Raw genomic sequence first — 276,878 nt, forward strand, 5'->3', positions numbered from 1 at the left:
TGTAGCTTTTACTGTCGTATACTCGTATGTACTAGTATATATATATGTAATAATATCTGAATACCCAGGGTACGTAAGGACAAATTCAAATAAAAATGATACTGTACAATTTAAGAGAGTGTTTACACGCTAAAAAATTAAATCCTCGATTGCGTACAAGGCATACTTTAATTAGGATCTTTATGATGGAACAAACTCTGGCAGCCAAAAGGGGTTCCAAGTTCCAACTTTAGCCAGGGGTATTAAAAGTTAAAATACTCATAGGCAAATTTATTATTTTTTTGAATTATTGTACATAGTAAAATTTCATATGCATAAAAGGAATTTATCTAGCATTAGAGGTGCTTGGCCCCTCAACCCCTCGTCCCATCCGCTCTAGGACCTAGCTAGCTAGCCAACATCTTAATTAGCTCAACAAACTTTAACTATATATAAGCACATCTCCACTCCAACAGGAGTCCTCAAATTAGGACTCTACTTTTGATTAGAGGGCTTTCTTTACTCTTATGGATCTGTTTCTCACTCTTAAGGGTCTATGTTTTTATATCTACTCTAATAGGAGCCCTTAAATTAGAGCCTTGAAATCCATTCTAGTAGACTTCAATAAATAGACACTGGCATATGAGACCCACTCGTAATTCAGCCACACCCATCATCTTTCCAGTTTACTAAGCTATGGGGCACAAGAGAGAAGGGAGAGGAGCATCGGAGATGGTAGGGAAGGTCCAATCAAGGACACATGGAGGGGGAGCTGCAGTGAAATTGAGTGTCTTGCTGGGTGGAGAGGAGCTCCATTAAATAGCCCTTGCAAGGATGGGACGTGACAGGGAAGGGGGAACCCACCGGAGGGGTGGAATAAGGCATTGGCGTCGAAGAGAGTTGTAACAAAAAAAAAATATGCAGGAATGAATTGTTGTGAGAAAATATTTTCTGAGTAAAAGTAGAGACCTCCCTATGCACCCCCTAAGAGATGGGGCCGAGGGGAGAGATTTGAGGGCATCCATACAATAGAGACTTGGATTAGGACCTTTTTATTTTTGTTTGTTTGTTCTGGCTCAAAAAAATAGAGTAGAAACCCTGTTTAGCTCCATGTTTTGGAGATGCTCAAATGTGGATATAGGGGGCTGACATGTTCTTATTAGTATGGGTACTTGCATCTTCCAAAAAGAAAACCCACGTACATGCCCGTGCTTGCATTTCTCAATTTTGAAGAGGTGTGGATCCACTCTCTTTCAAATTAACATTCCGTAGCGTATACACATCTCTACTATATTTTGGGCAAAAAAAAAACCCTTAGTTGGAATGTAGGAATTTATATGACCTTGTTATCAGAGATCTACATAAAACAAATTAATTTATGTAGCAATGGAACAAATTTTCATGAGCAACAAAAGCAAGTGAAAGTTTTAGATCAAAGAAATATCTTAAAAACCAGACAGCAAAACGAAAGACTTCAAAAAGGACTTAAGTTATGACGAGCTAGGCAAGTACTTGAGCAGATTATTGCACCTATAAACATGATGGTTAGAATTTCCAATTAGCTCATTGTTATCATCATGCAAAAAAAGAGCATTAACTAGGGGATAAAGTTCAGAACCTAGTAGTAGTATATTAGTTCGCACTGGAAAAGTTCTTTTTATAAAAAAATCCCAACAACGTAACAAACGCCAAAACATAGTTCATCCCTATATAAGAGAATGAATGCAAGGACAGGTTGAGAAATTAGTCTGAAACGAGGGCTCTCGTGTCATCTTATTTATATGTTGCAAGGTTGGTTTTCCAATTTTTTGTTCAAATTAGATGCAAAATTAAAGTGGCATGCATCTTTTATATATATCGCTAAAAACACTATGCAATTACACAGTCACATGCGTGCTTCCCATTCGGAAAAGAAAAACAATCAGGCTTGTACATATATATCCTTTCAAATGCAGATATAGTGGCAGCAAACTTGCTAAGCTTTTGCATAGTACGTTATATGGAGCATATGACAAATATTACGGATAGCTTTTCATACATTTTTCTTGCATTTCTGAACCTCATTTGGAACATGCATGCAAAAGGCAACAGATACCATGGTCCATACAAATTATTTTTTGATGTTGACAATCTCCAATTGATGCATGGAACAAGTTTGTCCATCTAGCTGGTGACAACTGTAACGTGCGTTCTGCAGATTCTACAATGAAACGCCTGACGAAAAAAAAGAAGTTTGACTTGAAAACTAATTTCAATCATTACCTTCGGTTCTAACGATCTATCTATTTTGCTTACATTTAGGAAATAGTTTTAACCGTAATTAATGATAGCTCAAAGGTGGTTCGAAAGGACCCTATTTGCTTTAAAAAAACTCCCTAGCTATCCACACTTAAAAAATATATAAAGACGCTTGTGTAAGGGTGATCATCTCTATCAGTTCTTGAGCCAGAAGTGACAGAAAAAAAAAGATGCAATAAGTATTTTGACATTATTTTTCCAACAAGTTATATTGTGAATCCATGACTCTTTATTGCTCTACTATATATACTCTGCACCACATATATATAGCTACTAGAAATTGTTTGCAACCCATATATTAAAATGTTAGAAACATGTGGTAACAGTAGCTTTTTTTAAGGGGGTGGTAATAGTAACTTGAAACTATTAACTTGTATGACATGCTCCTTGTTCAAATTATATATAAAGAAAGAAATGAATCTTATGAAAAACCAACTTCCCATGAATATATCTGTACTTTTCTGTGTTAGCATATATATGTAAAATGGAATTAAAACAAATAAGCTATGATTACCAACAACAATCAATACTGTTCACAAATGACCCCCTTAAGTACAAAAACTAGTCGTTCCATAAAAAAAGTACAAAAACTAGCTAGTCATCATTTGAAAAACAAAAGCAAAAATCCCCTTAAGCTTTTATCACGCAACAGCATTTTTGCCCTAATTCTTATGTTGTGCATTGCAATAGGCATATGATATATCATATAGTGATTTCTTTTTCAACAAGAGGTTCTCTTTTGAGTGTTCCCTAACATGAAAAAAGAGAGTTGTGTCTTAGTTTCATCTTTTTTTTCTAGAGTGATCAACAAAATTTAATCTTGTCAGTCCGGTCTCCATCATCAAGTTTTTCACTCCAAAGTTGAATGTTGCATTATTACTTATTTCACTCAGTGCACTTAACCATGTATATTTCACTAGGTGCATATTATGTTCTTGCTTAACTGCAGTGTTATTATTTCACTAATAATAAGGGAAAGGAAATACAATGTGCTTATGTGAACTACTGACATGCATAATGGAAACTTCATATAATTCACACCATGCTAAAATGCTCTCGTAGTTAGTGTTGGATTTGAATACTTGGCCACTATGCAGTGCAACATATAAAAACATAATAATTAACTTGTGTATACACGCATAAGCTGACAGAGCAGAGAGACCAGATGAAATGAGTATATATTTTGCTGCATTGGTATAGAAGCCCTCCAAATTAAGGACTTGGTAAGCAATATTGACCTGCCACCATTATTATAGTGGGCAACATATAGTGTTATGTATATTTATTTTAATAAATGGAAGATGATTATATAGTTATCTATCAAATTATTAGTACAGCTAGCTAAACCTTGTGGGCCGACAAAATTGGCTGGCTAATTGCAAGATGGTTAGGTAGCTATAGATTCAATAGAGTACCATATTTTAGTGTTATTAGTACTGATTTAGGTGTTCGAATTGGACAGCCATATTAACTACCTAATTAATACTCCTAATTAAGTGTAATGCACATAACACATACCTTGTCTACATATATATAGGAACTTGATTAATATCCTTTGTTTTTCACATATATGAACACATGCATGCCTGATTGACAACACAATGAATATACAAAAGAGTAACAAAGGGGGCCAATTAATACATAAACAGACCTTATGTGCAAAGAGAAAATAAAACAAACAAAAAGGAGACTCTTATCTTTAAGGAATAATGTATATGATGAATGAAATGCTTGAACTATATATATGCATGTGTAGTATGATGATATTATAAGATTTGCACGAATATATATGCTGCTTATTAATAACCTACGACCCACCAGTGGCACACATTTTGAACAAAAAATTAGTTCTCGTTGATCAGTCGAAACAAGCAGAAGAAGCCACTATTAAGCCTTTCAGATTCTTACCTCACAAAGAAAGCAACAAAAGCATGTGCCAGAGACAACAACCAAGAATAACACATGAGGAAAGAACCAAAGAGAGAAAATAGATACAGTCAAGTACACAGAATAGTCTTTAGAGACGGTGGCACCTAAAAAGGAGCTGGGAATATAATTAGTTGGCTGATTGAAGGTGAGAGGAGGCAAAAAATATGTATTTTCCAAGGGAAAAAACAAAAGGAAGGTCCTTTATTTAATCAAAAGATGCTAACTGCCTGTAGAGAGAATGTCTTTTGGTTCCTTTGGCTACAAGTCATATGTCTTCTCAAGCTCAAAGTTCAGCAGCCCTATACCTTGTGGATCCCACTTTCCCAAATTTGAGAGGAGAAAGGAAACACTCTACCAAACCAATTGAACGCAACCACCATCCTAGCACTCCAATTACACAATGCAAGGCAACTAACATATAGCTAGAGCATCATCTACCTGGTTGTCAGCTCTCTCCCACCAGTAGTGGGAGAGAGATATAGATAGCTACATGCATACACATGGGCAGTCGCACCTATACCTCGCTCCAGAAACACAAGAATACTAATAGCTAGTATATAGCTAACTCGAACAACCATCTCTAGATCTAGAAGAAAAAAGATAATAGTATGTTAATAGGCATGCATCATGCATTATTCATGCAACCACATGGTAAAGGTCCATGCATGCCATGATATGTGATCAGTAATTACCTGCTTGTTCCCCATTCAGATAGACCTACATGCATAAAAGAGGAAAATTGACAGACAAAAGGTGTGTATACACAGCTACCTACCTACATGTGTGTAGCTAGTAGCTAGGTACAAAAGATACATGACATGGCTCCACAATTTTTCACAAACATATATACGCATACCCAATCATCTGAGCCAACAGCAAGCACTGCACTAATAGCTTATATATGTATGTGACTCGATGCTTCAATTCTCTCTCTATATATGTTACAATTAATTACCTCAATAATCTCCTTTCTCCCTCCAATTGCTGCTTGCTGTGTGTGGTTCCGTCCATCTTCCATGCATGTGTGTTCCCAACCTATACACCTACTAATAATCTTATCTTACCAACTAAACATATGTACCAGCAATAATAATCTCTCCCTCAATAATCTCCTATCTTAATCATGCATCCATCTCATGTGTGACATGAACAAGAGATATGCGATGATCTAGATATACAAACGGCGGCGTATGATCGACGGTGCAAGAACAAGAATTAATTAACCATGCGGTATTAATTAATTACTGGTTCTGTTGTTGGGCGATCGATCATTGTTGGGCGGAGAAGAGGTCCACGAGGCTCTGCATGAGCTGCACCTGCGCGCGGAGGCAGCGCACGTAGTCGGCGGTCTCGTCGAGGAGGCTGCAGTACTCCATCTCGGCGCCGCCGGGGACGAGCTGCCGGAGCGCGTCGGCCCTGGCCGGCTCCCCTGCCTGCCTCGGAGGCGGGCCCCGGGGTGCCACGGCCGCCAGAGCCGGCGGCGGAGGCGTCGGCGCCGACGTCTCCCCAGCGCTAGCGCGGAGCATCAGCGGAGGCGCCGCGGCGGAGACGCGCCTCCGCAGTAGGACGGCGCGCCTGGACGACCTGACGGTCACCCTGCGCGCGCGCGCCTGGCGGAGCAGCGCCTGCGTCCAGGCCCGGCGCGGGCTGGCGGCGCGCGCCATGGACGAGTAGGCCGCGCGGCGGATGGTGCGCGGGCGGCGCGGCGCCGGGGTGGTGCTGTGGATCCGGGCCAGCGCGCGGAGGAAGTGGAAGGCCAGCATGCGCTTCGACGGCCGTTCGTCCGAGGCGGCCGGGTCGGCGACCCGGCGGCGACGGTTAGGGTTAGGGTTTGGCGGCGACGGCGGTGGTTGATGCTGATTACGAGCCGTCCTCGTCCTCTTCCCGGCCATGAACGGGACCGGCGCGGCGGAGGGGATCGGAGGGGAGGGGAGAGACGGGGATGGAGGGATGATCGAGATCAGAGAGAGAGGGAGAGGGAGGGTGCGGTGGGAGGTGGGCGCGTCGCTTAAAAGGCAGGCGGGGGAGGTGAGAGGAAGGTGAGGGAGAAGGTTAAGGACGAGGAAGATAGTAGGAGGGTGGGCCGGTGGGGGAGGGAGATTTGGGGGGCTCTGACACAGAGGATCAGGGGAGGGGCCTGCCTGCCTCTGTCTGTGATCATGCTAGGCTAGTATTCTATTCTTGAGAGAGAAAGGAAGGGAAGAGAGGAACACGGCTCTGACACAAATGTCCTCTGCAAGATCCGGTGTCCTATAATACCCAGTTGACAGCGAGAGACAAAACAAACACGGTCAGGGAAATGTGCGTGCATGGTCCAGAGGAGGGAGAAATTAGAGAGTAGAGATAGAAGTTAATTTGTCTTATAAATCGTATTTCTTTTATTAGTCAGTAGTATTTTTTTAATAAATTAGTGAATAATATTTTTAGTCATGGATTTTCAGACCAGCAAATAGGTTTAGAGAGAGAAATATATACTACTACTATACCTTTGCTGATTCTTTTTTTTATTCTTTCTTATGGTGCATGTAACAAGTGCAATGTGCAATCTGAATTGTTGATGGAAAAACAGCAGGTAGAGAGAGAAAGTAAATAAAGGAGAGGAGAGAGTGTGTGTGAGAGAGGAAGAGGATAAGAAAGAGCTACTAGGTGATCAACAACGACTCCCCACTCCTGCATTGCATTGCATTGCATGTGGGATAAATGGAGTCATGTGATGGAAGAGAGATGGGCGGGGGATACATGTATATAAAATAAGAGTAGTTTGGTCGGACTGCGGTCGGATGACCAATCATCTAGCTACTCCAACCGACCGGCAAGCATCCCCCGCTTTCTACGGCGCCGGCCGGCCGGGGTTATCTGTTGGTAGTACGTTCGTTGTTGCTGTTTGCCTCTCTCTCTCGATCTCTCTGCCAAGTAGTAGTGCCAACCATGCATATGCATGCATGATCGTATATTGTACACCTCTTCTTCTTCTCTTGTAGTAATTGATTCCAAATTAATCATTACAAGTCATTTTGTATTTTCAACGCTAGCTATATATATCAACATACATGCATAGAAAGATCAGAAAAGTGCACTATATATATGATGATGATCAGCATGCAATAAAATTGCAAAATGTCCACGCATGCATGTGCCGTGTATCGATCGATGAAGAATGGCGTGATTAGGAAATTAAACGCTAGCTAGCTCATATTTAGTGTGTTATTGAAATATAAAAGGGGCCGGTCGATCGCTTTTCGGGCGTAGTTATTATGGCTGTACCAATAATTAATCCCCGTTAGCTAGTGATCGGCTAGCAAGCACTGATGCATGCATGATCGATCACGTTGCTGTTGCTGTCTTCATCCCGGCCCGGCCGCTTAATTCATCTCTCATCTCATCTATCCAGAACGTTACGCGATTATTAATGACACGACCAACTGATGATGAAACGGAGGAGAGGAGAGCAGAACAGAACAGAGCACGCAGAGACGATCGAGCGGACACACATGGCCGGCGTCGCGTCGCGTGCACACTTTTATTTGCCAGCGCACCGGGGCGGGGGTGTACCAGCATACCAACGGCCCCGGTAACATGCGCGCACGCCGATTCGCCCCGGCCCGTTCCGTTAGGCCGGCGGCCGGGGCTGGTGCAGGGGCGGCGGCATGCAGCTCTCAGAGGCTGACAACCAGGCAGACGTCATGACGGCCCCATATACGTACATGCATGCAGGAGTAGATGTTAGTAGTAGGGGTAGGAGACTTAGGCCCTGTTTAGTTCCCCACCAAAAATTTTTCGTCCATCCCATCGAATCTTTGGACACATGTATGAAACATTAAATGTACATAAAAAAATAAACTAATTACGCAGTTTGATTGAAAAACGTGAGACGAATCTTTTAAGCCTAGTTACTCCATGATTAGCCTTAAGTGCTACAGTAACTCACATGTGCTAATGACAGATTAATTATGCTTAATAGATTTGTCTTGTAGTTTCCTGATGAGCTATGTAATTTGTTTTTTTATTAGTTTCTAAAAACCCCTCCCGACATCCTTCCGACACATCCGATATGACACCTAAAAAATTTTCATCTCCAATCTAAACAGGGCCTTAGGAGTAGAATCTATTGTCTGTGGGCATCCAATTTGGGTTGGGATGGCGGTGCTGTCTACGTATCGCATCGTCTAGACTAGACGTGTTTGTAGCTAGCGAGCGGTGCATGGTGGTGGGAGAGGAGAGAGAAACAGGCAGAGGCCGGCGGCGGCTGGCTCTAGAGCTAGAGTCTAGAGAGAGGACAGAGGCGAAGTGGTGGGTGGTGGGGCCGGGCGTTGCAAACCACCACATGAGCGCACATGGGGTGCCTGGCCCACCTTCCGCCCGCACCCCCGGCCCGTTCGGTGGATGGATGGATTGCCCGTCGAGCCTTCCAACGCGCAATGCCATGCCGCGCCTTGCCGTGCCGGTGCATTTTCTCGCCGCCGCCCGAAAACGAATTAACACTGTTATGGTACATAGATAGGAGTATTCTGAGAAAAAAAAATGCAACTATCAGTTTCTTTATATAAAATAAGAAAAGGTTTAACATATATATATATATATATATCAAAATTATGTTTTTACAGTAAATAAACTTAGTAAGGTCTTGTTTAGATGTTATTGAATTTATCTCAATCCATATGTGTTGGATGGATTATGATGTAATTTAGTTCAAGTTTCAATCTAATCTACACTCGAAACTTGAACTAAACCCTAAAGATATAAACATCATACTATTTTCATAAACTTACTCAAGAAAAAATAACTTAGTCCAAACATTGTGTTTTTTTTTTGGACGGAAGGTGAAGTCCCCTAACTAAATTCCTACGTACTACCTGGTGTAATTGCACATGATAAATGATCATACTGATAAAAAAATAACAATATGCTAGTAATAATCCCTGGTGGTGATCGAAGGCGCGCGCGGCGCCGCTCGTAATCATGAACCCCCGGCCGCCCGCTCCTTTTCCACTGGCGACGGCGAGCGCCGGCCGGCCGGCGAGCAGAAAAGGATGGATGGATACGATATCGATCTGTGTAGTGCAGTGTCCAGAGTGTCTGTTAGTTGATTTGACGCGGACCCGTGATAAATTGTAGAAATTATAGTCATATATATATATATATATATGCACCTGGCCCGGCTGTCTTTCCCATATATTCCACCGTATCAGTATGTGGACGTACACCATTATTCTCTCTAAGCCGCTACCTATAAGCTTGTTTCTCCATATCTATGTAATATATATCATATCAGATATCACCATCAACAGAGATTAATTTAGGTGTGTATTATTTGGCTAGGGTAGTTCACTCGCTAGCTAGATGGGAGTACGTAATAAGTATAGCAGAGTACGTGCGTACGTACATACTATAGTGATCGATGCTAGTACGTGCTTATATATTAGCTAGCCTAATATATATAAACAATGTGTATGCATTATTATCGATCTCGCGTTTGGTCCAACGTCTAAAGCAGTGCCATCGTCCTCACACGGGAGAGAGCTGAAGGCGATGATGAAGAAGAATCCGATCCCTGCAGGTGTGTGTGACGGTTAGGACATGCTAATCACTGACGTGCACATCACACACGATCGAACAAGGATTAGACGGAGAAAAAGTCGGATGGATGGGTGGTTAACGTATGGAAGGACGGGGTCGGTGGTGCACTGTCGTCCCCGCCGGCGTGCAATTGCATATATTGCATGCATGCATGCATGCCGAGCGATCGATCGCGCCGTGGCCGCTCGCTTGCCCCTAGCTCCTCCCCTCTCGTGTGATTGTTTCGCTTGTTCACATCAATGGGATAAGCTAGCTGCTACAGTCCACAGTTGGTATATTGCATTGCTTTGCTTTGCTAGGCCTGTTGCACCGTACCCATCAGTTGCATGCATGCAAGGAGAGTACTCTTACTGGTGTGTAATAAGCTAGCTAGCAGATACGTAATTAAACTAGCCTACAATTCGTTGCTGTTTATTATTGCATCGATAGATGATCATGTGTATAGCTAGGTGCATGTGTTATCTACTATGTAGGGGGTACTAGTAGTATCTAGATGCTATATAAACCGCGCGCGGCCCGCATCGTATTCGCGATCTCAAGCCAAAAAGCCACACAAATCGTGATAGTACGTACTTTATTGGCTAGCTAGGCCCATTATTTTTCCCTGTCACGGACGACGCTACTATAAACCACCAACAGAAGCTGCATCTGCATAAACTATAACTTCTCTCTCCAATTGCTTTTCCCCCTGAGTTAACACACCTGAATTGAAGGCTGAAGCTTGGAGCAGGAATTACTAGCTTGTTACAATATTCTTTGCCGAGCGCCTATCAGAGCGGCACTCGGCAAAGAATTTTCCAACCAAAAAAAAATTGCCGAGCGCCGGTCACGGTGGCACTCAGTAAAAAATGTCTTTGCCGATTTGAACTTTGCCGAGTGAGCGTTTGACAAAGCTTTTGCCGAGTGCGGGAGGGTTCTTTGCCAAATGCTCAGGCACTCGGCAAAGTCCTAGAATCCTGTAGTGTTCATCGTTCACGAAATAATACAATTCTCATTTTTGGAGGAGTTTAACAATTTGAACTTCTTTTACTAAACTTATATAAACAAATATATACTAATATTTATAATATAAAGTAAGTATAGTAGATTAGTTATAAATATATTTTTATAGTAAATTTTGTTAAAGACACAAATGTTAATACTACTATTTATTAAAAACCTTAATTAAATTTAAATTAGTTTGACCAATATAAACATCATAGTTTATATTCTTTTGTGGAGAGAGAGCGAGTATATAGCATATATAACAACATTTGTACTACTTGTACTAGCTACCTTTGTAGGCCACAAAAAAATAAAATGAAACAAAAATAGGAGTACACCGAACGGAGCAAATAAAATGGCATGGAAAGGCCAGATCCATCAATCATGAGGACCGGACGCTGCCGCGGCGTCCTGCTGCTAGCTTCTGTTTAGATCGAGAATAAAATTTTTTTTGTCACATCAGATGTGTCGTAAGGATATCGGGAGGGGTTTTTAGAAACTAATAAAAAAACAAATTACATAGCTCGTCAGGAAACTGCAAGACAAATTTATTAAGCATAATTAATCTGTCATTAGCATATGTGGGTTACTGTAGCACTTAAGGCTAATCATGAAGTAACTAGGCTTAAAAGATTCGTCTCGCGATTCTCAACTAAACTGTGTAATTAGTTTATTTTTTTATCTACATTTAATGTTCTATGCATGTGTCCAAAGATTCGATGAGATGGATGAAAAAATTTTGGATGGGGAACTAAACAGGGCTGCCCACCACCTCTCCTAAAAGCAAAATTTCGAGTGCATGCGTCCTTCTTCCTCTTAGCTAGCTTGCTAATAAATCCGAGAAGAAGAGTGGTTATGTGATAATGCATTCGCAACCAAATGCTCACACGATTTGTCCGGTACCAATAATGATGCTTAACAGATGACATAAACTAGTGCCCAACCGCTAATGATCCGTGCCGTGCCTCCGGCGTCCATATGGGCCATGCCTGCATGGATCATGTTCTTGGAGCTGTCGAGCATGCAAACCGCAATTATATACATTCTAGTGCTTGTTTCTGTCCAAATTAAACGTTTGTCGAGATCACACAACCACGTACGTACTATATGTATCTATCACAAGTCCCGAACATATATTCATTTTCTCGTGAGGGGTAAGTATATATGTGCTAACATATCTATATCTACATACCTAGCTAATCTATATCTAATTAATACCCCTAACAAATATCTAATAATACTAGAAAGATAAGTGATTCTTCGGTCCGTCCTTTTTTATTACTTCTCAAAATACACTCGCGTCCTTCGTCGCGTCATCTCAGATGAGATTGGGAAACATAACCCATGCTCATACATGTTAAAACAACCCATGTGGCCATGTCTAGCAATAGTACGGAGTTTGATTCCAAAATACATTGAGTTTCGTTGCATATATCGCATAGGCATGTTTGCTAGTAATGCTAAATGTAGAAAGGATTTTTTCCATTCATCTATGTTTGCTATTTCCCACAACACACTCACCTCTCTCTCCCTGTCTCGTGTGTGATTTAGACACACGACTTATGCTCATATGAGTTACAATCACTTGTGTACACATTGTTCTATATGGTTTGGAGGAAAATGTTCATTGTTCATTCTACGCGAACATTTTTGCACAGTTCTAACAAAAAGTTTAATCCTTGTGTTTTTAAATAAGGTGTATTAGTTTTGTCCTTATTTCAGAACTTCTCTTTCACTAGTTTCTAGAAAAATATAGCAACATGTACAAGAAACCAGCCACCAAAAAATTGGTCTAATTAGTGCATTTTATTACTATTGTAGATTTCAATATATTTCTATATTATCTTTGTTAAAATTTAAAAAGTTTGACTTATATAAAAAACTAATAAAGCTAGCGCCTACATTTTTTAGGATGAGTTATTAATGCCAAAAACAATACAAAACTATTCACAAATGTTTTTTGGGCAAAATTTTAGAAAATTAAAAACAATCAGGAAAATGCGAATAGTTTTTGAATTAAAATATATCCAAGAACAGCTCTAGTTTGATAAGATCGATCTGTGGAGAAATGTAATTGTCAGATGCATACCCCTTACCTTCTAATGTCATTCTCATGCTTAATGTCCAGTCTGTCTTCTTATGTAGTACACGGAAGGGAAAAATTAAATTATGTATGTTATCCCGAAAACTGTGAAACAACGAAAGAATTAAAATCCAGTCGTTTTTAATTAATTAATAAGCGCCTATATATGAAAAAAAACTGAGATTAATGCGTATGCACTTCCCCTGAAAAAATCGTTATGCACTCATCAGGTACCTTACAAAATCATAGTTGCAAACACTAGCTTTAGAACTGTGTGTAAAGAACAAATCTGTCAGGGTAGCTTTTCAACATCCACAGTAGGCCTAGCTCTAGCCAGTAGGAGTATCTAGCTAGGATAAGAGCACTCACGATGCAGACTCTATCATAGTGTCTAAAGTTATTTATTATCTCGAATAATGTGGACTTAGAGTCTAAATAAGACTTTGAGTCTTATTTTTTCTACCTCTTTCTTCAATAAATATGCTGCCACATCAGCAAAATACCATAAAAAATATGTAATTAATTGTCTTGGACTCTGTGATAGAGTCTTGCATTGTGAGTGCCCTAACATATGCACTCCATAGCTTCTCAAAAATATTTCTAATTTCAGAGAAAATTCTTGCGAGAAAGTAGAATAGTGGTTAGAACAATTAGTGTTAAAAAAATAAAGTGCCCCTAGCAGCCTTCTTGCTGGTTAGGGCAGTCCAATGGACTATTAATGATAGTTTCTATCCCTAATAACTGCATTGCCAACTAAGGCCCTGTTTAGATTGCTGATAAAATTTTTTTGGGTGTCACATCGAATATGTCGGAAGGATGTCGGGAGGGGTTTTTAGAAACTAATAAAAAAACAAATTACATAGCTTGTCAGGAAACTGCAAGATAAATCTATTAAGCATAATTAATCTGTCATTAGCACATGTGGGTTACTGTAGCACTTAAGGCTAATCATGGAGTAACTAGGCTTAAAAGATTCGTCTCGCGATTTTCAACCAAACTGTGTAATTAGTTTATTTTTTTATGTATATTTAATGTTCCATGCGTGTGTCCAAAGATTCGATAGGATGGATGAAAAAATTTTGGGTGGCAAACTAAACAGGCCCTAAGCAAAAATCTGATGTGGCATTCTAATTAATGAAGAAAGAGAACAAAATTTGATGAAACCGTTTCCATAGAGAGAAACAGTGTCGACGCTCGCAACGATGCAGAAGGAAACCGTCGTTTTCGCGTTGGGGAGAAACGAGTAGTTTCTTGTGCTCGGTACTGCGCCCAGGTCAGTGCATCTGCCAGGCTATGCTCGCAGCACCGCGCGTAGACCGCCGAGGGCTCGTGCTGTCCGCCAGGTGCCGGCCGCGCAAGACGCGCCTCCACCCAGGCTGCTCTCGCCGGTCGCCGCGCTTGCACCAGGCTGCACTCGCGGGCCGCTGCGAAGCTCCTCGCGCTTGCTCGTGCCTCCGCCAGGCTATGCTCGTGGGCCACCGCGCGTTCGCCGTTGCCGTCCACCTAGGCTGCGCTCGCCGGCCACCACGCGCAGGCCATGAAGCTCCTCGCGCTTGCTCTTCATGCTGCTGCGCGCCTACGCTCTTTTGTTGACCGCCAGTGCACTCGCTTGTGTGCCGCGTGCGCTCGGCCGTGCAGTCCGCTTAGGCCATGGCCACTTTGTGCGTTCTGTGTACGTGAGTTTGTAAGAGAAGCAGAGAACGAGAGGAGAGAGAAGGAAAGGGATAAGAGAGAAAAAAAGTCAAATATTTATTAGATGAAGACTCTACCATTATATGAGTTAGTTTCTATAGACAATTTTTAATGACGTGGTATTCTTGGATATGGTGCATAGTTTCTACCATAGTGACTGCCCTTACGACATTCTTTGTGGATCCGTAAAAGGGTCGGTGTACTTTTTTTTTGTAACATGGAAGCGTGCACACATGTATAGTCAAATAAGGAAATTTATCGCTAGCTCTGTTTGGGTCTAGCATTATGTCTCTGCTACATATAGCTGTAACTTTTTTTTTGCGAAGGTTTTTTTTTTGTTCCTTTGACATTAGAAAATCCTAGTAATTCTTAAAAAAAAGAGATAAATCCTAGTAATGCGATATGTGGATGCAGATACCAAATTGATGCATGCATGACTTACTTCCTACCGCAATTTATGAAAAAAAAACTTTTAGTAGCAGATATGACCTCCCTTAGGGTATTGCTATTAAGATATATACAAAAACTAATGAAAATCAACAATTCTATGCAAGATAATAATATAGAAACTCATAAAACAAGCATATATATACGAGAACATATATGCTTTTTTACATCATATAGGACATGTTAATGAACTAACTACTCGTGAACTGAGTGAAACATGTTTAGCTAGGTTGAGGTCTACAATTTAACATGGGTGTCCATTTTTTCTAGATTTATTTTAAGATTTAGCAACACTTTTCTTTCAGTAGTAGGAGACGTGACCAGCGACACTGACACTAATACGATCACTTCATCAAGCTTGATTTTTAAAGTAGACAGCGTGCCCATTAACAATGGGTGACTAGTGACTTCATTCATCTTAATTCTAAAATGGCTTCCTTGTCGATGTGAGCTAAGGCGACTATGGTGATTCCGTAAATTTTAAAATTTATCAATCCATCTGATGAACCCGCTCATTGGGCAGTGTGTGTGTGCGTTATATATATATATATATATATATATATATATATATATATATAGAGCTAACTGTACATGCATGTATGTAAACATCTCTGTTAGTTTGGACCGTCTTTCGAAAAAAAGAACCAAACTACTCTGATCCGTCCGTATACATAATTATGAATTGTAGTATATACAGAATCAGTACACCAAACATATGACTAGCTAGGTAGCTCGCCTGTAACTCAATATATATCCAAGTTCAAATAATATGATTGGAATGTGCTAATATATACTCCCTCCATACCCAGATTAATAGACGTTTAGGACAGGATTGTGGTAACCAAGAAGTGATTAATTATGGGGTAGTTTTCCTGCTTTGCCCCTGTTAAATAAAATTCGCGTGATACTAGGACAGATGCATTCTGTAGCTCAGTTGGTTGGCTTCTCGTGGGCCGAGGCAACTGGTCGCGAGTTCGAGTCTTGTTCTCTTGTTTTTTGCATGGCCGTGGAAGTAGTATTTGCATAGCACTGTTCTCGCGCGCGCTGGTTGGACGTTGAAACTGCATGGCTCGCGCGCTGGTTTTTCGCTTGAGCGCCTACCTGGCTGCATGCGCGAGTTGCATGGCGCTCTGCATGGCCCAATTTGTTTACATCGCGCGCGTTACTGACTTGTTTAGCGCGGTTTTTTCGCTGGCGCCGGTGTATTTAACCTGCCTTGCTTCTTCATTCCGTTACTTGCCTCTTCGTCTCCGTAGTCCTCTCCTTAACTTGCTCTCCTCTTTCCATATAATGCAATGGCTTATCAATTTGATTTAAACGTCCAGTTAGAAGATGATGATGATGGAAATCTCCCATTTGATTTGAACGATCCAGTTATGGAGGATCACGGTAATGTTTGTTTCCATTTTTTTTGCATCATCCCTTGCACGTTTTATCACTCACTTTCTTTTTTTTACACAGGGATAGATTTAAACCTGCCACTAGATGAGTTTGGCGCAGTTGATTTTGATTACGTACAAAATCTGCCCGGTAATAGTTTTTCCACTTGCTATAACCTGCCGTCCTATTACTATGCAGTTTTTTTCTATGTCATGCTATGCCAATGCCGTACCTACTCCATTTGCTACTTTTTTTCTCCATTTGCTATGGCAATGCGCGATACTTATCACTATGAATACATTTGTTTGGACAGAACCATATGTTGAGGCTCCATTTGCTCCCGTTCAACCTCACCAGCCGCCACCTGACTACTCTGATCATGTTAGAAAACAAGTTTTCCAAGCATTGTTGATGAGAAGTAAAAATGGCAAACTAGGCAAGCAAGACACAACAATTGTTGGTGCTCAATTTGGAGTAAAGATTCGTTCAGTCCAACGCATATGGAAGCAAGGTAAAACCCAGCTTGCTCAAAATATTCCGGTCGAGGTTACTAGTCTAAAGAAAGGTAGATGTGGCCGTAAAGCAAACCCTTTGGATTTGGAACGGTTGCGCAACATTCCTCTCAAACAAAGAATGACTATAGAAGATGTGTCTAGTAGACTTAGTATTAGCAAATCTATGATACAAAGGTACTTGAAAAAGGGTTTTCTTAGGCGCCACTCTAGTAGCATAAAACCTTACCTCACTGATGCAAACAAGAAGACTAGGTTGAAGTGGTGCATTGACATGATTGATCAAGGTTTGCTAGATGATCCAAAGTTTAAGGATTTTTTTGACTTTGTGTTTATTGATGAGAAGTGGTTCTATCTTTCTCAAAAGTCCGAGAAATACTACTTGCTGCCCGAGGAAGATGAACCACATCGCACATGCAAGAATAAGAATTACATCCCTAGAATCATGTTCTTGTGTGTTTGTGCTCGTCCAAGATTTAGAGATGGAGAATGTGTGTTTGATGGCAAAATTGGTTGTTTCCCACTTGTCACCATTGAACGAGCTATTAGACGTAGTGGCAATCGTCTTCGTGGAGAAGAAGTAGTGAAGCCAATTCAATCTATCACAAGGGATGTTATTAGAGATTTCATGATGAATAAAGTGTTGCCTGCAATTAGAGCAAAGTGGCCAAGAGAAGATTTGCACAAGCCGATTTTCATACAACAAGATAATGCTCCTTCTCATTTAAAAGTGGATGATCCTCAATTTTGTGCGGTTGCTAAGCAAGACGGGTTTGACATTAGGCTTATATGTCAACCACCAAATTCTCCAGATTTTAACATTTTAGATTTGGGGTTTTTTCGAGCTATTCAAGCAATACAATACAAGAAAGATGCAAAGACATTGAAAGAATTAATTCCAACAGTCCGACAGGTACATTATCATCCATTCCAAAGTTTCAATACAACAAAGTTTGCTTCAAAAATCTAATTTCTTGATCACTGTTTTTTTGTAGGCATTTTTGGAGTACTCTCCATGGAAGGCAAACAAGATTTTTGTAACACTACAAACTGTTTTGAAGGAAGCAATGAAGGCTAAAGGTTGCAACAAGTTTAAAATTCCTCACATGAACAAAGAAAGACTAGAAAGGGAAGATATGCTGCCACTGCAAATCCCTTGTGAAGCTTCATTGCTAGCCGAAGCACTTGCTACTCTTCCTGAAACATAATAGAAGATGCAAATTAGAAGATGAATGTATCTTAGGGTATGCAGTGAAAAAACTATGTGATGCATGTACCTTACTGGTTTTAGCTTGCTGTTTTTTGATGTGTTCTTCCAACTTCTTCCTAACTTCATCAGTCACATAGATTCTATCACCATCCATCACTAGTTTATCCACATCAGGGATGTAGAACTCACAATCAAATTTGTCCATTAGATGGAAAAACCTCACCGGCAGATCATAGTCTTCATGAAGAAGTCCACAACGAGCACATCTGCGAGCATTCCGCCGTGCTTGGAAGCATGCTTCGCCGAAAACGCCGCCGGCATGGAACGTGCCGCAGCGAGGGCAGTGGACCACGACGTCGTCGTCTGGCGCGTCCTCAACGGAATCCGGCACAACGTCGACGGACGTGGACACCACGTCTTCGACGGACTCGGTCACCACGTCGTCAACGGACTCGACGGAGTCCAGCAACTCCTCGACAGAGTCCGGCGCCTCCTCGACGGAGTCCGGCACCACCTCGACGGAGTCCGGCGGCTGCATGCTGTCCAGCGCGACGGAGTCCGGCACCTCAAGGACGGAGTCCAGATCAGCCTCGACGGAGTCCAGCGGCTCCATGTTGTGCCGGGCGAGAGTGCGGCGAGCGTGCTGTGCTGTGCCAGGCGAGAGTGCAGCGAGCAAGAGCGTGCGTGTTATGTTGTGCCGACGCTAAACGGACGGGGTGCGAACCGAGGAGACGCGCGTGATAACTGCTGACGGGCAGCGCGGAAGATGGAAAGGCAAGCGACGGCTGCGACAGGCTAGCGCATGCAGGGGCATTCAAGCGACGGCTGCGACGCGCATGCAAACAGGCTAGCGTATGCAGGGGCATTCACGTCCCAAACAACTTCCGTGCGCTGTGGACGTCAAGCTTTGTGAAATCTCAGATCCTGGCTAAAACGTCTATTAATCTGGGTATGGAGGGAGTATGTGGTAAATTAGAGATAAATTTTGATTGGTTGTATTCAGTTTAATTCAAAGACATATATTAAGATAAAATTGTACAAGTTGTACGTTCTGTTATAATAATATGAGAACATATTTATTAGTTTAATAAAAAAGTGAGAGATACATGCATGTGCAACGTATAATATTCAGGAAAGTGGTGTCTTGCTAGCTAGATTACCTATATATGATGCTAGCTGGTCGCGATCCTTTCATGAAAGGGGTGAAGTGTCTTGTAAGGCATGCTACGTACATGCGTGGCAGCATCACGCGGTTTTATATTAATAAATACACGTTGGCAAAGCCGCAAAGCTACTGATGATCAGGTGTAACATCCATGCTATATATATATATATATATATATGGTATATGTAACATGAGCGTTTCATCATGATTGCCCTCAATGAATAATTAACTAGCTACCTTGGCAAAAAGTCCATGCATGTTGTTATGGGCGTTTGATTACCCTTTTACTTTCAAATGGACAAATAATCGAAACATCAAACGTCCATCCATGTGTCTCATGGTATTGAGACTAACTAGCCGAAAAGGACTAAATAAAAACATATATTGCCCTCTTGCCCCCTCTCCTTGGCTTTATTTTTCCAAGTTCTCGTCGATTGATCAAACGTCTACACTGCTTTATTATTTGCACGGTGTGTGCATGCATGTGCACTAAGGCCCCTTTAGGGGACCAAATCAGTGAGAACAGTGCATGAGATGTGAACAAACAAGTGTGACTAGTGTACTCTCGCAAACCATCCTTTTATTCCTGCTTCTTGGAACCTTCTAACTAATAATCTACTGCTAACGGCTTCAGGATCATAAACAAAAGCATGCAATCTGTTCACCAGTCAATTGTGCTACGATATATAAGGCTGGCGGCCGGCATACATATACTCCCTCCATACCCAGATTAATAGACGTTTTAGCCAGGATCTGAGATTTCACAAAGCTTGACGTCCACAGCGCACGGAAGTTGTTTGGGACGTGAATGCCCCTGCATACGCTAGCCTGTTTGCATGCGCGTCGCAGCCGTCGCTTGAATGCCCCTGCATGCGCTAGCCTGTCGCAGCCGTCGCTTGCCTTTCCATCTTCCGCGCTGCCCGTCAGCAGTTATCACGCGCGTCTCCTCGGTTCGCACCCCGTCCGTTTAGCGTCGGCACAACATAACACGCACGCTCTTGCTCGCTGCACTCTCGCCTGGCACAGCACAGCACGCTCGCCGCACTCTCGCCCGGCACAACATGGAGCCGCTGGACTCCGTCGAGGCTGATCTGGACTCCGTCCTTGAGGTGCCGGACTCCGTCGCGCTGGACAGCATGCAGCCGCCGGACTCCGTCGAGGTGGTGCCGGACTCCGTCGAGGAGGCGCCGGACTCTGTCGAGGAGTTGCTGGACTCCGTCGAGTCCGTTGACGACGTGGTGACCGAGTCCGTCGAAGACGTGGTGTCCACGTCCGTCGACGTTGTGCCGGATTCCGTTGAGGACGCGCCAGACGACGACGTCGTGGTCCACTGCCCTCGCTGCGGCACGTTCCATGCCGGCGGCGTTTTCGGCGAAGCATGCTTCCAAGCACGGCGGAATGCTCGCAGATGTGCTCGTTGTGGACTTCTTCATGAAGACTATGATCTGCCGGTGAGGTTTTTCCATCTAATGGACAAATTTGATTGTGAGTTCTACATCCCTGATGTGGATAAACTAGTGATGGATGGTGATAGAATCTATGTGACTGATGAAGTTAGGAAGAAGTTGGAAGAACACATCAAAAAACAGCAAGCTAAAACCAGTAAGGTACATGCATCACATAGTTTTTTCACTGCATACCCTAAGATACATTCATCTTCTAATTTGCATCTTCTATTATGTTTCAGGAAGAGTAGCAAGTGCTTCGGCTAGCAATGAAGCTTCACAAGGGATTTGCAGTGGCAGCATATCTTCCCTTTCTAGTCTTTCTTTGTTCATGTGAGGAATTTTAAACTTGTTGCAACCTTTAGCCTTCATTGCTTCCTTCAAAACAGTTTGTAGTGTTACAAAAATCTTGTTTGCCTTCCATGGAGAGTACTCCAAAAATGCCTACAAAAAAACAGTGATCAAGAAATTAGATTTTTGAAGCAAACTTTGTTGTATTGAAACTTTGGAATGGATGATAATGTACCTGTCGGACTGTTGGAATTAATTCTTTCAATGTCTTTGCATCTTTCTTGTATTGTATTGCTTGAATAGCTCGAAAAAACCCCAAATCTAAAATGTTAAAATCTGGAGAATTTGGTGGTTGACATATAAGCCTAATGTCAAACCCGTCTTGCTTAGCAACCGCACAAAATTGAGGATCATCCACTTTTAAATGAGAAGGAGCATTATCTTGTTGTATGAAAATCGGCTTGTGCAAATCTTCTCTTGGCCACTTTGCTCTAATTGCAGGCAACACTTTATTCATCATGAAATCTCTAATAACATCCCTTGTGATAGATTGAATTGGCTTCACTACTTCTTCTCCACGAAGACGATTGCCACTACGTCTAATAGCTCGTTCAATGGTGACAAGTGGGAAACAACCAATTTTGCCATCAAACACACATTCTCCATCTCTAAATCTTGGACGAGCACAAACACACAAGAACATGATTCTAGGGATGTAATTCTTATTCTTGCATGTGCGATGTGGTTCATCTTCCTCGGGCAGCAAGTAGTATTTCTCGGACTTTTGAGAAAGATAGAACCACTTCTCATCAATAAACACAAAGTCAAAAAAATCCTTAAACTTTGGATCATCTAGCAAACCTTGATCAATCATGTCAATGCACCACTTCAACCTAGTCTTCTTGTTTGCATCAGTGAGGTAAGGTTTTATGCTACTAGAGTGGCGCCTAAGAAAACCCTTTTTCAAGTACCTTTGTATCATAGATTTGCTAATACTAAGTCTACTAGACACATCTTCTATAGTCATTCTTTGTTTGAGAGGAATGTTGCGCAACCGTTCCAAATCCAAAGGGTTTGCTTTACGGCCACATCTACCTTTCTTTAGACTAGTAACCTCGACCGGAATATTTTGAGCAAGCTGGGTTTTACCTTGCTTCCATATGCGTTGGACTGAACGAATCTTTACTCCAAATTGAGCACCAACAATTGTTGTGTCTTGCTTGCCTAGTTTGCCATTTTTACTTCTCATCAACAATGCTTGGAAAACTTGTTTTCTAACATGATCAGAGTAGTCAGGTGGCGGCTGGTGAGGTTGAACGGGAGCAAATGGAGCCTCAACATATGGTTCTGTCCAAACAAATGTATTCATAGTGATAAGTATCGCGCATTGCCATAGCAAATGGAGAAAAAAAGTAGCAAATGGAGTAGGTACGGCATTGGCATAGCATGACATAGAAAAAAACTGCATAGTAATAGGACGGCAGGTTATAGCAAGTGGAAAAACTATTACCGGGCAGATTTTGTACGTAATCAAAATCAACTGCGCCAAACTCATCTAGTGGCAGGTTTAAATCTATCCCTGTGTAAAAAAAAGAAAGTGAGTGATAAAACGTGCAAGGGATGATGCAAAAAAAATGGAAACAAACATTACCGTGATCCTCCATAACTGGATCGTTCAAATCAAATGGGAGATTTCCATCATCATCATCTTCTAACTGGACGTTTAAATCAAATTGATAAGCCATTGCATTATATGGAAAGAGGAGAGCAAGTTAAGGAGAGGACTACGGAGACGAAGAGGCAAGTAACGGAATGAAGAAGCAAGGCAGGTTAAATACACCGGCGCCAGCGAAAAAACCGCGCTAAACAAGTCAGTAACGCGCGCGATGTAAACAAATTGGGCCATGCAGAGCGCCATGCAACTCGCGCATGCAGCCAGGTAGGCGCTCAAGCGAAAAACCAGCGCGCGAGCCATGCAGTTTCAACGTCCAACCAGCGCGCGCGAGAACAGTGCTATGCAAATACTACTTCCACGGCCATGCAAAAAACAAGAGAACAAGACTCGAACTCGCGACCAGTTGCCTCGGCCCACGAGAAGCCAACCAACTGAGCTACAGAATGCATCTGTCCTAGTATCACGCGAATTTTATTTAACAGGGGCAAAGCAGGAAAACTACCCCATAATTAATCACTTCTTGGTTACCACAATCCTGTCCTAAACGTCTATTAATCTGGGTATGGAGGGAGTATACTCCATCTAGCTAGCAAAAAGCTAGGGTCCTCTCTAATTAGGTCAATAGTGCTTGTCATTAATTATGCTTGCTAATAAGTTGGCACAAACATAATGGCACGAATTGATCGGTGTTGCAGCATCCATGAGCTTTTGCTACACATGCCGGTGCACGTCTCTCTGTGCATCATGCAGCGCATTGGTGTGTGTGACGTCGCTCGATCTGCAACCGCCGCGAACGCAAACCATGCATGGTTATAGTGGAGCTGATCGTGCGAGTTTAATTAGGAGTAGCGTTTTAATTATCATGAAAATGGTAAACGATCTGAATGACCGAAAGCACTACTAAAAAATGTAATCGATACTCGATAGCTAACAATAATCCCAACTAGATATATAGTAGGTTGGCTCTGGGCCAGCCCAACTCAAGGGGTGAGGCAGTTGAGAACAAATGTATGTAGGAGTAGGTGGCTTTGTAGTTTTGGCTAATTGGCTAGGTTGCACACGAAGCTGGTTGCACAAGATACGTTCTTATAGTATATACTGTACCATATTATTTATACTAACATTTTATAAAAATAAAATAAAATTGGGTGTAGTTCCGATGCCAAGTGCCAACAGATCGACACGTATTACTGCGGGTCCAATCATCAGTCGAGTGTATTAGATCGATCGCGCAGAGTGTTGCTGGGGCCGGGGACGACGCGGTAATTAAGGTTTCTCAGTTTCATTTCCGCGCGGAGCCGCGAGGGATGAAGCAGTCGAGCTCGAGCAGAGCAAGCAATATAATCTGGGCGGAGAGCGAGGGGCGGGCCTGCGACACTCGGAGCGCACGGCGCTGGCATTGGCAAGGTGCATGCGCGCGATCGTTTTCCCAGACGGCGACGCGGCTAACGGCGCGGCACACAGCACGGCGGGCGGGCGGTCCCAGCAGCGCGGCCGGGCGCGCGTCCCCCGCGGTCCGCGCGCGGCATGCATGTGGCTGACACACCTCCCGCGCGACACGGCACCAACCACCACTGCGGGCACACTCCTGTCGCGCGCGCGAGCGAGGGGGAGCCGGCGCCGCGCACTAGTAGGCCGCTGTCATCATCATCATCGCCATCGCATCGCATCGATGCACATCATCCTCTCCCGACTCCCGGTGCCCTACGACTACAACTACGACCCCATCCCTCCTGTACTCATGCATGCGCCAGTAGGATACTTGTTTTTCCGTATCGGCCGGTGCGGGCGCACGCCGGCACAATAATTGGTACTCCGATCCTAGCTAGGCACCGCACGGTGGTGGGTGCCGTCGTGTACGTACGGCGCACGCACACCCCTACCCTACGACTCCCCGACGACCCCTACCGGCCGTACGTCATGCGCGGCCGTGCAATGCGATGCGCCGGCCTCTCTGGCCTGTCCACAGTGCCGCGCACTTGCTGGACTGCACGGCGCCGGCCGGCCCGGTGATGTCCGATCCGTCGTCTCGTTCGTTCCAGCACGCAGGCCTCTGCGGCGCGCGATGAGACGAGACGCGTGGCTAGGAATAAAAATGGATCGGATATAGACGAATATCATCGATATCATATTTATTTTTATATTTCTGGTCTAATTAAGATTCGAATTCGAATATGCGTAGGTGTGCCATGCAATCCACTGGTTGCACCTGTAGCTGCAGGCTGTAGTAGCCGGCCGGCCGACCGGTCCTTCCGGCGGCCGACGGATCGGACCAGACCGGACGCAGAGGTAGGTGGTCATAGACTCATATATAGTAGTCCCATATTACTGTACGCCGGCACGGCACACAGTGGTACGGTGGTACACACATGCACCGCCGCACCTCGCACCATCCGGTGCCGGGCCGCGATTCCATTTCCATGCGTGGTGGTGGTGGTTGAGACGTTGTGGTTGCACAGAGAGCACCGCCATGCACGACGCCATCTCTCTATCCCTCTCCAACTCCATCATCCGTCAGGTAGGAGTAGGAGAGACCCGGGCGGGTGAGGCGATCGAGGCCATGCGTTTTCCAACAGACTTGGGTGGTGACGTCGTCCGTGCACTCGTGCGTGCGTGCGTGCGTGCTGTGGATGGATCTCGAGCAGCAGCTAGCAGATAGAGCCCTCTTTTCAACCCAACCCAGCCCAAGCTAGGCTGGTCCTTTTCCCTTTTCAAGTACACGGCCGGGGGCGAGGTGACGCGTCCATGATTGATCAGGTCAGGCCGGGGCCGGCCGTCCCCAGCATGTCAATGCAAAGTGCAAACCACTCTCGCTAGACTCCCAACCTAGCTTTACCCATCCAAAACGTGTACGCCTGCACTGCAAAAAAAAAAAAAACTCCGTACGAAGCGTCCACGCAGGCCGGCAGGTGCAACGGCAACGCCAAGACGCCGGCCGGCGCTGGTCCGCGTCGCGCGCGTACACGGTACGTGTATTTCGCTGGAGCTGGACGCGCGGCGGGCGGGCAGGCGGCTGGCGACGCGCGCGGGACTGACCTGCCGACCTAGCAGCACGAGCACGTGGTGGGGGCCGGCAGCCCGCCCCGGGCGACCAACCGACGGATAGCGAGCGAGGGCGGGCGACGGGGCGACGGCTCCCCAGCTACTCTCTCGCCCGTGCACACACGCACACGGGCACGGCGACATGCCACCTGCGCCCGGATCTGTGTCCCCCTCCTCCTCGGCTTTTGACTACACCCACCCTATCCCTGCCCGGATTTGCTGCTGCTCTCTCCTCGTCTGCAGCTAGCTGCAAATTAATCGATCCCCATGCCATGATGATGATGATGATGATGATGCAAACTGGAACGCCTGGTGCTTGCCCAGCGACGGAAACCGGAAAGCTACAGGGAACTTGTGGCATGTTCCGGCTCCTAGGGATCACACACGGATGGTGTGGCCTGCTGGCTGCTGCTGTAGTATTGCCTCGCCATGATTCCGAAGGGGACGGGTGTGGGGTTGACATGCGTGCACTGCGTCTGCGCTGGCCAGCTTTATTTGCCACGGACGTGCGTGCTACAACTTGGTCAAGGCGGCCAGCCAGGGAGGCAGCTGGGAGCGAGCGAGTGGTCGCAGGGCGTTCCGTGCTCGTGTTCGTGTGTCGATCAGGCACAGGCAGGGACGCACGCACCAGCATGATTGCTTGCTTGACGCTGAAGCGGTGCAGGTGGTGTGTCACGGTTCCATCCAGCCCCGACCTGAGGAATCACGAATGTGCTGCATTCTCTATCTGCTCGTTAGTTGACCCAGGCACCGGGTCTAAAAATACGGAGGCTAGTGGGACCATCTAGCTAGAGTTGTTGTCTCTGTCACCTCGTGCAGCCGCTAGCAGTGCAGTGCAGGGGTCACTGTGAATCAGCAACAGATATCCATACTTGAATAGGCACACGCGAAGCAGAAGCGTCACTGTGAAGGGCAGAGCATTGACGAGTGCACGCTTCATGTTACAAGATGTTTCAGTTTATGACCTATAATAATAATAATAGTAAACATAAAAGAGCAACCACAATGTGGTTCCAAGTTTATGATCTATAATAATAAACATAAAACAACAACCACAATGTTGTTCAAAAGCAGCAAGTAATAAGGATTTAAAATGATCCCCACCAGCTAGCTGGAGCACTCCATAGTAAATGATATCCATAAGTTTATTCCGTACCAGCAAGCCAGGCACTTGGTCCTTGGTAACAGGATAAAATGTCAACTCAAATTAGAAAATGACTGTAAACGAAATCCAATATAGTTCCCTACCAGCAAATCAGGCACTTGGTCTATACAACAGGATAGCATGTCAACTCAAATGCAGAGCTGACATGTCAACTCAAATGCAAAGCTGACTGTAAACGAAGTCCCTACCAGCAAACTCATTCAAACTTCAGGCATTCTGCGATGCTAATACATGTAAAACAAGAAAAATTGGGAGCCTCTTTATGGACGTTAATCCTGGGAATTGTCAGTTGAGAAGTAGGTTTCTTCAAGTATCTGTGTGTACATAAGCAACTCTCTTGTTCACTTATACAATCTCTCCAGTTACAAAAAAAGATCATCAGAACAAAACACCTTTTGCTACATCATCTAAGAGCTATTGTCAAAAGTGTTGGGAGGGGGAAAAAGGACCTAATCCTTTGGCCCATCGAGAACATATGAGAAGCAATGCACTCTACAGCATAGTACTCTGGTAGCTTCTGAAAATTTGCTGTTATTATTACTTTATCATCAAGGCTGCTTTAGCAGCACAAGGCCAGGACGAGTACAAAGAACTGTATAATCTAAGAGCAAATAAAGTAGAGAAGAAAAGAAACGTGATGGTGAGAGCAGAGGATCCTCCAGCCGAACACAAACCAGATCAAAACTTTTGAGAGGATTGCAGCACAGACCCTAAGGCGCCATGAGCCCTTGGATCGTGTATTGAAGAGACTTTGCCCAGTCTTCCTTGAAAAGTAAGGTTTGTAGTGTCTTCATAACATTATAATCTGGGTCCAACTTGCGTTGCCAGCCCTGTAATAAAAGTGAAAAGAATTGAAGAAACACAAATGGAAAAGGAATGCCTAGGAGAGGTATTCTTGCAATCAAAGAGACAAAGGTGTAATACACAAATAGACAATTACGTAAAGCAGTTTGCATAGCCACATTGTGGAATCCTATCTGCTTGCAAATGAACACATCATCTTTGCTGGAAATTAGACAAACAAAAGAACTACAGGAGAAGCAAGATGTGTAAGTCAAAATTGCAAAAATAATGCACGGTTTATAACAACACAAACATGGCTAAGTTGGTTTTAAGATCTCTAAATCAAAAAGAATAATCTGAGAGTAAAGTTCAGTGAAGAAAAAGTAAGTCATGTAAGTTACCTCAAGAACTAATGTAGTCACCATGACAGTACAAACATTGCCATCGATATTCACTTTGTGACGTCGAACTTGCTCAAGCAGCTGGTGCATACACTCAGCTGGGTGGACAACATCACCTTCAGCAGTGCCCCAAAAAGAGAATGATCGTTCCACTTCCTGTAGCATAAATTAAGTAAAGAATTCTCAAAAATTGCACTCCTAAAAATAAATTAACACAATTATCATTTGCAATTCCCATTGTCATCAAAAGTGAAGAGTTACTGGTCAGTGATCAGATTGCACAAAAATACAAAGGAGTATCTAACATTGAGTTCTAGCGCATTATAGTGCATCTAGGGTGTCACTTTTTATTGTCCATCCAAATATGATATTTTACTGACAAACTTTACGGGGAGTCGGGGAGAATAAAACTTCTGTGGCGGAAGGCCACATACCAGACCGAATGTGCATGCATCAGAGACTACCACATGTCCACTGTGCTAGAAATCAATGAATCAGCTTCGAGTTTATTATTATTATTATTTTCCTAGAACCTAGGCTTTGTGACACCAGCTCTGATAATACTCCCTCTTTTGCAATGAGATCGTTCCCATTGCAGGAACAGATTACAGATCAAGGAGACAACAAATAGGCAAATATAAAATACAGCTAATGAGATTGGACCAAGTGTTCGTCCATACTCTGACTGCTGAACCTCTTTCATAGCATCAATTAAAAAGTTTGAGTGTGGAAACAATTGGAGTTACATTGAGAACAACAGTACTATCCAAGAAAATAAACATACGTAACAAAACAGAGGAAGCACCAAATTGGCACTCTCCTAACCCTAAAAGGCTAAAACAAGTCGTAGCAACCTATAAATTCAAAGAAAAATTGTCATCTCCAGTTTCTGCTGGTAATCTATATTGTGCAGATACATTTTGTGAAATTGAAGGTAAATGCTACAGGCCACCTATTACAGTAGTATAGCCTGCTTTATCATGGAAAAGGAGAGAGAATCTTCGCCAATAAAATCCAAACTTCTATCACCAACGAAAAGACTAGTTGTAAGGAAGCGATAAATTACCTCAATAAAAGCACTTGGATTTGGGCAATTCTGTTGTTTTGACAACTTTAGAGTACTTTCTGCAGCTGTACGACCATCTCGGCGAGCAACAGCCTTGAAGAACTCGAGTAAATTCACACGGTCATTACTTGAAAGTTCAGCAGTCATTCCTACATCCAGGAAGACTACATGTGGCCTTGACTTTATAAGGGTGTTATTTGAGTTCTTTGGTTGTACAACACGGACTAAAATATTTCCTGGGTGCATATCTGCATGGACGAAATTATCAACCTGTAAAAGGACACAAAATGACCAAAAATGTTAGCTGTGAATACAAGCTCTAAAAAAGTAAAAATATACCTATGAATAACTATGCTGCAAAGCCTGCAATCGATATGTTTGCTTCAGAAATTTTATCGTGGGCTCACAATCTTGAATCCAGAATTAGTAACCTCTTATAGCAATTATTTTCCAGAACAAAGCAGCAAAAAGTGTCATTTTGATGCATAAATAAAATATTGAAGTCTCTTCGATCTTTACAACATATAATCCAGATTTTGCATGGTACTAATTCCTTCAGTTGTTCAAATTAGGTAATCATATATACTGAATGAGGATGCTACGATGTCTAAAAATACATTACCAGTAGCATTTTCAAGAGCGCATGAGTGCCAATATGGGCCAGAGCACTTTTAATTCGATCATGCCCCTCAAGGTCATCAACATAGTGTGAAACACTCTCCCCATGCTCGTAAGTCTCGACCAAAACAGCAGGATGAACAAGTGGATAAAGAGGTCTTGGGAAAGATACATCCTTCCACCTTCGGAAGTTGTAGATAAACCGGCTCAGGTGAGCAGCTTCCCGTGCAAGGTCAACTTGAGACATCATGAAGACAGCAAACTGTTGTACACTCTCATCTAAGCGCAACCAATTCAGCGTGGGGATGTATCTAGAAATTTTTGCTACGGCATTGATGATATTGAAATCCCTTCTTATCGAGTCTCCTACACCAGGATGTCTTACTTTTACTGCAACTGTTACACGCTTTGTCTGCTGATTAGGATACCGGAATCGTAAAACAGCCCGATGCACTTGAGCAACACTTCCAGATGCAACAGGGTTCTCTTCAAAATTCTCAAAAATGTCTGATAGCTTACGACCAAAAGCTTTCTCAACAGTTTTCTTGGTATACTTAAAGCTGTGAGCTGGTGCTTTTGTGTGCAGCTTTGACAATTCAGTACAAAGGTCACTTGGAAACAGATCAGGGCGTGTTGCAGCCCATTGGCCCCATTTGATAAACGCAGGACCTGCAAGCTCCAAAGTACGATGGACAAGCCGAAGCCATGTTTTCCTATACTTACTGCCAAGAGTCTCTGCAAATGGGGCCATCAGTATACTCGGAGTGAACAGCAATGCCAAATATATTGATCTGAAGATTATAATAACCAGCTCTACTGCCGAATATATTAGAGAGGTAACATAAATACGGCCATCCTGAGCTCGCTCACGTATTGGGTAGTATTCGCCATCTGCAGATGTCTTCTGAGCTAGCATTACCTCTCCCGCAATGAAAGCGACGAGGTAAGGAGCTACATTAGACCTACTCACAGCCAAGCCAATGGCACAAGCAACCCTACTCAAAAATGGAGATGCTTTTGGTGCACGAGAACCCATGGCCACAAGTCGCTTCCAAGCAAGTTGACTCTGAAATGCATTCTGGCTACAGGATGAAAGAATTGAGAACTTCCTCACACCAGTGCTCCAGTGTAAGCTCTCATTTGCTCTTCCCAGCATGTAGGAGGTGCTTGGACCATTATAAACCCTCCCATGCAAAAAGGCCCTGCTGGAATAACCCAAACCGAATGCAAAGCTTGAGGTAATGTTTTGGCCAGAAGCAGTGTTGGGTTTTGAGGAGACCAAAAGGGCTTGAGCAATTTTTCTGCTCTTCCCTAAGTGGGCAAACCTGGAAGTCACAGGGGAGAAATTTACACTTCAGCATTGGGCAAACAGCACCAGGGCATCACAATAACTAGCATATAGAAATATATAATGTAACAAACTCATAGAACGTAGTAAACTCTATAGGATAATAACAGCTGAAGATCTGACCTTGACATCATGGCGTTTCTCCTGAGGATGATGCGTCACGGCGGGATCACAGGGGTGGGCTTAGCGAGGGGCATGGAGGTTAAACTCCTGCGAGAAGAAGCTGCACCAGCACCTTAGAATCCCAAGTTCTCTATGGCGTCGACTTGACTGGGCTCGATCGTGCGTAGGAGGAAGGGCCTAATCAAAGCATCGACGGATGGATTAGATAAGCGCTGCACTGCGCAGCAGCAAAATCCCCTACTAACTGATGCTGACAAGGGAATATTTCGATTCGATGGGAAAGAGCATTTGAAACACATCGCTGAATCGAATTCGCGCTCAGAAGAATCCACCCAAGCAAGCTAGGGTTCCTTACCAACCAGAGATCAATCCAAGCCGTGGCGGATCTCCGCTCCACCCTCAATCCAACACCGGAAGGATGAGGGGAGGGAGGCCACGGCGGCTACCACCAAGAAGGAGGGGTTCCTCCGGTGCCGCTGTGTCGGGGTGTGACTGGCTGGCGTGCTCCGGTGTGCCCGGAGGCTGGGGGAGGCGGCGGCGCGCGGCTCGGGCGCTTGCGAAGCAGAGGACGACGCTGTGAGGTTGAAACAGAGCTATGCGCCTGGCTTGTGGTCTACCGCGGGCCGGGCCAGCCCTGGGCCGTTCGCAGCCGCGCGTCGACCGTTCGACTGAGTGGGCACTAATCGTCCGCGTTGCATGCAGCGCCCGAAGTGGACCACAAAATAAGCCCATATCGGCCCATCCCAGTCTTACGCGGAAAATGCTAATCCACGCGACAAAGCAAAAGCGTCAGTCTAACTCGTATCACCACTAAAGATGGGGATGTCCCTCAAAATGCTTTTTAAAATTTAGCCAACTTTAAGGAAATATTAATTCACTAGAGTTTAGCAACTGCTAAACTTTAGACCATGAGATAGAAACAAAAACTACTCTAACCATATAAAACATGTAATTTAAGCAATCATATCACTCGAGAAATACACTCAAATTTCTCACGAAATCGATGTGATTTTAGCCACCAGTCACACAAGTGACCACTCTTCGTATCACGAAGGCAAAGCGTACCGACAAGGGAAAGGCAGAAAACCGCGGAAAAATTCGGGGGCGACGGGGTAAACGCCATGAAAAGTCGCTGATTGGTGCGCGGGTAGCGGTCGTCGCCCCCTCGGCCTCCCTGGCCTTCGGCTTCGGCTCGGCCGGCTCTACTCCTGCCCTGCCCTGCCCTGCCGGCAAACGCAACAACACGAAGCGGGGCGTGGGGAGCGGTGCGGGTGCGGGGGGCGAGGATCGAGGGCAACGTGGCCGTGGCGTGGCACGGCCGCGAGGGGGGAGGGCGCCTTTGCTTGCAGGAGAGAGCTGCTATAAAAAGGCGCGCGAGATCCAGATCTGGGCCGATGCGACCGCCCTCGCTGCTCTCCCTCACCCTCGACTCCGCGCTCCTCCGCATCGCCCACATCGCCGACCTCTCCCACCTCCCTGACCACCTCGTCATCGACCTCTTCCGTGTAGGTACCCCGCCGCGCCCTCCGCCCCTCTCGAATCTGTTCCCACTACCTGTACTGTACTGGTGCCAAGGCTACGCGTCCGCGTGCGTGGTTTCGGTTTGGGCACATTTTGCGATGTGGAATTAGTAGTTTCGGATTGATCATGGTGCACCGGGCTGGGTTTGCCCGCTCCTTCAGCGGTTACATGCTGCCTGATTCGTTCTGGTTATGCTGTGCCGCGTGCACGTTTGATAGAACTTGTGGAATTGTAGGAGGGGGCGAGGGTTCCGATCACTTGTTATGGGATCTCCCGCTTTGCTAAAAGTTGTCAAATGCGGTGATGTATCAGCAGTTTTGATTGTGTTTCCTTGTTTGATACTGCATTGATTTAGTTGATCTTGTTAATGCTACCTAAAAAGAACTGGATTTATGGGTAAGTCGGTCATGATAGAGTTGACAAGGTATGGGGAATCAGTAGGGGATGCCTTAATGATGGTCATGAACTCATGATGAGGCACTCCACAACAAGCCCGCAGCAATATGATGGTCACAATTCGGTTTCTGAACCCACACATTTGGAATTTGGGAATCATTTATCATTTTTCAGTTATGATGATGTAGGTGAAAATGAAATCATATCACAGCCGCACAGGAGTGTGCGGACTGATGTCCTCTTACGTTACGAGCGATCCAATATTTACAGATCAGAATGTGTTTTATAATGTGTCCTTGCATTTTGATTGCAGAGAACCCTCAGTGCTGGTAAGCTGACAGAGAAAGTTCTCAAGTTGTTTCTGGCAACTGGCTGTGAGGAAATCATCTTGGCTGTTCAGTTGCTCAACATTAAGCAGCCACTCGTACCAGTCCTCCCCACAAGTATGTTTACACCATATTACCCTTTGCTCATTGAGTTATTATGCTCACATAGTCACATCAGCTTTTTGTGTTCACATGGCATCTGCTTGTCTGCAGGGTGCTCTGAGAGGTTCTAGACCTGCTGCTGCTTACATCATTTTGATTACCTGAGAAGATGCCTTTGGAAATTCAAGATAGTGAGGTCGACATTGTGATTGCGGCACTCCAGCCCAACCTGACCACTTTCTTTGAGGCATGGCGGCCATTTTTCTCTCGTTTCCACATCATTGTTGTCAAAGATCCAGACATGGCAGAGGATCTTCAAATCCCTACAGGTTTTGATCTCAAGGTTTACACCAAGTCAGATATTAATGGGGTGCTTGGTTCCTCATCCATAAACTTCTCTGGTCACTCATGCCGTTACTTCGGGTATCTTGTCTCACGCAAGAAGTATGTGATTTCAATTGATGACAATTGCCTCCCAGCGAAGGACACTGCTGGGTTGACTGTTGATGCTGTTGCACAGCACATGGCCAATCTGAAAACACCTGCTACACCTTTCTTTTTCAACACACTCTATGATCCATACCGGAAAGGTGCTGACTTTGTCCGTGGTTACCCATTCAGCCTGCGTGAGGGAGTTGAGTGCATGCTCTCATGTGGTTTGTGGATGCATAATGCTGACTACGACCCAATGACTCATGTTGTGAAGAGAAATCAACGAAACACAACCTATGTGGATGCTGTGATGACAGTTCCGCTTGGTGCGATGCTGCCTGTGAGTGGGATAAATGTTGCATTCAACCGCGATGTGCTGGGGCCTGCTATGTTCCCAGGCCTGCGTCTCCGAAAGGAAGGGAAGCACAGATGGGATACTCTTGAAGACATATGGAATGGCTTATGTGCTAAAGTAGTTTGCGACAGCTTGGGATATGGTGTGAAGACTGGACTGCCTTATGTGATGAGAAGTGATGCAGAAGCAGGTAAAGCTCTGGAGAGCTTGAAAGATTGGGAAGGCGTAAAAATCATGGATGATGTTCTTCCATTCTTCCAGTCGCTCAAGCTATCTAGGACTGCAGTTACTGTTGATGATTGTGTTAAGGAGCTAGCTGGAATTGTCCGTGAGAAGCTAGGACCCAAGAATGCAATCTTCACCAAAGCAGCCGATGCTATGGTGGAATGGAACAACCTCTGGAAAGCACATGGAGCTCAGAATGCGTAGATTGGAGTTTGCGTGTCACCTACAGAGCATCTATAATTGTTTGGAATACTTGTTTTTCAGTTTAAAATTTTCCTTGTGGAACTCATGAAGCTGAAATAAACAACAGTCCTGTATGCCGTGAATTTGGCATGAGTCGTTGAGCATCTCATTGTATACGCTTAAGAATTATGTAATGTAATGCATCTTTTGAACCTGTGATGTCTTCTTGCATCTTGTTAAACGCACTCTGCTAAGAGGTTGGACGCCGGCTCAGTTCAACGCAACCTCTGGGCAGCCGCTATCAAAATCTGTGCTTTGCTTTCCTCAATATCAGCCATTTATCTTACTGCAAACATGCGCTGTATATATACCGAATATATTTCTTAAGACCATTGCAGCAGAAGATTGCAGCTACCACACCCAGAAGAAGTATCTTGCAAAATTTACTAACATGCAACAAAATGTCAAGTTGGGTTTTGTATTTTTAATTAGATGTCTAATTTACAATTTTTTCACTAACATACGCTAAATATAAACAACCCTGAAGGATAGAAAGCCCAGTTTATCCTGCACCTAAACGTTGAACCTTTCTCCCGGAAAAAAGAGGGATCAGGTACAACAAGGGAGTCTGGTGCTCATGCGAATTCACCACAGCAGAAAAGTAGGCAAAAAGAAAAAAGACACATTTTCCTCTAGGGCAAACATATACAACTTGAGAGGAAAACACATAACCCACTAAAATCACAATACTGTATTGATGTGCAGCGCTTTCAGCAATGAGGTGGCCATTTGTTTGACCAGCACTTGTTGGCCGCCCCGTTGTCCATCCCTGCGTTCTTCGATGAGGTTCTGTAGCTTCTGAGGGAGGTCATTCTCTACTATGAGCTGCTTTGGTCGAGGATGGTGCTCATAGACAACCTGGAAAAAATACATAAACCACAAAGTTGAAACTCTACAAACTACAAGAATCATTTCACAGTGAGCGTCCTAAAAATCCAGGACTATCCAGCTAAGGCTAGACATCAAACCTTTATGAGTTTCAGCAGAGTCAAGCGGGCAATAGCTTCTCGATGGTCAAGTCTTGCAATGAGCAATGTTGTCAAACCATTAATGGCCATTGCTGTATTTAGCCTAGAAGATTTCCTGCCGAAAACATGTATACAATGTACAGATCAGTAATTTGTAGCATGGCTGCAACTAATCAGGAAATATGCCTTATTATACTCTTACGTGATTATCTTCAAGAAAGCGTCCAATGTATGGACAAAATACTGTTCTGGGCAGTCTTGGAAGAACTTCACTAATTTCTGAATGGCCTCTTTTTTCAACAGTGCCTGTTCTACTTTTCTGTGATCATTATCGTGAGCCAAACAAACAGCAATAGAATCTAATGCTGTGCATGCCCATGCATCATCCTCCAACAGATTTAAGTACACATCTAATCCTCCATGAACCCTCAACTGCTCTCTAGAGTTGCGAGAAGCATGGGCCATATCACACAGCAAAGGCAGGGCATATTGCCTCAGCGGTGAGTCTGACATGACAAAATTCATCAAGTGAGGGATGATTCCATTTTCAGCTGCTTGTTCCTGTCTTCTTTTATTAATCTTGCATAGGTTGAACAAAGCATTGAGGACCTAGAGACAGAAAGGCAGAGGCAGTCAATTATGTGCTCAGAAAAATAGCGCAACGGAAGGCAAATTATCTGCTGAGAAATCAGTTAGCATTTAATAGCATCAGATTTCAAACTAAAAAGGTACCGAAAAAAAAAGAGCACAGCTACAAGAACATGTCATCTTGTATACAATGCTGTTCTGCTGTCTACAGTTCTCACTTTAAGCAATAAGTAAGATGTTTTGCTACTCCAACTATGAGTATGCGATATGTATTGCATATTGCATACTACTATAACAAGGCATCAAATGAAGTATACTATATTGTTACTTCACTTGTTTAGGCATAGTCCCACTCCCACTCCCACAGCACCCCCTGAATAATACTCCCACCATTCCAAATTATAAGATGTTTTGGCTTTTCTAGATACATTGATTTTGCTATGCACTTAGATATACATATACACTATGTCTAGATACATTGCTAGAAAAAGCCAAAACGTCTTATAGTTTGAAATGAAGATAGTATGTAGTAGACCAACTCCGGCTGATATAGAACATGGGCCATAACTTAATTTTCAAAAGTATTGACTCCGAATGTTTCAACATATAAAAAGGAAAATGACGTCCTGAAAAGCTACTTAGTGGGATTTCTTTCCTTGGTAATCATGCTTGGTTGCAAGTCTTTAACAAAAACACTGCACACCTCACTATGTATTTGATAAACCAGAGGTCCATCACGAAGCTCGAGAATCGGTATCAGATGTTTGATTGCATCTGTGCGTTGAAGTGTCTCGAGACAATTAGGATCACCCGACAAATGATTAATGCACCTAAGAATCTGCACAAAAAGGACAAATAGTTCCATAACCAAACAAACACAAACACAAGGAAATTGAGTCACATGAACAAGTACATAACAGAACAAACTAAATGTTTAAGACATTTACCTTAAGAAGAATAGGAGGTTCTATCTTGCTAAACATCTGGAAAAGCCTTGAAAGAAGGCTTTGGCTGGCCATAAGAGATTTTACCACGGTGTCTGCCTGTGCAAACTCCAAAAGAAGATCTGCTACTTTCTCAAGATATTCACGTGCCACATCTGCGCTCATGGAAGAGAACATCTGAGCTAATGGGCCTGATGATGTTGTACTCCCTGGTCTTAAATTGAGCACTCCTGATCCAGATAACACACCAGATGCTGTTTGCGATGCAGCTCCAGAAGTTGATGCCCCTTCATTAGAGGCACTTGCCGAAGGTGCATACTTCATACTATGAACTCTATTTGAAGCTTTTATACTAGAGTCCAGATGGCCATTCTCCCTTCCATGTCTAGAGACCTCTGCATTAAATTCAAAAACCAATCTATTAGCACATAAATAAATACATGCTACACATCTTTTGCAAATAAGGAGTAGATGATTCTTTCTGTACTCCAAATTGTTTCTACAGTTCACAAATGAATGCTAGTGTTACAATAAACACGACATTACTTATCATTTACACAAAAGAAACTTAGTAAATATGCACAAGAGCTGCACATCTTCATATGAACGAGAGGAAGCGCTGGTCCGAAAACAGAACCCCTCCAACAGGAAGTGTGCAAACTCATACACACACTCCTTACCACTAAAAAGAGCATATGCTACACTAGAATATTGGAAAACCAACTTGAGCGACATACTAGCCCGACCACAAGGTCATAAAGACTTACATTTGACAGAGAAGGCAAATAATTGAAGCAAGGCACACAGGTACTTTGGAGATGTGAACAGTCAGCTCTGATCCTGAAATTAACTACTGTAGGTCTATAGTCCAGGAGGGTTCTTTGATGTCTCTTTGGTTTCTCCTTTTTACTTGGTCTGTAACAGGATTACTAAGCATAGGTGCTTTCAAGTTAACTTGTGTATCACATTATGCAAAAATGTGCTGGATAGTCATACCGTAACTCTCTTTAGTTTTATCCAAATACTGGAAACCAGGAACTCCTTCCTTTTTATAGGGGAGTTACCTTAATTTGGGGAAAAAGGACTTAGTGGAACGAGAAGCAAACCAAATAGAGAAATATATAACATAAAGAAATCTCAATGATAAACATTAGACCTATAACCAAATGATGGCATATAAAGTTATAAAGAGTAAAGAAAGGTTAGAATAGAAATATTCTATCTTTAGGTTTCTTTGTCCATGTGTAACAAAAACTGAAAAAGTTAGCATTTGATAAAGAGTATATAAACTCAAGAGAGAAAAGTGGAACATAAAGCAAACTACTTAGGTGAAAAGCATAATGCACACTGGGAGGATGCACCAATATGCTAAAGACTAACATACCAGCAAAATCCATCATTAAGTCAAGTTCACCATTTGTTTTCCTCTCTGTCGATGTATGTAATAGTGGCAAAATGGTTTCATGCCTTTCCAATCCAGATATATGGCGAACGTAATCAAGTTGTCCAGATACATGTCGAGAAGGTGGTTCTTTCTCCAGTAAACTCAGTAGAGGTCGGACCTGGTCATTTTGACCGCTATTATGACCATTTGAAACTAGTTCTACATGCTTTGGTGATCTGTCTGTAGATGTCCTTCCGGCAGAAACACTAAGCCTCGGTGGCCGAATAACCAAGTCGTTCTCATTCCTCTCCAAGTTACTGCCGGTTTTATCGCTGAACCTAGGAGATGATGAGGCGTCCATTAATATATGGTGCTTATCTGCATCTGCTTGTAGAGATTGCAGAGAACCAGATGAATGATGATGGTCCAGTCGTGCCTTGCAACTTTCAAGAACTGAAGGGTCTAATTGGCCAGATCTTCGTCGGGGGGTTGAGCCATTCTGTGTTACTGAAGCACCTGACCCTGAGACTGAGGCAAATCTTGTTGCTTCGTTCAGGCTGTGTAGTGTATTCACCAGCCTAGGAAGCATCCCATTTTTTGCCGCTATACGACAGAAGTCATTTCTTGGAGTTGAATGCTGGAGCTTGAAGACCTGCCAAATGCCGTCAATTGCAAGATGAACCATGTCCCTGCTAATTTAAAATATTTTCCAGTATATTAGTTAGATCCAACCATTTAAAACAAATTAATACAGGAGAAAAATATGGAGGAATAATTAAACCAGCAGACTTGCCTGTATTTTGCATAGTCAGGCTCCATAAAGCTTACCAAAACAGGGATACCTTGGCACGCAACGAACATTTGCAATGTCAAGGTGCTGGAGATGGAAACTGGAAATTAGTACACCAAAGCATTTGTCCCTTCCACTCTTATCAAAAAATGTCAGCAACTATCAACTATGTTGGAGAAAGAAAAATACCTGGCTTGACAAAGCTGCTGAAGAAACAAGGATGCTTGCACCCGAACATCCTTTGGGCGATTTGGCTCTGCAAAATTCATCACCACTGGAATCTGCAGATAACTTTTAAATATCAACTATCTATCCCACAAAGTCAACAGAGCATGAAGGTCATGAATTGCTCTGGAATATTAGTCTTACAAGGCCAACAAGGCAAGCATTTTCCAGGAAGCCTGTACTATCTTTTACAATGTTGTTGATAAGCTGTAGAACTGAGCATAAAATCTGCAAAAATAATAATAGAAAAAATAAAAAAAAACAAACAACTATTCGGTGTAAAGAGTCAGGAAAAAAATGTTTGTAAAAACCACAGTGAAACATCATACACGATTTTTGGGAATTTCAAGGAGTTCCATCAGCGGGAGGAAACCATTCTGTGTCATATAAATCTGTTTTTGCTCAGGCCGGTGACTGAAGATTGATAGAAGCTTTTGGCACGCTAACAGTATTACATCTTCACTTTCTCCTGGTTTCAGTTGTGCTACTATTTTGCTGTATTCCACAGACTACAAAAATAGAGAACAAAAGGTATTTGAAGGTCAAACTCTAGCAATCAGAACTGTACGAAAGCAATGTATGGTTAGCAGGACATATTCTAAATGTCAAACAAAAATGCATTGTACTGAGTAGGAATAATTAATTGTTTTGGGGTGATCTCTTTTAGGACAGTAAACAGTTAAGTTTATCAGAAAATAAGCCATCCAATATACTGTTCATGTAAAATGCAAGTATCGTATATTTCAAATAGAAACTTATCATGTAATCAACCAACAGGGGCATTCTTTTGCACAAAAATTGCAAGAATCATATTACCAGAATTGAACAACTGACAGCCAATATATAGAAGATGTATATTTATAGAATTGTAAAGGTTCGCCAAGAACATTGCCAAAGCATCGTTCTTAGGTTTTGAGGCGAGGCATCGCAAACCAACCCCCCTCGTGTTGCCAAGGCATTTAAGGTGCTAAGGTGACACGACGCCATAAACATATTAGCATTTCAAGAGAAAAGGAAAATAAGACAAGAAAATAGGAGAGACTGCCTTCCTAGACTATCCAGCTCGTCACCCTTTCTAGGTACTCCAGCCCATCCTCCTCTCAAAGAGATAGTCCATGGCTTGTTATACACCTAACACATTGCACCTATCACGATTAAGTGCCAGCAGCAGCTACATAAGGGCACACTACCAGTGGTGTTCTGAACAGAGCGAGGGGAGCAGCAACAAGCATCACTGACCCAAAAGCAAGCTCTTTACATGGTTCCAGCAGCCTGCATGCTGCCCCCACCCCCTCCCATATCGACAAGCACTGGAACCAGTGGTTGCCTTCCCGCTGGTTCCTTCCTTCCCTCTCATTGCTTTTGGCAAGGCGTCAGTGACGCCTTGAGCCCTGAAGGCACCTTACAGCCTAGTGGACATCATTACATATGCCAAAGTATTGACATCAATTTTGCACAAACACAGACCGAAGTTGTAGAATGCATCATGGTAATAGAAGTTAGACATGGCACACCTGCAGAGGGAAAAGACTCTCTCCAGGAATATGTTCACCAAAACCCTATAAAAATTGGCCAATACCATCGAAATCAGAGCTAGAATAAACAGAAATTCATCTATTTTAAATATCAAAGGTACATAGATAGAGCAACAGTAGTGTTGTGCAGTACCGACGCATCGATATTTTCTAGTTGCATGGCAAATTCAATTAGTTTTCCACCATTCATGGACTCGCTATCATTTTCTTTTTGCTTCTCCACCCTGGCATTGAGCCCCTTCGCAAATTCATTGTGTACACCATTATATTGAAGTTCTTGGACAGTAGTTGATGTCGAAGGTTCAGCCCCATTATCTCCCCGTTTATCGATTGGTGGAAATAAATCTTCCAAAGAGGCATCTTCAGGTTTGTCACTAAATCTACTAAGCTGTTTCGGCCCCTCAACAACTGAAGGTTCAACCACCTGTCAAGACAGAATATACTTAAGGGCAATTTAAAGAACTTCCAATAAAAATAAAATAAATTCAAGACCTTCATAATGAGTAACCATTGCGAACTATTCACCTAGTGAAAGTATTATAGACCAATTGACAAGTAACCAACAAGATTGATTCACGAAGATGTGTGTCATGATGGTTTCATAGTTGCATGTAAACAGCTACATTGGAAAATTATTTACCTAAGTGGCAGCCTAGTGGCTGCATCATTCGATCAAAGGGTGTCAATTGTAACCTAACTCAAATTGAATGGACCGTGCATAATCCCATTCTGTTCCTTCACACAAATAAGGCAGTTCAAATATACTCGTACATTTTATTTCAGCTTTTCCAACTTCCACCCATACAACAAGTGGTTGTTTAAGAAAGCATATGTAGAGTGCATATAAAAAAGTAAAATACAAGCATGTGCATCATAGTGACTCCTTACAGTTCTTGATTAAGGAATTAACAGAAGATTTCTTCGAGTCAAAATGCTATGCACAAAGATCTCACCTTTTGGAAGTCAATATTCTGTCTTCCAGCCTGAAAGGAGAACACATCACCATCCTCAACACTTGAACTCTCTTTATTCTCCAGCTCTACCTTACTTGGCGGACCACCTTGCAATAGTTCATGTGCCATCACTTTGCCATTCAAATCAGCACCTCCAGATGAAGATTCCACCGGTAACTTCTCATGTAAAACTAGTGTCGGATCTTTATTAAGGACCACATTATCTTTCATAAGTGCCACATTGTTTGAACTACTGCCCTCAGTAAGTTTTAAATTTCCATCATGAAGTCCTTCAGATTTATTTTGCGCATCAGAGTCCATAATTGGTTCTTTTTTCCCATTCTCCTAGAGCAGCATAAATAAAAATAAATTTTAATTGGCAAGCCTCAGAGGCTAAGAATATAGTGGGTGCACTGCAGAAATTTGGGAGGATCAATCCCTGAGCTAAATATGATGCAATAAAAAACCTGATAGTGTGTTACCTGGTCAACATTAGAAGCAATAGTTGTTTGAGTATCTCCTGGTGTGTCGCAAAAACCAGAGCTATTATCACCTCTTGAGCCTTCATCATCCCCGTCGATGTTCCTGATTGTACCGACAGGAGGAGAATTTAAGTCTTCTCAATGGAAAGAAGATTCAAATAATCAATGAACATTCAATCTAGTGATATATTATGAAGCAAAAGCAAAAGTCAATGATGTCTGTACTTTTCTAGACTGTATATCTGTTCATCAAAGTATTCACTATCACAGGAAACTCTCATTATACCTCAATGGAGTAGGTTGCCGAAGGGAAGCAGGCAAAGCTCGTCTTGAGTTTTGCAACCATGGATGCATCAATAATGCCTTTGCATCAGGCCTTTGCATCGCATCCTAAAGTTATTTTTAAAAAAAAAGGTCAGACCATGTAACTAAAGAAATACAAATTGAAGTCCTCAAATAACATTACGATAGACAACCTTTTGGAAACATTGACGGAGAAAATCGGTAATCTCAGGTGACAGTCCTTCTGGTATTGGTGGATGCACATCCTACAAAATAAATAGTATACTCACATAGCAGAATAAAGAGTAACTTGCAAAGATGAACATAGATCGAAACAGCTGTATGCAACCAACCTGAACAATACGGAACAGTGCAGGCATAGGTTGGAGATCATAATATGGCGGGGCACATGTCAGCAACTCAATTACGGTGCAACCCACACTCCAGATATCAGAAGCAGCACAAACACCGGACATTTCGATGACCTAATGTAGTCATGTGTTGATAAGATGATGAATGAAACTCAAATCCCAGATTGTATTAAAAACCTAATGTAGTCATGTGTTGATAAGACGATGAATGAAATTCAAATCCTATGACTATTAAATGCAATTATATAGTTTTTATTGGTGAAATATGAAAGGCCATAGTAGCCATCATAGCAATTAATATCATCCCATATATCTATCGGAGTAAGAAACACAGTCAGTGATATGAATTTGCAAATTAACTCAGTCCAATTGTCCTAGTTGAATATGTAAGTAAAACTCATGAGCCTAGACTAGACATGTTTAGTCAACCTTGGGCTACACGTCCTTTAGAAATCTATTACTTTTGTGGTGCCAATGGCGTGTATTTGCAAAACCATGATCACCAAATATTGAAAATACATATAGAAATTCCAGAACAATGTAACAAATTGGTGTAAATAAGTTCTACTGGCCTCATGATCATCTTCCCAAGTTCTAATCAATTTGTCCCCCACATAGGCAGACATTGCTATATTTTCTATGAATTGGGTGTCAACTTGATGAACTAATGTTAAATTAATGGTTGCCTTAGTCTTTGTTGATTCTACAGATTTTACATCCACAGAACAATGGAACCAGCAACCTTCAACTCATTTAATAGTAAGACACAAAATTAAGATAATAAACTACTCCAGTATGCTAAGTGGCATAGAGGACAATAATTCAGTAGAAACATTGTATTCAACAAATGGTTAATCAATAGCCAACCTCAGGCGCCATCCAGTATGGAGTGCCGACCACAGAATGAGTGTTGATGTCAGCTTCAGTCAATTTAGTGGCAACTCCAAAATCAGCAAGTTTGACAAGGCCCTAAACAAGCAGGGAACACAAATGAAGATATATAGAGAAAATGTGTTACTGCTATGTTTCTATTGCAAGTTTAGAATTAAGGGCGGATACACACTTCGTATTAACAATTAATGCTCCCAAAATCTCTGCTAGCCCACTATTTGTCCATGATTTTATCTCTAGGATGCCCCTTTATTTCTTTCTTTTTTGCTGCATCAGTCATGTCACTACATGTTTTCATGGTTTTATGCTTCCAATTACGGTATTAGAAGGTTGCTTCCAAGTTCCAAGATAAGTGTCCTTGCACCTTTTTTTTAACAACACTCAGATCTAGGTGTTCCAATATTTTTTTTCCCAATTCAATTATTGAAACATTGAAAGGGGGGGGGGCAAATAATATACAGCCATTAACCTCTTTGGTAGTCAGTATATTTGCACCCTTGATATCTCTATGAATGACACCTTGTTCATGCAGATAAACAAGACCTTCCAACACCTGGTCACATAAAACTAAAATCAGATTTAAATAAGGAGAAAAGGGAAAAGTATTAGTATTGCAGTAACCACCACAAGCACCTGGGCAATGTATACAGCCACCAAAGATTCAGGAAAAGGTCCAAATTTGTTTGGCTTGATAATATTGGCAAGTGAGCCATTCTCTACATACCTGCAGTTATACCTATGGTATTAGAACTTCCATGTCGAAATTCACTAGACCTCTACCGCATATCAACTATGAAGACATTTCAATGCTTACTCTAAAATAATATGGAGGTGGCTCTTTGTCTTCAGTGATCCCAGATACTTGACAATATTTTTGTGATTAAGATTCTGCACACAAAAAAAAACAAAAGATTTGGAGTCCCTCATAAGTGCATAAAACAATCAAGGTCCTGCTTTCAATTTCAGAAACAATAGAAGCTACTAAAACCAACTGCAAGATTAAATAGTTTTAGCTTTCCCACCACACTAGTTACTATTTCCAGATTCTATTACCTCTTACATTATACATGTTTAGGGAGATACTAGGTATGATGTACTAAATGATCAACAAATGGAATATAAGCACCTCAAAGTGTATAACAGTATATATATTATACCAAAGCAAGAATTTAATGTGATCTTTATGAATTTTCATAAGCTACAGCAACTCCTACCTAACACCAGTAAAGCATGCAAAAGATCTAAAAATTCTGATTAAAAGGAATATAACAGAAATCGATTTGCGGAAGTTAACAGGAAAAATAATAGAGATGTGATTATAGCTGTATAACATAAAAACAACAAAACTTACTTTCAAAAGGTCGATCTCTTGCTGCATACACCATACCAGCAAACCATGAAGAGCATTGTGCAGAATTGTTAAACATGCACAAAGACAATTAATTAGAACCCTAGGCATCAGGAATACAATAGCAATTGCAGAAAAGAGTAATATTCACCAAAAAGAGGGGGAAATGTTTTAACAAGAACTATATAAGAAAGTAATAGGGATGGTTATACAAGAAGAATGCAAAAAATGTATTACTTCCTTCCCGGTGTTCTAAAATGCATCATATGGTCCTTGATGACGTATGTGGCCAAGTAAGTCCAACAGTATGTCCGTATGTTAAATAAACAAACAACTAAAGTTGATATTTCACAAGCTCAGGACAGATGCATCAGATATGCTCCAGAGGGCAACATTTAAACAAGCGATACACATAGATTTCAAGATCAACTTCAAGTGTTAGGTGATACATGAAACCAATATCTGATGAAAGAGAACTAACATAGCAAACAATTCACAAAATTAACACCAACACATCAAGCATGATACCTATACAACTATAGATTAGATTTAGATGAACCACGCGTCAGCCTACACATTGCTTTTATTTGCTGCCAATCCACTTATATGTAGTTATGAGCCAAAAGACAAATCCATCAATTGCATGAAGGTTCTAGAGGTTCAAAATGTCATTGTTTGCTTGCAAAGGCAAATAAGGCTGCAGTCACTATTAGTCATGGTGTAGAAAATGCAGAAAAACTTTTTCTCGTGAACAATGTGACAAAACAAAACTTGTCTATAGGTAGTAAATTTGGAAATAATACATTGCTGTAGATAATCAAGCCAATTGTATCAAGAAAATGCACCTAAAGTTGCGATCCTTTATGTCATGAGTCATGTTTTTATGAGATCCCAATAGAATATCATACTACAAATGTTTTTGTGGAACTGGGTGCGTTTGGTAGGGATCCAGATTCTCGTAGAAACGTTTCGGATCAAGATTCTCTCCAGAAACATTTCAGGTGAAGAATCAGAATCACTTTACAAAACTGTTTGGATGGTAGCCTAAAAGAGTTCTTTTTATAAAAAAATCATATAAATGAACTATGCTTCAAAAAAATTCTAAACTTTTTGTGGGTGAAGAACAACTTCGATACAACCCATTTTAATTTGTTGCACTAGAAAAGGATTATTATTAACAAAACTATAATTATTAGTACACAGTAGCGAAAGTAGAATCCATGCAAAACCAGCCTTCCGGTGTTTCGGGTTCCAAAGAAGCAAACATAAAACGTATCTGCGTTTGGCACGGATTCTACCGTTTCTTGCTAGAATCGGAACCGAATCGGTCTTCCAAACGGACCCATGTGTATCATATCTTCCACACATAAAACAATTAACAGGTCAAAAGTTCCATATGATCGCAATCAGCAAACGTATAACCAACTCGCTACATGACCAATTAACATGCCAAAACACAAGTAACGCACGTCCTTGACTTCTGCTATAATTCCCAAGTTTGAACCTACCAAACAGGGAGCTTGCTTACGACTCACATGAGTAAGCTAGCAGAACCTAGCCCTGGGATGTAATCTCACAGCAAAAAATACGCTACAAAAGGGCAAGCTGCATAGCTGAAACTACATGTAATAGCTGCACTGCAGTCGTTGTGTGTTAGCTCCACAGCTCCCTCGAAACCACATTTCACGCAATTTGTCAGTTCCTGTGCATGATAAAGTTAAAAAGAAAAAATCACCATTATTATGTTGAGATCCTCCTGCGGAATGTTCTCCAGCGAGACCTGTTTGATGGCCACAAAATCACCATTCTCCAGGTCAAGCCCCTTGTATACGCGGCCGTACGCCCCCTTCCCTATCTCATCTCCAAGCATCTGCACACACGCGGGCCCAGGCACAGTGAGTGAGAGTAAGATAACCCCAAAATTCGCAGCAACAGAACACGAATTCCCCCCGGATCTGAGTCGGGAGGCGCGAGAATCCTTACGTATTTGTTGTCGAGCGTCTTGGATTTGTGGAACTGCGCATTGTGCTGCCTCGACCCCATATCGTCGCCTCCTCCTTCACAGGGCCCCGGGCGCCGCCTGGCGCGGCGGGGGCGGGCGGATCAGCAGTCACCGGCGGCGGTGCAGAGTCTCTCGCGAGCTCGTGGCGAGGGCCATTCAGCCTTGCTCTAGGGTTTGGGTGGGGAAGGGAATTGGCGACGGGGGCGAGCAGGAAGACGAAGGCCGGAGGAGAGAAACGGAAGAGAGAGACGGACACACTGGAGAGGGGGGCTTTTCCGTAATTCTTACTAATTTTCGTCCTCGTTTCGATATTTTTCTGGGCGTGGGAAACTAACGGAATGGATCCGCTTTTATACCGGGGGGTGGGCCTTTGAAGTCGGCGGAGGCCAACGAGGACGCTGCAGGGATAAGCGGGCTGAAGGACTGTCAATTAGCTGTCATCGACTAGCATATGAGATCTGGTGCTGCCTCATCCGCCCAGTGTCCGTTTCAGTCTCTTTTTCGAGCCATTGAACGAATATGTGACATGGTTTCGTCACACACTGGTGTCATGTTGTATATCTTCAATCGCTTTTGCTGTTTTGCATAGCGACGGAAGAACACCGGCACGGCACACCATTTCTCACACTTTGCCTGCTTGGGGGGTCTCCTTACCAACCTCGTTGTTTTTTTTTTGGCAAATAAGCTAATCTGTACTTCAGTCTCTCAAGTTCTTTCGACCCTTGATCTCGATTTCTCAGGTATCTTGGTATTTTACAATATTTGTATTTTGTATTCTACAATAGTACCACGGCTCCACTCCAGCTGAATAGATGATGGGATACCAGCACTTTTATACAGGCAATACTTGTATAGAATTGGGTCGAAAGTGATTAGAGAAATGAAAATCTTTATGAATGATGGCGTAATGTCTGAGAAGTGGAATGATTCTAATGTCAAAGGGGCACAAAAAAATAAAATATTTACGCCGTATTGGTCTATGCAACGTGATGTACAAAATTGCTTGCAAGGTATCATTTAATACACCGCAAAATATATGAACAAGGCTTACGATGAATTCTAGAGAAAATAATGCCAAATATGGGCTTTTCATGAGAGATGCTTGGAAAAACATGAAGATGAGGTGTATTCCTATAGTTTCCTACCATATAAAAGTTAGTGGTGAGCTCACAGAACAAATATCACACAACTAACTCATATCAATGCTGATTTACGACTTAATAAATAGCCGAAAGCAACAACTACACGAGAGAGAAAAGAGTGGATCCAATTAAGAAAATGCAATGCATGTTCTGTCAGAGCTAATCATGCGCTAGCGTAGTGCCAGCTATCGAAGTGAATGAATTTGAAAGAACGAAGAAATTTGGAAATGGACTACACCAAGGAGATCTGTCTTACCTACCATATAAAAGCTAGTGTTGAGCTAATCTAACAAATTATCCTAGCTAACCCGGATCAATGTTGATTGGCAACTGGATAAATAGCCGGAAGCAACAACTGCATGAGAGAGAAAAGAGCGGATCAAACTAAGGAAATGCAGTACCTGATCTATCCGAGCTAATCATGCAAAGCTAGCGTCGTCGAAGTGAATGAATTCAAAAGAATGAAGAAATGAGGAAATGGACTACACTAAGGAGGATCATGTCTTACACATTTGTTCTTTAATGTGTTGAAGGTTTCTCCTTGGTACTTAGTACAACTCAAATAGTTTGAAGGATGTGAAAGCGTACCAAAATGCACTAAGCTCGAATCATCTATTTACACATATGACACTCTTTGCTTCTCATGGAAGTTGATGGATGGGGTCCAACTTATTTGTGCAATTTTTTTAAGGAGACTATGGAGCTTGCTCCTCGGTGAAATATATTAAAACAAAACAAGGCCAAAGTACATGAAAGTTAGCTAGTTGCTAACAAAGCAGAGAGAAAGAGAACTAACCTAAGACTCTTACCTAGAAGGGATTACACAAGACTCTTACCTAGAAGGGATTACACAAAGGAACATCAGAAGGCAAGCAAACAAATTACAAAGTATTGATCCAATTCATTACTAAGACACGTTTGGCGCTAGGTAGTCTGAAGAGATGAAGGTTAACTTCATTCCTGAAGAGTTGCTTCCAATTTCCAGCGATGGAGCTTTGTGATTAAAGATGAAATTGTTCCTCTCTTTCCAAATACACCAGGCACTTATCATACGTCTTCATATGATGGTTGTTCAGGGCAAATCATAAATAAGGAAAAGTCATCCACAATGTTTAGTAAGAATACAAACGAAAATGCAAAGAACCAAATCATGGCATATGTTGGATATTATGAATGAGGAAGAAGTGAAAAATACATAGGTCTCCTATTGTGTATTGGGCAATCTAACTCCAATACCTTTTTGTACCTGAAGGATATGATGTAGAAGAGAATCCAAGGTCGCAAGGATAATTTTTTGTCACGAACTGGGGAAAGATACTTTAATCAAGGCAATCGCTCAAGCTATACCTACTTATGTGATGTCTTGTTTTGATCTGACATGATCACTTTTTTGAGGAGAGCGATACATTGATTTGCCAAATTTGGTGTGCTCAACAAGGTGATGAGCATAAAATGCTTTGGTTATCATGGTAGACTTTATGTGGTCAAAAAATAAAGAAAGACTAGGGTATAGAGATTTGCACCTTTTTTTAATCTAGCCATGCTAGCAAGACAATTCTAGCATGCCATGCTATTCCCATATGTGTTGTTTGCACAAGTGTTGACAACAAAATACTTTCTAGAACGACTAGTTTTGATGATTGGACTATATATACTCCAGTCTTTCATGCATTTAGAGCCTCTTGGAAGCCATGAACAACTAGCTACATACATTTGGGTCTAAGAGAAAGTCTTAATTGAATATTAAGAACTTCATTAGTGTTCGGGGAGTAGCAAGTTGCATCCACTCTTCTGATCAGACTTTGTTGGGTCAAGTGAGAGTTTGTGCTTGTTACTCTTGTTGATAAGCACCACCTAGAAGGTCTAGTGTTGTTGTCGTTCTTGGTGATCTCTCAGTGGTGATTGTGAGAGGCCTAAGAAGGTGTGCACGGTCATGGTGATCCACAGCAACCATTTCGGAGTGGAGAAGGGTAAACTCATAGAGAACACTTGGTCCATGTATGGATCAAGGGGGATTAGACCTTTGTGTGGGGTGCTCCAACAAGGACTAGTAGGGATTCATGACTCTTTGATACCTTAGAATAGCATCACCATGTTCCTTACCCTCTTTACTTTCCACATTTACTTTTACGCAATTTGCATTCCTATAATTGTCATGTTAGTGTGTAAGGTTGGAATCTAGGATACAAAACTTCTTGTGGTAGGTATATAACACTTGTTGTCAAATGGCTGAATTTGAATAAGCGATAGGTCTATTTTTCACAAAAAAGATTAGCCGAGTTTTCTAAACTCATTGATCCAAGCAGTGGAGGGTGAATGTTCAATTAGTACATGACACCTTATGTGAGGAAGGTGCACAAAAAAAATCTTGCTTGTTCCAGTGAACATAGAATATGAGGACGTGGTGTCTTAGCATTACGACATAAAGGAACTCATTTAGTTAGGTCAGCTTATCGCGTTTTAGAGGGTAAAAGGGAGTGTCAGGCTAGACGTGTGCCAATCCATCTCTGAATCAAGATAGTTTTGGCTAGGGAAAAATTTAGAAGTTATCATACCTACAAAGATAAAGCAATTATTATGGTGCCTTGTTCACAATACCCTAGCCGTACACATGAATATAAAACATCAAGATTTAGAATTTGATACAAGTTGCCCAATATGCAAAAAACTTGATCAGGACGGAGGTCAATGCCTTTTGAAGTGCAAGTTTGTGAGGAAATGTTGGCATGCTGAGTCTTGAACATGTTCGCCTTAATTTATTATTGGACTTTGCTACATTATTCCAAAATAATTGTGGACCGTGATCTAGATAGCATGCGATCATTGTTATGTAATTATTGTTACGTGATGATTTCCCTTTGGTCTACAAAACATGTGGTGCAACATGGTTATCCCTTGATGAAAAAGCATGCCCCAAATCGGTGATTTCACTTCGGAAGTGGTGAGATGTCGTCAGGAACAAGGTTAATGCAAGAGAGCAAAAGTTGCCTTACAATGCAATCATGCATGGTGTCAATTCTTTGATGGCGAGATTAAGACTAGGACAACACAAACAAAGATAAAGGTCTATTAAAGACTCCAGATATAAACCTCCTAGGTGTTCCAAGGATCAATGTGGATGGTGTGTTTGTTTCAGTAGAGAAGAAAGCATGAGTGGGATTCAATATCAGAGATTGGGTCGGAAAGAAAACTTTGATTTTTGCTATTGTACATATATACCTAGTTTGCTAAGAGAAAATTTTGTACTCGCAGAGCTGCTCTATACTCATTACGCACAAGCTGGCCCGTTTAGGCCTTAGTTGGAACCTAGATCAATGTATTGTAAATGTTCAGGTGGCTTAGGATTTAGTGGGGTTAGTAGTTAATTAAAAGGCTAACTGGCCATTACATTTAAAAAACGAACCATATCAATCAAACAATTATAAAAATACTTATGTCTTCAGATATTTTCACAAGGGGGCTCACATAAGAAACATGTGAAAAATATAATTTCTGCGTGTGGATCCTTACATGAACCGCCTATGGAAATTGTTTCTGACAAGGTTTGAAAGTAATGATTATCCTAACAACTCTATACTAGGATGGTAACAAAGGATCACGTGAGGAGAAGGGTTCTGGGTTTGATTTGTAGGAAATGCATAAGCTTCTGTTTCGTGCAAAAACACCGGACTTATGGCTTGTGACTGTGGGCTAAGTGGCTAACTAATGCAGTCGGCCGAGTGCAGAAATTGTATATTGTTTTCCATTACAAAGTTTGGATTATATATGCCTATGGACTACAAGCAATTCTACGAGACGTGTCTATTTATTTGAATTGTGTGAGCGCTTGGTGCTTTTTAAAAACAATGTACTTTTATTTTAGTAATAGAATTCATATTATTTTTTAAAAAAGGAAATACATTGATATCCTAGCTTTTGTATTGATCAATGCATATGGTTGTTCGTTATTACAGGCAGGGGAGCAACGGTCTAAGAAATCTCAAAAAAAGAAGTTTTGAGCCATGGAGAAAACAAAAAAGTGTTTCCAAAAACCACAATTAAAAAGCAAGTCTATTATTAAAACTCCAGTTGTGTCTTTCAAACACCTCCATCGTGGTTGTCTTAATAGTTTTGCATTCCATCTTTATCAAATGGCGATCCTCAATGTTGTCTTTAGGACAAGTACAATGTCACCCGTAGATTCTGCAAAAAAAAAAAGCCACCATATACGTACATTTGGACAGGTGCTTGGCACAAGCGTTGCTGCTCACACAAGCAGCCGGCGCTAGGAGATTTTGTAGTTTGTAAAGTAGTGGTTTTAAGGATTGATATGTAGATCAGCACGTAAGATTAGCTTTTCTCCGTTGTAGGTTAAGACTGTTATGTAATTGTTTGATTATTCCTTCCCTTAAGAGTTAAGACTTAAGAGCCCTTTCAAATGTTCATATGGGTTGTGCCAGCGCAGAACTAAACTAATAGTGAAAGATACATTCTAAGTCATTGTAAAAGTAAGCAATGTATATAACTGTAGTAGTACAAATACACCTATTTTAGTTAGCTTAAATTTCTACGAGCAAACCACGCTAAGGGCTAAGGGCGTGTTTGGTTACGTACGGTAAAGTTTACTGTCCGTCACATCGAATATTTAGACATATGCTTGAAATATTAAATATAAATTATTTACAAAACTAAAAATATGGTTAGAGAGTAATTTACGAGACGAATCTTTTGAGTCTGATTAGTCTATAATTAAACAATAATTGTTAAATAAAACAAGAATGCTACAATAGCTGATAAACTTCCTTAAGACGGCACGGTCTACGCCATACACACGTACTAATACGACGACTATTTATCTATCCTTCCTGCGCGTGCCATACCCTGTGGACAAAAGATGTGCGTAGAGGACCTGATTCCAAACGTCCGGCACGCCGGGGAGGCACCAGTGGCTGCAGTCCTCCGGCGCGTCGGGCGGCGTTCCGGGCTCCCTGTGCCCTGACGGGTGGCTATCTGGTCTGAGCTCCGTCATGTGAGTGATGTTTAGAAATGTTGCCTTCCTTCCCTGGCTCTTGATACCTTCTGTCATCTTCGCAATCATTGTGTTCATCCATGAGTACTCTTCACCGAAGTGGACGTTAGTGGTCAGTGGTTCTCGGTTGCCGGCGCACGAGCCACCAGTGTTCCAGGTGCCATTGCTGCCATTTTCAGGTGCACAAAAACCATGGTTACGACTGGAATGTTTAGCCCTGCAATCACCTCTATCTGAATAACTCAGGAAGAATAAAGTTCAGTAGGTTTATTTTCTAAGTAAGATTGTTGGGTTGAGCATTATAGCCATGGAGATTTCCTTAAATAGTCGCAATTGGTAGATCATATATATATATCGTCATACCATAAGCCACAGTTCTCTTTTATCACAATGCAATTAACACCACTTACTTAGCTTAAATTACCTGTAATGCGAGGGAGAATAGCTCCTGAAGAAGAAATGGCTTTTGGAAAATCGAGCACTACTCAATTCCCAATCTTTCACCGTTTGCAGGGACCGTCGAAAAGCTTCCTTGATGTCCATGGTTTTGTTTAAGCGGTCGCCAACCATGAAATAGTTCCCTCTGCTCATGAGCCACACACGCACAACATCCTCAAATTAGTGTTTTATTAATTACCCAGAGAGTACAAATTAAATAACCATGGCATATACACATACGCCTTGACGGTTTTGTGCTGGTTCCACCAGTGGCCGGTGTTGAGCACGAGCACGTCGGCGCCGGCCCACCGGTCGGCGTGCCGTGGCAGCACGTCCAGGCGGACGGCTCCCCTCACGGCGCCTCTGCCTGTCGCGTTTGCCGCGGGGAACCGGTGGACCATCACGATCATGGGCGCGCGGTAGTACTCGACGGAGAGGTTGTAGTCGGCGAAAACCATGGCGAGGTAGCCCTTGTGCCGGCTGATCGGCTTCCCGGACTGCTCGTACACTCTGGGCGACGACGCGCTGGCCGCGGCCGGCACGGCGGCGGCGAGCATGCACACCATGGACTCCCACTGGTTCCGGCCGATCGAGTCTCCGGCGAAGACGATCCTGCCGTTCCGGCTCTGCTCCAGCATGTCCGTCGCGTTGAACCTAACAAACAACTTAAACCATTGACATGATTCAGGTAGGGAACATCGGGGAATTGAAGAAGATGTGTCGCGTCGTGACATGGCCATGGCTGCCTATACTTAGGGAGGTCACAGCGGCGAGGACGCCACCGCCAGTGCCGGAAGGAGGAATCCCAGCGGCCGTTCCGGGTGCACCGGAAGCCGGGGTCGAGGAACGGGCACTCCTCCGTGTAGGTCGTCACGTCGGCAGCATCGTCCCTCACCCATCGTCCGTCTGAATAGTCGCACGGGTGACCGTCGTCGGCGCTGTCGTGCTCTTTTCTGTTCACCGGAGGCAGCCAAGACGACTGGAAGAACGACGTCGACCTTGGCCACCGAGGCGGGGGTAGGAGGGCGATGGTACAGAGCGCGACGACGAAGAGGAAGACGGAGGGGACGAGTACGTGTCTCGCATGCATGGGTCAAGACGCGAGCGTCACTGTTGGCTAACATTGGTTGCTGGTTATTCGGATTCGGAGGGGAGTGAGGTGATCAGGACAGCAAGAAGTGAGCGATCGAGAGCCACTGGTGGAAAATAACGCAAAGAGTACGAGTGTTGGAGCGATTTGTGGGTCGTGGACTGCATCAAAGACTAGAGAAGCCATCACTACCTAGTACCTAAAACGGTCATGATCAGAGCCAGTTTTAACCAAGACCAAAATGGTTTGTAAGGTTGCTTCAAGGGTTATGATTATGGTTTGTTCCCTTCTCTAAATTGGCTACTTGTTTTGTTTAGGAGTAGGTCCTGTATAATCATGCATACTGCTTATAGTTGTAGCGCATCAATACTAATTAGGTGCCACGACATTGATATTGCACTTCTTCTCTATATCTCAGGTGTCTAAAATTTAAGATAATTTCAGGCAACACTCTTGTACAACCAACTAGTATAAGTAAATTGTTGCTTTTGTGATTTGTGATTTGTCTTTGTATCATAATAACATATAAAAATTTGTCCTTGTCTAACTATAGAAACCGCAATAGAACCATAAAAGAATTGTTCACAAGATAAAAGCTCTTGCAGTCAAGACCATAGGTAGTTCAATTCACTCAAGATTAGGGTATATTAATTTTTTATCATCATGTTGAATCATCGTTGTTGCTGCATCTAGGAAGAATGATATAGAACCAATTTTTAGTTATCAAAATGGAACGTCCCTTTAGCTTACTACTATGTCTTTAGGAGTGCGGCTTCACTCTCACTTATGCTACCACTGTCCGTTGCAGGTTCATGTCCACCAAGAGTGTCAGCGGCTTGCTCGCCCTTGTACTGGTAGAAGTGCGAGCACACGAGGAAGTAGACGAAGTTGGCTCCAGTGAGCACCGCCATGGCATAGTAGAAGTAGTCGATCCTCCCGGCGTTGATGTCGTCGGCGACCCATCCCGCAGACCCACCGTGTTGCCTCGTCCTCGCGTTCACGATGTTGACCACGAGTGTGGCCAGGTAGCTGCTGATGCCCTGCGCGCAGTAGAACGCCGCGTTGGCGAGCGTGCGCATCTGGTCTGGGAACTGCGTGTTGTAGAACTCCGTCTGTCCCACCATGCTGAACGCGCCCGACACGCCCATCACGGCGAGCTGCGGCGCCAGGACGAACACGGACAGCGGGGACATGCCGTCGCCGTGTGCCACCGCGGAGCGCCTCCGCCTGCGCTCCACGGCGGCCGCGACAACGAACGCCAGCGCGCCGACCACCAGCCCGGCGCCCTGCCTCTGGAGCAAGGTGATGCCGCGTCCTGCCTTGGTGACCCGGTGCGCGGCGCGGGCGATGAGCAGGTCGTAGACGGGCACGAATAGCGCGACGGAGAGGTAGAGCACGGCGACGATCGACGCCGGCGGGATGGTGAAGTGCTTCCCCATGTGGAGGTCCATGGTTGACGCCTGGAGGAACGTGTAGTTTATCAGCTCCGTCACCACGGTGAACCACAGGGTGCCGGAGATCCACACGGGGATGATCTTCAGGAGGCACTTGGCCTCCTCCACCTGCTGCACGCTGCAAAGTTTCCACGGCCTCGCCGGGGAGCCGTCGGGCCGTATCTCCTCGTCGGCGTCGGTCACGATGGCCGCCTTGTTTAGAAAGCTGAGCTGCAGAGTAAGGGGGAGCCTGAACACGCGGCGCCCGTTCCCGACGGCGGACGGAGCGTTGTACAGGAGCTCCTCCTGGCGCCGCGCGTCGTCAGGGTGCGGCAGCGGGAGCCTCCACTTGCGGCACGACGCGACGAACACCCGTGCGACGCTCGAGAAAATGCTGCCCTCGGGCGGCACGTAGACGTACATCTTGGTGCCGACGAGGAACACCACGAAGGCGACGGCCATAAGCGCCGTGGGGATGGCGAAGCCGAGGCCCCAGCTCACGTTGACCTGGACGTACAGCACGACGGTGAGCGCCAGGAACGTGGCTATCATGGCGACGGCGTAGTACCAGTTGTAGAAGCGCGTGAGCCCTCCCTTGTGCTGCTCTTTCCTCTCGTCGAACTGGTCCGCGCCGAAGGGCAGGCTAGTCGGGTTCATGCCGCCGGCGGACACCACGAGCAGCCCCATGCCGAGATAGAGCACGGCTCGCTGCAGACCCGACGGGGAGACACACGTCCCGGCTTGCTGTGCCACCGGGCTGCACGGCGGCGGTTTAAGCTGATGGATAGTCGCCGATAGAGTGATAACCGCCATTGCCTGTATGACGCCACAAACAAAACACATCATTTGATCGATCGTTCTCTAGTCCCAAAACAATAGTAATGTCATTTCAGAGAAATGTTTAGAACTGGTGGTTTGCATATGTCGATCAAGAGAGAAAACATGTGACATGATCACAAGGCAAAAAAACTTACAGCAACTCCGACCACGGTTCCAAACAGCAGGGTCCTGAACCTGCCCCAGAACGCGTCGGCGACGAAGGCTCCGACGACGGGCGCAAAGTTGAACGTGCCGGAGAAGATGTTGTTCACGTTCGTGGCGGCGTTCTGCTTCATGTTGTAACGGTCGATGAGGTAGCTGGTGAGGGAGAAGGAGAAGGCGTTGCCCGCGATATAAGCTGCCGCGTAGACCCCTGCATCCCATGCCATTCCAAGCGCGCGCGCGCACACACACACACACATTAATCCCGTTGCCATCGCTGAAGCACTGAAGCTGAAGACATATGCGTGGAGGTGGATGAAAACAGCTAGCGACAGACCGATGATGAAGGCGACGGCTCGCCACCCACTGGGCCTCCTCCGTGTCGCCTCCGCTCCTCCTCCGCCACCGCCCGCAGCCTCCTGCTCCGGCTCCGGTGGTCCACGGCGCGAGGCCATGGATGCTGCTTCCGGCCTTCCGCCCTCCGAAGCTCGATCAGAGAAAGCAGCAGGTATTGTGTTGTGCTTGAAATGCCTTGAATGCATATGCCGTCCTGCAGCTGCGCATCCGAATTTGTACTGGCGCCGGTTGAGAAAGGTATGCAGGTAACTACTGTGTTTTCCTCTTAAAAAGGTGTCACTGTCACCCAGCTGCTTCCTGCTCGTTTCTCGATCACCTACCTAGCTCCGGGCTCATGCCGTGGGTTGTTGGGAGGAAGCACTCTGATTGTTGGAAGCAACTCATCAACGGAATAAAACTAGACCAGGGAGGAAGCCAGGAAGGAGTCGCTTAGGAACAGAAATGGAACGCACTCTGCTGCTTCTTCGTCAGTTCGTATCTACACCGTAGTTTTAAATCTCCTACAGGTACCGCTATATAGTCCGCTATAGCCTTTTGAGTTAGGGTGTCGCTATTTGTATTCATGTACAATTTAACCGTTATATCCCGTTATAGCCTGATTTAGCTCCGTATTAGCTGTTTTAGACATACTCACTCCGTCCAAAAATATTTGCATTTTTATGATTCAAAATTTGTCAAAAAAAACTGCATACAAAGACCAAAAGCTGCCATACCAGGTTGCGGGTCCCACTTGGTTTTGTCATCCGTACAATATGTTAGATGTTTTGGGCCTTGGGCCAAACAATTTCATATAAAGCCCACTCATACATGCATGTATATATAGAAAGGTGGGGGACTTTAGTCCCACCTTGCTACTTCAAGTGGAGTGAGGCCAACTTAAAAAGTTAAGCTATCTCCATATTATTGAAGCAATTGAGGAGAGAAAAAGGAAGAACCACACGCGCGCGCTCGCTTGCCTCGCCGAGCGAGTTGGCCCGCAATTTTCCGCTTCAACCCTTGCGGGTGCGCGGCTTATTCTTGTATTATGGCAAGTGCGTAAATGGCAGGTAAAGTTTCCATATACGGTGATTGATTGCTTGCCTATTTGCTACGTGCGACGCGTGTATAAATATAGGGCGAGACGTCGTCCTTTGTACCTGAGATTCATCTCTTCCTCGCCACACTACTGCGCTGCCGCCGTCTTCTCCATCCCGTCGCCGACGTGCCACGCTCCGAAGCCTACGTCTCCTCGTGTCCCTGCACGGGGTAGGGGGCGTATCAGGTTTTTGGAAAACGTCGTCTCGACTGCTCGCTGGACATCTTCTTCCCACTACGCCCGGTGTTCGCCGATCTCCATCGACGGTCTTCTTCTTCTTCCTTCGCGCCGACAACTCCACTGTAAGGATGTCTATCATCTCTCTGTTATTCGGTTTCATATCCTTTCTGTTCCTAGCACTAGATCCCGTGAACTTGATTCAAATCGTAATGCTAGTTTCGATTCATATATCTGTGATACATATTGTTAGCCTTTTTCTTGTTGTCGGAATTAATTTATGCATCGCTAAATTGCTTTTATTTCCAACACAATATGCATGCGGAAAAAACAAATCCTAACGTACAGACTTGGTGACGTGGTGTCCTCTCCTCCACACGTTTTCACTGTACTCGTGCTAACAAGCAAAAGATTAGTCAGATTTTTACAGAAGTAGGGGCATTTTCGTAATTTTACCATAGTATTGGTATTTGTGCCCAACTCTAGATGTGCAAATATTATTGGACGGAGGGAGTAAAGCGCTAAACACCTTAGCCCGCTATTTAAAACATTCTACACTCGCATAGCCGCTGTTTCAGTTATCTCGTGCAGGCTGCATCGTGTAGTTTAAGGCCTTGTTTAGATCTATTTTTTTTATTTGAACACTGTAGGATTTTTATTTGTACTTTCTCTGTCCCAAATTAAGTATTGTTTTAGGTTTTCATACCACGAGTTTGATGTAATTTGTAGAAAATATGTACAATATTTATATATCTAAATAAATTTATTAAAAACTAGACACAAAGATCTTTCTAATGATACTAATTATGTACCAAAAATATTAATATTATTTAATATATATTTATTTAAAGTTATTTTTCGAGAAGCTCAAACGACACTTATTTTGAGACAGAGAAAGTATTTGATAATTATTGTCCAACTATACATTAATTAGACTTAAAAATTCGTATCTTAATTAGTTTTTGTTTACTGTATGCACGGCGTCGTCGCTCACACACATTGGCGAAGCCACAGCTACGGTTATACTCCACTCAAAAAAAAAAGCTACGGTTATACAGACGGAACGCACCATCCCAACAGCCCATCCAAGGCATTTCTCATGACCGGCAGTTCCGGGTGCCTAGTCCCACACGCATCTGCCTCTCCCCCAACCCAAGCCTTGAAAAGAAGCCCAAGTCCATTCCATCCTCCGCAAACCGGCCAGCCTCACCAGTCACCACAGCCCACGACACCAAACCTCGGACATGTCGCAGGCCGAGCAATTGCACGCGGTCGCCGCGCGCGCGAGCCACCCGGACGCGCCTCTCCACCTCGTCTTCGTGCCATTCCTCGCGCGCAGCCACTTCGCTCCGCTCGCGGCCAAGGCGGCGGCCTCCTCCGCAGCCGCGCGCACAGATCACGAGGTCGCCGCCGCCACCGCCACCGCCACCGCCACCACGGCCTCCATCGTCACCACGGCACACTTCGCGGCCCTCGCGCCGCCGTCCGTGCCGGTCCACGCGGCGCCGCTCCGCTGCCCCGGCGGGCACGAGGACTTCTCCCTCCTCCCGGACGAGGCCACCTCCGCGCCGGCCTTCTTCGCCGCCGCCGAGGCCGCGCTGGCGCCGGCGCTCGCCGCCGCCATCCGCGCCCACGACGGTGGCGGGCCCGTGGCCGTCGTCTCGGACGCCGTGCTCTACTGGGCGCCGCGCGTCGCGCGCGACTGCGGCGTGCCGCACGTCACGTTCCACACTATCGGCGCCTTCGCCGCGGCGGCCATGGTCGCGCTCCATCTCTACCACCCCGAGGTTCTCACCACGGACCAGTTCGGCGTCTCTGGCGGCTTCCCGCACCCCGTGAAGATCAACAGGGCGCAGGTCAACGAGGAAGCGCTGGCGCACCTCTCTCTCTTCCGTGCCGCGGAGACCCAGAGCTGCGCCGTCGCGTTTAACAGCGTCTCCGCGCTCGAGGCCGACTTCGCCGCGTACTACCAGAGCCAGCTCGCCGGGACGCCCAAGAAAGTGTTCCTCGTCGGCCCCACGCGCGCCGCGGTCTCTCCACGCGCCGTCACGGAGCGGGACCCGATTCTGCAGTGGCTCGACGGGCGGGACGCGGGGTCGGTGGTGTACGTGTGCTTCGGGAGCACGTGCGCGCTGGGCGAGAGCCAGCTCCGTGAGCTGGCCGCCGGGCTGCGCGCGTCGGGCCGGCCGTTCGTTTGGGTGATCCCAACGCCGCCCCGCGGGGATGGCGGCGGATGCACGGAGCGGGAGGAGCGCGCGTCCAGCCACGGCATGGTGGTGGCCGGGCGGTGGGTGCCGCAGGCGGAGATCCTGGCGCACCGCGCGGTGGGCGGCTTCGTCACGCACTGCGGCTGGAACTCGGTGCTGGAGGCCGTGGCCGCCGGAGTCCCGCTCGCGACGTGGCCGCTCCGCGCGGAGCAGTTCCTGAACGAGGTGTTCCTCGTGGAGGTGCTCCGCGTGGGCGTGCGGGTGCGGGAGGTGGCGAGCGAGTCGGACCTGGAGGCCGTGGTGCCGGCTGACGCGGTGGCGCGCGCCGTGGGGAGGCTCATGGGCGGTGATGACCTGCAGGACGAGGAGGCGGTTGCGGTGAGGAGAGCCAGATCCAGGGAGCTCGGGGCCGCGGCGCGAGCGGCCGTGGCGGAGGGTGGCTCGTCTTCCGGTGACTGGGCACGGCTGGTATATGAGCTCAAGGCGTTCCACGGCCGCGACGGCGATCCATAGACGTGATCAGTGTACTAATGCTTGAGACGTACAAGCAACAGTGGTAAATAATGCTTAGGGCCCATTCGATTACGGTGGTTCTCAGCAGGAATTATTCACGGTGAACAATATAGCTATATAATTACAGAACGAATTTCGATTGGAATAATTCCAGGCCGAAAAAACTTGGGAACCGAACGGGGTGAGCAAACACACCACACACCACACACCAGCAGAAATATAGGGTAAGAGCATCTCCAACAATTTGCTAAAAATTATTTGTCATATTTTAAGTTTTGGCAACTTGTAAAAAAATTTGGCAAGTAAAAAAAATGACTATCTCCAATAGTTTGCCATTTAAACTTGCCAAATTAAAAAAAACTCACACCCCAACTACCCGTACATCTCCAATAGGCTGCTGCTGCAAGGCATGTCTCGCCGGTCCCGCGTCAACAGCACCATGGAGTTCATCGGCGGCCTCCTGTTCGGCTCGGAGGCGGCCTCCTGTTTGGCTCGGAGGAGGGCCCCAGGGTGCTCGGCGCCGTGCGGCCGGCGGAGTAGCCCCTTGCCGATGACTAGGACTGCCTCAAGTCCATGGTGCGTGCGTACGAGCGCCGTTGCGGGCCGCTCGCGCAGTACGGGATGAAGCACATGCGGTCCTTGGCCAACATCTGCAACGTCGGCGTCGGGGAGGACTCCATGGCCAAGGTGGCGTCCCAGGCCTGCGCCACCGTCGCCCCTTCCGACTGGCCAGCCCACCCACCGTCGCCTGGACGACGAGGAGGAACAGAAGTTGAGCAGGACGTTGGCGCCGAGCATGGAGTAGGCGGTGCGGTCGTACGCCCAGATGCGCATGCCGTGGCGGCTCGAGTCGCGGCGCGGGAGGAGATGCGCGAAGGAGTACGCGCGTGTAGAAATACGCACGCGGCACCTGGTTTTGGCAACTGGAGATTTTTTGGTAAACATGTTTAGCAAACTGTTGGAGAGGGTTTTTTCCATTAATTTGCTAAAATTTGTAGGATGGCAAGTGATTTAGCAAACTGTTGGAGATGCTCACCAATTGCTCATTGTGGACTGCTCAGTGCCGGTAACACTCTTGCTATTGATGTTTACTGGCCTGGAAGGGGACCTCTACAGTCTGCGGTCGTCGATTTCCTATACCATTATGTCAATTTAGTATAACAAACCTGTTATAACAAGTTGTCTGCTTTGCCACGAGCCTATTCGTTTGAACTTTATGTACTGATCTGTCATCTATTTAACAGTATTTTTCTCTCGCAATAAATTAGTGAATAGTACTTTGTCATGACTTTTTAGCCAAGCAAACATGCTCTACATTATGTCAACATGAAATTTTAGGTGCCTGTCCATCACGGTGTTCGTGATGTCTTGTCCAATGCATTTCACTACTGCCTGCCTAGATGTCTTTCATGTTATATTTTTCAGCATAGCTATTTTTAGGAGTGCATAACTGAGGTGTACTTTGCAAATACATAGATCATGGACATTTTGGGTCATCCAAGAAAATGACCAACAACCAAAGTTCCAACCCATATATTCTATTGAACTTGTGGATTCTTAATCTCTTATTTCTAAATAAGGAAAATGCACCTCAACTAGCCATTATGTTAGTAGCACTCGTTGCCTTTTAAAACCTTTTTTTTAATAAAAGGCATCTCATGTAACTTGTTCTTTTGTTAGTGACGCTTTATTTGGCCCAATGTAGCTACCAGCACCATATTGTTTAGACCTGGAATCCCACCCACTATTGAAAATATTCTATGCCCTCCTAATATACTGGTAGGAAAACTTACCTTCTGCACCATCTTGATGATCATTTGTTTGAGCTCCATACAATATTGTTGTTGTATTTGTTATTCTCAATGAAGGAAATCCATTTTTTTCTATAACCATCTAACCAGAGAAAGAAAAGCTACATGTATTATATATATATTTTGCATGTGTTCCACTTGTCATTGATGCCAGATGAAGGAAGCCACGTGCCATATGTAGGTAGATAAAACAAAACATGGGTATCTTAGTAAAATTTAAAAATATTAAATGGAATGGATCTTAAAAGAAATGAAATAAAAATAATGTTAGATGAAATATTTAGGCAAAACAACCACCTACACATATGGTGCTATTTGTTGTCATGGCAGTTGGTATATATAGTTATTAAATTTCCTTCAGTCATCCATGTTTGTTTTAATTTACCTACGTAGACATATTAGTTTCTTTGTCCATCATCAATGACAAATGGCACACATGCAAAAACAAATATGACACATATACATTCTCTTTCTCTATTAGATGGTTATAAATAAAAGAGATTTTATTCATTGAGAATAACAAACACACATCAACCATGTTTGGAGCTCAAACAAACAATCACCATGATGATGTTGGAGGTAAGTTTTCCTATTGGTATATATTAGGAGGACCAGGAATACCATCAATAGCGGTTGAGATTCCAAAACTAAATAATATCTCGTGGGTAGTTAGATTAGGCAAGATAAAGGGGCACAAACAAATGAATGACTATAGTTGAGAAGCACTTGATTAAAAAGAGATTTGAGAAGATCATAAGCGCTACCAACAAAATAATTATTTAGATTGGGGTACCTTTTTCTTTCAATAAAAATGATTTAAGAATGAAGCATAAATATACCCAAGAAATGGCAAGGAAGATTAAGAAAGCATACCAAAAAAGGATGGAGCATCGGCTGTTGGTCATTTTCCTGCTAGACGCGAAGAAGCCTCCATGATTTGTTTATCTGTTCGCATATAAATTAGAGGTTTGAAGTTTGATACAGACACATCAGAATTAGTCATGGAATGGGATGCAACTATCAAGAAAAGAAAATACAATTTACATGTTTTGGCTACGCAAAAATAGAATCTATGGGCAAAGTCAGTTGCCTTGTCTATCGGGGTCTCACTATTATGGCCCCCTTTGGAACATAAGAATTTTATAGGCATTATGTAGGAATTTCGCAGGAATCACTTTATTTTCACAAGAAAAACATAGGAAACTGAAAAAAAAAAATCCTCGATCCAAAGGGACCATTAGGGTTAAAAGAGTTGTGAACAATAGTTTTCTACAAGATTTATAGAAATTCATCAGGGTGTTTGACCCCAATGGCAAAGGCTAGCTTCGTGCCAATCAGGATGATCTTTTCTTCAAGTCAAAGTAAAAAATTGCAATATTTTACATGTCTTCAACACAAAATAAGGGACGCTTTAGCAAAGACCATGATGAAGCACGTAGCTATATTGTTGACAGTGTATTTGTCTCAACATTTTTTTACAATTCTAGTAGAGAGATATTCATACTTAGTAATTATAAGACACCTAAATTTTTAGTAGTACTATTCTGCTAGCAAAGAAGTGCACTATCGAAGAATGCACAATTCCAAAAGGCCACCGTGACGTGCATCATGCGCCAGCCTCTGCCGCAAAACTCCAAGATCACAAGCAACGTGAAGGAGGACATGGACCAGTGCACGTGCATCACGAAGTTCTTTGCGGTCACCATGCGAGACTGATGCTTGACTATTCCAGTCAATGACTTAATGTCCTCAACATTAGCAGACTTGGATTGGCCGACTATGTATAACCTCTGACTGAGTACCTATGCTAGTACCATGAGTCCGAGGGTACATGTCACCTCTACTTCTGGGATCACTAAAGCCAGTGTTGGAAATGACATGTCGTAGCCATGGCATGGTGCAATTGGATTAATGATATTGACCTAAGAACACTACCAGAGCTAATGTAGCTAATAACATTCAAGGTTAAAAATGACGACAACAAGCATATCTTTGTCCTCCTACGTTTCTCCACGACAGACTGAGTGAGGTACCTTTTCATGGGCTTCATGGTTTTCACCAGTGATCTCGTCTTTGAGTTGGGTGGCATGGTGAGCCACATGCCCACATGATGTGCACGAGGATCCTTGGAGGGTTACGCATCTGATGCTTTCGTTCCTGCTGATTTTATATAAAAAAATATATAGTTAATATTAACCAAATATGAAGTAAAGCTCTGAAAAGCTTCAAATAAATTTATTATTAATGGCCTAGCAAGCTAGCAATGTCACCGAGATGTTCCAAAAAATATTTTTTTGTGTGTGAAGGATATATACTATATACATCTACGTACGACTTAAATTTTCTACATAATACAAAAAGGGATGAAGGCTACTCAACAATAAATCAGAGTTAAAATTAGATATGTAAGCACTCTAACACTACTACAATATTGTTTCGTCAAGCAACCAAAATTGCTTTAGGTAGGCGGGCAAATAGTCCGCCTATAATCAAAGGTCTATGTTAATTACTTTTAACAGAGATGGTCAAAAGCCTCTGAAAATATTTTTTTGGAGGTGGATGGATTACAAAGTCTGCTCGTAAAATGGTATTTTCAAAGGAGAATGCATTACAACCCCTGCATGCAGAAATAAAAAAAGAAATAAAAGCTCTAGGTTCTAAAGCCGTCATCACCAGGATCCTCCAAGCATGCCACCTACTGCTCGTATCGGCGTCGCCCAGATCTACCTACTCTAGAGTTTTGCTGCCCGCAATCTGCAAAGGGGATAGGGAAGAGAGAGAGAGAGAGAGAGAGAGAGAGAGAGAGAGAGAGAGAGAGAGAGAGAGAGGAGATTTGTACCTCCCCCACCGTCGCCGCCTTCCACCGAATCTGGTTTGTCGTCCATTGGATCTGACTACCCTCCATTGGATCGAGCTCATAGGACTGGATGCTAGCCATTAGAGAAGCAAGCTTGCAGGACGTAGGGGCCCTACCATGACCACACGTAGCGGAGAAGAGCCCACGCGCCGCCACCAGAGCCCACGCGCCGCCACCCATATGCCAGGAAACAAGCGCGTAGAGAGGCGTGGCCAGAAGAGGATTCAGAGTCAAAGGCACATGTGAGATAGAGTGCATGGAGAGGGAGCGGTTGCTGCTTTGAGCATCGAGTGGGAGTGGCGGCTGCTCTGCTTTGGGAGTCACGAGCGCAAGAGACAACTGAGCATAAGGAGTCTATGCAGTAGCTGAGAGGTAGACAAGTGGAGAGAGAGAGGGTTGCCTTTTATAGCTAGGGTTTAGAGTGAGCTACTGATGGGCCTTGGGCCTTTTGACCAAAATGGATCCATTTTCGAAGGTGAACCTCTTAGGTGGACTGTGCCTGCAAATCGATTTTAGCTAGGAGACGATCGGTCATTTATTACCACCTCTGTGAATCAATTTTACAAGATGGGCAATTTTTACTGCCTCTATAAATTGATTTATGAGACGGGCAACCTTGGTCGCCTCCATAAATATATTTTGTGAGATGATTAATGAGACCACCTCCATAAATGAAAACGCCCATCTCCAAAAATCCTCAAGCATTTTATGAGATGATTGGATTTTGTGACCACCTCCGTTAATGTTTAGGTGCTGTCTCATAAAATCATCTTTAAGTAGTATAACTCACATAATGAACTGTCCATGACTCTCTAATTTTTCTCGGGCGACTCGTCTGATAGACAACCTTGCTCACTACTGTGAAATAAAGGTTGCCTATAATCCATGTATAATCATGAAACGTCTCAATTCCTAAGTTTTTTTGGACTAAAATAAAGAAAAAAAATAGGATACAAGCTTAATAAAATCTTAACTGAACCTACCATCTATGTGCAACCATAATTATGTTCCAACAATAATCTTGTGAAGTTCTCAAATCTAACTCATTATTTTGTTATTTGCGCTATTTCCGTCAACCTTGTTGCTTGCAACAATCAACTTTTTAGATTGAGAACCCTTAACCTCTAGTGTCCATTTTCATCGTAAGATGCATAGATAGGAAAAAAAAACCCTCACCACAGCGAAATTGTTGCCTTAAATTCCATCCATAACTATCATTATTGTTCTCTTCATAAACAGAAGCCATTTATTTATAGCCATTTAGGCCTTGTTTAGTTCCCAAATTTTTTTACAAAATTTAGTCTATGATTGGATAATATTTAGACACATGCATGGAGTATTAAATATATACGAAAATAAAAGCTAATTGCACAGTTTGGTCGGAATTGACGAGATGAATCTTTTGAGGCTATTTTGTCTATGATTGGATAATATTTGTCAAATACAAACGAAAGTGTTACAGCATCGATTTTCCAAAATTTTTTTGAACTAAACAAGGCCTTAGTGGAACGAGAAGTTACACGTATCTTAATGAATCTTTGCATGTGCGCGTACCATTTCATTGTGAATGAAAGAAAGACTGAGAAGGTAGACAACAGGAAAACAGGCCAAATTCGTACGCCATCCCAATTCCTAAATCCCAAAATAAGTAAACTATGCCTATACTAAATATATGTTCGTGCATTGAACAGGGGCCACAAGTTCTTTCTCACGCCTGTAGGACGCATGTGGCTTATAGACGAATGGAAATCTACAAATCTAGTTACATATTATTGACTTAATACAAGTTTTAGCTGATTTGATTATTTTTTGAAAATAATAAAAAATTAATAAATGATTTTGTATTGAAAATCAAATTATTTTCAGATCTATTGACCTATTGTTGCCGTCTCTTTTTTGTTATTTATTTAGTTTTTTTTGAGCGAATGTTATTTTATTTAGTGTTGACCCTAGAGGAGGTGGGGGCGAGCGGGCCGTCGCTCCAAAGCCCCAAAATCGAAGGCCTGCCCTAGCAAGCGTATACTAATTTAATTCTATATTGCTAATATAAAAATTTGGCCCAAAAATGCAATAAAGAAGACGTTCTTATTCTGTCGGTGAGGGCGTCCCAGCGGCATGAGCAAATCGTCAGCTGAGCTAGAGGTTTAATAAAACAATAAATAAAAGAAAAAAACTGAGCGCGCAGGCAAGCTGAGAAAAGGATGCTTTCTTGGGGGTACGTGCGAGACTGGTGTGGTGACTGTAATATACCCACGAACCATACTTGCTACTCTGTCTCATCACGCAGTAATAATGCAATCAGAGTTTATACCCTGATCTTGAGTAAGCTGAATTGTTTCTTCTGAACTCTATACAAGAACAAGATCTTACAAAGTTCCTGTACCTTGTGCCTGTTCCAAGTTCCAAATGAGCAAGCGGAAGCAGTGATGTATACCCACGGTCAGATCCGGTCATCCGGCTCACAGTTAGTTAAGTTACATTACATGATGGAGCAAGGCGGGGGGTCCTGCTCGTACACCACTCTCTCCTGGTACCTGGGACACGAAGGCCACGACGGGACGTGGTGGACGAACACCGTGGCCGGCGTCTCCAGCGCCTTCTTCTCCGCGTCCGCCGCCGTCTTCTTCTTATCCTGCTCGGCGGCGGGCTTCTTCTCCTCGGCCGGCTTGGGCGGCGGGCCGATGGTGAGCACGGACGCGCGCCTCCCGGCCTTCCTCGCCTGCACGATCACGTCCACCGGGTCCACGGTGCCCGTCACCGTCATCGTGCTCTTCTCCGAGTCCACCTCGACCTTGTCAACACCTGCGCGAACCAAAACGATCTTTACATTGCCGGAATCCATGGTGTATGGCAGAATGAAGAAGAAGAAGAAGAAGCGGGCTCGTACGACGTACCGTGGAGGCCGGTGACGGCCTGCAGGACCTTGCGCTTGCATTTGGCGCAGGAGGTGTCCACCTTGAGCACCGTCACCTTCGACATGGACACCGGCCGGCCGGGACCCTTCCCTTTGCTTTCCGCCGCTTTAGTTCCTCTGGCCTTGCCTGACAAAGTGGCAAGTGCGTGCCGGCCGGCAGGTGTCTTGCTCCCCCTGCTGCAGATATTCTGGTTGGTTTTCGGGTGGTTGGAGGGACAAATTGGGTAGCTCAACCCCTGCCTGGAGAAGTCTAATCGCTCGCTCTGTCCTTTGCAATTGCATTGGCCAACATAGTAACAATTGCCAGCATCAACTCGGTCTCTTTCTAACTTGCCGTTGCTCAGCGACTACGGTGCAGATTCTAGAACGCATGCATTTCACTCCTGTTCAATGGTTTATTCAACGACTCAAAATGTGTTCAAGAATTTCGGCCGGCCGGCGGCTGGTGACAGAAAATTACAACTTTGACGTGCGTGATCTTGATACGCTAACGAAATAGGCAGTAGTATGCGATTAGTTAAGCTGCAATTCCTAACTGTTTAAACAAGAAGTCCACGTTTTGTCTCTGCCTAGAAACGGGAAGCTGAACCACCCTGATTGTTCTGCAAACGGCGAACGCCGGACGGCGTTGGCGAATCAAAAGCTACATGCGTTCTTGACCAGAGAAATAACACACATATACTACAGACACTTCAAGCCTTTCGATTAGCTAGCTCATCAGGTCGGCGTAGCAGAATCATGAGACGAGAACAGTGGCTGGACGGCGACAGGCGTTTGTAGCCATCACAACAAAAACATACAGCATCGGAGGTCCGGCAGGCAGGATTTGCTATAATGAAGACAACGGTGGGTACATACAGATTCCCAGCCATTACAACTGATTCAAAGGAGTTAGGTTCGCTTTGCTCAAAGCATGAGAGGATGAAAGTTTCACCAAACATTTCTGCAATAGCAAATTGAGATACATCACACATGACACAGGCACACTTAAGTGGTACACAGGACATATCACATATGGTAGCCTCGAGGGAAACTTCAGCCCTCATTTCAACTTGATGTTACAGTGAGTGGTTGCCACGGTAAGCAGTTCAGTTATCTCAACAATATTGGACATCTTCGGAAATTGCTGTGACAAGCCACGGTGTATGCACAAGTAGAGTTACAACAGCGACGACGAACAACACAGCTCCCTGTACCCTTTCCAAGGGTAAGGACCAAGCCTCCCAACCTTGGGACTGTACTCACGAAGTTACAACAACAGCAGCAGGCAGCAGGAACAACAACCAACACTCCCTGATGCACCCTTCTCCAGACCTATATCGGAAGAGAGGCTCCTCATTGTTGGAGCTGAATCGGCGAAGTTTCTTTACTCTTACTGCCCTTCGGAGATGCCACGACCTCCCCATTTCTTGTGTAGAAATTGACTATCTTCTGATCCAGTTTAAAATAATGTTCCATCTTAACCAGAGGTTTCACATCCAGATCAACGAAATATGCCTGCAAAAGGAATGTGCAGTTTAACATCATTTATGCTGGAAAAAAATAAGCAAAGAAATAAATTCACAAGCAAACTCAGTTGTGAACTATATAGCTAGTTTTGTGGCTGGAGAGCTGGACGACTAGAAGATAAAGGTACAACAACACTAGATTTCACAGTAGCATACCTTGTACTCATAGGTTCGCTTCACTGATTCAAGAAACACTGAATCATACTCAGAATCTGTACTTCCATTCTCTCTTGGCCGAAAGCTGATCATCAGGCTACAGTCCTTTGCAGTAGCAGAAATGAGAAAGTCCCTAACAATCTTCAGGCTCTTGTCCAATGGAAGAGAATGCAAGAGAGTGTACTTCCGCAGTAGCTCTACATCAGTTAGGTTTTTGCAGACCAAACAAGGCTGAGAAATTATGTTGTAGTACAGATGAATTGCCCCTTCAATGTCATGATCGTCCAGCTTTTGAGTGGTCAACAGTTTGCCTAATACCCCAGATTTGAAAATTGTCTCTGACAGGAGCTCAGTGAAGTCAGGGAGGTCTAGGCCACTAACCTTGCTGAGATCTTCAATACACTTCTGGGTGTCAGCAGGATGAACGTTATCTGCACCACCTCCCATGCCACCAAAAGCTAAAGATCCATTCACAAAAATCCTGAAGTTGTTCTGAGGAGTTGAGAAAAATGACTTGATGGCCATGCGTATTCTTTCTTTTGACTCAGCAAATAGATCTAGAGGATTGTATTCACTGGTCTTCGATATCTGAAATGTGTGCAAGAATGTATTGGGAATCAACCTGATGTCAAAAAGCAAGAGACGGTATAGTATTACAAGAGTGCCATAAATAACAAGCCTTAAGGTATTGTGATAAAGTCCGTATCATCGATGGATGTTTTTTTCAAGTGTGCGAAAGAGAGTGGAATTCTATATTGGATCAAGTATTCCAATCTACATACCTCACCCTGATGAAATTTGAGGTGCTGATGCATCTTATATCTCGTTACTTGTTTCTTGATAGAATTATCTTCTGATATATATTCTGATGATGGCAGAAACCCACATTTGGCCTGCAAGGCAAAGCATGCCGAAAAGAAGTCAAATGGTGAAGGAGAAATATATCATAAATGAAAAATTAGAATAGAAGATGAAGCTTGCAAAGTACCTTTATCTCTACAGCTATGCAGCTGCTACCCTTAGGATTACCTGAGATTAAGAAAGACTTAGTAAGCAAACATAAATTCAATCTAATATAGAGTTTTGGAAATATCTAAAGAACTAAGAGGAAACCACAATGATTTCAGGTTATGGTCTCAGGACCAGTTGCATTTGAGGACACCAACCATGTTCTAGCGGTTTAACCAAGAGTTTAAGTTAATAAGTTATGAATCAATGAGAAACCAAGCCAGTTTCTACCCATCTTGATGCTACCGATTGGGCTGTTGTAAGTGACAGTTGCAAATTTAAACCTATAAGAACTGCAAATTCGAAGATCTTTATAGACAAAGAAGGTGACTGTTCGTCTAATGCATCAAAACATCAGTGCATGAGATAAGAATAGAGCTCTGGATCTTACTTAACCAATCATTTTTTTTAACCTTAACAAGATTCAGATTATGGTAAGAAGAGGAATGGAGATTGTATCAATCTATGCAAGTGCGTACCAGAAAATAAAGAGTGGTCTGGTATTAGAAGAGCGGCATCAGCAGTGTTATCAATTGAACTTGCATTTACTCTCCAAGCAGGACGGCTGCTAAGAACATTCTTTTCAACAAGCTCCAGAAAATCTCTAGAAACACGTACACGAACCTGCACCATGGAAAGATAGCATGATTTCTTTGTCTAGTCATGCAGATCCAACGAGTTGTGCCTACTGGAATTAGAAACAAATGACAGAATAAAGCATATTCGTGTCAAAATTCAATAGTATGCACATTGATGCCATGTTATTTCTATTTCAGTAGGGGTGATTATAAGGAAATTATCGCAATTCTCCTATTTCTTCCATAAGTGAACTGAATCTGACCCCAAGTGTCAAGGTTGTCGATATGTTACCAATCAAAATCACAAAAACAGGAAATAAATGAACTGAATCTGAACCATACCCCACCATCGACATGATTGGCACCCAGATGTTGGCTCATAACATGCACTGCATAGGCTTGAGCCAAGCAATCTTGTTTGACAGACTCGATCAATTCTGGGATATGGCCCCACAGGAGTTGCTCATGACTTGAGAAGACCATACAACTTGGTGCCTGCTGCGACTTGTCGTTTAAAATCTTCTTGACCCGCAGTACCTTGCCAAGCTGAAAACAAGTGAAATAACATCCTTATCATCAAGGTGAAACAATGCTTCCTCGCAAACATATCCCATCATGTTCAGGAAAGAAACAAACGCATGGTCACAAATGCACAATCGTGGAAAAGTAACGCATGCTTAATTTTCAAGCAACCACGTGAGCGTCCCTGATCCATGTTTCATCACTTGCTCGACAGGGAACTGGATCTCGGGCTCGAATGGCTGCACCCGCGAATCACACATAGAGACCCCTAAAGCCAAGTGATCCATGCGGGCACACTCAGTAAGAACCTACTCAGCGCATACCATGGAAGGGGACGAGCCGGTGTAGCTGAGGATGAGATTCGCGGCGCCCTCCCCTCTGTATACCCAGTCCTTGGCATCCGCGGCTTGCAGAACCCCATCCATGTCCATCGAGAATCTGCAGCTGTCACACAGAGGCAAACAAACAGAAATGGTGACTCCAAAAGTCAAACTACAGAGAAGCAAGCGATCTGCATCTGCGGTCTCGCTCTGCTGGTTAACTAGCTCTGCAACAAAGCCCTAAACCGCGCGGCGAGACTGGTACGCCAGAATCGAGCGAAATCGAGCGAGAAGCAGCAAGCAAGCATGTTCCTAGGCGGAGCGGCGTTTCGTCGAACAGATGGCGCACAAATCCGGGCGCAGCGGCGAAGTGGTGGCGGGCCCCCGGAGAGGAGCTACGGAAGGAGGAAGGAGCGGGCGGGCGTGACGCTTACCAGCGGAAGGAGGTGGGCTGCGCTCGGCTGGTTCCAACCCCGCCCGTCCGCCGATCACCGGAGGAGGAGGCTGGACGCGGCGGAGATCACCAGTTCGTGCTGCTGCTGCGGGTCTGCGCTTGGTGGAGAGACCTGAAGGGATGCTGGCACTACTAGTAGCAGTGCTCGGGGGAAGTCCAGGGAGCGAAGCGAAGGGGAGGGGCAGTAGTAGCTGGAGGAGATTCCCGGGAAGGCGAAGAGGACGCCGAAACGTGGAGGGGGAGTGGACGCCACGCGGGCGGGCACACGCTCGCATGCGGCTCCACCTCCGCGCCGCGTATTGGCGACGCACCGCCGCCAGCATCGAGACGGGTGTAAATTCTGGCTCTATGGGCATCTATGGAAAGAAAAAAAAGACACACGCATTTGTGGATATATTTGAAACGATAACATTTTTAGATGAATTTTGGAGGTTTTTCCTTCCTCCAAAAAGAAATCACATGAGAGCCTTTGGAACAAAGGACAAAGTGTTCACATTCAATTTTTCGCGCAAATATAAGATCATGTTGGGGCCTTGTTTAGTTTCTAAAAAATTTTGCAAAATTTTTCAGATTCTCCGTCACATCGAATCTTTAAATGCATGCATGGAGTATTAAATATAGACGAAAATAAAAACTAATTTCACAGTTTGGTCGGAAATTGACGAGACAAATATTTTGAGCCTAGTTAGTCCATAATTGAACAATATTTGTCAAATACGAACGAAAATGCTACGATGTCGATTTTTCAAATTTTTTTGGAACTAGACAAGGCCCGGGCATAGCTCAACTTCACCGGTGAAAGTTATTTTAGAAAAGAGTTTTATAAGTAACTTTCTAAATAAAGCTGATCTATTTTGAAAAAAAAGGTTGTTTGACAAAATTACCCGCTCACCAATACTCGAACCCGAACTATCTAAATCCGTACCTGATCTATACCCGATTACAATTTCGCATAGTGATCCCAGATAACCAAAATTAGTTCAGGAAATTCAGCTAAGACCGCTGTACCCAGATTACTTTTTTTTTTTGGCAAACTGTACCCGAATTAACTGTATTTACTCGATATTCAGAGCCCATCAACTGTTACTGATCCCTTGAAGCCCACTATGCGGCCCAGCACAGCCGACTCCACTCCGCCTCAAGTCTCAAGAGCGGGAAGCATTGGGATTTTGTCGGCCCATAGGCCCAGTTGGAGCTGGGACGGGTTTTGCTAGGGTTTACTGCTTGTCTTCCTTCCTCGGCAGTCACGGCGTCGCCTGATCGCCTACGGCGCTTCGTCCTGCTTCTCTGGTGCTCCCGAGAAGAAGAGATTGGCAATGAAGGACCGCCACCTCTCGCTGAACCAGACGCAGCGGGTCCGCCTCGAGGCCGCACTCCATGAGCTCCAGTCCCTTGCGCCCGCCGCCGCGTCCGCCGCCGCTGTCACCGTCGCGGACACCATTCCCGTCAATCAGGAGGACAACATCCTCAAGTACAGAGCCTCAGCCTCCTTCTCTTTGTTTCTTTGTTCCGTCAGTTCGTGTGCGGCTGATGGGTGGGTGGGTGTGGCGCAGGGGGCACGGGACGTCGGACCAGGACGGGGAGGTGGTGGCGACGCTCTGCGGGGTGGTTGAGCGGGTCAACAAACTGGTATACGTCCGTACTCTCCGGGCGAGGTACGCTCGCGCCCCTGCTTTCTTCCTCTCCATCGGCGTATCTATTCTTCTGCAAACATTCCGTCCCCCGATTTTTACCAATCGGACAAATACACTGAATTGTGTTGTGAACTTGCTAGCCTGCAAAATTTAGGTTTGCCCATATGTTTTCCTTAATTTATATGTTTGGTCAATCAGATTACAAAGCCCATATTTGTTGGCGCCGAAGTAGTGTGATTTACTTGATCTTATTCCCCACACTTATTTTTGTTCATGTTTTTGTTTAGAAAAATGAACTCAAATGCAAAAAAAACTTAGTGAACTCAAATGCAAAAAAAACTTAGTCCAATTTGTTCTCTTTGACCCTTTTTTCAGATACAAGCCGGAGGTTGGTGATATCATAGTTGGCCGTGTGATTGAGGTGTGTAAATTCATGCTAATTTTATTACAGTACTAGGATGCTCTGCATTTAGTGGCTTAGAAATTTTGAATATGAAATCGCATAACATTTTTGCATGTTTTGTAACATGCAGATATGAGAATGTGTTCCCCCAGATACTGCATAGATTGAACTTATTTTACCTTCATTTCGACTCTGACTAATTGTAGGTGTTTAATGACCGATGGCTTTTTGATACATATAGCCAAGTCTGAATCTTACAGTAGTCATGTTTGTCACTCAATTAGAACTGAACATTATTTTTATTATTTATGGTGCAAACAACAAACTACATTTCATACCATGTTTTTTTACAACACATTTCATACCACGATTAATTGGTTTGTGTTTGTCAAGATTGCTCCAAAGCGCTGGAGGTTGGAGATAAATTTTAGCCAAGATGCTGTTCTGATGCTTTCGTCTATGAATTTGCCCGATGGTATTCAGGTGCGCTTTTCTGCATATTTGCCCTGTAGCACCCTAAAATTAGACAGGCAATAAACAGTTTGTTTGCTATACCATTCTGGAGGATAAATAACGCTGAACACTAAGCAGTAAGCAGTTAAGCACCAGTGTCAATGCATAAGTAAGTTTTGAGCACAGCATAATCTCTACCATCGATATGTGCAAGTGTAACACATTAGATGCCAAGAGATTATTCTATTTCCATGTTTTCTACTAATTATGTACTGCAAACAGTTTTAATGTTGTGTCAGCTCAAAAGAATTAATGAGTGCTATCCTGAGTACATCACTAATTACACTAGCGATTCTTGTCCAATATCCAATTAACCACTTTTCCCCCTGCCCCCTCTACTAGAGAAGGAGAACTGCTGTTGATGAACTCAATATGCGGAGTATCTTTGAAGAAAATGATGTTATCTGTGTAAGTGTGATACTTGCTCTGTTTATTTCAAGCAGCTATTTCTTTTAGTGCCGGAGGCAACACTCAGTTCATCTCGTGTATAGTGACTTCAAATCTGTTTTCACTTAGGGTGTTGCACGACACTTTTTTGCTTCTATACGACTATCTATGATGTCAGCAGTAGCACCAACAAAGAATGCATGATCAATATGGCAATGCCCACTTTTCGTCACTATTATATGTCAAGGAATCATCTTATTTGCGTGCAGTTCCCTTTGTTTCATATGTCTACTCAGTCCTGGAGCAAGTACTGGTCTACTGCTGTGTTTGTTTGTTGTCTATAGGTTGATGGCATTTTGAGGCATCATTTTTATACTGCTCAAGTGCTCATTTGTTGATTATACATCGTACATTCCATTGTTAATCCATAGGCTTCTGCAAGCTTCAAGGCGCTACTTAACAGCTTTATATGCTGTTGCTTCTGTACCATACAGTTGCAGTTCACCCGGCAGTATGTCAACCTGAATCTGGCATTTGTATTCACTTGATTAGTCTTATAAAGAATGATGCAAGGCACAGTTACCACAGTTATATCTACTCTCTCTATGCACCATTGATCATTTATCTTTGTGAACCATAACCATGTTTGCACACCTACTCTAGATCAATCCACTGAAAAAAAGCTGTCTGATATGTTGAAAAGAAGTTTAGTTTCATTTTTTTTGGTTGATTTTCAGTGAAGTTGAGTCCCAGCATTCGGTGTTTCATTTTTAAATATTGATATTTTCCTTATTTGCATAGCAGCAATGTGTTTTGTAGACGGACTTCTTTTGTGCTTTGCTCACCTTTCTCTCCTCATTTTGGCAAGTTGCAATGGGTTTTCCGCTTATTTCTTAATTCTTGCATTCACCCCCAAGGAACTTCTGTGGCCTCTTATCTTTTTATAGTTTGGTGGGCAATCTGTTTTTTTTCCTATTGTTATATGCTCTTTTAAAATAATATGCTGCTACTTTGTGTGTGATCCATTACCAGGCTGAAGTTCGCGGCTTCCAACATGATGGATCTCTGCACCTACAGGCAAGGAGTGAAAAATATGGAAAGGTACATGCCAATTTAGATGACATTGGCTTTGCTACTGTACCCTTGTACTGTTATCTGTCTGTCCCTTTTAATGCCTCGAATTTAGCTTGGTGTCATCTGTAAAAGATAGAGGCCTTCAACGCGAGTGCAAAAATTGGTCTGTGTAGATCATTTGGTGCAGCGATGCAAGGGAGACTCATGGATGTTTCATAGATGTGCCTTAAGCCTCCATGCCTTTGGTCTTGTTATGTTGACAATACCTTAAGTAGGCCTCAGATTTGTATGTGTCTGGTCTAGCTAAAATCTTGTCTTACAAAAATTTACCATTGCTTCCTGAGGAACATTAGGCTGTTACTGATATGGTTTTGAGGGGTTTTAATTTATTGATGCAGCTCGAGAGGGGTCAATTGCTGATGGTACCTCCATACTTGGTTAAACGAAAGAAGCAGCATTTTCATCATCTTGAGCAGTACAATGTCGACTTGATTCTTGGTTGCAATGGATTCATCTGGGTTGGTGAGCATGTTGTGGTGGGTGAAACAACAAAAACGACAGGAGGTCAGCAGAGGTTCAGCACTGAAGCAGAGAATTTTACCCCATTAGAAACGAGGAAGCATATTTGCCGGCTTGCCAATGCTGTGCGTGTGCTCTCAGCCCTAGGATTCACTTTGATCGTTGAACTGATAATTGAGACCATGGAAGCAAGTGTGTCATCAAATGTAGAGATAAATGCCATGCTCGGTGCTGAATTCTATGTCCAGACAGCAGAGAGAGAGGCTAAGCGTCGAGCTGATCTGTTGAGAAAGAAGAATGGGGCAAGGTAAGTAGGTAGCGCCCTCGGCCCTCGTCCTTGATGATTCCAGTTTCCTGATTTGCAGAGAACAGTGCCTGACATGTTGGGGTGTTCCATCTGCATGGGACCTGTAAACCTGGAACAGTGCCATAATGCTTATGTGATTGTATCTAAGGCAAAATACGCAATCAAGTTCTATGTACACCTTTCCGAGTAGCAAAGATGTAAGGGGTTCGCTCCACTTTGTGCTGTACATGCATTTGATTATGGTGCCTGGTGCCGGCAGTGTTGTGCCTGGCAGATCTTCGATCCTTTGTTGCTAACTCAATGCACACTTCTGATTTGAAATTTGACGTCCGTCGTGGACATGAATTATGTTGCCTGGGAAATCTGCAACTCATTAGCCAGGCATGCCCATCACAGAGTGTGCAAGTTAGGCCTTGTTTAGTTCGCGAAAACTTTTGGGTTCGGATATTGTAGGCCCTTTGTTTGTATTTGACAATTATTGTTCACTTATGGACTAAATAGATTTAAAAGATTTGTTTCGTAAATTATGGATAAACTGTGCAATTAGTTATTTTTTAATCTATTTTTAATGCTCTATATATATACGTTTAAAGATTCGATGTGATAGTTTTAAAAATTTTTGGTTACTAAACAAGGCCTTACAAACACCTTGTGAAATCCTTGTTGAGAGCTTTATGCGAGTGTCTTGGTGTCAATTTAGTAATTTATACGAGTGCCTTGGTGTCAACAAATTTGATGTAGATAATGAAGAGCAAACTTAGATAATGAAGAGCAAACTTATTCTAGTTTCTTGACAAGTCATTTTTCCTATTCGCTTCACTGAAATTTGACTGGGGTTGATATGTTATGAGAGGAAAATATTATTTCTTGCTAAAAAAATTTGTGAGAGAAAAACACTGTTCCTCGCTGAAAAATAAAAAAGTATGGCTGACAAGTTCAAGTGAAAAAGGCTGTTCATCTGTCAATTTTGGTAGAAATCTTAATCCTCAACTGAAACTTGGTAAATCTTTGAGGAGTGAAGACGATCTATGTTCAGTAGAACTACTGGTTGATGGTAAATCATTGACGTAAATTCAGTTTATTGACAAGTGAGGCCCACGTGAAACCCTTGGGCTTGGGCCGGACCTCCCTCCTCGCTCAGCCCGCGCCCCCGCCCCCGCCCCCGTGCTCGCTTAGTCAGCGCCGCCGCAACCACGCCCGGCCGCCCCGGTCCTCGTCCAACGTTCGTGCCGGTGCCGCTTGCTGGGCCGTCGACGCGCCACGCCGCTGGAGCCGCTTGCCTGGGCCCCGCGCCGTGCTCCTCGCTCAGCCTGCGCCGCCCCGCGCTCCCCGCGCTTTTAGCCCGGTCGGAGTTGCTCTTCTTCTACCGCGCTCGCCGGCTGCCGCCGCTCCTCTAATGGTGACGAGGTGGAGCCAGAAGAGCCCGGGCCTCAAGATCCTGTGGATCTGGACCCTGGGCACCGCCGCAAGTAACCGCATCATTTTTTTTTTACCTTTCTTCTTTGCCTTCTATCTAATCGTGCGAACTCACGCCAGTGCCCACTGATCATTTGATGATTGCGCGCAGTTGTGGTCGGCGGTGTCGTCCGGATGCGGGTCAACGATGTGCAGAAGATCCTTCGGGAGGAAGAGAAAGCCGCTGCCGCTGCCGCCGCCGCATCGGCCTCCAGCGAGCGAGTTCTGAAGGACGAAGAGTAGAACAGGTAAGGCACGTTGTAATGTTCAGATTTAGCAATCCCACAATATGAGGTTGAATAGAGAAATGCTCAAGTGTTTACATAGCTGAGGATATATGTAGCATCTGCCATCTGGTGCTGATATGCAATATCTGAGGGAAGTTCTATGTTTAGGTTTACATATTTTGGTTAGTTTTGTCAGACACTTGATAGTTGTGTTTCAACAGTACCACTCTTGTCTGAACACAATATGAACTTATGAACATGTCATCTTACTGAAAATTTGGGTATGCTGCTATTCTTATATAAACATATTTTATTTCTGGGTCATACTTGTAAAATCTCTCTCTGTCCACACATTAGGTTAGGTCAATACGCTGTCAGGGCTGTACTTTAGGTAGTGTAGTGGCTTAGTACCACTTTGGTCAGATTTGTTGAGGCCTGAAGGTACAGGTTGGACAAATCTGTGGATGGTATAAATGTGACCAAGGTTGTTAGGATTGGGATCTGACCTTTTTTTTGCTTGATAGAATTGGATAGTAGGATTGGATAATAGTATTGGTATCTTATCAGATTTACAAACTATATAGTTTATATAAGATTTGTAATATATTGTAAACTTGTAAAGATTTAAGCTTATAATATTTATTTTGATTAATTGACTGTTTTTGTTCAGTTAAGTGTAATTCATCGCATTATTTTCAAAGCTCCTTAACTTTAATTGTATTTCTCACAATTGAATCAGTTAAAAAGTCATTATATCAATTATTGTATAGTATCATAGGATCATGGCATTGGGATACTGTGAACTTTGTGTACGATTGTGTGGAATCTTCACAAAGGATCGGGATACTATAAAATTTGGTACACATGGGCCATGTTTTGTTCGGCTTGTGCCCATGGTACGGTGAAAATCAGGACCTCAATTCAAATCCTGCTGTCCGTGGCCTGGGGTGGCGAAGAAAATTGCAGTGGCCATGGCATGTTTATCGCGATTATCGCGTTCTGCCGAGAATCCGCTTTCAAGCAGTTCGAAACAGGCCCATGGTGTGTCGTTTTGACTTGGTAGGATCATAGTACTGTAAGGTTTCAGGATACTGAATTAGTGTGACTGCTTGCAGTTTTTCTTGCACATGACAGAAGCAACACTGATATGATGAATTTAGAGATCTCATGAGTTTATGGACTGAAACTAGGTTGGACAGTGCCACGATTATTTTCATTTGCTTTATCTGGGGCTTTTCACTTCAAAGCAATATGCCAACAATGCATAAGCAAATAACAGCTAGGAAGGAGTAATTATTTCTTTAAACAGCTTAGGTATTGTCAGTGATAGAATTACAGTTTCTTTTTCCTCTTTTCAGTGGATAGAAGAAATACTCCTGTGTTTCTTCTTATATATATGCTGGAGCATGAGTGCTTAACTGAAATTCGTTTATTACAGGAAGCGGATCCGAGAATCTTGTGCCATTTCGAGCTGGGGATGCATGTGTATCGGGTCCATCCTATAATATTTCCATTTCCAAAAGACCTACGGAAAATTTTGCCTCCTGTAGTGATTCAAAAACCCTTCCCTCTGTCTGCATTACAACTCTTATAGATGATGTGAACTTCTGCTGACAAGAAAGAGATATGGTGGGCAATATTTATCTGCAGTGATTCAAGTGGACTGGATAGTTGGGGACTTGTGAGGTGATCTGCATCCAATCCAACCCAGGACAGGAGGTCACAAGGGCTATGCCTGTGACTAGCTGGCTATTGCATGGTTTGAGGCTGTTAATGCCATCGCATAAGAGGATACTACGCTTATGTTATTTGCATTTCGGTCAGAGTTTGAGCTCGCCTGTACTCCGGTCCTTGTTTAGTTTCCCAAAAAAAAGTTACATCGAATCTTGCGGTATATGCATAAATCATTAAATATAGATAAAAAATAAATAATTGCACAGTTTACTTGTAATTTATGAGATAAATCTTTTGAGTCTAGTAGTTAATGATTGGATAATATTAGTTAAATACAAACAAAAGTGCTATATTGTCCGTTTTGTAAAAAAAATTAAGGCCCTAGCTTTGTTCGTTTGACCAGGCCTGGCACTGGCAGTCACATCAGTAGATTAGCCAAAGCATGAAAGCACGGCACGTGTGTACACTCTCGCATCGCTAGTTGACGACTAACGAAGCAAGAGCGCGCGGTCATGGTGAGAGCAAGTGCACGTGGTCATGGTGAGGCCAAGAGCTCAACTCAATTCTTCGTCTGATCCGATGGCGTCTCGGCGATTCAATGGGCGCCGGGCCGTGGCGCGAGCTCACCTCTTCGTCAGCGGGCGTGGCGCGTCCCTTGTTGCTTGCTTCTCAAAGGCAACGCCACCTACCTGTCTCTGCGCCGTGCGTGCCCTCTGAATCTATGATGGAGACGGCGGCCACGTCAAACGGGGCGGAGCCAGCCAACCAGAAGCAACTCGCGTGGAAAGAGACGCGGGAGACGGCGCAGGCCAACCCATCCCATCCCATTCGTTTGCTGTCGCGGCGCCTCTGCCGATTGGTGTCTGTTGCGGGCTGGCTGGCGCGGAGCCGGGCGGGGCGGCGGCGGCGGCTTTGGTGGTGGGAGCACCAGGAACCTTCGTCATCGTCGGAGGCCGGCCGGGCGGCGCTGACGCCCTGCCCTCCACCATTCTCCCGGCTCCCGGCACCGCAGGGGTCACTGGTCAGACGTCACGCCACACGCGGCAGGCGAGCCCTCAATTGAATTTTAAAAAGAGCAGCGCAAAGCACACCACCGAGTCAGCCAGATAGACACACAGCCCTCGCCCGCCGCCGCCGGGGCTGACGAGCCGTGGGAAATTGAAGCGGAGGAAGAGAGAGAGAGAGAGAGAGAGAGAGAGAGAGAGAGAGAGAGAGAGATGCTGCAGGTGGAGGAGGCGCTGGCGGCGGTGCTGTCCGCGGCGGCAGGCCACGCGGCGCCGCGTGCCGTACCGCTGCACGACGCGCTGGGGCTCGTCCTCGCGGAGGACGTCCGCGCCCCCGACCCGCTCCCTCCCTTCCGCGCCTCCATCAAGGTAAGCTCGCGCGGCCTTCCTTCCCATCCGCCCCCCTCCCTACCTCCTCTCTCCTCCCTCCGTTCCGCCGCCATCGGACTACTGACGAAAACCGTCAACCCCCTTCCCCTTTCAGGACGGGTACGCCGTCGTGGCCTCCGACGGGCCAGGGGAGTACCCGGTGGTCACGGAGTCGAGGGCGGGCGACGACGCCCTCGGCGTGGTCGTCGCTCCTGGTACGGTCGCCTACGTCACCACCGGAGGTGAGGCCGCCTGGCGCCTTCTCTCTAGCTCCGCCCCTTTGCATGTCCTGGCCGGCTGCTGAGCGATAGACTGTGGTTGCTGGCGCAGGGCCGATTCCCGATGGCGCCGACGCCGTCGTGCAGGTGGAGGACACCGAGCAGGTCACCAGCGGAGCGGATGGGGCCAAGAGGGTTAGGATTCTGGCGCGGGCCGCCGAGGGGCAGGACATCCGCAATGTGGTATGCAAAGTCTGCTCACTCCACGGTTACTAGAGTTTCTGACTATAGTGCAGTCATCAGCAGTGTATACAGTTCTTTCTCCAGAGAACTCGACACTGCTCAATTTACTATGGAATTCACTTGCTGATCTAGTAATTTAAATAACTGGCAGGGATGTGACATAGAGAAGGATTCATTAGTACTCAACTCTGGCGAGCATATAGGTCCCGCAGAAATTGGGCTGCTTGCAACAGTGGGTGTAACCACTGTCAAGGTGAATAACACTTCCTGTTAGTGTGGTTGAGTACACAACAATTGCAATGCAGCATTCTGATTTTGCATGTGCAGGTGTACCCTCGACCAACCATCGCTATATTCTCCACAGGGGATGAGCTAGTGCAGCCAGCCACTGCCACCCTCAGTCGTGGTCAGGTTATTTCTGCTCTTCCATGATATTTTCATCCTTTGCTCTTCTCTGTGTTCGGTATTCTCAGAAATGAATGATCCTCCCTTCTTGAAACTAAAATTGCAGATTCGTGATTCCAATCGAGCCATGCTTCTAGCTGCTGCTATTCAGCAGAAATGCAAAGTGGTTGACCTGGGTATTGCAGAAGACACTGAAGAAAGTCTCAAGGAGCATATGGATGCAGCTTTGCGTTCTGATGCTGATATAATCATTACTTCTGGTGGTGTTTCCATGGGCGACAGAGATCTTGTCAAACCTTGCCTGGCAAAGATGGGTAAAATTCACTTTGAGAAGGTACCTTTGAAACCGTTCGGTGCTTTCAAAGATTTATTCTGTACCAGCTAGTTATTAGGCAATACATAACCAACAGCCAGGGATACAGATTAAATATTCATTTTATGATCCGCCGATCCAGTTCTTTTCATGTCTTCTGTTTGATAACCTATTAGACCTGTTATCTTTGGAAATAATCCTTCTGAAGTCAAAATCATGATCCTTGTCCTTTTCTCAAAATGATTTTAATTGTTCGCTGCTTGTGTCACATATAGATCCAGATGAAACCAGGAAAGCCATTAACATTTGCTGAGATCACCACACAAGACACGTCAAAGCCATCTAAAACAGTTCTTGCATTTGGTTTGCCTGGAAATCCAGTGAGCTGTATGGTTTGCTTCAATCTTTTTGTTGTTCCTGCAATTCGTCTCCTCTCTGGCTGGTCAAATCCTAATCTGCAAAGGTAGTAATCCTCATTGTTACGATTGTTGTCAGTTTGTTCTCTCCTTACACTATTCAGCATATTTCTTATAAGTCTATATCCACAGGGTGCATGTACGCCTATCACATCCTTTAAGAGCAGACTCACATCGTACAGAGTTTCACCGTGCAGTAATTAGATGGGTGCTTGATGATGGATCTGGTCGACCTGGGTAAGAGCTATATAATAACTAATGCTATTTGACAACAATATATTTGGTGTTTTGACACCAGGTAATGTTAACATTTATTTGTTATGGGCTTCTGGCAGTTTTGTTGCTGAGAGCACTGGCCATCAGGCTAGTAGCCGCCTCCTTAGTATGAAATCTGCTAATGCTCTGCTAGAAGTACCATCCACTGGACAAATATTGGCAGCTGGGACATCTATCCAAGCCATACTTATTTCAGACATAATAACTTCTCCTTTAGATAAACTGCCTGCTCCCTCAAATCCGCATCCATCACATTTTGGTCCTTCTGCAAAAAGTATTTCCACAGATGTATCTCAGATTGCATCTCCACAGGATGCTGAAGTTAAAGTTGCAATTCTGACTGTAAGTGACACTGTTTCATCAGGTGCTGGCCCTGATAGGAGGTACTTATCTAAGCTGAGCTGGACACCCTTTTTCTTCATAATGTGCAATAGAAATGCATAGGTCATAGGCCCATAGACATATACGCATTTGGTTTATTTTTATAGTATGTTGACAAGAGCAAAATTGTGTATTGAACTCTTGACTTTTAAAGTGCTTGCACCCTGATACACCTATTTGCCTTGAGCTGCAAAGGGGTCACTTCATGGTGCTAAATGAAAGAGTCTGATTACTGGTTTTCTTCACATAAGATAGTGATGGAGTCCAGTAACAACTCCACATTTCACATATTTTTTTATTTGCTCTAGAGATCAAAGCAGTTTAATAATGTATCTTTTGTTCTAGTTCTTATGGTGCATACCACACTTCTTTAGAAGTTAAAAGCAACATATACCAGTTTATCTGTTCTCCCTTTCGTGGTACTTGTAGTGGCCCAAGAGCTGTATCTATTGTGAATTCTTCATCAGAGAAACTGGGTGGTGCAACTGTGGTTGCCACTTCAGTTGTTCCTGATGAAGTGGACAAGATCAAGGGCATTCTGATACAATGGAGTGATATTGACCATGTTAACCTCATTCTGACATTAGGTAACATGATCTTGTTCTTCAGGTTAATAGTGTTGCACATTGCTTGTTTCCTACTCACATGAGTTACTTATTGGTGGATGCACATCATGCAGGTGGGACTGGCTTCACACCCAGGGATGTCACACCAGAAGCAACAAAATCTGTGATACAGAAAGAAGCGCCTGGTCTGACATTTGTTATGCTTCAAGAAAGTTTGAAGGTGATGGTGGCGTCTGTTACATTTTATTTCTTTAGATATTTTGTATGCTGAATGTTTGCATTTTTAGATCACGAGCTGAATGTTTACACAAATGAATGGCTGATAAAAGTTGGCCATACAAATTGAAACAGTTATACTTTACAATTAAATGTTTCAAATTCTTAAGAAACATTATAGTTAATCATTCTCTGGTGAACTGTTCTTTCTGGCACAGATTACACCATTCGCAATGCTATCCCGGGCTACAGCTGGAATCAGAGGATCGACACTAGTATGTACTAATACCCTGACAAGAAAAAGAAAGTATCGGACAATTTCTTGCATTTGGACCTCCTAATTGCTGATCATGAGTGTCTGTAATGTTTTTCAGATCATCAACATGCCTGGCAACCCAAATGCTGTGGCAGAGTGCATGGAAGCACTTCTCCCGGCACTCAAGCACGCCCTGAAGCAGATCAAGGGTGACAAGAGGGAGAAGCACCCTCGCCATACCCCACACGCCGCAGCAGCACCTGTGGACCAGTGGGAGCGGAGCTTCAGAGCCGCATCAGCTGGTAGTGGCAGGGGGTGCTCGTGTGATCCCTGAGGGGCCCTGATCGGCTGTGAGATACCCACCAGAGTGGGGAACCAAGACGAGACAGTAGGAGAGCTATGTTCTTTGCTCCAGTGCACGACTGCGTCCAGCTTGATGTTGAAGTTTTGATCTTGTTCGTTGTGATGTTATATGAAGATGCGGGAGTCTAGCTTGATACCGTGCTGTTACTTGATCGTGAACTTCTTTCACTGCGTTATTACAAATAATGTACAATATGGTTCTAGTCTCATTTACTGGCCGATGATGTTTTGCCTTCACCTGTTGCTGTGTGTGGTTTCTATCTTTTCCTTGTCATCTCTTCTCTCTCTGGTGCTAAAAAAAATTCTCTTCCTATAACTATCTATTTACACCTAAAAAATTACTATTGTCATCATCCTGTGCTGATCTATCCACTCGCTTCCTTCAACACCGTGTCGGACATCCAGGCTTGCTCCTCTCAACACCGTGTCGGCTAATAGGAGTAAGGTTGAAAACGGACGGAAACAAACCGAAAATCGCTCTATCGTTTTCATTTTTATATTTTTAGACGAAAACAGAAGCGGAAGCCAGACAACCGTCCGCGAGTGAAAACGGTAGCGGGATAAACGGTAATACGAAAACAGGTAAATACAATAGAAAAATAGACGAAAACGAGCGGTAAACGAAAATTTAAACCGAAACATGTAAAACCACATATGATAGCGCAAATACAGAGATCAAAATGCAATACCAAATATCAAATATGCACTGACCAGTGACTACATTAATACAATACCACATATCCATAGTCCATAGATCACACAATTCACACAAATATGAATTATACATACATCGCATAAAAACATATCCATAGTCCATAGATCACAATGCACACAAATATGAATTATCCATACATCGCATAAGACAAGAGACATTTTGGGTCATACTGGGTTTAGGTACTATATTGGGCTACTTTCCCGTTTTTATGAAAAACGGGATATCCCGGTAAAAAACGGGATTCCGCAAATACGGATGGACAAATGCTCTACCATTTTCGATCCCCCTCCTATTTTAATCCATTCCGTTTTCGGTTCCGTTTCCATTTATTCTGTAAAAAATAAAAACGAACAGAAAAATACGGTATACGGTTACGGACGGAACGAGATTTATCCCGTCCGTTTTAACTTTAAATAGGAGGACGTCGTTTCTGGACAACAAAATAGGGGACCTGAGTCCCGAGAGTCGGCTAAGGCTCGGTTTCTGGACAACAAAATAGAGGACCTGAGTCCCGAGAGTCGGCTAAGGCTCGGGAGCTGTTTCCGATCCATGTAAAATAAAATGAAATTTAAATAAAACACCCACTTTTAATATTGAGTTTTATTCTATGATTTTATAGATATTTAATTCTAAGATTCATAGAGAGTTGTAATCATGTCAGAAGAGTTTCATCTAGATAAAATTCATTTTTTTTCTTCAAAAATACTTAACCTCATATGAAACTCTTACTGAAACTGACCGAGGACGGTCAGGACATCAGTTTTAGATCGATAGAGAAGAATGCAGTAACGACTAACGACAACTGTTTTTAGGGTTTAGGAATTGAAAACAAAACAAACGCACGCACCACCTCGTCTATACTAGGTCCACCTCGTCTACATTGTAAACACTTATTTACAATGTACTATATACTCATAAATATCATTATTATTTCTGTTATTTTTTTAAAAAAAAATTGTACAGGACATTGACAGTGTCCAACGAATACGATCGATATAAAATAAACAATAACAAAAAATTTTGAAGGGAGAGAAAAGAAAAATAAACTGTCTCTCGCTCCCCTCTCACTCGATCCGCCACCACCACCCTAAACCAGGTGCAGCCTCTTCGCCGGCGACGAGCACCCACCGGGTATTTCACCCCTTCTCTTCCTTGCGAAGCTGAGCACCAAAACCCTAACCTAAAGCTATTTAGCTATTTGACAAGCCTCCTAACTTCGAAGCTTTTTTTTTCAGTTGACGGCTATTGCATATATCTTATGCTAAAATTACAGCTTTAGTTCGTTGTAATTTCTGAATCTGAGAATAAAAAACGTATTAGACAAAATCACAAGTCTACCGATTCTGATTTGTGTTGAGACGCATACAATTAACTTACAATTATTTTTATATAGTCAAACAAGGGAAAAAATTAGTATGTTATGATAAACAAATTAACAGATCACAAATTTTGCAACAGATAATCCATATTCCATGCAGAGGCCGATCGGCGTCTCTGCTACAGATCATACATATCACTCTTTTTCAGGCATCTGAAGTGCAGGAGTGAACCAATATTGGGTCTACATGTATGTGTACACCCATGTCCCTTTATTGGAACCGACCCTGCAGCAGTACTGCAAATATGTCTTCGGTTGTTTCAGAGGAATGCCTAGGCATAAGGTCCATGTCTTCTATCTCCTTTTAACCGGAGTTCTCGATCTCGACCGCCTCTTCCTAGAATAATTAGACACAGTTAAGCAAGTCTAAATCATGTAATTACTGTACAGGTGGGCCAACAAATAGAGGATTCCAGATTTAAAGGAATCAGCTGGTACAGACAATTGAAGATCCCAGATTTGAAGAAATCAGCAGTTTCCGTCCAGAATACCAAAGAGTCCAAGATAAGTACAGATGATTCTAAAACAACTGAACTGACACTTCAATGCAGGCTACAAATTTATGATGTGCAATTTTGAGCTTACCCAGGAGAAATTGTGCAGAAAATGCCTTTCTCAAGATGACTCGAGAGTTTTCTGGGAGAACTATAAAATATCACATTTCATAAACAAGGTTCCTAGTAAGATCGGAAGAATGTTTTCAGAAATGTGCTGTCAAGATACCTAAGACTCAATTTTATTCTTAAATTCCTTATTACTTGTTTTTGTTTGCTGCTAATCTAATTTCCAATAATCAGTGGGCCTGTTTGTTTCGGCGTTTTCCTGCGTTCGCGACAGAGTTCAGCGAGATAAGCGGGATAATCCTGCCGAACGCCCCAGGACGCACAATTCCCAGTCGCCCGCAGCATGGAGTCCGAAAAAATGAACTGCGGCCCGCGGTTTCCAAAACGCGGCCGCGGAGCCACGTTCGCTCAGCCACATCGTGGAAACAAACAGGCCCATAGCAAGATTGATAGCTAATCTAATTTCCATCCTAAATCTGAAAGCAAATATTATTTTCATGATGAACCATCAGCATGAGTAATAGTTTTTTTTCCAGAACAGCCGAAACCAAATTTCATTATCAAATAATGAAATTACAGAGTTCAGCAGTGGAACGAAAGCGAAAACAAAAGCTCAGACAAAACAATGTGTCCATGAGAGTGAGCACCAAGGGATCAGCCTCATGAACGAAAACTACCACCAACTAGAGACGATAACATACCGACTAACAAAAAGATCAGCATGAGTAATAGTATAATAATGGCGAAGGAAAAACCGATTAATCTCTTACCTGTCAGCAGATGAATAAGGCGAATGCCTGCGGTGAGAATGCTTGCTATGTGGAGACCGCGAAATTCGTCTAGAGATGAAACATAATACTAAATGGGTAAGTGTAAGGATAAGAGGTATATGAACCTGATGTTTCTTCACGCAGAAGATACCTGCACGCTCATATCAAATTCACGAAGTGTACAATAAACAATTTCTATGTGATTCGACAACTTGCCATCGCATATCCAATAAAGAATAGTGTGGTTCAAATTAGCATATAGCAGAAAACCGCATTTAGTGTTACCAGTTACCACCTTAACATGAACATGAAACCCCATTCTTTAACAAGTAAAACAACAGAAAACAAGAACATCTAGCATGGATTGCTTTATTCATAATAAAAGCATAAAAAAGCTAGTGACGTGTTCTTTAAATCTAGCTGACTAGAACAACTTATGCTAACCATGAACATATTTATCTGTATGAATACTGGGGCTATCTAAATTCAAAATTCTCTCAATCCAAGAATAATTCCTAGCATCGTAGTATTATAGAGAAAGGACAAGAATAAGGTACCTGTTTCTAGATTTTGGGGGTGAAGGTGACATGCTGGTTCTACGGGAATGATGCTTTCTGCAGCAGAAAATGGTAAGAACTGCTCACCAGAACAGGAGTGAAACTAATACATGTGAAATATCATTATGAGTGATGGTACCTCTTTTTCAGACTATCAGAAGGCTCTTCACTTGAAACACTCCCTCGAACATGTGAGTTCTCCTTGGTAGTACGACTTCTCCCCCTCGGTGATCGTGACCGTGAACTTCTACTGTTATGACTTGTCGTCTGCCTTGATCTGTCGTCCTTTTCCTCTTTTCCTTTCCCCCCTCTTCTATCAGTAGTATCTCTGTTTCTCTCTCTATCATTCGGATAATCCTTCTGATCTCCCTTTGCACCATCATGCTTACCTCTGTAATGCGGCTCCCTTGTATCAGATTCATGCTTTGCAGCCCTACCAGAACCTTTTCCCTCCTTGAAGCTACTCCTTTTGTCAATATTTCCATACATGCTGTGTTTGTCATTGTTATTATATTTTTCTGCTCTAGAATATTCGAGTTCTTTGGTATGATAAGTCTTCACCTCATTAACAAAGTCTTCTTTGCTACTCTTTTCTAAGTGCCTGTGACTGCTTTCCAAATTATTGTGCTTTTCAGCATTATTGCCAGAAGAGGTTTTTCTGTTTTGGATATCTACCTCTGCATACTTATGTGCCTTCTCATCCAATCTGCCAACTGCACCCTTTGGCTCAGTATGAGTTTTGGCCGTGAAACGAAACTCTCCATTCTCTGTATCACGAATATGCTTTTCTTCAGGTTCTGCATTCACACTCCTTTGGAAGTTTCGGTTATTAGATTTAAGATCTTCCCCTGATGGAGCACTTCCAAGTGAAGAATTCTGTTCATTACTATTCCCATTTCTTTTACCAAGAGTGCTTTTATCACCTAAAACTGTATCATGCATCTAAGTTAAGAATTCTGTAAAGTAATACAATGTGAGTATTTGGTTGCAGCTTTTACCTTCAGTATTTACAGCACCAGCATTAGCGTTAGAAGATAAATTTGATATTGGTATCTTATCCTTGCCATCAGCCTCAGCATCGTTGTCATCGTCATCGTCATCGTCATCATCTGAATCATAACTAGCCAGGCCGAGAAGAGCACCTTTAGGGGAGCTTAACCCAGTACTATCTTTATGATCAGTGCTATTGGTTGACTTAGCAGGGAGAACAACTTTAGCCGAGGTCTTGGTTCTTGATCCTCCAAGACCAGGCTCCTTTGAGCCAAAAACACCAGCGGGTTCATTGGCTGCACCAGAGGCAATAGTCAGCAAAGTAAAATGCCTATTTAATTTCATAATTCATTCAAATTCACTCACATTCAGCTGAGTCATCTTCATTCAGAACTTTTGTTGCGATCTCATCAAAAAGATCATCAGTAACCTGCAAGTGATGAAAAAAGGGTAAGAAACTGAACACTCAGAAATACCTTGCACCTCTGGACGGATACAATGATGTAAACAGTAAACATGATGATCAAGTAAAGAATAAAACCTTCAAAAGGACTTCAGTCAACACACGCTTAATTTCCTTGTTGATCGCTGCCATTCGAGCTGCTTCAATTTCATCCTGCAAACGATTTAAGTATGAGCACAACAATCTAAATAAGGACCATGTTAATACTCAAGTTGAAAATGTCTGGGAAAAAATGTCAACGTGCTGTTTAACGATATGTTCTGCTTATTTTCAATGCAAGAAAATAGCAAAGTTGATTCTTGTTTCAATCAGTGCAGTTGCTCATGATAGGCTTTCCAACAACTGGCATATGGCCATATGGGCACAGCATCTCTGTAAGGCATAAATGAGTCACTGTATAACAAGAGTTTACATGCCCTCAATAGTTTTTTAAAAGCTGCTAGCCTCCAGCTCTAGTCCTACCTGCTGATATTATCTAGCAAGCTAGTTCGCTATTATTAATGTATGATATTAAGTTTCCATATCTTCATTTAGAATTTAGAGTCCCTGGCCCCAACACATGCACACACTATTTAGATTAGTAACTTGGGCATGTTAACCTCTCCTCATGTCCTCGAATATAGATTGGAAGGATGCTATTTGGTTGATCTTGTACACAACACACAAAGACAGTATCAATAGTGTGAGAGTTAAGAACTGTAATTAAAATAGTAAATGGCACCTCATCATCTTCATCGTCTTCAGTGGATTTAGCCAAATCATTACTTTTGCTGTCACTTTGGTCAGGTCTTCCTATCGTTTGTTCTGCATCATTAGCTTCCATGGAATTTAAGTTTTCTGAGTATTGCGCCGAAGCACTCAGTGGTGCCGATTTTTTCTTTAAAAGTTCTTCCCGAAGCCAGTTAGGTACTGGACGCTGATACAGAATGCAACAGGAAAAATTCAAAGTTAAACAATTAAAAAAAATCGGAAAAGGAAGCGCATGGCAGGAAAAGGTGGAGGCATACTTTCTTTGATTTTTCTGCAACACTAAAAGGAGTGTTTGGATCTGTAGGGAACACTTCTGTTACACTACCAACACCAAATGCTGCAGGTGGGACATAACTAGAACTAGATGCTGCTCCAAAAAGCGGTGCAGCATGCACAGAAGGATCCATCTGTAGGTTCAAAAGAGTAGAACCACTCATGTTAGGGGACTTAACAGAATAGGTCAGTAATTCAAACAGGTTTACAAACCTGTGCTGTTTGTGCTGGCACGGGAGCTCGAGGCAGGAACCCTACTGTAGCAGACGGCGTCCATGAATGTGTAGAGGTTGCAGCTACATCATGATTAGATGCTAGTGTTGGAGCAGCTGGGATATTGGAATTGACATTTGTATGTACTGCCAAATCAGGAGCTTTCCTACTGTTAAATTCCAAAGGTTGGTCACTTGGATCAACTGGCAGCCTTTCATGCCCAAAAGGAGGCTTTTCTGCCAAGGGAACAACAGGCATACTAGGGGGAGCCTGTGGGAATCCACCTTGAACAGACGAGGTGGTTGGAAACGACTGTGCTTGAGAGTTTGGATATTGAAGCATATTATTCCCATTACCTATTATTACATGGCAAAGTCAAAGTCAGAATTTTCTTTACAAAAAATATTACTCATCATGAGCATTGTAGATTATGTAAGACAAACAAATGAGTTCATCTCTATATAGCAGAAAAGGATGAGTGCACAAATACATCGTAGAAGTGATCATTTAAAGAAATGTACATTTCTGCCCTTTAGTTTACAGTAAAAAAACACCATTAATGAAATATATTGCACCAGTGACTTTTTTCCCTGATTTTCAGCATTAAGGACAGGACATAAAATTGGCATGATATACCACCACCAGTAACTATTGAATCCTAGGTATCCAATTATAGTCAGTAATGAAGAGATTAGTCAACATCTCAATACATTTAACCACTAATATGTGTCTTCCTCCTCTATTTGATAGAAACAAACACAATAGATATAACCAAATAAACCAATGGTGCTTCAAATGGGATGTAATGGGTACTCACAACAGGTGCTGTTAACTAAGTATCACAGAGATAGGTTAAGTGTGTCAGACTTTCTATTCTAAAATAAATGATGCTCCAGATTTAAAGTCTTTCCGCAACTGAATCTGGCAATATACCCAAGAGCAACCAGCCTATTACGATTCAGGCTGCACAAACAAATTAAATTGCCAAGCAAGGCATACCTGGAGCAGAAGAATAATTATAAGATACCTCCTGCTCATAGGTGGACGGAAATGAACCAAAGTTCTTTGCTGGAGACACCATTGGACCTCTATCTGCAATATAATCTTCAGCTCCGTTCTGAAACTTACACATCCACACGTAAAATATATAGATCAAGGGCAATAAGATACTTTACCTAATAAATGGTTCGTTTCTCTCTGTTGACCTGTCATTGGAAACGGCACATGATCATTACTTGATTGAGGTACTGGTGGGTGCAAAGATTCTGTAACTTCTGTTGGCAGACCAGCTGGTTGCTGATACTGATCATGGTAACCATTATGATGACCTTCAGTTCTACTTGTGGATATGGCATGCTGTTGAATCTGGTGGTTTCCCGTAACAGATTTAGCAGCAACCCATGCCTTAGCCTTTGTAGCCCAATCTTCCTCATTGCCATGACCTTCCATTTTTTTTATTTTAAGGAAATAGAGAAACTATCATCATAACTAACAATTGATTTATTGGCGAAAGAGATTTATTCTGCTTCAAAAGTCTCTCTAAAGTTGATTGTATAGTAAATCTTATGCTATGTTTAAAGTTTATTTCATTGAAAGTAGCCTAAATGGATTTAATGACAAGGCCGGCCCCCAATTGAACAACTGGTCCATTTACGAACAAGAGAACGTTTTACTAATTTACTTTAATAAAAACAAAGTATCGCACCAAAACTACTGAGAACGGATTATGTAAGAAAACACTCATAAGTGCTAAGAAAATAACAGCGATGTGAAGAAAATGAAAAACCAATCGCTTAATATTGATTTATCAACAAATAGTTCTCAAGAGAATCTTGTACAGAAAGGGGATTACATGACAGTAAATGTGTTAGGCTTATAATAATTTAAAAGGAAACATCTCATGCACAGTCACTAATACATCACAGATAATGGTAGCACCCCAATTAAGTGGTGCAAAGAAATTTCCAACTAGACTAAACTTTAATAACAACACCAGTATTAACATGGCCATGATGGATATATATTTGCAGCTTCAGTAATGTGTAATACAGTAGCCAAGACCTATTGAGAACTTGTGTTTTCACGAACAAGGTTGAAATGTGTGTATAATATAACCTTTAGCAAAAAAAAAGGCCCACATACATAAGTGTTAGCATAGGATGTTTAGTAGAAATGCCACAACATAGTGTATCGGAAATTTTTTTGAGCAATAGTGTATCAGTAATTCAGTATAGATACAAGCAATGACGTCATAGTTCTAAACTAAATTCAACGTGATCTGCAAAATTATATATGAAGGAAGCAGAGGTTCATATAATATTGACAAACCTTGGTATCCATGATTCTGAGCCCATGAGTGATTAGTCCAAGCCTGCAAAATAAGCAACACCCAGCAATGAACTTCATGTTCCATGAAAGTTTAGAGCTAACAAACAAATGAAGGTCAACTCACTCAAAGAAGAAAAGTAGATATCCAGATCTATACTCAATGGTAACCAGTAAAACCGCGGAAAATTGAAAGGCTGATAGCAGAATCATTCCATCTACCGTTATGTACAATCATATCAATGTCAAACTGCACCCAGCCATTAAGCCATACAATGATCGAATTGAACGGAAGAATAAGCTTACATCCGAATAACCACACGCCCATTGTGCTGGGCACTAGAAGTGAAACCCCCTTCCCATTAACCTAACACCCAAAGCCACACCTACTTACAAACCCTAGTGCAAAACCAGCTACATATTGCCCCCAACAAGGACGCCAATGCATCGCCAGCCATTACGCATACAGGGTAAACCCAACGTACCTGCCCAGGCGGCGGAGGAGGGTAGCTAGGCGGCGGGTGCTGTCCGGCGCCGTGGTGAGAGGGCCAGGGGTTCCCAGGCGGCGGGGGCGGCTGCTGCTGCATCGCCATGGGCGGGGGCGGCGGTTGGTACGCGTAGGGCTGCTGCTGCGGCGGCAGCGGCGGATGGTGCTGGTGCTGCAGGTCGGGGGGCGGGCCCCACTGGTGGTGGTGCTGCGGAGGGTAGGGGTGTCCTGGGTGGGGAGGAGGGTACGGCGGTGGGGGCGCCGGGTACCACTGGGCGCTCGGGTGGGAGGGGTGAGGTGGCGGCGGCGGTGCGTCGCCGGCGCCGGCGAAGCGTCGCTGGTGCTGGTACGCGTCCATGGAGGCGTACTGGCGGAGGCGGAGAGGCTTGGGCTTGGGGCCTGCGTGGGACTGGGAGGGGGCAGGTGGATTTTTCTCCTTCCCCGTCCTCCTGAGCTGGGTCGGTTTAGTTTTGCTCAGGTGGGCCTGTATTGTACACGGTTTGGGCTTGCCTGCTGGCAGCGACCTTAGGAACCGGCCCAGTTGCAAAGGTGGAAGAGGAACGACTTGTTTTACGCATTCCAATTCCCAGATACTCCGTACCGCAAGAGTCGATACTTTATCTATATTGATTGATTTATCGACAAATCCTATCTATAATCTATAACAAAAAAAAGACGACAAATCTTCCTTTGGAAGACAGCATATTATTAGCATATGATAACCACGAGGCATCATCAATCTCACAATCTATACTTCCACAACAAAGTAATCGAACATGCAGCTGAGAAAAGGTACGAACCATTTACGTGGAAATCACAGTTGAACATTAAGTAGCCGGAGTTTGCTAACAGCGACCTTGGAAGTAAGGAATTCAGTTATCAAAGCTGGAAATACCATGAGCCACAACAGATAATACCACAACAATCCAGACATATCTCAACACCATCTCTACGTTGTCTCTACTAACACTCTCTTCACTAATAGACTAATAGAAGAATCGGTCTTGAACCAGCTAACTTGTCGTCAGCTTAATTAGTTTGGCTTCCATCCAAGATATGCAGTGATTCCCCAAGCAGTTTTTGTGCTTCCTCTCTCCTCCTGATGAATTAAGAAAATACTCAGGGGCGTATAGAAGACAAGCATTTATGCAGTCACAATTTACAATGAAACCAGAAGACGTGCAAGCAAGCGACTAGTTACCATGTTTCTAAAGATGAAGGTTATTCGCAAAAATAAAGCAAGCATACAGGATACTATACAAAATTTGTATGCATGGTAACAGAGGTCATCTTCAAAGAATAGCATAGTATTATTCTACAACATTTTTTTATCAAAACTATCAGCTGACCATATCTTGAACTACACTATATGTTTCGAATCAGGGCAGCAAGCAGTAGTTAAACGACCCTTTTGATATCGTAAACTGTGACGGATGACTATAGTCCACGTCATCTATAGTTCTATACTATACCAAACCCATAATGCAGTGGGTAAAAAAAGATTTTTGCAACAGTTGTGAACAATAAGCATGTCCAGACACTACCCATTTTCCCAACTCTAGGTAAGAATATATAAATATTGATGAAACATTGGAACATATATGACAGCTTCAGCATGTACCGGAGTGTTGTGCAGGATTGACTTAATACTGATGAATATCTTTTTGGCTCAGAGGTCTACCCTTATTCTTTTATAAACCACATTAGATGGAAATCCCAAACTTATGCAGCCAAGCTGAATAAAGACTAGTCACTCACTGCTTTATATCTTCAATTGCTTGCTTGCGGTGCTGAATTTGGCTCTCAAGCATGTGAATCAATGTGGCCCTTGCCTAAAATATATTAAGGAATCTAAGTAAATTTTGGAAGAATAGCAGAAAAATACACCACATGGAACGAAATCTGAGGTTCACACCTGATGAGGTCGTAGGGAATTGAGAAGATGATGTAAGTTCTTGAATATGAGTGTAATATCTTCTACCCTACGAGCATATTGAGATGGTCTCTCAACTAAAATATCTGCCAGCTCCAAAATATGCAATTGAAGCTCTCTGTTGAGGGTCCTTAGCTCCTTTTTGAAGTCTAAAATTTAACAAATGTCCAAACATTCAGCTCATTAAATCAAGACAACTTATTAAGACCTCAAAAGTAACAGTATAACAACTTATTTGGTATATAAAAATTTCAACTAGTGTCTACTTACATAAACAGTTTTAACATTAACAATCACAAAGAATTGAGTTATGTATGCATATGCAGCTAAACATATCTATTTCTCAAGAATCAACGCACCAATATTGGGGCCCTTTGGATAAAGCTGACGAACATTATGACTCTCCAAGCTTGGAATCACAACATCTCCCTAGTACCAAAGAGGCAAACCAGAATCAGTTTAATGCCATCGATAGCAGATTAGCAGAGGCAGTATGATAAAACATACTGTGTAATCAACACCCAAGGCTTTGAATGGTCCATCAATTGGTGGTGGTGGTTCTGGTGCGGATGAGGCATCTTGCTCAAAATTCTTGTACAATCGGTAAAATGGAGGAGGTGGAGGATACGATGATGATGTGGCCATTGCCATCCTGCCATACGCAACGCAAAACCATATATTAGCATAGAGATTGAGCTGTCAAGTCAAATGATATAACTTCTTAGAGGCAAAGTTGTACAATTCCTATGTTTGGTTTTAGTTTACTAAAGCTCAGTGAATCAAATGACATTTACGATATATAATTCAAAGCAAAATGACAGTGAAACAAACATTTTGCAATATTGCCGCTATTTTAAGGGCTTATTTTAGCTACTCTTGGGTGACTAATGAGACTACACTATTTTAGCTCCTTTTAGTCAATGTGTTTGGAACTTTAGCTACTAAAGTGACTAAAGTTTAGCTAGCTAAAATTTAGCAAGGGGGAACCAAACATGCCCTAACTTACATGCTGACTAAAAGTAAGTATGGAGAAATCCACATGCATAGAGCATCTCCAACAGTAGGAGAAAACCTAACCCCCAAAACAACTCATTTGGGAGCTCAATTATTTTGAGGGGCCTGTACAGATCTCTACTCCAGCAGAATGAGAAAATCTCATACCCAAAATCTCACATGTCGCGTGGGGCCCATCTGTAAGTGGGCAATCTTCTTCTCTATATTTTTTCACCGGACCCTCCTCCCAACTCTCTTTCTCGTTCCTCTCCATCCTGAGCAACAACGGCGACACTCCCCTGCTCCCCACCTCTCTCTCTCTCTCTATAGCTAACAGTGTACGGCGGCGGCTCGTCCACCTCAGCAGCAGTAGCGGTGGCTCCCAGGCGTGGAGCTCGAATCTGCCATGGGAGACAGGGTCTCTCCCCGAGCTGCAGCGGGATCCTCCCCTACCCACGACGACGGTTGCCTGTGAAACTTCACTCCTGCCAAAATTACATGGTATGCGGGGAAATTTGCAGGGAGGGGCTGTTCCCCTTTTTTTAGGGTTGGAGGGCTGGTTTTGAGGGGGATGAGAATTTTTTTTTCCTCATTGGGGATAGGATTGGAGGACTGCTGGAGCTTGCAAATCCCTCAAACTACATGTTTTTCTCACTGGGAATGTGGATTGGGGTACTGGTGGAGATGCTTGCCACTCAACTTTCTAATTGCAGCCACAGCCTAATACCACATATCACAAGACACTACACTATAGAATACAGACTCAGGAGCCTTTTAATTTGTTTAATCAGACCAGCACAGCATGGTTGAGTACTTACTCCAATTACAATTATTTATCCAAGTAAACCAAAAAAAAAATGCAGGGGCAACTTCCACAATCTAAAACATGACCAATAACTAGTTACCCTAGAAACATATAGAACACAAATTAGACCAAAATTTCTTTCTAAGACATGTAAATCTAAACTAGTCACAATCTCGAAACACAAACATTCCACACAAGAGCTTAAATAAAAGATACATATAGTTCAAACTAAATGTGTTCCATAACAAAGAGAGATTACAAATTATTAGAAGAAATTAAAAATCGATTTTAACTTTCCCATCCCTCATTGCAGCACTGGCCACTGGAATAAAGAGATTACAAAGAATAAAGGGCAAGCGGGGTTTGAATTTTGATTACCTCTAAACGAAGAAACCAAAACAACTCGAGCACTCAGCACTGGGCCACTGGACGGGGAATTGGGGATGGAGCGCGCGGGGCCTCCTCCAGTCTTGCTCCTGGTCCGGTGGCTGGATCCGCCCCGCGTAGCTGCGCCGGTGCCGAGCGATAGTCCGGTGGGGCGGTCAGTGGTGAGCGCCGGGCGACGCCCGAGCGCGGCACGAGCGGGTGGCGGCACTGCCTGGCCCTGGCGGGTCGGGTGGTCGGCCGGCGATGTTCTGGCGGGGCCGGGTGGCAGTCGGCGGCGCCGGTCAATCGGTCTGGAGGCAGGAGTTCGAGGGGCCGAGGGAGAATTGGGGATTTGGGGGTGGGAAGGCCAGATGGGCCATTGGGCCGTTCGGTCGAGCAGGGCCTGTGGCCCAATTCGAATCCGCCCAGATGAGTCTCGGCCGTCCGTTTCTAATCGGGCCGCGGTCACAGCAGAAGGCCGAGTCCTTTTACGCCTTCACCCCTCGCCCCAAGTTGTTATTCAAAAGCGATCCCGACCTTCCGCTCCCGCAAGAAAGAAAAAGAAAAGGAACTGGGGAAGCAAAGCACAAGCGCACACAGAGGCGGCCGCCGCAGCCCGCAGCAGCAGCAGCGACACGCACCCCCTCCCCAATCACGCCACCAGGCTACGAGGAGGAGCGAGACCGCGCACCGCAGATCCGTGGTCGCCGCTAGGGTTCCGGCGAGATGGACGTGGTGAAGGCGGCGCAGCTGTCCGGGCGGACGCTGGAACGGGTGGTGGTGCACCCCCTGGTGCTGCTCAGCATCGTCGACCACTACAACCGCGTCGCCCGCGACACCCGCAAGCGCGTCGTCGGCGTCCTCCTCGGCACCTCCTCCCGCGGCTCCGTCGACGTCACCAACTCCTACGCCGGTAAACCTCCCAACAACCCCCGCCTCCTGTTTCTCTGACCGTCGCTAGGGTTTGCGCCGCTCGGGGTGCACGCTTCCGGTCACGGATGGGGCTGCTGTGCTGCTTAGGGTTTTCGCTGAATTGGCTGCGGGTGTAGATGCAGTTAGATCTATTGACGTGGATTGCCCATGCTGCTCATGCGTGATTCATTAGATCTGTGATGTTGTCCCGGGGGTAACGCTGAATCCGCTACTTGATTTTGTAGTGCCGTTCGAGGAGGATGACAAGGATCCTAGGATCTGGTTCCTTGACCACAATTACCATGAGTCGATGTTCTCCATGTTCAAGAGGATTAATGGTATGCTGTATCGAAATTATCAAAACTTGTTGGTCCTGCTTGGTGCTATTGATTCTGTTGCCTTAATGAGCATGGGCTGTTTGTGGCGCAGCCAAGGAGCATGTTGTTGGCTGGTACAGCACTGGCCCAAAACTAAGGGAGAACGACTTGGATGTCCATGCGTTATTCAACAGGTATGGTGAATCTGCATGTGAAGTTATGTCCTCTTATTATGATTGTTCTTCTTAACTCATATTACAATTTTGTAGGTACTGTCCTAAGTTATAGATGAGTGTGTAGCTTTCCAGTCAACTTAGGATGATTGTTTGAAGTGTTATCATATGTAGATTAGCTTCCACAAGCTATTCGGCTATGTTTCACCTACTGTTAGTGATACATGGTTACAGACATATTTCTGTTTTCCTCTGTGCTCAAAACATTTGCTCCTTGATCCAGAACTGCATAACCAATACATTTTCTCATGAATTTTTCTCTGAAGTTCTACGTTTACTGTCCTAGCACTGGTAATGTAGATTGCTGGGAAAAGAAAACGTATGGAGAGAACAGTCAAGTGTTAGTATTCCCACCAGAGTCAATTTCTTCTCCACATACTTCTGTAAAAGAATAATTTTGTTGCGTCAAACTAAATCATGAGCTTTGGGAGCCATCAGTACTTTCTAATGGTCAACTTCAAATGTTTTCCCCCTCTACATTTCATTTTCTTTGTCCTTCTCTAGGGATGTTGGATATGTTGCTCAAACCTATATAATGTTAGTTCTGCTAGCTTGGTCACTGGGTGCTCATCCTGTATTGCCTGTGGTGCTTTTGTCAGCTGTTTATTCCGATTCTCGCTCTCCAATTTGCAGTTATGTTCCTAATCCTGTCCTGGTGATTATTGATGTTCAACCCAAGGAGCTGGGAATACCCACTAAAGCATACTATGCTGTGGAGGAGGTTAAAGAGGTATGTCTGGGGGCTGAGATGCTGGAGTATTTCACTTGCTTGCTCAGTGTTTAATTTTTTTTTGTCCTTCACAGAATGCTACTCAGAAAAGTCAGAAGGTATTTGTCCATGTTCCTTCAGAAATTGCTGCTCATGAAGTTGAGGAAATTGGTAAGACTTGTTGATCTGATACTGCATGAACAACAACAAAAAGTTATGTGGATTTTACTATCCAGATGGTATTGTCAAATGTTATCATTAGGGGTCCACCAATTGCTGCCTTTATTTTGAGCAAAAAAATAATTATGTATAAATATTAGAGTTCACACTATGATGCTTTACTCATGTTTTGTGCTATCATCAGGATTTGGGCACCTTCTAAATTATAATTATGTTCAATTTATTATTCGGACCCTATTCTCAGTGTCATCACTTAGAGTCCTCCAATAGGCTAGTTTCATTTTGAGGAACAAAAATAGTTACCAAGAAATATTCATAGAAATTGTGCTGTGACGGTTTAACTGATATGCCTTGTGCTATCTTCAGGAGTTGAGCACCTTCTAAGGGATGTAAAGGACACAACAATAAGCACACTTGCTACAGAGGTAATATGTCACGACTGGATTTTCCTATTGCGTAGTGTTTTATTTAAGGCGCACCCTAAATATCACTTTCCTTTGTCAATTAAGGTCACTAGCAAGCTTGCAGCCTTGAAGGGACTCGATGCAAGGCTTAGGGAGATCCGAAGCTATTTGGATCTTGTAATTGACGGGAAGCTCCCACTGAATCATGAAATTTTATACCATTTGCAGGTTAGTCTCTCTCTTGCAATTTGTCATGTACTACTTTCATTGGAATTGAATGAACTAAACAGTAAATGCTGAAATATACCAGCTATCTTAGTCGCAGTAGTATTGCAATCGGAATCGAACACATAAGATGAGTAAAGATTCAGTATATTTTTTGGTTTGATGATCAACTTTTTCTTTGTATTTTAGTACAAATCGATCCCTTGAGAACAGTTATTTTCCACACTGTTTTAAGTTTTTTTTGTAGATTATATTCATTATGAGTTCTTTTTGCAGGATGTCTTTAATCTCCTTCCAAATCTGAACGTAAATGAGCTAATTAAAGCCTTTGCAGGTAATCTTGCATTTTTCTTCTGATTTAACATAACTGACCTGATCTTTTTATATTCTTGGAAACCTTATTGCAGCAGCCTAATTTTCCCTTTCTTTTGTGCAGTGAAAACAAATGACATGATGTTGGTGATATACCTGTCTTCTCTGATCCGGAGCGTCATTGCTCTTCACAATTTGATCAACAATAAGGTTGGTTTTTTCTATCTGCTTCTGATGCTGTTTCAGTCCCTGTATGCATTCCTTGTATTTCCTTGTAGATTGATATCTTTGTGACATTGATCACTTGTAATGGAATTACTCAATTTTGTTGTGGACCTGAAATCTTGTCTGTTAATTGTTGTGATTCCAGATGCTAAACAAGGAGCACGAGAAGGCTGAGGATTCGAAACCGACCGCCATTCCTACTGCTGCCGGGAGCTAAACATGCTTTTGATCACTGATTGGTGGCTAAGAAAAGGGATGAAACTTGTGATGACATGTTATCACGGTCGGTCGTGCTCGAACCAATTGTCTTGACCTTGAATGGACATTTTGATGTTTATTTCATGTATGATAAGGTCAATGGCAAGAGAAACCAATTAAATTGTACGAGCTTTAGATCATACCTCAAGTTTTCTGTAGATCTCGGTGCTATTTCATCTGATGCATCATGTTTCATGATGTAGAATTTCGTTTCTTGTGATTGATTTATAGTGAACCTGTACGTTGTACGTCATGCAATTCATCTCCGTTCATGATTGATTTGTAGCAAGTCTTAAATACTAACCATCTGGACTGATCCTGTTGATTGGTAAACATGGGCAGTTTGGTTCGTGGTCATAATTTGCCATGAAATCTTGAACAATTGTGCCTAGGCAATTTAAATTCATATTTTGTCATGTCTAAGCGGGTATTATTTGCCATGACTAAATACAATGTCACATCAGTATAATTAATCATCATATTATAAAAGAGCGAGTTTTTTTTAGAGAAACTCCTTACGTAATAACCGTTCGTGATCTTACATCTTACATGTATATAAGATGTAAACGTGTATAACTCAATCTCACGTCACATATGTACAATCCCAAACAGACTCTATGATCTTGCAAAATTTCAATATAAATCCTAATGTGACACGGCTCTTTATAACAAATATAAAACAAAACGAGAAGCGGCAACCAATAACACAATAAAAAATCAAGCATGTATTCGTTCAGTGTCTACATGACCGGACCGATTCTTGGACTCCAATATAAAATACATCAACAGAGAAGCATATCTTCCAAGAGGGAACTGCTAAAACAATGGAAGAAAAAGAAACTTCTACGGTGCTAAGTGATTTTTGGAAAGATAAACTCTTCAATTTTTATTGTATTGTAATATGCTATACATAAGTTATCACTCATGAAAAATATGATTCTTATTACAGGAATACATATTTTATTACATGAATACATATTTTCCTTTCATATTTTATTTTGCTTGGAAGTAAAATCTGACTCTTAGACTTCTTATTACGTGCAAACAAATAGAGGAAAGAAAAAAACAAAAAAAAACAGGATGGATACAGTACGACTCAATGAACGAAAAACCAAAGTGAAAAAATAGGATAGATATTTTGTGTTCATATCCCTAGAAAATAAAATTAAATTGTCTGATATAAAATAAAGAAAGATGTTAGGCTCACTCTAAGATGAAAAAAAATTAAAATTATTTAACTAGAAATATACCTTTATTAAATACTGACAATACAACAATTAATATTTTTACTGTATTTGAAATAGATTCTAAAGACACGTGCGTGTCGCACATGTATATTTGCTAGTGTGTATAAAATTCTAATAAAACTTCATTAAGATTGGTCTTAGAAGGACGAATTTCAAACTTCAACTATAATAACTGATATATTGGACTATAGTTCATTACGATATGTGGAGATGCCGAATACGCCTCGCATTGGATTATACGCCAAATTCGGCCTCAATCGGTGAATCGGACGGCGTATATATAATAGAAATAATAATATATTGCGTACGGGTTTACGGGATTAGTTCCTCTCTGCCGAGATATCCAACGGGAATCTATCTCTGCCGCGGAGAGGGAGAGCCGGATCAGCGTGTCAACTGACAACGCCATGGCCTTCTCCGCTTTCTCATGGCCGTTTCGCCGCCGTGGGAGCGGCGGCGGGGCTGGCGGCAGTGGCGCAAGTAAGTCCGCTGCCACGGCCGCGGAGGAGGAGGAGCTGGGCGTGACCCCGCAGCTGCTCGACTTCCTCCGGACGCTCTCGCCCGACGCCTTCAAGGCCGCCGCCCTCCAGCTCCAAGGCAACCAATGATTCCGTTCCCCCCCCTCCCCATGCCCCTCCCCTCCCACCGATTCTGCTGCCCTACTCGATCCGGCTAGATCCTGATACTCTTCTGGTGCGCTGATCGCAGGAGGCTCCACGGAGGCGGCCGCCGGCGACCTCACCAGCTGGCAGGAGCGGCACGCCGTGCTCGTGCTGTCCAAAGCTAAGGTTGGTGGTTTCCCGTGGATCTCGTCTCCCTGCTTAACTCTGCCCGAAAGGTTATGAAGCGTGAGCTGCACCTGTGTGCTTCCCGTGCAGGAACTCGCCAAGATTCGGTACGATCTGTGCCCTCGGCACATGAAGGATAAGCAGTTCTGGAAGATATACTTCCTGCTCGCCAAGAGTTACATCTCACCGTAAGCTCTCGTCTTAATAGTATCCCATGTGTGTGTGATGCTTCTGTTGTGAAGTTCAATTGTTCTCGCAGTTTATCAGTCGTTGATTAATGAACAAAATTAGCAACAGGAGTTAACTTCCAAATTAGCATCTCACTTTGGTTACAATCAGTTGAGTTTTATCTTCTATGGAGTTCACTGTAACCTTATCAATTAATTTAAAATTATCTATGGATTACGGTATCTGCAGTGTGACTATAGTATTCTGCTGTCCTTGTACACAAACACAATTAATCTTGTCTCTAGATGTGAGTAAATCTTGCATATTCAGAAAAATCGAACCTGGGACTGATGATCATATTGAAAATTGAACTTATCCATTAACAGTAACATTCAAATTGTCAGCGTTATGCTTCTTCAAGCTATGACTACTTGCTATGCGTTTGTTAGTCTGCTTTTACCATCATGAAATTCTGGAAGGTGATTGTTCTTTACTATACATACTTCTGCTAGGAAGATGAAACACATTTTCGACTATATAACTTTAAAAGGTAGTGGGCTATCCTATTTAGGGCTTTATTAGGCTAATAAAATGCAAGTTATAAGTTTCCTTATGAATATTCTGTTGAAGCATGTAGGAGTGAAGTTTTGTAGACAAGCTAACAATTCAAAAGTTAGAGGATTGAAAATTTGGTCTTTGGCTATATTGCTATAAACAGAAACATTATATCGAAGGAATTCTGCTTCTTCCTGCTATCTCCACTTACTATAATTCTATTATATACTTACTATCATGGAATACCACAAGGTGATTGTTCTTAGGGTAGAAACTCTTACTGCTAGGAAGATCAGATGGAATATAGATAACCTATTAACCTGGAGAAATAGTGGGCTTTCCTGTTTATGCTAAAAAATGTAATCTGTTATTAGTTCCATGGAGAATAAGCACAAGCAATGAAGCTATATATAGGAAGATGACATGGAAAAAATTTCCACTACATAGATAACCTGAAGAAATAGTAAGCTTTTCTGTTTAGGCTAAAAAATGTAATCTGTATGTTCCCTGGAGAATAAGCAGTGAAGTCATATATAGGAAGATCACATTAAGCTTTTTGCCAAGCAAAAAGTTGAGATGTTTGAGGGTTCAAACTGACATAATTGTCAATCCATTGACCAAAGTTATTACTGCCAGTTTCTCTGTGCAAATATATTAATTGAGGATTGAACCATTGCTATTTGATGAGCAATTACATTACCATATAGATTTTACCTCTTCCATGTATGATATTATATTTGCCTATACCAGCTACCATTTGTTATTGACAACATCAGTATACACACATTCTACTTTTTGTAGGTATGAGCTACGCGCCATACAAAAAGAAAAAATCAGACGGATGGAGACAGAAAACGGCAAGTCAAAAGAAGTGATTACTGTTGAAGTGGAGATGCAAGAATCGAAAGGCAGTAGTCTCTCTCGAACATCAGAAAGAGATTTAGAATCCCAAGTTTAGCTTTGTAGTTATAGCTTCTAACAGGATTTAGCTTAGGTAATGCAAAGGAGTAGTCCTTTTATGATTCCTTCACATATCAAATAGCTCCACAATTCTTCAAATGATGCATGGCTTGGATCGACTCTTGCTAGACTCAGTCTGCTGTGTGCTTTTGTGTACTGAAACCAAGTTGTTCAGCATATGCTTGTTGGCTGTGCTCTGATCCACTAACATGTAATTTTTATCTTGCGTGTAAACAAAAACAGTGTGCGTTTCATATGACTTTTGCTTTTGTAAATTGCGATGTCTGTTCTACATGTGTTGGGCACATTTCTGTTAACCCCACCCCGCCACCTCCGCCTTGCTTTTCTTTTTTATATATATATATATGATTTGTGTAGCTGAAGGAATTGTCGGAACCGAACTATGCGGTTAAATGCTATATTTCGTTCTTGGATGACATCAAGATCACATTCTAAATGCTTTAGAAACCAATTCAAGGAAAATGCATGCGAGCACAACAGCACAGAATTACAGGATCAGCACAGAGCAAGCACTTCAATCACCGAGGCAGACTGAATTTGGTCCTGAAGATAAATGCACCATCATAAGGGCATCTCCAGTGCTGCAGCGAACCGTATAGTTCGGAAGGAGCAGACCAAAAATTCGGTTCGGCAAGCTCCAGTGTGCATTTCAGTTACATGGGCTCTTTACGTATAAAAAATTGCAGCTCAGTCACACAATAGACGCAAAAGTGCCGCTCCATACTCGTCGTTTGCATTTGTTTGGGATTATTTTATTCCCTGTGTTCGGTGCTTGTGCAGCATCCGCTTTTGTTTCTGACATCTACGGTTCGATGGCTGTAGTGTTGATGGTTCGGTTATAGAGGCCCTTGGTTCGATTCTGCTGCAACACTGGAGGTGCCCTAATGTGGTTATCACACCCAGTATCACAATTTCTGTGTGCTGCTATATCATTGTTAGTTAACTATTAGTATATAATCGCATCAACATCTGCAGCCCAAAATAGCCAAATGCACAAGCTAGTACCTCTGTAACAATCATCTCAGATGATAACCTAAAGAATATCACACATCATCAGCGTACATTCCTGGCCACACAGAAATTCTCTGAACAGTACCCTCAACCCATGGCATCATAATCATCCAATGCATCATTGTACTCCATGACTTTTTTCTTGATCTTTGAGGAATCCACCCAGGTGATGAAGTCCTCCATGTTCCTGGTTACAAGAAAGGCTGGATCGGTGACGACCTCAGGGCCAACACGCACATGGCCCTGTTCAATGTATGTCACGGCCTCTTTGAGGTGCTCTGCCATCTTGATCCTCGTCATAACTGTTGCTAGTCTTCGTCTGCAGTAATTACCAAAGCAAAAGGTGAGTGCATGTGATATGTGATGTGATGTGAGTGAGTGGAAAGAGAATGGCCGGCTGGAAGAGAGACCTGCAGAAGGAGCTCGCTGAAAGTTTCTCACATTTTACCAAGCTCTCTTTTATCGAAATTACACCCATATTATACCTGAAGTTAAGGTACTTCGTCAGACAACACAGATCAGTATGCAAAGTAAGAAATCCTGAAGCTGCCAACACGAATTGAACGAAAAATCAGATAATTTTGTCAAAACAAATACGGCTAGATATTTTTCCTAAGATGACACACTATACTGACACTATAGCATCAGAAGTGACAATAGTCATCGCAAGACAGCTTATGAAACAAGAACAAGCTCCACAGATCACAGGACATGCCATGATGGCTTATGACCATTCAGTCCGGTGCAAATGTGACTCCAACCCAACCACATGCTGATCCAAGTATAAGAGCGTATGGCCAGACATAAGCACATGCATTCAAGTATAATTAGGGGCAATTAGCTTAGAGAGATTGAAAATGCACTCGACTTTTGCCACGGTGTACACAGCACAAAATTCTAAAAAAAAATCCAGAACTCACAGATTGTCAGATTGAAAAGGAGCTCACAGATTGAAAAGAAGTTCAGTTTGGTTAAGTTACCTTACACCTGAAATACCATCTGAAATAGTAGTCTAGATTGCCTTGTGATCTAGGCCTTGTTTAGATGCGAAAAGATTTTAGTTTTTCGCTACTGTAGCATTTTCGTTTGTTTGTGGCAAATATTGTCTAATCATAGAATAACTAGAATCAAAAGATTTGTCAAACGATTTACAAGTAAATTGTGGAATTAGTTTTTATTTTTATCTATATTTAATGCTTCATACATGTGCTGAAAGATTTGATGTGACGGAGAATCTTAAAAACTTTTTGGTTTTTGAGCTAAACTAAACAAAGCCCTAGTCTAACTGCATTTTACCACTGATATCCATCACACGATCGAGAAATTTGGAAAACTGACGTGTCGTTGTCAACGTGTCAGATCTTGAAAGACTCACGAACTGTATATCAAATATCAAAATCTGTCCCATCGCACACCATATAGGTGAGATGTGAATGTATCAACAGATCAACAATCCAAACACAGCTACAGAGAGCAAAATTGTTACGCAGTTCGTGTCTGAGGAGCATTGATTCTCCAACTCGAAATTCACATAAGCAATTACTAAATTAACTTATACAGCTTATCGAGCAGCATGTCCGTCATCTGGATCCTGAAAGGGTCCCGCGGGTCCATCTGCCTGATAATGCTCACTTGCTTCTGCACCATCAGGCATATCCCATTGTACCTGCCACCACAAAAAAAAAAAAGAGTTGCCCATGATCGTCGGAAGTGCGTCGACAAGATCGATCGACAGATTTTGCCACCACAACTGACGCACGCATTGCATTACGAGTCGATCGATCCACTAAACTTGCGATCGTGAAGACGGTGAAGCGGGGGGTGGCGAGCAGTTAGTACTTGGTGTAGTCGTCCCTCTCGACGATGTGGTAGCGCTGCGTCACGCGGCCCTCGCGGCGCCCCTTGCCCTTGTCGTAGTCCAGCAAGTTGACCCTCTTGAGCCGCTTCCGCTCGTGGAACGCGAGCTTCCTCATCCTTCGCCTCCTGCAATCGACGACGGAGAAGTTCTGGACTGCGACGGGAGGGGGCTCCGATCAGCCGGCGGGAGGAATTGAGATGATCTGAGGGGCGGCTAAGCTAGGGCTCGACCTGGATGCTAGCTGCGGGGCGCGGTTGCCACTTGCAACTACCACGCACCGGTCCACCGCGGAACGATAGAGGTGGCCCAGGCTCGGTGGGCTCGAACTCTGTGGGCCTGCGACTACAAGGAGGAGGCGCGCTGGGCCCGCGGGGCGCGGTTCCCATCCCCACTGGTGGTGGGCCGGCCGCTTCCACAGTTCCATTCTACTACCTTCGCTTCGCTACTTGTGACTTGTGAGCAGAGCGTCGTGTTGGGTGGGCCCACCCGCAGGGAACACCCACCGTGGTGCACAGCCAGCCTGCAGCGATGCAGGTTGCAGGCGGCACGGAACAAGGACGCGACGGCCGCGGTGAGCCGGCGGCGCCGGAAACACGACGCTGCGGGCACCGAAAAAGCGGCCAACGGGCCAAGGCGCGGTCCCGGCAGGCCGGCACGCAACGCAACGCAACGCAACCGTCGCGCTGCCAGAAGAAAATCTCGACTCGAGCACGCGATTTTTTTTATCGGGTCTGCAGTGCACTACTACAGCAGCTCGACCCTGATCGCGTGAGAGAGACTGAGGTGTGGGCCCTGGCCTGGCCGCCCGACCGGCCCAGTGGAAAGGCGAAACCGCGAAAGGACTACGGATAAAGCGGGAAGGACTACGGCGCACGCGATTGGGCGCCACGCCACGCGCCTGGCCCCCGGCTGCCGGTATCAGCACACATGTGCAGCCGGCACGGGGACCACCGGTCCTCGTCCCCCTGGTGGCCACATGCACGCGCCTCCGCTGCGGCAGATTGGGCAGCGCGCCGCAGCCGGGCCCGCCGAGCAGTGGAACAAGTACGCAACAACCAGAAAGGACGAGAGGACGGGGAGGAGGTTCACGGGCCGGCGTCCGTCCCCTCGCCGTCGCCGGAGCCGGACTGGGGTTTTTACCTTTACCGCGCCGGAAAGGGTGAGTGGCCGGTGTGCAGTGTGCTCTGTGCTCTACTCGGCCGACTTCGTCGTCTTGAGACTCTGGGAGTAGCTGCCTGGGGCTACTAGAGTAAGGGGGTATGGACGACATCTTCTATACAGCCACGGTAGATCCTTGCGACATCTCCCTAAACGCATAGTACCACTGGCGGAGCCACCGCCCGGCCACCCCGGGCGGGCGGCCGGCCGGGCTCCTCGCCAAGGTGCAAAAAGATTTTTCTTTATATTTATATAGAATTTTATAATTTTATAATTAAATATTTTTGTTTAATAAAAATTGTCCGGACTTTTAAAATCTTCTGGCTTCGCCACTGCATAGTACGCATGTTGTTAATTGACGGTAGATCCTCGCAACATCTTCACATGTCATGAGTTCACAATAGACCCTCACGGCATGGACTCTGGGCATCCTCATCTCTTGTGTTCACTTGCCTTGCTCCATCCAAGGCTTGTGTAGCTGTTGCGAATCGAGTCCCATACCGTTATGCTGTGTGCTAGGATCGGAAAAAGATTCGACAAAAAGGCAGTGGTAAGAAAGCATCAAATTACGCAAATCGAGTCCCATACCGTTATGTTGTTTGAATCTTTGCACCTGTACCTGCCTGCGCTGAAAATGGGGAGATTTCTGCAGGCTGCACTCGAGGAAAGGTACTTTAATCACGATCCCGGTAAAATAAAAAAAAATAGGCGTGCCTTTTACGACTTCAATTGCTCAAAGTCACCCTTTCGTGAGGTTGAAAAAAAATACATACAGGCTGACCACAAGTCTCCGCCTAGTCGATCAATCTTGACAAAACAAAGGATTAGTTGAGCCAATATTCATGTTGCGATATCAATTAGTAGCTAGGAGCATCAACCGATTATTCGGTTGGTGGTGGCGGGTAACACCGTAATCATTGCGACCAGCCTAGCGACAGCTTCAAAATCATATTCTAGTAGTGAACTTTCTGTTAAATTCCTACGCCATCCCATTCTTCTCCAAGAAAAAGAAAATGGGAGGATAATAAACTATAGGATGATTCAGTTAGTCCATTGGAGTCACCCTAACTTTTGTCACTGGTAGTGCCGTAGTGGTAGATGTGAGCAGCCCGTTCAGTGAGACGTCCTAACTTTACCACTGGCAAATGGGCCTAATATGCATCGAGTCCACCTGCAGTGACAAACTCAAAATAATTTTGTTCGATCGAGGAGGAATTGATTCCACTGCTTTCTCTTCTAAAGCACCTGGGAACATTTGGATTTGCTGAAAAAAAAATGGGAACATTTGAAAAGAATGTAGAGAAGATTCGTCTGAAAAATATATGCCAAAAATAGACGTTGGCCAAGCAGTCCACGAGATTTTGGTTTCACTCCGTGGTAGCAGAAGAAAACGAATGTTTTTTTTCACTTGCAACAATGCAGGCCGAGCCGCAGTAGCACACATGTATTTACAGTGGAGGATTATTGAGTGAGTGAGAGAGAAAATAAAAAGAAAGAGAAAAGAATAAATCTCGGTAGCCACTAAAATTTCCCGCATTGATTTGACAGGGGAATGAATGGATGACTAGACTTGACAGTCGTCTAAAAATCCTAGGACTTTCTCAGCCATCTCACTTCACCGCCTCCGGCCGGCCGCTCATCTTGCTCGTCGAGGTTGTCTGCCTCCGCCGCGTTCAGCTCCACTCACTCAGGTGGAAACGGAGGGAGCGAGCGCGAAAAAGGGGAAAAAGAAGAAAAATAGAGGAGGACGAAATGGCCGTCGCGCGCGCAGTGGGCACGGTGGTGGCTGGCTCCGGCAAGCAGGGCGGCGCGCTCACCAGACGGCCTTGTCGGCGGAGATGCCGTGGAGGAGCGGGAGCGAGTCGCCGGCGGCGACAACGCAGCAGCAGGATAGGCCGGCGCCGCTCTTCAGGTCCTCGAGGGTGACGAAGCGGGAGGACTTGGACGGGGAGGAGAGGTGGCGGAGGACGTGCTCGAAGAGGCCCTCGTCGCAGGGGAGCGCGATGGGGCCGGCGCAGGCCCCCGACGGGAACCCATACTCCTCCTCCGCCTGCCGGAGCAGCTCCCGGAACACGGGGTGGTTCAGGTGCGCCGCCCGCACCACGAACCGCCGCGACGCGCCGCCCACGCACACCGCCACGTGGCCCGCCGGGACCGGGACCGCCGCCGCCTCCACCGCCGCGCGCGCCGCCGCCCGGGACCGCCACCGCCGCAGCGTCTGCCGGAGCCACACGATGTACCGGATCTTGCTGCTGCATTTCGCCATGTCGACGCACGAGCGAGCGAGCGAGCGCACGCCCTCACGGCCTCCGGTCGAGGAAGCTCTAGCCGCGCGGTTGGGTTGCGTTGGGTTGGGCCAATCTCAATCAATGGCGACGGACGGCGTGGGGGAGGGCGGCGAGAGCGGAGCTGGTGGTGGCGAGGTGAAATCGAGCTGGCTGGCTTTTGGAGGCGGACGGATGGGGAGGGGGAGCTGGGCTTTATAGGGAGGAGGGGCCCCTTGGCGAAATGGAGGGCCCTTTTGCCTTTCGGATCGTCCAGTTGGCCCCGTATAAATTATTCTGAAAGTGATGGGTTGTTATTCTTCTAGTACTCTTCTCCCTATCACAAAATATAAGATGTATATATATTTTAAATTTTGAGTTTTCTTATCTTTGACTAGCAAATAGTTTAATCATACCAAAAGTCTATACAACAAATATGATCACTTTAGGTTTGTAGCTGGAAATGTTAATGATCAAACTTTAATAGTCATAAATAATATATTTCGGAATGTATAGAGTATACTGCCAAATATATTTTAATATGCAATAGTTAGAAATGCCAGTTGTTTCCCACCACTATTCTGCTTGATTTTCAAAGTGCATTTTTTTTTACAATCCAGTGGGAGATAAAAACCTCCCTTTTTTGTGGAAAATATGCATCTGTGATTGTGCAACACTTGTTATTTGACCGTTGTGTTGCTGTCGAATTCTCGAATTTAATATCTCAGAATTTGAGAGCTAAGTTTGGTTCCGTCTTTTTTTTTTACAGCAGAAAGTTTGGCTCCGTATTGAGTCGGTTGCTAGATGGTGGATTATTGATGGAAAAAAGCATGATGTGAGAAACATGTAGTTTCTGTCTAGATTATATTATTTGAATTTTGAGAGGGTTTGCTAGATGGTGGATTATTGATGGAAAAAAAGCATGATGTGAGAAACATGTAGTTTCTGTCTAGATTATATTATTTGAATTTTGAGAGGGTTTGCTAGATGGATGTGAAGAAGTTTCTAAGATAAGGAGAGAAGATGACGAGCACCGTAGAGACATGAGGGTTGTGTAACTTGTGTTGTCTAGATGGAAGAGATCACAAGACTGGAAGTCAATTAAGTTGGATTTAGAACATGTTTGGTTGCCACGTGTGCACCCTAGCAGTTATGTTTCGGTCTCTATTTTTAGAACGAAAATGAAAATAGAAACTTAAGGTATTATTATATAACCTAACAGTCATGTTCCCGTCTCTCTTTACAAAATGGGAAGATGTTCCCGGAACATAGAACATGAGAACAGAAACGTTGGTCATATTCTTGTTCCCAGGCTACTAAGCTATGTACGCTACACCATGGTTATATGTAGCCATGCCAAAAGTACAACACAACAATTATCGGCTGCAACTTTGTCGTGTTTTCACATCTGAAAATGAACTAGAGGTTGGTGGCGAGGCCGTGATATATGTCTCAGCTGCGGTAGCTAAGCAAAACACATGCCCAAGATGTGGTGTGGTGCGACGAAATACGGTAGTCATCCAAACGCGCCCTCTACATCAATCTTGAGGAGGCAAGAGCTCGCAAAATGGCAAGACTCAACAAATGTGAGAGATAGTTTGTATCCTCCTCATTAGTAAGATGTGAGAATAACTTAGTAACAGAGGAAAACATGAGATGTGAATGTTGACTTTACGTTGTATGGTGCTACTAATGTTGACCTTTTGTTTCGTTTGAAGTAAAACCAGAAAACCCTATTATCTAAAATTAAAAATGGAGAAAGTAAAAAAAAACCACTGTAATTCACCTATATATTGCTAATACATTATCAGCACACGCGTACAGGTACGCTCAAATGCACCAGGGTCTTGTTTCATTTTCCATGTCGCTACAAGTAGTTGTAATAGTATAACCAGTTAACCACGTAGCGAAGCTTATTCGGAGTGGAACTGCACATGTATAAACCGAGAAAAGAAAAATCGATCCATCTAGATACACACTCTAGTACAAACAAGTATTTTCTTCCTGAGCCTATTATTGGTAATAAATAAGTGCACATGCTTATAACGTTTTAAAACCGCACCGTCAATTGCGTGCTGGCTGCCTAAACTATATGCAGCTTGCACCCTTGTGCTGCCAAGAAATGGAGCGCACAAACTTCCCTCTTGCGCAGATCAGCTGATGCCATTTTCCCCGCTCCACTTATTCAATTCGTTCCTTTTTTTTTCATTCGCGTGTATGTCATGAGCCATTTCGGAGCAATGGTCATTGCTAGTAGATTTATATATATATAAATGCGTAGCGCTGCAGGCATTGAAACGCTGCCGCGACGTAAACAAGAAGTTGTGCACGGGTGGTAGGTACACACGCCACGCTGCTCGTGTTCTTTCTGAAACAGGAAAACGAGCGCGGGTCGCAGCGCAACGCAAACGTGCACGGCCACCGCGGAACGGAACCGCAGCGTTGTGCTCTTCGTGTCGTGTCGGGGAGCGGGCGAGGGGACAGTGAACAGCAGCCCGGAGACCCACACCCCCCATGCATCGCTGTTGGCTACAGTGCGTCCTTAGCATCGCGTCGTGGTCGTGGCGTGGCCGGGCCTGCGGTCGCGTCACATCATCGGCGGTGTCGAGAGGCCAGGCGAGGTGCCTCTGATCTCTGAATTCTGATCGGCGACGACGAGCGATCTGCGATCAGGTGGCGGTGGCGAGTGGAAGTGGGCTGGTGGTGCATGTGACCGGGCGCTGTCCGCAGCAGGGCGGGCAGTCCACCCGGGCGCGCATGTGCCCGAATTTTGGCCTGTCTGGTCCGGCCGATTTCTGCTCGGATTTTGCGCGCCCGCGCCGCGCAGTCCTTGCCGGTCTCGTAGCTTTCAAGGATCGCCGGGAAGATTTCGCGGCACGCTTGCTGGGTGCTGCTGCTGCTGCTGCTGATGCTGTGCGGGGATCGCCGGGAATATTTCGCCGCACGCCTGCTGTGCTGCTGGGGGCTGCTGATGATTATGATGATGCTGTGCGGGCACACTCCCAGCCCCTTGCAGAAAGCCAGTTTTTGCATCCAGCAAATCTTGCCGGTAACCGCGCACCCGCGTGTCCTCGTTTTATTAGGGCTGAACACTTTGTCAAACTCTCCTACCGCGTAGCAAGTCCGTAACGTCCAAACAGAAACAGCAGATTCACGGACGGCATGCAACTGCCAGGAGGACTGTTACCGGTTCATGCACCAGGCCAGAGAGTCAAATGAGATCCCCTGTCAATGCCATGATATCGGCTAAAACTGTCCTTGAGCACACATGCTTGGTGCTTCCTAGCTAAGCAACTACTCCGAGTGATCGAGTCCACCACTCCAGTTCCAATCTATTACGTATCTCTTTTTCTACTCATCGGGCACTATTGCAAGCACGTGCCGCCCGGCGATCCGTCCAAACCGCGAAGCTGTTCGCTGCTTTGGCGTGCGGGAAAGAATAGAACAGTGCAGGCCAAACAAATCTCGATCAATGTACAAGAGCAGTGGCGCGGAATCGGCGAACAGCTCGCGCCGTGGACGGATCGCTGGCTACGGGCAGCCAGTGGCAGAGCACCGCCGCGCCGGTCAAACGGACGGGGGCGCCTGCGCCTGCACCGACCGCCCGCCCGCCCGCAGACTCCACGATTCGCGCGGCGGGGGATGTGCGTACGTACGTACAAAGCGTCGATACGAATAACGCGCGGCGGGCACGTGCCGCCGCGGCGACGGCAGCGGGAGGCGCGGTTGAGCCGTCGCCGTGCCGCTGGATGTTGTTGGGCCGTCGCTCCGAGCCAAACGCCGCGCGCGGCTGGGAAGATACGATGCGATATTGCGATGCGCCGATGCCCCGCTGCGCCGCGGTCGTCTCGTCACGGCACGGCACGGCCCCGCGCGGGCAGACAGGCGAACGGCCTCCACCGGTCCACCCATGTGCCGCCGCCGCCCCGCCGTGCGAGCAAGCGTGGCCGCAGGCCGCAGCTATTTTAATAAGCGGGCGGGCGGCGCCGGGGCAAGATACGGGCAAATCCGCGCCGGATCGGTCCCGGCCGGCAGGTCGGTTTGCAGTTGCAGCCTGTGCATTCACCGCGCGGCCGGCCCACCCTACTTACGTTGCCGTGCATCGCGTCGCGCCTGTACGTCGCCTGTTCCACGTGCGTGGTTGCGGTGCAGTGGCGCACGGTGTGGGCGGGCGCGCCGTGGCGTACTGGCTTGCGTGCAACTCGGTTCGTGCACCGGCCGCCGGCGGTCCCGCTTATGTTCACATTTCAGTACTTGTGCCGCGCTGGCGTGTCGCCGTTGCGGTACGACTTCCAGTCCAGTCCCATGTATGCTTATCCATCCGCCGGTGCTGGCGCGTGCATTGCATGCGTACGGTCGCGGTGCCCAGCTAGTGCTGAGTTTCTTGTGCGGGCTCGGCAACGGTGGCACGTCTCCTCGGCGAGGCAGGCAGGGAGCAGGGAGTAAATGGAGGTCGACCCCGTTTGTTCTGGTTGCCGAGTCCACGTCTCACATGCATGCTTTACCCACGGAAGGTCATGCATGCAGGTCGACGCTAAGATAGGGTCAGTCAAGAATGTGTTAAAGAGGGGTAGTGCTAGAAAACGAAACGCGGTTGCTCTTGCTCCACGAACTGGCTGCCTGCCTACCGGAGCCCAGCTGCAGGGGTTCTTTCATGTTTTAGGTTGTGAGGTCGGCGTCGTCTCTGGTATCTCTCTCCCGTTTACGACCAGACACTGCTACAAACAAAACTCGCCCGCCCGGTACGTCCCGTTCTTCTCACCAAAAGGGGAAAACAACACACCCGATGGTTACGTTGTTCCGGGCCCGGGAACACTACTCCGAGGCAACGCCAAAGCACGGTTGCTTTCGCACCGTACACACGAATACACGATCGTAGTACGTCCCTCGATCTGACGCACGGATACGCCTCGCTGTAATCAGAGATCAGAAGAGCAAAAGATGCTTAGATTTAGCTTCGTCTTTCTCTCCGCCACGCGCGCTCTGTCGAGCCACCAGAAGGCAGAGCGAATACCGGGAGCAGTGCAGTGCAGTGCAGCACCGCATCGTCCGTTAACTCTGCATCTTGGCCTGTTGCCCTGTGCACGCACGCGTGGATATGATCCAGAAAGCATCGATGATCTCCCGCTCTGATCGATCGGACAGACGGACACCGTGGACGGGCGTGGAAAGCGTGGCCAGAACGAACCCGCGGCCGGCTCCGGCAGGCACCGCCGCACCGGCAGGACTGATTCCAATAACGCGGTGGTGCCTCTTGCCGGTGCGTGGCGTCCTCAGGCAGTGTACGCACAGCACTGTACGCGCGCCGTGACGAAAAGTGCAGGAGCACTGCAATTTGGCCACGGATTCCGGGATCGATTAGATGCTGATAGATAAAACAATGCAAGTTGCAAGTTGGTACGCCTGCTGGCGCTGGTGGTACTCGCTTCAGTCCTTGCATTGCGCAGTGGCGCGGCAGTCGTACTCGTTCGTGTGTGCACGGCTAACGAAAGCCAAGCCAAGGAGCGCAGCGTACGGTATCAGTCACGGACAGCTAGCTAGCGTTGCGAGTTGCGGCGGGTACTGCGTCGGCCACGATCTCCGCTGTCTGATCCGGTGCGGACGGGGGAGCAGGAGTTGCCGGCATGGACATGACGGCCGACGCTCGTCGACTGATCGAGGGTGGATGGAGCACGCGCTGCACGGCACGGGCACGGTTCAGCAGCCGGCCAGCGAGCGAGCAGCTCGTAGCCGTCGGCGCGCGTCGGGCCATGCAGCCAGCCACTGTGAATGCCGCTGGCGGCGGCTGATCAAGCTACGAACGTGCGATCGCCGCAGTGTTTGACTACTGCACTCAACTGACATTGTTTGTTTTACTCGGTGCATGTTGTATTGCCTGCTATATACGAATAAACGTTTTGCCGAGCATCCTCGTTTAAATGGTGCCGATCGGATTCGAAGGGAAAGAAAAAAAAAACAGAGAAACGAATAAACGATCGTGAAGGCTTTAACTTCAGCACCCAGACATGTCGGTAAATGGTGCTCCGAGCCTCTGACTCTGACTCGCACATACTACCTCGATTAATTTCGAGCCTGTTCGTGCACATACTACCTCGATTAACTTTGAGGTTATTCGTTTCAGCTTATTTATCGAATCTATCAGTTATTTAACAGTGTTTTTCTCTTACAACAAATCAATGAATAATATTTATAATCATAATTTTCCAGACAAGCAAGCATACTTTCATTTTCTCCCAGGTCAGTACTCTATGCTCTTCTTTTACATATCAGAGTTTGCTCTAAGTCAATCATTGTTATTTTAACCAACCATATCAAAAAAATCCTTATTGATTTACGAAATATGAATTATATGTTTATATAAATTATTTTTATAAATCTAAAAATATAATTTTTAAATCAATAACCTATATAATAATTTTTTAAAAAACGATGGTCAAAATTATAAGTGTTTGGCATAAGACAAACCTAACATAACATGTAAATAAAAATGGAGGGAGTAATTTTTAAGAGGCATGAGCATTAGAAACCCCAAAATAAATTTAAGGCCCATGGATAATTTTAAGGGTCCGTTTGAATTATTTCTCTTCAATTAGCATATGTAAGTAATATAGATGGAGATTTTGGAAGCAGTATTGTCAAAGAACTAGTCATTACAGCTTGCTAGATAATCTAGAAATGTCGAAATGACATCATCTTTGACGGAAAGAATTGCAATCTCATGAGTTGGAAAGTTGCTTTCAAGGAAGAGCTTGGGTTGATTTGCATCAAAGCTAAGTAGAAGATCAGGGCTGCTCTTACTAGTAGGTGTGAGAATTTCTCTTAATGTGTTTGCTTTTGTATTTTGGCTCTGAGAGCTTTGTAACCCTGTATATTCTGTAACTGTTACACATTTAATGGAAAATACAAAAAAAAAGTTAGGAAACTTCCCTGCCGACCCTTTCCAAAAAAAAAATAATACAGCCATTACTTTATATTCTTTTTTAGAATAGTAGAGGTGACATGCTATTTTGCTTTCTATGATAATTTTTAGAATCTTATCTCTTTTTTTATATTGCACCTCACTAGAAAACATGGAATCTCCAAATAAATCTCCATTGATAATATAATACAAGAGTACTTGAGCATTACTAGCTCATACAGAGTACTCTTGTATTATATTATCAATGGAGTACTCCGTATGAGCTAGTAGAGGTATGTGTCACTCTCTAAAAAAACACTCATCCGTGTCAGACGTTTCAGCCACGTGGCTATGTCCAAACGTGCGGTCACTATATTTTGTCACCGCTCTGACATCTGGGTTGGCATAAGAAATCCGGTTGCTTAGGCCTTGTTTAGTTCCTACATGAAAATTTTTGGGTGCAATGTAGCACTTTCGTTTTTATTTGATAAACATTATCCAATCAAAACCATGGTTTACAGATAAACAGTACAATTAGTTTGGGGTTGTTTGGTTGCTAGCCACAATTTGCCACACTTTACCTTAGACAAGTTTAACTAAGTTGGCAAGTGTTTGGTTGACAACTAAGCTTAGACATGATTCTTTTGGGCTCCACATGTCATAGAGTTTAAAAGTGTGGCAAGATTCCTTTAGGCATGGCAAAGTGTGGCAACCAATTTGTTAGCCACACCTTTTGTGGCTTGCAACACTTACCTAAAATTAGTTGTGGTAGACTATGGCTAGCAACCAAACATTTTTGTTTATATCTATATTTAATGTTTCATGCATGTGCCGCAAGATTTGATGTGACGGGGAATGTTGAAATTTTTTTGGTTTTTGGGTGGAACTAAACAAGACCTTAATCAGTAGTAGAAACGTTTATGCATTATGCTTGCATACTTGTCTAAATGATGCCGATCAAAGCTATTTACACATGCATACGTTGCTTACACGGACATGTCGGTGCATGAGAGGATCACGATTCATGAAAAATAAAAGTGTGTTCCCGTGTGTGCTGAAGAATCTCTCCGTCTTATCCGCTTAATTAGGGGATGTCAAAAGAGTGGGGACATCACACTTTTAGTACGTGAAGTCGTAGGACTAGGACTCCATTAGAGCTGCATTTTCAACTAACAGGGGTTTTTATAATTTCATACTAGGTCAGAGAGCTGGCTTTGTGAAATGTGAACGCCTGGTTAGGCAGTGCAAGAGAGTCTATAGCCTTGAGTTTGGCGTAACTACCGAGGCATGCATGCCTTCAGTTTCAGTTTAAGTACTTGGAAGGACATGAACAGTACTTTGGCCACCCACAGAATTGGTCATTGGTCCTACGTAGAAGCCAGCATAATTTAATTCGCAGGCCATAAAACTAACCACCGGAAAAGTCCAAACGTAATGACGATGGCCCATCCCGGTCGGTGAAAGCTCGAGAAAAAGGCGCTGCGAAGATTAGAAAAGCCATCAGCAGCATTTGCCTTTCAGGCTGGAAGGAACTCCATGGTTTTTTCTTCAGTACCATCAACAAAAAGGGTGAAACGAACTGAATGAACCAACCGAATGTTTCCCTCTCCTTCATTGTTTAGCCGTCGGCTGCTGTCCCTGTCCACACCGGTTGTTGCCGTCGAGAACGATGATGATGACGACGGCTTACTTTCCTATCCTAGCTAGCCTGCTCGCGTTTATACTATCTCCTGAGCAACTGCCTAATGACACCGCTAACTCTTCTTGGTTGCTTTTAATGTTCGCGCTAAGTGTCGTCCACCAAGTAATCATGCACCATCGTGTCGTCTGTATCAGTGTCACAGTGTGTGTGTGCACGCACGGCAGACGAAGCAAGGACCACGGCTTTAGGGGGATTATTAGGAGCTTGAGCTTGTGCTTTCACCATTGACATCGTCTCTTGTTTGCTCTGCTCTGATCTCCCTCTCGGACTTCAATTTTCAGGGACACCCGACGCAAGTAGAGGGGGGCGCCTTTCGACAATAACCATCCTGATAATGATATGTTTAGTCCCCTGACCACTGGGTTTGTTTTCTTCTGAAATGGAAACTATCGTAGAAGGCCAAAAACAGAAAGCATCAAACTTCTTAACGTATGTACAGCGAAGCAGACAGTACCACCTGCACAGGACCCGTCGTGTATGTATACTTGGCCGCCTGTGCTCTGCATGACAGCAGGAGCCTTGTCTGCTGCATTTTTTGTTATCCCCAGTCTGAAAATATACCCAATTTCAGGGGAACAGACAGTGCCATAGTAAAAGGGATTCCTCGTAACGTTAGGCCCGGATACTATGCTGAAATGTTCAGTTGCTACGGAGTATGTTCTAACCTCTCCGTTTCCTCTGAAAATGACACCTACTGTAGAATGCCAAAACATGAAGAATCAAAATTTCGTACGTATGTACAACAACGCAGACAGTACCCCCCTGCATACGGATCGGCGTCCTTGCCTGCTTCAGCTCTGCACGAGCTCTATCGGCTATTCTGCTACATTTCTATCTCTTCTTCCATCTCAACCGTGCCTTCGCCGAAGATTGCTGCTGCTGCAGATCGAACAAACTGATACATAAAAAATTCAGTGAATCAAAAAAATTGATGACTTCATGTACGTGGTTTACGGCATTATTTGGTACATGCTTCCAACATTTTATGTCAACATTATCTAAGGACTTGTCAGACAGCTCCAAAGAAGAAAGAATCAGCAGGGCGTGCAACAAAAGTAGGCCGACGCGACGCGAGGCCTTTTGCATCTTTCCTGCCTTTCCCCCTCTCTGCCAGCGAAGCTGGTAAAGCAGATAGAACAGAAACAAATATGAAATATCATTGCTTGCAATCGTCAGTTTAAGTGCACCGTACACTGATTTTGGTGTACTGGCCGGAATTTACGTCTAATCGGAAAGGACTAAAGGAGCAAGGGATCTTGCTTTATGTGATCAGGACAGAGTGTCATGTTGTGTCGAGATGCATTCGTTCGTGCTGTATCGCATTAGGGATTAGTACTTTTGCTCCCACACAATATCCAAACGACTAACACGTACGTGCAATGCAACACCCAGATATGTCTTCGGTGCTAATGAGCTTATTTGTCCTGTTTCGAAGGTAACCACCACTAGATAGGTTATTTATCCCTCTTTAGAAGAAGTATTCAACCGATCGTGGTTAGTATTGCCTACGTTCCAAATTATAACTTATTTTAGTTTTTTTAGATATATACTAGCTTTTAGTGTATATTTAGAAAAAAAAACTAAAATGACTTATAATCTGAAATGGAGGGAGTACTTACAATTTAGACCTTGCTTGACTAGACAATAATCATCCTAATTAGTGTACGGTGCACTTAAATTAAGTGTTCATCCTAATCAGTATATATTTAGAAAAAAACTAAAATGACTTATATTAAGTTGATAAACTAAGAGCATCTCCAAGGGTTATGCATTTTTAGTTTTGCATTTCATGGAGTTTGCAAAGTTCCAAATAAAAATGGCAAGGATAAAAAGGCATGATCTCCAACGGTTTTGCATTTTCATTTGGCATTGAGAGAATTTTGGGCCCACACTTTTTTTCCCGGAACGTTTTTCTCTAGGCGCGCGATTTTCTTCGTCACCGGTAATTCTTCGCGCGTCATGCGCCTTCTATCGCGGCATTCCTCGCAGCCGTCGGCGCCCCGTCCAGGTCCTCGCGCCGCGTCGTTTGGTCCTCACCCGTCATGAACCTCGTCCCGTCCTGATCCTCTGCGGCAAAGCTTCGCGGTAATACTTGGCGGCGCTCGCGCGTGGAGGAGTCGCGCGGGTAGACGGAACGCAGCCTGAGTCGCGCCGGCGTGGGACGATCACAATTTGCAAAGCCTGGGGGGCTTGGCATATATGCCAAGTCTAGTCCTCTAAATGCCAAGTTATGCAAATTGCATAGTCTAAATGCAAAACCATTGGATAACACATTTTAAGTTTTTTTGCAAATTAGTAAATACAAAGTCTAAATGCATTTTAAGTTTTTTTTTTACAAATTAGTAAATACAAAGTCTAAATACAAAGTCTAAAATTCAAAAACCATTGGAGATGCTCTAAGGCCTTGTTTAGATGCAAAAAGTTTTTGAATTTTGACACTGTAGCACTTTCGTTTTTATTTGACAAACATTGTCCAATCATAGAGTAACTTGGCTTAAAAGATTCGTTTCGCGATTTACAGGTAAACTATGCAATTAGTTATTATTTTTATTGCTCCATGTATGTGCCGCAAGATTCGATGTGATGGAGAATCTTGTAAAGTTTTGGGTTTTGGGGTGCATCTAAACAAGGCCTAATTAGTTTTCCAAGTAAAACATGGGGATGGGGGTAGATTGAAGTGTAGCCAAACAAGCCTTTTACAGTCGTGTTCTAAAAAAAAGCCAAACAAGCCTTGTAAAAGAGTAAAGATGTTTTGGAGTTCCTTACTTTGACTACAAATAGTTTTACCATTTGAACCTTTCGAGCTGATTCAAGTATATTTGTCTTCAAAGATACTAATCATCCCTTTTTTATACATAATCCACTCTCGTTCCAAAAAATGATATCAGGACATTTGCATGAGAAATGGTTTCTAAGTGATTACATTGGATATATCTAAAAAACGAATGGTCCAATAGATGTACTATAGGTTGGCAAGTAAACAGAATAAAGGGTTTAGAATGGAGTGGGTTCCCTTGGGAAAAGAAAATTAGTTGAAGAAGCGGCATCAAATTCAACTCTTTGGTGTAAACAAGCTAGTAGCTCCTCAGGATCAGTCTTCTTTATTATCTTATTCTATGGAAACTTACCGAGAGGTGCACATTTAAAATGATTTGTGTGTCTTTAACTAGCACCTTGTGTTGACGATAAATGATTGCTCATCAAAATGATTAACCAAACCTAACGTAACGAAATGATAAAATATCCCCACTTTAATCTTGGCCCATCCTGAAATCCTTCACCGAACAGATATTCTCTCCTCCGATCTTCCACTAGGAGAGAGGTAGCTAGGAAGCGAACATCAGGAGGAGATTTCTATGTAGGTTTATCGGACAAATAGTGCCTAATTCGCCAATCATACAGCACCAAACCACACCTCTTGTCCTAGATGCTCTGCCTCTACGTGTCATCTGCCCATGCCCAGGGCACGCTTGAGAGGTCACATTGCCATTTGTATATATGGTGGTGCAGATGCCCTGCAGCTAGCAATGATGACTCAGATGGTAACACATGTAGTGTTGTGGGAGGGGAGCATGTGGCTGCTGACTCTGCAGAGCCATATACTAGACTAGATCCTTATGACCTCTACCCAATTTCAAACCATTTACATATATACAACATATAAAACATGCTTCCTAGCTTCAAACATTTCCCCCATCTCCTCCCTCTCAACCTGCGGTTTTGTTAGGTTGGAATAGATATATACTCAGTTCACACCGGAAAGAATCAATGGTGTGGCGACCCAGCAGAAATAAACTTAGGGTTCCTCTATTCTAAAAAAAAAATGGACAAGAGACTGGCCAGCAAGCAAGCTAAGGTAGTGGAGCAATACTGGGCAGTCACAACGAGTACAACGAAGCACCAGAAGGACAGGGCAGGTGCATGCATCCTTCTACAGATGCACGCTTATACAAGTCTAATAAGCTTGATCAGAAAATAAAACTCACTAAAAATAAGACCCCTGCAAAATACAATACTAATCCAGCAGCTGGATGATGATGTGATCCGGCAACGGCAACCAAAAGGGCACGCGAATTCGGTTGCATCATCATTGCTCCTCCTGTCCTCCACAAAGATTCTGGCCGCCCAGGCCCGGGGCTCGCACGTTCCGCGCCCCGCCGCGCGGACACGTACGCGCCGGCGTCGAGCGCGAGCTGAACGCCTCGCACGAGCGGAGATGCCCGCGGGAATTTTTAGCCAGACGAGACGACGACGACCGGGTCAGGTGTATGTGTATGTAACCGCCGCGGCAGCCGAAACGAACGGGCGGGACGAACCCGTGGCCGGCCGTGGGTGCAGTGCAGGGCAACTGGCCGGAATCCGTCGGTCCGGCGCCGGATCGGACTCGGAGCGCGCACGCCCCTGGCTCTGGCTGTACGGGCTACGTGGCGACGGGGCGGATCGGCGCCAGCGCGTGCGGCGAATCGGCGAGAGGATACGCTGCGTTTGGACGACGTGGCCCGGACCGGGAGACTGATCGATGACTGGCCGCCGGGGACGGACGCCACGCCAAGTGTTGCTTTGGGAGGATGCGGAGAGTTCCGGACTTGGCGCACATGACATGCTGCGCGTGTGTGCTCGTGCCTGACGACGTGAAGTCGTGGAGACAGTGCACGACAGCCCCGTTTGGATTTTACAGTACTCCTGTTTGATTCGAGGATAGGATATGGGATAGTGCTCTACTGCTCTGTGGTTTCACTAAAGCTAGTGCATTTGTCGAGAAATTGTCGGGCACATGCATGCTCTGCCTTGCAGGATGTATGTATACGAATACGATCGAGCAGTCATATCATATCAGGATGGATCGAATTCCTAGCCACGTGGCGACAACTCAAAATGTTCAAAACTAGCCACTGAATCCAGAACCACAGCGATGTGCTATAGCTGTTCTGAACTCACAATATTTTGACACATTTTGGACCAAAGTTTCTTCAAATCCGGTACCCCAAGACCTGAAGCAGGTCGAGCTTGTTTGGTCCCGGCTCGTTCACAAAACCAGATACATGTCTATCTGATGCCCTCAACAATCTGCTTTCTACTAATCCCTAATTCCCTATTACTTTAGCCACTGTCAGTGCAGGATTTGTAACCTATATTTAAGCACTACTAGTGGACTGGTGTAGTATATACAGGTCTCAGTCTTTTTTACACTAGGTAATGGGCATGTAACCATGAGAAATACCAGTTGCCAGCGTATACAATTCACGGTAATAGTCTAGTGGTCGTCGAGGACATGTTTGACGCATCAGTTGCCAGCTTATACAACTCCCTATCACGAACACATGCACGACAGATGACGACAAAATTGATTTTATACAAGGAACAAATTTCTTTGTTTATTCTCTTTGCACGATCGATCATCGAGTTATTACAGAGAAAAAAAAACACCACCAAAATCAAATAATCGCCACATACTATCTTGATCCTTGGAGCAATTTCTTCCAAGTACCATCTACTAGCTACCTCCTAGCTAAACAACCACTACAGCAATCAGCAACAGTTGCTGCTGGCACGCTGCTGCTAACAATGCCCGTGCCTTCCCCAGTTGCCCTCGCGGCCGTCGCCGTTGGGGCGCCGCCTACACGTAGGACACGGGAGGAGGACGTCCTTTACTCCGATGCCCCGACACGAACTGCATGCCTGCGCGCGCGCGCACGGTCTTCCCGGCGCGCCAGCCGGCGAGTCGCTTTTGCTTTTTTTTTCCCCCCCGCGTGCTGGCTGCCGAACTTGCTCGCCTGCATGTGTCACGGTCACCAGACGAGCTTCTCGACGGCCATGCCTTGGAGCAGCGGCCGCGCGTCGCCGCGCCCGCGCCGGGCGGCCACCGGGCCACAGCAGCAGGAGGAAGAGGAGGACACGCGGTGGAGGACGTCGAGGAAGTGGTCCTCGTCGCAGGGGAGCGCGATGGGGCCCGGTGCGGCCGGGAAGCCGTACTCCTCCTCCGCCTGCCGCAGCAGCTCCAGGAACGCCGGGTGGCTGAGGTGCGCCACCCGCACCACGAACCGCCTCGGCCCAGAAGACGGTGCCGTCCCTTGCACGGACACGGCGACGTGCCCCGCCGGCACCGACGCCAAGGAGGAGGAGGAGGATGAAGCGGCCTCCGCGGCGCGGGACCGCCACCGCCGCAGCGTGCGGCGCAGCCTGACGAGCGACGGGATCGTGATCACCACCTTGCACATTCTTGAGACTTGGAGCTCGAGCAGGCGGTGCCTTGCTTCTTTGCTGCGTGGAGGCTCAGGCTTTTGCTTTGCTGCTTTCAGTTGCAGTCGAGGCTGTGGAATTGGGAGGGATGGGGTGGCCATATATATAGGAGGAGGAGGAGGAGGAGGAAGAGATGGCAATGGCGTCGTGGCGAGTGTTTTTTTGGCGTGACCGTGCGTGCACAGGACGTCCGCAACAGGACAGTGGACAGGGACGATACTGCTGTTTCTGTAAAGAGCAGTTTCTGTCGTTTACTCGTTTTCATGGGTGCTGCTGGAGAGTGGATTTTCCACGCGTGAGAGCACCGGGGCCGGCGATCGGGCGTGACGGAGGCCGGTGATGCGGTGTTGGATCTGCAGCTGCCGGGGTCGTCGGCTATATTTATAATTGCCTTAGATATAATTGTCTGTCATTTTAATTTTTATATAATCCTGAATTTTTGATAGGAATCAAAATTTCTGATCTTTGAAACCGTAGGAAATATATTTAAAGCTAAATATAAAATTTTTAAATCATTCTTACAAACGGTCAATTTAAAGTACCGCCGGTCCTAAGACAGCTTGTCCAACAAATAGTCACTGTAGAAACGGATTTCACATGTGGCTAGCGTGCAAATCTACCAGTGGTAAATTATTTCCACATGCGCCTAACCCCAGGCAAATACTCCTTTATAGAACCGACAAAGTTATCAGAATTACAGTGACATCTAACCACCTGTGAAAACGTTATTGTCACTCGCGGCTCACTTTAATGTACCGCCAGAGAAACTTGATTACTACTAGCGGTTCTTAGGTACTAGTTAGTTTCCACTGGACTTTGCCACTGCCGGTTTCAGCAGCCGCCACAGAAATGTCTCCTGAACCACAGGTGCAAAGCTCGGCTGTACCAGCGTACAAGTCTCAAGTCTCAACCACGAGAAATACCAGCTGCTATCGTACACAATTCGCGGTGACAGTCTGGAACAATTACATCCATGGCCGTGAAGGACAGGTTTGACGCATCAGTATCACAAAAATGATTTTATACAAGGAACAATTTCTTTGTTTAGATTAAAAAACAGCACCAAAATCGAAGAATGGTCACATACACATAACAACCACCTACAGCAACAGCAGCAGCTGCTAACAGTGCCCGTGCCTTCCCCAGTTGCCCTCGCGGCCTTCACGTAGCGCACGGGATCGGAGGAGTGGAGGGCGCCCTTTACTCCGATGCCCCGGCACGAAGCCTGCCTGCGCGCGCGTGGAATTAGGAGCAGTCGCGGCGTGGAATGCGTGGGGGTTTTTTTTGGCGTGCCCGGGCGTGCGTGCACCGGCCGGACAGGGACGACACTGTCCACTGCAGTCCGCAAAGCAATCGTGGCGCATCTCCACTCTCCAGCCGAACCCCGGATGGCCGGATCTGCAGTTGCCCTTCTTCCCAAACTGGCGATCGCATGAACGAAACGCCGCACCCGCACACCGCACCCAACTGGCGATAGATTCGCCAGTTCGCTGCACGCCTTAGAGCATCTCCAACAGTTATGCAGTTGGAATTTGCCATTTGTTGGAGTTTGCCAAGTCCTTAAACGTTTTGCCAAAGGAAAAATAAGTTCATCTCCAAGTGTTTGGCATTTTTGACTTGACATATCTTAAAATAGTGGACCCAACTATTTTTTGTCCGAGAATCTTTCATCTTCGAGGGAAATTTTCTCGTGCGTCGCGCGGGCGCCCATCGCGCGCAATTCCTTCGCCTGTCGCCGCCAATTCTCTCGCGCGTCGCCGCTTGGTCCAGGTCGTCGAGATCTGATCGAGGCAATAGTCCCATGGTGCACCGCGGCATCCAGGTCGCAAGGAAAAAAGGAGGCGGCACGCGGGGGAAAGAAAATAGTCACGCGTGGGGAGGAGTCGTTTCGCGGGAAACTACCGCGACGTGTGGAGTACAGGCACGACAAGGAGTACAAGATTCTCGGAATATCAAAATTGCCAAGCCATTGTGCTTATGCAAAAATGCCAAGTTTGGTCCATCAAATGCCAAGTTTGCCAAAATGCATAAGTCAAATGCAAAACTGTTGGAGAGCAATTTTTAAGATTTTTGACAAATTTCAAGAATGCAAAGTGCAATTGCATAACTGTTGGAGATGCTCTTACCATGCACCGAACGCCACCAAAAGCACTCCAAAACCCACCTGGGCAGAGCAGCGTGCGTTTGGTACGCACGTAATGCACGCCAGTTGCCTGATCGATCGATCGGTCGGTCGGTATCTCCGTGACACAAACCTGCAAGGCTGCAAGCATGGCAGGTCTCCAGGCACGCTGCACGAGTTTCGTATACAAATACTGTCGCCGTGCATGGTAACCGGCCGGCAGATACACGTTTCCATCCATCGGTCTTGTCGTATAAAACCCCACATTTTTCTTCAAAGTTCGCGCATGTACACGTAACAGTTGCCTTCAGAGAGTGCACATTGTACAGGTACTACCGTTGCCTTCGGAGAATGCACATTGTACAGGTACTACCGTTGCCTTTTAGGGTGCATGTGATCCTAATTACAGTTGCAGCTATTATGCCGTTGAGGCCTTTGATAACGTTTGCAATTTTTTAGGTGTAAATAGATGTTTGCACACTACTCCAGTCCTTGTCCAGTTTTATACTAAAAATTATAGTCTTTTTAAGATGAGGGAGCAATTCATAACAAACTTGCTAACAAACTCCAGTTGTGGCCGCCAGGTATTGGCAAGCTCGCAACAAATGCTTTGTTTCAAACCAGCTGCTAATATATAGTTAGCTTGCTAATAGCTCATAGTTAATGTTTGACGTTTAACTGTTAGTTGGTTTAGCCTAACTAGTGAGATATAGTTGTTAGTTGGGTATTCATCTTACACAATTAACTAAATAGACTATTAGCTAAGCTTGTGTAGTTGTTTGGATTTAGAAGAGCTAATCATTAGCAACTACTCCTTCGATTCAAAATTATAAAACATTTTGGGTTTTCTAGACACATAGCATTTGTTATGCATTTAGATATACAACACTCCCTCCGTTTCTAAATTACAAGACGTTGTGGCTTTTCTAGGTACATAACGTTTGTTATGCACTTATATATATATATATATAATGTCTAGATATATAGTTAAAATAATATATCTACAAAAGCCTAAATGTTTTATAATTTAGATCGAAAGGAAATTATGTAGATATATAGTAAAAGAATGTATTTAGAAAAGCCACAACGTCTTAGCTCTAGGGATCCAAATAGCACCTAATAAATAAAAAAAAAATGAGAAGTCTAAGGATCCAAACAACACCTAAATAAGAAAAAGGAAAGTAACTATTCTATAGTGTCGGCTTAAAAGTTGCCCCCTTTTGCACCTTGTAAGGCCACACAACTCTACTAAGATCTTTACTTGTACTACATTGGTCCTAAAAATATACAATTTTATATGCATTCTCGAATATATAAGTAAAAATATTAATATTTATGACACATAATAAGTATAATATAAAACATGTGCGTCTATGTTTGTTTGGTAACGGATATAGTGTAAACTCTTCTCCCGTGCAAACTGTGCAAATTCTAATATGGACCGCAGAATATTGATCCAAGAGGGCGCATGAGGGAGGTGGAAGGAGGAATTTATAAAAGTGTGATTAAGAGGGTGCGGTTAAGTGCAAAATTATCCAATCTCTCCGTGCCCCTTGAATCAACATCCTGTGGTCTAGATTAGAGTTTGTATAATTTGCATGGGAGATGAGTTTGCACTAGATCCGTTGTCTATTTGTGTTGTGTATATAGATTTAGTTAAACTTAATATATTTTAATATAGTATTATTCTATAATTACATTATTTTTAGACGAAGGGAGCATATGCAGCTAACGCATGCAAGGACGACGGAAAAGAGCTTTGGATTCACCGTGGATTTGTTCAGAGCTCTTGCAAGTAACGACGGGTCTTTTAGTCACATTCTTAGCGGTTACAGCTCAAAATGTACAAACTTAGCTAGTGAATCCATAACAACAGTGACACAATAGTGATACGCTATAGCTATTATCAACTCATATTTTGGACCAAATCACGAACCCTCCTCGGCTCTGACCGCGCCAAAACCTCTGGTCAAGCTTGTAGGTCCTTGCTTTATTCAGAAAATCTGATGGCCTAGCTAGACAACCTGCTTTCTACTAATCCCTATTCTGTTACCCACTGTCAGTGCAAGATTTGTAACCTAAGACAACAACACTAATTTGCAAACGCTCATCCGATTAGAATGCGGTGAACAATATTTCGACACATCCCACAATTTCGTTTTTCGAAAAAATAAATATCCACCTCTTTGACTAGTTAGAAAGTGCCACACCGTTCATTCTCTTTTCGCGTGCTATGTTGTGTGAGCTTGACGCAGCGAATCAGCAATCCCACCAGCCCAACAACTTTCCTTTTTCGCTCTCAAAAAAAACTTTCCTTTTTTAGGAAAACATATTTCCGTAACTCTTTTTTTAAGTTACAAAGTAATACTAATAACTTTTACGTATAACTTTTTGTTCACAATTTATTACCATATTTTTTTAGAAAATTGCAAAGTTATGCATATAATTTTTTTTATATATATATTTTGCAAAATATAAATTATCAACAAAATTTTATTTTCTGAAAAAATTTCTGTATTTTCCTTTTCCAAAAAATTATAAAATTATACTTATAACTTATTAGAAATGCTTTTTAACGTGTGCGCTCATGTTAGGTTGGTGTCTGTATGTCTTCCACCTCCCGTACGTCTTCAACCACTCGCGCCCATGCTCTCTCTCTCTTACACACACGATGACTTGCAGCTGGCGACTAGCGACCGACGTGCTCATCTCCCTCACCCTCACCCTCGCCCATGCCCCACCGCCTTCTCTACGCCGCACCCGCGCCGGCCCTAGGGGATCCACTTGGCAATGGCGATCGTGGATCCGTGCCAGGTAGGTCTCCTCCTCTCTCTCTCTCTCTCTCTCGTCTCTCGTTCAATTCTGACGAGCTAGGGTTCTCACAAGCTCTCCCTTTTCTCTCCGACTCTGATGGAGTATAGAATGACCGGCCAGGGGAGGCAGATAGATTATGCAGTGGGTATGATCGATGGACGGCTTAGGGAAGCTGGCAACTAGCTCAAACCAGGTCGAGGCAGGGAGGCTCGTCGAAGTAGAGGAGATGGCGGCAAGCAAGCTCGCTAGAACCAAAGATGACAACAGTGGGAGTGGAGGGGTGATGAGGGCATCGAAGTCCATGAACACTAGGGCCTTGTTTAGTTCACCATAAAAACCAAAAAGTTTTCAAAATTCTCTGTCACATTGAATCTTACGGCACATGCATGAAACATTAAATATATACAAAAACAAAAACTAATTACACAGTTTGCCTGTAAATTGCGAGACGAATCTTTTGATCCTAGTTAGTCTATGATTAGACAATATTTGCCACAAACAAACGAAAGTACTACAGTAGTGAAATCCAAAATATTTTCACATCTAAACAAGGCCTAGATCTAGTCTTTTTCCGCTTTTTTTAGCAACCAAAATAATTTGTTCTTAAAATTGGTTTGCAGCCAAAAATTAGATCACCTCAACGCGCAAGCTCTAGTAAAGTCCATAACCTATATGGATAGCTTTTTTTACGTAACAACTTATCATAATTTTTTATTATAACTTTTAAATTTTTTTTGGAAAAAATATTTCCATAACTTGTCATTGTTGAAAAGGTACAAACTTATATAAATAAATTATGTGCATAAAATAATTGCTGGAGCGGCTGCTGCTGCTGCAGTGCTGCAACACAAACACATTGCTTCAACAGTTTCTCCTACACAAATCTTGCAGCCTAAAGTCCTATGTCTTGTCCTCCAAGAACACAAACCACTGCCAGAACAAGAACACAAAGTGCTCCACAGAACTGACAGCTTCCAGTATCCTTTGCAGCAGACAAACCAATAAATGTGAATTATTGATTTATTTCTATACGATGGCAGGCAAGACAGGTGGAAATCTATAGTCGCACTCTTAGTAACTCAATACATGGTGCGCCGAAAATACAGGGATAAGCTATTTCCATCATTACTATCTGGAGTCAAAAGGTTACCCGTTTTACCCTGCTGATATGTCAACATGTCAGTGATGCAGGAGACCTGATTAGCAGAAACAACAGTTCAACTACACTTCCATTCTTCAGGGTATGGACTATGGATGCCGAGACTTGATCGACTGACCATGGTAGAGTCACAGGGCATCAGGGGACGATGTTCATTCAGTATTTGCAACTTCTCAGAGTTCCCTTTGGGGCTGTGCTAATAGCACTCACTGAAGCAGAAAAAGAAGCCCCTTGGCTTGTCTTCCATCTTGCCCTTCGGTGTCTCACCGAGGTCACCCCGAGAAGCCATTAGTGAGCTCGTCCCAGGAGATTCTGGAGGAAGGATTGTGTTCTCCGAACTGAATGTGCGGTGAGGGGCCAAGGTTTCTTGTGGCGAAAGGGTGGATAGGTAATGTAGGAGCATTTGGACTATCTGTGTGAAGTTTGGTCTGTTGTTTGGGTCTTCCTTCCAGCAGGATGTTAGGATTTCTGACAACTCCTCGGGCAAGTTATCAGCACTTGGTCTGATATTCTGCAGAAAATAAGGCTTTCATCTGGTCATATACAAAACACATGTAGTGGTGCAAGAATAAACTAGAGTTCATGTGGTGGAACATATTTGAAACACCATGCAAGATATGTGCATATATAAACATACCAAAGCAAACATAACCCAAGGATGCCCTCAACAATTCTTCAGGATAATTGGCTCATGACTAGAGTATGAGGTGTTACCTTGAAAGCAGCAGCGTACGCAGCTTGAAGATTAGACATTCCCTCAAAGGGCAGCTTATTGTGAAGGAGTTCCCACAACACAATTGCAAAGCTATAGACATCTACTTTGTGGTTGTAATGCTTCTTTTCTCCTTGCCTCAATGTTACTGTGCTATACAACTGTTGAGATATTCCAGGTTACATTAATAATAATAACACAGAAAATTAAGGATTCAGAAACTGACAAAAATGAATGCAGTAGAAACCTCTGGAGCCATCCAGCGGTATGTTCCTGTCTCAGCAGTCATCATCTCTGTTAATGTTTCTTCCCTAGCCAAACCAAGATCAACAAGTTTTACTGTTCTCTGGTCTGCAGTCAGCAACAAATTCTCTGCACGAAGTGAAGGGAAAAAAACAGACTCAAGATCACAGTCTGAATAAATATCTGTCAGGCAAATTCTTAAAAGATGACACGGGACAAAAAAAAAGGAAACCCATTATAAACTAACAAGATGTCGCCGGTGCTTCAATAAACCAAATAAAAAATAAAATGCATTGTTGGATTGAACATATATGGTCTAAAACTCAGATAATAGTAATCTCTACTGATGAACAAGACAAGACTACATTGCACTGAAATTAACATCTTCAAACTATGCTTACATCACGACTAATCATTCAGGCTACTTTATATTTCTTGATGCATTTGGAACAGAAATGACAGTAGGTTGGGCAAGTTATGCACTAGAAAAATCTCAGCTAAATGTTATGTTGCTTGATAAATTATACAGTAGAATCACAACAAACACTGCAGCTTCACACTGTCACATACATGCAACCCTGCCTATATGTTATACAACTGTAACAATCAGTCTGTCCAACAGATGACAGAACCATGATAATCTTAATCTCTTCTTGTTATGGTTGGGAATAGCTATATGTTATACAACTGTAATAATCAGTCTGTCCAACAGATGACAGAACCATGATAATCTTATTCTCTTCTTGTTATGGTTGGGAATAGCTACAGGCGTAGGAATAGAGGCTAGTTAGGCAAGGAGAGGCCAAGGAGATCATACAACTCAGGAATTAGGCGCACAAACATGCATGAGATCATGCAGGCGCCTGATTTAGCAATAGGGAAGAAGTCAGCTAGGCAAATGAGAGGCTAGGAGAGTTTGTAATCTCTTTTTAATCAGTCGTGACCAAGGGAATGAATCAAGCAATTACAGCCAATCCAATTCTCCTCTCCTTTCTCTGTTTCTCATCTCCCTGCTGCTACACTCAACCAGCCACCATGGGCAGGAAGCCGGTGGTCGAGCGGCCAGTGCCGGCAACCCCTCACACCTACCCCATCAGATCACTACCCCACGGTTGACACTTCTACAACAGTTATTTCTTTTCTTTGAACTTGTGATGCATGATTCAACTTTAGTTTGTCATGAGTTCTGAATTTTTCATGCCATGGCAAACAAACTTATGGTAAGGGTGGCATCAATACTTGGATTCTTACTCAGATTCCTTGGATAAAGCATACGAAGTGGTGATGTCCTTGGTTGCTACAGTTTGTACATCGATGAAGCAAAGCCGAGACCTAATAACAACAGAGATGGTGGCTTTTTCGATGACATGCTTGGTATTTTCAGTAACAGAGGGACAAGCAGCAGGGACCATTGAGGCAGCCATGGACATACATGGTAGAGGCCGTGGGTGCAGATTTGGAATATGAGGTGGAAGGGCCGAAGGAGTTACAAATGCCACGAAAACCAGCGCATGCCTCTCAAACAAATTAGTCAGGTAAACTACTGTTATATGACAACTTCAAATTGTCCATTTTCACATTTTTTGGCATAAGGTTCAAAAAATTGCAGGAACGAGCAACTTTTGGTGATGACTGACGACAATTGAAGATTGATGGAGGGATTATTGGGAAATGCAAACATCTTCTATACTATCTGAGACTCTGTTATCTGTACTCCTAATAGAGGTGACACGTAAACTACTGTTATATGACAACTTCAAATTGTCCAGTTTCACATTTTTTGGCATAAGGTTCAAAAAATTGCAGGAACGAGCAACTTTTGGTGACGACTGACGACAATTGATGATTGATGGAGGGATTATTGGGAAATGCAAACATCTTCTATACTATCTGAGACTCTGTTATCTGTACTCCTAATAGAGGTGACACTGCTTTATTTGCACGATAATTTTGACCGTTTAGACCTCTTTATTTTACATCTGATAATGCTTGTGCAGCATGGCTGTCACCCCACCGCCAAAATAGGAACCTACAAAGATGTGCAGCTGACGCGAGGAAAGAATGCTCATTTGTTGTAGTTGTGCAAACTGCAAACAAACTCTGTGCACAATGCAGAGATTGTATGGAAGTCGGTTGAGTACAAATGATACTCGACAAGCTTATAGGTCTCATGGTGCTGGTTCAATTATAGACTGATCAATTTCAATAATTGGCACCTTAGCAACCTGAAGAAGTGTATTCCAACTCCTCTTATTTCCGTGGTAGAACCCTAACTAGGAAATAATGGTTAGCATAGTGATCAATTAATGCTTTTAGATTGCAGATTGGTAGTATACTTTTTATCTTCACAGAAGGAAACAATGATTGGCAGTATATGTTCTTACAATAGCTTGTTGAAATTATATACAGTTTATATACTTAAGTAAGCCATGTTTTCAGAGAAATACATCTTCATGCACACATCTGCAAACTCCAGAGTGGAAAGCGGTCAAATGCACGGTATTTTCAACTTGCTATGTATGATTAGTCATTTATTTATTTATTTTTATGAAAAAGTAGTATAAGCAAACATTTATGTGTCCATGTAGATCCAGCACTCTATCCTCCTGTTCATTTTTTAAGCATACATGTATTAATTCCTGATGCAATAAAATGTAATGGTCATTTTCAGAATGATTGCATCGTGGTTGATCTTGAGGCTGCAAGCTGCATTGACAAAACAAATGATGTGTTTTGCTTTGCTGTGTTGTAGAGTATTGTGTACATGCATTACATTTAGAAATTATAACCTGATTTCACGCTATATAAGATTTCACAAGCCCTCCAGGTTTGTATTCAGATACTTTTGGAGAGGCACTTTGCTAATGTGGCCATCTAGAGAATAGTTTTTCAGAAATCAGGTAGGAGAATTTCAATGTCTCCTGATGAATCTTCTGAGATAGATGCCAGGCCTGAGTTCCAGAATCTCGCTAAAGATGCATCTCAAGGCAGTGTTTAGTAGGTTCTAACAGAAGGGTTGGAAATTTCATAGCTGCAAGAAGAGCTAAATGATGAGCGCCTTGTACAATCTATCCAAACAATATTTATTCTACGATATTGGTTTGTTCTTTCCTCAAAACAAAATTTAAAATTCTATTCAGAAAAAGTTGCATATTGTATTATTTTCACGATAAGTTGTAAAGCGTGGAATGATTCCTAGAAGAGGTGTCCGTTTAAGTGGAATGTTAGGGGATTTTATGTATGCTCCTAGCAACGCACGGGCATTCAACTAGTGAATTATTAATTATCCATCATAGAACTACAGCATGCTAAAAGAAAGAATAGGCAAGGGGAAAAAAAGGTTCTTAGATAACCATGGTATGTCATAGATTGCCAGAAGTGAGTACAATGCCAACAGTTGGCACTTAACATCTGAACTTCATCTTTGAAGAGAACAGTGGTTTCAGAAAAGAAATGAAGAATAATCACAATGTATAAAATAAGACAGCGCACACAACAGGAAACAAAACTTCATGTGAATCAATATATTAGAATATGCCACAAAATTATAGGAGGCACTAATTTATTAATCACCAAAACTGGGGGAAAACAGTTTTTTTAGAAGATTTATGATAACATAACATAACATTCTACAATCTCAATAACATGTAGTGGCAAAATTTACCATAAAATTCTGTATATATATAGGATGTAATAGTGCAAGGAGAAGAGACTTCTCATCTGCAAGTTACTATAAGGCACATTTCCATCCTGAGCTAATCCACATGAATGCCATTACAAGATTGATATTCAACTACAGAATTTACTGATCAACTGTTAAAAGGAAGTAAATATTGCAGGTTAATTATTTTTCTGAAGAAAGTAATAAAGATATGTACCCACATGGTAAACATGGAGAGAGAAAAAAGGTATATCCACAGTTTGAAGAAATCTACCTACTAAGCAGTGAATAATATAGAGAGCACGCAACGATCAGATCACAAAATGACAAGTCTTACCAGGCTTAAGATCACGATGAATGATCCCATGTGCATGCAAGCATTCCATAGCTCGGGCAATGTCCAATGCAAACCCCACTGCTACATGAGTCTCAAGGCTCCTAGGTCGGAGACTGACCAAATACTTGCGCAACGAGCCCCCCACTAGTAGCTCTGTCACCACCACCATGACAGGTTCTAGGCAAGCCCCTATAAACTGTGAAACAAGCAGTCGTAGTTTTCAATAAACAAATGCATTAAAACCTCCTCTTCCTGTTGGTCATCTCCTTGAGGAGGAAAGGATCAACATGACTGTAAAAGTAGACCTTGACGAGGTTCTTGTGCTGCACGCTCGACAGCATGGTCACCTCTCTCAAGAATCTCCCCTCCCTCTTGGTCATCTCCTCAGGGGTGTCCCCTTTGTGCACAATCTTGATAGCAACACTTTGGTTCTTATACCTGCCAATCCCAGCATCAAATAAGTGCTCGATTAGGAGAAAATTGCAGATGATAGATCAAAAAGATGAGCCTTACTTTCCCTCGTAGACCTTTGCATGAGCGCCCTCGCCGATGCGTGGCCCAACAAAGAGAAGCTTCGGGTCAATAAGCCACTTGGGATCGATGGAGAGACCTTCCATCCTTGATGGCAGCTACCTGTTTTGGGTCCTGTGGGGTCACACAACCCCACTAGAAACTTACATAAAAGACCAACTTTTAGAAAGTACTTGATGTTTGTTAGAAAGGTATTTCCAAAAGAACAGATAGAAAACCTTACGGAACATATATAGGTAAAAAGGCTGCGATTTTGTGAATCCGACAAATTTATTTATTTTTATTTAGAAAGTACTCCAAAGTTGGTTAGCACGAGTAGACCACCTTACAACAAATGAGTACTGTGCCGTGCATTCTACGGATTCCTGGCAGTAGAAGTAACCAGTTGGTAGAAATGGTGGAATACCTCATCAGGTATACATATTTTTAACAAGTTTATACCTATATTGTAGAAGTTATTTTTTTAGATAATGGAAAGATTTATTCTGGCTTCAATCATTCCCTGACCGGACCACAAAAGTTACTAAAAAACCCCACCACTACAAAGATAGGCATATGGGCTAAAGGCTTATAGCCTCCAAAAGATAAAACCTATAAGAATAATAATAATAACCTTCAACATGCTCATCACATAGTCAAACTTTCACGGTTTTTTCATGATGTCTCGTCCGCAAGAACCAATCTCACAATAAAATGGGTGAAAGCGGAACCTAAGCAAGAGCCAAGTCCAACAAAGGTGATGAACAACTCCAAATGCTGACTGAGCTCTGACCACCAAGCCGGGAAATCAACATCACACCGCCCCCACAAAGGGCACTACCGCGATTGGAGACACCATATACTGGTACCTGGAAACAGCAAGCCCCCAAGCTGCAAGACAACCACTGTTGAACAGCAGCAAACATCACACCTCCATCACCTTATGAGGACCCTCCTAATGCGAGGTCTCCAAGAAGAGAAATACATCTAAAGACGCCGTCACTGCACGACTAGATAAACGAGAAATAGGATTTCACCCAGATGGATCCACACAACAAGAAGTGAGTAAAGGCCTCAACCGCGCCTCCAGCGAGGCACCGACAGGTGGGGGTTCAGCATCATCCATGGAATCAACATTGCTATGATGTTTGACTGTCATTGAAGCAACAAAGGTAGGTGCCCGCCGCCGGAACTGGCCTGTATGGCCGCCATACCACAGATCCGGTCACAACCAGCCCACCCCCAAACGTTGACACCCAAGCAGAGGATCAAGGTCACCTTCACCTGAGATCGTCACCAGTCGTGCAAAACAGGAAGGAGATAAGAGGCAAGTGGATACAGTGAAGATTGAAGTGTGTGGCCAACTGGCCATCTTTTTAGATGCCACTGAGGGCCGCCACCGCCTCCGCCATACGGCAACTATCAACCAGGGAAAGGCGCTGATCTAGATTTGTTTGTGGCAGCGCGGAAGTCCCTCCTGTTGTCACTGTGTGTTTCTGCTTGTAGAAGTTATTTGGGGGTTTTCATAATACATTGGTACATTTGGATACTTCCAAAAGGTTGAATTCATCAAATATATGGGGCTTTTCTAGTTTGAACCTTATTACCTATGTACAAGTGATGGTATGTGCATGAGGCCCATATACCTTTATAGCAACGATTGAATACCATCCAAAAGTAGAATTTGTCAGAATACACAATACCTTTGTACACGTTAAGAAAACCTCACAGGAAATCGCTGTGTGCTAGAAGGTCCTGTCATCCTGTGTATTTGACAACATCTACTATGAAAGCGTTCACAAGTTTAGTAGAAAAGACACAAACATAGAGCACATCAACAGAAATGAATGCAACAGAATGATCATGCACATTTGACTAAATTCCGAATCAGGCTCACACACCATGATAGTACCTCTGACCTCATAGAGAAGAACTAGAACGTTAACCAGAGCAGAAGCAAAAAAAATAATGAAGTACTAGAAGCCTAATAAATTCCATAAACACTGAAAATGGAAGGGTACCTAAACTGAACCAGTGGGTGGCCTGAATGCGGTCCGCCGCAAAACTACAGCAATTTAAAACTAAGCCGCTGTTTTTTTTTTTGTGATGTGAACCAACTATCACGAAAAAAGATTGCACGCGCCATTGCATCACGAGGAGATCACCCGCCAGAGGCAGATCCAGTAAAGGGAAGCTAGAAGGCTTGTCAAATCAAATAGCTAACTAGCTTTAGGTTAGGGTTTCGGTGCTCAGCTTCACACAGCATGAAGGGAAGGAAAGAGAAGGGGTGGAAGTACCTGGGGGGTTGCTCGTCGCCGGCGAAAAGACCAACGAAAGCCTCAGCGCCTGGCTCTGGGCGGCGGCGGCGACGGCCCACCAGTCGTCTGAGTCTCTCCTCTGAGAGCGAGAGGGGGGGCGAGAGAGACAGTCAGAACGCACGTGGACTCGTGGAGGGAATAGGGATGCAGCGGACGGAAGGGGGAATGCGGGATCGACGGCGAAAAAAAAAGACACCCGCACAGGCCTTCTGGCCGTTTTTCACAATTTCTTTGGAAATTTCTGTTTTTTTTTTTCACTTTTCTTTCTCTCCCTTTCAATTTTTTTCATTTTTTATTGATTTATATTTGTTCTCTTTATTTATTTATGGGACACTATCAATGACTAGTACAATAATAGCACAAATAATAATAATATTCATGAGTATATAGTACAATTGCAAATAAGTAAATGGAACTTTTTAGATTTTATTAAGGTTGAATAAGTTTCTATTGAAGCTAGAAGCCATTTTCCCAAGAATAAAAGCATTTTTCTAAAATAAAAACAAAATTCGAAAGTGGTGACAGGCCAAATTGGATGACAACAACTCAACAATTTAGTATTATATTATTGAGAGGGCCCCAAGGATCTCAGGGTCCAACACGGGTCACCCCTTACGCTGCTAGGACCGGTCCTATGTCCAAATGATCTTAGAGATATCTTTGGAGGTTCATCAAACATCAAGTGACTTCATATTCAATTTGTAAATGCGCATCAAGGGCATGTTTGGTTCTTCTCGACACCTCATCTGGCCTTGCTTTTGTCGTCCTGGTGTGAGCAACGAGATGCTTGTCTAGCCAGGCGAGTCATTTTGATTCTCTCAAGTTAGCAAGTTAAATCTTGCTTGCACGGACTCCGAAACACTTAGACAAGGACACTAAACATATAGCTTCCTTTGGGATCCTCGCTCGTCAAGATAGCACAATAACGAGTGAGAAAACCAAATGTCCCCCAATAAGTTATTGACCCCCTATTTCCATGTGCATCTCTAGCATTGAATATTTTATAGTTCCGTGCCATAGTTTTTCCACCACAAAACCCTGCAAAAATTATTGATATATAATTGTTTGGTCCTATGTTTTTCAGGAAGCCAAGAAATTATCGAAACCATATATTCATTGAATTGCTGCAGCTACTAAACCACATGTCAAGAAAAATTAGAACCACTCTCAGGCTCTATACTAAAAGAGCACTATATGGCCACTTTCTAGGCACAAGTACTACACTACACGGAGGCGATTTTTTTTTACCCTTAAGGGCATATGCTCCCATTCTCTCCATTGCATGTCATATGATCTGTCACCACCAATGGCGAAGCTAAAGCAAATTGAAAGGGGTGTTTCTCTTTTATATGTGTGAAAATTTAATCTACAACTATAGAAAATTTAATCTACAACTATAGTGGTATATAGCTTCCCCCGACTCATCACCGAACCTTGCTGTGTATCTACAAACTACAGTACACACAACTGTGTTTATGCGCCCATTGTGTGGATTTGTCATTGCGGTGTTTTTCATCATATTAGCCTATTAGGGGCCATGAGCTCTGTAGGTGTTCATTTTATAGGTATAGCATTCTGCATGTGTTTGAGGTCGTGTAATTCATGATTCTTTTTTTTTATCACGTCAGCAGTAGGCTGTACCTTTCGCTCGCTGCAAAAGTAACACAGTTCTAGATTTGTATGTTCTTTATCACTACACATCATTTTCATTGTAAAATCTACAACTACTATATCTTCCACATAAAACATATACTCCCTCCATTTCAAGTTGTAAATCATTCCAAAAATCTTAGAGAGTCAAACTATCCTAAATTTATCCAAATTTATATAATAAAATAAACAATTATTATAATACCAACTAAATATCATTAGATTCTTCCTTAATTATATTTTTATAGTATACTCACTTTATGTTATAAATCTTAATATTTCTCTCTACAATTTTGGTCAAACTTGAAAATGCTTTGACGCTCACATTTTTGGAATGACTTATAATTTGGAATGGAGTATCTTCTATGTATATCACACACATACATTTGCAGTTCTTTTGGTATTCCAACAGCGTCGCACTGCATTATGAACAAAGACAAAAGTAACAGTTGTGTGTGTAAGCAATAGCTAATCACACAATGTTCAAAAAAGCATACAAACTTAAGCTATACATTTTCATAATAATATTATTGATGGCAGGAGTCCTCCACATGCTACGGCAATGACTAGAGCAGAGGCTTTGATTCGTCGCATAAATGATTACATCCCAAATAAATTAAACTTGTACAGATTGGGAATTGGATGCCAGCAGGATGAATGGTTGCACTCGAAAATAACAGTTTATAAGATGCGCCAAAAAAAAGGCATGGGTGCCTCGTCTAGTGACCTCAGTGCCAACTATATACTACAGCTAATCCATTTGTCTCAATACTGTCACCATTTGCCTCAAGTCCTGATTTGATAATCCGCTGGGGGTAAGCAAGAACTGGCAAGATTCTCAGCTCACAAGTAGATTTGAATCAGTCGCTAGTTCTGCAAGAAAAAAAAAGAGAGGTAAATTCTTTGTCCAACAATATAAGTTGGCATAACTTGTGGCGTTCTAAAGAACTAAAGCAGACAGGATTCTAAAGATCTGAATGCAGCCCGGGCAACGTGCAGTGAAACATTTTATCCAATTATTAGGTCTTAAGGTAACTTTCGATCAATATTGATAAGTACACAATTTGAAAACCGCATTCGTATTTTCTATTAGACTACTAAAAACCATAGAGGCTCACCATTTCAACCCATATAAATCATTACGTTCAAGATCAAACAAGTATATCCAAGAAAAGCATCTGCAGTGGATTTAAAATGACAAGTCAGTGTCACACCTTTGCCTTTTAGAATTAGGCTCATCAATTTGGTCGCGGTTATGTTGACGAGAACTCGAATCATCTGGGACATCCCTAGCTCTGTCTGAGCTCCCAGATGCAGCCTGAATCCAGTATCAATGTTACAGGTCAACTAAATGATTAAAAAAATTACTAAATAAACATAATAAGCACGAGCAGAAGCGGCAATTGCCTGTGCAGGTGTGCTGCTGCTGTCTGGTGGGGCATTTAGATTCTGTGTTTCAACTTGGGAGATAAATGGCATAATTTGTCTGACCATGCTAGCAAAGCGTAGGGCCTCCTCACTGGCTCCTGACACTTGTGGTGTTGCAAGATTTCTACCCTCTCCCTGCTCGGTGGAAGCCAATGGTGATTGCTGGCTTGAGGTATTTCCTCGAACATTTTCGCCAGGGAGCATTGATCCAAGAAAGTCCATTATCTGAGAGAGTGTGACCAGACCATTCCCAGGTGAGGTCTCAGAGCCATCTCCAACATTGACATCAACTGGAGATCCCAGATTACCTGTAAACAACAGAATGAAGAATAGTTCAATAATGTCACAACTTTTATTGAGAAAATCATCTAGAAAACAAAGGTCAAAAAAAGGCAGCACAAATTATGTAGAAGCATGTGTACAACTACAATCTGAGTACTTGGATGTTAGTTTCCAATAAACTAGCCATTAAATTATAAGATTAAGAGCTGGAAGAAACCACAACCAGATATGTGGACTTTGATAATATATGTGGAGCTTTTAAGTACTAATGGCCACATTCAATATACAACTTATTCGAATTAAATTAACAAAAAAGGAATGTCATAAATACTATGGCACTGCCTCAGTACATATAATTCGATAATATTAAATCAGATGGGTAGCTTTCCAGAATTCAAAATGGGGGCTAATTGTATCTAATTTCTTCACTGCTCAGCTGCACCTCACATTTGTAGTTCTTTACTGCTCAGCTGCACCTCACATTTCCAGAATTCAAAATGGGGGCTAATTGTATCGAATTCCTATCAGCAGACTCCTTAGATGAGTATGACTTAGGAGGAAGCTTGTTTAAGTCGCATGATCCCATACTATGGCAGGATCAGATTGCCTATATAATGGGTGCCAGCAATTCGAATCAAGTAATCAGTTAACAGAAGTTTCTTTCAAAAGAAAATCTAGAACATATCTTATTCTGATCAGTCCGATAACTAAGTCACTGTCAGATGAGCTATCAGCCCAACCAGGAGCAGTCCAACCCTATTGAGCCCCTCATAGGAACTCTTTGGTTTATTGAATATGCGACACATTGAAACAAGGTAGAAAAAGATGGCAATGAAGAAAATTGACCTGCTTCATGAGTTTGAGATGTCTGAGGAATTGATTGCTGATTAGGATGGGTGCTACTACGAGCAGGTTCATTTTGAGATTGACCATTTCGTTCATCATTACCATTAGTGTTTGCCCTTTGTCGAACTCTAGTGAGAAATGGATAGATAATACCAACACCTCCACTAGATGACCCTGATGGAGCACGACTGATGCCAGCAGGCATGGCAACCACTGTTCTAAGTGGCAATAGTCTAACTCCAGACTCAACTGAAAAAGGAGTGACACCTGCAACCCCTGAAAATGCTTCACCAATATTTGCATGTGAAGCATCTCCTGGCCTATTCACATTTTGATGTGCTTGTGCACCAGCCGACTCACTTGGGTTGGCTCCAGGCACGGACCCACCTAACAACAACAAAAAAAAGATGCATTTAACAACTGTCATAACCAAAGTAACAACAAGATAAATGAGAACTCAAGAAAAGTAGCTACAAAGATACATCACATTTAGTACAACTATCCCCAAAAAAGGTCCAACCATGTTAGCTATTAATTGTAAAATCTACTGACTAATTTTCAGTTGACAAACACAACTTATAACTTTTTAGGGAGAAAGTAGACCTGATCATGGGCCAACCAACCCGTCACTGCATCGGGTCAGGTTCTGGCCATGGATTTCAACCCATGACCTGACCCAACCCGAAAAATCATGACCCAAAGTAGGAAAGCCCAAAAAACCCAAGAAATAGCCTGACAGACCCGACACTTTTTTTGGCCTAACCCGTCCCAGTGTTTGATCAGGTCTAGGACAAACACACCATATTGTTCTGGTTTATAAAGTATGCCAGAGATCTCCTGGCATCTCCACAGATTTCAACCACCTGCTAGACATTATAACATTCAAACTTCCTATAGCACCAGGCTTTGGTCCTACACACCATTGACACAGCCTGGTGGCATAGATGAAAAGTTCAGTTGAAATGCTATAGATGAAACACTATTTGTTTAGAATTACAGACTAGTTTAGACACTGAATCCAAAATTCACAACTATAATTGAAACTAATCTTTAAAAAAACAGTCAGTTCAGCCATATGCAATTGTTCGGCATACTTAGACATGATGTGAGCAACTATTCAGTCAAAGAAATGTGATGCTTGCTTGAAGATGATAGCATCCCAAGAGGAAAACTTTAAGGAATAGACAATAACAGTATTACTCACTTGTGCGGACATGGATATCAACATCTCTCGGATGTAGAACAGATCCTTGCGAACCAAGACTAGAAAATAATGTACCCATTTGGACAGACCTTCCTGGAAATGGAACAGGCTGAACAAAATAAAATTAGCAAGCTTGCTATCAGTGAATGCTAAAATTTAAAATTCTAAAATCTCACTTGAACCATAAGAGGATTTGGCCCTGATGGAGATATATAAAGAGCTGGTCCAGAGTTTACAACCGCTTCTGACTGAAAAGAAGGTACAATAGATCAATACAATAGTGCATAATAATATCTAAGCGCAAATGAGGTCAAAATAGTTGTCAGGAAAACCTACAGATGACGGATTTATCCGCAGTAGCATTGTGGTGCGGCCAAGTTCCAGAAGCAAAGAACCAAGGTTCTGAAGTAGAGAACCCACGCGAACTGCACTATTTTGAATGTCCCTTCGTGTTGCTGGATCAGTTACATTCTCTAGATCTCCCAGCTGAGCTGAGAGTTGCTGGATTGTTTTACAAGGGTATTAACTTCAAGGTGTAAGAGATGTTCAATTGAAAATAACAAGAACTTATAAGCAGAGAATTTAAAAGATGCAAACAAACTTCAAAAGAAAATACATGAGTCGTGCATGGGAATCACTTATTTATTTTTTATTCGTACTGCAGTGCTAAAAAAAAAACTCGACCAGAGGGAGAGACGTCCCCCTGATTTTGTCTTAAGAAGATGGTGCCATGACTCGAACCCGGGCTGGCTCAGCCAACCGCTTCTTCGGCGTGTTGTGCTGACCAGTTACACCGTGAGAGTGTTGGCGTACTGCAGTGCTACAGTAAACATGTTAAAGGAGCACATGGATGCTACAATTCCCTGCCTGAACACTAACAGATTACCCTTTACTACCAAAATTAAAGCATTCACATAATTCAGTCATGATCAACATTGCCCTCTTTCCTTCATATGAAATGTTGACCAAATAGGCAATGAAAAACATTTAAAAAAAATAACCGGGGACATCATGTGTACATGTTCCGTTTTTAATTGACAAGAATGTTGTATATTATTTCAATATAAAATACATCATGGTACACGAAATTGCATATAAACCAGTGGATTTTTGGTAGATTGGATGCCACTGTAGAGCATTCGATTTCATCCTACTATTGGTGATTGGATTTTAAAAAGTGCTAACTGAGGGTCCATGGATCTACAAAACACAAATCTTGCAGTACCATAGTAATGATACAGATAAAAGAGAAGATTTGCCATCATTCAAATAGCAAAAAAAATACAAATTTACATGTTTATTATCAGAAATAAATGAGGTTAAATATCAACAAAGATCAAGTAATGCACAACATCATCAAGTCGATAGCAATGTGCAGAAGACATAAACAAAGCAGTAAGAAGAAAAAATAAGATTAGCTAACTGGTGCCGGTAAGATTTTGAAAGATGTGACTTACAGACAGCAATGCACCAGCCTGTTCAACAACAATTTGCCTAGTAGAGTGCATATTTTCAGCTAGCAATGATGCATTATGAAGCCCAAGCGCAGCTGATTCAGGCTGGCTTTCCTGATTTTGAGTGCCACCAACACTAGTAGTACTTCCTGCAGTTCTGTTTTCCACATTATCCTCTGTTTGTCCTGTAGAAGAAGAGAAATGGAGGTAAATCTTAAGTGGATTACATGATGGATGTAGCTCACAGAAGAATAAAATCAGACCATTAAGATTAAAGCCCTCCCTCCTAAATGAGTCTCTCATAAAATCAATGTACTGAGACATAGTTGTCAAAGCATCAGGGATGACCTACAACAAAGGAATACATAAATTAAACACATCCTTTTTGGAATCAGGATGAGCATGTGACAACAATCAGATGAATATTTACATTTGGTTGTGATGACTCATGTGCTGGTTCAGACTGGAAAAGCAGAGGAGCTTGTTGCTGGTCGAGTTCAACTCTTACAGTATTTGGGATGGAAGATTGTGCAGGATCTGAAGGTCTGGTGTCAGAAGATGCTGGTGTACCCTGGCATCAGAGAAATTATTTTAAAGCAAGTTTCTATCTAAATAAATAATCTAAAATTACTTTAAGGTCACTGGATTACCGAAGATTGTGCATTGATTGTTCCAAGCACACTTTGGAGAATCTATCAACAGAATAAGACAGATTTGAACATAATCAAGCTATATGTCAAACTTATAGGTTCTTCAGCAAAAGAACGGTGGGACAGAACGCCTCAATGCATGTAGGGAATTACTCTCACCTGCGCAACAAAAGCTGGGAGTTCACTGCTCCCAGGATCCACATTAACAGCCTCAAGTACTACACTTCTTGCCACTGTAGGTCCACGACGACGGCCAGAATTTGATGTGTTCGCTGTAAAATTGTACCAATTTACAGTGCATATAAGTTAGTATCCAGAAGTGAACATGGAATATTTGGAAATTGGAAGATGCACCATGAAAATGTAACGGTTAATATGGTATTATGTTACAAATGCTCAGTCCAGACATGTTACAGGCTATAGTGTTATTTGGAAGGAGTCCAACAAAGATTGGACCATCAGAGATAAGCCCTGTGAATAACAGATAGTTTAACTTAGCTCCGAAGTGAAGCTGTGGCAGAGAGTGCATTAGTTGCCATATAGTGAGGGTGCTTGACCAGATATGGAAATATCTAAATCACAAAAGGTGAAAAAAACTTTCAATGTTAATACTACTATATTGACTTAATCGCCTGTACCAGTGTTTAAAAGGCAACTAGGCATCCAGGCGAGTGCTGGGTCTGCCTGGACGCCTAGGCAACAAGACACCACTGTTTCCGCCAAGGCAACGCCTTTGGAACACTAGCCTGTACTGCGTAAACTTAGACGTAAATAAAACAAGCATGACTTGAACAGCAAACCTATTAACACTAAACCTTAAGGCAGTACCTGTTAGTATGACATATTTGTTAAATTGTGTGTTCCTACAAGAAAACAGACACGCTAATAATACTTTGCATATCTGGGAGCACTGGGAGTATCAGACTATTAGTTGAATACAAAAACTAAAATGTGTTGCCGTAGAAGCTGCCTCCACATGCTAAATTGTTCAAACACAAGGGGATTCTCCCCTAGTTCTTGTTGGACACCAGAACCCTAGAACTTGATGGTCATGCCATGAAGACCAAAATGTTTCTCAAAGGACTTAAGCCACCAAAACACTTCTACAGCATGTGAACAAAACAAGTGATAAGGAGACAGGAAAAGCCTGATGATGCTAGCAAACATGTTAACAACTTAATTCAACAGGTTTGCCAGACAGCAGGAACAATAGTATTTCTTTGAAAGCAATATTCAATTAACTCAACATAAAAAAGATGCTTTCTTGATTCTAGATCTAGATAGCTTTTAACTGGTTAACAAAACTCCATAAATTTACAATTCTTAAGTTTACAAACCTTCAGTTGCTGCATTTCCAGATGTAGCTGACTGGCCTGGATGTCTAACAACAAGATGTAATGTATGACCATCTTCGACATCTAAAAATGTTGTTAAGGAAAGGCAATATATTCGATAAATGACATGAGTAATTTCCTCATCTAAAAATAATGGATGTCCCTATTCAAGTGAAACAGAATAAATGAGATTAAGCGTACTATTCACAGAATAGACTGTCATCTGTATCTTTCCATTACACAAGTTACCGAGATTCTGCTTTCAGCTGAATTATGAATTTTTTTTATTCATAATATTGATATTTGCTTAAGTCATATTTCAGGACATTCGTATTCTGATTTATATCATTACAAAATTCAAATACGAAATGTTGTTGAGGCACTGTTCATTTGTATCCAATCCATTTACACTCATAACACGATGACTCTATCAATTTGGTAAATTTAATCTCACATACTCCCTCCGTTCTTTTTCACATGTCATCTTAGCTTTGTCATAAGTCAAACATTACTATCTTTGACCATCTATTTTAAAAAATCCTTATAGTTTCACCACATATGAATTATATATTATGAAAGGATTTCTCATAGTGAATCTAAAAACATAAATCTTATGTCATGAATCTATATATTTTAAAAAAAAAATCGGTCCAACATACAAATGTTTGACTTAGAACAAAGCTAATACGACATCTAATAAAAAATGGAGGGAGTATTAGGGAAAGAAATTTCTTAAAAAAAATTGCACTCACTTAAAACGTTAACAACATCACCAATAACATCATTCATTCCCAACAATCTCATCAGCATGAACCATAGGTTCCCTCTGACCAGATAGGACATGACACTTTAAAAATATGATATATCAAACAGAATTATCGATCTTATGCTGTCAATCTACCTTCACAATTGATGTTAGAACTAAAAATATTTAACTAGCAAAATTTCAAAATCTATAAATTTTCGATTGGAGGTAATACTTGAAACTAAAATGACCAAATGAAAAAACTTAGCCATGGAAAAAACAAAGCAGGTTGTCTTGCAAAGTAGTAACAGATTAAACCCCAACACTGAATAATTAGGCAATTTTCAGAGATATGGCATTATTTAGTATTTACTGTGGTAAGAATGAAACACTAAGTAGATAAGGATACGATAAGCAGATAAGAGTTCATCATCCTTCAAGACTCTCCCACGACAAATCAAGCGTTGCTGTTCAGACAATATTCCAGTTACAGTAGCAATTTTCTCTTTCAACAGAGGAACTGGTACCTGTAAATGGGACAATGGAGTAACATGTGGCTTGCCTTGACAAACAAAAAAAAGACATGAAAAATATTTCATGCACCCTCTAGTTTCAAAGCTGCAGATACAAACATATGTAATATCACCAGTAAAATAGTAAATGCATGGAGGAACAGCGCATAGGTTAGCATGTAATCACCAAAAAACTATTTTGGTTTTTAATTTCATTTCTTGTTGTGATCTTAGCCGAGGTTAAGGGTTAGCTACTGCAAAGTTATCCTAGTGTGCAGTCTCACATAAGGCCATGTGCACAAACATATCCAGGTCCCCAGACGAAACTATCAGAGCTATTTGCTTCCAAGTTCCAACGACCACAAGCTAGCTACTTACCCAGAAAACAATTAGCTACAAGGTACAATTGAATTTTCAAACAGTCTGATTTATAAGAAGTTGTGTACTTGTGTTGATTAGAAGTTAATCGCTATGGTTTTGTGCTAATTCAACATAATTTGAGGAACAACCAACCATATCACAATGAGTAAAGAATATTTAATCAAGAATCTTACATGCACAATTAAATATTTCTGAAATTTACAGACTGGAATTAAGTGCTGCTCCAAATGCCTCAGATCAACATGTTACATCACAAAAATGATTAAACATTGGATATGATGGATATTATAAAAGTGACTTGGGAAAATTGAGCAAACTAGCCATTTATGTATACTCCCTCCATCCCATATTATTTGCATGCTTGTGATTTGAATTTTTTCCCATAATGAATGAACAAAGAGGCTGAGTTCCTAGGTATGGGCGTATGGCACTAGCTAGAAGTAGCCAGAACCTTGTGGAATGAGTCAAAGAAATAAAAAATCAACTTAGGAAAGGTAAAGAAAACCGACAGAAGCTTATCCCTTGCAGTGTGAAGTGGAGCATGTCAGCCTTTTTCACAGAATTTGTAGGGGGCAGCAGCAGCATCTGCCATCTGTAATAAGTTTCCCCTCAAAACCTAGGCGAACGATTATTTTGGGATGGAGGGACTAATTCATAAAACACTGTATTTCTGAACAAATTTTGCATGCAAAATCCCTGAGCTTCTCACCCAAAGTACGCAACCACAAATAATAGCGCAAATAACACGCATGTACTTATGTAGAGAAAACATACAAACAGCCAGCTTATGAGATACATGTGCATTATCAACTTACACATTTATTCACACGCAAATTGTATGTCTGAGAATCCAAGGTCTTGATTTTGATCTCGATTGTAGTCTCGGAATCTTCAGCACAATGTTGCATTTGTACATCTGAAGTAGCCATGTTCTCCTGTTCTAAAGAATTTAGAGTTGCAAACAGCAATTGTCAGTTCATAAAATTTGTTTTTTTTTACCGAATAAATAAGTTCAGAATCCAAAACCAAAACCAATATGAGATCGCAAATATGCCATGACAGACATCAAGAATCAAGACATTCATTACTCTAGGTGTTGGTTGATGCACAGCTAAACTATAATAATCACTAAAGCAGCACAACATAGGACACTTGAATCTCTCCCTGATCTAGTAGTCTGGGACTCACGAGTCACATATGGAGTGAGTCACTGTAGTGTATTCTGAAACTCACTGAGTTATCTACAGGGGCGGAATGGGTGTACACATGTACACCCACTATTTTTTGCAAAGCAATCGAAGTTAGTAGGCATAATACATGCATATACGATTCAGATCCGATTACGAGTAGTATGTTAGGGTTTGGGCGCACGGTTTTACCTATGGACTACGTTAAGGTTTGGGCGCACGGCATCGCACAGCAGGAAGGGAGGACCAAGGGGAGGGAATACCTAGTGTCCTGGTGGTGCTCGTCGCCGGCCAAAGTGGCGAGTGGCGAAGTAGGACAGCAGCGACGGTCGCAGGGACACCGAGGCTGCAGAGGGCGGACGCCGTGCCGGAGATGGTCGCGAGGACGCTGGGCCCCAGGTGGTGCTCGACCGAACGCAGTCTCCTCTCCGGGTTGCGGCGCGGCGAGCGGATGGAGAAGATCGGCCCCGGGCGAGACGAGTCCAGGCAGCGGGCCAAGGGTCGAGCAATGTTAGAAAATAAGAAATGGATTTTTACCTGCGTGCCAAAGTTTGTAATTTTCTACAGCTATAAAAAAAGTTTATAATTTCCTATAAAAAATGAGCGGTTATATGTGTAAGTGGTTGAATTTTTTTTCCTCTACGACATTCCGTCCACTTTTATCAGTAATGAAATCAAATAAGTGGATGCAATGACCATTTTGCCTCCGAGAAAGTTAGAACTCTAATTTTCCTTCCCCTTCCTTTGGTGCCACTATGTCCGATCAACGCCGATTTAATTACTTGTCAAAAAAAAACGCCGATTTAATTGTATTCAAATTATTTGCAACACTAATTTAAATAAATAGTTTTTCATTTTTTCATGAACCGGTCCAAAATTACTGTTTTTAAGAAAATGTTATTACTAATCTCTTTTCTTTTTGTCCAGTGATTCAATCTGAAATACTGGATCATATATAACAATGTTTAGACTATGCAACATTCATTCTTGCACAAAGTGTTAATCTAAGCGCAAATCCATAGCCTAGAGCCTAGACACGCATTTCAAAGCGTTTTTCTAGACGATGACTATATATAATTAAATATACTTAAAAGAAAATAAAAAAGTAAAAGATTAGTATAATGAGGCGGAAGAGGAAAAGGCTCAAACACTCATTTAATGATCCAACTCTCCTCCGCAGCCTCCACCAAAGTCTTATCCCCTCCCCTAATATGTTTCATTTTCTCTTCCTCTCGACTCTCACACCTGCCACTCGACTACGCCGCTCGCCCGCGCAGCCACCAGTGCTCAATGTTGCCTCCTTCACCACCGGCAATCGCCTCCCCCGTCGACGTTACCTCCTCCCCCACTGTCGCCCGATGTGTGCGCCCACAAACCGCCTTCCAGCCGCACCCTCACAAGTCGCACGTCTCTTATAGCCGCGAGCCGCCTGCCTCTTTCTTCCTACCACCACAGATCCCCCACCGCCGGCCTCCTCCCTGCTGCCTCCTCCTCCGCCGCCGCCGCCGCCGCACGATGTCCCTGGCTTCTCCTCTACCACCGGCGTTCTGTTGCGCCTCATCCCCGGATCCACCGAATCTACATGTGGGGACTTCAGGGCACCACAGTACCCCTCCACCTCCCCACCGGCACTGCCACTGCTTAGGGCATGTCTATCCCTATAGGTCAAGCGAACACGCTTCGTCTATCGCCTAGTCACACCTAAGCGCATATAAGGAGTCGCCTTTTTGAGCTTGTCCTTGCATTATCAATAAAGACATTTAATCTTGGTGATTGTGCACTATTCACCTTCCATTTTACACACCCACATTCCTATTCATCCACTGTGTTCTGCTCCTCACCGTTTGTTCCCCCTACACACGTTGGATGCTCGCCACGCCACCTCTCCCCCATTCCCCACCGAAGCCACCAAAATATCCTTGATGCGTCCACCTCTCTGCAACCTCCCATTTCCATGCTCCCTCTCCGCCCCTACCGGCAACGCCGCTGCTCTACACGCCCCATCGTGCCATCGCGCCTTCCCTCCCCATCAACTATATCTGTTTCCGCATCTGCACCGCATCCTTCTGTTGGCCACTCTGCCATGGACGCATGCCTTAGGGGCTGCCCCGCGCCTAAGGGAACACCCCCAATGCAAGCTCTCCCCTCCTCGCGTGGTGGTTTTGTTGACTCAGCCTCACCTCGACCGTCAACCTACATGGCGCACGGCAGCGCCGGCGTTGACCAAGATCAGGATCCACACACGCCCACTCTATTGCTCATTTATGCTCTCTTTCATTGTTGAGTCCATTCAGGTCGAGAGTGCAGAGTTCTTTATTACCCAGATAAGGATCAACACACACGCCCGCTTTATTAATATTGTTCATGTTTGATCCTTTTCATTGTTGTGCTCCATTGAGGTTGGGTGTATGGCCAGCAACACCTAAGGTTGTTAGTTAGTTCATGTCGATTAGTGCTATGGCAACACCATCACATGTTTATATAATTTCCTATTTTTTTTAATTCTTTTAGTTGCGAGTAACACCAATGCTTGGTAATATTGCAAACTAGGAGGATTCTCCATGCGTTGCCGCAAATATGAAGAATGAGTATAAGTATATCTCTTTTATTAGCATAATTGTGGATATTGTATCCATAGTGGATGATGTGTCCTGTTGATGTAGATATCATAATTCTTGTGCTAGTGTACTTAATGCAAATGATAGAAGTTGTTGAGGTGGACACCTTGTATGTCAAGAGAAATTGATAGTGGACTGCTGAGGTGGATGCTTTGCATTTTAAGAGAAATAGATAGTGAGGTTGATAGTGGATTGCTGAGGTGGACTCCTTGCATGTCAAAAGAATTAGATAGTGGGGTTTTGCTTTATAAGAGTTATAGATAGATTTGATGTCTTGGATTGTACTTGTATATCCAAAAAAATTTAATTTTAGGTACAGTAATGGCTGCACACTTTATAATAGATATAGGTAAAAAAGGGTTACATCTGAGATGTATGTTTCCAAATCCATATTTAGGTGTGTGACCAACCTCCAACCAGCAGACAAAGCAGATCCTGTGCTCCAAGTTAGGGCTCGTTCGTTTAGCCATTGTTCTAGATGGATTTATTCTCGATGATCAAAAACAGCATAAATTTGTACAACATTTCTGATGGGAATCATTCCAGACCTCCATTCCGTAAGAAACAAATAGGGCCTTAGACTGCTCATAGTAACGGTGCAACTGTATTCCTTGCCTCCAGCCAACAAACATGGTACGATGGCTCCACTTATGCTCTTTCTACTTACTGCTGCGGTATTGATTTAGGGATTCCACTATGATGCAGAGTATACATAAAGAGAGGTAGATCAAACTCACAGAGGCACTCAAATAGAGGTTCCACCGTTATGTTCAACGAAACAAAGACGAAATCATCCAGTATGTTAAAGCTGAGTATGAACAACAATCATTCCTTCACTTCCCCAAAATATTGAGGATAGCCTTTTAATCACTTAGGGTCCGTTCGTTTACTTGGGAATGGGTGGCTGGAATAGTTTCAGCTGGAATAACAAGTCTATAGTAGCAGTTCTCACCTAAATTCATTCCTGCTCTCAATTCACTCCAAACAAACGAGGCCTTAGTAAGCTATGTATTCGCCCTTCTATCCGTGTACCCTTATATGATTCCGGCAAAAAAAACATCCATTACTAGTTCTTTTATTAGATGGTCTATTTCTATATTGTCTATATTTAGGTTTCTTAAAAGAAATCTTACATATCATAACTGCAATCTCGAGCTAAATGAATCAGAACTTTACGCAAAGTGAGCTAAAGGAATCCAAATTTTAAGCAAAGTATTCCAAGTACCGTTCTCCATATATTTTTCTACGCATTTTGTAAATTATCCAGTGCATTCGGTGATCTAATTTGGGCTTCTATTTTCCAGCAAGTTAGGTTTAGCGCTACCGAGAGGCAACCAGCACCAACGAATACTACAATAAATAACTTCTCGGCCGGTGGGGGAAAGACCGCCCCCACGGTATTGCACTTAAGAGAGAAGATCTCAGTACCCCAACCGAGAAAACCCCCGAACCCATGGCGATTCACTGGAGTCATCTCCAAAATCTCCCAGGGATCAGCAGTTCCACAGCCATGGATTGGATTATTTCATCAGGACCAAGCTTCTTCAGCAGACAAATAAATAGAATTAAGAATTCAAGGCTTCTCTTCTTTGCCTTCGATTCTACAAGATCCGGAATAATATCACTTTCATAGTATTCTTTCCAGAATGTGTGTTCCAATCACCCATGAATTTTGCTTGGCCGTCTGGTGGCTCATGGAAAAAACAAACAGAGGTGTGTATCCAGTTCATGAACTGCAGCTACCTCATGTTTACAAACATATTATTTGTTAGGTGCGTGCTTAGAGCGTGCTTACCGAAAAAACATTGCATTATTGTTTCAAATACAGAGATATGTACAATAATAATAAGTAAATAGTTTGGAAAATGTTAGTTTCATCATTGGATGATTTCTATTACTTATGAATTTCCTAATTCTTCATTCATTACTCAGGGCTGCATATGGTAATAAGGTACATAAAAATGATACATTGATTCCCTTATATGTACCTTTAAATAATTAATATTTGTTCATTTTTTGAATATTTCTTTACCAAATGTATTACTTAATTTATCCCCTTCCTGCAAGACAACTACTGTTGTCACATAGGGTCTTTGCCACTGCATAAAAATCTGTTGTACATCACGTATGCTGTCACCTTGCTGCCTGCGCGGGGTTCCAGCTAGTTATATTACATTTCTGATTTCTGATGAACAGGGCATGGTCGCATGGAATAGAAACATTTATCACCGGCATTATACATGCAGGACCTGATGTCAGACAGCATGCAAATAATACAAATCAACATTCCTTCATCCCCCTAACCAAACCAAATAAAACACAAATATATATCTATATTCTGAGCTGACCAACTGCATGCCTCTCTATCTAAAAAAACTCTATCCTGCCTTCGTGATCTCATCTTTCTCAGCCTTCTCTGTAGCGCCTACAATCGAGATAGTAAGCTGATCACTGCAAGAAGAAAGAAAAATTAGTCTTAGTTCAAACAAATGTGAATGAATGTCATTGAAATGTGTGGTTACTCAAGCTGACACTCTACAATATAAGCTACTGCTTTTCATCACAGCTTATGTAAGAACTGATTGCATTTCAGCACAGGTTAGCTATTTACAACATTACAAGATAGTAAATTAGGGCCATACACTAGCTATTGACAACTATTGATGAGTTAGCTACTGACGAAAACAATTGTTCAGTAATTTCAAGAGATCAAAGGGGACAATTTTTTCTAATGATTTTTAGTGTTAATGGTAATGGAAGCAGCTTCTTCATTGAGATATACATACCCTAGCGCCACAGTGACGAAGATCTCCAGCGTGAGTCCCCGCGGGGCGCGGTGCAAAATGCTAACCTGGCCCCTCACCCGCCCGGATTTGCAGGGATGATTTGCGTATCTAGCTACTCAACTAAACAAAACAAATAATCACAGCTTCCACTTAAAGAAACAAATAATCACAGCTTTCTTTCCCTTAATAATGCTGATATCTTCTATAAAAAAAATAATGCTGATATCCATGTGTAGTATCCGTATGATTTTTCTGGCATGCATGTAGGATTCGTACAAACCTTCGATTTGGACTGAAAGTTATGTCCTGTTTCCAGTGACGATCTAAATTAATGTTTAGGTGTGGCTTTAAAAATTGCTACTACAACATCGAATATACAAATAAGATATATTTAGAAACGACTTTGTTAAGTCAATCACTTTGAAAATTGTTTTTTTACGGTTGTCCAAAAATGCTTTTAATATTTGAAAATCATTCTAAAATAAAACATTTTCATATGCCACGATAAAGTTGCAGCTATCGCAAGATTTAATTTTCAACATCTGTCACATAAGTATGTCCATAAGAATTAGAACCCATTACATCCACTGCACATACATTTTCTTTATAAAACTAAGGATAAGGTATTGTCCTTTTGTATTAACATATACATACCATTTTTTTGCTCCTAAATAATCTCAAATGGAGAACTTTTCATCTACAAAGGTTTAGGTCACGTTGAGTACTACAACTATGATATAGGGTTTGTCTTCATCCAAGATCAATTGGAAAAAATAAAAAATAACATTTCAAAACCTAAGAAATCATATTTCTAGATGTCATTCTCTTGAGCTGATTGCTCTGAAAATGGATATATTTCTCTGTAAACGTTTTCCTTATAGAATCATTTTAAAATATATTTCCAAGGACGTTTAACTATAGTATTTCTATATATATATATATATATATATATATATATATATATATTACTTCTTGAGAAGTGAGAATGATATTTATGTTGGGATAGAAGGGGCAGTAACCGAGGGCGTCTTAGAGTCCGGCCGTAATATGTAATATGTAAACAAATATATCTATATCTGACAATCATATTGTAATATTTTATACTCCCTCTGTTCTCAAATATAATATATTGTGACTTCTAAAATTTGTGTTGAGCAAATGGTGTCATGACTAGATTTGACAAAGTTTGTTGAAAAAAGAAACCATAATTTGAGAATAAACACCCTAATTAGGTTTAGGCTTTGAGATTTATTTTTTTTAGATTTTAATAATGTATCACTTTCGTTTTTATTTGACAAACATTGTCCAATCATAGAGTAATTAGGCTTAAAAGATTCGTCTCGCGATTTACAGACAAACTGTGCAATTAGTTTTTGTTTCAATTTATATTTAATGCTCCATGCATGTGCAACAAGATTCGATGTAACGGAGAATTTTTTTAAAAAAATTGGTTTTTGGGATAAACTAAACAAGACCTTAATCTATGGACACATACATCATTTGAGAATTCCCTTAAGCTGTCTTTAAATTTTTGGAATGCACTGTAGGGAGTAAGTTTTTTGGAATGCACTGTAGGGAGTAAGTTTCTAACTTTGCATTGGCCACTCTTAACGTGCATTGAGAACTATCATAATAATATCATAATAAGGTTAACCTAATAAATAACCGGTGCACAATATGCTTGCACGTTGCAGCAGAAAGTGGCCAAAACTATCCATGTTCAACCTAATAAATAACCAGTGCACAATATACTTGAACGTTGCATTAGAAGGTGGCAACACTGGCCCAAATTCTATACAAGACGCGGCAAAGCCACCCTGTTACTGTAGTATTTTTGCTGTAAAGCACCGCATTAGCAGCTCAAAACCTTCAAGAGAGGAGAACCGACAACAATTGTACAGGTTAAATATCCCCGGTGGCCGGCACAGAAGCTGCCCGTACAGGTTAGATCCTAACGCGTTATAACAGGAACGTACAAAAGTGCACAGTATATTTTGTCCTCGGTAAAGATGGCAACTACCAGAGGCCAAATAGGCGTGCGATCAAAGACGAGACAGGTGAGAACTTTTCTTGTGCGATGCGCCGCCACAACGACGGAGAAAAAGGACATCTGAATACAAAAAATCTACGGCTACTATACTAGTACTAGTACCTAACTACCAGTAACCAGAACTATATTTCTGTGCGCCACGGCCTAGCTTCCACCTTGCCCAGGACTCCACTTTTTCTCACTTCTTACGAGGGCGTAAGACCCTTCCAGATGGCATCGGTACAGTAGTAGTTTTCTTGCGCTTGATGCCAGGTGATGTCTTCTCAGTTACTTGCACCTTCACCCTCTCCTTTACTGCAGTGGTGAAATCAATACCATCCCCATAAGAAATGTTAACAACAGAAGTGTAGTCAATGAGCTAGAGCTGTGAACCAAGTTTAAACTGCAACCAATGTATTGCTGTTATTGCATAACTCATTCTTATAGAAACATAGAATTACTAGTACTATATTCATTCTGAACTTGAATCAAATATACAAGAATATACAAGAAATCCAGAAACAACTAGCTCTTTGAAAAGGCACATGCACATCATGGATCCCTTTTTTTTATTTGGATGGAAGCCACTAAGGTTGAGAACAGAGCCAATTCAGATGCTACATCTGGCTAAATACTATTTGTATGTGTACGCGTATTGCCTCTTCCTTTGCTTAGTGCACTAGCACTGGAGCGCCATTGTTGATGCGCTTTGTCAAATCTCTATAGCTACTTGCCTTAAAAATACTCTTCTTACTAGCCTCAAAGAGCACATGCTTCTAACAATCATGTGAATCAATCAAAGTACATTCTAACAACTATGGAATTACCATTAAGATAAGGTTACTATCATGTTAAGCGTAATCAAAGAAAATAAGAAATACATATTAGCTTTCACCTCAAACTTTTTACCTGCTGTAAGGCAATAAAATCCTAGAGGCAGGCTTAGAGTGTGCTCCTGGCACTTGATGGGGTCATAAACCTTTAACTGAAACATCATATCACAATTGTTAACCTTTCTTAAGTTCACATTCTGATATTGCATATAACTTCAAATATACCTTCAGAACAATCTTGGATGATTTATTTTTCCTCTCCAGAAACTTCCAGCCAAGAGAAAGCAAATACTCCTCCAACTGGGAACAGATTTTGAACACAATAAGAACAGATATATTTTCAAGTATATATAACAAAACTAGATATATTCTCAGTTTTTCACCTCTGGCATAGTCTTAGAGCACACCCCGTTAACTGAAACAATCACATCCCCACGCCTAATCCCAATAATTTCTGCAGTGGAGTTGATTGCTACCTAAAAAAATAAAATGAGTTACAATATCGACAACGCATATAGTTGAATAGATTGCATACAAGTTATTGAATAGATTCATACCTCATCGACGATGTAACCACTATCAATATTATGTTGATACAAGATTTCTTCCCTCTTATGCATGTCCAGAAACTGCACCGCTCTCAGACACAAATGATGTTCTGGACGAGCTATACAACTAAAAACAGTTCACATTTAATCAATAATCAAATATAGAATTAAACTATATATCTATTAAAATTCTATACATGCCATTTTTAACAGCAAAGATAACTTAAATAGGAGTAAAAATTTCATCAACAAAATTGTTGACTAATATGTCGTTACTCATATTTCCATGAACCCCTTATATTGCTAATTTACTCTTTGCTTGATTAATTCAGCCCTCATCTAATCTCTACTATGTGAATTCTACGCCAAACCACAGGCATCAGATAGGGCCAAGTTGCCATTAGCCCGCTAACCATTAGATCTAACAAAATGCGATATGGACCATTCGATCAGACTGTAATTGGTTTTCACCCATGAAGCCACGAACTTGCTCGGCAAACAACTCATTCCCTTGGCAGCGTGTCTCCTGTCTCCATCCTCCTGCTGTCCTCAGCCATCCCCGCATGCACAGCCAGAGCAGGCTACGACAGCAGCACTGGCACACAGTGGGTCATCGACACCGGCCCGCCGCAATGGCCTAGGATGGTGTACCATGCCACCCCCCCCCCCCCTCCCCTGGCCCCGAACTCACCTCCCCTTCCATCGCCGCTGCCCCTCATCGGCACCCTCAACAGCAACATGGTGTTGCCACCAGAGACGTCAAGTTCAGCAGCCAGTGCAGCGAGCGCAAAGTTCTCCACATGGGCACCGTTAGCCAGCACCTCTGTTTTCCTGCTTGATTGTGTGCTTTTCATTATTTAAAAGTGACTTCTTCCTGATAAGTAACAATCTTATCCTATTTCCACAAACCTCACTTCAGGGACAGGTAAAGAAAGTGTGCAATAACAGAACCATGTGGGAGTGCAAAATTGAAGTATCCTTGCTCTGTCTTAAAATGTATCCTAGTGTCCTGGTTATCATATTCCCTAGCTTGACACAACTTAAAATTTCAAGTGTCAAAAGAGTTGCTCACTGCTTTGAATAATTGAATCTATGAATATTAGCAGCAACTTGACCTTATTTAACTACTGCTTGACAAACACTGTGCAATGTCCTCTATAGGTAGGGAAGATAATTATATTAGTTCTCGTATAGTCAATGCTCTGCAGGCTGCAATGCTTATGTTTGCCAATAACAAGGTAAAGTAAATGTGGCGTATTTTAGTTTGAATGCGCAATTCTAAAGTTTTGATTATGATATAATCTGAAACTCTGAACTTCGTTGCTGAAATTGGTGGCCTGCTGATGCTCCATCATGGGCCGTTCCATGAAGCGGCTCAGGTACCCGATGGCGAACGCCAAGTCCGGCCAGGTGTGCACGAGGTACCGCAGGCTGCCGATGAGCCGCCGGTACTGCGTAGGATCCACCTCCTCCGCTGTGCTCTCACGGCTGAGCTTCAGCTTCTCTTCTATCAGTGTGGCGGCTGGGTTACAGTCCTCCATCTTCCCCAGCTGGAGGATGCGCTGCGCGTAGTGAGCTTGGTGGAGGGTGATGCCCTTGGCATCTGTAGAAGCAGAGGAGGCCGAGGTCACTCATCTCGAACTGATCGTAGAACGCGTTGTAGAGCAGCGGCCGCGATCACCGCGGCTGCTACCTCGGCCACGGCGAGACAAGCCCCATGGCTGCCGGGATCGATGGCCTTGCCGTCGCTCTTCAGCAAGCTCTCGCTCTTGCTCCCGGCGGCTGCGGCGGCCAGATGCGCTCTCTCATCGGAGTTGGAAGACATGGTGGTGGCGGAGGCTGGGAAGGGGCTTTGCTAACCCTAGGCTTCGGATACCGATCGTTGCCCAAACATCACAAGCAAAGGTAGAGATGAATCCTAGAGGTCAGCTTGATCTATGGGCTACTTGGATTGAATCTGAAAGTTGCAAAGCCTGAATTTACAAAGAAATGACTGCTGCTTATATAGAGCAGAGCCTCTACCAACTACTCAACATATTCTTTCATAAAGCAAGATGATTAGACTACTTGATTGCCAACGCTTCTCATTATCAACTTGAATGAGAGCCAAAGAACCTCTAGTGCATAAAGGTAAAGTTGCACGAAAGTAAAATACCTGAAGTTCCTTTCCATTTCAACTAATTTTCTGATAATAGAGCTTGGAAGAACGGCAGTTTTTGACCAATCAACAAAAAAAGCCAATCCAGCAATATCACCATCTCGATCAATTACTAATCCAAATGTGCTAACCTGCATTAAACATGTACAAATAATTTAATAGAGCAATAAAGTAAGATGCAACATTTGAATACACGCAATTTAGTTAATACCTCAGGAAGCACACAGCTCACATACAAATAATAATTGCGGTCCACACAAGTTTCATTATAACACATGACCCTCCCTGACGTCGTCAATAGCGAAGAATCTTCATCTCTCGCCATTACAAATACCTTGTCTCCGTAATCTGGACTTGACACAAAAGAAGGGCATCGCAATGGCATATCAACTGAGATCTCCAAAACAGCAATGCCATAGTAGCGATCAAAAAACAAAAGCTCTCCATTCTTAATTGTCATATTTGGCAAACGAACAAGTAGCTGAAAAAAAGAGTAAGTTAGAAAGACAAATTATATGAAGCGATAAGATTACAGTTAAGACATCATTTCATCAAATAACGCATCGCATATAAACAAGGAAAAAAACCAAAAGTACTCAACCCTTGGCTCCAACGTGATCATGTTGCAAATGCATGAAATGTTCCACATTTTTAAGTATGTGATCATATTGCATTGGTGTTATGATGAGTGACATACAGGCACGCTGCTATGGATGGTTTTTGGATAAATCGACTGTGGTGTAGACTGTTTTGGAGGAAAAAATACAAAGCTAACTGCTAAGATGTGAAACTGTATTTGCTTGGCTAAGTAACGTCATTTTAGGCTATCCTAAAAATCAGTCATTTATATCAAATTCTAAACATGTACTGGAGGTCTGTTGTTTTCGTGCACTCTTTGTAAAGTTTTGAAGTGTAGTTAAATAGTACTCTTCCAAATTTTAAATCTTTTAGGCTTTTATAGATACAAAGCTAAGCTTTTACTTTGTATCTAGACATAATGTATATCTAAGTGTAATACGAAATGATATGTACCTAGAAAAGTCAAAACGATTTACAATTTGGGACAGGGAATAGCAATCTTCTAATTTATTCAGTTGTCCAGCAAAGCACAGGATGGAAAAGCAGCAGCAAACAAGAACAGCGAAAAGTACCTTAGTTTGACTGCTCTAAACTTTGTTGATTTCTTAAGATCCAAACCAGAACTCAGTCAATTTTATTATTTTGATATTGGGGTTAATTTGAGGGCCAAGGAACCCCTAATGCAAAAGGTAAATGTGCAGAAAAGTAAGATATACTCCCTCCGTCCACAAATAATTGCACATTTCGTTTCCCGATGAGTTAAACCTTTTAAAGTTTGACCAAATATATACAAAAATATACTAATATTTATCATATGTAAAATGTAACATTAGATTGAGCATGAAATATATTTTTATAATATACTTATTTGCAGATACTGTGAGTGATAATCTGCTGTCCCCCTTTTCTCCTTGCCCTGCGTTTTGCAGGAACAAGTGGTCAGCTTCAGCTGCCACTGTAGAAGTATGGCAATAGGCCATTCAGTCATCCATAGTTGGTAGAAGTACACCAGCTAGAGTAGAGGGCTGGTATAGGCAGGTACTAAAGTACTTGATTGTTAGAGTATGTGTAATGCATGCCCATGTGGCTAGGCCCATGAGGCCCATGTATCCCTAACTATATCGCCACCCTGGTTAGGGTTGGCCCAAGTAATGAAACCCTAATTCTAACATGGTATCAGCTAGGGCTCTTCTCCCTCCTCCAGCCCCAGCCGCCGCCTGCCTCTAGCCGGCCGGCCGGCACGCCGCCAGCCATGGCTGGCCGCCCTCCTCATCCTCCTCCCTCCTCTGCTTATCTCCATTCTTTCCCTCCCCTTCCCACCTCTTCCTGGGCCCAGATAACTGCTGCCGCCGCCCATCCACCCGCGCCTGAAGCACGCTCTGTACACCCGACGACGGGGAAGGAGCACCTCAGCGTCGTGGTGTACGTCGACGACCTCATCATCATGGGCGCACGCGCGAGTGACATCGCGACCTTCAAGGAGGAGATGGCGGTACGTTTCAAGATGAGCGACCTCAGCGCTCTCCTACTACCTCGGGATCGAGGTAAGGCAAGGGGAGGATGCCATCAGGCTTGGGCAAAAGGCAACGCGCATACGCGATGAAGCTGCTTGAGCGGGCCGGGATGGTGGGCTGCAAGACGGTGGCCACGCCGATGGAGGAGCGGGTCAAGCTCTCCAAGGCAAGCACAGCAGCGAAGGTGGATGCCACACTCTACCAGAGCATCATCAGCGGGCTGCGGTGGCTCACACATACACGGCCGGACATCGCGTTCGCTGTCGGGTATGTGAGCAGGTTCATGGAGGACCCCTGTGAAGACCATTGGATGGCGGTAAAGCGTCTTCTACGCTACGTCTCCGGCATGGCGGAGCTGGGGTTGGCCTACCCCAAGCGCGGCAGGCTTTGGCTGACTGTGTTCAGTGAGGCCCCGCCCAAGGATGCGGATAGCGCGCTAGAGCTCACGGCGTTCAGTGATGCAGACATGGCGGGCGACGTGGATGGGTGGCGGAGCACCTCCGGCGTACTTGTCTTCCTGGGAGCGGCGTCGATTGCTTGGCAGTCATTGTGGCCCTGTCCACCTGTGAAGCGGAGTACGTGGCTGCGGCCACGGCGGCATGCCAAGTGGTGTGGCTGCGGTGGCTATTGACAGAGCTCACCGGAGCTCGAGCTCTGCCACCGGCGTTGAAGGTTGACAACCAACCAGCCATTGCATTGGCCAGAATCTGGTGCTCCATGATCGCAGCAAACACATCGACGTGAAGTTTCATTTCCTTCGGGATTGCGTCGATGGAGGCCAGATTGTCATTGAGTTCGTCAACACCAATTGGCAACTTGCTGACATCCTCACCAAATCCCTTGGCAGGCTTCGGTTCATGGAGCTGAGGGGGCTGATGGGCATGGTGGAGATCAAGGACTGACAGGCAGGATTAGGGGAAGATTGTGAGCGATAATCTGCTGTCCCCCTTTTCTCCTTGCCCTGCGTTTTGCAGGAACAAGTGGTCAGCTTCAGCTGCCACTGTAAAAGTATGGCAATAGGCCATTGGGTCATCCATAGTTGGTAGAAGTACACCAGCTAGAGTAGAGGGCTGGTATAGGCAGGTACTAAAGTACTTGATGGCTGATATAAGCCATGTAGAGTAGTTGTATGGAGTGGTGTAGTCACCATGCAAGTAGTGTACCAGCAGGTACATGTTTTGTGTATATATACTCTGCCTATGCAATCAGAAAAGGCAGTTCATTGCCACCATTTGCAGTGTCCAGTCTTCAGCCAACGCTGAAGACAGTTGTGTGCTGCGTGTGTGCTGAAGTGAGCTCTGCTCATCTTCTACCTTGGGACAGGGGAGAAGGAGAGCCGAGGGGAGCAAGTGCTGCTCACCTCGGGCAAGTGCTGGGCCAACAGATACAAATACTGATATTATTTGATATATTTCTAGTCAAACTTAAAAAAAGTTTGACTCCTCAGGAAGCGAGATGTGCATTTATTTGTGGACGGAGGGAGTATGTGCTAGCTTAATACTGTCAGGCAGGTTATGATGACTAGCATGTTTGCAGGCCTAATAATAGCAAACAAGTAGATGAACCAAAAGTGCATATCAGTGACTTTGTGTACCTTGCGATTGAGCAATTTCCCTTCAAAATCACAGACAGTATCAGAAGTGGTCAGTATCCTAGCATGCTCATCAGACTCAGATGGACCAATGACGACTCCAGTAAACTCCCATACTGGCACCCCATCTGAAAACAGGAGCAACTGATGTCAAGATTAGCTATGAGGGAATTATTGTGTAACCTATAATAATCTAACTGCAAGATCGGAATAATGAATTTACCATCTCCAACCCGGGTAGAGGAAATGCTGACAATCGAGCTAGATAGCCTAAAAAGCATCTCCCTTTGCCTCATGGAGATCACCTCACTGGAAGAAGGCGTCTCCCTCCCCTTTGTCTCCCTCAAGATAGGAGGATTGGAGACAGGATCTGAACAGAGAGACCACACCCAAAATAAGAGTTAGCAGGGGAAAACCTTCATTGGAGGAGTAAGTAATAATGAAAAACAACCGTTGGCAGCCTTCTCGTAAGCCACTCTAGTAGCCTCGTGCCACTCTGCGATGTCTTGCCGGCTTCGACCCTTGGGGAAACTGGGGCATCTATGAGGGAGAGGACGGCTGCTCGCGATGAGGGGGAGGGCATCATCTGTCCACTCCTCGTCCTCCGCCTCTTCTGTGATGGTCGCGCTCGTCTGCTCGGCAGTGACGGACTGGGTCTCCACTAGTCTCCCGCCCGCCTCCCACAACCATGTTGTCTTGCTCTTGCCGTTCGTCGTCTCCACCGCCACAGCCGAAGAGGGCTCCCCGGCATGTCTGCTCTCCGTTCTCCTCCTCCTCGGCACCGGCGTGTCGCGATCCATCTCAAGCGCAGCCGACAAACGCGTCGCCGGTGAGAGGGATCTAGGGATTGGAAACTGGGGTTTGGGAACGAACGAAATCTGACAGTTTGAGCCTCAGCGCAGCCGACAAATGCGTCGCCGGTGAGAGGGATCTAGGGATTGGAAACTGGGGTTTGGGAACGAACGAAATCGGGCAGTTTGAGCCTCCGAGGGCGCCGCCGGGCTCGAAGCCTCGAACGGAACCGCGACTTATCACGTGGGCGACGTCGGCGTGCAATCAGGCCATCATCCATTCATCCTACCGTCCGCAGGGCGCTCCCCATCCACATCCAACGACAACAACTTTTTTTTTTTTTTTTGAGGAAGACAACAACTGTGTCATGTGCTCCACCCTTCCAAGTAATAGGCCTTGGCCCAACAAGAGACTTGTTGCAGAATGCAGAAAAGGGTGTCATGTGGCCCAACAACTTCTTTTTTTATTTGGGTTGTGTGTGTGGTAACGAAAAATTAATAATTAATGTCATGATAATTTGAGAATGAATATGTGTTACATTATACTCCCTCCGTCCTAGTATATAAGGCATAACCTTTTTTTTATTCATGTCCTATGATATAAGTCATGCTCTCTCACAAACACAAATATATAGTAGTATAAGTGTTGTGAGAGAGAATTAAATATGTTTTTAGTCTTTGAACCAGAGATGGTTACGCCTTATATATAATAGGACGGAAGGAATATATATTACTAAATAAAAATACCCAGTAGTTCAAGCAGCGGCATTCTTCCATGCCATGTTTTTTCCTCATACATACATTGGAAATAACGATTGACTCTTCTTACCGTTTGAAGTGTGTTATATTATTATTAAAAATACCCTGATAATTCAAGCAATTGCATTTTTTTCATCCCAAAGTTTTTTCTTTCAACAGATCGTGGTTGTGCGACAATCATTATACTAATTCGCCAGATGGATCAGATTTGGGTCATTTGGTGTTAAGAGGTTCTCAAATGTTGTAGAACCACCATTATTATAATAACTATTATATTGTCCATGCCAATGTTAAGTCAAAAGTTAATGAGATATTTACCTATATGGCCTCAGAAAAAATGCATCTTTCTTACATGAACCTTTTTATTTTGAACTTACTCATATGACCCCAAACAATATTTTCTTCCTTCTATGGCCTTTCGTCCATTTTTTGGCACTTGATGGTGTTAAATCAATGTTATAATGACCACTTTACCCCTAACAAAAAAATGCAAAATTTTATTTGTCTGCCGTATATTTTAAAACTTATTTGTCTAATATTACTACAAACTTACTTGTATATTTTCAAACTTATTTGTGTAATATTACTATAAATTTACCTATACATTTTAAAATTTATTTGTGTAATAGTACTCCAAATGTATACTAGACAAATAAACTCTGGATTTGTTTGTCAGGGGCAAATGGTCATTTTATCCTTGACTTAACACCGTTAGGTGCAAAAAATAGATAGAAAGCCAAAGAAAGAAGATAATTTTATTTTAAAGCCATACAGGTAAGGTCAAAATAAAAGAGGTCATATAAAGAAGATGTATTTTTTCAGGGACATAAAGTTAAATGGCTAAAAGTTAATTCTAGAACAATAATGATCTCACGCCATGCTAACGTCAGTAGTGTGCCATGATAAGGTTGAAACAACTTCGTTTTAGCCTAATCATAGCATCTTTGGTCATTGGTCAATGCCATGGTCAACAGAAGCGTGGCATTAGGCCCTAATCATTGCAGGGTTTTTTTTTTGTAACATATCACTACAGTTCACAAACTAAAAGACATTAAATAAGTTAACAGGCAGTTATTATAACCCCTCAGAGATCCAATTTAAATCACACCACAGCTGAATTAAACAATTATTACAGATGGAGCTCCATTCCAAATCAAATCACAGAGGTTACGTTCATAGGAGACACTTGCAGCAAAAGAAGAGCTGATGTTTACATTGTTAAACGGCACTTCCTATCGGTAGGTCTTGAAATCCTCATGGGGACAATAACTACATCTATATAATCATATTAAACTAACATGAGTACATGACCAAAACAAGAAATATCTTTATAATACGTAGTCACATAAGCAACACTGCAACAGCAAGCCAGAATTTTTTTGGCATAAGTAATCTGACGGTAATTCTAGATTGGCATACTACAGATCACATGACAGTGTAAATTTGTAAAGATACTTGCCTAGAGCAGATTAGGACTGTAGTGAAATTTGATTAGTTTCTTTGTGCTCGGATCAAATTCAAAGAAACCCCTTTTCACTTCTTTTTTGTTTTTTTTTCTGTGGATGATGAGGCAAGATGGAAAAATAGCACATAAGTTACAAGTCTTCGAGGTTCTATATGTATTGACAGTTTAGCTTGAGTTTCCCATAGGTATATATAACTACAAGTGGTGCTTACTAGATTTAAGGGGCTTTGAAGTTTGAAAAAAAATATGCTAATGAATTATAGCTCACTTAAATGCCTATTTGGTCAATGTCTTGATCAACTAATGTTGTTTTCACCGATCCTCTAAAACTGGCTTCATGGATGTAGATTGCGAAGTGATGTAAAAATTGGTAGAGATTTTTTATCGCGTATGTTAGGTTGATCTCACCTTATATCTTAAACTTTAGATTTATCTGTTTTCCTATTCCATCACAGGTTTGTTCACAGAGCACGCTTCATCGTCACGGTCAATCACCGATAGATTTAACAACTACAATACACATCTCTGTTCTGAAATAGATTCTTTAACTATGGAACCTTATTGTCTAAAAATCATAGGTCTTCCCATAAACCCATGTCGAGTGTGTGTTCTCTAAACACTCTGGGTGGTAGTCTTTGGTAAGTGGATCTGTGAGCACTTGCTCAATACTTTTAATATGATTCCGGACTATCTCCTTCACAATGTATAACTTAGTGTCAATGTGTTTGGTAGCACACTTGACCCATCGTCAAATGAGTCAAATACTTAAATGATTATTGCTGATGTATACCATTATCAATTTTGGATGTTAGTTCTCTTAACCATTTTGTCTGTCCTTTAAGCATCATAACAAGCTAAGTATGGGTATGCATAACAATGGTACCAAAGCTAGGTTTTTACCCTAGCGTGTGATCTAGAGAGAGAGAGAGATGGTGATACACAAACCGTTGTTGGAGGGAAGTGCAGGCACGGTGGAGTTGGATCCCAAGGCTGCCATGCCATGGGTGGTGAAGATCTGTGCTAGGGCAAAGATGGTTGAAGAAGAATGGACGATGAAGAGCAGTGGAGGAGCTTCCCATCACTTGGTTGTGCCCCTACTCGAGATTGGTTTTAGGGTTGTGTTGGGGGGAGTGGCGGCTCACGGTCAACCTCATATTGAGAGCCGTCAACCCCCACCTCTTTTATAGTGAAGGATGACACGGGCCCTCTAGCCATAGATGGGTTGGACACCCGCGATCAGGGCACGAGTCAAGACCTAATTAGGTTGTTGGGCCTTCAAGGAGTGCACCGACCAACGAGCACTTGGTGCTCGGGGACTGGTCGTCAGATTTGTTGAGACTGCTCCGACCACCGAGCGCTTGATGCTCGGGGACTGGTCGTTTAGTTTATTGGTTTGGAAATCAGCAAGCCGAACCGGACGCCGACCATTGTACACCCGGGGACTGGTTGACCAGCTCGGCGAATTGCAAACTCTATGGTAAATGAGCATGAGATGCTTGGGGACTGGATAATTTCGGTTTTTTTAGACCTTGCTACAAGGTTCATACTTCGCCTTCCAGCAAGCTCGAGGAATACATCGATACGATGCATCTAGCGATGCATCTCACATTCAAAGCAGCTTTGGAGATTCTTTTTTGGACCCTGGCACCACGTGACTACGTCACCTGCTACCAGGCTCGGGGACTAAGTGGGCACACTTCACCTTACGGTGAACTTGCTTGTCTTGTTGATGGACTGTGCTTTTCACGAAAGTAAAGTGGGCACACTTCACCAAAAAAGGAATATTTTTTCTCAAGAGCACCATGCATTCTTCGAACAATTGGCTCCTTCGACGATGAAGTTAATTGGATGCCTTTAGATTTGTTCATACTGTTGTCGCAACTATTTGGGGCAATTTTCATAATGATTGAAGATATTAAGTTTCATTGGTCGAAGAAGCTCAAGACGGCGTGTTACTTCACAATACATGGTGCTCGGGGACTAGCTGTGGGGATATAAACCCCTATACCCTTACGGCTAGACTTGGGCCAGGAGGCTTGGCCCATTACGAGACAAGTTCGAAGCTTGATCCGACAGCTCGGAGTTTCACGCAAGGGAATAAGACGTGGAGATCAAGCAAGATTCTAGTTGGTTAGAATAGGAATTGATACCGAACTATCTATGGCAATTGTAACCGACTAGGATTAGTTGTCAGATCTGTAACCCTGCCCTCCGGACTATATAAGGAGAGGCAAGGGACCCCCCTAGGACACATTATTCCCTCAACACAAATCAATACAACCAGACGCAGGACGTAGGTATTACGCCAACTCGGCGGCCGAACCTGGATAAAAAGCTTGTCCGTGTCTTGCGTCACCATCGAGTTCGTAGTTTGCGCACCGTCTACCGATAAACTACTACCGTGGGTATACCCCAAAGTAGACTGCCGACCAGCTTTCGTCGACAGTGGGAGATCAATCCAACATTGTCCCCCTTGATCTCAACATATACTTTAACATTTAGCTTTGACTTAAATACTTTTCACTTTACCTGTTCCATCACAAATAAGCACATAGAGTATGTATCATCGTCATGGTAAATTAAAGATAGATTAATCGCTACAATACACATCTCTAATCCAAAATAGTTACTTTAACTTTGGGCTCTTTAATTGTGCATGAATCATAGGCTTTCCCTTAAACCCCCATGAATCATAGGCTTTCCCTTAAACCCATGCCGACTACATGTTCTTTAAACATGTTAGGTGGTAAGCCTTTAGTAGTCGAATCCGCGAGCATCTTTTCAGTACTTATATGATCAAGACTTATAATTTGATCCCAGACTTTATCTTTCACAACAAGTACTTTATGTCAATGTGTTAGGCAGCACCACTTGACCTTTTGTACTGAGCGTATTGTACCGTTGTATCATTATCATAGTATAACTTTAGTGGTTTATATATGCTATCGACAACCTTCAAACCGGGTATGAACTTTTTTAACCAGTTCATGTGCCCCCGTCGCCTCATAACATTCTACAAACTCGACATATATTATGGACGATGTAGCAATGGTTTGTTTTGAGCTTTTCCATGAAATAGGTCCCCCTGCGAGAGTGAACACATATCTAGACATGGATTTTCTATCATCTCCCACATAATCAGATTTTGTGTACCCTACTATGTGCAAGGAATCTGATCTTCTATACATTAGCATGAGGCCTTTTGTGCCTTGCAAATAACGCAAGACTTTCTTTACTAATTTCTAGTGTTCTAGTCCTAGATTGCTTTGAAATCTACCAAGGCCTTGTTTAGTTCCGAAAAAATTTCGGATTTCGCTACTGTAGCACTTTCGTTTTTATTTGACAAATATTTTCTAATCATGAACTAACTAGGATCAAAAGATTCGTCTCACGATTTACAGACAAAATGTGTAATTAGTTTTTATTTTCGTCTATATTTAATGCTTCATGCATGTGCCGCAAGATTTGATGTGACGGGAAATCTTGAAAACTTTTTGGATTTCAAGGTGAACTAAACAAGGCCCAAGTAACCTAGTAACAAATGCTAGGTTAGGGCGCATACACACTTGAGCATACTATAAGCTTCCGACAGCTAAAGCATATAGAACCACTTTCATTTGATCGAGCTTGTACTGGTTCCCAGGGCATTGAAAATCCCCATCTATCGCCATTGACTGTGGGTGCAGGTGATGCACTACATTTGTGCATGCTGAATTTTTTTAGAACCTTTTCTATGTATGTCTTTTGTGACAGTCCTAATACCCATTTTCTTCTATCTCGGTGAATTTCTTTGCCCAAAATAAATGAAGCTTAACCAAGATTTTTCATATCAAACTTAAAACTTCTTTGTCTCTAGTAGTAGACTAACATCACTACTAACAAGTAAGATATCATCTACATATAGGATTAGAAAGTTGTATTTTCCATTCTTAAAATTTGCATAAACGCAATTGTCCTCAACGTTTGCTTTAAACCCAAAATTCCTTATTGTTTTGGCAAACTTCAAGTACCACTATCTAGAAGCTTGCTTTAATCGGTTTCTTTAGGTGGCATCCCATTCCTTCTTTGCCTTCCATGACAACCTTTTGGTTGTGCCATGTAAACGTTTTCCTCTAGATCCCCATTGAGGATTGTTGTATTTACATCCGTCTGATGTAACTCTAAATTATAGTGTGCCACTAAAGCCATTATGGTTTTGAAGTAATCTTTACATGAGACTAGAGACAATGTCTCATTATAGTCAATTCCTTCTCTTTGCATGAACTATTTTTGCCATAAGTCGTGCTTAATATCTTTCAATATTCCCTTGGGGGTCTAATTATAGTAAATCCCTTCTCTTCCTCCTGCTCGTTGGGCTCCTTCTCACCTCCCCCTCACTCCTCGCACCCACCAGCAGCCGCGACATGAACTCAAACATGCGGCCTCCGCTTTGCTCGTCCGGGAACGCTTCCTCCTAGCCGCGGCGGGCAAAGCCGGCGCCAGGGGCGAGGAGGCGCCGACCAGGCTCGGCGGGGAAGTGCGCTCCGTGGAGCCAGGGGCGATGGTGCAGATGGCCATGGGGCTTCGGCCGCCGCGGCGGCGGGCGACGGCATCCCGGCGCGGACGGAGAGGATGGAGCCGACAGGGCACTCGTGCCAGCAGAGGTCCTCGATGCTGCGCGTGACCTCCTTAGCTCGGCGGCGGCGCGGTGGCGTTGAGGGGACGCTGGAGCGGCGTGGGATCGGACGACGAAATTAGGCTGCCATGGGCTCGACCTCGGCATCGGTGCGGGCGAGGCCCCCGAAGTCGTGCGATGCCCTGGTGGCATAGATCCAGTCGCACGGGGAAGGGTGCTGGCGCTCCCAAGGTAGCGGGGCTGCTGCGCTGCGGCAACTTCACTGAAGACGAGGACAAGCGGTGACGAGAAAGCCACACGGGGCTGGCTCGGGCTTGGCTCCAGGAGAACGGCCAATTCGGGCGTTCAATACTGGCCAGGCTCCAGGCGTACGGTCGGCTCTGGTTAGCCAGGTCCCAAGTCTAGGACAGCCAACCAAACACCCAAAAATTGGCCCAAGTGAGCCATGGACAGGTTGGGGTGCCAACCAAACACACTCTATAAGCTCTGTATTGCTTTTGACACTCAATTTAGATGTGGAAACTAGGGCAATACTCTAAGGTGGAGCATTTGGGAAGGCCTGAGCAGCACATTGAGTGCATCATGTCTTGTTGCACGTGGATTCACACGTACTCTCCATGCTGTGTCTCTATTTCGCGCCTATGAGAAGCCAAGCCAACACCATATATGCCCGGTGGCCATGCCACGCCGATGACCTTGCATGGCGCTGTGCTGTGCGACAGTTTCTCGTCGCCAACACCAACTGCTGCCTGTTTCCTCTCCCAACGGGACGGACACGTATGCTCAGCCAGCAGTGATCGGCACCGCACCATCATCGTGCATGCTCGCTCTCCTGTAGCCCGTTTGAATTCCCCCGCAGCAGCTGCATGCCAGCCAGTCGCTGACGCCGGTTTAATTTGACCGCACACGCAAGCACCTGCACCGCGGGGGCAGCAGCGAACACCGCTGGCTGCGACACTGCTGCCGCCCGGAGGGCCCACGGGTCAGTGGCTAACGATGCACTGCACCGCAGCCCAGCGGTCTCGAGGACGTGTCGTTTTTCTCCCGTCGATCGACCGCCGTCTCTTGTTTTCACCGAGCCGCTCCTCCTCCTCGCCTCCTCCTCGCCTTGGAAACCTTCCCTTTACCCCGTACGTCCGCACTCCTCGATCGAACGCGGGGCGGGGACGCCGTGACCTTGGTCCTTGGGTTGGGGTCCCGCTCGCCAGCTGCAGAGTCGGAAGCAGCTCCCCGTCAGGCGCCGTCACCACGCGCGGCTTTCTTCCTCTTCTGCTTTCCGTCCTCTCACTCACAACGGAATAAACCCCTGGCCCCCCGACGCCCTCGCGCACCCGAGCGCGGAGCGGCGGCTCCCAACCCTCCTCACGCCACAAGACGTCTCCGTCCTCACCTCCAAGGGCAGGGCGCAGGGGCACGGCGTCGGCCTCTACGATCGAGCTTCACCCTTGCCTGCGGCGCAGGATCTGCCGTCGGTGACGGTGAGCCCCCCGCCGTCAAAGTTTCTACCTTTCTCACCATCTCTGACTGCCAGCAACCTTCACCCGTTTCGTTTGGTGGTCATGGTCACAGCACGGTGTCCGCAGCGGCATCCCTCCGACCGCGAGCGTCTTGCCTTCGCCAAGACGCACTGCCGCGTCGAGCCTGCACCGCGTCCAACTACACCGGACGGCCACCCTGCTCCACAGGACGCGCACAGCACCGGCCACGCCACTCCCCCGTCTGTGCGTACGGCCTCCCTCTAACCATCGGTGAGCCTTGCTCTGCCAAGCTCCGCCTTTTTTTGTTCCTTGGTTCGGATTTGGAGGACACCCCTGCCTGTTCCGGCCGGCCTCCGGCCCGGCGAGTGCCGTGCCCAAGGAACAACCCACTGTGGCGTCAACGAGAGCACCAACACACAGCCTTGCACGAGCACGAGCTCAAGATCACGCGCTCTGCCTTCCTGGCCACTGCTCCATCGGCAGAACCGCGACCTCGCGAAAACCTTCCGGTGAGCGCACGACCAAAAGCCCTTCCTTTTCCTCTGTTGCCCTCCTCCCCCTTGCAAACACAGCCGGGAATCCCCGGCCATGACCGCGCTGGGGCGCAGTGCGTGCACGCCGCGCGAATCATGCCGACCACGTGCCTTGGCCTCTGCTGCCCTTGCCAGCCTCGCCGCGACGCGCACGGGATGACCCGTGGACGCCGTCGCCACGTCAAGACCACGGCCATGCTCGCAAGCACAGCACACCCACGGCCGACGCACCTCGTGCACGTATGCCGAGCCCAAGCTTCAGCCTTCCTGCTGCCTAGCGGCCTAGCCTCACCCCCTGCCACACGCTCCGCACCATGCCGGCACGAGGTTGCCCAATCACCGCACGCGGGCGGCCGGGCGCACACACGCCCACCACCGAAGCTCCCTGCTGCCTCTGCTCCATCTCTCCCAGTCTGCACAGTGCACAGCACGCCAAGGCCACGCTTTCGGCGATTAGACCGGCCGAACCAGGGAGCGCCGTGGGTCTGTTCACGGACGGCAGCGCCCTCGGTTTTTCCATCCAAGGCGCCCTTGGTGCGCGCCTTGACCCCTTTGTTGCCCTCCGCGCTTGATCGTGGTGACGCAGCTAACCGTCGCACAGCCTGCACAAACACGAGCACCGCCGACACGGCCAACCAGTGCGACGCTGTTGCCAAACGAGCCTGAATGAGCACGGCAGGACCGCTCGGGAATTTTCACGAGCACCTAGGGAGCGCCCCGGTCTCCTCCTTACCTTCTCTTCTGATCGGGGCGTGAAGCCCAAAGGCCGGAATCAGCACCGTCCGGAGCCCACCTTCGCTCCTAGCCTTGGACTTTGGACTAATACATGCTTGCCGATTGTTGTTGCTTTTCTAAATCAGCTATGGCGCATCATGGCCAAGACTTGGGAGGAGCACCAGGACCTCTTGGCTTCGACAGAGAGGAAGAGCGTCTGGTTGCCATGGCAGCACTACCTTCACTGTTCTGTGTTCTTGTTAATCCTCGGGGCTTGATGGACAATGAGGAGCTCAAAAAAAGATACAAAAAAGTTGCAAAAGATGTGGAGAAAGATGATAGGAGATGTCGTGGTATCAAAAATCTTGATGATGCTATCACAGCTAACACAAGAGAGAGGCAAGCAACTGGTTTTGTGGTGGCAGCCAATGACACTACTCTGAGGGTCCTTACATGCGCCCATGTCATTGCCGACATTTTTACAGCAGACAACCATAACCAGTTCAATCTTGAAGAAGTGAACGCCCTGTTTAGGTTTGATGTTCACTGTTATCACCATGAGGTAAATGTTCGCACAAGGCTCATCAATCAGAAAATATCTGAGCGCCTCAGATTTCCTACTCAGACACGAGTTATTGCTCTGGATACTCAGAAGGATTTGATGGTTCTCGAGTTTGATGTTGGATATCTGTGTGACAGAGATGAGACAGATGTGGGAGGTGCGAGGACCTGGTGCGAAGCCATGCATCCAGTTATCCATAGAGCTGATGCAGATCCTAGCAAGATGCAGAAGATGGTCCTAGCTGGGTGGCCACCTCAAAGAGCTGGTTCTTGTGCCATTGGGCAAGTTTCCTTTTGTCATTGGACATATGATGCCATCACTGCGGTAAATTTTAAGGGATACACCATGAGGCTGTTAGAGATTCCTGGTATGGTAGCTGACAACGGATTCTCTGGCGCCCCTGTTCTAAATGGCGCCGGCCAATATGTGGGTGTTTTTCATGGTGTATTTAATCTTTCCACTGGATATGCTATATGTTCGCAGGATGTGAGGGACTTTCTTCAGGAACACAACGTGGTACGTTTATGTGATAATAATACATATCTGTTATACACTTATACTAGGTACTAACTGTGTTTAATTATTGTTCTAATTTGTATTGTTCGTTTCAGTTGGTTTGGGAGCCCAACGATGCCGAGGAAGCTTAGAGCATCTTTCGCCGCCGCCTCTATGCCTGCAGACGCCTCCCAACTGAAGCAGCTCTTCCCTCCGGATCCCGCTACCACCCGCCTGTTGAAGCTAGCTGTGTGAACTATGCACAGATGTCTTTTGCTCAAGTCAGCCGTGTGAACAATGTTGAAGCTACCTGTGTGAACTATGTCAGGACAGCTGTGTGAACTATGTAATGTCATTTGTGATAACTATGCTTCTGTCAGGTGTGTGAGAACCAAGTTAAATATAACCTCTGTCTGTTGGATTCTAATTTCTCTTGCCCTGTGTTGTCAACTATGTTGCGGTCAAGTTGGCCTGTGCTCTTTTCCTTTCTTTTTCTGAACTGTGAAACTTGCTAGTCGGGTCCTCACTGCTGGTGCACTGCACCAAGCAGATTCTGCTGCAGATTGTCATGCTGAACTTGCTCCTTTGCAAAAGCCATGAAAATTTCATTCACCTGAATCTTTCCTGATGAATGTTGTGCTTAATGACCCAGATTAACCCTTGAATTTTAATAACGCAAGCAAGCATTGTAAAGATTCTGAAGCCTGCTTTCTAACTAGATGTCCACGTATAACAGCTTGCATTTTCACCGGATGCTTCTGATTCAGGAGCTCTTCCCTTGCCTGTAGTCATGCAAATGGATAATGCCTTGTTTTTTTACGTTGATAATATATAAATAATTAATAACATTGGATGAGGAACAGCTAAGCATAATGCTAAAAGAGCAATAATTGCAACTTACAATGCAAGTGCTGCTGCCAGGCTGAAGATTAGTAGATGCAGACTCCAAATGATCTTCCTCAGGGTCTGCACTGCTTCCTTCAACAAGTGATGTGTTTTCCCCCTCCTTCGGCCCAGTTGATGAGACAGAAATAGTTTCATCTGGCTCTTCAATTAGTTCCTCAACTGCCCTTTCAGGTGTCTCTTCTGTTGCATTTTCTATTGTCCCTTCACCTGTATTTTCAGGCCTTGTTTAGTTCACCCCAAAAACCAAAAACTAAACAAGGCCTCAGATGTTGTCTCTGTTATTTTTTCAGCTGGTTCTTCGGTTGGTGCATCATTTTTTTTTTCAGCTGGCTCATCAGTTGGTGATTCAGTTATCTTTTGAGTAGGTAGTTCAATTGATTTTTCAATTATCTGGTAAGCTGGCTCTTCCATAAGTTTGTCAATAGGCTTTTCAATTGGCTTCTCCAGCAGCTTTTCATCAGAGTTCTCTTGATGCAGAGGCTTGTCCTCTAGCTTCTCTTGATGCATGTAGCAAACTTGCCAAGCCTAGCAGAGATTTTCTCGCTTGTGCGGGCGAGCCAATTTTGTTCTCAAGGTTCCAATGGCAGGCGACTATCAATTCGCCATGTCGTATTATTGAGATCGGCCAGCGACCTACATGTGGGCATTCAACAAGGCTGTCCATGCAACAATTAAGCTTTCCACCGCCGAATTGATCTTCTATCGCCAAAACAAGTGCATTGTTGTGCAGATCTAGATTCCCCCTTTGCTGAATTGAGCCCCTTGCAGTTAAATCGAGCCCCAGTCTTGCACAAACAAATAAACGAGTCTGTTGTGATCCCAACCATACCTTATCCCAGTAGATTGGTGTCTCATAGGGGTGCAAATGAGTGATGATTAGGTGCACCTCTAAACCTCTTTAGTTCAAATATTTATACTACTTCTCTAAAAAAATTAAGAAGTAGTACAAATATTTGAACAAAAGAGGTTTGGAGGTGCACCTAAAGGTTACCCCTTTGCACCTCTAGTGTCTCATGCGCTTGATTAAGATCACGTTCGGTTAGTCCGGAATGGGCCGCTCCACACGGGAATTGTTCTGACTTGATCAAGGTTATACAAATTAGCCAACTATTCTTAGAAACCATTCTCGTTAGGAATCGTTCGAGAAACCAAACGAGGCCTAGAGCATCTTCAAGAGTTATCTATTTTTTACTTAGCAAATCTTGTGATTTGCCAACTCCCACAATAATATAGGGAGTAAAAAAATAGCACCTCTCTAAGAGTTTGCTATTTTAGACTTGGTAAAATGAAAAAAAGAAGGCCCACAAGATGGTTTTTTCCTTGGGCGCTACTGATTCCGCGCGCTTCCCCTCCTCCCCTTCGCGCAAACGATTCTGTCGCCGCATCGTAGCTTCATCGATCGGTTCCGTAACGTCAGACCTAGCGTGAACCCTAGAAGGACAATGACTACCTATAGCGCTGGCCTTGCCCTAGTAGACGTCGACTACCCTAGTTGTGCATCCTAAACGCTGACGGCTAGGCTTCGCATCGAGGAGAAACGAAGAACAGCGGCGACGCGACCTTTTCTTCACGCGGATGAAGGAGGCGTACCCTTTTCTTCGCGCACACGGGGGAAGGAAATGCGTGAAGGTTTCGTGTGCACAGAGGAAGGAAACGTGGCGCCAGAAATCGTGATGGCAAGTTGATATGCCAAGTTGCTATTTTTACCAAGTTTATTTACCCAACTGTTGGAGGCAAATTTTTCTTGTTTTGCCAAAATTATATGGATTCCAAGTTATTTTGCTAAACTCTTAGAGATGCTTTTACCTTGCGAATTGATGAGATATAGGAGGAAGAAAAAGAAAACATGAAAGCTAGAGAACCAAAGAGATAGGAAACCTTGGTCATGCTCCATGCATCAACGGCTGGTTCGTCACCTCAGTATCGGTGTATCACGAACACTTGGGCCTTGTTTAGTTCACCTTGAAAACCAAAAATTTTTTAAGATTCCCGTCACATCAAATCTTGTGACACATGCATGAAATATTAAATATAGACGAAAACAAAAACTAATTACACAGATTAGCTGTAAATCACGAGACGAATCTTTTGATTCTAGTTAGTCTATGATTGGATAATATTTGTCACAAACAAACGAAAGTGCTACAGTACCGAAAATTTTTTACTTTTCGAAACTAAAGAAGACCTTGTATGGCAAACCAGGACCCAAGAAAAAGTTGCGCAGGGAAGAGAACTCTTGCTCTCCTTTTTCTGAAAAAAAAAACGGCAGAGGCTTGTACAGTCGATGGAGCTACTTAATAGGACTCCAAATAATAGGTTTCTCTATAATAGAACTCCTAACATTGCTTTCTCCTAAATAGGACTCCAAACGTTGTTCATAAGCTCTAATAACATTTCAAACTTTTTTTAATCAAAATTGGTAATTTAAAATACATGTATTTTTAGTTAATGACGGTATTGCCAATCCGCCGTCGAGCCCCCAACGGCGGCGGGCCATCTGCGATCTGCCTGGACATCGGGTTGCAGGCAGCACGGAGCACCAAGAGCGGGAGGTACCTGGCCGACATCCAATATTTACTACTGACAGGAAGCCATGACCATGGCCAGCCAGCACGGCAGCCACGACCATGCGCGGCATGGCAGCAAGGCAACAAGGCATCGGTTAATGAAAAGCCAGGAAGCTTACAATGTTTTTTTTTTCGTAACGTAGACAACCATTACAGTCTAATGACTAAAGGATAAAAAAGTCACTTTAGGAACAAATACAACAAGTATTTAGATAAGAAAAAAGATTAAAAAAGCACAAAATGTCATTACAGCTTATTACCAACGTTTAGAGTCTTATTACCAACGTTAGGAATCCTATTTCGGAGATGCCACACGATTAGAGTCCTATAATAACCATTTTCTCATTACCAGGAACCAAAGTTTCTACAAATAAAATTCTAGGCTTTCTAGTTGCTCATTAAGACTTTGAGAGGAAAGCTGTTAACAACGTCGTCCGTGCCCCAGCCGTCGCCGTTGCGCTGCTTCCTTTGGCTCACGGGACGACGGCGGCACGGCGCCCGGATGTGCCCCGGCGTCTGCCGCCTGTGCCCGTGTGCACGGTCTTCTCGGCTGCGCCAGCCGGGCCGAGACGCTTTTGCCTTCTCTTTACCCCTCGCACTGGCCGCAGCTTCTGATCACCAGACGAGGTTGTGATCCACGGCCATTCTCCCCTGCAGCAGCGGCCGGGACTCGCCGCGCGCGCACCGACGGAGGCCGCACGAGGCGACCGACGAGGACACGCGGCTGAGGACGTCGAGGAAGTGGCCCTCGTCGCAGGGGAGCGCGATCGGTCCGGGACCCGCCGGGAAGCCGTACTCCTCCTCTGCCTGCCGCAGCAGGTCCCGGAACGCCGGGTGGCCGAGGCGCGCCACTCGCACCACGAACCGCCTCGGCCCCAACGCCGCCCCGTCGCCGTCGCCGCCGCCTCGCACGGACACCGCGACGTGCCCCGCCGGAACCGCGGCGCGGGACCGCCACCGCCGCAGCGTGTGGCGCAGCCAGACGAGCGACGAGAGCGTGATCACCGCCTTGCACATGGTTGGAACTTGGAATTCGACTGGTGTTTGAGCGAGCCTTGTTTGATTCGCTGTGCGGAGGCTTGCTTTGCGATCGAGGGCGGAATGGCAGGGCCGATGGGGTGGGGTGGCCATATATATAGAGGTCGCGGTGGGCATCGGCCACTGGAGTTGCCGGGAGTTTCAGGGATGGCATCGTGGGTTGGGGGGATCTGGCAGCAGGGGTGCTGCGCGTGCACCAAACGGCTAGTTGCCTACTGCGAGTGCTGGTGGGTGAAAGTGATTTTCACAGCTCTATTTCACGTGGGACTCGTTCGCTTGTTTCTTTTTAATCGCAATGAACATTTATTGGCGAGATTACATGAATGCACCGGAGCTATTGACATTAACGAAGGGGAACAAGCACACAAACACATGCAATTTTCCAACGATCGTGGTTCAAATTCGCAACTTTCGGATGATATCCTCACTAGCTGTAAGATTGCTGCTGAACAATGGAGGTTCAAACTACCAAGAAGAAACAAGCAAATTTCAGATGTATGGTGCCTTAGTTGGGATAGTTCTCACTTGTTTGGCTTGACAGTACTGTCCAGGACAAATCTTTGGTTTTGCCATTATAGCAGCGGAGCACTGAGCACATGTCTTCTTAAACCCAACATGTCTGTTTCCGCATCTGCATCGTGTCCTTCTGTTGGGAATATTTTTTTATTTTTAGCCCATTTTTAAAACAAATTTCAAATTTAGGCCGTTTAGGAAAAAAATTTCAAAACTAGACCGTTTGGCCCCGCCACCATGCATGGCGGGGCAAATACACATGACCCCGCCATGCATGGCGGCGGGGTGCACTGGTGACGTGGCGCATGGCTGGCAGAGTACGCTGACGTGTACCCCGCCGTGACTGATGGCGGGTTTGCGCACCCCGCCGTGGATCATGGCGGGGCACGCCCAGGACCACTAAAAGCTCTTTCTCTCCCTCTGTCCTACCCTACCCTACCCGCGCCCGCATCTTGTTTAGTTTAAAAAAATTTGGAAAATCGGTACTGTAGCACTTTCGTTTGTATTTGACAAATATTGTCCAATTATGGACTAACTAGGGTCAAAAGATTTGTCTCGTCAATTTCGATCAAACTGTACAATTAGTTTTTATTTTTGTTTATATTTAATACTTTATACATATGTCTAAAGATTCGATGTGACGGAAAATCTAAAAAATTTTGCAAAATTTTTTGGAACTAAACAAGGCTGACAAGACTTGGTGGTGTGGTCACGTGAACATGCACGACCGACTCGGGAAAAGTGGCCGAACTGACCACTCAGGCCTTGTTTAGTTATGAAAAAATTTCGGATTTTACTACTGTAGCACTTTCGTTTTTATTTGACAAATATTATCTAATTATGAACTAACTAGTATCAAAAGATTCATCTCGCGATTTACAGATAAATTGTATAATTAGTTTTTATTTTTGTCTATATTTAATGTATTATGCATATGCCACTATACTCAATGTGACGGGAAATCTAAAAAATTTTGGGAACTAAACAATGCCTGAACTATGGGCGCAGCTTTATGGACATGATGATGACTACGGCTGCTGCTAGAGCTAGGCTTTGTCCAAAGCGACATGATGACCTTAAAACTCAAAAACTTTTCAAGATTTTTTATAATATTAAATCTTGCAGCACATATATGGAATATTAAATATAGATAAAAACAAAAACTAATTACACAGTTTGCCAGTAAATTGCGAGATGAATCTTTTGAGTCTAGTTACTCTATGATTGGACAATGTTTGTCAAATAAAAACGAAAATGTTACAGTACCAAAACCAAAAAAATTTCGCAACTTAAACAAGACCCTAGACTAGACTCCATGATGTGCTCAATTCGTACGAGAGGACAAACATGTCCTGTCAGCCTTGTTTAATTTCCAAAAAATTTGCAAAATTTTTCAGATTCCCCGTTACATCGAATCTTAGACGTATGTATGAAGTATTAAATATAGATAAAAATAAAAACTAATTATACAGTTTAGTCGAAATTAACGAGACGAATCTTTTGACCCTAGTTAGTCCATAATTGGATAATATTTTTCAAATACAAACGAAAATACTACAGTATCGACTTTTCCAAAAATTTTTGGAACTAAACAAGTCCAGCTCTCTGCCTCGTGTGCATTGCATTGCTTGGTACGTACCCCGCCATGATCCATGGCGGGGTAGCCCTAACCCGCCAGCGATCATGACGGGGTCCAGGTCAGCCACCTCGGCCATGCAGCGCCACGTGGCAGGGTCTACCCCGCCACCATGCATGGCGGGGTGCAGTGTTTTTGCCCCGCCATGCATGGTGGCGGGGCCAAACGGCCTAGATTTGAAAATTTTTTAAGAAGCGGTCTAAATTTGAAATTTGTTTTAAAAATGGACTAAAAATAAAAAAAAATTCTCTGTTGGCCACTCTGCCATGGACGCATGCCTTAGGGGCTGCCCCGCGCCTAAGAGAACACCCTCAATGCAAGCTCCCCCCTCCCCGCGTGGTGGTTTTGTTGACTCAGTCTCACCTCGACCATCAACCTGCATGGCGCACGGCAGCGCCGGCGTTGACCAAGATTAGGATTCACACACACCCACTCTATTGCTCATTTATGCTCTCTTTCATTGTTGCAGTCCATTCAGGTCGAGAGTGCAGAGTTCTTTATTACCCAGGTAAGGATCAACACACACGCCCGTTTTATTAATATTGTTCATGTTTGATCCCTTTCATTGTTGCGCTCCATTGAGGTTGGGTGTATGGCCAGCAACACCTAAGGTTGTCAGTTAGTTCACGTCGTGCTATGGCAACACCATCACATGTTTATATAATTTCCTATTTTTTTAATTCTTTCAGTTGAGGGTAACACCAATGCTTGGTAATATTGCAAACTAGGAGGATTCTCCATGCGTTGTCGAGGGTATGAAGGATGAATATAAGTATATCTCTTTTATTAGCATAATTGTGGATATTGTATCCATAGTGGATGATGTGTCCTGTTGATGTAGATATCATAATTCTTGTGCTAGTGAACTTAATGCAAATGATAGAAAATTGCTGAGGTGGACACCTTGCATGTCAAGAGAAATTGATAGTGGACTGCTGAGGTGGATGCTTTGCATTTTAAGAGAAATAGATAGTGAGGTTGATAGTGGATTGCTGAGGTGGACTCCTTGCATGTCAAAAGAATTAGATAGTGGGGTTTTGCTTTATAAGAGTTATAGATAGATTTGGATGTCTTGGATTGTACTTGTATATCCAAAAATATTTCAATTTTAGGCACTGTAATGGCTGCACACTTTATAATAGATATAGATAAAAAATAGTTACATCTGAGACGTATCATGTTTCCAAATCCATATTTAGGTGTGTGACCAACCTCCAACCAGCAGACAAAGCAGATCCCGTGCTCCAAGTTAGGGCTCGTTCGTTTAGCCATTGTTCCAGATGGATTTATTCTCGATGATCAAAAATAGCATAAATTCGTACAACATTCCTGGTGGGAATCATTCTAGACCTCCATTCCGTAAGAAACGAACAGGGCCTTAGACTGCTCATAGTAACGGTGCAACTGTATTCCTTGCCTCCAGCCAACAAACATGGTATGATGGCTCCACTTATGCTCTTTCTACTTACTGCTGCGGTATTGATTTAGGGATTCCACTATGATGCAGACTATACATAAAGAGAGGTAGATCAAACTCACACAGGCACTCAAATAGAGGTTCTGCCGTTATATTCAATGAAACAAAGACGAAATATCCAGTATGCTAAAGCTGAGTATGAACAACAACCATTCCTTCACTTCCCCAAAATATTGAGGATAGCCTTTTAATCACTTAGGGCCCGTTCGTTTACTTGGGAATGGGTGGCTGGAATAGTTTCAGCTGGAATAACAAGTCTATAGTAGCATCACCTAAATTTATTCCTGCTCTCAATCCACTCCAAACAAACGAGGCCTTTTAGAGCTGTGTATTCGCCCTTCTATCCGTGTACCCTTATATGATTCCGGCAAAAAAACATCCATTACCAGTTATTTTGTTAGATGGTTTATTTGCATATTGTCTATATTTAGGTTTCTTAAAAGAAATCTTACATCTGATAACTGCAAACTCGAGCTAAATGAATCAGAACTTTACGCAAAATGAGCTAAAGGAATCCAAACTTTAAGCAAAGTATTCCAGGTACCGTTCTCCATATATTTTTCTATGCATTTTGTAAATTATCCAGTGCATTCCGTGATCTAATTTGGGCTTCTGTTTTCCAGCAAGTTAGGTTTAGCGCTACCGAGAGGCAACCAGCACCAACGAATACTACAATAAATAACTTGATCAGAATGATGGCGATTCACTGGAGTCATCTCCAAAATCTCCCAGGGATCAGCAGTTCCACAACCATGGATTATTTCATCAGGACCAAGCTTCTTCAGCAGACAATTAAATAGAATTAAGAATTCAAGACTTCTCTTCTTTGCCTTCGATTCTATAAGATCCGGAATAATATCACTTTCATAGTATTTTTTCCAGAATGTGTGTTCCAATCACCCATGAATTTTGCTTGGCCGTCTGGTGGCTCATGGAAAAAACAAACAAAGGTGTGTATCCAGTTCATGAACTGCAGCTACCTCATGTTTACAAACATATTATTTGTTAGGTGCGTGCTTAGAGCGTGCTTACCGAAAAAAACATTGCATTATTGTTTCAAATACAGAGATATGTACAATAATAATAAGTAAATAGTTTGAAAAATGTTAGTTTCATCATTGGATGATTTCTATTACTTATGAATTTCCTAATTCTTCATTCATTACTCAGGGCTGCATATGGTAATAAGGTACATAAAAATGATACATTGATTCCCTTATATGTACCTTTAAATAATTCATATTTGTTCATTTTTTGGATATTTCTTTACTAAATGTATTACTTAATTTATCCAGGTCCTGCAAGACAACTACTGTTGTCACATAGGGTCTTTGCCACTGCATAAAAATCTGTTGTACATCACGTATGCTGTCACCTTGCTGCCTGCGCGGGGTTCCAGCTAGTTAGGCCCTGTTTAGTTCCCCACTCAAAATTTTTTCATCCATCCCATTAAATCTTTGGACATATGCATGGAACATTAAATATACATAAAAAAATAAACTAATTACACAGTTTGGTTGAAAACCGCGAGACGAATCTTTTAAGCCTAGTTACTCTAAGATTAGTCTTAAGTGCTAAAACCCACATATGCTAATGATAAATTAATTATGCTTAATAGATTTGTCTTGCAGTTTCCTGACGAGCTATGTAATTTGTTTTTTTATTAGTTTTTAAAAACCCCTCCCGACATCCTTTCGACATATCCGATGTGACACCCAAAAAATTTTCATCTCCAATCTAAACAGGGCCTTATATTACATTTGTGATTTCTGATGAACAGGGCATGGTCGCATGGAATAGAAACATTTATCACCGGCATTATACATGCAGGACCTGATGTCAGACAGCATGCAAATAATACAAATCAACATTCCTTCATCCCCCTAACCAAACCAAATAAAACACAAATATATATCTATATTCTGAGCTGACCAACTGCATGCCTCTCTATCTAAAAAAACTCTATTCCTACCTTCGTGATCTCATCTTTCTCAGCCTTCTCTGTAGCGCCTACAATCGAGATAGTAAGCTGATCACTGCAAGAAGAAAGACAAATTAGTCTTAGTTCAAACAAATGTGAATGAATGTCATTGAAATGTGTGGTTACTCAAGCTGACACTCTGCAAAACATTATAAAATATAAGCTGCTGCTTTTCATCACAGCTTATGTAAGAACTGATTGCATTTCAGCACAGGTTAGCTATTTACAACATTACAAGATAGTAAATTAGGGCCATACACTAGCTATTGACAACTATTGATGAGTTAGCTACTGACGAAAACAACTGTTCAGTAATTTCAAGAGATCAAAGGGGACACTTTTTTCTAATGATTTCCAGTGTTAATGGTAATGGAAGCAGCTTCTTCATTGAGATATATACATACCCTAGCGCCACAGTGACGAAGATCTCCAGCGTGAGTCCCCGCGGGGCGCGGTGCAAAATGCTAACCTGGCCCCTCACCCGCCCGGATTTGCAGGGATGATTTGCGTATCTAGCTACTCAATTAAACAAAACAAATAATCACAGCTTCCACTTAAAGAAACAAATAATCACAGCTTTCTTTCCCCTAATAATGCTGAAATCTTCTAAAAAAAATAATGCTGATATCCATGTGTAGTATCCGTATGATTTTTCTGGCATGCATGTAGGATTCGTACAAACCTTCGATTTGGACTGAAAGTTATGCCCTGTTTCTAGTGACGATCTAAATTAATGTTTAGGTGTGGCTTTAAAAATTGCTACTACAACATCGAATATACAAATAAGATATATTTAGAGACGACTTTGTTAAGTCAGTCACTTTGAAAATTGATTTTTACGGTTGTCCAAAAGTGATTTTAATATTTGAAAATCATTCTAAAATAAAACATTTTCATATGCCATGATAAAATTGCAGCTATCGCAAGATTTAATTTTCAACATCTGTCATAAGTATGTCCATAAGAATTAGATCCATTACATCCACCGCACATACATTTTCTTTATCGCCAATACCACAATTAAAAATTTATTACTTATAAAACTAAGGATAAGGTATTGTCCTTTTGTATTAACATATACATACCATTTTTTGGCTCTAAATAATCTCAAATGGAGAACTTTTCATCTACAAAGTTTTAGGTCACGTTGAACACTACAACTATGATATAGGGTTTGTCTTCATCCGAGATCAATTGGAAAAATAAAAAATAACATTTCAAAACCTAAGAAATCATATTTCTAGATGTGATTCTCTTGAGCTGATTGCTCCTGAAAATGGATATTTCTCTGTAAACGGTTTCCTTATAGAATCATTTTAAAATATATTTCCAAGGACGTTTAACTATAGTATTTCTGGTACGGGTATATATAACCATGGTCGGTGTGAAATAGATCAAATTTTCTCAATTTCGACTAAGCTGGTAGAAAATATGTGTAATATTTATATCTTTAAATAAGTTTATTAGTGATATTACGAATTAAGTATTATAAATATTAATATTCTTATATATATATATTTGGTTAAAATTAAAAGTATTTGACTTCTTGAGAAGTGAGAATGATATTTATTTTGGGATAGAAGGGGCAGTAACCGAGGGCGTCTTAGAGTCCGTCCGTAATATGTAATAAACAGATATATCTATATCTGACAATCATATTGTAATATTTTATACTCCCTCTGTTCTCAAATATAGTATATTGTGACTTCTAAAATTTGTGGTGAGCAAATGATGTCATGACTAGATTTGACAAAGTTTGTTGAAAAAAGAAACCATAATTTGAGAATAAACACCCTAATTAGGTTTAGGCCTTGAGATTCAAAAAAATTTTGGATTTTAATACTGTATCACTTTTATTTTTATTTAACAAATATTGTCCAATTATGGAGTAACTAGACTTAAAAGATTCGTCTCGCGATTTACAAACTGTGCAATTAGTTTTTGTTTTCATCTATATTTGATGCTCTATGCATGTGCTGCAAGATTCGATGTAACGGAGAATCATATTTTTTTTGGGTTTTTGGTTGAACTAAACAACACCTTAATCTATGGACACATACATCATTTGAGAATTCCCTTAAGCTGTCTTTAAATTTTTTGGAATGCACTGTAGTAGTTAAGAACGGAGGGAGTAAGTTGCAGCAGAAAGTGGCCAAAACTATCCATGTTTAACCTAATAAATAACCAGTGCACAATATACTTGAACGTTGCATTAGAAGGTGGCAACACTGGCCCAAATTCTATACAAGACGCGGCAAAGCCACCCTGTTACTGTAGTATTTTTGCTGTAAAGCACCGCATTAGCAGCTCAAAACCTTCAAGAGAGGAGAACCGACAACAATTGTACAGGTTAAATATCCCCGGTGGCCGGCACAGAAGCTGCCCGTACAGGTTAGATCCTAACGCGTTATAACAGGAACGTACAAAAGTGCACAGTATATTTTGTCCTCGGTAAAGATGGCAACTACCAGAGGCCAAATAGGCGTGCGATCAAAGACGAGACAGGTGAGAACTTTTCTTGTGCGATGCGCCGCCACAACGACGGAGAAAAAGGACATCTGAATACAAAAAATCTACGGCTACTATACTAGTACTAGTACCTAACTACCAGTAACCAGAACTATATTTCTGTGCGCCACGGCCTAGCTTCCACCTTGCCCAGGACTCCACTTTTTCTCACTTCTTACGAGGGCGTAAGACCCTTCCAGATGGAATCGGTACAGTAGTAGTTTTCTTGCGCTTGATGTCAGGTGATATCTTCTCAGTTACTTGCACCTTCACCCTCTCCTTTACTGCAGTGGTGAAATCAATACCATCCCCATAAGAAATGGAAACAACAAAAGTGTAGTCAATGAGCTAGAGCTGTGAACCAAGTTTAAATTGCAACCAATGTATTGCTGTTATTGCATAATTCATTCTTATAGAAACATAGAATTACTAGTACTATATTCATTCTGAACTTGAATCAAATATACAAGAATATACAAGAAGTCCAGAAACAACATTAGCTCTTTGAAAAGGCACATGCACATCATGGATCCCTTTTTTTTATTTGGATGGAAGCCACTAAGGTTGAGAACAGAGCCAATTCAGATGCTACATCTGGCTAAATACTATTTGTATGTGTACGCGTATTGCCTCTTCCTTTGCTTAGTGCACTAGCACTGAGCGCCATTGTTGATGCGCTTTGTCAAATCTCTATAGCTACTTGCCTTAAAAATACTCTTCTTACTAGCCTCAAAGAGCACATACTTCTAACAATCATGTGAATCAACCAAAGTACATTCTAACAACTATGGAACTACCATTATGCAAAGGTTACTATCATGTTAAGCGTAATCAAAGAAAATACGAAATACATATTAGCTTTCACCTCAAATTTTTTACCTGCGGTAAGGCAATAAAATCCTAGAGGCAGGCTTAGAGTGTGCTCCAGGCACTTGATGGGGTCATAAACCTTTAACTGAAACATCATATCACAATTGTTAACCTTTCTTAAGTTTACATCTGATATTGCACATAACTTCAAATATACCTTCAGAACAATCTTGGATGATTTATTTTTCCTCTCCAGAAACTTCCAGCCAAGAGAAAGCAAATACTCCTCCAACTGGGAACAAATTTTGAACACAATAAGAACAGATATATTTTCAAGTATATATAATAAAACTAGATATATTCTCAGTTTTTCACCTCTGGCATAGTCTGAGAGCACACCCCGTTAACTGAAACAATCACATCCCCACGCCTAATCCCAATAATTTCTGCAGTGGAGTTGATTGCTACCTAAAAAAATAAAATGAGTTACAATACCGACAACGCATATTGTTGAATAGATTGCATACAAGTTATTGAATAGATTCATACCTTATCGACAATGTAACCCCTATCAATATTGTGTTGATACAAGATTTCTTCCCTCTTATGCATGTCCAGAAACTGAACCGCTCTCAAACACAAACGATGTTCTGGACGAGCTATACAACTAAAAACAGTTCACATTTAATCAATAATCAAATATAGAATTAAACTATATATCTATTAAAATTCTATACATGCCATTTTTAACAGCAAAGATAACTTAAATAGGAGTAAAAATTTCATCAACAAAATTGTTGACTAATATGTCGTTACTCATATTTCCATGAACCCCTTATATTGCTAATTTACTCTTTGCTTGATTAATTCAGCCCTCATCTAATCTCTACTATGTGAATTCTACGCCTAACCACAGGCATCAGATAGGGCCACGTTGCCATTAGCCCGCTAACCATTAGATCTAGCAAAATGCGATATGGACCATTCGATCAGACAGTATTTGGTTTTCACCCATGAAGCCACGAACTTGCTCGGCAAACAACTCATTCCCTTGGCAGCGTGTCTCCTGTCTCCATCCTCCTGCTGTCCTCAGCCATCTCCGCATGCACGGCCAGAGCAGGCTACGACAGCAGCACTGGCACACAGTGGGTCAACGACACCGGCCCGCCGCAATGGCCTAGGATGGTGTACCACCCCCCCCCCCCCCCCCCCCCCCGGCCCCGAACTCACCTCCCCTTCCCTCGCCGCTTCCCCTCATCGGCACCCTCAACAGCAGCATGGTTGCCACCAGAGACGTCAAGTTCGATCGACAGCCAGTGCAGCGAGCGCGAAGTTTTCCACATGGGCACCGTTAGCCAGCACCTCTGTTTTCCTGCTTGATTGTGTGCTTTTCATTATTTAAAAGTGACTTCTTCCTGATGAGTAACAATCTTATCCTATTTCCACAAACCTCACTTCAGGGACAGGTAAAGAAAGTGTGCAATAACAGAACCACGTGGGAGTGCATAAGTGAAGTATCCTTGCTCTGTCTTAAAGTGTATCCTAGTGTCCTGGTTATCATATTCCCTAGCTTGGCACAACTTAAAATTTTCAGTGCCAAAAGAGTTGCTCACTGCTTTGAATAATTGAATCTATGAATATTAGCAGCAACTTGACCTCATTTAACTACTGCTTGACAAAGACAAACACTGTGCAATGTCCTCTATAGGTAGGGAAGATAATTATATTAGTTCTAGTATAGTCAATGCTCTGCAGGCTGCAATGCTTGCTCTGCAGGCTGCAATGCTTATGTTTGCCAATAACAAGGTAAAGTAAATGTGGCGTATTTTAGTTTGAATGCACAATTCTAAAGTTTTGATTATGATATAATCTGAAACTCTGAACTTCGTTGCTGAAATTGGCGGCCTGCTGATGCTCCATCGTGGGCCGTTCCATGAAGCGGCTCAGGTACCTGATGGCGAACACCAAGTCCGGCCAGGTGTGCATGAGGTACCGCAGGCTGCCGATGAGCCGCCGGTACTGCGTAGGATCCACCTCCTCCGCCGTGCTCTCACGGCTGAGCTTCAGCTTCTCTTCTATCAGTGTGGCGGCTGGGTTACAGTCCTCCATCTTCCCCAGCTGGAGGATGCGCTGCGCGTAGTGAGCTTGGCGGAGGGTGATGCCCTTGGCATCTTGATGCACCTCGACGCCAAGGTAGAAGCAGAGGAGGCCGAGGTCACTCATCTCGAACTGATCGTAGAACGCGTTGTAGAGCAGCGGCCACGATCACCGCGGCTGCTACCTCGGCCACGGCGAGACGATCCCCATGGCTGCCGGGATCGATGGCCTTGCCGTCGCTCTTCAGCAAGCTCTCGCTCTTGCTCCTAGGGGCTGCGGCTGCTGCGGCGACCAGCCGCGCTCTCTCGTCAGAGTTGGAAGACATGGTGGCGGCGGAGGCTGAGAAGGGGCTTTGCTTGATCTATGGGCTACTTGGATTGAATCTGAAAGTTGCAAAGTCTGAATTTACAAAGAAATGACTCTGCTTATATAGAGCAGGCCTCTACCAACTACTCAGCATATTCTTTCATAAAGCAAGATGATTAGACTACTTGGTTGCCAACGCTTCTCATTATAACCTTGAGAGCCATAGAACCTCTACTGCATAAAGGTAAAGTTGCAGGAAAGTAAGATACCTAAAGTTCCTTTCCATTTCAACTAATGTCCTGATAATAGAGCTTGGAAGAACGGCAGTTTTTGACCAATCAACAAAAAAAGCCAATCCAGCGATATCACCATTTCGATCAATTACTAATCCAAATATGCTAGCCTGCATTAAACATGTACAAATAATTTAATAGAGCAATAAAGTAATATGCAACAATTGAACACAAGTAATTTAGTTAATACCTCAGGAAGCACACAGCTCACATACAAATAATAATTGCGGTACACATGAGTTTCATTGTGACACATGACCCTCCCTGACGTGGTCAATAGCGAAGAATCTTCATCTCTCGCCAATACAAATACCTTGTCTCCGTAATCTGGACTTGACACAAAAGAAGGGCATCGCAATGGCATATCAACTGAGATCTCCAAGACAGCAATGCCATAGTAGCGATCAAAAAACAAAAGCTCTCCATTCTTAATTGCCTTATTTGGCAAACGAACAAGTAGCTGAAAAAAAGAGTAAGTTAGAAAGACAAATTATATGAAGCGATAAGATTAGAGTTAAGACATCATTTCATCAAATAACGCATCGCATATAAACAAGAAAAAAAACCAAAAGTATTTAACCCTTGGCTCCAACGTGATCATGTTGCAAATGCATGAAATGTTCCACATTCTTAAGTATGTGGTCATGTTGCATTGGTGTTTCTGTTTCACACCTTCGCTTGTATGATGAGTGACATACAGGCACGCTATGGATGGTTTTTGGATAAATCGACTGTGGTGTAGACTGTTTTGGAGGAAAAAATACAAAGCTAACTGCTAAGATGTGAAACTGTATTTGCTTGGCTAAGTAACGTCATTTTAGGCTATCCTAAAAATCAGTCATTTATATCAAATTCTAAACATGTACTGGAGGTCTGTTGTTTTCGTGCACTCTTTGTAAAGTTTTGAAGTGTAGTTAAATAGTACTCTCCAAATTTTAAATCTTTTAGGCTTTTATAGATACAAAGCTAAGCTTTTACTTTGTATCTAGACATAATGTATATCTAAGTGTAATACCAAATGATATGTACCTAGAAAAGTCAAAACGATTTACAATTTGGGACATGGAATAGCAATCTTCTAATTTATTCAGTTGTCCAGCAAAGCACATGATGGAAAAGCAGCAGCAAACCAGAACAGCGAAAAGTACCTTAGTTTGACTGCTCTAAACTTTGTTGATTTCTTAAGATCCAAACCAGAACTCAGTCAATTTTATTATTTTGATATTGGGGTTAATTTGAGGGCCAAGGAACCCCTAATGCAAAAAGTAAATGTGCAGAAAAGTAAGATATACTCCCTCCGTCCAGAAATAATTGCACATTTTGTTTTCGTTTCCCGATGAGTTAAACCTTTTAAAGTTTGACCAAATATATAAAAAAATATACTAATATTTATCATATGTAATATGTATCATTAGATTGAGCATGAAATATATTTTTATAATATACTTATTTGCAGATACTGTGAGTGATAATCTGCTGTCCCCTTTTCTCCTTGCCCTGTGTTTTGCAGGAACAAGTGGTCAGCTTCAGCTGCCACTGTAGAAGTATGGCAACAGGCCATTGAGTCATCCATAGTTGGTAGAAGTACACCAGCTAGAGTAGAGGGCTGGTATAGGCAGGTACTAAAGTACTTGATGGCTGATATAAGCCATGTAGAATGTAGAGTAGTTGTATGGAGTGGTGTAGTCACCATCCAAGTAGTGTACCAGCAGGTACATGTTTTGTGTATATATACTCTACCTATGCAATCAGAAAAGGCAGTTCATTGCCACCATTTGCAGTGTCCAGTCTTCAGCCAACGCTGAAGACAGTTGTGTGCTGTGTGTGTGTGCTGAAGTGAGCTCTGCTCATCTTCTACCTTGGGACAGGGTAGAAGGAGAGTGCTGCTCACCTCGGGCAAGTGCTGGGCCAACAGATACAAATACTGATATTATTTGATATATTTCTAGTCAAACTTAAAAAAGTTCGACTCCTCGGGAAGCGAGATGTGCATTTATTTGTGGATGGAGGGAGTATGTGCTAGCTTAATACTGTCAGGCAGGTTATGATGACTAGCATGTTTGCAGGCCTAATAATAGCAAACAAGTAGATGAACCAAAAGTGCATATCAGTGACTTTGTGTACCTTGCGATTAAGCAATTTCCCTTCAAAATCACAGACAGTATCAGAAGTGGTCAGTATCCTAGCATGCTCATCAGACTCAGATGGACCAATGACGACTCCAGTAAACTCCCATACTGGCACCCCATCTGAAAACAGGAGCAACTGATGTCAAGATTAGCTATGAGGGAATTATTGTGTACCCTATAATAATCTAACTGCAAGATCGGAATAATGAATTTACCATCTCCAACCCGGGTAGAGGAAATGCTGACAATCGAGCTAGATAGCCTAAAAAGCATCTCCCTTTGTCTCATGGAGATCACCTCACTGGAAGAAGGCGTCTCCCTCCCCTTTGTCTCCCTCAAGATAGGAGGATTGGAGACAGGATCTGAACAGAGAGACCACACCCAAAATAAGAGTTAGCAGGGGAAAACCTTCATTGGAGGAGTAAGTAATAATGAAAAACAACCGTTGGCAGCCTTCTCGTAAGCCACTCTAGTAGCCTCGTGCCACTCTGCGATGTCTTGCCGGCTTCGACCCTTGGGGAAACTGGGGCATCTATGAGGGAGAGGACGGCTGCTCGCGATGAGGGGGAGGGCATCATCTGTCCACTCCTCGTCCTCCGCCTCTTCTGTGATGGTCGCGCTCGTCTGCTCGGCAGTGACGGACTGGGTCTCCACTAGTCTCCCGCCCGCCTCCCACAACCATGTTGTCTTGCTCTTGCCGTTCGTCGTCTCCACCGCCACAGCCGAAGAGGGCTCCCCGGCATGTCTGCTCTCCGTTCTCCTCCTCCTCGGCACCGGCGTGTCGCGATCCATCTCAAGCGCAGCCGACAAACGCGTCGCCGGTGAGAGGGATCTAGGGATTGGAAACTGGGGTTTGGGAACGAACGAAATCTGACAGTTTGAGCCTCAGCGCAGCCGACAAATGCGTCGCCGGTGAGAGGGATCTAGGGATTGGAAACTGGGGTTTGGGAACGAACGAAATCGGGCAGTTTGAGCCTCCGAGGGCGCCGCCGGGCTCGAAGCCTCGAACGGAACCGCGACTTATCACGTGGGCGACGTCGGCGTGCAGTCAGGCCATCATCCATTCATCCTACCGTCCGCAGTGCGCTCCCCATCCACATCCAACGACAACAACTGTGTCATGTGCTCCACCCTTCCAAGTAATAGGCCTTGGCCCAACAAGAGACTTGTTGCAGAATGCAGAAAGGGGTGTCATGTGGCCCAACAACTTCTTTTTTTATTTGGGTTGTGTGTGTGGTAACGAAAAATTAATAATTAATGTCATGATAATTTGAGAATGAATATGTGTTACATTATACTCCCTCCGACCTAGTATATAAGGCATAACCTTTTTTTATTCATGTCCTATGATATAAGTCATGCTCTCTCACAAACACAAATGTATAGTAGTATAAGTGTTATGAGAGAGAATTAAATATGTTTTTAGTCTTTGAACCAGAGATGGTTACGCCTTATATATAATAGGACGGAAGGAATATATATTACTAAATAAAAATACCCAGTAGTTCAAGCAGCGGCATTCTTCCATGCCATGTTTTTTCCTCATACATACATTGGAAATAACGATTGACTCTTCTTACCGTTTGAAGTGTGTTATATTATTATTAAAAATACCCTGACAATTCAAGCAATTGCATTTTTTTCATCCCAAAGTTTTTTCTTTCAACAGATCGTGGTTGTGCGACAATCATTATACTAATTCGCCAGATGGAATAGGATACGGGGTAGGATATGGAATAGGTAAAATCCGGCGAATATGGATTATCCGCGAATTTTATGCGGATTATCCGATGTTCAAAACAGGATATCCGAAGATTTCTCTTCCAAGACTAAAGAATTTAGGATTTTAAAAAAAATTGTTAGCTGAGGACTTTCATTTTATGATATGGTTGTTTAATGTTCTAATTTTTCAATTAAGAAATTTGATAGATGCTATTATTTATTGGCTAATAACTTATTATTTTTTAGTGGAGATATCATGTAAAGTGTTAATTATTAGTGTGAGAGCAGCAACATGCAATGCAATGCAAGATTATTATCTATTACCTATTCTTATTTTGTACTAAATAAATTCTTGACAAGCATATAATTCTCTATGTATGCACATGTTACTCAACTGTTAAAATCCGTCTCTGATCCGTTTCCGCTCCATATCCGTACCAGTTCCGACTACCGAAAAAAACCGTATCCATATCCGCATCCGTGTATTATCCGTTCCGCACCCAATCCGACAAAGAAAAGCGGGTTAGGATATGGGAAAGGCATTACCCGCACCGATCCGATCCGTTTTCATCCCTAGATTTGGTGTTAAGAGGTTCTCAAATGTTGTAGAACCACCATTATTATAATAACTATTATATTGTCCATGCCAATGTTAAGTCAAAAGTTAATGAGATATTTACCTATATGGCCTTAGAAAAAATGCATCTTTCCTACATGAACCTTTTTATTTTGAACTTACTCATATGACCCCAAACAATATTTTCTTCCTTCTATAGCCTTTCGTCCATTTTTTGGCACTTGATGGTGTTAAATCAATGTTATAATGACCACTTTACCCCTAACAAAAAAATGCAAAATTTTATTTGTCTGCCGTATATTTTAAAACTTATTTGTCTAATATTACTACAAACTTACTTGTATATTTTCAAACTTATTTGTGTAATATTACTATAAATTTACCTATACATTTTAAAATTTATTTGTGTAATAGTACTCCAAATGTATACTAGACAAATAAACTCTGGATTTGTTTGTCAGGGGCAAATGGTCATTTTATCCTTGACTTAACACCGTTAGGTGCAAAAAATAGATAGAAAGCCAAAGAAAGAAGATAATTTTATTTTAAAGCCATACAGGTAAGGTCAAAATAAAAGAGGTCATATAAAGAAGATGTATTTTTTCAGGGACATAAAGTTAAATGGCTAAAAGTTAATTCTAGAACAATAATGATCTCACGCCATGCTAACGTCAGTAGTGTGCCATGCTAAGGTTGAAACAACTTCGTTTTAGCCTAATCATAGCATCTTTGGTCATTGGTCAATGCCATGGTCAACAGAAGCGTGGCATTAGGCCCTAATCATTGCAGGGTTTTTTTTTTGTAACATATCACTACAGTTCACAAACTAAAAGACATTAAATAAGTTAACAGGCAGTTATTATAACCCCTCAGAGATCCAATTTAAATCACACCACAGCTGAATTAAACAATTATTACAGATGGAGCTCCATTCCAAATCAAATCACAGAGGTTACGTTCATAGGAGACACTTGCAGCAAAAGAAGAGCTGATGTTTACATTGTTAAACGGCACTTCCTATCGGTAGGTCTTGAAATCCTCATGGGGACAATAACTACATCTATATAATCATATTAAACTAACATGAGTACATGACCAAAACAAGAAATATCTTTATAATACGTAGTCACATAAGCAACACTGCAACAGCAAGCCAGAATTTTTTTGGCATAAGTAATCTGACGGTAATTCTAGATTGGCATACTACAGATCACATGACAGTGTAAATTTGTAAAGATACTTGCCTAGAGCAGATTAGGACTGTAGTGAAATTTGATTAGTTTCTTTGTGCTCGGATCAAATTCAAAGAAACCCCTTTTCACTTCTTTTTTGTTTTTTTTTTCTGTGGATGATGAGGCAAGATGGAAAAATAGCACATAAGTTACAAGTCTTCGAGGTTCTATATGTATTGACAGTTTAGCTTGAGTTTCCCATAGGTATATATAACTACAAGTGGTGCTTACTAGATTTAAGGGGCTTTGAAGTTTGAAAAAAAATATGCTAATGAATTATAGCTCACTTAAATGCCTATTTGGTCAATGTCTTGATCAACTAATGTTGTTTTCACCGATCCTCTAAAACTGGCTTCATGGATGTAGATTGCGAAGTGATGTAAAAATTGGTAGAGATTTTTTATCGCGTATGTTAGGTTGATCTCACCTTATATCTTAAACTTTAGATTTATCTGTTTTCCTATTCCATCACAGGTTTGTTCACAGAGCACGCTTCATCGTCACGGTCAATCACCGATAGATTTAACAACTACAATACACATCTCTGTTCTGAAATAGATTCTTTAACTATGGAACCTTATTGTCTAAAAATCATAGGTCTTCCCATAAACCCATGTCGAGTGTGTGTTCTCTAAACACTCTGGGTGGTAGTCTTTGGTAAGTGGATCTGTGAGCACTTGCTCAATACTTTTAATATGATTCCGGACTATCTCCTTCACAATGTATAACTTAGTGTCAATGTGTTTGGTAGCACACTTGACCCATCGTCAAATGAGTCAAATACTTAAATGGTTATTGCTGATGTATACCATTATCAATTTTGGATGTTAGTTCTCTTAACCATTTTGTCTGTCCTTTAAGCATCATAACAAGCTAAGTATGGGTATGCATAACAATGGTACCAGAGCTAGGTTTTTACCCTAGCGTGTGATCTAGAGAGAGAGAGATGGTGATACACAAACCGTTGTTGGAGGGAAGTGCAGGCATGGTGGAGTTGGATCCCAAGGCTGCCATGCCATGGGTGGTGAAGATCTGTGCTAGGGCAAAGATGGTTGAAGAAGAATGGACGATGAAGAGCAGTGGAGGAGCTTCCCATCACTTGGTTGTGCCCCTACTCGAGATTGGTTTTAGGGTTGTGTTGGGGGGAGTGGCGGCTCACGGTCAACCTCATATTGAGAGCCGTCAACCCCCACCTCTTTTATAGTGAAGGATGACACGGGCCCTCTAGCCATAGATGGGTTAGACACCCGCGATCAGGGCATGAGTCAAGACCTAATTAGGTTGTTGGGCCTAATTGGTGGGAGATCAATCCAACATTGTCCCCCTTGATCTCAACATATACTTTAACATTTAGCTTTGACTTAAATACTTTTCACTTTACCTGTTCCATCACAAATAAGCACATAGAGTATGTATCATCGTCATGGTAAATTAAAGATAGATTAATCGCTACAATACACATCTCTAATCCAAAATAGTTACTTTAACTTTGGGCTCTTTAATTGTGCATGAATCATAGGCTTTCCCTTAAACCCCCATGAATCATAGGCTTTCCCTTAAACCCATGCCGACTACATGTTCTTTAAACATGTTAGGTGGTAAGCCTTTTGTAGTCGAATCCGCGAGCATCTTTTCAGTACTTATATGATCAAGACTTATAATTTGATCCCAGACTTTATCTTTCACAACAAGTACTTTATGTCAATGTGTTAGGCAGCACCACTTGACCTTTTGTACTGAGCGTATTGTACCGTTGTATCATTATCATAGTATAACTTTAGTGGTTTATATATGCTATCGACAACCTTCAAACCGGGTATGAACTTTTTTAACCAGTTCATGTGCCCCCGTCGCCTCATAACATTCTACAAACTCGACATATATTATGGACGATGTAGCAATGGTTTGTTTTGAGCTTTTCCATGAAATAGGTCCCCCTGCGAGAGTGAACACATATCTAGACATGGATTTTCTATCATCTCCCACATAATCAGATTTTGTGTACCCTACTATGTGCAAGGAATCTGATCTTCTATACATTAGCATGAGGCCTTTTGTGCCTTGCAAATAACGCAAGACTTTCTTTACTAATTTCTAGTGTTCTAGTCCTAGATTGCTTTGAAATCTACCAAGGCCTTGTTTAGTTCCGAAAAAATTTCGGATTTCGCTACTGTAGCACTTTCGTTTTTATTTGACAAATATTTTCTAATCATGAACTAACTAGGATCAAAAGATTCGTCTCACGATTTACAGACAAAATGTGTAATTAGTTTTTATTTTCGTCTATATTTAATGCTTCATGCATGTGCCGCAAGATTTGATGTGACGGGGAATCTTGAAAACTTTTTGGATTTCGAGGTGAACTAAACAAGGCCCAAGTAACCTAGTAACAAATGCTAGGTTAGGGCGCATACACACTTGAGCATACTATAAGCTTCCGACAGCTAAAGCATATAGAACCACTTTCATTTGATCGAGCTTGTACTGGTTCCCAGGGCATTGAAAATCCCCATCTATCGCCATTGACTGTGGGTGCAGGTGATGCACTACATTTGTGCATGCTGAATTTTTTTAGAACCTTTTCTATGTATGTCTTTTGTGACAGTCCTAATACCCATTTTCTTCTATCTCGGTGAATTTCTTTGCCCAAAATAAATGAAGCTTAACCAAGATTTTTCATATCAAACTTTAAGGATAAAAACTTCTTTGTCTCTAGTAGTAGACTAACATCACTACTAACAAGTAAGATATCATCTACATATAGGATTAGAAAGTTGTATTTTCCATTCTTAAAATTTGCATAAACGCAATTGTCCTCAACGTTTGCTTTAAACCCAAAATTCCTTATTGTTTTGGCAAACTTCGAGTACCACTGTCTAGAAGCTTGCTTTAACCCATAAATCGGTTTCTTTAGGTGGCATCCCATTCCTTCTTTGCCTTCCATGACAACCTTTTGGTTGTGCCATGTAAATGTTTTCCTCTAGATCCCCATTGAGGATTGTTGTATTTACATCCGTCTGATGTAACTCTAAATTATAGTGTGCCACTAAAGCCATTATGGTTTTGAAGTAATCTTTACATGAGACTAGAGACAATGACTCATTATAGTCAATTCCTTCTCTTTGCATGAACTATTTTTGCCATAAGTCGCGCTTAATATCTTTCAATATTCCCTTGGGGGTCTAATTATAGTCAATCCCTTCTCTTCCTCCTGCTCGTTGGGCTCCTTCTCACCTCCCCCTCACTCCTCGCACCCACCAGCAGCCGCGACATGAACTCAAACATGCGGCCTCCGCTTTGCTCGTCCGGGAACGCTTCCTCCTGGCCGCGGCGGGCAAAGCCGGCGCCAGGGGCGAGGAGGCGCCGACCAGGCTCGGCGGGGAAGTGCGCTCCGCGGAGCCAGGGGCGATGGTGCAGATGGCCATGGGGCTTCGGCCGCCGCGACGGCATCCCGGCGCGGACGGAGAGGATGGAGCCGACGGGGCACTCGCGCCAGCAGAGGTCCTCGATGCTGCGCGTGACCTCCTTAGCTCGGCGGCGGCGCGGTGGCGTTGAGGGGACGCTGGAGCGGTGTGGGATCGGACGACGGAATTAGGCTGCCATGGGCTCGACCTCGGCATCGGTGCGGGAGAGGCCCCCGAACCGTGCGATGCCCTGGTGGCATAGATCCTGTCACACCCTGGCATTTAAAATAAGACCAGAGTCGTTATATGTGTGCCCAGGAAGTCCACACATACAACAAAGAATAGAAATATCATAAACAATGTTATATATAGCGGAAAACATATTTATAATAACACTTACAAACATCAGAGTACGCGGAAGCAGTAGCTAAACTTCTTAGGCTCCATTCTTCTCAAGGACGGTTGACTGGGGGCTCCGTATGCCAAGCACTTCTGATAAGCTTCTAGAAAACTCCATAGCATTCTTTGTTCTTTACACACTGGGGGCGTGGGGGAAATAGCAAGGGTGAGTTCATGTCGAACTCAGCAAGCACAGACGGAAAGTAATGACATGCAAGGCTTAAAACAAGGTAAAGCTGACTTGGTTTGACTGCGGTAGCATTTTAGTTGATCACTTTTAATTATGACTATTATTAGAACAACCTACTACTAATTATGAGTAGCATAAACCCAACCTTTAATTAGTGTAAGTAGTAATTAGCATCTTTTAAAAGACTATCCTAATTATTATAGTAATCTAGGGATTAACCCCAAGTATTAACACAGGATAGCAATCCTGCCAACACGGAATAGCCATTCCGCCAAAACACGAGGTAGCAACCTCGCCAAGCTCCATCTCCAAGTATCCAGTGAATCCAATTTGCTCATCAAGTGAGGGTCTGGGCCGCTCGTGACCGTGAGCACGGCTGATATATCAGTTTTACACTCTGCAGAGGTGTGCACGTTCACTCCAAGTCGTGATTCCCATTTGCCCGGGGTCATGACTCCCCAAAACACTGCCAAGGTGAGCAGGCAGGGTCTCACTACGAGACCTTTCACAGGGTCCAACTAATAGGATGCCACTCGCAAGTTTTCGCCGGGGCGCTCGACGGTCGATACCCATAGCCATGGCGTACCGATCAACCGACAACTTAATATTCATTACCCAAGTTACTTCCTCACGCCTACCCGGAAAGTAACACCCTACTAGTGGAGGTCCTGCTAATTAGTCAAGCTAGAGCCATATAGCTTGGAGCTGCACTGTATGTCCCAGGGGGCCGCTCCCTGACTAAGTCCTTACGGAGAGCAGAGACGGGTACGCCCGGCAAACCGGATCACCAACAGTACCCGCTCCCCCTGTCACCACCATCATCACGATGCTCGTAAGCATCCAACATCGCCATCACCGCAGTGACCCAAAGGTTCAGCACAGTTTAAGCATCAAGTTAAGTAGAGAGTATTACTGGTTTAGGCATGTGTATAAGATGAGTAGAGCAACTAAGCAAACCTAGTATAGCCTAGACTACCCACATACATAACCCCAGGTGAACAAGGAATGGTAAGTAAAGCTAGTCATGTCCTTAGGGTTTGCATTCATTGGACACATGCATGTAAAGTAAATGACATTAATGAGTAGGTTCAAAATGATCAAACGGTGTCTGCACTTGCCTTAATTCCTAGTGTACAACTGCTCAGAATTCTTTAGCTTCTTTCTCCTGATCTCCAACTTCTGCTTCGACTGTCGGTCCTCAACTCCTGGTCTTCACTGTTGACGAACCACGCTTCTTCTACTCGAAGCAAACAAGCAACACAAACAGGCAGACAACAATCACGACTAAGATCAAGCATCAATCAAAAGAAAAGCTTAGAAAGAGCGCACTAAACGACACGACTTGTTGTTACGATCGAGACAACACGAGAACGATTGAGAACGGAGCTATCGTTAAACGGACACGACTTTCGAGGTTCGGAGTGTAACGAAGAAGACAACTATATGTTGGTCGTATTTTAAGAGAACAGGTGATGGACTTTTCAGAAAAAAAAATGTGAAAGTTGAGTTGACCAAATTATAAAGAATTATAAAAGTTAGGGTTAAATGTTAGTCATATTCTATTTATAAATAATTATATACTACTGAAGCCAATCAAGCATTTATAGTTTTGAAAAAAATAGAATGTATGAAAGCAACTAATTGAGTGATTATAAATCATGTTTAAACTAATCAAGTTATAATTAATAAAGAAACGTTAAGGTTGATATTAATAACATCGGCATTTATTTATTTACAAAAGATCAAAATTATAAACCTAAGTTACTTTTAATCAAAAAGTCATTAAATAAATATTAAACAAATTAATTATATAATTTATGTTTAACTAAAAGAATCATAGTTAATAAATACTTAGGTTAACATTAACAAAGTTGATATTAGATTATAAAAGAAAATACCAAAGTGTAAACCTAAATTGTTCGTTGTAGATTAAAAGGGCATTTAGTTAGACATTAACTACTTTGTATTTATGGTGAAAATCTAAACGGTCAAACGAGGTAACTACTACTGCTAAAGCGTAGTTTACGACGATAAGAAACTAACGCGACAAGAACAGGCTCAATCGGAATTAAAACGCGCATTCCATTGCCAAAGCTAGGTCAGTGGCAAAATCGTGATAAAGTAGAACTATTTTTCGCATTTTAAATAATTTAAACTAATTTTTAAAAGCCTTTTGGACTTAATCTATGAATACCCACGTCTTCAGGGTTTAGTATGCAAGAAACAGGGCCTTAATCGAATTAGTTTTGAACTATAGTGGACTGCGGGTTGATTTCGATTAAGAGCAGGGTCTTTTTCGAAAAACTGCCAGAGCTGACCGCACGTTTGACCTGTTGACCGGTCAGTGCTTGCGTGGCGCCACGTGGCGCTGACGTGGCGGCCACGTCGGCCTTGTTGACCGGCTCGGTTGACCGGGCGCAGGACAGATCTGAGCCGCTCGGCTCAGATCGGACGGCCGAGAGTGGCCGGTGCGGGTTGGGTCACCGGGGCGGCCTTGGCCGCGACGGCGGCTCGCCGGAAAGCGGTGGCGCGATGGATCCCGGGCGTGTAGGGCGAAGGCGAGGGGCTAGGGGGTGCGGCTTGGCCTTGCGAGCGCGATGCGAGGCACCAAGGCGACCGGGGTAGGCCGGAGGCGGCCGTGCACGCGGTGGAGCGGCTCGGTGCGGCGGTGCTCCTCCGACGAGCTCTTGCGGGCACACGAACGCGAGAGAGAGGATTGGAGAGGGTTCGGCGGGTTCCTCACCTTGCTGCGAAGGTCGCGGTGGTCTCCTTCTTGACGGAAACGACGTGGTCGCGAAGATTAACGGCGGCGCGGAGCTTGGTGGAGGCGGCTATGGCGGCCGGCGCTGCTAGGGCTTCGGGTGGCAGGGGCAGTTGCCCTAGGGTTTAGGGAGGGGCGCGGCGCATAGGGCTAAGCCCTTTATAGGCCGGGGAACCTCGGCATGCGCGTTTGGGGGGGGGGGGGAGATCGACGGCGGCGACGGCTTCCCGTGCGATGCGGGAGGTAGGGGATGAAGGCGTCCCGCTGACGCGTAGGGCCCACCTGTAAGAGGCTCGGGGCGGAGGTGGCGTTGCGGGCCGTTGCTGCAGCTGGGCTGGCCAACGCGCGCGATGTGGGCTTCGGCCCAGGAGGGCGAGAGCGCTGGGGCGAGGGGGGGGGAGCTGGCTCGGGCTGGGCCAGAAAGAGAGGGAGGCCGAAAAAGGGGAAGGAAAAAGAGAAAAGAAAGGCTATCTTTTTATTTTAAAAGGATTTAAACCAATTTGTTTAACACAATCATAAACCAAAATTTGATTTAGTAATTTGAGATTATTTTGGAATTGTTTTCTTTACTTCTTTTGGAAACAAAGCATATTTTCTTAATAACACATTTTTAAATTATTTTTCCACTCAAATATAAATTAATTTTCAAATATGACTTTTGGAGTTTTATTTTATTTTTTTTGAAAACTGAAAGGACCTAAACGTGGCTCACTATAAATTTTATAATTCACTTTTCTGAGACAAGCCAAACAACACTAGGGCACAAAACACACATCAAATAAAACACCCTCCACTTAATTTATTAAAAGTTTTAAAAATTCCACATTTTTCTCTTTTTATAATAACAACAATGAATAAAATCTTGGAATATTTTACAAAAACTTTAAAACCTTATTTAATTTAGTATTTTCCAATAACAATCCAAAATTTAAAAAAAATTGGAGTGTTATAGATCCAGTCGCACGGGGAAGGGTGCTGGCGCTCCCAAGGTAGCGGGGCTGCTGCGCTGCGGCAACTTCACTGAAGACGAGGACAAGCGGTGACGAGAAAGCCACACGGGGCTGGCTCGGGCTTGGCTCCAGGAGAACGGCCAATTCGGGCGTTCAATACTGGCCAGGCTCCAGGCGTACGGTCGGCTCTGGTTAGCCAGGTCCCAAGTCTAGGACAGCCAACCAAACACCCAAAAATTGGCCCAAGTGAGCCATGGACAGGTTGGGGTGCCAACCAAACACACTCTATAAGCTCTGTATTGCTTTTGACACTCAATTTAGATGTGGAAACTAGGGCAATACTCTAAGGTGGAGCATTTGGGAAGGCCTGAGCAGCACATTGAGTGCATCATGTCTTGTTGCACGTGGATTCACACGTACTCTCCATGCTGTGTCTCTATTTCGCGCCTATGAGAAGCCAAGCCAACACCATATATGCCCGGTGGCCATGCCACGCCGATGACCTTGCATGGCGCTGTGCTGTGCGACAGTTTCTCGTCGCCAACACCAACTGCTGCCTGTTTCCTCTCCCAACGGGACGGACACGTATGCTCAGCCAGCAGTGATCGGCACCGCACCATCATCGTGCATGCTCGCTCTCCTGTAGCCCGTTTGAATTCCCCCGCAGCAGCTGCATGCCAGCCAGTCGCTGACGCCGGTTTAATTTGACCGCACACGCAAGCACCTGCACCGCGGGGGCAGCAGCGAACACCGCTGGCTGCGACACTGCTGCCGCCCGGAGGGCCCACGGGTCAGTGGCTAACGATGCACTGCACCGCAGCCCAGCGGTCTCGAGGACGTGTCGTTTTTCTCCCGTCGATCGACCGCCGTCTCTTGTTTTCACCGAGCCGCTCCTCCTCCTCGCCTCCTCCTCGCCTTGGAAACCTTCCCTTTACCCCGTACGTCCGCACTCCTCGATCGAACGCGGGGCGGGGACGCCGTGACCTTGGTCCTTGGGTTGGGGTCCCGCTCGCCAGCTGCAGAGTCGGAAGCAGCTCCCCGTCAGGCGCCGTCACCACGCGCGGCTTTCTTCCTCTTCTGCTTTCCGTCCTCTCACTCACAACGGAATAAACCCCTGGCCCCCCGACGCCCTCGCGCACCCGAGCGCGGAGCGGCGGCTCCCAACCCTCCTCACGCCACAAGACGTCTCCGTCCTCACCTCCAAGGGCAGGGCGCAGGGGCACGGCGTCGGCCTCTACGATCGAGCTTCACCCTTGCCTGCGGCGCAGGATCTGCCGTCGGTGACGGTGAGCCCCCCGCCGTCAAAGTTTCTACCTTTCTCACCATCTCTGACTGCCAGCAACCTTCACCCGTTTCGTTTGGTGGTCATGGTCACAGCACGGTGTCCGCAGCGGCATCCCTCCGACCGCGAGCGTCTTGCCTTCGCCAAGACGCACTGCCGCGTCGAGCCTGCACCGCGTCCAACTACACCGGACGGCCACCCTGCTCCACAGGACGCGCACAGCACCGGCCACGCCACTCCCCCGTCTGTGCGTACGGCCTCCCTCTAACCATCGGTGAGCCTTGCTCTGCCAAGCTCCGCCTTTTTTTGTTCCTTGGTTCGGATTTGGAGGACACCCCTGCCTGTTCCGGCCGGCCTCCGGCCCGGCGAGTGCCGTGCCCAAGGAACAACCCACTGTGGCGTCAACGAGAGCACCAACACACAGCCTTGCACGAGCACGAGCTCAAGATCACGCGCTCTGCCTTCCTGGCCACTGCTCCATCGGCAGAACCGCGACCTCGCGAAAACCTTCCGGTGAGCGCACGACCAAAAGCCCTTCCTTTTCCTCTGTTGCCCTCCTCCCCCTTGCAAACACAGCCGGGAATCCCCGGCCATGACCGCGCTGGGGCGCAGTGCGTGCACGCCGCGCGAATCATGCCGACCACGTGCCTTGGCCTCTGCTGCCCTTGCCAGCCTCGCCGCGACGCGCACGGGATGACCCGTGGACGCCGTCGCCACGTCAAGACCACGGCCATGCTCGCAAGCACAGCACACCCACGGCCGACGCACCTCGTGCACGTATGCCGAGCCCAAGCTTCAGCCTTCCTGCTGCCTAGCGGCCTAGCCTCACCCCCTGCCACACGCTCCGCACCATGCCGGCACGAGGTTGCCCAATCACCGCACGCGGGCGGCCGGGAGCACACACGCCCACCACCGAAGCTCCCTGCTGCCTCTGCTCCATCTCTCCCAGTCTGCACAGCAAGCCAAGGCCACGCTTTCGGCGATTAGACCGGCCGAACCAGGGAGCCGCCGTGGGTCTGTTCACGGACGACAGCGCCCTCGGTTTTTCCATCCAAAGCGCCCTTGGTGCGCGCCTTGACCCCTTTGTTGCGCTTGATCGTGGTGACGCAGCTAACCGTCGCACAGCCTGCACAAACACGAGCACCGCCGACACGGCCAACCAGTGCGACGCTGTTGCCAAGCAAGCCTGAATGAGCACGGCATGACCGCTCGGGAATTTTCACGAGCACCTAGGGAGCGCCCCGGTCTCCTCCTTACCTTCTCTGCTGATCGGGGCGTGAAGCCCAAAGGCCGGAATCAGCCCCGTCCGGAGCCCACCTTCACTCCTAGCCTTGGACTTTGGACTAATACATGCTTGCCGATTGTTGTTGTTTTTCTAAATCAGCTAATGGCGCATCATGGCCAAGACTTGGGAGGAGCACCAGGACCTCTTGGCTTCGACAGAGAGGAAGAGCGTCTGGTTGCCATGGCAGCACTACCTTCACTGTTCTGTGTTCTTGTTAATCCTAAGGACTTGACGGGCAATGAGGATCTCGATACAAGATACCAAGAAGTTGCAGACAAAGTGCGGAAAGATGATAAAAGGAGCTGTCGTGGTATCAAAAATCTTGATGCTGCTATCACAGCTAACACAGGAGAGAGGCAAGCAACTGGTTTTGTGGTGGCAGCCAATGACACTACTCTGAGGGTCCTTACATGCGCCCATGTCATTGACGACATTTTTACAGTAGACAACCATAACCAGTTCAATCTTGAAGAAGTGAACGCCCTGTTTAGGTTTGATGTTCACTGTTATCACCATGAGGTAAATGTTCGCACAAGGCTCATCAATCAGAAAATATCTGAGCGCCTCAGATTTCCTACTCAGACACGAGTTATTGCTCTGGATACTCAGAAGGATTTGATGGTTCTCGAGTTTGATGTTGGATATCTGTGTGACAGAGATGAGACAGATGTGGGAGGTGCGAGGACCTGGTGCGAAGCCATGCATCCAGTTATCCATAGAGCTGATGCAGATCCTAGCAAGATGCAGAAGATGGTCCTAGCTGGGTGGCCACCTCAAAGAGCTGGTTCTTGTGCCATTGGGCAAGTTTCCTTTTGTCATTGGACATATGATGCCATCACTGCGGTAAATTTTAAGGGATACACCATGAGGCTGTTAGAGATTCCTGGTATGGTAGCTGACAACGGATTCTCTGGCGCCCCTGTTCTAAATGGCGCCGGCCAATATGTGGGTGTTTTTCATGGTGTATTTAATCTTTCCACTGGATATGCTATATGTTCACAGGATGTGAGGGACTTTCTTCAGGAACACAACGTGGTACGTTTATGTGATAATAATACATATCTGTTATACACTTATACTAGGTACTAACTGTGTTTAATTATTGTTCTAATTTGTATTGTTCGTTTCAGTTGGTTTGGGAGCCCAACGATGCCGAGGAAGCTTAGAGCATCTTTCGCCGCCGCCTCCATGCCTGCAGACGCCTCCCAACTGTAGCAGCTCTTCCCTCCGGATCCCGCTACCACCCGCCTGTTGAAGCTAGCTGTGTGAACTATGCACAGATGTCTTTTGCTCAAGTCAGCCGTGTGAACAATGTTGAAGCTACCTGTGTGAACTATGTCAGGACAGCTGTGTGAACTATGTAATGTCATTTGCGATAACTATGCTTCTGTCAGGTGTGTGAGAACCAAGTTAAATATAACCTCTGTCTGTTGGATTCTAATTTCTCTTGTCCTGTGTTGTCAACTATGTTGCGGTCAAGTTGGCCTGTGCTCTTTTCCTTTCTTTTTCTGAACTGTGAAACTTGCAAGTCGGGTCCTCACTGCTGGTGCACTGCACCAAGCAGATTCTGCTGCAGATTGTCATGCTGAACTTGCTCCTTTGCAAAAGCCATGAAAATTTCATTCACCTGAATCTTTCCTGATGAATGTTGTGCTTAATGAGCCTGATTAACCCTTGAATTTTAATAATCGCAAGCAAGCATTGTAAAGATTCTGAAGTGCTTTCTAACTAGATGTCCACGTATAACAGCTTGCATTTTCACCGGATTCTTCTGATTCAGGAGCTCTTCCCTTGCCTGTAGTCATGCAAATGGATAATGCCTTGTTTTTTTACGTTGATAATATATAAATAATTAATAACATTGGATGAGGAACAGCTAAGCATAATGCTAAAAGAGCAATAATTGCAACTTACAATGCAAGTGCTGCTGCCAGGCTGAAGATTAGTAGATGCAGACTCCAAATGATCTTCCTCAGGGTCTGCACTGCTTCCTTGCTTCGGCCCAGTTGATGCAGACTCCAAATGATCTTCCCTTGCCTCTGTTATTTTTTCAGCTGGTTCTTCGGTTGGTGCATCATTTTTTTTTCAGCTGGCTCATCAGTTGGTGATTCAGTTATTTTTTGAGTAGGTAGTTCAATTGATTTTTCAATTATCTGGTAAGCTGGCTCTTCCATAAGTTTGTCAATAGGCTTTTCAATTGGCTTCTCCAGCAGCTTTTCATCAGAGTTCTCTTGATGCAGAGGCTTGTCCTCTAGCTTCTCTTGATGCAGAATCTTCTCATCTGGCTTGTCTTGTTGCAGAGGTTTCTCCGAGGCATAAGAATATGTTGAAGTATAAACATTGTTGCTTGGTGTAATGTCAGCCTTAGCTTTGCTGGAACTAAGAGTTTCAGGTTCTGAGATATCAGAGTTCTTCAAAACTCAATGCCTTGTAGACCTCCTACGAAAGCTCCATCTGCTTTTATCTGATATGGCCTTGTTCTGAAAAGAGTGAACATGCACACCAGCATGAAGTTCAGTATTTGATATGAAACAGAAATTGAAAGGACTTCCGTTACTTTCCACACATACAAAAAGAAAACTTGAGAACTGATTGCAAAAGTGGAAGGTATTACTATTTAGGCAATACTTTGTGAGGAAACAACATTGTGAGGTCTATGCACTAATCCATTTCATATCCAAATTCAGGTAGTGGAGGTTTTCATAGAAAATGGTGCATTACTTTGTGAGGAAACTGCATTGAACTAATGTAGGCAATATTTCGTGACAATGTGCACCATTTATAAGTTTGCATGTACTGATAGTTGGGGAAGACTATAGATCGCAGGCAAAATATCTCTCATTTATTATAACACTGATGTTAGCTCCCCTAATTCAAGAGGTACAGCTATGCAAGCAGACCTGTCAAAAATCAATAACCTGTTCTACCACATGCTGAATTTCATGTTGCGCATACAAGAATCCACCAACCCAAATGGCAATTTTATTCAATACTTTTGTTATCTGTGCAAGAATGAGTCAGCTATCCCCATCTAGTTACCGTTTTTTAAAGTTCCTTTGCATCCTTCTCATTTTTATGTATCTATGAGGCATGCCGAACCTGCTGCACATAGGAACTTTATTACTCCTCTTTCAACATCCTTCTCATTTTTAAAATCAAGATGCCGAACCAGAGGCATGCAGTCACAAACACCAGATTTCTTTCATTCTAATTTCCGAATTATCATCTATTCATCTTTTTATGTATCTATGAGATTCACAATTTAATGAGAGTTTCTGCCTCCCATTTTTATATTATTCAAATCATGGAAAGAATAACAACACTACTCATTACATGTTCCTGCATTACATTGCTGCTACAACCATTACACAGTACCTACCATCACCTAAATTACGGCAGCAAAGACACCGATCAAGACACCAACAGACAATGCTCCTACAACTGAAAAATCAACTACAACCTGCTACTTCCTCTTGTCTTGTTCCCCTTCCTGCGTTATCTGACCTTGTTGCTTCTTCAGGTTCCAAATTTCAGTTACAACACTGTCCATAATTTGCTTCACTTGGTTGAGTTCATGCCTCAAATCAGCATATCCTTCGTCGCACAATTGCATCATTGCTGTCGGATTGGACTTGGGCTCGAGATCAGAAACAAAGGTACAAAGCAATATGGGCAGTCTAGGAGGCAGAAGGGTGCCCAGTTCTGCTAGCGCTCGCCATCGAGCTCGACGCTGCCGCAGGGCCCTTCATCGGACTTCCTCTCAGCATCATGCGCCGAGACGGATGAGGGCGCAACCGTCAGGAACATCCTCGGCGCCGATATGTTTCGCTCCTCAGTTTCAGGCGCCGCCGACGAACGCGTGGCCGGTGAGAAAGAGATCTAGGGTTGGGAAATTGGTTTTCTCCGCGTCGCAGGAATAAAAACCATCGTCAAAAGTTCTTTATATACCAACTCCCAAATCTCCCCGCTGCAGAAAATCGATCCCTTCCAATCATGAATTTGTGATTTGGCGGGTAATGAAAATCGATCGCCCGCTCCCCGCATATGGAGAAGTGGAGCAGGTTGATGCCGTAGGAGAGGACACGGTCGTCAGCGACGAAAAAGACCGGGTTTCCGTCGAGGCAGGGCAGGTAGCAACGGTCCAACAGAGGGGAGGACAACCACCCTACCCTCACGGAGGTGGGAGGACACGCCCACCGGTGTGTCCTCGTTGTTTGTGGCACTGTCGATGGCTTTGACACTGTGTTGGATGGCTTTCATTCCTTTGTTCGCGCGTCTGGTGTGCGTCGTGGCGAGACTGCGCTTCGGCTGTACGGTGCGTCCAACTTCGGTCTTCGGGTTCAGCCTTGTGTGTGGAGATGGTGCCCATGATCTACAGATATCGCTCGGCGGCAGGCGCAGAGTCTGTACTGCGTCGCTCAATCGCTCTTGCGAACATATACATATTGATTCCATATTTCGGGCGTGTTTGCTAGAGGGCTGTGGGGGTGGCCTAAGCTCCCCAGCTGCAGCGGCCCGCGTTCGATGTCACTGGGCCGCTTTCCATCCTGGCTCACGGAATGCATTTTGGACTCTTCGGTCTGGCTCGTGGCTCCAGAGAAACGGTGGGGGTCCGTTTTTTCATGGCATGGCCTAATGGAGCGAGATGGAGTGTGCAATAGGGTACTTGAGTAGTGCAGGCTGCAGGGTAACCACAAGTACTTGAGTCAAGAAATCAAACACGATCTCAACTTAACTAGGCTTGTCTAAGCTAGTGAACCAAACAGGTTGCATCCTAGGAGCCAGGCTCAAGCTGTCCAGGTCCAGGCCAGCGAGCCAGGCTGGGCAGGAGCATTGTTGCAAACACGCCCTTAGAGAACTCAACGATGTCCTCCGTCTAGCAACATACTCCCCCGTCTCTGTCCCTCCTACACAAATACGTTCGAGAAAAAAAAATTCATTCTCACGCTTAAGTATTGTCCCAAGACAAATGTAAGTGTAGCTTATGAGTTATGAATAGGTCATGGGATGCTCATATTTGTGGTAGACTCTAAAAGAAATGCTATATAGATGTATTCCTTTCCCTCCGTCTAAAAAATGTAGATTTAGACTAAGTTTGATTAAGTTTATAACAAATAATATCAACATTTCATCTCGAGAACAATAAAACGAGTAGGGTACACATGTCATGGACATATCAGTGGCAGAACTAGAAAAATATTGAAGGGGGTGTGTGCAATCATATGGTTCAATATAACACTATTTGGTACTAGTGTATCAGTCTGTCCCTCATGCTAGGGGCTTGTTTAGTTGTGATTTTTTTATTTCGCTACTGTAGCACTTTTATTTTTATTTGATAAACATTGTCTAATCATGAAGTCGTAACTAGGCTTAAAAGATTCCTCTCGTGATTTACAGGTAAACTGTGCAATTAGTTTTTGTTTTCATCTATATTTAATGCTCCATATATGTGTTGTAAGAAACGATGTGACGGGAAATCTTGAAAAGTTTTTGGTTTTTGGTGGGAACTAAACAAGGCCTAGGCCTTTGGCTCCACATATTATATTTCTCACTTCTGCGACAAGATGGAAAAAAATAATGGAAAAATTATTATGAATAAAAAATTAATATGAATATGAATACAACCATTTTACTTCTTGGAAATAATGATGCATGTGATAGGGAATCTTATTGAACCTCGGAGTTAAAGCGTGTGAGCAAACAAGCAATTGAAACCAACTTTATTTGCTTCGTTTCTTCCATAATATATCAATTATCAAATATCATAGAAAAATAAATAAAATGGGCCTAAGTGCCTAACCCATTAACCCTAGAATCTGGAGAAAACTACCACGAAAACAAGAATCACAAAATTAAAACCAATTTGGACGCTCATCCATTGTTAAAAATTGAAAGAATAGAGAATATATAAAGTTCCTTACTTTGCCTCGTAAAGAATAAAGAAGAGCATGGCCACGGTAGTGGACGAATGGCGATAGGATCCTGGTGCCCATGTCCCTAAGGCTAGACGCCTGACGAAGTAATGCCACGGCCGGCCACAGCCGACGGTCAGCTAGGCTAGTTCGCGTTATTGTCGAGGGGAGAGACGAAGAGTAGTTGGGCGAGTTCGCGTTATTGTCGAGGGGAGAGAGGAGAGTAGAGAACGGGCGTGTGGAAGGGGAGAGAACAGAGAAGGCTGTGGGAGGGGAGGTGTCAGCCGTTAGGTGATGCGTCGAGAGTTTGGCGTAGGCCTTGTTTAGTTTACCCCAAAAACTAAAAAGTTTTCAAGATTTATCGTCACATCGAATCTTACGGCACATGCATGAAACACTAAATATAGACGAAAATAAAAACTAATTACACAGTTTATCTGTAAATCGCGACATGAATCTTTTGACCCTAGTTGGTCTATGATTGGATAATATATTTACCACAAACAAACGAAATTGCTACAGTAGTAAAATTAAAAAAAGTTTCACATCTAAACAAGACCTAAGTAGAAGCGACAGTCGACCATTCTGTGTGGGTTGTGCCTAAGATGACCTTGGGCTGCCTGTTGCGCAGTTGTAGGCTGCCATGGCCCGTGGGGTTTCAACGCTGGCTAAAAAAAAGCTAGCCTGTGGGTGCAGACGTTCCTAGAACACTCGTGTGCGATTGTGCGAATACGGTAGAAGTGTACCTACTATTGCCTATTTTGTATTTTGTCCTGGGTGCAGCCGCACCCATCCTACATGGATCCGTCCAGCATATATCCAGTCTTAGATAAAATCCTGAATCTGCCGAGCTGCGGAGCACAAGCTGTCACGATACACTTCATCCAATACCGCAACACATCCTCCTACAAACACAAGATTTATGTTGATGTGCATAGGACCCGTGCATACATGTAAACGGTATAGCATCAGTTTATTCATACATTAGAGACCAACAAGAGCTAGCCATGCATGAATCCACAAGCTAGGCTAGCTTGCTGAAAATCACATACATACATACATACATACGTACACATATGAGTACATATAGTAAGTAGTACTGCTAATTTATTCTGTATATATATATATATATATATATATATATATATATATATATATATATATATATATATATATATATATATATATATATATATATATATATATATATATATATAGTACACATGTGTTGCTTAATCAGCTAACCGTGGCGTTGACATACTTTAACAGAGTGTTGTTCACTTTGTTGATGAGCATGGTAACATCGTCTGAGGTGAGGTTAGCAACAGAGTCTCAGCATGTAGTACAGGTTATTAGATCCTAACGTGATACGTGGCACGTCCTCTCGGAGAAGATTTGTTAAGTGAACCGTCTCAAAGTCATTTATAAAAATGGTTCGTGTACTGAGCATGTAGCAAACTTGCCAAGCCTAGCAGGGATTTTCTCGCTTGTGCGGGCGAGCCAATTTTGTTCTCAAGGTTCCAATGGCAGGCGACTATCAATTCGCCATGTCATATTATTGAGATCGGCCAGCGACCTACATGTGGGCATTCAACAAGGCTGTCCATGCACTCAATTAAGCTTTCCACCGCCGAATTGATCTTCTATCGCCAAACAAGTGTGTTGTTGTGCAGATCTAGATTCCCCCTTTGCTGAATTGAGCCCCTTGCCGTTAAATCGAGCCCCAGTCTTGCACAAACAAATAAACAAGTCTGTTGTGATCCCAACCATACCTTATCCCAGTAAAATTGGTGTCTCATGCGCTTGATTAAGACCACGTTCGGTTAGTCCGGAATGGGCCGCTCCGCACGGGAACTGTTCTGCTGACTTGATCAAGGTTATACAAATTAGCGAACTATTCTTAGAAACCATTCTGGTTAGGAATCGTTCCAGAAACCAAACGATGCCTAGAGCATAAGAGTTTGCTATTTTCTACTTAGCAAATCTTGTGATTTGCCAACTCCCACAACAATATAGGGAGTAAAAAAATAGCTCCTCTCTAAGAATTTGCTATTTTGGACTTGGTAAAATGAAAAAATAAAGCCCATAAGATGGTTTTTTCTCTGGGCGCTACTGATTCCGCGCGCTTCCCCTCCTCCCTTTCGCGCAAACGATTCTGTCGCCGCATCGTAGCTTCATCGATCGGTTCCATGACATCAGACCTAGCGTAAACCCTAGAAGGACAATGACTACCCATAACGCTGACCTTGCCCTAGTAGACGCCGACTACCCTAGGTGTGCATTCTGAAAGCTGACGGTCTGGCTTCGCATCGAGGAGAAACGAAGAACGGCGGCGGCACAACCTTTTCTTCACGCGGACGAAGGAGGCGCGTCTTTTTCTTCGCGCGCACGGGGGAAGGCAATGCGCGAAGGCTTCGTGTGCGCGGGGGAAGGAAACGTGGCGCCAGAAATCGTGATGGCAAGTTGATATGCCAAGTTGATATTTTTGAGCGCTGGGAGTCATGATATGCCAAGTTGCTATTTTTGCCAAGTTTATTTACCCAACTGTTGGAGGCAAATTTTTCTTGTTTTGTCAAAATTATATGGATGCCAAGTTATTTTTGTCAAACTCTTAGAGATGCTTTTGCCTTGCGAATTGATGAGATATAGGAGGAAGAAAAAGAAAACATGAAAGCTAGAGAACCAAAGAGATAGGAAACCTTGGTCATGCTCCATGCATCAACGGCTGGTTCGCCACCTCAGTATCAGTGTATCACGAACACTTGCATGGCAAACCAGGACCAAAAAAAAGTTGTGCAGGGAAGAGAACTCTTGCTCTCCTTTTTTCTGGGAAAAATAAAGCGGCAGTGGCTTGTACAGTCGATAGAGCTAATTCTAGGCTTTAATGTACAGACTACAGAGAACAGACGCATATTTACACAATTACCAGGAACCAAAGTTTCTACAAATAAAATTCTAGGCTTTTCTAGTTGCTCATTAAGACTTTGAGAGGAAAGCTGTTAACAACGTCGTCCATGCCCCAGCCGTCGCCGTTGCGCTGCTTCCTTTGGCTCACGGGACGACGGCGGCACGGCGCCCGGATGTGCCCCGGCGTCTGCCGCCTGTGCCCGTGTGCACGGTCTTCTCGGCTGCGCCAGCCGGGCCGAGACGCTTTTGCCTTCTCTTTACCCCTCGCACTGGCCGCAGCTTCTGATCACCAGACGAGGTTGTGATCCACGGCCATTCTCCCCTGCAGCAGCGGCCGGGACTCGCCGCGCGCGCACCGACGGAGGCCGCAGGAGGCGACCGACGAGGACACGCGGCTGAGGACGTCGAGGAAGTGGCCCTCGTCGCAGGGGAGCGTGATCGGTCCGGGACCCGCCGGGAAGCCGTACTCCTCCTCAGCCTGCCGCAGCAGGTCCCGGAACGCCGGGTGGCCGAGGCGCGCCACCCGCACCACGAACCGCCTCGGCCCCAACGCCGCCCCGTCGCCGTCGCCGCCGCCTCGCACGGACACCGCGACGTGCCCCGCCGGAACCGCGGCGCGGGACCGCCACCGCCGCAGCGTGTGGCGCAGCCAGACGAGCGACGAGAGCGTGATCACCGCCTTGCACATGGTTGGAACTTGGAACTCGACTGGTGGTTGAGCGAGCCTTGTTTGATTCGCTGTGCGGAGGCTTCCTTTGCGATCGAGGGCGGAATGGCAGGGCCGATGGGGTGGGGTGGCCATATATATAGAGGCCGCGGTGGGCATCGGCCACTGGAGGTCCCGGGAGTTTCAGGGATGGCATCGTGGGTTGGGGGGATCTGGCAGCAGGGGTGCTGCGCGTGCACCAAACGGCTAGTTGCCTACTGCGAGTGCTGGTGGGTGAAAGTGATTTTCACAGCTCTATTTCACGTGGGACTCGTTCGCTTGTTTCTTTTTAATCACAAGGAACGTTTATTGGCGAGATTAGATGAATGCACCGGAGCTATTGGCATTAACGAAGGGGAACAAGCACACAAACACATGCAATTTTCCAACGATCGTGGTTCAAATTCGACAACTTTCGGATGATATCCTCACTAGCTGTAAGATTGCTGCTGAACAATGGAGGTTCAAACTACCAAGAAGAAACAAGCAAATTTCGGATGTATGGTGCCTTAGTTGGGATAGTTCTCACTTGTTGTACTGTCCAGGACAAATCTTTGGTTTTGCCATTATAGCAGCGGAGCACTGAGCACATGTCTTCTTAAACCCAACCTAAATCAGTTCTTCATGAAAGATTTCAGCCTAACGAATAATATGCTAGATTCACTTTTTGTTTGAGCTTAACTATCAGCCGAATCTGTCAGCTATTCAGCAGCCTTTCAAATAGCTTCGTTGTACATCAGTTGTCGGGAACTAACCTAAGCATATATGATCCATAATATTTTTCTTTCTTTTGATTTGAGTTTTGTCCTAGTTTAGGACAGTCATTTGTGTCAGCTACTACTAGTATCAGATACTTAACGCAAGACCACGAAACTGAAATCCTGCAAACGCGCATATGTCAGCACGTCACCACTCACCAGACACACACAGCTAGCATTGGTGCATCTCATGCCGAGCTTCTCTCGGCTGGCATGCATCGGAGGCTATTTGATTGGCGTTAAAACAACCTTGTCTGACGGGAGGAGGCTCAAAAGGAAACAATCCCTGGATCTCTGGCGATGGCATCGCCTAACGCGTGCGTTTGTTCGCTGCTGCACCGAACGCCGCTAGCCGAGAACTAGCAGTGCCAAATCCAGGCAACCACGTTGAGCGCAGGCCGCAGGACAGGAGACGTGACGTCCATCTGGACTGGCGCTTCGGTGACACAAAGCTGCAAACACGCCAACAGCCCAACACACATTACAGCAGATCGCAGGTTCAGGCATGAAGCACGCGTTTCGTATGTCCACACAAAGCCAACAAGCGCAATGCGGCGGATGCACGAGTCCATCGGTTCTTCAAAACGAAACCCCACATTTTCCTTCAAGTAGTCTCGCACAGCCCCCTCAAAAAGGGCAGAAAAACATCGGCTCGGGTGTGCACTAGACGCCCGCCGGCCTGTGACCTGTCACGTCTGATGCCGTTGAGACCCTGCCATCAGCAACACATGCAAGATAGATGCAGCTATGTTTACCCGATCCCGCAGCCGCCTCTCACCGTCAGCTCGATCGCACTAGCCAACGGATTGCGAAAAAACCACTGTGACTGTGAGCCCTGCAGCTCGTTCAGCTCACCGTTTCCGGGGGGGCAGCCAGCAACAGGCACCTATCGCCCGCTCTTTCCGGATGACCCGGATGCCGAGCTGAAAACTGTGACAGTGTTCCCTCTATCTTCCCCGGTAAAATCCGTCGCCGAAGCGCCCCTGGGGCCTGGCCGACAGGCGACATTGACAGGCCCCGCTGGCGATCTCGGTCGCTCCTCATCCTTGCCCGCCTGCTACGTGGCGATCGACGGCTGAAACGGCCGGTTCCATGCGTGCGCGTCAGGCGAATCGGCAGATGCGCCGTTGAAGCCTGAAGGCCGGCCGGCCGGGACGCCAAGTGTTGCCTTGGCACTTGGCAGTTGGCACTTTGGCAAGGCCTCAGGTTCAATTCAGGACTTGGCCCACATGCAGCTTCTTCTCTGTTTCGCTCATGCACACCTGGCCTTCAAGGCTGCCGCTGTGAATTTTGGGGACACTACCTGGATCGTGCGGGGTTTTTTACGAAGACATCGGCGCCTCTACATTTCTGAACCTCTACATGTATGACACCATGCGAAACCTCTATAGCTTTTGTTCCCTTCATCTGGAATCCGAAACTACATAGAGTCATGGGGCGAACATATACACCATGGAACGAGGAGCGTTAGACACGCATGACCTAGCTAGAGAGGTTTTTCAACAAGCTCCTCGTGCTGGCAGATGGACAAAATCTAGCTTAAACCATGAAGCCATTTCAAACAGGACATGATGTATCCATATCGTCGGTACGTGTGCAATACTCAGTTTTTTTTTTTTTGCGAATCTTGAACTTATACTATGTACAAATAATTCTACATGAAGTGCAATTAAGGAGATAACCTTCAGCTGTCCACGCTCCACGGGATCAGAGTTTGAATCTTTAATTTGGTAGAGATATTCATGTTTGTTCTTTGGAACCAGAAATTTTATAGGGTTATTTTTCTATATAAAAAAAGTAGAAAATGGAATAAATTCTCGCATTTGAGAGGGACAACTGTCATGAACACATGCATGTCAAGCCACTATCAAGTAAAAAAAATGCTATATTACAGGGAATAATTCTTTCTTTATTCCGGCAAAGCTGCAGATGCGCATGTACAGTTGATCGATCGAGCTACTAGCATAATGTACATGAGAAATAGAGTAGCACGTATCCAAAATCATGGGGCAAAATCACCAGGAACCACGTTTATTCGCACTAAAATTTATAGGCTTCCTTAACTCTAACTTAAATCCATATACAACTAGCTGCTGTTAACAATGTCCGTGGCTTCTTTCCTAATAGAAATTTGCCCACGCAGGCTTGGCCCATCGCGGTAGCCGGGGTAGTGCTGCTTCTTGCCGCACGCCGCCTCACGGGATGCGCGCGGCGAGTCTGGCGCTTGTTTTGCCGCCCTGCCTCCCTGTGCCTGCATGCACGGTCTACTCGGCCGCGCCAGCCGGGCGAGACGCCTTTGCCCTTTCCCGCTCGCGCTGGGCAATGGCCCCAGCTGAGCACTTGCACGCGAGTTCGTACTTGCAGTCTTGCAGAAACCCGTCACCCTAATATGTCATAAGCACGCAGGCTCGCTCGATCCGTTCAGCCAGCAGATGCCAACGGACGCACGAATCAATCAATCACCAGGCGAGCTTCTGATCCACAGCCATTATTCTTCCTTGCAGCAGCGGCCGCGACTCGCCGCGCGCGCACCGCCGCGTGGCGAGGCCGCAGCAGGAGGAGGCGGTGGTGCCCGAAGAGGACACGCGGTGGAGGACGTCGAGGAAGTGGTCCTCGTCGCAGGGAAGCGCGACGGGCCCGGGGGCCGCCGGGAAGCCGTACTCCTCCTCCGCCTGCCGCAGCAGCTCCCGGAACGCCGGGTGGCTGAGGTGCGCCACCCGCACCACGAACCGCCTGGTGGAGCCGGAGCCGGATCCGCCGGCGGCCTCCACGCACACCGCCACGTGCCCCGCCGGCACCGCGGTGCAGGGACGCGGGGAGGAGGAGGAGAAGCCGGAGGCATCCGCGGCGCGGCCACGGGACCGCCACCGCCGCACGGCGCGGCGCAGCCACACGAGGGACGGAATCGTGATCGCCACCTTGCACATGCTTTGCGACGTCGTGCGCGAACTGGACTGGATCGAGTTGCGGGAACGGACGGGCGAGTGGCTTTCTCGGTTGCTCGTGCCTTGGGAGGAAGCTGGCACTCGCTTGATGTCTGTGTCTAGGTGCGGAGGTGGGCGGGACGGGGTGGCCATATATATAGCCGCGTCCCGCGTCGCTGGGCATCGGCCAATAGAGTTGCCGGGCGGAAATCTGCAGGGATTGGCCCAGCGGCGCGTCGTTTTTGGTGTGTGCATATTCAGGTGCAGGTGCAGTCGTGCCGTTCGTACGTACGTGCACCGGACCGGGACACCGCAGCCGCAGGTGACGCCGGAGGTGCTGTGCGGATGTGTGCCACTAGTGCTGCCGTGGCGCTACTGGTAAGCGGTTTTCCGTCGTTCCTGGGTGCTGCTGCTGGTGCTGGCAGCCTGGCACTGCCTATTTGAGTACCCACCCTGGGTGAAAAGTGAAACGCAGAGAGCTGTGTGGCTGGTGTTTCAGTCCTATTTCAGGCCCCCTTTGGAAAAAAAAAAGTTTCTTTTTTCTGTTTCCCATGAAATTCCTGTGTTTCAAAGAAGCCCTCATAGACACACATGTTTTTATTTAATTCCTTTCCTTTTATATTTTTTTAAGCAACTCCAACAGTAGCCTCTAAAACCAGGCCTCTACTTTTAATTTGGGTGCCCCTACTTTTTAGGGCTTAACTTTTTTCTTCAACTCCAATAGTAGCACCAAAACTTGGGCCCCCAAACCTATTCCGGTGAGAATGACAAAAAGGACCCACTCGTCGTTGTCTTTTTCTTCTTCCTCTTTCTTTTTCCTTTGAAGAGGGACACAATTAGAGCATCGAGCCGGATAACTTAGGGTGCCATGTACATGCAAGGGAAGAGAGAGAGGAGTGCACGCTGGGGCTAGGACACGCGATGAAGGATGGGGGCTATCCTGTTGGGCAACGAGAATGAGGTCTGGGGGAGAAATATGGGTGCCTAACCAAAATATGGGGTCTGGAGTAGGAGCTCGCTCTGCTAGAGTAATGTTTTTAGAATGGGCACCCATATTTAGCTATTGAGTCTTAAGTAGTGATCCTGCTGGAGTTTCTCTTAGACCCTCCCTGGTGTGCTAGCGGTAAGAAAAATTATAGGGCCAACCAGAATGAGTTGCTCTTAGACCCTCCGTGGTGTGCTAGCCTGGGCACCTTTCTTTTTTTTTCTTTTTTTTTTCGAACGCCACCGAGTGGAGTTTTAGTCCTTGTTATAGATAGGACTTGGTCCCTGCTATCAAGGATTTAAGGTCAATCACATGGATCAAGCCACGCAGCATATCTCTGCAGTACCGGTTTTGCCTGAAGATTTGTGGAATGGTTCCTACTATTTTGGGGGTGCCCGGACAACCCAAACAAAGGAGTGCTACCGCAGTTTGTGGGAACCCGCGGCTACACGCTAGATCGAAGGAACGCAGAGCTCGGAAGGTGACCACGGTTTATGGTCAGTCAAGCGATGACAAGTCACAAGCGTTCTCATGATCTCATCGCTCAGAAGTTTCAAAGTCCCGAGTGCTGTATGGTCTTGCTTGCCTTGCCTGTTCAGGACAATAATGTATGCTCTGTAAGAGAGTAACAGTGTTCAGAGGACACCATGGATGCTTGTGCTAAACTGCTGATTCTGCCTGTATATGTACACGCAAACGTGTTTCTCTCCAGCACCAAGGCATGGGTGCACATCCTCCTCCAGCTTCGCCTAGTTTCCCCTGTTCACATCTACTGTCCGTGTTCCGTTGGCAGCTCTGAACTCAATGCTAGAAATCGCTGGCTCTGCCACTGGTATCTAGCTAGGGGTCAGGGGAGGACCATGCATGCCTCGCTAGATCGGGCCTGACGGCATGTTGCTATTTTGCTTTGTTTACTTCCCAAAAAATTTTGCAAAATTTTTCAGATTCCCCGTCACATCGAATCTTTAGACACATGCATTAAGTATTAAATATAGATAAAAATAAAAACTAATTACACAGTTTGGTCGAAATTGACGAAACGAATCTTTTAAGCCTAGTTTTTATGGTTGGATAATATTTGTCAAATACAAACGAAAGAGCTACAGTGTCAATTTTGCAAAATATTTTGGAACTAAACAAGGCCTGAGTAAAGATCAGAAATCGACATTCAGATTTTGACAGAAACATATAAAACATGCAACCGGAATTTCAAAACAATTTAATTATTTGTGAACTGAACTGGCCAAGCGGCCGGACCGTACCAGAGACCACCGGTCGACAGCGCATACGTGCTTTTGAGTTCCCTCGATCGTGGCCTGGCTAGTTTATCAGCAGGACGGATCTCTGTATCTCAGTTGCTTGGCATGCAGCTAGCATATCACGAATAATGCGAAATCCTGCAAAGCGTGTGTAGCTAAGCTAGCATAGCACAGCATCACGTGGCCCGCTTCTCTCTCTCAGCTGGTAGGCATTGGTGGGTCTCTAATGCATGCTGGTCCAGTCCAACTGGGCACGGCATATTCACCGCACCAAACGCCGAAGCCACGCTGTGCCGGTGCCCCAGCTAGTCGGACTGTCGGAGACGTCGTACGTCACCCTGTGGCAGCCGATCGATCGATATCTCTCCGTGTTTCATGCATGCAAACATGCGGTGCCTGATGACAGAATTGCAAACAGACGCATGATGCAGTGTGCACACGACGTGATGTGAGGAATATTCAACTATCTTCTCCGAAAACTCAGTCCACGATGATGTTCTTTCGGCGAGCTATTAGTGCCAGTGCCAGTGTGCCAGCGGCGCAGTGGCACACGGGGCGTGTTTTCTCTCCTACGACGACGTGCGGTCAGATCTGTCATCTGTACGCCGTGTACTGCTGGTGTGGTGAGTGGCCACTGGCCAGTGGGCACTGCCCAGCCGCCCAGGACTAGGGCTGGGCCGCGGCTGCCACGTACAATTCGTGTCATATCCAATTATCCATCATCCACAGAAAGCAAGAAGGTTAATTTCACCAGGAGAAAATCGTGGTTACGTTGTAGCTAGGTGCGTGAATCATATACATGTGTGTAGTACGTACGTACGTCGAGGGCTAGCTAGTGGACCGCGGAAGGCGGAAAGGAAACGGACTAGAAGCAATGAAGAACATGGGGGCCGGGGCAAGGGGCATCATATTTCGTATTTGCCTGGTCCAGCTCCAGCTCCAGCGCCGTGCCGCCGTGGCGGCGCTCGTCATGGTGGTGAGCTCACTTGGCCCGCCCGGCCGGCCGGTGACCACTGCTCGGCTAGTTGCCTCAGGTAGTCAGTCAGGTGCATGTGATCCTATAGCCCATAGGCTTGTTCATATAGTACTATACTAAGGCCTTGTTTAGATACACCCAAAAACCCAAAACTTTACAAGATTCTCTGTCGCATCGAATCTTGCGGTACATGCATGAAACATTAAATGTAGATAAAAAAATATAACTAATTGCACAGTTTAATTGTAAATCACGAGACGAATCTTTTAAGCCTAGTTGCTACATTATTGGATAATGTTTGTCAAATAAAAACGAAAGTGCTACAGTGTCAAAATCCAAAAAGTTTTTGGATCTAAACAAGGCCTAACTCTAGCCTCTAGCTAGGTATAGCCTATAGCAGGACGGACGGCTTTCATTTCATCAACCTCAGACCGTTGGGATCTCTCCATCAGCAACACATGTCTCGGCTGAGACTTGAGAGCTCCACTCCAAGTCGATCGAAGTACACATGCACAATTCCGCTTCCGATCCGCCATCAGCTCGGAGCCAACGGTTTGCGGGGGAAAACCGGGCCGTTACGCTCGCGGTTTCCGGGGGGCGCCGGGCGAAGGCACGATCGCCCACACTTTCGGAGAGCCCAAGCCGTAAACGACGCGCTGTCGTGGCGCGTTCCCCGCGCGCGCATCCAGCCGCCGCGCCCGCGCGCCACTGATCGATCCCTCGCTATCTAGCAGCGTAGTTTAATGCCCTACGGAGCAGCTAGTTGCGTTGCGTGTGCGCGCGTGATCTGAGCGGTCCGGACCCCGGAAAGCGTTGCCCGGTTTCGGCGCGCACACAGGAGTCGATGCCTGCCGCGGGTGCCATGGATGGAGCGAAATGGAACAGCGACGCGGCATGGGAGCATACTACCCCGGCCCCACCCGTGTGCCCACGGTCACGGGCTAGCTGACATCGCGGCCGGCCGTGGCGGATGCAATGCAACGCCGTTGCTGAGATTGATCTCGCGGACTGGGTGGCGGTGGTTGTGACTTGTGAGTGACAGCTCCCGCGCGCACGTCGTACGCCCTCCGTGCAATCCCTAGCTTAGCTAGCTAGCTAGCCTGCGCGCGACGGCACAGCACATGGATGTGCGCCCCGGCGACGACCGCGACGGCTGCCCAGCGAGCGCGCGCGCGCGTGCTCTCTCGCAGTCGCAGTCTCACGGCAATCGCCGACCCGAGCCGAGCCGCCGAGCCGGGCTGGCGCGCGTCGCTTTCGATGGTTTGTGCCGAGCTCGCGTGTGCACACGCCCCGGCCGGCGGTGCAGGCGGAACCTGTGTGCCATGCCGCCTGTCTGCCGGTTTCGATCGCTAGCCGGCCGCTGCGTGGTGTGCACGGGACGCGGGCTCGCTTTTCCCTTTCCCGTTTCTCCGGCCCGTCCCCTGCTTGCTGAGAGGCTATCTTACCCCGAGTGGTGGTGTGGCTGGCTACCTGCAGGCTGCATCAGCTAGCTGCACGTGGTTCCTGTGCCGAGCGTACGTACGTCTCAAGTAGGAGCTAGCTGAAACGTTTTTCATTTGCTACACTACGTACACTGGTTGTAAATCGAGCGCGAGTTTGGCGCGTGTATGTTATGCCGATGCCAGGCGTAGCGTATGTAGTCTCGTCGCCTGAGAAAAAGGAGGCACGGCACCGAATGCCCAACCGAACCTCGCGCTGATCTCGTACGTGTCCATCTCATCGCACGCCATGGATTGGAGTCATGGATGGGGATCATCCGACTCCGAGGCCAATACGATAGCGATATGGACAATGGCAACCACACCGCTCTGCTCAGTGGTGAGGCTTGAACAAACTCAGAGAATGCACTTGTGCCTTGCGTGGGTGCATAAACATATGTTTTAGGGGATGCATATATGATAAAATTTTTTAATCAAATTAACTAATTTTATATTTTTTAGTGCACCCAACGTACCTTCGCCGCTCTGCATCCGTAGCACGAGGTTGCTCCAAGATCCACGTTGGGCCGCCGACAAGGTCCACCGGGAGCATGCAGCGGCAGCATCACTGTGCCGGGGTCGGTGTGGCGCTTGAGGCCCAGCGCAAGGTTGGGCTGTGAATGGAGGCCTTGTTGGGTGGATTTTTTTTTATTTCTAATCTCATATGAGAAATTTCAAAACTAAAACTTACAAATCTCATCGATAGCTACAATTTTACTATAAAATGTATCTTTATTTGACACCTTTCAAGAAATTATATAATTTTTGTGAGGTGACAAGCCTGGTGCACAATTAATATGTTGCTAAACTTTATATTATTTTCTCAGTCGTCTTAACAACCTCAAATGTGAAAACTTAAAACTATAAAGTTGTAGATTCCATTGATTGCTAAAACTATGATTTGTAACTTTCTAAGATTCTTAGAATGACTTATAATTTGGGATGGAGGGAGTATATTGCTAAGAAGAAGGATTTATGCCTTGTTTAGTTGAGGAGGTGAAAAATTTTGGGGGGTACGGTAGCACTTTCGTTTTTATTTGACAATTATTATTCAACGGGACTAACTAGACTCAAAAGTTTTGTCTCGCAAATTATAGGTAAACTGTGTAATTATTTTTTTAACTATATTGAATGTTCCATGCATGTGCCGCAAAATTTGATGAGACGGAGAATCTTAAAAAGTTTTAGGTTTTATGGTGAACTAAGGGCATGTTTAGATGTCTTCAAAATTCCAAAAGTTTACAAGATTCTCCGTCACATTGAATCTTTGGACGCATGCATGAAGCATTAAATATAAATAGAAAAATAACTAATTGCACAGTTTACCTGTAATTTGCGAGACGAATCTTTTGAGCCTAGTTAGTTTATAGTTGGACGATAATTGTCAAATAAAAAAATACTATAGTGTATAAATCTAAAAAATTTGCATCTAAAGCGGCCTTACACAAGGCCTTATATTACATAGGTAAACGCCGACCGGCCTAGAATGCGAGTAGCACACTATAGCCTAATAGTGTGAACCCTGCAACATGTAGCAGCATATCTAGACCTCGTTTAGATCCAAAAAGTTTTTGGATTTTGACAGTGTGTAGCACTTTCATTTTATTTGACAAGCATTGTTCAATTATGAAGTAACTAGACTTAAAAAATTCGTTTCGCGATTTACAGACAAATTGTGTAATTATTTTTTATTTTCATCTATATTTAATGCTCCATGCATGTGTCATAAGATTCGATGTGACGGAGAATCTTAAAATTTTGTTAATTTTGGGGGTGAACTAAACAAGGCCAAGCTGCTACTACGTAGGTAGAATTTTGCGGCAACGCAGTCAAGGATTAAGATGAACCACTGACTGGTGGCCAATGACACACTGTGGTGGCAGCACCCCGCTTGAGACCAGCGATAAGCTTCGTCCTCAACGGTGGCAGCAACCACGCCAGCCGTCCGACAGACACTGTCGAATACTCTTGGATTAGTTCCTCTTCCAGAGGCAACAAGCTCCTAGAATAATAATATACATCATTTTTGTGTTGATGGGTAATAGTACAACACACACTCAAATCTATATTAATATTGTTTTTTCCCATTGCAACGGACATGATTCTAGTACATGAAACACATTACTAAAAAGAAATGCATAGTCGTCTCACAGGCACACTAGCAGGAGCCTTAGTTTCAAGTTCCACACATTATTTCATAGCTATTAACTTTAATGCCACGCGCTCGCACATAGCTATGTTCTTATTAATTATAAATGAAATCACACGCGACGATATAAACCGTGGATCAATGGAGCAGTCGCCTCAGGCAAGAATGACGTCGAGAGGCTTGGTGTTCGCCACGGCGAACTCCTTGCCACTCTGCTGCAGCTGCTTCTCAGCCTTGGCCTGCTTCTTGAGCTTGGCGAGCTCGATATCGCGCGCCATCTTGCGGCGGTACATCTCGGCGAAGGTGATGGGCTGGTCCAGTATGGGCGCCTCCCCGTCCCGCACGGCCAGCGGGTACACCGTCGCGTCGGGCGCCGGGTTCTGGAACGTGGCGACGGACAGGCGGCTACACTCAGAGTTCACCACCGCCTGGTGGTCCGCGTTCTTGAACCTGCCGTTGCTCAGGAGCTGCACACGAACGCATGCACGTTGAGGTATCAAAGGATTTACCTTGGTCAAACGTGTAAGCACCAGCAAGAAGTCCATCACGTTGCAAACGGACGAACCGACGAACGAACGAACGAACGGAGACTACTCACGTGGCCGTGGTCGCCGAGGTTGACGACGAAGGCGCCCTCGAGGGGCTGCACGGTGATCCAGGTCCGGCCGCCGTCGCGCGTGGCCTGGAGGCCGCCGACGAGGTCCTGCAGCAGCAGCGTGATGGTGCCGGGGTCGGTGTGGCGCTTGAGACCCAGCGTGAGGTCAGGCTGCGGGCACTTGGGGTAGAAGTTGACTACCACCTTCTGGTCCATGTCCACGCAGGCCTTGGCGAGCGCGTCCGTCTCGAGGCCCATGGCCTCGGAGAGCACGCCCAGGAGCTTGCACGCCAGCCCCATCAGCTGCTCGCTGTACCGCTCCACAACTGCCCGCCACGCCGCCGGCTTGTCCGGCCACCGCGAGTAGTCGCGGGACTTCACCGGGTACGAGAAGTAGGTCACGATCTCACGCCAGTCCTGCACGGCCTCCCCCTGCAGAACCACACGTGTGTATTGTGTTCGTCTATCTTTTTTTTATTTATTAAAAAAAAAATCAGTATATGCCTGGAGGTGGCTGGAGACGATGAAGCCGCCCTTCTTGCCGCCGGACATGTCGAACCGGAGCTTGTCCTCGGCCGGGAGCGCGAAGAAGTCGCGCGCGAGGCGCGCCATCTCGGCGACCAGCGCGGCGTCCACGCCGTGGTCCACCACCTGGAAGATGCCCCAGTCCTCGCAGGCCGCGGCGACTCGCGCACGGATCTCGGCCCGCCGCGCGCCTCCGCCGTCGATGCCCTCGAGCGACACCACCGGCACTTCGTCGCTGAAGCGGTCGTGCGGCACTTTGGGGCGCTCGTCCTCGTCACGCACGAACGACGCGCGCAGCGTCGACTCCCCCGCCGCCGCCGTCGGGAGGAACGGGACCGCGCCGATGCTCACCGGGGCCAGCATGTGGCCTGCTCTCTGTCTGCGTCCTCCTCCTCCTCCTCGTGCTGCGCCGCTCGGATCGTGATGCTGCCGTGGGAGTGGGACGTGCCGCTGCTGCTGTGCTCTATACCAAGGCCTGGTCAGTGTTAGCGTTATATAGCAGCATGGCGTGGAGACGCGAGACACGCAGTTGCACTGGCCCCGCCACGTAAGCTCGGTGGTGGCTGGCTAGCTACTGGCTACTGTTGGCTGGCTACTGGCTGCTGCTGCAAGTCGTAGCTGACAGTACATCCGCGCGACCCAGGCACAAAACTGAACGTTCTTTTTTAATTATTTCAACTACAAAAAACTGTACACAACAGTACTTCACTATTTTATCGAGTACTAGTTATGTATCCTTTCTATTTGTTGTATGGCAAGTGTGCTGCCTAACTCTCAGTCTCAACCGCCGACTCTTGACGGGCGCGCGCGTGTACGTACGTGTAGCTAGCTACCGTTCCACGCCTCGTGCGCGGTCCAATTAATAGACATGTTAGCGGAGTATGAAGACGTTGTGCCTGAGCGCGCGTACGTGGTAGACCAGTCCGGGAACGCATCTGCACGCAACGCATGATAGGTCGTCGTCGCGGGGTTCTGACTTCGGGGGTGCCGGTTTGGTTTCAAAAACCGGTAGAATTCATTCATTGACAAGCACTGCCGAACAGCTACACATGACTGTTAGAACTGGATATTCGGTTTAAACCGAATGTTCGGTTCGATTTATGAAAACTTTGGTTTTCACTAATTAGAAACAGTTCGATTTAATTTAGAACTAGAAACCGATAGCTTCAATTTTAGTTCTTTACAATTCGGGTTTTAGTTAAAAATTGAGTAGACCAAAGTGATTTGCATAACAGACACCTCTAACACACAACACATTAACAGACTGTTGTTAGATCGGCTCACATCCGCCACCGCCCATCACACACTAGCTAGGCCACATCGCCCCCCTCCACCGGTCCACCCCATCGTTCGCATGCCGCACACTAGGCCGCGCCTCGACCCCGCTCGCCGTTTGCACCACGCATGGCCGCACTAGAGGACGCCGTCTAACCGACTCGATCACCTTGTCGCCTGCAGGCGGCTTAGCTCAAAGCGGCAAGCGCGGATTCTGGCTAGCTTTCACTCCCATGCGCCATTGCCAGATGGAGATGGAGATGGAGATGGAGATGGAGACGGGGTCACGGGATGAGGAGCTCAAAGTAGCGCAGTTGCCAGTTGTGCTCTATAACTAGTGACTCTGTGGAACGGTGGGAGTGGGTTGTGCCGCGTAATTGGGCTGAGGTGGGCTACCACTCTGTGCTGCGTGGAAGCGGAGGGGATTAACCGTCGCTAAGCAGACAACTTATTTTTTTGTTCAGTGGCCCGACTCTATCGGTTTGAACGGTTCTTTGTCGGTTCGGTGTTGAGTAGAAACCAAAACTAGAGCCTGTAACCAAAACTCCTAGAATAAAAAAACTAAAATCGTATCGAAAAAACCGACAGTTTGTTTGGCTCGGATACTGTTTGACTTTCGGTTTTGGTCTAAGGGCATGTTTGAACGGTGGCTGCACTATGTCACACCGCGCTGCACTTTGGGCAGTCGTTTGCTTCAGTGTCGCAGTTGTGGTATGATGCAGCGGCACGATGCTCCACTAGTTCAATTTTGCTGCCCAACCTTGTCATGCGGCAGCAAATTTCAATGCTCACTTTCGGCGTGGAGACAGATGTGATACGACGTACTGAGACGGCGTCCAAACGCGCCCCAAATTAGCCCAACTGACATGCAGACGGTTAGGTCACTATGCTTGCTAGTTCTTGCATGCAGTTTAGGAAGTAGTCATTTGCTCAGTGAAGCCCACAACTGCTAGATCAGAGTAAAAATTGCAGGAACAGAGGAAGAACAGTCACACGGATATGCTTGCCAAAAACCAAATCATCCGTCTACCCATACAAGTACACAAGCAAACGAAGCTTTGGAGGCCTACTTGCCTGAGCCCCTTATGCACGCAAGGAGCTCGAACCAGAGATTGCAGACATATAGGCTCTCGTGTATTAAAAGAAACAAAGCTTTTACATATGGGTCATCCGTCCATGTATATATCTGGAACTGCAGATCCGATAATTAATACATATGAAATACATTTCCAAAGAAAAAGAAAGAAATGCATAGTTTTCTCGCAGGCACAGTAGCAGGAGCAGGCGCTGCCTTAGTTTCAGTCTCCACACATTATTTCGCAGCGCTTAACTTAATCGCCACACGCTCGTATATAGCAATGTTCTTAGTTATAAATGAAATCACACGCGACGATATAAAACCGTGGATCAATGGATCAGTCGCCTTATCAGGCAAGAATGTCGTCGAGAGGCTTGGCGTTCGGCACGGCGAATTCCTTGGCAGTCGGCACGGCGAACTCCTTGGCAATCTTCTGCTGCTTCTCAGCCTTGGCCTGCTTCTTGAGCTTGGCGAGCTCGATGTCGCGTGCCATCTTGCGGCGGTACATCTCGGCGAAGGTGATGGGATCGTCCAGTATGGGCGCCTCCCCCTCCCGCACGGCCAGCGGGTACACCGTCGCGTCGGGTGCCGGGTTCTGGAACGTGGCGATGGACAGGCGGCTGCACTCCGAGTTCACCACCGCCTGGTGATCCGCATTCTTGAACCTGCCGTTGCTCAGGAGCTGCACACGTTCGTCATATAAATGTGTAAGCGCCAGCTTGCAGTTCATCACACATTGCCGAAACAGACGAACGAACGGAGACTACTCACGTGGCCGTGGTCGCCGAGGTTGACGACGAAGGCGCCTTCGACGGGCTGCACGGTGATCCAGGTCCGGCCGCCGTCGCGCGTGGCCTGGAGGCCGCCGACGAGGTCCTGCAGCAGCAGCGTGATGGTGCCGGGGTCGGTGTGGCGCTTGAGACCCAGCGTGAGGTCAGGCTGCGGGCACTTGGGGTAGAAGTTGACTACCACCTTCTGGTCCATGTCCACGCAGGCCTTAGCCAGCGCGTCAGTCTCGAGGCCCATGGCCTCGGAGAGCACGCCCAAGAGCTTGCACGCCAGCCCCATCAGCTGCTCGCTGTACCGCTCCACCACCGCCCGCCACGCCGCCGGCTTGTCCGGCCACCGCGAGAAGTCGCGGGACTTCACCGGGTATGAGAAGTAGGTCACGATCTCACGCCAGTCCTGCACCACCTCCCCCTGAAAATGCAAAATATATATAAGAACAGCCGGCCACGTACGCGCATCTATCCATCAGCCGGCCACGCTTAATACGTGAAGGCAGGCAGCACGCACATACGACACGCATATATACCTGGAGGTGGCTGGAGACGATGAAGCCGCCCTTCTTGCCGCCGGACATGTCGAAGCGGAGCTTGTCCTCGGCCGGGAGCGCGAAGAAATCGCGCGCGAGGCGCGCCATCTCGGCGACCAGCGCGGCGTCCACACCATGGTCCACCACCTGGAAAATGCCCCAGTCCTCGCAGGCCGCGGCGACGCGCGCGCGGATCTCGGCCCGCCGCGCGCCCCCACCGTCGATGCCCTCGAGCGACACCACCGGCACCTCATCGCTGAAGCGATCGTGCGGCACCTTGGGGCGCTCGTCCTCCTCGCGCACGAACGACGCGCGCAGCGTCGACTCCCCGAACGCCGCCGTCGGGAGGAACGGCACCGCGCTGATGCTCACGGGGGCCATGTGCCTGCTCTGCGTCTGCGTCTGCGTCCTCCTCCTGTCGCCGACGTACGCGCCGCCGCCGCTCAGATTGTGTTGATGCTCCGGTACACGCTGCCGTTTGGTGCTGCTGCTGTTTACCACGGCCTGGGCGGCGTTAGCGTTATATAGCGGCATTGGCGTGGAAAGCTAGCTAGCCGAGGAGGACATCCACGCGATTGTTGCACGTCCACTGTTCCACACTGTGCACTGAGGCGTTGAGTCTATTTCAAAGAAAGAAAGAAAAAACGTGCACGAACAGTGTACTGCCAGATTTGATTTGTTTTTCTTTAAGAAATCGAGCACTAGTTAATACTATCCTTGCTATTTGTAGTATGGCAAGTGTGCTGTGCCTAACTCTCAGCCTCAACCACGGGCACGCGCGTACGTGTAGCTACCGTTCCACGCCTCGTGCGGTCCGCAGGCATGCTGTGGCTGAACACGCGTGTTATGTTACGCATTTCTCCCAGATTTCAAGTAATTTAATATTTTTATTATAGTTGAAGCAGCATATCATTTTACTATTGTTCGACTACAGAAAAATAAAATACAAATTCCAATATAGCAAGATGCATGGTTTTTGCGTCAGGTCATTGTAAGCCGGTGGCGTGCATGCCTGCAGACTGCAGGTATAATAGGAATAGGACATCGGCAGCGCGATCGAGCTAGCCATCACGCACGGTCGCACGCAATGCATGATTAGGTTGCGCGGCGGCGGCTCTACGGGAATGGGGGCAGACGGTTAGGTGTCGTGCGGCGCGGGTGCTTTGAAGGGTTGGTGAGCGGGGGCAGCCGGACCGGACAGGCCCAACCGCCCAAGTCGCGTGATCCCCCACCAGCCAGTCGCGAGCCGCAGCAGAATTGGCCAGGGCCGTCAGGTACACAGTACAGTGCCGAGGTAGTCAGGTGAGCACGGCGCGGCCGACTCAGGCCTTGTTTAGTAGATGAAGTAAAAAATTTTGTGACACTGTAGCACTTTCGTTTGTTTATGTTAATTATTTTTCAATCATAAACTAACTAGGCTTAAAAGATTTGTCTCGTTATTTTTGACCAAACTGTACAATTAGTTTTTATTTTTGTCTACATTTAATACTCCATACATGCGTCTAAAGATTCGATGTGACGGGAAATCTTGAAAATTTTAGGTTTTTGGATGGAAGTAGACAAGGCCTCAATCGTGGGGCTTGTTTAGTTTGGAGTTTTTTTTGAATTTCGAGACTGTAGTATTTTCGTTTTTATTTGATAATTATTATTCAATCAATAACTGATTAGACTCAAAAAATTCATCTTGTAATTTACGGACAAATTTTGCAATCAGTTTTTATTTTCGTCTATATTTAATACTCTATACATATGTCGCAAGATTAGATGTGATAGAAAATTTTGAAAATTTTTTGGTTTTTGGAGTGAACTAAACAAGACCGTGTTTTCCGTTAGCGCCACCAGCACGTAGAGATCAGATCCAGAACCATGTCTCTTTTATTATTTCATTTTTTTGGGGGTACATCCAAAATCAGGTTGCAATTCCAACACCATGACATAAAATTGGGATGACAAGAGCATATGCCAACTGACAAGTCGTGGGAACGAGATCCTCTAACATATTGCAAACTATAGCAGAGGGAAGTACCTATGCCCGATGACGTTTATTGGGCATCGAACGGCGCAGCAGAATTAATATACTCGACCCGGCCCACATTTAGAAAACGCAAAACAAAATGGGAAAAGAGATACGGAGTGCCCCAGGCACTCGCCATCGCCGCCACACCCATGAAGATGACCGTCGGCCAGCTGCTGCTCCTTGCTTGCGGTGCGGCCTCCCCTGGCGCTGGAGTAGGCGAGCAGGTCCCTAGGCAAGTTCTCTCCTCCATGGCTCCATCATCCTCATTCTCTGCAAAAGAACGGAGTGTTCTAGGCACTCACCGCCGATGGCCGCTGGCCAGCGACTGCTGCTGCTGCTTGCGGCCTCCGTCAGCACTGGAGTAGGCAAGCAAGTCACCCCCGCGTGCAGCGCAGCTGTCCTCATATTAAGGTTGATCTTTGCGTTAGCGACGACAGCTTCATGGTTCGACGGCCACGGGGTATGAGGGCTGCACTGACCAATTATGGATGACATTCTTGATGCTGAACTATTTTTACGGAGAATTCTGTTTTTTGTTTAAACACAAACATGCAGTAGCTGAAGTGCAAAAGGATAGCACTACTGAATTTTCACATGAAACTGTTTTGTTTTACAATCTTGACATGTTCTGTAAGAACCTTAAACTACTCTGAAACAAACATTCAGTCCACAAGGGACCCTGTGCAGTGGTACGGACTTGCCAGAAGCGTTGGCCGGCAGCTTTATCAAACAAAGTGAAATATATTCAACTATCACATTTAGTATTGAGAATATCAATTAATATTAGTTTACTATTTAAATTCAACAGCCAGTCACGACGTTTATGTACTCTGAACCTTTGCTTATCTATTTCCATCGCCATCCTCCAGAACCATAAAAAAGCAGAGACTGATGAGGTTTCATTCCTCCATCAGCAGCTCTTCGTCCTCCTCCACGGATGGCATGTGCAGTGGCGCCATGGATGCTGGAGTTGGTGTTGCCTGAGCTTTCAGACTCCATGTGAGGGCAGCCGAGCTCTTGTGTCGGTAGGACGCGGGGGCGAGAATGGGGAGGGTGAAGAGCGACGGCGGCGAAGACTTCCTCAGGGACCTGCTCCATCTGCGCCGGGAAAGGAGACGAGCGGCAGTGAGCGGCCGGCGGCCATGGTCGCCCTTCCCTCCCCGTCGCATCTTAGCTGCACTAGGCAGTGGGCAGGGCTGCGTCCGTGTGCTACTCCCCTCTGTTGGATGGCAATTGGCAAGGCATGCCGTCGGATGGACCATCGACGGTGCACGGGCGTTCGGCGTCCCTCTAACGTAGTTCCAACTATGTTAGGATCTGGTTCCAAGTCGTGACCCATCGAAAGGCGTCGAGCAAGTCCCGATTAGCTTTGTCGACACAGTAGCTGATTCAACCCACAACAGAAGCTGGATAAGTATATCTGAGTAATTTTCTTTACTGATCTCGACCAGCGCAGGCGTGCAGTATCAATTCAACAGTACAACAATAGCCGGAGTGATCTCCACTAAAATTTCAACAACAAATGACAATTCGAAAACAATCTAGACGTAAGAATAACTATATCCTTTTTGGCACAGTTGTAACTACTACTATTCTTTTTTATTTTGAAGTGCCGTACAAGTGACATGGTGGTACAAGACGAGAGAACCAAAACCCTGTTGGTGCTTTCTTCTGACATCCTCGGTACAGTCTTCCAGGTGAAAATTTTGCACCCGAGAAGAGCGCAACGGACATTATCAGTGCTAATCATGCTAGGCCAGTAGATTGGCAGACATTGCCATTGCTGGATAGTAACTCCCAAACACACAATTTTTTCTCTGTTAGCGATACCATTCATATCGCAGAACCAGCTGTATCCAAAACATTCTGTAAGAAGCATGCCTTGGCAGAAGGGTCGGTCAAAAACTGGCCCAAAACTGCAATTGTTGCCGTGTTGCTCCTTATTTTCTCTATCCCCCTTGAGATCATGCAAATGTGGTTGGCCTCAACAACGACCATGGCCCCATTATGTGAAACTGAATAAACTGCTTCAGCTATCTGCCTTGTCATCCTTTCTTGAACCTGAAGCTTGCACCCATAGAAATGAACCAATGCCTGAAAATGCGACCGATCAATGCCTTCTCCGCTTCCATTTTCAAAGTACCCAATGTGAACTACTCCATAGAAGGGCAGAAGATGGTGTTCACATTGAGCACAAAATGGCAAATGCAGCTCAGATCGGATTGCTCCATGATCAGTTGTGCCTCCGCCTGGCCTCTCATATAAGCTAACATTACTAAGTGTAAATCCATTCAGCTTCACATCTAGTAGATTACATGCTCTGAACTTCATTAGCCACTGCACATAACGCTGAGGAGTGCCTAAAAGCTCTTTCCTGAGGGGGTCCTCTCCAAGTGATAAGAGCATTGAGGTAACAGCAGAAACCATGCCATTAGTTGAGCTTTTCTTGCAGAGCCCATTAGAGAGTGGAGCCTCATGAGACCTTAAGGGGCACCAAGGAATAGAGACAGAATGGTCCTCAGCCTCCATGTCTATGCCCCTAAGCTTAAGAAGAGCCAGGAAGTCACTCCAGAAAGTGCTACTGTCACCCTCAAAAACTCCAGAGTGAGATGAATGTGAGGTTCTAATCCAGCCTTGCAAAGCCTTGCATTCCAAATTTTCTGGCAAAGGAATGTGCCAGCACTGCAGAGCAACAGCCACACCAGCAGGTTGAATGCTAGCATGCAATGCACCACAGACTTCATTAGCTAGTCTTTGAGGGTTTTGCAATCTCTTGGCAAAGACATCAGATACTCTGGAAAGCTTGCTTAACCCAACAACCCTTCCACCTGAGGGAACATACCCAACATGGCACTGTATGCTGAATGGAAGCAAGCATGACTCACAGTATGAGAAAAGTTCAATATCTCGAACAACTACTTGCCCACCAGTTCCACCAGCAGACCCAGTCCTTTTGTCCACACCAACCTCTGGAAACAGAGCACCCTGCACAATGTCCTTTACTTTTTGCCTGTAACCTGTAGATTAGATATATGTTAAATACAGATCAGGAAGCAATTGAAAGAAAAGCAGAGATGATGAATAAGAACCCAAACATCTTCAGTAAAGCAAAAGGTTGTGCAAAAAAGAAAACAAAGCAGGAAACACACCCCGCACAGATGTCACTCTTTGCAAAGCTATCATCAGAATTGCACCACTCAAGCAACATATCAAATCTTCTCACATTACAAGGTGAGTATTAGTCAATTTACTCATTTTTTTATTACACCCTGGTGCCAGTGCACCACGGTAACCAACATGGCTTCACCCCTCTGGTGGTATAAACAGTTCTGTCTCCTTGAATAAGAACACCGTGACAACCTCTACTACACATGACTTGCATGGGAAGATTTTTTAGTAGAACAAGAATGCTGTGGTTCATGTCAGGAATTCAAAACATAATGAATTTTCTCATTTTCAGAAAAGATTAGCACAAATTGTTGAATAGAAGACTACCAATTACTCCCACGTGAAGAATCCTAAAGCACAGAAGAAAGATTTATTGCCCCAACAAAGGCAGGATCTATCAGCTACAAAGTGAGGTTGGGCATTGGAGAATAATTTGTGGTTGATCAAATTGTTCAATTCCATTCAATCTGTAATTTTATAGTACCAGAGAGACAGCTTCTTAGCAGCTAAAGCCTACAGCAGAAGTGTAGTAAATTAAAAAGCTTGAATATGCCAAATTTCCAGCCATTTTCAGCTTTGGAGAAGAGGCAGCGGCTCACTAACCTAACCTTGGTTTGTTTGCTCAACGTTGCAATTTGTACTGGGAGAGGAGTTAAGCTCTTAGCAGGTCCACATTTTATAACTGAACACAAAAGGCAGTACTTATTTCAAAAGAAACAAACAGTAATCAAAATACCAAAGACAAGTGTAATATATAGCTGCTAATGGCCATTAAATAATACAGGACTAGAAAAGAACATGACAAGTAAAAGTCTCGTGTTTCAGATGAGTACATATAATAATGGACCACTGTCTAGTGGAAGACATCAAAGAAAAGAAAAAACGCATAATGAGGTTCTTTCAAATACTTCCACAGACTACAGGCAACTCTTAATTTTTCGCCTGTAGTGAAAAATGATTTTCAAATACTTTAAAAAACTGAACAAGATAGAAGATCAATTTTAAACACACCAGACCCCTATCTCAATTAAAGACCATTCAATGACCGAAGATATCGATGTTCTTGCCCATTCTGAGGTAGTCATTAATTCCAAAACCCTTCAAAGTTCATGAATAATAAGGAAATACATAGTACAATAAACAACTAGATGTCTATGTACATCTTAAATCAAGAATGCTCTTATAAAATAATAAAAAGTTAGTGCAAGGGAGTTTGGTAAAAAAAAAGCCTGAAGAAGTGATACTGTCTTGAAAAAGACAACATTAACTCTGTTGGGGGCGCGGGGGGAGCCTAGCCCAGGGAAGGAAATCACCCAGGAGGATTTTAATGGCAATTCGTTTCCCTGGGCAGCCTTCCCTAGCAGGGTGTCAATTCTATGTCGTTGTTTGGCAACAAGGACAGAAATCCCAGGTAACTAGCGGCGCGCCCGTTGGAGTTGGAGGAGGTGTCGCGACTCGCGGCAGGGAAGCGCGCTCGGCCTCTTGCATCGCAGATTGCTCCCCCTGGGAAAACGTGAGGAATGGGGCCGTATTCCACGTCTCTGCGATCTTCCAAATGCAGCAAGAAATTTACCCGTGAGAGATCCGCCCGCGGGTTTCTCGCCCCGGAAAATCGCAGGGAACCCGGCGAGGAATGCTGCTGCCAAAGTAGCCCTAAGAGAAATGGACAGTACCTAGTAATGATAAAACTTAAAATTACAGCAGCAAAGCAATGCAATTAAATCATATTAATAATTTGTGTCAGGACTCAGAAGTGCTGATGTTCTGAGTAGTAGAGGGAAAATGGCCATGGAAATGGACGAGCTAGTGGCTTATGTTGAGATTTAACATGAGTCATCAGTGAGGGGCCCAATAAATAGTCAACGACATTAAGTGGCAAGTGAAGTCCCCACACATCACTATCCTAAATCTTAATTGCAAAAGCCCTCCAGTGTGTTGTAGCTTCTGACAAAAAGCTCAAATACACCACAGCCATAACGGTTAACTATGAAACTCCCTAGTGATATAGCTTGAGATAAGCTGGACTAGAACTAGAAACCAGAAGACATGATAAGATTCGGAGTAAGATTGGCAGTCTCTCACACTGGAATACACACAAGCTCATCGTAGTAATAATAACAGTGAAACAGCCACCAACCCAGGTCCTCTAGTACTCGCGTCAAAGAAGCGTTAGGTGGTCGACAGCTAAATTTTCAAACCGTGGCTTGTCAAGCCTTACCAGCACGACCGACTACGACAGATGCCAACGACCACACGCACCAAACTGCACTTAGTTTAGGTCGGACTCTACTAACTCCCACGATGGAATTTGCCAGCCTGCCAGGGAATAATCCCAAGGTTCAGCGCAAGCATCAAGCACCCCTCGTCGCGAGATCCGAACAAAACCATACGTGTTCAAATGCCACACGGCGTTGTTATTCTCTTCTCCACTAGGCTCTCTAGCGTGGTGTACGCTGAAGAGCACCACTCCACGACGGCAGGACAACCACGGATCAGGGACGACGCCATTTTTCACACAAAGCACGGGGACGATTGTTACCGACGGATCCACGAAGTCAGGGGAGCGAGAAAACGGAGAGGGGGGGCAAGCGGTGGGTCCGCAGTACCTCGAGTGCCGTCGCGGAAGGCCTTGGCGACGCGCTTGGGCGTCCGGCGCAGGCCCTCGCGGCGGTCGTCCTCGCCGAGCCCCAGCAGCAGCGCGCGCACCGCCGGCTCGATGGCGTCGCCCGCCGCCGCGGCGTCCCCGGCGAGCAGGCCGAGGTCGTCGCTTTCCTCCTCCTCCTCCTCGCACGCGCACGCGGCGTCCGCGAGGTAGGCCTCCTCGAGCGCTCCCATGGCGGTGGCGGTGGCTGTATCCACTGCCCGCGGCGGCTATTATTAGGACGCGAGGCGGCCGCGAAATAGAGCAGCGACGAAGGGGCAAATGAAAAGAAAAGGAGTAATAAAGCGATGAGGAGAGGAGGGATCGATAGGTGGACCGAACTGCGTAGCGACGAAGCGATGGGGTGAGGTGCGGGAGCGGGTGGACGCTGGACGGGCCTCCGGGACCCTCCTCGAGATGTGTGGTGTGGTGGATCAGGATCGCCTCGCGTCGCCGCCGCCACGCCGACGCCTCCCTTTCAGCGCCCTTTTGGACTTTCGTCCTCTGGATCGCGGAATGGGCAAGTCCGTTGGTGCCCAAATAAGGCCTCGTTTAGTTCACAAAATCTTTTGTTTTTTTAGCTACTGTAGCATTTCGTTTTTATTTGACAAACATTGTCCAATTACAGAGTAACTAGGCTCAAAAGATTCATCTCACAAATTAAAGGTAAACTGTGTAGTTAAATTTTATTTTCGTCTATATTTAATACTCCATGTATACGACCAAAGATTCGATGTGACGGGGAATTTTGAAAATTTTTGCGAACTAAACAAGGCCTAAGGAGAGCCCCGCACGGATTTAGAGCATTGGTTTTGCATTTGAGGTTTGCATTTGAGTAATTTGCCAAAAAACTTTAAAAGAGGTATCCAACGCTTTTGCATTTGGAGTTTGCAATTTGGGTAACTTGGCAAATGAGAGAGCAAACTTAGCAAAAATGCCAAGCTGTGGACGACTTTGCAAACCTGATTGCGCGAGTAAAGTCACACGCGAGGAAAGCGCGCGCGCCTGGAGACCTTCTATTTTTATCCCTTGCCATATCCAAATGCCAATTCCCTTGGAGATGACCTATTTTTATCCTTTGCATTTTGTTATGGGAGTTTGCAAATAGCAACAAATGCCAAGTCAATTTGCCAAAGCCTTTGGAGATGCTCTTAGGTGAGGTGTTGTTTAGTTTGGAAATTTTATTCCTTATCGCATCGAATCTTTAGACTATGTATAGAGCATTAAATATAAATAACAATAATTAATTATATAATTTATTTATAATTTATAAGATAATTTTTTTATAAATTTAGTTAGTCTATGGTTAGACAATAATTACTAAATATAACCAAAAATGATACAATAGCCAAATAAAAAAAATCCACGAACTAAACAAGACCTTATAACAGAAAAAGGTGCCCTCACCAGGCGAGAAAAAAAGTGGGCTCACCAGGCGAGCAAAACGAGTCCCGCGTACAATTAGTCCCCTCTTCTGGGATAGACGAGGGAGAGGGGCTCAACACGTGGTACGTGTGGCCACATTTTTTGAGTGGCGGGCGGGGTCCAGCGGCAGTGAGAGTAACATGGGAGCGCCGGGTCGCTATCCCATGGGTTGCATGGTGACTCGCGACCACGGAGTGTCGGGTGGCTTTGCTCTCTATGGCAGTGGCATGTTGTCTTGTGTCATCGGCTAACATGAGTTGGAGTGGCGGGCGGGGTCCAGCGGCAGTGAGAGTAACATGGGAGCGTCGGGTCGCTATCCCATGGGTTGTATGGTGACTCGCGACCACTGAGTGTCGGGTGGCTTTGCTCTCTATGGCAGTGGCAGGTTGTCTTGTGTCATCGGCTAACATGAGTTGGAGGCGGAGCTGTTGGACGCGACCGGAGCTAAACTTCAGTTCACTCCAGAAGGCATGAGAATGTCTAGGAGCATGCATGCGCGCCTATTTTAACACCAAGAATACACTAAATGAAATTCTCACACCATACATCGCTAGTTTTCTTCTTGGCCCTGATGCAAACCAAGCCAACCTCTTCCTTGAAAGCACGTTTCCAATGATCAAGACTATAGGATTTAGCATCGAAATCACTCCATTTCTTGTGGTCCAAAGCACCCAACAAGCAATGATAACCAACTCTCTAAAAGCAAAGCTTCTAAAAAGAGTTTCTTGCTTGACAAATCATATCCAGGGGCTCGAGATTGATATCCCAATGTATGGCGATAGAGTTCCAGCATGCGATACTAAAGGGCTAGGTGGAAAAACAGGTGTGGAAGCAGGTCTCCTCTGAGTCGGTGTTACAGACAACACAATTGTAGTCATCTAGGTGTCTATTCTTCCTTCTTAACATATTTTTGGTATTAAGACGATCCATTAATAGAAGCCAAAAGAAATTTTTGTGTTTCCCCAAATTTCCAAAGGTCCACATCCATTTGATGAGGGAGAGGACTATTGCTGTCCAAGAAGAAGTTTGTAAGCCTCTGAGGGCTTGTATGTTGCAGATCCCCAGTTATAAGTCTAGCGATCATCTATGTTCATATCCCAATTGTATTCTTGGATGAGGGAGTGTAAAGATTCCAATTGATGAACTCTCTTTTTTTAGGGAGGGGGGGCTTGAGCTTCCAAGAGAAGGCAGGCGAACGATGGCGAGCTCATCCTAGGAAGTAGGAACTAGGCTATGCGATGGCGTGCAGCGCGTGGGAAGATCTAGGAGCGCTTGGGGTTGGGCAAGCGTGCCGCGTGAGGGAGGAAGAACGCCGGAGAGTTTTTTTTAAAATAGTAATAATAAAAATAATTATATGGTACGACTTTGAGCAAAAGAACGCCGGACAACGCAGGCCCTGAAGATGAGTAGTGTGTGCTCGGACTCTGGCGCGCCGTCGGCTGGCCTAGAGTCCAGACTTAATGGGCTGCAAAAGCAATACATCACTATTTGAATTGCTTTTGCTGCGGTTGACCCCATTGACGACGCAAAGAATGTTTTTTTAAGGACAACAAGAGAGTTACCACAGTTTTTATTAGACGGTAGAAAATAAAAACAAAAGGCGATATAAACAGCGAAGTACTCTCTCCGTACTCGAAAATGAAGTCATTTCGATTTAGATCAAACATTGAAAATATAAATTATGAATAACTTTTAAGTTTTTGAGTTTGAAAATATAAAAGATTTGTCTTAAAAAATATTTTGAGAAAAATATAATTATTTTTTGATAAATATTTTTTATAATAATAAGATGTTAAAATTATATTTTAGAAACTATGTCGCTATTTAAAACGATTTTATTTTTGAACACAGTTGGAGTACGTAGTAGGACTAGTGCGGACTGTAGGCTATTTCGAGTGCTCAGGATGTGGTTGGAAGTTTGGAACTCAGGCCTTGTTTAGTTCTCCAAAAATTTTGCAAAATTTTTCAGATTCTCTGTCACATCAAATCCTTAGACACATGCATGGAGTATTAAATATAGACGAAAATAAAAACTAATTGCACAGTTTGGTCGGAATTAACGAAACGAATCTTTTAAGCTTAGGTAGTTCATTATTGGATAATATTTGTCAAATACAAACGAAAGTGCTACTATTCCTATTTTGCAAAATTTTTTGGAACTAAACAAGGCCTCAGGCTACTCCCGTAGTGGGCCCTCGCCTCTATTCATGTACGTAGATCCAATCCATGGCCTTGTTTAGTTCCGAAAAGATTTCGGATTTCGGTACTGTAGCACTTTCGTTTGTTTGTGACAAATATCGTCTAATTATGAACTAACTAGAATCAAAAGATTCGTCTCGTAATTTACAGCTAAACTGTGTAATTAGTTTTTGCTTTCGTCTATATTTAATGCTTCATGCATGTGACGCAAGATTTGATGTGACGGGGAATCTTGAAAACTTTTTTCTTTTTCAGGTGAACTAAACATGGCCCAACGCAAAATTCCGATAATCTGGCATGACATGCGATTCGACCTGTTTGTTGCCCGATGGGAACCGAGCCAGGCGTGTGGTCGCGAGGAAGGAAAGGCCTCCGACCGTCCGACGGTGGCCGGTCGAGAGGAGAGGTGGAAAGTGTCGCTGCCGATGCAGCAGAGCTGCACAGGCCTGATGAAACTGAATGTGACAAGAGTTTCTTTTTTTTCTGTTTTTGTTTTATTACTGAGTTGTAAAAACTTTCAAGTTTAATTACTTTAATAAATTGCACTGTAGGGGCTGAGGCCCCTCCAGTTTCATTCAAAAAAAAATGTGACAGGAGTACGCTGGAACACAAGACGAATGCGAATATATCAAGTCAGAGAATCGTGTTCTCGACATATATATATCGAACCAAAAGCAGTGCTGTGTGGCATTAGCATACTTAATTTTGCATTGAGCGAAATTGCCTGAGAATGTAATTTCAGTTTTAGGTATAATTTATAATTCACTATCTAAGATAGTGATAAACAAGTGCTAAGATACATAGCTGGAGATAAATAAGATCAGCTTGCAAGATGCAACCTTCAACGAAAACACATACAAGATTATCGCATATAGTCCTAAAGTGTAATTAAACAAATAGTGGTAGCTGCACTGTGTTGCTGCTTCCCTGGGAGTTGGGACACCTGCAAGCGCGCACACATGCACAAGAAAACCATTTGGAGCAAGAGAAGCTCCTAGTAGTATAGAAAGAAGGCATGAGAATGTCTAAGAGCACGCATTATGCGCGCCTATTTTAACGCCAAAAAAAATTAATTGAAGATGAGGACAAAATTAAAAAGGTGAAACAGCAGGTAGCTCAAAGGTGCTTACATATTCTGTTAAGAATCAGAGAATTCTACAGGCAGGATGATGTTTCTCGTGATACGTCCAAGGAGATCATAAACTTCAAGCTACAAAAAACCAACAAAACATAAGCTTAATACCTTTTTTGCTATCTTCAATAATAAATGTAAACCCCACATTGTATATTGCATATAACTTAAAACATACCGTGAGTATTGTGGAGCTTGACTCAGTGTTTTTCTCCAAGAATTTCCAACCAAGAGATAGAAGATAGTCTTCCAACTGCGGACAAAGTTTGAGCATGTTGACAATAGTACTGCCTAGATAAAGACCTATGAATATTAGAGATATTTTTCACCTGAGGTAGAGTGTGAGAACGCCGCCCATCAAATGAAACAATCACATCACCATATCTAACGCCAAGCCTCTCAGCAGTAGAGTCAGCCTCTACCTAGATATGTCACAAGCGCTGCAGTATATTAGTCTAAAAATAGCATTGCACAGACTGAAAAGAATAATAGTCATACACTCATACCTCATCGACGATGTAACCACTGTGGATGTTGTAATCACGAGAGATCACCTCCTGGAGTGACACCTCCAGCAGCTCCACTGTCCTTAAGCGCAAACCATGTGCAGGTCGAGCAATCCGACTGAAATAAGTTGAATTAAACTAATCACATATAAAAATTAAAATAGGCATCGTATATTTGATATCAAGCCTAAGATAGCAATTCGAATTCCATATGATCGGATTATTGTCACTTAAATGATACGTTAGCTCAAGGATAATATTAGATTCACCTCAAAGATACAAGTATTTCAAGTGGTATTGTTGCTATTAATCTGTGGGTACTCCACTAATCATGTCAACTCTTTTCTTACATTGGATTTTAACTTCAGATAGCATTAGCTGCTAAGAGGAATCCATTAAGCTCCAAAAACCTTCACAGGTCACACTCGTTGGACGGAACCTGCTAAGGTTTAGCAATTTATCCCAAGTCTTGATTTGTATCATTAGTACATTATGGTGTTTCTGATGGATTGTACCTAAAAGCTGATCCAGGCTAGCACACGTTTGCATGACAACAGTGCCACAAACTGGTTTTCTTGTCTTCCTAGTTGTGATGTTGTCATCGCACACAATTTCCAAGTGTGGGATTCCATTTTTAGATTCATAAGAATGACGAAAACATATATATTTCAACATGGAGTAGTAAACCACTATCAAATAAAAACTTTTAGAAATAAGGGATAAGTTGCAACAGTACTGCATAACTCAAAGAGTGTAAAATATCGAGTGTTATGGCATTAACCAAATTATATCAATGCAATGACAAAAAGGGTTAACAAACCTGAACTTCAGCCACATTTCAATGCATGTCATGATGGTGGAAATGACAAGAATACTAGGTTTCAAGCTAACAAATGCCATCCCAACAACATTTCCATCAAGGTCAATCACCGCTCCTCCAACACCACTCTGCATTAAATAAAAACCACTGAGTAAACTGAACAATGAAGCAATAATATATTATATGCACGTGGTATTTTAATTATATTACCGGTGGTAGATCACAGCTAAGAAACATGCAGTAGTTGAGCCCAAAATAATCTAGTCCATCAGTCCACAAGATTCTCCCATGCCTAGCCATTAGGTTTGACTCTTCACCCCTAGCCAACACAAAGACCTCCTGACCATAGTTTGGGTTAGACCCAAAAGAAGGGAGCTGCAATGGTAAGTCTGACTCTGATGAAATCTCCAACAAAGCAATATTATAATGTTTATTGAAGAACAAAAGCTGTCCCTCAATGACGGTGTTATTTGGCAAGCGCACATGCATCTGAAAGGGGCAAAACAATAAAGTTGATCAGGCGCACTCAAATAGAATCTAGAAAGACAAATAAGACCATAGCACTGATTGCATACGCAGATTCTGCAATGTGACACGTAGGAAGTGAGTTCAAGGCAGTAACACTTGATACTAGCCAACGTAGCAGGTAAGATCACGAAAAGGAGTCCAAAAAAGACAATAGGTAGTCAGTCAGCCATTCAAGAAAATAAATTGCAGAGACTGTACCTAACAAATCTGAAAAAAGAAATGAGAACATGATCCATACCCATACGAGAAAGCAGGGCATAATATGTTTTTGAGAAAAAACATCATCGTAGAGCCTCTAATATAATGGCACATGTGTGTTTTAAGTGGATTCAAAAACTGGTGAGCATATACATAATATAATAGGTACTTAAAGCCATCGAGGCAGACATCTCGCAGTCGCAGGGCAGATGGGACAACATTACACTTGTCCTTAACACTAACTGCAAAAGTCTAAGGTAAGCTCCATGCACATAGTTAAGCACGGCAAGTTTTATTTGTACCTTAGGTTTGTGATCAAGTCCATCAACGATATCAGAAGTAGTCAATATTCGAGCGCACTTTGTTGTCTCATTCCAGCCAACAAAGATGCCAGTGCATTGGCAGGTAACGTCATCATCCCCTTCTGTAAGTAGGCATAGTTATTAATTAGCTATCAACTTATCATCAGCTAGGAGGAATCAATCAACAGGGATATACAGCAGGTTTATCAGGCAATTTTGCGCACCAGGTGCGATAGAAGAAACGCTAACGATGGAGCGCCCCACACCCCGCACCAGAGCCTTGTCCCTTGGGCTGGCCACACTGTCGGAGGTGGCTGGGTCCTTGGGCTCGATGACAGTAGGAAGACGCCTACGAGGATCTGAAGAAAGAGGCAAACATCATAATTAATATGCACAGAAAGTTAGTTCCCCGCCGCAGAAACGAGATTGAATCTTGAGTTGAGAAGCAGGTAACCTTTTGCAGCAAGTTTGGAGATCCTCCTGCATTCCATGTTCCACTCGCGCAGAGCTTTCCGCTTGCCGGACTTGGGGTATTGAGGGCAGCGAAGAGGGGAGTGGTGGGGTGTTAACGGCGGGTGCCACAGGTAATAAGGCACCAGAACCCTCTCCCACTGCAGCAGCCGCCATCTTCCTCTTCTGCTTCTCCTGTCCTGTGTCTGTGTTGCTCCCATCAATCAGCTCAGTCGCCGCAGCCGGATCTTCCGACTCCGACGGCACCGTACTGTTCCCGCTCGCGGCCATAGTGTCCCTTTCAGCCTATCGCTAGACGCCCCCCTCCGTCTCGCCGGAATCCTCTCCTGTAGGGTTGACGGGGTTAGCGAATTTTTGTAGTTGGTCCTCACCTCTATTTATGTAGAAATCGGGGCAAAAGAGGGCATCCGTTCGAATAGCAGTCGATCCCGAACACCGAATCAATCGTCTAGGCTTTTTCTAACCTGATGAATCCGATACAGCGTCGTCGGCGAAGGGGGCAGGTGACGGGCTGAATCAGATACGAAATCAACCTGCGTCTGGGAAGCGACCTGGACCGTGGGAAGGACGGGGCGATGGCATGCGTTTAAGATAGTAGCAAATGTTCGTCGGTTGCAACAGAAAAAAACATCAAATAGATGTATATATCTATATATATGTATGTTTTTTTATAAAATTTAAAGTCAACCAAATTCTTAAGAGAGTTTGGAAAATTAAGACACTACCTCCAGTCATCAAAATCTTCACATGGAGGATAATTAGAAGAGCGCTAGCCACCGCTGAAAGAGTATCCAGGTACTCTACCCATATTACTCCCTACTGTACAACATGCGGGCAAATTGAGGACGATGCTCACCTTTTCTTCCTTTGTAGTCTACCTAGGGCTGTTTGGTTCTCATTTACTCCTTCCCTAAGAACTGAACTTCTACCTCCTGATAATGATGGAATTCAATTGATCCTTCAAACTATCGTCACAAATGATATAAATGATGACTTATTATCCACCATGCTGATCATCTTATGGTTTATTTGGAAAGCAAGAAATGCTAACCGCTTCCAAAGGAAAAGTTGGACCCCTATACAGGTACATACAGCTGCAGCTGCAATGATTCGATGGACCAACAACGAGTGTCAGAAGACCGAGGAAGAACAGGCACCGTGTCTTAACCACGACCAGCAGCAACTGCATCAACAACCTATGCCACCCATTATCGAGAACTCCACTGGCAATGATACAAATCTACTTGCTCAACAAGGTATGAGTTATCTTACTGCAGGTGATCAGTCTCATCAGAGGATCATGACGAACAACGAGCAAGCCCCTGAGCCTCCAACGACGACTACAATAGGTATAAACATTTCTATGCAGCAACTACACTTGACAAACACATATCATGCCAACAATCCAGCTCTACTCCAAACACCAAGATGCTACGTAGATGCCTCCACTTTGCCGGATCAACCAAATGTGTCTATGAGACAGGCGGGCTTAGGAATTTTCTTTCTTAACACGAGAGTACAACCAGCTCAAGGAATCTATATCAAGGCAAAACTGGAAGCCTGCTCATCAGTCTTAATGGCTGAAGCTGCAAGCCTTGCTTTGGCTTCCATTATCATTGACAGATTGAACATTGATAGAGTCAGCTTCCTGTCGGACAGTGAACTTTTGGTTCACTTCTTCAATCAAACACACCATAATGACCCCCAGATTGGAGAATCAAGCATTTCACCCAAACATTTTCCAACCATATCTTTTCCAGGGAATCCAAGATCTTCAAAGTCAAAAGAAGCTCTAATTCAACAGCTGATACTCTGGCTCGAGAAGCCTTTCTACATAGGACTGTTCAGGGCAACAATATATAGTATTCATGCTCGCATGAACACCATGAAATGGAATGTCCTCTTACTCAAGTTCTACACTTTGTAGACTTGATCAATGTAACAATCATTGCAGCTCGTTGCTGCTGATAATAAAGTTGTTTCTTGTCAAAAAAAAGTTTATAATTTATTTTATTGATTGATTGATAACCATGACATATGGTAGGTAGTTAATATTTACAATAATATATAGCTCGGAGACATATTTATTTAATAATAATAATATAAATTAGTCAAACCTTATCTTACTCTAATATTACCTCTAATATACCTTAGTATATATATTAAAACATGAAAAGTTTGTTGCTAGCTTTATTTTTTATTTAGATTCGAATTCCTATGAAATATGATATATCAGTTAAATGTATGTAGATTATGAACACATGAGCTTATGAAGTAAGGTAGTGGAAGCATCCTCAGGCATAAATTTTGGTAAATTAGTACATCAGTGAGATATGCAGAAATGGTGCTAAAACTTTTACCACAAATCAAGTATCATATTAATAGGCTACCATAAAAATTTTATAATAATTGGAGCAGATAACTATTTTTTGTTTACTGCATGGATCTACATATGTGTAGCTGAACAAATTTAATAATTTGAGCAGATAACTATTTTTTATTTACTGCATGGATCTACATATGTGCAGCTGAATAAAATTTGTTTTATAATTTTTAGTTTTTTTATGAATTACTATGTATTTATCAATTTTCAACCGATCAATTTTACACTAAAAAGCATAGCAAGCATCTCCAGCAAAAATACGTATTAAAATTTGTGATATTGTTTGCACTACATGGATCTATATATATACATATGGATCTTGAACAAAATTTGCTTTATAATTTTTAGATTTTTTCAATTACTACGCATTTATCAATTTTCAGGCGATCAATTTTACATTAAAAAGCATAGACAAGCATCTCTAGTAAAAATATATCAAAATTTATGATATTTTTTTACTACATGGATCTATATATGTGAAGCTGAGCAAAATTTGTTTTATAATTTTTGAATTTTTCTATGAATTACTACATATTTATCAATTTTCAACCGATTTAAAGAATAAAAGAAAAGTAAAGTAATAGAACACACACTTTACACCTAGGTCCATGCACTTTCCTTATTTTCAATATGTTTTGGTGTGTATAGGAGATTTTGTATTAGGAACCCTATAAAAGTTTTTATTTAGTTTTTCTGGGACGCATCTATGGAGCCAGAGTCGGAGGTAGGCGGACAGATTTTTGGTGGACTGAAATTTTTATAATTAAGTATTAGAGAAGAAAAGAAAATAAGAAAGATTTAATCACTTGCCATCCTACGGGCCATGGAATGACCCATCTGTCCTTGTCTCTTTTCTTCACCCTTCTCACATCTTCCCTTTACTATTTCTCTTATTAAAGCCTTATTTAATTTTTAAATGTTTTTAAGGTTATTCATCATATCGAATCTTTAGATATGAAAATTCTTAGATTTTGCTACTGTTATATCCTCCAATAAGTCCGTCAGTCTTTCCCATTCTTTCTAGTCCTCAACCCCTAAATTAAAGCTCTTTTGAATTCTATGTTCCATCCATCCCCTTCCCAACAATCACTGACCAAACAATCTATCTCCACATATGTTATATAAAAGGCAAAATCCAACTTCAATGGTATCTCTCCTACCCAAACCTCCTCCCAAAATCTAATACTTTTTCTTTATTTGCCTCTGCTTTGCAACCTTATTCAAATTATTTTTTGTCCTCAACACCCCTTTTCAAAATTGTTCCCCGTCCAATATGTTGATATCATGATATGCAGGAAAGGGTGTCTACCTAGGTACTTCTTTTTTCAAGAAGTTATAACTCCTGTTCATTGGCCTGAAGCATTCTCCAACCCCATTCACCAATTAATGCTTCATTCATAACCCTTGTATCCATAATCCCTAAGCCCCCAAAGTACTTAGGGCACTCCCAATGCTACAAACTACATATAATTTCTATACCCATTAATTTTTATAGACACTGTATATAGAAACTATGCTCCCAATGGATAGTTTCTATAGAATATTTTTATATCCAATCACATTCATTTTCTCTCCATTCTTAGCCAATCATGTCACTTCATGTCTTGGATTTTGTGTATACAGACAAACTGTACAATTAATTTTTGTTTTTATCTATATTTAATGCTCCATATATGTGCCGTAAGATTCGATGTGATAGAGAATCTTGAAATGTTTTTTATTTTTTGGGTTGAACTAAACAAAGACCTGATTCTTGCATTCCACGAACGCTCAACCAAACACGCTGGATTCTCATCGTTTATTAAAAATTGAGAAGATGTGATCCAAAGCCGGTCTACGTAGGGGCTGTTTAATTCATGTTTTAAAAAGTTTAGGGTACTGTAGCACATAGGTAAGTATAGTAATTAATGTCTAATAATAGATCGACTAAGCCTAAAAGATTTGTCTCCTAAAATAAATACAAATTGTATAATTAATTGTTTTTATTTATGTTTAATGCTCTATGTATATATCCAAACATTTAATAGGATAAGTGAAAGTTATTGGGAGGCCTTGTTTAGTTCGTTGGGTGAAAAGTTTTTAGGTACTATAACATTTTCATTCATATTTGATAATTATTGTTCAACTATGGACTAGCTAGACTCAAAAGATTTATCTTACAAATTATAGACAAGCTGCATAATTAGTTATTTTTTATTAGTACTAATATTTCATGCATATATAGTAAAATTTACTATGACGAAAAATCTTTTAAAAAATTAGATTTCAGGTTTAAGACCTTGTTTAGCTTCAAAACTTTTTGTAAAATAGACACTGTAGCACTTTCTTTTGTATTGGACAAATATTGTCTAATCATGGACTAATTAAGCTCAAAAGATTTGTCTCACAAATTACAAGTAAATTGTGCAATTATTTATTATTTTTATCTATATTTAATGTTTACCGTAAAATTTAATATGATAAGAAATCTAATTTTTTTTACAAATTTTTTAAGAACTAAACAAGGTCTAAAACAAGGCCGTAGTATCACCATGAGGGAAAGAATTAACGGTAGAGGCAGCCCGCAGGCGAACAGAACCAATATTTGACAACTGGGCCACCTACTAGGACTGCCCCACAAGTCATTCTCGTGGATTGGAACCGTTGAAATATCTCTCAGGTCGACTTTTAATAGCCGGCTCCACTTGCCAAAACCAGTGCAGTACTATATATCCACACTGCGCCCACCTGCTCGCGAAAAAGTTCAATCTGGAGTGTCGCTTGTTTCAAATCCCTCCCCTTGCTTCCTCTCCCCGCTTCCTCTTACCAAATCTAGGGTTCCCGATCGAAATCCTGCGCCGCCGCCGCCACCGCCGCCGCCGGCGATAATGTCGGCAAGCGCCGAGCCCGAGAAGGACGCCGCGGCCGCGGCCGCCGCCGAGGGCGACGAGAAGACGGAGGCGAAGGGCACCGGCTCCGGCTGGGAGCTGCTGTACTGCGGCGGGACGAGCTTCGACGCCATGGGCCGGAAGGTGGTAGGCGGGGCGCAGGGCAACCTGGTGTCGCCGACGCGGCTGCGGCCGCTCGTGGGCGTTGATATCCGCTTCGTCGCCTCTGGATGCAGTGAGTCCCGTCGTCCTTGCCCGCGTTTGAGATGATGTGCGCGCCAATTATTTGGCGGGACGGGAGGTGCTGCAACCGGTTGGTGCTTATAAATGTTCAGATTAGTTTATGATCCTAGATGCAATCAAACGAATAACGAAAGCAGGTCGAGTTGGGTCTGTGGTCCTTATCTGGAGTCTAGATTCGTTCAGGGACTGGATCATTCGATGAAATTCACGCTGAAATGTTGGCCTGTCTTGTTTTGGCAAGTCTATACAGGAAATGGTGGCAAAAATAGGTTACTACGGTACCATATGGGTATAACATTGCAGTACAGCCTTAATCAGTTAGAAACACCAATTCAGAAAAATAGTTAAAAAAAATATGCAAAGGGAGTACAGAATTGGAACTGTTTCCATACCTCTACCTTTTATCATGTAATTTTAACAAAAGCTGTAATCGAAATAGCTGCATTTTCTTTTGGGAGGTGGGGGCATTAAATAGAACAACTGAACTCTGTGGAAAAAAGGCGCTTGCGGGGTGAGGGAGAGGGGTGAGTGAGCAAATACAAATGGGTTGGTCGACTTGGACAAAAAGAAAAGAAGGGAAGTGACAGGAGCCCTAAATATCGGAGCCCATTGCCGTTACCTCTTGTCGTTTTGCCTCCTCTGCAGCCAACTTGCCCCTCTTTGCCCCTCCTCTGCACGTGGATGGAGCAGAGGTGTCATGGAGGTCAGCAGCGCTCGTTGGCGGCATGCAGATGATGGCTTGGCAGCAACGTGCCGACGTGAGAGGCTGATATGGCTTGCACACTCAGACAAAGTCCTCACTAATTGCGGCATGCGAGTGAGGGGGCTGGGGGTTTAATTGTGACAGCGTGGTACCGGGATTGCTTGGGATGGAACCCACCAATTTACTGTTTCTTTGTTCTAAAAGTCACCTCTTGCTTGATTTGATTGGTGAATAAATTGAGGTACTATTGTAATCATATATTGAAGGTTATATGCTTTACCATGTTGTATATTTGGTTTCAGTTATCCGAATTTCAACTCAACAGTTGTTCAATATACTTTTCAGTCTTTACTAATGACTTGTTTTAACATTTTTCCCAGCTGCTTGCCACTGTGTTGCTTTAGATGCTGAAGGCAAATGTTATACATGGGGTCGCAATGAGGTATAAATCTGAATAGTCAGTTGCACTTGTGCTATTTATTGCTTAACACTAATACCTTCTAGCAGAAGGGACAGCTAGGACATGGAGATACTCTTCTACGTAACCTGCCGACTGTTGTTTCTCAACTATCAAAGTAAGATAATCTATTTGCCTACAACAGCAAGCTCTTTACCTGCAGCTTTATTGTTATTAACTGTCTATAGTATTGGTAAACTCATGAGCTAATTAGGTAGTATGACAAATACGAGTGTTTTGAAGCTGTTAAACATTCTTTGTGTTCAAAGATATTAACAGACAATTGTTCAACCTCCAGATACAAAATCATCAAAGCAAGTGTTGGAAGAAACCATACAGTCGTTGTAACTGATGATGGGAAATCCTTCTCTTTCGGCCATAACAAGCATGGACAGCTAGGGACAGGTTCCTTAAGGAATGGTTGGTACCTTTCACTTCTTATTGCCTATGAGTAGTCACAGAGGTGCCAACACACCATTTTTGTGTTTTTCAAGTTTAAACAATCTGATATACTCTGCAAACATATAGATATTTTAATCAATTTTTTTTCTCCTATTCTGCTTGATGAAACCGCTAGTACTTCGATGTAGCATCTCATGTGAACTTGAAGTTATCTTTGAGCACTTGTTGGAAATGGCATTTCATACATTCCTTTTGCCCCCATGGTCCGTGGGACAATTGGTAAACATAATTTTGTCATAATCTTCAGCATAATGGTATTATCATTGTCCAGGATTGATAATTAGTCTTGAGAATCTTGTGGAGATTTCCCCCCTCTTTGATCTTACATGTTGCTATTTTATTGTGGTTCTTCAATTGCTGCAGAGATTGAGTCATCGCCAGTGTCCTGTATTGTTGCGGAAGCAACCAACGTTGTCTGTGGGGCTGATTTTACTGTCTGGTTGTCATCTGTGGAAGGCTCTTCTATACTGTATGTCTTTGCTGGAGATTAAAAACTAGAATTCTTCAACCTCTTTTGATTAATATCTGCTTTGGCTGTGTTACTGGGTGTTGTTCGTCAGTTTTTTTGAGGCAGTATTTTATTCTTCTTTGCTATTCAGTACAGCAGGCCTTCCCCAATACGGTCAACTTGGGCATGGAACTGATAATGAGGTTGGTTGCTACTCTTAAAAGTTAAAACACATGTTGGCTTTTCTCTTATTTTCTATCAATTCAATATGATTTGATTTATGCTATTTCAGTACAATGCTAAAGAATCGTCTGTCAGGCTGACCTATGATCCCCAGCCCCGCCCAAGAGCAATAGCTGCATTTTCTGGGAAAACTGTTGTTAAAGTTGCATGTGGAACTAACCATACAGGTTTTTCTTCATTCATTCCTTCTTTTTAGCCATCATGATTAACGCTGATATCAACCCTGTTTCTTTACTTGTATGTTGCAGTTGCAGTTGATTCCAGTGGCTTTGTTTACACGTATGTGTTTAATTCACCATTTGTTTTACACAATTTCAAAACTAATAGTTAATAATAGGTGTGAGTGCCCTCTATGTATGCTGTATGAAGACCGCATATGTGCAGGACCTTTTTTTTAGATTTAATATATCCTATGTTCTCTTACTGGTGTTTTTTTTGACAGCTGGGGTTTTGGTGGATATGGAAGGTATGATATTATTGGCATGCATCCGATGCATCTGAAGTAATCTTGTGATAGTCCAAACCCAAGGAGGTTCATATAGTGACTTGCTTGTTACTTAGGTTGGGGCATAGAGAACAGAAGGATGAATGGCAACCTCGCATTGTAGAAGTTTTCCAGAAGCACAATGTTCTGCCTCCTAATGCTATTGTCTCAGCTGGTTCTGCAAGTTCTGCATGCACTGCTGGTATGTTACAGCCAGCTCTGGTGCACAGGCCATTCTTATTGTCATTTAATTTTAGACTGGGGGTAATAGGTTTCTGTGGTATCTTGCTTGTTTGCATGGATAATAATAAATGATAAGTGCTGGTAAACTTAACATTTTTCCTTGTATCATCTGTTGGTATCTTCCCTGTATTATAGGCGGTGCATGCATTTGCTTAAACCCGAGTTATTACCCAAGATTCTTGTAAGTGCTTATCTTACGGAAACCACTAGTGGAACAATTTCCTCAATACTTGATTACATCATGAATGTTGATGCTGCTGCTCCCACATTAGCCATCACATTACTTCATTTAAGGCAAAGCATGCAAGCATTTTTTTTGGTGTATATTACCTGTAAGCCTCTTGTACAGTTATTTTGATAATTGACACTGGTTGCTACAGACAAAGAGATCTAGATGTGGTGAAGAGTTAGGTTTTGTTTGCTCTGCTGCTTCTAAACCGTATTGCAGCCCATTTAGATGTTGTTGCTTTCTAGATACAAAAAAAAGGTTTTAGCCAGCTATCCATGTACCTGAATGGCAATTAGTCTTTAGATCCCCAAATGTATGTATATATGTAGCTGGTTTTTCTTTCCTTTCTCTTTTTGGTGGTGTCTCATGTTGGGCTTCAGGCCTTCAGCTCTAATCTACCTGAACCTGCTTTAGACTAAAAAGTTTGTTTGTTATTGATGTTGTATTAAATAAAAAAACTACTTGAGAAAATAGGGAGATAGAACCTTACTAAAAAGTATCTTACCGATGTTCTATGCTTGCTCTTAAGCAGCTTCAAAACATACACATTACAGCAGCTGCAAGTTAAACCTCTTCTATTTCTTTAGAAGTGAATTCTTATCAGATTGTTTGCCAGCTAAGCTTTTCATTACCAACCTTTGAATCTGGTGACAAAATACTAGTCAAATGACTTTATGCTTTATCACTACATAGTGTGAATAGCCCTTTGAACTATGCAAGGCAATGAGGCATGCATATATTTGTTTGTTCAGTTACAATATTTTTGCTTTGGTCTGGTTTTTAGGCGTCAATTTCACCATGAGGCACCTGGCATTACCCTTGAAGTAACCTGGTCTATGATTAAACAATTTTTAATTTCACATACTACTGCAATTCATTGACTGAATAGGATTATCAGTATAGTTTGAGCTGCTAAGAACCTCCTGATTGTATTGCAAAACCTATAATTGACACCATTGTATTAATTTGTGGCCGGTTTGATTTCTAGGTGGTGGTCAGTTGTATATGTGGGGAAAGATGAAGAATACAGGCGATGATTGGATGTACCCAAAACCTGTGATGGATTTAAGGTTTCTCACACTTGTCACAAAAATGCAGAATACTTTATTGTTATTGTTCTTGTAATATGCTTTTGTTTTTAGTTATTTGTCATAGTTAACTTCATGATGTAGCATTATTATGCTTGGTTTTCTGCTTAACTTTCAATTTATTTTCTTCAGTGGTTGGAACATTCGCTGCATGGCTTCTGGTAACATGCACCATGTTGTTGGTGCTGATGATTCTTGCATAAGCTGGGGTGTCGCCCAGAATGGAGAGCTTGGTTATGGGCCTAACGGTCAGAAGTATGTATATATAGGAATATTAGAATATGTTCATTATACAGTACTTAATAGACTGTCTCACTGGCCGTTGTTGTACCATATATTTGTAATATAGATCATCAGCAAATCCCAAAAAGGTTGACATTCTTGAGGGCATGCATGTTACAAGGTAATTACATTAAACAAATACATGTCTGTTTGTATTCCATCCCTTTTAAGGTTGGTCTATATTAACTTAAAAACACTTCCTCCAGTGTTGGCTGTGGATTTGGACTGTCTCTGATTGTTGTGGACAGAGCAAATGTTGGTGATCGACTTGATCAGGTAACTTAATGTCACTTTGATGCATGGATGCTTCGACTAATTAAGGTGGTGTTACAGTTTTTGTTTCTGATGTTGGCATGGCAGAGCTCTCCCAGAATTTTGGAGCTGGTCATCCCTAGCTCTAAAAATTCTTGAAGCTGGGGGCATATCAAACAAATGTTTAAACAAGTTGCCTTATTTCATCCTACAAACTCCAAATCTTGCATTGTTATTGGAGCTGGAACTTGTGCCAAACAGGCCTATGTATGCTATTTTTTTACATTCTTAGTCTTCCATTGGATAAATCTAATCTTGTAGATTTGTTTTCTGCTCTGCAATTGAATAGTAGCGTTTAATGATACACCCAGAGAAAGTCAACTGATGAAATGATAAATAAGGGATTAAGGGGATATAACTAGGTCACAATTGAACAGAGAACTTATCCATACACTCTCATTTACTTGGATTTATATTTACATGTTTAGCATCTACCACCTGTTTTATTGCCTTGTGATGTGCTGTTAGCCTTTTTATTCTTCCGTTGTTTGGTGGACATGTTTTAATCATTATATTTTAATACACTTTTCTTTTGTTGCTCAGCTGGAAATTTATGATGGCGATACCTCTCCTGAAGGTTTGTATTCCCTTGTGTTTTTGTTTTGGAATGGCATGATTTGATTGTGCAAACAGACACTTAAATTTTCTTTGCTTTTTCCTGCATGCAAATGAAATCACTTAATTTATTAGGTCTGAGCTGAACATTCACCCTGCATCTATCCTGAGTACATTTGTGCTGGGCTGGGTCAACCCGTTCATCATGAAGGCCTACCTGATCCTAAATTACTACAAAAATGAACATGCAGTCTTGCTGGTTATTTATTTTTGTTGAACTGTGTTGTGCATTCTCAGATTTTGGATGCAGAATAAACACTAGGGATCTGAACCATCATTTGTAGAAAACAATGAAAATACGTTGGTTTATATTTTACTATCTTCTAATAAAGCATCTTTTGAGTGGACAACCAAAATTGAGTTGGCTTGCCATTCAAATTTGCTTCACAACTATAATTGACTTTACATTTTGCTGATTCACATATGTTATTGATGGTTTTGAATTCACCACTGCAGTAGAGAAGGTGGAGGTGCAAGTAACCAAGAAGGCTTCTGCCAGCACCAATTCACGTGCCAACAAGCGCAAGAAAACTAAGGATGTTTCTGAATCTGAATCTGAAGAGGATGATGATGATGATGATGAAAGTGGAGATGATGAAAATGGTGATATAGAAGAGCCAAAGGGTAGGCGTGGCCGCAAACCCTCTAGAGGGAGAGGCAGGGGAGCCAAAAAGGCAACCCCTGAGGCAAAGCCATCTGGAAGGGGCAGAGGCCGCCCTAAGAAAACCGAGAGTCCTGCTCAGAAAGCTGGAACCTCAGGCAGCCGTGGTGGAAAGAGAGGAGGAAAAAGAGGACGACCACGTAAGTGATCGCCTGTTCTACAGTAACGTGGTGTTGAAATCAGTTTAAGTGATCTCTAACACCTGATGGTCCAACGGTCCAACCATTGAAGATTCATTTTGGTAGCAATGCCCATTTCTCACCGATTGCGGCTATTCAAAGACATTAGTTTTCCCCCTTATTTCCAAATGGAGTGTGCCATCTCATTGTAATTCTAGAATTGCTTAACCTGTACATCTGTGTTTCTCATTGATGACAATCTCTTCGGTTTTAGGATATTAATGAACCCCTGATGGAGTGATTTATCCTGTTCAATCACATGGCCCTTAATCAGTAAGTAAATCCAAATGGACAAAAGACCTTAGCATACGCGGTTCCGCGCACGGCCACTCGTATAGCTGCAAAAACAATTGATGACCCATCGTCGCACGCTTGCAATGCGTATAGCACCTGTTGCCACCTTCTGATGCAACGTTCAAGTTATTGTGCACCGGTTATTTATTAGGTTAAACATGGATAGTTTTGGCCACTTTCTGCTGCAACGTGCAAGCATATTGTGCACCGGTTATTTATTAGGTTGAACCTTATTATGATAGATAGTTCCCAACGCATATTACCTAACTACTACAGTGCATTCCAAAAATTTAAAGACAGCTTAAGAGAATTCTCAAATGACGTATGTACCCATAGATTAAATCTAATTAGGGTGTTTATCCTCAAATTATGGTTTCTTTTTTCAACAAACTTTGTCAAATCTAGTTATGACACCATTTGCTCAACACAAATTTTAGAAGTCACAATATACTATATTTGAGAAAAGAGGGAGTATAAAATATTACAATATGATTGTCACATATAGATATACTTGTTTACATATTACATATAGATATATTACAGACGAACTCTAAGACGCCCCTGGTTACTGCTCCTTCTATCCTAAAATAAATATCACTCTCACTTCTCGAGAAGACAAATACTTTTAATTTTAACCAAATATATATAAAAGAATATTATTATTTATAATACATAATTAGCAATATCACTAGTAAACTTATTTAAAGATATAAACATTACACATATTTCTACAAACTTAGTCTAAATTGAGAAAATTTGATCTATTCCACACCGACCATGGATATATATACCCGTACCAAGGTCAAAATATACAATGCGCTTTTGAACGTGTCATGAACCACGTTAGGATCTAATAACCACCATGGATATATATACCCGTACCAAGGACAAAATATACAATGCGCTTTTGAACGTGTCATGTACCACGTTAGGATCTAATAACCTGTACTACGGGCGTAGCACCATGCCACGGCGCAACCCCTGCAGCTGCCGGCTCCAACTCCAATGGGGGAGTGGTGACCATCACCATGCTTCAGAGTACAGCGGCCTCGTCCGCACTCTGCAGGAGTTGGAAGACTCTGTTGCTAACCTCACCTCAGACGATGTTACAATGCTCATCAACGAAGTGAACAACACTCTGTTAAAGTACGCCAACGCCACGGTTAGCTGATGAAGCAGCACTAAGCGTAGTACGTAATAAGGTATATACATATATATACAGAATAAATTAGCAGTACTACTTACCTATGTACTCACATGTGTACGTATATATGTATATGTATGTGATTCTCAGCAAGCTAGCCTAGCTTATACGGATCCACGTGTGGATTCATGCATGGCTAGCTCTTGTTGGTCTATGATGTATGAATAAACTGATGCTCGTTTACGTGTATGCACGGGTCCTATGCACATCAACATAAATCTTGTGTTTGTGGGAGGATGTTGTGGTAAATGGAATCGATCAGCCACGCTTGGATGGAGTGTATCGACAGCTTGTGCTCCGCAGCTCGGCAGATCCAGGATTTTATCTAAGAACTAGCCATATAACATTTTGCTTGGGACAATACATTTTTTAGACGGAGGGAGCAGGCCTGGCCTTGGGGGGGGTTCGAGCTGTGCGCAGGCACAGGCCCTCGACGTCAAGGGGCCCAACCCTGTATTTCTAAGCTATAGGTATAGAAGCTCATAGTAAAGCCAGGAGCACATGAGGCCAGGAAACGGATTGACATGTACTCCATCCATTCCAAATTGTAAGTCGTTTGACTTTTTTTACCTCAAGTTTGACCACTCGTCTTATTCAAAAAATTTGTGCAAATATAGTCAAATTTTAAGTCATCCTTGAAGAACTTTTATTAATAAACCAATACACAACAAAAACAAGTGATATTTTGTACAAAACTTTAAATAAGACGAGTGGTCAAACTTGACATTAAAAAAGTCAAACGAGGATGGATTGAGTACATGATAGTTCCGTGTCCTAGCGCATCGTGTTTAGCATTCCACCGCGCGGCCGGTGTTTCATCCACGCTATGACCTGCGAGGTGCGAGCCAGATCCTGCACATCGTGCTCGCGCCATCGTCGATCGATCGTTCATGCACCCCTTAGCCTCTATGTCGTGTCATCGTGTGGCAGCAAACCAGCGCGCGGCCGGCCGGCGGCCGGTGGCGCCCAGCTAGCCACCCACTCTCCGTCCAATTGCTCCTAGTTGCTCGCACAGAGGTACTCAATTGCTCCCTTTGACTGACGATTTGATGTGTGCCAAGCATATATGTTTAATCAAGATTTACTTTGTTTTTGCCCCCAATGCTTTTCTTTATAATACAGGGATTTAGGAATCTGTATAGTGTTGAATTGAATCTAGTACAGTATGACATAGTTTTTGTACATTGCTTATTAATTACTTCTAAATTTATTGTGAACTCATTATTTAATATCCGAATAAAGATTAAATGGTTTGAGAACTTTATACATTGAGATGAGAAGAAATTATTAAATGAAATTGATATTGGTGCTATCATCAATGACTTCGCATCAGTAAATGTTAGAAAGAAAATTTAAGGTGAAATATATTGCTCATTTGATACTTATTGGGAACATATATTATAATATTATTAGAATTGTGTTAAAGGGCCCATTTTTCTAGCGTCGCTCGGGGCCTCTAAATTGACAGGGCCGGGCCTGGGAGGGAGAGGAATACATCCATATAGCTACCGCATATATGAGGATCCCATAACCTGTTCATAACTCATAAGCTACTCTTGCATTTTGCTTGGGACAATACTTAAGAGTGAGAATTACCTTTTTTTTTCTCTCAGACGTATTTGTGTAGAAGGGACAGAAAGGGACTATGTTGCTAGACTAAGGACATCGTTGAGTTCTTTGAAAATTTCAATCTGTCCACAAGAGCGACTGAGCGACGCAGTACAGACTCTACGCTTGCCGCCGCCCGCTGCCCCGTCGCGGAGCGACATCTGCCCATCTTGGATCATGGGCACCATCTCCACGCACGAGGCTGGCCGGCCTGCTGAACCCGAAGACCGAAGTCGGACGCGTCGTACACGCCGAAGCGCAGGATCGCCACGGCACACACTAGACGCGCGATCGGAGGACTGAAAGCTGTCCAACACAGCGTCAAGCCGTCGACCGTGTCCTGCCTCTTGAGGCGATGTCTTGAGCCTGTTGGGCTGTTGGCCCTGGCCCAGCAGGCATGCTCAGGCAACCAAACACCCTTCGCCTCAAGAGACAGGCCAGGCCAAATTCGACCTAATGACGGACTTGGGATTTAGGCCGAATACAACATGTACTCCTCGCCCCACAGAATGTGGGGGTTCTGCCGTGATATATATTTTTTTTGAAAAATTCTGCCGTGAGATATACGGCGCCCTCGATCAAACTTCGTTATCCAATTTCCAAACCCTAAATCGCCGGCGCGCTGTGGCGGAGACGACGATGAGCACGATGAGAAGGAGACAAGCCCCTGGCGAGGAGCCCTCTTCGGCTATGGCGGTAGAGACGACGAAGGGGGGCAAGGCAACATGGTTCTGGGAGGCGGGCGGGAGAGTAGTGGAGACCCAGCCCGTGACTGCCGAGCCGATGAGCGCAAGCAACGCAGAACAGGCGGAGGACGAGGAGTGGATCATCTCATCAGATGATGCCCTCCCCTTCATCGCGAGCACCCGTCCTCTCCCTCGTAGATGCCCCAAATTCCCCGAGAATGGAAGCGGGAAAGAGATCTCAGAGTGGATCAAGGCTTGCGATAGGGTGTACAAGCTGACTGCCAATGGTTGTTTTTTTTTTCATTCTTACATCTTCGCTGAAGAAATTTCTTTCTGCTAACTTCTTCATCCATACATGTTCAATGGAGGAATTTCTTTCTGCTAACTCTTGTATTTTCGTTGCTCTTTGTTTAGATCCTCTAAGCCATCCTCCTCTCCTGCGCAAGACAAAGAACGACTTTGACACCTCTGGTTCTACTAGTGACTACTTCTACTCATCATCATCAAGACACAGGCAGGTGATTGTTGGGTTAGCAAGTTCGATTGTCAACATTTGCTTCACTGAGAATGGTAAAATTGCCCTGACCTTCCAGTTAAATTATCCGAATCATTTCCTCAGTGAATCTTGACATCCTTGCTTCTGTATCCAGATGAGTTGCCAAAATGGAATTTTAATGGAATCATCATTGGTCCTTCTGAGTCGGATGAGCGTGCTTGGATACTGACCAGTTCTGAAGCTGTCTCTGATTATGAAGGAAAACTCGATCTCGATCGCAAGGTGCACAAAAAAACTTGCTGATGACTTTTAGTTAATCTACTTCTTTGCTGTTATTAGGTCTGCAAACATGCTAGTCAGCTAGACCTGCTGGTAGCCAAGAGATGGACCCACTTGTGACCCTCAAATCAAAATAGCTTTCTTCTTTACAGCAGCGGAATTAGCTCTCTGCTGTACAATATCGGCCAGCAAACTATGCCTTGCTAGCATTGATGTTAACCCCACCGTCCTGTGCTCTACTGGACAGCTGAATAATTAGAAGATTGCTACATTCACTCGGTAAAACTTTGCAAAGAGAGCATCAATTTAGACTTCAGAAATATATAATGATGTGCCCATGCTCTCAAAGGGCAACTACCAAGATTAGTCTATGGAATATAACTCATGGATAGGTTTCTTGCTGTTTACTGCAGTTATTCTTTTCATCCACTTTAGTAAATGTTTGAAAGGATTTTTGAAAATGGGTGCAAATCATGGTTTCAGAAAATAATATCAATCATGTAATCACTCTTGCATACAGTTTTGAGCCTTATATATAATTTGCACATGATACTAAGTTGGTAACCTTCTACAACATTTTTTTGCACTGTCAATCTGTTTTACCAGCCATCAAGGCACTTCCTGTGGCACAGTTCAACATTAGGACGTCACTTTGGCCATAGTTGTCTCTTCTCTCTTGCACTTGGATCTCTTTTTATCTAGATGCATTTCTTTTTAGGAAAAAAGTTCAAATTACTCCCTCTGACCTTGGCCTACACATAGTTAACCCCCTACAACATTTGTTTTGATTTACTCTACCTCTAACTATTTCAGTTGGTCCATTTTACCCCTTAACAAGATTTTCTTTTTGTTCTTCCATCCATGTATTAGTTGAGTTTTAGTTTCAAATTTTATGAGGTGACAGTTGACATCATGATTTATGTTAAAAAAACATACTAAACTCTTTATTATTATTTCGATACCAATTTCTTCACTTTCCGTCTAGGGCTTTGCTTGGCATTGGGCTTTGATATAGCTGGTGCTTTCCTGGTCTTGTCAGGATTGGGTGCGCTAACAGCCTTACGAACCTGTGGGGGTAGCTTGACAGTTCTCAGCTAATTTTTACTACCTCCTTAGTCACCCTATCCACTCTCGTCCTGTTTTCGGGTTCCCTTTCAGGGGATGAGGATATTTCGATGATTTCTCCCTCCGTAGTTAAGACTATTAAGGCCAAACTTGACTCAGTTAAGACTATTAAGACTATTAAGGACAAACTTGACTCAACTTGACTCTTTTATTACTTTAATCTCAATCTATTGACACAATTTGTCTATCTAATGTAACTTATTTTTTCAGCTACTTGTTCATTTACCAAATAAGGTCATTAAGAATGGAGAGCTTTTGTTCTTTGATGACTATTATGGCTTTGCTATCATGGAGATTTCAGTTGATATGCCAATCCAGTGCCGTTCTTTCGTGTCAAGATCAGATTACGGAGATGAGGTCTTTGTATTGACAAGAAAGCATGATTCTTCATTGATGACTACAACAGGGAAGATCCTATGGCACAATGAACCGTATTTCGGACGCAACCATTTTTTGTATCTTAGCTGTGACCTTCCCGCGGTATTAATCAAATTACTTGTGTTCAAATGTTGCATCTTTACTTGATTGCCCTGTTAAATCATTCGTACATATTTGATGCAGCGTATCTCAGGTGGATTGGTAATGGATCGAGATGGAGATATTGTTGCAATGACTTTCAATTGTGGCTGCCCAAAAACTGCCGTGCTTCCTAGCTTCATTATCAAGAAATGGATTGAAATGGAAAGCAACTTCAGGTATAAAACAACAAGAAACTTGACTCTTTTATTACTTTGATTGAAAAGCATGTGCAATTTTAGATTCAGTAGAATTAGATGATTTCTTGTGCAATTTATTTGGTAAATATAAAATACAATTGTATTAAGTAAATGAACTAATTTTGTTTTCATTCCAATTGTGAAATAATCTGCTACACACTCCACTTTTTATTGCAGCTGCACACTCCACCTTTTACAGCACACTCTACTGCCTTGTTAGTTCACCCCAAAAACGAAAAAGTTTTCAAGATTTTCCGTCACATCGAATCTTTTGGCACATGCATGAAGTATTAGATATAGACGAAAATAAAAACTAATTGCACAGTTTGTCTGTAAATTACGAGATGAATCTTTTGAGCCTAATTAGTCTATAATTGGACAATATTTGTCAAATAAAAACGAAAATGCTACAGTGCCGAAATCCAAAATTTTTTCCGAAAGCAGGGAGTTGGCAAACAAGTCAACCTGCTGTCCCACTAGCCTGCAGGCCTAGTTGCAATAGGGCCTTGTTTCGTTCAAAAAAAATTGCAAAAAATTTCAGATTCCTCATCAGATCAAATATTGTGGGGTATGTATAGAGCATTAAATATAAATAAAAATAATAATTAATTATACAGTTTACCTGTAATTTGTGAGACGAATTTTCTGAGCCTAGTTAGTCCATGATTACATAATATTTGTCAAATACAAATGAAAGTGCTACAGTGTCCTATCTTCTCTATCGTATGTAACAGCATGACAATAAGTGGTGACTGATCTCATCCCAATAGTGGCCAGCCGTAGCCACTAGCAGTAGTAATAGTAGACGAGAGTTGTAGTTTACTTCCACTGGTCATCCAAAAGTAGCTAAAATAATTTTAGCTAGCTAAAATTTAGCAACTCAAGAGTAGCTAAAATAATTTTAGCTAGCTAATATTTAGTAAATGGAACTATCAGCTTGTTTAAATGATGAAAAGCAGTTTAGTTGCTGCACTTCCAGCAGACTTGTGTGTGCTGTGTATGTGCTCCGTGCTCACTCTACCTCCAGCCAAAGGTGTTGTAGGCTAGTTTAATTCTATATTTGACTAGTTAAATGTGAATTGTTTTAGGTGTATAGCTCGTCCTGTACATGGTTTGTCTTTAAGAGCAGTGCAGTTTTTGGATATGTCAAGGAGGGAAGAAATCTTATATAAACACAACATTGATAGTGGTTACCTTGTCGATAAGGTAATGAATCTCTTCAACTGAATGCAACTCCTTTTAGACTATTCAGGTTGACATTATTTGTATCTAATTTTTAGTGTATATGTTCTTTTTGGTATTGTAACTTGTTTAACTCTTTTAGGTAAAAATGAACTCCACTGCAGAAATCATTGGGATTAGGCGTGGGGATGTGATTGTTTCAGTTAACGGGGTGTGCTTTCAGAATATGCTAGAGGTGAAACACTGAATATATATCTAGTTTTATTATATATACTTGAAAATATATCTGTTCTTATTGTGTTCAAAATTTGTTCCCAGTTGGAGGAGTATTTGCTTTCTCTTGGCTGGAAGTTTCTGGAGAGGAAAAATAAATCATCCAAGATTGTTCTGAAGGTATATTTGAAGTTATGTGCAATATCAAAATGTAAACTTAAGAAAGATTAACAATTGCAATATGATATTTCAGTTAAAGGTTTATGACCCCATCAAGTGCCTGGAGCACACTCTCAGCCTGCCTCTGGGATTTTCTTGCCTTACAGCAGGTAAAAAAGTTGAGGTGAAAGCTAATATGTATTTCTTATTTTGTTTGATTACGCTTAACATGATAGTAACCTATGCTTAATGGTGGTTCCATATTTGTTAGAATGTACTTTGATTCACATGATTGTTAGAAGTATGTGCTCTTTGAGGCTAGTAAGAAGAGTATTTTTAAGGCAAGTAGCTATAGAGATTTGACGAAGCGCATCTTTTCAAAGAGCTAATGTGCCTTTTCAATGCGCATCTTTTTTTAAAAAAGGGATCCATGATGTGCATGTGCCTTTTCAAAGAGCTAATGTTGTTTCTGGATTTCTTGTATATTTGATTCAAGTTCAGAATGAATATAGTACCAGTAATTCTATGTTTCTATAAGAATGAATTATGCAATAACAGCAATACATTGGTTGCAATTTAAACTTGGTTCACAGCTCTAGCTAATTGACTACACTTTTGTTGTTTCCATTTCTTATGGATGGTATTGATTTCACCACTGCAGTTAAGGAGAGGGTGAAGGTGCAAGTAACTGAGAAGACATCACCAGGCATTAAGCGCAAGAAAACTACTAATGTACCGATGCCACCTGCGTAAGAATTGATAAAAAGTGAGTCCTGGGCAAGCTGGAAGCTTAGGCTGGCGCACAGAAATATAGTGCTGGTTACTGGTAGTTAGGCCTTGTTTAGATGCGAAAATATTTTGGATTTCGCTACTGTAGCATTTTCGTTTGTTTGTGGTAAATATTGTCCAATTATGGACTAACTAGGATCAAAAGATTCGTCTCACGATTTACAGATAAACTGTGTAATTAGTTTTTATTTTTATCTATATTTAATGCTTCATGCATGTGCTAAAACATTCGATGTGACAGGGAATCTTGAAAATTTTTTAGTTTTTGGAGTGAACTAAACAAGGCCTTAGGTACTAGAACTAGTATAGTAGCGGTAGAATTTTTGTATTTAGATGTCGTCGTCGCGGCGGCGCATCGCACAAGAAAAGTTCTCACCTGTCTCGCACGCATCCTTATTGCACCGTAGCATTTTCGTTTTTATTTAGCAAATATTATTCGACTAACTAAACTTAAAAGATTCATCTTATGATTTACAAATAAACTGTATAATTAGTTTTTGTTTTATTTATATTTACTGTTTTATGTATGTGTTGGAATCTTGAAAAATTTTTGGTTTTTGATTTTTGGGTGAACTAAATAGAGCCTTAACCGAGGACAAAATATATGGTGCGCTTTTGTATGTTCCTTTATAACGTCAGGAGCTAACCTGTACGGGCAGTTTCTGTGCCGGCGACTGGGGATATTTAACCTGTACAATCGTTGTCGGTTTTCGAGCTGCTAATTACTACAGTAACAGGGTGGCTTTGCCGCGCCTTGTATAGAATTTGGGCCAGAGAGTGTTGCCACCTTCTGATGCAAGTTGAAGTATATTGTGCACCGGTTATTTATTACACTGCTATACGATCGGGTTTTAGTCCTGGCCGGCAAGAGGCTTTAGCCTCGGACTCCGAACCAGGACTACGCTTCCGGGACTAAAGGGTACTAAAACTCTCCCTCTAGTTCCGGCTCCGTACACATTTTATGATAAATCTAATGGTACTAATTTGATATTACAAATCTTAATATATTTTTTAAAAATTCAATCAATGTCTAAAAATTTTGACTTAAGAAATCTATTTATTCAATACAGAGGGAATATATGACAAGCTAGGTTTTACATTCTGCTTTATTGGTCCGAGCTTTTGTGGTAGCCCTAAATGGGCCTATTTGACACGATGGGTGGTCCTGCACCTACTTTATTCGCTCAAGACCAGATCATCATCCTCTACTGCATGACCAGCGAGGTCAAGGTCCCCTAAAATTCGGTTCGCCTGTGTATGTATACTATAGCGTACTCTGCCGTGCCGTTGTTTATTTCCTCTATTCATTTCGCTGCTGGGCGATCTGGTGCTGGGACGAATGGCACTATTCAAATAAATGTCCGTTACACTAGTCTTGGAAGTTGGAATTAATCAGTAGTAGTGTACTACGGAGGTCTGGAAGCGTTTTAGGATCAGAATCTACTACGCATGCCCGCAGCGTCTAAATTTGTCCACAACAAAGACAAATACTGAAACACACGGTGTTTTACCCGCCGACGCCGAGCTATGCTTACCTTCAGCCATGTCTTGATGAGCCAATCTCCTCCGTGGAGAAGATCGAGAGAATTCAGCTATCGGCGAATCAGTAGTATTGTGGCCTCGGCACGCTTACTCGTGGGCTTCTCTTCTTCCTGCGGATCGACCGCCCGCCGTTCACGGTTCACGGGCTGTTCCTGTAGTCAACCCAGCCCAACCGCTCGTATGATTGCTGCCGTGCCATACGGGCCACGCTCACATGGACGAGACGACGATATTCTACTCCTACTCCAAAAATATGACATGTGAGGACGGCGACCCGACGGCATGGACGAGGGACATCTCAGCTAGCGACGCCGCATGTGCGGTGCCGTTGCTTCCTCCGGATTCCATCCATCTCATTCCATGACGCATGTAGATGTGTAGCTTCGTCCTCCGCCGATGTCGCGGGCGATGTTCTGTCCCGTGTGGGCGCGTATATCGGGAGACCCGGTTGGTTTGCTCTGAATTCTGATGAGACTGAACAGTGAACGCAGGCCGGCACCTACTGCTTGTGGTGAATCGAGCACAGAAAAAGATTTTTCGCACTTCAGAAGATGTCCTTTTTCTCTGTCGTGGCGCATCGCACAAGAGAGTTGTCACCTAGTATCTCTGTTCGTTCATCTTGATCGCACGCACGCACGAACCCTTATTTGGCCTCTGGTAGTAGCCAAGACAGCGCTACTGATCATGGATAATACCATGCATACCAAGGACAAAAATATACAGTGCATTTTTGTACGTACCAGGTACGACGTTAATTTCTAACCTGTACGAGCAGCTTCTTCTGTCTGTCTGGGCCGGCCGGCCACCGGGGGTAGTTAATCTGACGAGACTGTGCGTTGTCAAAGAAATTAGGTGGTACAGATGGGAAGCACTGAAAGATGGCGCTCTTTTAGCTAACCCAGAAAAAAAAAGCATTCATGAACACACACGGGAATGTCATCTAGACGTAGTAGCAATTAGGTGAACTCTCCTTGTCCCCGTGCTAGCGGCCAGCCCAGTTATCGAGCCAAAAGCTGGGATTAGAGCCACTCAGCTAACCCCGATCGCTGTCGGTTTTCCCCTCTCTTGAAGGTTTCGAGCTGCTAAATGCGGTGCCCTGTCCTTGTTTTGTTCGCCTTCTTCTCTCACTGCTAAGTCCATGATTCCCCTCACATATGATGGGTCAGGAAAGATCGGCGTTGGTTGAG

At 43.9% G+C, this 276,878-nt stretch overlaps 35 protein-coding genes and 2 long non-coding RNA genes across 50 annotated transcripts; 12 read left to right on the forward strand and 25 right to left on the reverse strand.

Moving 5' to 3' along the window:
* LOC8070267 (transcription factor IBH1) lies at positions 4,885–6,297 on the reverse strand. The gene has a single exon (XM_002448643.2). It carries the CDS (start codon positions 6,096–6,098, stop codon positions 5,475–5,477), a length of 624 nt encoding a protein of 207 aa, XP_002448688.2. The 5' UTR covers positions 6,099–6,297; the 3' UTR covers positions 4,885–5,474.
* Positions 17,780–18,707, reverse strand: LOC110436115. Its single transcript, XM_021462340.1, has 2 exons — positions 18,159–18,707; positions 17,780–18,078 (listed from the first exon to the last, which is right to left on the reverse strand). Exons 1-2 carry the CDS (start codon positions 18,702–18,704, stop codon positions 18,070–18,072), a joined length of 555 nt encoding a protein of 184 aa, XP_021318015.1. The 5' UTR covers positions 18,705–18,707; the 3' UTR covers positions 17,780–18,069.
* LOC8082535 lies at positions 20,315–21,242 on the forward strand. Its single transcript, XM_002447220.2, has 2 exons — positions 20,315–20,863; positions 20,944–21,242. Exons 1-2 carry the CDS (start codon positions 20,318–20,320, stop codon positions 20,950–20,952), a joined length of 555 nt encoding a protein of 184 aa, XP_002447265.2. The 5' UTR covers positions 20,315–20,317; the 3' UTR covers positions 20,953–21,242.
* LOC8070268 (probable serine/threonine-protein kinase abkC) lies at positions 26,892–31,799 on the reverse strand. Of its 2 annotated transcripts, none has more exons than XM_021462509.1 (6): positions 31,573–31,799; positions 31,214–31,390; positions 29,747–31,067; positions 29,125–29,394; positions 28,059–28,214; positions 26,892–27,704 (listed from the first exon to the last, which is right to left on the reverse strand). In XM_021462509.1, exons 2-6 carry the CDS (start codon positions 31,222–31,224, stop codon positions 27,585–27,587), a joined length of 1,878 nt encoding a protein of 625 aa, XP_021318184.1. In that variant the 5' UTR covers positions 31,225–31,390; positions 31,573–31,799; the 3' UTR covers positions 26,892–27,584. The 2 variants fall into 2 exon arrangements, with proteins under 2 accessions (XP_021318184.1, XP_002448689.1); XM_002448644.2 differs by having other exon boundaries at positions 31,569–31,799.
* LOC8082536 (probable UDP-arabinopyranose mutase 2) lies at positions 32,278–34,970 on the forward strand. Of its 3 annotated transcripts, none has more exons than XM_021462511.1 (3): positions 32,278–32,718; positions 33,444–33,577; positions 33,739–34,970. In XM_021462511.1, exons 1-3 carry the CDS (start codon positions 32,608–32,610, stop codon positions 34,772–34,774), a joined length of 1,281 nt encoding a protein of 426 aa, XP_021318186.1. In that variant the 5' UTR covers positions 32,278–32,607; the 3' UTR covers positions 34,775–34,970. The 3 variants fall into 3 exon arrangements, with proteins under 3 accessions (XP_021318186.1, XP_021318185.1, XP_002447266.2); XM_021462510.1 differs by having other exon boundaries at positions 32,376–32,722; positions 33,444–33,573; positions 33,670–34,970; XM_002447221.2 differs by having other exon boundaries at positions 32,409–32,718; positions 33,444–33,573; positions 33,670–34,970.
* On the reverse strand, positions 35,206–47,912 carry LOC8070270 (MAP3K epsilon protein kinase 1). Its single transcript, XM_002448645.2, has 24 exons — positions 47,558–47,912; positions 47,310–47,444; positions 45,578–45,598; positions 45,041–45,114; positions 44,860–44,950; positions 44,696–44,779; positions 44,203–44,304; positions 43,318–43,449; positions 43,159–43,230; positions 42,969–43,072; positions 42,683–42,785; positions 42,201–42,545; positions 41,381–41,671; positions 41,227–41,271; positions 40,042–40,221; positions 39,857–39,940; positions 39,677–39,768; positions 39,491–39,574; positions 38,698–39,386; positions 37,317–37,708; positions 37,073–37,207; positions 35,984–36,390; positions 35,782–35,896; positions 35,206–35,671 (listed from the first exon to the last, which is right to left on the reverse strand). Exons 1-24 carry the CDS (start codon positions 47,615–47,617, stop codon positions 35,495–35,497), a joined length of 4,014 nt encoding a protein of 1,337 aa, XP_002448690.1. The 5' UTR covers positions 47,618–47,912; the 3' UTR covers positions 35,206–35,494.
* LOC8082537 (protein trichome birefringence-like 8) lies at positions 53,469–55,728 on the reverse strand. Its single transcript, XM_002448646.2, has 4 exons — positions 54,917–55,728; positions 54,405–54,818; positions 54,151–54,309; positions 53,469–53,892 (listed from the first exon to the last, which is right to left on the reverse strand). Exons 1-4 carry the CDS (start codon positions 55,252–55,254, stop codon positions 53,550–53,552), a joined length of 1,254 nt encoding a protein of 417 aa, XP_002448691.2. The 5' UTR covers positions 55,255–55,728; the 3' UTR covers positions 53,469–53,549.
* Positions 55,881–58,191, reverse strand: LOC8082538 (protein NRT1/ PTR FAMILY 2.12). The gene is made up of 3 exons (XM_002448647.2): positions 58,006–58,191; positions 57,662–57,879; positions 55,881–57,503 (listed from the first exon to the last, which is right to left on the reverse strand). The coding sequence occupies exons 1-3, from the start codon at positions 58,121–58,123 to the stop codon at positions 56,007–56,009; spliced, it is 1,833 nt and encodes a 610-aa protein (XP_002448692.2). The 5' UTR covers positions 58,124–58,191; the 3' UTR covers positions 55,881–56,006.
* On the forward strand, positions 60,522–62,145 carry LOC8082539 (UDP-glycosyltransferase 73C7). The gene has a single exon (XM_002447223.2). It carries the CDS (start codon positions 60,522–60,524, stop codon positions 61,995–61,997), a length of 1,476 nt encoding a protein of 491 aa, XP_002447268.1. The 3' UTR covers positions 61,998–62,145.
* On the reverse strand, positions 68,884–70,451 carry LOC8070271. The gene is made up of 3 exons (XM_002448648.2): positions 70,380–70,451; positions 69,560–69,926; positions 68,884–69,467 (listed from the first exon to the last, which is right to left on the reverse strand). The coding sequence occupies exons 1-3, from the start codon at positions 70,449–70,451 to the stop codon at positions 69,145–69,147; spliced, it is 762 nt and encodes a 253-aa protein (XP_002448693.2). The 3' UTR covers positions 68,884–69,144.
* Positions 70,458–74,449, reverse strand: LOC110436526 (inositol-pentakisphosphate 2-kinase IPK1-like). Of its 2 annotated transcripts, none has more exons than XM_021463707.1 (8): positions 74,106–74,449; positions 73,675–73,795; positions 73,172–73,375; positions 72,731–72,875; positions 72,232–72,272; positions 72,026–72,136; positions 71,244–71,831; positions 70,458–71,076 (listed from the first exon to the last, which is right to left on the reverse strand). In XM_021463707.1, exons 2-8 carry the CDS (start codon positions 73,780–73,782, stop codon positions 70,915–70,917), a joined length of 1,359 nt encoding a protein of 452 aa, XP_021319382.1. In that variant the 5' UTR covers positions 73,783–73,795; positions 74,106–74,449; the 3' UTR covers positions 70,458–70,914. The 2 variants fall into 2 exon arrangements, with proteins under 2 accessions (XP_021319382.1, XP_021319383.1); XM_021463708.1 differs by having other exon boundaries at positions 73,675–73,789; positions 74,106–74,432.
* Positions 75,305–79,317, forward strand: LOC8082540 (exosome complex component RRP4 homolog). The gene is made up of 7 exons (XM_002447224.2): positions 75,305–75,596; positions 75,679–75,780; positions 76,135–76,180; positions 76,556–76,645; positions 77,018–77,083; positions 78,095–78,163; positions 78,535–79,317. Exons 1-7 carry the CDS (start codon positions 75,442–75,444, stop codon positions 78,964–78,966), a joined length of 960 nt encoding a protein of 319 aa, XP_002447269.1. The 5' UTR covers positions 75,305–75,441; the 3' UTR covers positions 78,967–79,317.
* LOC110436515 lies at positions 80,356–80,669 on the reverse strand (the record flags this gene model as incomplete). The annotated part of the gene is made up of 2 exons (XM_021463667.1): positions 80,356–80,431; positions 80,530–80,669. Coding segments are annotated over 2 exons (216 nt in total), but the record flags the coding sequence as incomplete, so codon positions are not given.
* On the forward strand, positions 83,424–87,581 carry LOC8070273 (molybdopterin biosynthesis protein CNX1). 2 transcript variants are annotated; one of them, XM_021463096.1, is made up of 14 exons: positions 83,424–83,489; positions 83,520–83,691; positions 83,807–83,933; positions 84,022–84,152; positions 84,304–84,405; positions 84,480–84,563; positions 84,664–84,891; positions 85,146–85,333; positions 85,419–85,523; positions 85,622–85,945; positions 86,373–86,530; positions 86,623–86,729; positions 86,944–87,000; positions 87,100–87,581. In XM_021463096.1, exons 2-14 carry the CDS (start codon positions 83,536–83,538, stop codon positions 87,313–87,315), a joined length of 1,983 nt encoding a protein of 660 aa, XP_021318771.1. In that variant the 5' UTR covers positions 83,424–83,489; positions 83,520–83,535; the 3' UTR covers positions 87,316–87,581. The 2 variants fall into 2 exon arrangements, with proteins under 2 accessions (XP_021318771.1, XP_021318772.1); XM_021463097.1 differs by having other exon boundaries at positions 83,430–83,506; positions 83,537–83,691.
* Positions 89,428–97,260, reverse strand: LOC8070274. The gene is made up of 14 exons (XM_021462611.1): positions 96,827–97,260; positions 96,345–96,387; positions 95,192–95,458; positions 95,016–95,108; positions 94,017–94,372; positions 93,788–93,937; positions 93,502–93,696; positions 92,859–92,933; positions 92,684–92,747; positions 92,326–92,613; positions 91,467–92,256; positions 91,328–91,384; positions 90,771–90,839; positions 89,428–89,774 (listed from the first exon to the last, which is right to left on the reverse strand). The coding sequence occupies exons 1-14, from the start codon at positions 97,184–97,186 to the stop codon at positions 89,732–89,734; spliced, it is 2,850 nt and encodes a 949-aa protein (XP_021318286.1). The 5' UTR covers positions 97,187–97,260; the 3' UTR covers positions 89,428–89,731.
* On the reverse strand, positions 97,612–101,257 carry LOC8082541 (mediator of RNA polymerase II transcription subunit 7b). Its single transcript, XM_002448650.2, has 6 exons — positions 100,938–101,257; positions 99,269–99,413; positions 99,121–99,190; positions 98,744–98,910; positions 98,587–98,660; positions 97,612–97,927 (listed from the first exon to the last, which is right to left on the reverse strand). Exons 2-6 carry the CDS (start codon positions 99,410–99,412, stop codon positions 97,858–97,860), a joined length of 525 nt encoding a protein of 174 aa, XP_002448695.1. The 5' UTR covers position 99,413; positions 100,938–101,257; the 3' UTR covers positions 97,612–97,857.
* Positions 101,446–104,987, forward strand: LOC8082542 (26S proteasome non-ATPase regulatory subunit 7 homolog A). The gene is made up of 10 exons (XM_002447227.2): positions 101,446–101,838; positions 102,083–102,175; positions 102,267–102,348; positions 103,021–103,117; positions 103,192–103,267; positions 103,643–103,701; positions 103,786–103,908; positions 104,182–104,239; positions 104,342–104,427; positions 104,588–104,987. Exons 1-10 carry the CDS (start codon positions 101,652–101,654, stop codon positions 104,657–104,659), a joined length of 933 nt encoding a protein of 310 aa, XP_002447272.1. The 5' UTR covers positions 101,446–101,651; the 3' UTR covers positions 104,660–104,987.
* LOC8070275 lies at positions 106,254–108,735 on the forward strand. Its single transcript, XM_002447228.2, has 4 exons — positions 106,254–106,544; positions 106,656–106,735; positions 106,826–106,923; positions 108,260–108,735. The coding sequence occupies exons 1-4, from the start codon at positions 106,355–106,357 to the stop codon at positions 108,414–108,416; spliced, it is 525 nt and encodes a 174-aa protein (XP_002447273.1). The 5' UTR covers positions 106,254–106,354; the 3' UTR covers positions 108,417–108,735.
* LOC8070276 (U3 small nucleolar ribonucleoprotein protein IMP3) lies at positions 109,367–111,580 on the reverse strand. The gene is made up of 4 exons (XM_002448651.2): positions 111,290–111,580; positions 111,009–111,116; positions 109,861–109,935; positions 109,367–109,769 (listed from the first exon to the last, which is right to left on the reverse strand). The coding sequence occupies exons 1-4, from the start codon at positions 111,421–111,423 to the stop codon at positions 109,538–109,540; spliced, it is 549 nt and encodes a 182-aa protein (XP_002448696.1). The 5' UTR covers positions 111,424–111,580; the 3' UTR covers positions 109,367–109,537.
* Positions 113,845–114,915, reverse strand: LOC8082543 (indole-3-acetic acid-induced protein ARG7). Its single transcript, XM_002448652.2, has one exon. The coding sequence runs from the start codon at positions 114,730–114,732 to the stop codon at positions 114,280–114,282; it is 453 nt and encodes a 150-aa protein (XP_002448697.1). The 5' UTR covers positions 114,733–114,915; the 3' UTR covers positions 113,845–114,279.
* LOC8082544 (auxin-responsive protein SAUR36) lies at positions 128,679–129,747 on the reverse strand. Its single transcript, XM_002448653.2, has one exon. It carries the CDS (start codon positions 129,669–129,671, stop codon positions 129,120–129,122), a length of 552 nt encoding a protein of 183 aa, XP_002448698.1. The 5' UTR covers positions 129,672–129,747; the 3' UTR covers positions 128,679–129,119.
* LOC110436366 (serine/threonine-protein kinase HT1) lies at positions 135,285–143,615 on the reverse strand. 6 transcript variants are annotated; one of them, XM_021463307.1, is made up of 8 exons: positions 143,426–143,615; positions 142,832–142,891; positions 141,132–141,284; positions 140,924–141,056; positions 140,619–140,814; positions 136,625–136,749; positions 136,380–136,538; positions 135,285–136,176 (listed from the first exon to the last, which is right to left on the reverse strand). In XM_021463307.1, exons 3-8 carry the CDS (start codon positions 141,233–141,235, stop codon positions 135,862–135,864), a joined length of 1,032 nt encoding a protein of 343 aa, XP_021318982.1. In that variant the 5' UTR covers positions 141,236–141,284; positions 142,832–142,891; positions 143,426–143,615; the 3' UTR covers positions 135,285–135,861. The 6 variants fall into 6 exon arrangements, with proteins under 6 accessions (XP_021318982.1, XP_021318979.1, XP_021318984.1 ...); XM_021463304.1 differs by having other exon boundaries at positions 141,132–141,291; XM_021463309.1 differs by having other exon boundaries at positions 142,832–142,909.
* LOC110436367 lies at positions 138,064–138,694 on the forward strand. The gene is made up of 4 exons (XR_002454263.1): positions 138,064–138,155; positions 138,230–138,345; positions 138,427–138,542; positions 138,618–138,694. It is a non-coding gene; the product is annotated as an uncharacterized LOC110436367 (long non-coding RNA).
* Positions 145,492–155,667, reverse strand: LOC110436332 (large proline-rich protein bag6-A). 2 transcript variants are annotated; one of them, XM_021463144.1, is made up of 16 exons: positions 155,383–155,667; positions 154,748–154,872; positions 153,449–153,566; positions 152,298–152,378; positions 151,120–151,232; positions 150,961–151,002; positions 150,741–150,881; positions 150,574–150,658; positions 150,314–150,495; positions 149,193–149,357; positions 149,033–149,104; positions 148,857–148,965; positions 147,653–148,039; positions 146,504–146,832; positions 146,311–146,414; positions 145,492–145,969 (listed from the first exon to the last, which is right to left on the reverse strand). In XM_021463144.1, exons 2-16 carry the CDS (start codon positions 154,859–154,861, stop codon positions 145,957–145,959), a joined length of 2,055 nt encoding a protein of 684 aa, XP_021318819.1. In that variant the 5' UTR covers positions 154,862–154,872; positions 155,383–155,667; the 3' UTR covers positions 145,492–145,956. The 2 variants fall into 2 exon arrangements, with proteins under 2 accessions (XP_021318819.1, XP_021318818.1); XM_021463143.1 differs by having other exon boundaries at positions 154,748–154,867; positions 155,383–155,655.
* On the reverse strand, positions 162,273–170,826 carry LOC8082545. Its single transcript, XM_002448654.2, has 10 exons — positions 170,227–170,826; positions 169,999–170,145; positions 169,779–169,903; positions 166,303–166,572; positions 166,089–166,222; positions 163,943–164,060; positions 163,769–163,861; positions 163,611–163,685; positions 163,462–163,537; positions 162,273–162,867 (listed from the first exon to the last, which is right to left on the reverse strand). The coding sequence occupies exons 1-10, from the start codon at positions 170,573–170,575 to the stop codon at positions 162,752–162,754; spliced, it is 1,503 nt and encodes a 500-aa protein (XP_002448699.2). The 5' UTR covers positions 170,576–170,826; the 3' UTR covers positions 162,273–162,751.
* LOC8155729 lies at positions 178,715–181,933 on the forward strand. Of its 2 annotated transcripts, XM_021464015.1 has the most exons (4): positions 178,715–178,883; positions 178,975–179,153; positions 180,277–181,208; positions 181,304–181,931. In XM_021464015.1, the coding sequence occupies exons 3-4, from the start codon at positions 180,279–180,281 to the stop codon at positions 181,337–181,339; spliced, it is 966 nt and encodes a 321-aa protein (XP_021319690.1). In that variant the 5' UTR covers positions 178,715–178,883; positions 178,975–179,153; positions 180,277–180,278; the 3' UTR covers positions 181,340–181,931. The 2 variants fall into 2 exon arrangements, with proteins under 2 accessions (XP_021319690.1, XP_021319689.1); XM_021464014.1 differs by having other exon boundaries at positions 180,277–181,933.
* Positions 181,253–182,293, reverse strand: LOC110436613. Its single transcript, XR_002454421.1, has 2 exons — positions 182,089–182,293; positions 181,253–181,969 (listed from the first exon to the last, which is right to left on the reverse strand). It is a non-coding gene; the product is annotated as an uncharacterized LOC110436613 (long non-coding RNA).
* On the reverse strand, positions 184,886–186,336 carry LOC8155537. Its single transcript, XM_021464075.1, has one exon. The coding sequence runs from the start codon at positions 185,813–185,815 to the stop codon at positions 185,276–185,278; it is 540 nt and encodes a 179-aa protein (XP_021319750.1). The 5' UTR covers positions 185,816–186,336; the 3' UTR covers positions 184,886–185,275.
* On the reverse strand, positions 193,503–200,493 carry LOC8155426. Its single transcript, XM_002489030.2, has 10 exons — positions 199,892–200,493; positions 199,664–199,810; positions 199,444–199,568; positions 197,510–197,779; positions 197,296–197,429; positions 195,173–195,290; positions 194,999–195,091; positions 194,841–194,915; positions 194,693–194,768; positions 193,503–194,097 (listed from the first exon to the last, which is right to left on the reverse strand). Exons 1-10 carry the CDS (start codon positions 200,238–200,240, stop codon positions 193,982–193,984), a joined length of 1,503 nt encoding a protein of 500 aa, XP_002489075.2. The 5' UTR covers positions 200,241–200,493; the 3' UTR covers positions 193,503–193,981.
* LOC8082546 lies at positions 213,146–214,888 on the forward strand. The gene is made up of 2 exons (XM_002447229.2): positions 213,146–214,285; positions 214,381–214,888. The coding sequence occupies exons 1-2, from the start codon at positions 213,167–213,169 to the stop codon at positions 214,414–214,416; spliced, it is 1,155 nt and encodes a 384-aa protein (XP_002447274.1). The 5' UTR covers positions 213,146–213,166; the 3' UTR covers positions 214,417–214,888.
* LOC8082547 (auxin-induced protein 15A) lies at positions 221,957–222,829 on the reverse strand. The gene has a single exon (XM_002448656.2). It carries the CDS (start codon positions 222,755–222,757, stop codon positions 222,356–222,358), a length of 402 nt encoding a protein of 133 aa, XP_002448701.1. The 5' UTR covers positions 222,758–222,829; the 3' UTR covers positions 221,957–222,355.
* Positions 225,539–226,566, reverse strand: LOC8082548 (auxin-induced protein 10A5). The gene has a single exon (XM_002448657.2). It carries the CDS (start codon positions 226,458–226,460, stop codon positions 225,993–225,995), a length of 468 nt encoding a protein of 155 aa, XP_002448702.1. The 5' UTR covers positions 226,461–226,566; the 3' UTR covers positions 225,539–225,992.
* LOC8082549 lies at positions 233,198–238,738 on the reverse strand. Its single transcript, XM_002448658.2, has 7 exons — positions 238,093–238,738; positions 237,549–237,977; positions 237,133–237,459; positions 235,335–235,456; positions 234,404–234,899; positions 233,903–234,331; positions 233,198–233,771 (listed from the first exon to the last, which is right to left on the reverse strand). Exons 1-7 carry the CDS (start codon positions 238,624–238,626, stop codon positions 233,460–233,462), a joined length of 2,649 nt encoding a protein of 882 aa, XP_002448703.2. The 5' UTR covers positions 238,627–238,738; the 3' UTR covers positions 233,198–233,459.
* Positions 241,521–246,423, reverse strand: LOC110436387 (GTP cyclohydrolase 1). The gene is made up of 3 exons (XM_021463413.1): positions 246,261–246,423; positions 245,884–246,135; positions 241,521–243,126 (listed from the first exon to the last, which is right to left on the reverse strand). Coding segments are annotated over exons 1-3 (1,437 nt in total). The 5' UTR covers positions 246,262–246,423; the 3' UTR covers positions 241,521–241,942.
* Positions 250,235–254,105, reverse strand: LOC8082550 (serine protease HtrA-like). 2 transcript variants are annotated; one of them, XM_021463982.1, is made up of 11 exons: positions 253,964–254,105; positions 253,483–253,825; positions 253,253–253,387; positions 253,029–253,150; positions 252,211–252,489; positions 252,001–252,128; positions 251,181–251,298; positions 251,004–251,096; positions 250,853–250,927; positions 250,673–250,752; positions 250,235–250,536 (listed from the first exon to the last, which is right to left on the reverse strand). In XM_021463982.1, exons 2-10 carry the CDS (start codon positions 253,697–253,699, stop codon positions 250,681–250,683), a joined length of 1,239 nt encoding a protein of 412 aa, XP_021319657.1. In that variant the 5' UTR covers positions 253,700–253,825; positions 253,964–254,105; the 3' UTR covers positions 250,235–250,536; positions 250,673–250,680. The 2 variants fall into 2 exon arrangements, with proteins under 2 accessions (XP_021319657.1, XP_002448704.2); XM_002448659.2 differs by lacking the exon at positions 250,235–250,536 and having other exon boundaries at positions 250,634–250,752.
* Positions 258,612–265,653, forward strand: LOC8070278 (protein RCC2). Its single transcript, XM_002447231.2, has 16 exons — positions 258,612–258,984; positions 260,076–260,137; positions 260,203–260,270; positions 260,451–260,572; positions 260,978–261,083; positions 261,214–261,265; positions 261,355–261,472; positions 261,554–261,584; positions 261,748–261,771; positions 261,867–261,991; positions 263,250–263,331; positions 263,482–263,604; positions 263,699–263,752; positions 263,838–263,907; positions 264,487–264,520; positions 265,015–265,653. The coding sequence occupies exons 1-16, from the start codon at positions 258,750–258,752 to the stop codon at positions 265,365–265,367; spliced, it is 1,659 nt and encodes a 552-aa protein (XP_002447276.1). The 5' UTR covers positions 258,612–258,749; the 3' UTR covers positions 265,368–265,653.
* LOC8070279 lies at positions 269,081–274,362 on the forward strand. Its single transcript, XM_002447232.2, has 10 exons — positions 269,081–269,477; positions 269,605–269,760; positions 269,841–269,968; positions 271,301–271,570; positions 271,652–271,785; positions 272,895–273,012; positions 273,131–273,223; positions 273,307–273,381; positions 273,455–273,530; positions 274,022–274,362. Exons 1-10 carry the CDS (start codon positions 269,144–269,146, stop codon positions 274,111–274,113), a joined length of 1,476 nt encoding a protein of 491 aa, XP_002447277.1. The 5' UTR covers positions 269,081–269,143; the 3' UTR covers positions 274,114–274,362.

Source organism: Sorghum bicolor, chromosome 6, assembly GCF_000003195.3.
Source record: "Sorghum bicolor cultivar BTx623 chromosome 6, Sorghum_bicolor_NCBIv3, whole genome shotgun sequence".
Classification (NCBI taxonomy): Eukaryota; Viridiplantae; Streptophyta; class Magnoliopsida; order Poales; family Poaceae; genus Sorghum; species Sorghum bicolor.

Excerpts from the sequence above, each read along its gene's own strand:
- LOC8070267 (XM_002448643.2), bottom strand. The coding sequence starts at position 6,098 with ATGGCCGGGAAGAGGACGAGGACGGCTCGTAATCAGCATCAACCACCG.
- LOC110436115 (XM_021462340.1), bottom strand. The coding sequence starts at position 18,704 with ATGGAGCCGCTGGACTCCGTCGAGGCTGATCTGGACTCCGTCCTTGAG.
- LOC8082535 (XM_002447220.2), top strand. The coding sequence starts at position 20,318 with ATGGAGCCGCTGGACTCCGTCGAGGCTGATCTGGACTCCGTCCTTGAG.
- LOC8070268 (XM_021462509.1), bottom strand. Across the intron at positions 29,395-29,746 it reads CGCTCTTGAAAATGCTACTG|GTTGATAATTTCGTCCATGC; the intron begins GTAATGTATTTT and ends GTCCTTTTACAG. Across the intron at positions 27,705-28,058 it reads TGACTACATTAGTTCTTGAG|GGCTGGCAACGCAAGTTGGA; the intron begins GTAACTTACATG and ends CTTTTATTACAG.
- LOC8082536 (XM_021462511.1), top strand. The coding sequence starts at position 32,608 with ATGCGACCGCCCTCGCTGCTCTCCCTCACCCTCGACTCCGCGCTCCTC. Across the intron at positions 32,719-33,443 it reads TCGTCATCGACCTCTTCCGT|AGAACCCTCAGTGCTGGTAA; the intron begins GTAGGTACCCCG and ends TTTTGATTGCAG. Across the intron at positions 33,578-33,738 it reads CCAGTCCTCCCCACAAGTAT|AATTCAAGATAGTGAGGTCG; the intron begins GTTTACACCATA and ends GATGCCTTTGGA.
- LOC8070270 (XM_002448645.2), bottom strand. The coding sequence starts at position 47,617 with ATGGGGTCGAGGCAGCACAATGCGCAGTTCCACAAATCCAAGACGCTC. Across the intron at positions 39,575-39,676 it reads CAGCAGCTTTGTCAAGCCAG|CACCTTGACATTGCAAATGT; the intron begins GTATTTTTCTTT and ends TTCCATCTCCAG. Across the intron at positions 36,391-37,072 it reads TTTATCAAATACATAGTGAG|GTCCTCAATGCTTTGTTCAA; the intron begins GTGTGCAGTGTT and ends TTCTGTCTCTAG.
- LOC8082537 (XM_002448646.2), bottom strand. The coding sequence starts at position 55,254 with ATGCATGCGAGACACGTACTCGTCCCCTCCGTCTTCCTCTTCGTCGTC. Across the intron at positions 54,819-54,916 it reads CGCCGCTGTGACCTCCCTAA|GTTCAACGCGACGGACATGC; the intron begins GTATAGGCAGCC and ends GTTGTTTGTTAG. Across the intron at positions 54,310-54,404 it reads CAGCACAAAACCGTCAAGGC|AGGGAACTATTTCATGGTTG; the intron begins GTATGTGTATAT and ends GCTCATGAGCAG.
- LOC8082538 (XM_002448647.2), bottom strand. The coding sequence starts at position 58,123 with ATGGCCTCGCGCCGTGGACCACCGGAGCCGGAGCAGGAGGCTGCGGGC. Across the intron at positions 57,880-58,005 it reads AGCCGTCGCCTTCATCATCG|GGGTCTACGCGGCAGCTTAT; the intron begins GTCTGTCGCTAG and ends CATGGGATGCAG. Across the intron at positions 57,504-57,661 it reads GAACCGTGGTCGGAGTTGCT|GCAATGGCGGTTATCACTCT; the intron begins GTAAGTTTTTTT and ends GGCGTCATACAG.
- LOC8082539 (XM_002447223.2), top strand. The coding sequence starts at position 60,522 with ATGTCGCAGGCCGAGCAATTGCACGCGGTCGCCGCGCGCGCGAGCCAC.
- LOC8070271 (XM_002448648.2), bottom strand. The coding sequence starts at position 70,451 with ATGGCTGGGAATCTGTATGTACCCACCGTTGTCTTCATTATAGCAAAT. Across the intron at positions 69,927-70,379 it reads CCTGCCGGACCTCCGATGCT|TCGCTGAGCAACGGCAAGTT; the intron begins GTATGTTTTTGT and ends TCTGCACCGTAG. Across the intron at positions 69,468-69,559 it reads GGCCGTCACCGGCCTCCACG|GTGTTGACAAGGTCGAGGTG; the intron begins GTACGTCGTACG and ends TGGTTCGCGCAG.
- LOC110436526 (XM_021463707.1), bottom strand. The coding sequence starts at position 73,782 with ATGGACATGGATGGGGTTCTGCAAGCCGCGGATGCCAAGGACTGGGTA. Across the intron at positions 73,376-73,674 it reads CCGGCTCGTCCCCTTCCATG|CTTGGCAAGGTACTGCGGGT; the intron begins GTATGCGCTGAG and ends ACTTGTTTTCAG. Across the intron at positions 71,077-71,243 it reads AGCGAACCTATGAGTACAAG|GCATATTTCGTTGATCTGGA; the intron begins GTATGCTACTGT and ends TTCCTTTTGCAG.
- LOC8082540 (XM_002447224.2), top strand. The coding sequence starts at position 75,442 with ATGAAGGACCGCCACCTCTCGCTGAACCAGACGCAGCGGGTCCGCCTC. Across the intron at positions 76,181-76,555 it reads TAGTTGGCCGTGTGATTGAG|ATTGCTCCAAAGCGCTGGAG; the intron begins GTGTGTAAATTC and ends GTGTTTGTCAAG. Across the intron at positions 76,646-77,017 it reads ATTTGCCCGATGGTATTCAG|AGAAGGAGAACTGCTGTTGA; the intron begins GTGCGCTTTTCT and ends CCCCTCTACTAG.
- LOC8070273 (XM_021463096.1), top strand. The coding sequence starts at position 83,536 with ATGCTGCAGGTGGAGGAGGCGCTGGCGGCGGTGCTGTCCGCGGCGGCA. Across the intron at positions 84,564-84,663 it reads CCACCCTCAGTCGTGGTCAG|ATTCGTGATTCCAATCGAGC; the intron begins GTTATTTCTGCT and ends CTAAAATTGCAG. Across the intron at positions 87,001-87,099 it reads GAATCAGAGGATCGACACTA|ATCATCAACATGCCTGGCAA; the intron begins GTATGTACTAAT and ends AATGTTTTTCAG.
- LOC8070274 (XM_021462611.1), bottom strand. The coding sequence starts at position 97,186 with ATGGACGCGTACCAGCACCAGCGACGCTTCGCCGGCGCCGGCGACGCA. Across the intron at positions 92,934-93,501 it reads AAGACGATGAAGATGATGAG|GATGAAATTGAAGCAGCTCG; the intron begins GTGCCATTTACT and ends AATCGTTTGCAG. Across the intron at positions 92,257-92,325 it reads TGGTGCTGTAAATACTGAAG|TTTTAGGTGATAAAAGCACT; the intron begins GTAAAAGCTGCA and ends TGCATGATACAG.
- LOC8082541 (XM_002448650.2), bottom strand. The coding sequence starts at position 99,412 with ATGGCAATGGCCACATCATCATCGTATCCTCCACCTCCTCCATTTTAC. Across the intron at positions 98,911-99,120 it reads TCCAAAGGGCCCCAATATTG|ACTTCAAAAAGGAGCTAAGG; the intron begins GTGCGTTGATTC and ends GTTAAATTTTAG. Across the intron at positions 97,928-98,586 it reads GCAATTGAAGATATAAAGCA|GAGGAGAGAGGAAGCACAAA; the intron begins GTGAGTGACTAG and ends TTAATTCATCAG.
- LOC8082542 (XM_002447227.2), top strand. The coding sequence starts at position 101,652 with ATGGACGTGGTGAAGGCGGCGCAGCTGTCCGGGCGGACGCTGGAACGG. Across the intron at positions 103,118-103,191 it reads CTGTGGAGGAGGTTAAAGAG|AATGCTACTCAGAAAAGTCA; the intron begins GTATGTCTGGGG and ends TGTCCTTCACAG. Across the intron at positions 103,702-103,785 it reads TAAGCACACTTGCTACAGAG|GTCACTAGCAAGCTTGCAGC; the intron begins GTAATATGTCAC and ends TTGTCAATTAAG.
- LOC8070275 (XM_002447228.2), top strand. The coding sequence starts at position 106,355 with ATGGCCTTCTCCGCTTTCTCATGGCCGTTTCGCCGCCGTGGGAGCGGC. Across the intron at positions 106,545-106,655 it reads CGCCGCCCTCCAGCTCCAAG|GAGGCTCCACGGAGGCGGCC; the intron begins GCAACCAATGAT and ends CGCTGATCGCAG. Across the intron at positions 106,924-108,259 it reads GCCAAGAGTTACATCTCACC|GTATGAGCTACGCGCCATAC; the intron begins GTAAGCTCTCGT and ends TACTTTTTGTAG.
- LOC8070276 (XM_002448651.2), bottom strand. The coding sequence starts at position 111,423 with ATGAGGAAGCTCGCGTTCCACGAGCGGAAGCGGCTCAAGAGGGTCAAC. Across the intron at positions 111,117-111,289 it reads GAGAGGGACGACTACACCAA|GTACAATGGGATATGCCTGA; the intron begins GTACTAACTGCT and ends TTGTGGTGGCAG. Across the intron at positions 109,770-109,860 it reads TCAGCGAGCTCCTTCTGCAG|ACGAAGACTAGCAACAGTTA; the intron begins GTCTCTCTTCCA and ends TAATTACTGCAG.
- LOC8082543 (XM_002448652.2), bottom strand. The coding sequence starts at position 114,732 with ATGGCGAAATGCAGCAGCAAGATCCGGTACATCGTGTGGCTCCGGCAG.
- LOC8082544 (XM_002448653.2), bottom strand. The coding sequence starts at position 129,671 with ATGGCCACCCCATCCCTCCCAATTCCACAGCCTCGACTGCAACTGAAA.
- LOC110436366 (XM_021463306.1), bottom strand. The coding sequence starts at position 141,235 with ATGGAAGGTCTCTCCATCGATCCCAAGTGGCTTATTGACCCGAAGCTT. Across the intron at positions 140,815-140,923 it reads AGCACAAGAACCTCGTCAAG|TTTATAGGGGCTTGCCTAGA; the intron begins GTCTACTTTTAC and ends CTTGTTTCACAG. Across the intron at positions 136,177-136,379 it reads CGTACGCTGCTGCTTTCAAG|AATATCAGACCAAGTGCTGA; the intron begins GTAACACCTCAT and ends TATTTTCTGCAG.
- LOC110436332 (XM_021463144.1), bottom strand. The coding sequence starts at position 154,861 with ATGGCTACTTCAGATGTACAAATGCAACATTGTGCTGAAGATTCCGAG. Across the intron at positions 148,040-148,856 it reads TGATATCCATGTCCGCACAA|GTGGGTCCGTGCCTGGAGCC; the intron begins GTGAGTAATACT and ends TGTTGTTGTTAG. Across the intron at positions 146,415-146,503 it reads GCAGCAGCACACCTGCACAG|GCTGCATCTGGGAGCTCAGA; the intron begins GCAATTGCCGCT and ends TACTGGATTCAG.
- LOC8082545 (XM_002448654.2), bottom strand. The coding sequence starts at position 170,575 with ATGGATCGCGACACGCCGGTGCCGAGGAGGAGGAGAACGGAGAGCAGA. Across the intron at positions 163,686-163,768 it reads GCTCTAAGACTATGCCAGAG|TTGGAGGAGTATTTGCTTTC; the intron begins GTGAAAAACTGA and ends ATCTGTTCCCAG. Across the intron at positions 162,868-163,461 it reads ATTTTATTGCCTTACAGCAG|TAAAGGAGAGGGTGAAGGTG; the intron begins GTAAAAAGTTTG and ends TCACCACTGCAG.
- LOC8155729 (XM_021464014.1), top strand. The coding sequence starts at position 180,279 with ATGGCGCATCATGGCCAAGACTTGGGAGGAGCACCAGGACCTCTTGGC.
- LOC8155537 (XM_021464075.1), bottom strand. The coding sequence starts at position 185,815 with ATGCCCACCGCGACCTCTATATATATGGCCACCCCACCCCATCGGCCC.
- LOC8155426 (XM_002489030.2), bottom strand. The coding sequence starts at position 200,240 with ATGGATCGCGACACGCCGGTGCCGAGGAGGAGGAGAACGGAGAGCAGA. Across the intron at positions 197,430-197,509 it reads TGAGCTGTGTGCTTCCTGAG|GCTAGCATATTTGGATTAGT; the intron begins GTATTAACTAAA and ends TGTTTAATGCAG. Across the intron at positions 195,291-197,295 it reads GAAATGGAAAGGAACTTTAG|TTGTATAGCTCGTCCAGAAC; the intron begins GTATCTTACTTT and ends AACTGTTTTTAG.
- LOC8082546 (XM_002447229.2), top strand. The coding sequence starts at position 213,167 with ATGACCGCTCGGGAATTTTCACGAGCACCTAGGGAGCGCCCCGGTCTC. Across the intron at positions 214,286-214,380 it reads TTCTTCAGGAACACAACGTG|TTGGTTTGGGAGCCCAACGA; the intron begins GTACGTTTATGT and ends TGTTCGTTTCAG.
- LOC8082547 (XM_002448656.2), bottom strand. The coding sequence starts at position 222,757 with ATGTGCAAGGCGGTGATCACGCTCTCGTCGCTCGTCTGGCTGCGCCAC.
- LOC8082548 (XM_002448657.2), bottom strand. The coding sequence starts at position 226,460 with ATGTGCAAGGTGGCGATCACGATTCCGTCCCTCGTGTGGCTGCGCCGC.
- LOC8082549 (XM_002448658.2), bottom strand. The coding sequence starts at position 238,626 with ATGCCGCTATATAACGCTAACGCCGCCCAGGCCGTGGTAAACAGCAGC. Across the intron at positions 237,978-238,092 it reads TCGTCTCCAGCCACCTCCAG|GGGGAGGTGGTGCAGGACTG; the intron begins GTATATATGCGT and ends TTGCATTTTCAG. Across the intron at positions 233,772-233,902 it reads ACCTCGGCGACCACGGCCAC|CTCCTGAGCAACGGCAGGTT; the intron begins GTGAGTAGTCTC and ends GTTCGTGTGCAG.
- LOC110436387 (XM_021463413.1), bottom strand. Across the intron at positions 243,127-245,883 it reads CTTCCGCGACGGCACTCGAG|GTTACAGGCAAAAAGTAAAG; the intron begins GTACTGCGGACC and ends TCTAATCTACAG.
- LOC8082550 (XM_021463982.1), bottom strand. The coding sequence starts at position 253,699 with ATGGGAGCAACACAGACACAGGACAGGAGAAGCAGAAGAGGAAGATGG. Across the intron at positions 252,129-252,210 it reads TTAGCTGTGATCTACCACCG|AGTGGTGTTGGAGGAGCGGT; the intron begins GTAATATAATTA and ends TATTTAATGCAG. Across the intron at positions 251,097-251,180 it reads GTGGTTACATCGTCGATGAG|GTAGAGGCTGACTCTACTGC; the intron begins GTATGAGTGTAT and ends TGACATATCTAG.
- LOC8070278 (XM_002447231.2), top strand. The coding sequence starts at position 258,750 with ATGTCGGCAAGCGCCGAGCCCGAGAAGGACGCCGCGGCCGCGGCCGCC. Across the intron at positions 261,084-261,213 it reads GTGGAAGGCTCTTCTATACT|TACAGCAGGCCTTCCCCAAT; the intron begins GTATGTCTTTGC and ends TTTGCTATTCAG. Across the intron at positions 263,908-264,486 it reads TTGGTGATCGACTTGATCAG|CTGGAAATTTATGATGGCGA; the intron begins GTAACTTAATGT and ends TTTGTTGCTCAG.
- LOC8070279 (XM_002447232.2), top strand. The coding sequence starts at position 269,144 with ATGAGCACGATGAGAAGGAGACAAGCCCCTGGCGAGGAGCCCTCTTCG. Across the intron at positions 271,786-272,894 it reads GAAATGGAAAGCAACTTCAG|GTGTATAGCTCGTCCTGTAC; the intron begins GTATAAAACAAC and ends GAATTGTTTTAG. Across the intron at positions 273,013-273,130 it reads GTGGTTACCTTGTCGATAAG|GTAAAAATGAACTCCACTGC; the intron begins GTAATGAATCTC and ends TAACTCTTTTAG.